Source organism: Panthera leo, chromosome E1 (genome assembly GCF_018350215.1).
Source record: "Panthera leo isolate Ple1 chromosome E1, P.leo_Ple1_pat1.1, whole genome shotgun sequence".
In the NCBI taxonomy this organism is placed as follows: domain Eukaryota; kingdom Metazoa; phylum Chordata; class Mammalia; order Carnivora; family Felidae; genus Panthera; species Panthera leo.
In genome coordinates this window covers 38,041,275-38,322,668 of record NC_056692.1, presented here as the reverse complement: position 1 = coordinate 38,322,668, position 281,394 = coordinate 38,041,275, and the positions used below count along the sequence as shown (strand labels likewise).

Here is a 281,394-nt window from a genome sequence, read left to right as displayed (position 1 = left end):
GGCTCTGTGCTGACAATGCAGAACCTGCTTGGGATTCTCTCTCTCCCTCTCTCTCTCTGCCTCTCCCCTGCTGGCTCTCTCTCACTCTCTCAAAACAAATAAACTTAAAAAAAAAAAAAAGTAAAAGAGCTAACGTAGGTAAATATACTGGACAAACTGTAAAGTGCCTGGCAAATGCCAGAAGTTGCTACCCTAATGGCTGTCTCTCACAGCTCCATCTTAGATGATGAAGATATACTTCCAGGTAGAACACTGTCTAATGTGCTCCTGGCTTGAGGCATGGGAATGGGGGAGTCTGAGTCAAGGGATTGGGGCTACTTCCTTTCCAGGAGACTGCCACTTCCTGCTCTGCATCATGAGGACAATCATGGACATTGTTCCCAGCATACCCATATTCACATATTTGGTCTATAATTTCAGGGGACTCATAAAGTCTTTGAAGCAACGTCAGCCCTGTTGACTCCATAAAAGTAATAGATTATTGTTATCAACCACTGCATACCTACTGAGTACTAGGCAGTGTCCTAGGTCCTTTACACATATTATTCCACTAAATACACTCATAACCTTAAGAGGTGGTATATCTGAATTTCACAGACAAGGAAACTAGGGCACAGAGAGGTTAAGTGACTTACTAAGGTAGCACAGTTGGTAAATGGCAGTGCTGGTGCTGGAACCCAAGGCTGTCTGCCTCCTAAACTCGTAATCTAACCATCCCATACTACATTTAGAAGGACTGAGAAGGAATGCACTCCCAGACCTAGTGTAGAAATTGCATTGAGGCCCACATCTGGAGAAGCCACTGAAAAGTAATCCTGTTTTTTCAATTCCCCTTGGGTAGGCACAGACTTAAACTCATCCCAGGCAGGAAAAAAAAAATCTCTGAAGTAGGCCCATTCTGAAGTTTTATATCTCATGAATAAGTTTTTCCCTATGTCTAACTTCTATCTTTTTTGCTAAAATCTAATCCCTCTTCAAACCCTCATTTCCAGTAGGGACAGTGAATATATGACATGGTGCCCTTCCATGAAAGGTCCTAGGTCAGGAGAGGCTGGAGGAACTTCTCTTTCCCTAGTTCTGTTGAGGTCATGACTAAGATGTCTCAGTCCCCTTGGTGTCTTGGATTTGATCCAAGGTATCAAACCAAAAGATAAGCAGGAAAAAAATGGACCAAGAAGAAGAGTAGAAAAGAGTAGCCTAACCAGACCAAGGAGACCAGCATAGAGAATGGCTTAGGAGTCTCTTGGGACCTTAGTGCTGGGTTAGGTGTAAAGTTAAGGTGGGCAATTTTTCCCACCAGACTCAGCAGCCAGGTTTATGTTTGACATGTATCTAGCTGGGGAGGTCTGGCCACCATTCCTCATGCCAGAGTCTCTGGTTAGTCTCAATATGACATCTCTATAGAAAGGAGAGGGCTGGGGGTTCTGCCACTCTATATTTACTCCTGTCTCAATACTACCTCACTGTGCTTGCTCAGGATCAGGCAGCCCAACTCGGGGTGCTTAGAGACGCCCAGGGAAGATGGGGAGATGCTAGGATCTCAAGGCTAGGGCCAAAGCTCTTTTATCTCAACATGAGAGCCAGGAGGGTAACTGGAGCCTGAGTTTGAACATCCTTCCATCCCTCCCTCTCTCCTCTGTACACCACTCTACCCTGCTGGGGCCTAAGCATGCCCACTGCTCACTTTGGCTTCCCTCACTTCACTTACCCTATGGACAGGAGAGGGTTAAAGGCATGGTATGGGCAAGCTATAAATTTCCCATCAGTGTGGGGAGAGTAGGACTGTTGGCAGGGAGGGGGTTGGGCTGGGGGGGGAGGGGGGAGCTGGGAAAAAGCCAGGAGGTTGTCTCTAGGTAACAATAAACACTGCAAGCAAGGAGCAGCTGTTACACTTACTCTCTCTGCATCACAATGCTGAAATAACACTAATAAACCAGTGTGCCCAATGCACAGGCATACACGCATTTAGGGCCGAGCCCCACTGCACCCTTAGAGCTGCCCTCTGCCTCAGGTCAGGGCTCTTACTGTCAGTGGACATACCAGTCTTGGCCTGGCTATCCTTGTGGGGAGGATGAGCACGAAAGAGTCAGTCTCAGAGTCAGAGTGGCATTCTCAGAGTCAGGGGAGTTGCAGAGGCTGGGGATTCTGGGTTCAGACCCTGATGGCATTCACTGGTGCAAAGAGTTCAAATGGGGTAACTCTTGGCTGGGAGTTGGGAGTAGAGGAAGAGAAAGAAAAGTGTAGGGAACAGGCCACTACTTACCATATCTTCTCAGATTGGAAGGGATGAGTTGGCCAGGAGTGGAGCTAGCTGAAGGGAGACAGAAGAAAAGGGAGGCCAAGCAGAAAGTTTGAAAAAGAGGAGAAGCATGTGGTATTGAGGAGTGATTCTAATATCTCTCCTGGGCCTAAACTCCCCACACCTGCCTACACCCACCTGGTGCACCCAGGCTCCCCCTCACAGCACCATTTCTATACCAGAGCCAGGTGATGTGTTGGTTCAGTTCAGGACTGAGCTTTATTATGGGTATCCCAGCAGGAGGCCCTGGGTTCCTGATGCTGCCAGGGAGAGCTGGGGGAGTAGAGATGGTCCCAACTCCCTACAGGAAGAGCAAAGAGCAAAGAGCGGCTGGTCTCTTTCTCCCAACCAAAACCATCTCTGGATCTCCAGAAGCAGCCCAGCAGAGAGTCCCTCACCCCAGCTGGAGAGCAAAGCCACCAGCAACGAAACAGGCAAATGAAAATGGGCTCGGCCGGAGAATTCTCCTCCTCTTAGGCCATCCTTCACTGAGGTTAGAGGGAAGGTATTATTATCTGGATACTAGTATCAAAGATCTCTGTTTCCCTTTGCTGAAACAAGGAGGTCCCTGGGACTGTGGTCAGAGGCCTGAATGGATCCCCTGGTCCACCTTCTGGCCACTTTCTGCTGATGTGGTCTCAAACACAATATCCTATCATCCCCCTGATTCAGAAAGGATGGAGAGGATGCACATTGCCCACCTGGCCTGTAAGAGATAAAGGAATCAGCACCTTTGAAGATCTATGGTGTCTGTTTCCAGGGAAGAGAGAACTGAGACTGTGGCAATCCTTCCAGGGAGGAGTGGCTGTGTCTGCCTGCACATGTGAATGCCCAGTACCCTTTGTGCGGCCCCAAAGGATACAATTGTATACTACTAGCCTAGCCTCTTGTATCCTTTCCTCACTGGGAAGCCTCTTTCTGGGAATGCTCAGCCTTCCCTGATCTCTTCTCTCCCATTTCCCTCTATTCTTTTGTAGCTGGGGCCTCTCCTTGACCCACAATCCATATGAGAGACCTTTATCCACACAGCTCAGAGTGGGGGAGAATTGGGGCAAAAGAGAGCTCTAACAAGCCTGAAGCCTCTTCCCCTCTTTTGTTTTCATAAGCTGCCCCCATTGCTATGAGTCACCAGAACCTTGAGCTCAGCTGAGCTGCCAGCAGCCTTCTCCCTCCTTGCCCTGCAGCAAGGCAGATATGCACCCAAAGGGCCCCAAGCCCACCACCTCACAGGGCCACAGCCTTTTCTTTCATCCCTAGGAATCTGTAACGCAGACACATTGAGATGAGTGAGCAAAGAAGTGTGAGAGACCCCAGCATGTGTTCTGTGCCAAATCAGAGAGCCGGCTGCCTGCATGGCAGAGCAGAACCACCAACCAGAAGAGCTGGCACACTTGGGCACACAGCCTTGTCAGCATGTGAGAGAGGGTGCAGGAGAGGATAGGATAAGGAGGCTGTTTCAAGACCAGGCATCTCCTCCTAGCTCCCTCTCTGGTTACTGTTTCTTCCCCTTGGCCTCTCTCCCTGGGTGCTGATGGACATCACAGCACTGCCACCTCTGAGGCACCTTCCTTCCCCTCCCCCATGGCTTTGGGAGCTAAAGAGGGGCTATAACAACCTTCGAGGTGTCAGGTGGGAAGTTCAGACATCTAGATGTCTTACCAACCCCTGGGACATACTGAGGGAGAAGGAGGAAAGGCAGAGTCCCAACAGAGTAAAAGCTAAACCCTGGGCTAATACTGAGCTTGTTTTTCTCCAAAGTGCAGGGGATTCTGCTACCTCTGCCTCCCACTCACTTCAAGTCTACTCTTCTTTCCCAGAAAAGACTCGGCATTCCTTGTGGCCTCTAGACTCCAGGCTCTGACTCTGGGGCTGTAGATCTCCTTGCCTAAACCTTGGGAGTATGAGGCAGGGCTGGTGGGGACTATGGGAATGGAAGCCTCATTCCTTAGAGAAACATCCAGAATCTAGACTGAATGCTTTCAGGGCCTTGTGGACCCTCCACTATGCCTCTAATGTTGGACCGGGGCTGTACAAGGGTTGAGAAAGGGCCTACCGAAAGCCTGACCCCCTTTCTGCTCCTTCTTTGCTGTTCTTCTCCACTGCTCTGTTTCAAAAGAGAAAGAGCAGCTCTGTAAACAGGAGCCTCTAATAAATCTCATGAATAACATTCAATATGAACACCACCCCTCTAGGTTAGGCAGTCAGCCCCACAGATGGGACTATAGGCCTCAGTTCCCAAATTTCCCCTCTCTGTCTTCTCCCTGACTTTCCCAGACAAGAGAATTGTCCTCTTCAATTCCCTGGCACAGTTCTCCCAGTTCTCACTACTATGGGCCCTTGGAAGTAGAGGAAGAGCTTGATGGATTCTTTCCAGACTGTCTTGGGGGGATGCGAAGGGTCCTTCTCACTTACTGTTTGTAGAGAAGGCAGAGAATGAGAGAACCAAGGAGATGACCCTGAAGGTCTACAAATAAGGGCGGTGAGTGTGGGGCACTTAGAGAGGCACATTCTGCTCTTCCTCAGGGACTCTGGGGATATAAAATGGGATACTAAGATAGAGAAGACAATTCTGGGAGTGGGGGAAAGGTGTTGGGGGCTTAGAGAGTGTGAGGAAGTTTCTACTCATGCTGCTTTCCAAGATCTCCCATCTTTGCCCTGACTCCAACTTAGTCTCCTGAAGCACAGAACACAGAATCTTGAATTTTTTTAATTTTTTTTAACGTTTATTTATTTTTGAGACAGAGAGAGACAGAGCATGAACGGGGAAGGGGCAGAGAGAGAGGGAGACACAGAATCGGAAGCAGGCTCCAGGCTTTGAGCCATCAGCCCAGAGCCCAACGCGGGGCTCGAACTCACGGACCGCGAGATTGTGACCTGAGCTGAAGTCGGACGCTTAACCGACTGAGCCACCCAGGCGCCCCCAGAATCTTGAATTTTTTTAGGAAGGAAGAAGATGCCAGGAAATGCCACTTTTGGCAACCTAGTGAGAAAGCCCCTTTTCTCCTTCATTCATTCCCTCCTTAACCGTAGTGTCTGAACAGTAAAGGAAGGAGGGAGCAGGAGTGTTGTGGACACTTGCACCAACCCCACACAAAGCCAGACAGGGCTTGACTAAATGCTCTGAGGCCATGACACTGCATGAAATGCAGGGGTATTTGTGACTTGGCTTCCACAGCCTTGAGTTTTAACCCTGTCTCTGTTTTAGGCCTAGACATGGGACAAGAGATATAAGGCTACTCTCTACATTTCTGGGCATAATTTTGTCTAGTAGTTTAGACCGTGACAGGGAAACTTATGATAAAATCTTTAAAAGAAAAAAAGCTCAACATTTAGTCACCTTTTGGAGATTTATTTTTTGATTAAGGAACTGGGACAGTTGGTACCTTCCCTGTGGACTTTACAGAGTATAGTATAGTAAAATCCCATGAGAGTGACGGACTCTTGGGGATCTGTCTGCTTGGGAGCAAGGGAATGGATGAGGTGACCTCTGGACCTGTACGAGAGAAATGTTCCCCCAATAATGCACCTGCCTAATGCCCTTTAGTTGCTTCTAAGACTTGGAGGCCAGAGATAAGAGACTCCAATAATAATCGTGCCAACCCTCTTCCCTTGACTTTCCTCCCCACATTCTACCTACCTGCCTACCTACCTACCTACCTTTCTTTGTGGTCCCAGGAACTCTCCAAATCCAGGAACTGATTTCCCCTCTCAGTCTCCATTTCCACATCTGTAAAGTGAAAGGTTTGGCAAGATGAGCTCCAAGTTCTCTTCCTTGCAGCAGTATGATCCTATGAGTCACACCCCAATGGCACCAGGCCTCAAGTAACGTCCAGGGTGCTTCACTTATGTCTAAATGTACAGATATATCTCTGAACCTCTCACTATAGTCCCTGGTTCCGTGGTCCCTTTCTCTTGCCATCTCTCTTCAAGGACCTCAAAGTTCTGTCCCTACTTTCCTTTCACAGTTTTACATTACTCACTGGGACAAGCCCAACTGGAAAAGATCCCAGGAGCAAGAAAATAGCCTTACCTAATAACCTGGCTGCAATTTTGCACCTCAGACCCAAATCAGCCGGTACAATTCTCTGCTTTTTGGAGGTCCTAGCACTTGGGGGGAAGTCCTGGCAACTCTCCCCAGGACCTCCCCTCCTCCTCCACCTTACTATTCTCCTTGCCAGAACGCAAAGTGGCCAGTGATTGATGGGCCTGGGTTCCTGGTAACCGCACCCAGTGGCCCAATCCTCCTCCCTTACCCAATCCCTCCCCTGTCCCTATTCAGAGATCAGATTGTCTCATGTTGGTCCCTGAGGTCCCATTAATTAAAAATACATCCAATTAAATGGCAGGTGAAAACGTGCTATTGGAGCTCTCCACCCCCCTGCCCCAGCTTGGTCTCCCCCCCCCCTCCTTTTAAGGCTCAGCTGTGCTTTGAGCTGAGAAAAAAAAAAAAAAAAAAAAAACACAGAGAAAGAGAGAGGGAGAAAGAGGGAGAGAGAAGAGGAAGACATAGGGGTGGGAGGATGAAGGGGGGCTGCTATTTGAACCTCTGCCAGGGTAGCATGTGCCAGCCTGGGAGAGTGGCACTGTGCCCTGGTGTCTAATTTCTGGAGGTGTGACTAGGTTCAGTCAGCTGGGTACCCACCTCCATTTCCCTTAAAGGGGCAGAGGGAAGTCAAAGGGTGTGGCTAGCTTCTAGGCTTGATGGGTGAAGGGCAGAAGTGTAAGTGGTAGAGGGCCCTTAGGACAGGGTGTGATGTTCAGAGTTGGGAGAGTCTGAGGTCTCCATCCTTGGCATATCCCTGTTCTTCTCCAACCTGCAAAGAAGATAATGAGAAGCCGGCTGGGACCCAGGTGGCAGGGCATGGCGATGCTCCCAAGCCAGGCTGTGCCTACCCCTACCCGCAGGAAAGCTGAGGAAAAAAAAAAAAGAGGGAGGGAGGAAGGACAGAGCCATAATTTGAGTGGGAGCAGATGGGTCAGATAGGATAAAATATATAAGGATGGATGTTTATATGAGCACCACAACACTCAGCACCTTCTAGGCAAGAGGGTCTGGAGGGATCTGTCCTATTTGCCCTTCTCTAGTCAAAAAGAAGTAGCAGTAGTGTGAAGTCACCTCAACCTGGCTGCCTGGCAGGCTATGAGCAGGGTATTTCCCCTGACAAGCACTGGTCACTCATTCTCCTCCACACTTACCATGTCCCAGCATTTTGTCAGGTAAGGCATCTGTTCCACCCTCTGCCCCTCGGAAAGCCCTCTGGCCCCAAGCAATGCAAAGCTAATGGGCACTGAGAGCTGTTGGGAGAGGAGCTAGGAAAGAAGGGATGAGTAAAGGTGGTGCTCAGAATCCAGGCACCAGGGGGGTGTCTGCCAACCCAGGGCCCCCGCCTGGCCTCCCTGGCAGCCTCAGTACCTCCTCACTTCACTTTAACGCTAATTGGAGATTTTAATCTGCGCTGCTGCTCTGCTCGGGGTGCTGGGGGGAGTGCCAGCTGTGCAGTAATTCCAGCAGCACCGACTGTTTAATCAAGCTGTCCTCCTGGGGAGGGGCCCTCGGGCATGGGGGTAGAAGGGAGGAGGAGAACCTCTGTCATCTCCCTTAGCCTGTTCAGCCTGGAAGGGCTTCATGGAGACTGAGGATCAATTGTGGGATACCTCACCCCCATAGGGGCCCCATCGCCACTTGGATCCTCAGCAGAACCATTACACCGTAAGGGGTTGGTTTGAAGCTCAAGGGCCAAAGTAGCCCCCCTCTCCATCTGGCTTTCTGACACCTTTTTTTGGGTGTGCTCTGGCCACTCAAGCTACAGACCTCCACTGGACCATCTTGAGTTCTGCAAGTCTGTGCTGGGGAGGTGATGGGGGCACAGAAGGCTGAACTTTCTCCCTCTCACAGTCCTCTCCCCCACATTCTCACTAACAAAGATATTTCTCTTACAATTTTGAGAGATTTTTTTCTCTGAAAATCACAGGTGCTCCCACCCTCTGGACCAGAAAGTGACTGTGTAAGAGGCAGGGAAACAGTGGGGTGGACAGCTGAAACCTGCTACACCCTGAGGAAGAAAACCATCTACGCAAGAAGTTTGGTGTCTGGAGCTAGGGGGCTTCCTGCGTTCAGCTGGAAACATACTGAGATGTCAGGCCACTAGGGTGGAGTGTTCAGGGTCTGAGTCCATTTTTAAGGAAGAGCAAGTGATACTAATTAATCTTCTGGCTTCTTGGGGCCTGGCTCTCAGGCTCTCTCTCAGGGTATTTCTGATCCCTGTCTTGGAGAAAGAATGCCCCTGTCACCTAAACTCTGTCTGCTAAGGGGCATGAGTTTTAATTGGTCAGCAGCACCCTCATGTGGCAGAAACCAGGACTGCAGCTGCCCAAGTAGCCCAGCAACTTTGAGGTATCAGACATCCAGGTTGACATTCAGTAGGCAGAATTATAAATATTGGTGCTCTCTGACTCATCAAGGTACCCATGCATACTTATTGATTGACCACTTCTGGGGACATTTTATGCTTTCCTATCCTTCCATCTACTGCATCCTCTGACTCAAGGTATATGCCTATCAGAGAAGGAGCACCTCACCCAGAGCTGCTGCTTGTGTTGTCTGGCTTGCAGGGGTGAAAGAGGCACTGCTGAGAGAGGAGGCCTAAGAGCAAAGGGTAAGCTGATGTCATATCTGATGGCAGAAGAGGCTCTGGCACCCTGCCAACTTTCTACAAGTGCCAGACAAGAGTTACCACCTGAATTCCAGAGACTATCACCTAGTGGTGGGTTTCTGCTGTACAGAAATCCATTCTTACTCCCTAGGGAGGTCTGGGAATGAACAGGGACAGATTATCAGAGCCTGAGATCCTTGTCCTTGAGAATAGACACCAGATAAACACTTTCCCTCAAAAGATCCAGGTATTCTCCAAGGATGCCAGGCCACTGGGCAGAATGTACATCTGGGGCTTTAGACTTCTGGCCCCAAGAGAAATGCTACCTGTCATTGGACCCTTACCCTCCATGTGAAATCTCATCTGTTTACTGGTCCCTTCTTCCCACACCCACTAAATGGGGGAAATGGTTCTGTACTGTAGGAAAGGGCTGGATATTTAACATCAGCAAGATCTTGCTAAAGATTAAAGCTGAAAGTCACAAGGCAGAGAACATCAGAGAGAAATACTCCCAGAGAGAAATATAACCCTGTTTGGGGTTGGTGGGTACAGAGAGGCAAACCTACCTGGCAGCAAGAAGAGTGGGGGGTGGGCACTAGAAGCTGATGACCTGCCTGGTTCTGGGCAATGAAGATGGAGAGAAGCAGGCTTGTAGGTCTCTACTTCTGGTGCTTTGCACAATGTCTAGACAGGTGGGAGCTCCCATCAAACCTGGAAAGGAGGTAGAGAAGCTGATGGGAGGTAGTAAAAAGGGACAGTATGCCCAATCCTGACTCAAACAGGAGAGAAAACAACTTCTTGGGGAAGAAGAAGGCGAGGCTGTGCCTGTGTGTGTGTGTGTGTGTGTGTGTGTGTGTGTACGCATGCTCCCAGTGGGTGAGTGGGGCAAGTATTGGAGAGGAGAGGTTGAGAGTAGTCAACATCAGTATTCCATCAAAGAGGAAAACCCATTAGCGCAGTGGGCCAAGAGGAAAGGAGAAGAATGAAATGGCTTTTGGTGCTGATAAAGAGAGATACTTACTCTTACCAGGGGGAGAAATTGTCTGTGAGAAAGTAGGACATCATAATAGGGTCAAATAAAAAGCTAGGGAAACGCCTCTGGAGATCTTTGGGAATAAGAAACTTCCCTGAGACTAGTTGTATGGGGCAGGGGGAGGGGGAGGGTAATCCTTTACAAAAGTAATCCTGAAGCCTCTGATTGGCCTTAGGTCCCTACCTGGCTTAGAGTCTATGAAAAAGACTGAATGTGTCAGGGCTCCAGATGCTAGGTGACTGATGGACTTCACCAAACTCCTCAAGGGCCATCCTTCCTGCAGCTGCCACCTGTAAAGGAAAATGACAGGTTACATTATGAGACAAGGGACTAAACACCAAAGAGAAATTTGGTCTTTCACCCAGGGAATATGGCCTTAGTAGGTAACAGTGATGGTGATGTTAACCATTCTTCCAATTCCCTCAAATCTGAATTCACAAAGCCCAGAAGGATTAAGAGGAACTTTAAGTATGCTTCCAGAGAGAGTTATAACTGTTCTAAGATGCCTACCTCTAGGGAACTAGCTCCCAGTCTGATAAAGTAAAAACAATGGTTCCTACACCTAAGAGGTAAGTTAGGAATTCAACACAACTAGAAGCTATGAAACCCAGAATTATAAAGGGTGATGAAAGTTCAACGTTAATGCAAAGTTAATGCAAGAAGGTGACTCAAGAGGAGGCCATCTAGTTTTAGATCAGATCACCAGCTTGTATTCAAGATCATCTGTTTTGTCTTGTCCAAAACAGCTTCTTCCAGAAAGGCTTGGAGGCAGGGGCGCCTGGATGGCTCAGTCAGTTAAGCATCCGACTCTTGACTTCAGCTCAGGTTATGATCTCACTGTTTGTGAGATCAAACCCTGCATTGAGCTGTGCACCAACAGCTCGGAGCCTGCTTGGGATTCTCTTTCTCCCTCGCTCTCTGCCCCTCCCCCACTCACGCTCTCTCTCTCAAAAATAATAAAAATAAACTTAAAAAAAAAAAAAAAGGCTTGGAGGAAAATACACAAGAAAGTCCTATGAGACAGAAAGGAAGTTTGTGAGGGGACAGCAGACTTGATACACTTTGGACAAGAAGGGCAGTCATATACATTCCCTACATAGGGAAGAATCTGCATGGGGACCAGATTCACGTTCCCCCTATATTATCAGTTGGGGTGTGATGGAAAAAATGTAAAGTTTATGCTTCGGGATCTGTTTCTTTGTCATTAGCAGACAATGTTCATTTTGCAGATCCTTTGTCCCTCTGACCTAGATTCGTAACTCTGTCTCAATGCTGCCCAGTGGTACCTTTCTCCCTCTAAGATTCTGATTCCAGCTCAGGGACTCTTTAGCATTTTCCTCCATGCACATCATTGGCTCCCAGACTTGTATGTTCAGAAAATAAGCATTGAAAGTGACTGTAGATACATCTCGGAGAAGTTCCAAAGAGGGGTAGTCTCAGCACAGAGCAAGAGGACTTCTGAACCTGTTGTGCATGTCAGTTCATTGAGCACACTATTTAGGGCTTAGGTAACAGCAGAGCAACATACCCCTTCCTGCCGCCTCCTCAAAGGAGAAAACCAACAACTCAAAACTTAAATAATAAGGGGGGGGGGGAGTAGAAGGTTCCCCCTCGAACCTCTTTTCCCTGTAATCTCAGAGAATATCTCATTTTACTCAGAGTTCTATAATCCCTTCTCTTGTTCAGAGACTCCCCTTAGTTTCCCAGTAGGTGAGATGTGTTTTCTTTCTCCCTTCCTTCTGATTTTGCTTTTCTACAACTGTATTGTAATATAAAGGAGCCAGAGTTGAGATTTAGGGTAAACTCCTGCTCTCCAAACCCCAGAGATGGTAGCAAAGTGCCCTTGGAACATGGGGGTAACTCCGAGGGCATTAAGATCTTTGGCCTTGGCTGCCACTTGCTTCCCAATGAACCAGAGCTCCTGATAAATAAAAATTACATGTGTACAATTTGCATATTATAGAAAGATTAGTCTTTGAGGTAGAAACTATAAAGCTTCTCAGTTTTTCTACTAGTGTTTTTCACATCCACCTTTCCCCCCTCAATCCATCCCTCCCCCCTCAAAACCCTACAGCCCTTAGCTTCCTTTCTTGAGGAAGCTCATTGTTCTCAGGAGTTGGCAATCTTAAAGCCAGGGGTTCTATACTCAAGTAGGTTAAGATTATGGCCTCTTGGATTCCAGTCTTGGCTGGCTGCCACTAACTCACTCACTGTGAGACAGTGGGCAAGGCACTTCCCTTCCCTAAACCTGTTTCCAGGCTTGTATACCTAAAGAGTGAATTAGGTGATCTGTAGGTTCTCTTTCTACCTCTGGCCATCTATGATTCTTTGAGGAAAGACACACTTCCTTTTATCAGGAAGTGAGACATTCCTGCCCTTCACACCTTCTCTCTGGGCCACTGCAGAAAGAAGCTCCCCTCTAGATGCCTACCTTTCTCATGCTGGCATAACCAAAGGGACAAATGAAGGAGTCCCAGTAGGAGGCCTTCTCTTAAGTGACAAGCTCCTTCTATTATGAAGAGATGTTGAGAAGGTGATCTAAGTCTAACTCTGAATCTTGACAAAGCAGAGAAGAGTCAAGGCAGGTATGGGGCAAGAAAGCATGCCCCGTGCCGCCCCCCACCCCCCCCGCCCATCTCACAACATACAACTTAGACTGTCTGAACACACACTTGGCTTTGCCCTAGGGAGGACCATGTTCAAATACAACTGTATGTGGATGGAAGAAGAAAGCAAGGACATGTGTAAACACATCTAGAGCATCGACACAAATGTCCAATCAGCGCAAATACACTCACTGCTGTTCCATCCTACATTAGGCCTATATGTGCCTTATAAGAAGCTATGGTGAGTGGGGGTGGGGGGGCACCACATCCCAGTCTTACCCCTCCCCAAAGTCAGAAAGGAAGAGACAGTGAGACAGGAGCTACTTGGCTTCCTATAAATTGTTTTGTCCTTCCTCACAGCTGCAATCAGAAGCTAAGGGCTCCCGCAGGCCTTGTTCTGATCTGCTGCAGGCGATGGAGGGTTTTTGAAACGGAGAGGACTTGGCTGCGGCCCCGTTTCAGCTGCCATTGGGGCTGGCTAATGGGCTCATTCGGGAAGACCCCCGCCTGCTGCACTAAAGAGTCCCCCGCGGACCCCCTCCCCAATCCCAACCCAATTAATAAATGGGGGCTCCCACTTTATGGCTCTGGGAGCAGGAACCAGAGCTACAAATGACCCCCAGGGAGGGACAGAAAAAGGCCTTCCAAGAAACAAGCTGGAGAATTGTGCATCCATAGGCACACGCTGCCACAGGCTAGTCATATCCCATTTTCAAAGCATTAAAGGGGACGAAACTGGCAAAAAGCTGTATTTTCTTTCCTAGATCTGGAGAGGGACAGCATTCTTGAAGTCTGTGGGAACACCCTAGCAATAAACTCTCTTTCACCCAGTTCTCCAACCTGAAAAGGGCAGGTGATCATCTGGGCACAGAGCACATGCTTCACTATTTTCTAGGAGCACCTCCCCCTCTTAGATTCTGAAATACTGAACAAAGACACATCCCATCAATTGGTTAATTAAGTACACTTCCTACTTCTTAAAAATAAAGCAGCTACCTTTTTCCAAGCTCCCATCATAGTCAATAGGATAAATATGTCGGGTCATCTCTCCTTTCACATCCAAACTATCATCAAGCCTTGCTAATTTCTATGGACCCCCTTCCTTTCTTCTCATTCTCCCAGTCACACTGTAGTGCAAGCCCTCAGATAAAAACCAAAATATCCTAGCAAACTTTCTTGCTTCCTTGACCCAGTACAGCTGTGAAAGTCCTCAACATCATAATCATCCCCACCATGCTTCTGCTTCCCGTTAGTGCTTACCAAATCAAATCCAAATTTCTCATTCCAGCCGACAAGACTGCTCTTCCTAATATTCCCTCCCCTTACCACACTGAGTGATCCATTCAGACTTCTGCACACAACACACACAAACGTTCTTCTGTAAGTTTTCTTCGTCTGAACACCTTCTCTTCTGTTCCCCTGTCTTCACTACCTTCAAAGAATCTTTTCTGGTTAACTCCAGTTTTTTAAATTACTTCTTGACTATGGCTACTTCTGTACTAGGTTAGTATTTTATTTTGCAGCCTGCATTCACATGCTGACTTATGAACATTGATTCCTTACTTCCCACTCAAGTGTAAGACTCATCTCACTAGATCCAGAAACCTCCTAAAAAAGTGAGACCCTCCCTTAATCTCCCCCAGAAGTTGTTCTATACTCCGGACAATGACTCAACTAATGACATTCCTGCTCCCCACTAAAGCAACCCTCATGGTAGAACTCTCAGGATAGCATATCAAAGAACTACGAGGAGTAGAATCTTATTCTCAATAGCAATGTCCTATCAACATTGAACTTGGCACTCTTTCCAAAATTATAAATTGTTTCATGACTTTAAAATGTGTTACAAAACAAAAACCCGAAAACAAGCATGGTCATCAAAGGCATTTGTTTATCTCCTTGATCCTTGGTATATAAACACTATTTTATTTGAAGACCCCTTAGGATGAGAAAACCCATTTTGTTCCCTATCTCTAAGATTAACCTATACTCTCAGGTCATGAGCTGATTTTCTAGAATGCAAATCAACTTCAGAATCAACAGTAATCTTGTTCTCTACCAGTCCTGCCTCTAGCCTACCTCTGTGCATCATATTTTTGGAAGGTCTCCAGGAATAGAGAAGTTATTCATGAGTCTGAACTATTTAGTGAGTACTTCCCTAGATTAACCTCACTCTCAAAACCCTCTTCACTTCCTATAGTTTAGCCATATGTGGTTAGACAATAAAAAATGACCTGCCACTCCCCTTATCACCTACACATTGCTCAGAATAATAAGAAGGATTTGTTTTTTACTCCTTCCATCCTTTAGCTTCAAGGTGCTTAAGGGTCAAGATAATAAAAGCAAAGCACTTAGCACAGTGCCTGACACATAGTTAGGTTTCCAACATTACTTCCTATTCCCTCCCTTCTTCCTCCCAAAACCATAGGTTCTCAACCTTTCTAGGCCTGTTTGTTCACTGGCTGAAGACAGCATTGAACTAGACAAACTAATGTCCTTTTGTAGTTCTAGCAGTCTGTGAGTCTAATTAACATATTCTGTTTTGTTTACTCTTCTAGGCACTGCCTTCACTTGGATCTAAAAACAAAGGAGAGAGGAATAATGCTATTTTCCAGGTTGACCTAAAATATATAAAACTACTTTCAGGAGAATTTTAAAACTCCAAAAATACAAATAACTTTTTAACATGATACATCTGAATCATTCCTTATTTTCAAATTATTCTCTTGAACTATGTGGATAGCAGAGGGAAGCAAAATTTCCCTAAATATTTGCTTAATATAATCAAGCTTCCCTAGTGAAAATGTCTTCAAAGCATCTCCCAACCTAAGAGTTCTAGGCCCATCTTCCAACCATACAGGTAACACTACTGTAATCAATGGGAACTCTTTACTGACAGTGGTGCTTTAATGGGCCTACCTGAAATGAACTGTGAACCTTTAAGGCACTTATCCTTCTCACTAGCCCAACCATAAATTTTCCTTCCATCCCATATTCCTACCTCTTCTTTAAAAGCAATTATACCCTAAGTCTCTTTCTGCAGCTACCAGCCTGCTCCAGTTCTCCTTCTTTACCTTCGTTCCATCTCCTCATATTGCTTCATTTTATATGAGACCTTTGGTCCCCTAACATAAAATGCAAACACTGGTACAAGGCCAAACTCCGAAGTTCCTGAACTTATAAAAGGGATCATATTCCTAAGCTTTTTCTAAGTCTTTGAATTTGGCTTTTCTCCAGGACCAAAAGCATTCAAAATTGCATTAGCTTTGGTGGGGAGGGTTGTCTACCTACAAGCTAACCTTCATCAAAGGTGTCCCTCATTTGGTACTGTAGATCTGAGACAGGAGGGAAAAGGATCCTCTCCTTGAGACAGCCATCAGAACAGGCTCCTTAAAGAAAAAAAAAACAAAAACAAAAACAAAAAACAGCCTCCAAGCCACAGGCTTTGCTTTTCACTTAGCTCTGATTGCTACCTTGTAGCCTTTGTAAGGTTTCTCCTTACCTCCCTCAAGAGATGGTTTAGCTTGGATAAAATGCCCTTCATTCCTTTGTAACTATTAACAACCATGCCAGAGGAAAACATCTAAAAATCTGTTTCCAGGTCCTAGGAAACCTATGTCTAAGTGAACATACTTTATGGCTATACTCTCTTATTCTAGAGAAGTATGCTGTGGCTATTGGCTACATATTAAGTTTCACTAACAACCACCCATCTAGAGAGTATTAAAGACTAACTTAATAGCCCCTTTCTCTCAACCTTGAACCACTAATTTTTGAGGTATATATGAGAGCAACCCAGTGACCAAAGTGTTTTGGCATTCTAGTGATTAATCACCGGGCCTCAAAGCAGTCCTCATCTGCTTTCTCATGGATAGCAGGGCCTTCTTCTCACCAAGCTTTACTTCCCACAGACACCATCTGCAACTGAGCTCAGAAATGTCATCACCAAAAGCACGTCTCAGGATATGAGGGAAGAGGATGAAGTGAAATGTTGAGGCTCCCTGCCCTTCCCAGACATCTCTTGTATCCCGCACAACATAAATTAAAATCTCCTTAGCAATAAGAAAGTATGATTATTTTGCTTTCTCCTTCACCTCTCACTCAGTAATTTGAGGATCTGTAATAGAAACACGTCTTCTGAGTTGCCTCTCATCACCCTTCAAAACTATGAAGCAGCAGTAACTCTAAATACCTTGCAGGATTAAGCAATCAATACCTCTTGTAGGCTTACGGCATGGCATGCAAGTTGGGTAGTGAGTGAAAAATAGGAAACGAAAAGAAGTTGGGTGGACAGGAGAGATGGAGAAACGGCTGCATATGGGGAGGAGTGGTAGAGTCCCCCCCAGCAATCCTTTCAGCTGTCATACTTCCCCCAAAGTCTCTCAAACCTAGTTTGGAGTAAATATTCACTTGAGAGTATTCCTAGGGCTATAAGGAACACTAAAATTATCCCTATGGATGAGAAATGCCATACCCGGACAGTAAAATTAACCAAGTGTCCAGAAATGCTCACCTTGCCTCTCAGGACAACCAGAAGACTTAGCAGTGCCACCCTTCCCTTGGAACAGTTGAGCATTTACTCACTTGAGGAACTCACTTCCATTCCACCTAGCCCTTCAGGATGACTAAGTTGTGAACAGAGAAGTAACTCCATACTGAAACACAGTCAAACTATGGGGCAATCTTTAATAACAAAGGAAATCCCAGTTCAGCACCAAAAACATTAACTGTTAACTTCCTTAAGGCATTAACTTTACCATACAGTTAAGGATACCTGTCTGGGAAAAGATAGTGCTTAAGAAATTTAGATACTGAAACAGCATGATTTCTAACTAGAAATTGCCTTGGTCGTGATAGAAAAAAAGTCCAAGTTAGTTAGGTCCTCAGCCTTTAGGCCTAGAATTAAAAAGAGTCACTGCTATAAAGTGGAAACAATATTCCCTAGTAGGTTGAAGTTCACACTCCCAGTCATGAATCTGCAATATATAAAGACCAAAAACAAATTCCTTTTTCTCTGGAGGCTAACCAGGAACACAGGATTCCAGGAATTGGAACAATCTTGAGCTCTCCATTCTCCTTCTGGGTAAAGACAGGACAGCCCACAGGCAAGGGAACATCATAAACTTTGGGGATTCAAAAACAGGCTGGCCACCCTCATCACCAGTATTTGAATTCCTCTTCCTAATTTCCTTGTTCTGGTGTACCCTTTAACCTTGCATGATTGCTCACCCCAATATCCTCCCCCCCTTCTTTTCTGTCTTCTAATGGGCTTTACCTGCTTTTATCTACTTATGTCATGACTAGCAGGACTGCAGCACACACAAGGGAAAATTTAGTTCTTAGTGTCCTAAATCGTGAAAGAGAAGGGAAAGCAATTCTGTCCTCAGGTGGAGATAGGAAAGATTTTGGAGATAATAGAATTTTACCCTTATAAACAACTTTGACTCGTTTCCTGGACTGGCAACACATCAGGAATCTCAACGGAGCTAGGAACACTAATCTCCATGCCTACCCTACTCATGGTAACATAGGAACTGGTTGGGGTGGTTATGGTTTTAAGAGATTATTCTTTGGTCTAAACAGCCTCTTACCAACTTCCATTGACAAGTTGAGCTCAAACCCATTACCTCTCCTTTCAGGAGGAGCCAGGGTACACAAGACAACTCTTTTGATGGCCTGGCACCATCATTTGTGTAACTATTTCTACTTAAAAAAAAAAAAATCACATCTTACAGTTTTCCCCAACTTATTTTCTTCTCTAATTCCTAGTCTAGTGTTTTGAAGCACCTCTTCAAACCCTGAGAACCTTTTTTTTTTTTTTTTTTTTTGTATTTTATGAGACTACAGAGATTCTGAGACAAAGCACTCCTAAGATAAAGTAAAGGAAAAAGCTCTTTGTACACAATTAGATCTGCTCAGAGGCTACAGGTTAAGAAGTAAATGCAATGGAGCAAAAGTGGTATAGTAACAGGAAATATTTAATTTTCCAATCTCCACTTTCCATTTTTATAAACTGAAAGAAAAAAATTTAATATATTACAAAATATCTGTACATAGACAAGATACACCCGATGTGGGGCAAAAACAAGAGAGAGAAAGAATACAGTGTCAGGAACCTAAATCAGGGAGAATGAGGTGGCAACTGACACTTTTCTGGTGCAGCATTCTCTCTCAAAACCTGCTGGTAACCATTTTAGTACTGTAACTATATATGCATATTACACACACACACACACACACACACACACACACACACACACACACACACACACTGGCTGGGTGATGTCTATGGCATAAGCTAACAAAAAAAAATCCTACTTACAAATTTGTGCTACTGCCCTGCTTTCAAATGTATAGATTTGATGTCATTTTCCAATCCTTATCATCCCTATGGACAGTTGAAAAAAAACTAAGGAAACTGGGTCAAACAAATTTGTTTTCAAAACTACAAAAATGATCATGGTCAAACCAGTTTTGCTCTCAATCATGAACAGAATCAGATTTCTCATCTGTTCAAAATAATGTATTTAATAGACTTATTATCTCCCATGGTACAATTAAAACAAAACAAAAACCACTTTTGAATATAATTGGGTTTGTAAATTTCTAACAGTCAAGTTGAAATTCTGCCAAAACTTTACTTCTATCACATTTATAGGTAACATAGCTGAAAAATTAACAAATACCTTTTCTTTCTCCACAGATTCCAGGATATTTGAGTTTCTTTTTTCCTCTGCCTTTAGAAATAGTCAAAATTACCAAACTTTTTTCATTGTAAAGGCTAGACTCCCCAAATGGGGATAGGAGGTGAGATGGGATCATACATACACATACACACATCCATACATACACTCACCCCTTTCCCTAGTAGTAGGGATGGGGGAAGGGAGACTTAAGTATATTATTTAGAATATTTGGCATAATTAAAAATAAGGGGTGGGAAGGGGGGAGGAAAAACATTATTAATGATTGCTGATAACCAAAATATAATTAAAATATAGAGAGAATTTTATTCATATTTGATGGGAGACCAATTATTTTCACTATGAATAGATACTTTTGAAAGTATCACAGGCTTAAGTTCTTTAATCAAAAATGGGAGTGGGGCCCAATGCCTCAAATTCAAATATTCTAAAATACAAAGGCCCATGTCTGTGGACTAAGAAGTCAACAGACAAAATGTTCAGATGAACTTTAATGGTATTTTCCAATAGCATGTCAGTGAGCCTAGCAAATCTAATTGGACACACTGGTATAAAAAGCCATCAATGCCAAAATGGCTAGAAGGTTCTTTTTCTAATCAATGTTTGCCCCTGAGGGCAAGGCCAGACCAAAACCCAGAGAATAATAAAGAAATACACACACCGGATATCTACCTATTTCAATAACAGGGGAAAATAGTCTTCATGTAAGTATCTGAAGAGGGTTCTTCTTTCATTTCTTTATAAAGTTTTTTTTTTTTTTATTAGTGCACCTTTCTCTTACAAGTAGTTTTTATTTTTTAATATAAGAACTTGGCATTGAAACACAAAACTTCACTTGAGTTCTGAAAACTATTCTCAAAGATGCTGAAGCATGTTTGCCTTTTCTTTGTAAAGGGGCCCTAATCTATGTTTCACAAAGGCCTAAGTCTGTGCAGAGAATTTATATGAATGTGTAGGTTTTTAAAACACCTTATATGCTGGTATTCACATAGAAATGGAAGCCAGAATGAGAAGCCTCCCAAGTTATCCCACCCTGAAAGCCTTTCCATTTTCCATTTCCTGTTTATAATAAGGCAAAATTCTTGCCATGAAGTCATTTACCCCTTTTACCAAAAATAAAACCAAAATCAAATCTCTCCAGAGGAAACTCCCTAAAAGAATTGGCAGGATATACATGCTGAGATGTGTATATGTCAATACTGTTCTTTCTCATGGTCTGCTCTTTTAAAATTATTTTTTAAAAAAGGTTTCAGATATTGATAGATCTTCAGAAAAATATCCACCCTAAACTAAGTTACATTTCCATGTATTTCCATGTATATTCCATGTATTTCTTTTGACAATATTACAATGCTCTGTTTCAAAGGTTTTGTTTTGTTTTTTTTGTTTTTTTGACAAAAATATATGTGTAAACAGTATGGTAACTGCTCTTACTAGCCCTCTAGGTATGGAGGCATCATCTCTAACCCCAGCTCAGCAGCAAGTCCTAGGCTGTCTGCATTTATAAATCAACTTCACCATCAGAACGTGGTTTAAAAAAAAAAAAAACAAAACATTTTAGAATTGAAAAGTTACAGAGAACATATAGGAGTTTGAATTTCCTTTCGTTTATTTCAAAAAAAAAAGTAAAGAATTATCCCAGGTTCTTGGGCATCTCAACGATTAATTTTTTTCCAAACAAATGCCTCAAAAAGAGAAAAAGACAGAGAGAGACAGAGAGAGAGACAGAGAGAGAGAGAATGAGAAACTCTTTAAAGATGTGGTAAAAAAGGGAAGAGATGGGGTAAATCTACCTACATGCCCAAGAATGCCTCTTTCTACAACCTGCGTCCTGTGCAGGGAGAGGGGCATGTCTTTTTGTCAAAGCAGAACAAACTTCATGGATGAGTAATTTATTTGGAAAAAAGGTATGTTCAAGATGCTCAATGGGGAAAAAAACTTCACTTGAAAGCAAAAATGTGAGATGGTGGAGAGGAAGGAAACATTTATTTAAATCAGCCAGTCACTCTGTTTCCCTTATAGCAAAAGCCTAAGAGTAGCTCAAATTTTGTGAACACTATTATCTTTAAATGAAAACAAAACGGAAAAAAAAAAAAAGCAAAAAACAAAAAATAAAAAAAGTTCAAAAGGAATCATAAAAAAAATCCCCAAATTTAAAAAAAACCTAAAGAGAGCCTTTCCTGAGCCATCTCAAAATTGAAACTGTTCTCCTTTTCTTCTGCTCAAGAAGTGCAGGCAAATGAACTAATAAAACATTTACTTTTCAATTTAATGACCCTCTCCACATTCTCTACTTATTATCTACTAGGTAGAGTTGAACTGTTCTGGCTGTAGCCCATCCAGGGGGAACTGGTGCCAATATCATTTTATAAGTCGCCTGCTAGTAGCAAGTGAGCAAGGAATACAACAGACAGCTTTGCGGTAGCCAAATGCAGATGATTACCTCGCTCTGGCAAATGATTTCATTAATGTTTCAGAGGACTGGATGGAAGGATGAATAGGGAAGGAATCTTTCAGGACACTGAAGTCTCTGGGTTAGTAAGGAACTCCTCTCCCTCTTCCCCCTCTTGGTGGGACTCTTGTAGGTCCCCGATAGAGTTTTCCATAAGCAGAAGACTGAGCTGGGCCCCCCCAGTTTAGGCCTGTTCCTGAACTGCTGGCCCCAGTGGTTCCCGGCCCCAGCTCCCCATAGTTCTGCAATTTGGTCTCTGCATGTACCACAGAGTTGCTGCTTCCCTCAGCCTTCAGGAATGGTTGCCCGACCACTGAGTGTAATGCTAAGGGGACCCTGGCAAAACGGAGGTCCTGGTCCCCTGGGAACTGCACTGACCCTGTGCCCTGGTAACTGCTGGACTCCCCAAGGTGGCTCACAGAGCCTGAGAAGGTCCTGTTCTTCACCAGGGTCTGGGTCAAGGATTCTGTCAAAGCTGGACCAGAGTTGCGTTCATCAGTGTCAGTGGCACTGAACCCTGTTTCAGGCCCATCAGTGTTTCCGTAAGTCCTGTTGGGATGGGGTCGGGTGGAGTACTCCATTGGTCTCAAGGCCTGGTGCTCATGTGGCAGGTGGCCAGGAGGCTCTGCTTCAGGCTGGGATAAAAGTTGCAGCAAGGCGGCTGTCACGGCTGGGTTCAACTCCTGGGGGGCGCTGGAAAGATCGCCTTCAACCAGAGGGGGTGGAGGTGGCGGCGGTGGAGGTCCGGGGGGCTCAGGGGGCCTCTTCTCTGGTGGAAGAATGTGAGGAGGACATGCTGTGGAAGGGTTACTTCTTTTAAACACCATCTTAAAAATCACATGTGATTATAAACACAAACACACACACACATACACACACGCTGCCCAACATAAACAAATAGCAATACAAGTAACCAAATATATATAAAGAATAAAATCTTGGGATCAGGAAATTGCAATTTATAAATAAAATCAAGTGGTTAAAATAAAACAGTTGCATTCTGAATCTAACAGCTGGTGTAAAAAAGATCATATGTTTCAAATGATTGTCCTGATTTTTGTCTGAGATTTCCTCCATTTCCTTCCTTAAGGAACTGTTCTAATATGTAGGCTGTTGGCAGCCTCCCCGCCCCTTTTTGCTGTTGGATCAAAACATTAATGAAAATAAAGTAGAAAGAAGGAAGATGAGAGGAAACAATACACATGCTGTGGTCACATTTCTAGCACAAAATCTTGCTGTACAACAGGAGACCTTGCATGGACTTAGCTAATGCATTTTACAGAACATTTGATGATATAAGGTTAACACCTGAAATAGAATTTAAAGAATATACAAGAGAGATGAAATAAAAACCTTTCATTACCGTCATGTATAAATATACACTTGCTTCTCCAAACTTCAGTCCCCTCTCCCCATAATCACATTCTGAAGAAAGGGATTAACCACCATTCTGTCATTCAGTTTCCTGTTACAATAATTATAAAGACTAAAGTAATCTATCATAATTTTCTATTTTGTTTTCCAACCTCCTGCATTTTTTCCATGCTATGAAAAAAATCACTACAGCAATGTCATGCAGAATGGGCTGCTGATAAACATGTTTATCTTGGAGACGGTGACAAAACTAAGTATTTAGAAATGTACTGAACTTATACTACACTATGTCTTTCCAAGGATTTTTTGTCTTTCTTGAACCACTCCCCAGACACCCCCACCTGCTGGCTAAATTTGCCTAAGCATGGCAATCACTGTATGGTAACTACTGCCAAGGCAGGAGAGTAGGGATGTAAAACGGCGTGAGTTTGAGAACATACAAAACCAAGTACAATCAGAACAGTGCTTTTTAAGAGTTGGGAGTTACTCTGCTGAAGAAAAGGTTTCATGTTTTGGGATATCTTCCAAATGACTGATGTTTCTGTTCCCTATGGAACCATATTTTTAAATATCCATATAGTTAATTCTTTATTATCTGAGCTAGTGATATGAAAGTCATTACTCAGACAAGCCAAAATAGTTTTTAGTTATAAAGTAGTTTGGTAGCATATTTACCACAATTATATTTTGCAAAGACAATCAGTAAAGTATGTATTTACTCAGCATGCAGATGAAAGCAGTCTGAAAACATAATATTATAACATTGTGTTGTGGAAGGATGAGGTCAGGTGCTATATGTAACATACAAGTGGGTGGCCAACAGTCCCAATTTGCCTGGGACTGAGCGGGTTTTCAGGTTGCCGACTTTCAATTTTAAAACCAGGACGGAACTGAGATGAGTTGGACACCCTGTATACAGTACCCACCCAAGTTGCTTGTTGACAGATTGACTGGTTAACTAGGTGGTAGGTAAAAATTAATTTAAAGACAAAAAATCAGCTATAGAAAACTCACAACTGGAAAGATGACATGCTGAAAAAGAGCTAACTGGACTACAAACTCCTATAGATTTCAGAGTTTATTGCTGTCAATAGTATGTTTCTCACTACATAAGAATATCTCAGTACCAGTTATATTTAAATGTATTTTTGGACTATACATAAAATAAAACACTATGGTTATTTTTTTTTAAATATTGATGGCAAACAACTTTAAAAATGCCTAACTGTAAAAGTGATCAAAGCTAAACTTACTCTTTCAGCTATACTAGTTTTCATATTTAAACTTTGCCTTTTAGTCTTAAGCTGTATTTCAATAGAACTACTTCTTGAGCTCAAATTCACATGTATGAGAGGATGAGAACTATCTCAAAGTAGAAAAGGAGACAGACTGTAAATGACTATTGAAGTAAATAAAACTTCTTTTTTTTTTTTTTAATTTTTTTTTTCAACATTTTTTATTTATTTTTGGGACAGAGAGAGACAGAGCATGAACGGGGGAGGGGCAGAAAGAGAGGGAGACACAGAATCGGAAACAGGCTCCAGGCTCCGAGCCATCAGCCCAGAGCCTGACGCGGGGCTCGAACTCACGGACCGCGAGATCGTGACCTGGCTGAAGTCGGACGCTTAACCGACTGCGCCACCCAGGCGCCCCAGAAGTAAATAAAACTTCTTAAAGGAGTTAAAAGATCACATTTTAAAAATCACACTATTGTAAGATCTAGTGCAAACAATATTGCCAATTCTTAACAGTCTGTATTACTGGAGGGAGGTATTAAAGAAATGTACAAATATAACTTAAAATTTTCAATTGACTCATTAGATTTCAACCATAACCCTTTCCCCATACAAGTAAAGAGTAGCTAAAGTGATAGATTTTCACCTTCTCTGGCTTATTCAGTCTGCCCTCTGGTGGAAGTGCTAATGAATAATAAAATGGCCAAGTGTGAGGCAGCCGGGGAGCAACAAGAGGAGACATAGAACTGGATAATCCAGGGGTGACTAATAATTAGGAGTGGTATTTTTACTCTTCCCTAAAAAGCAAATCCAACAATTTCTGGCCACAGGCCAGGTCTTAATTTTAGTTCAATCTCACCCTTGTTGGCTCAATTATTGGGTGAATTTCTTTCAATCACTATACTATTTAATTTGAATGACTTCTTTAACGTATTTTGATTATAGCTGAATTCTGCTGGGGTGGGGAAGAAGAAGAGGGTGTGGGAGATGAGACAAAGAGTCCTGCTTTAACTCTAGATTAGCTTTCTCTGTTATTCCATGTCCTAGGGTCTCTTAAAAGCAACTGGAATCAGTTATGACAGAGTAACAAAGTGAATTAAAAAACACATTAAAAAGAAACATATTAAGAAAAGTACACAGGTTCTATTCTGCCTCTTCCAATAATATGGTTTCAGCTGAGACCATAGGCAGGCTTATTTAAACTCCCTGGATTGCAGTTTCCCTATTTGTAAAGTAAAGGGGTTAATTTTATTTATGTTACCTTCCAGTTTTAAAAAGACTTACATATGTGGGGCACCTGGGTGGCGCAGTCGGTTAAAGCATCCGACTTCAGCCAGGTCACGATCTCACGGTCCGTGAGTTCGAGCCCCGCGTCGGGCTCTGGGCTGATGGCTCGGAGCCTGGAGCCTGTTTCCGATTCTGTGTCTCCCTCTCTCTCTGTCCCTCCCCCGTTCATGCTCTGTCTCTCTCTGTCCCAAAAATAAAATAAACGTTGAAAAAAAAAAAAATTAAAAAAAAAAAAAAAAAAAAAAGACTTACATATGAAAAATAGCTTATGTATTTGTATACCAGTGAAAATAAGGCATATACTTTCTGCACCATCCTGTATGAAATGTGAATGTAGGACGACCTAAAGTTGAAGGTTAGTGTACCTCATCAGCCCTTGTGCCTCTTCTTATTCCCCAATTCATGGGGTCTTCATGGACAGCGAAAATATCCAAGGAGTTGAAAACACTTTCAGATAAGTAAACATTTTGCAAACCAGACTGTAAATCAGAATTAGAAAATTTAAACTTTTCTTTCCTCTAATAAAATTGCATGCTGTGGTCATGTCAAGTCAAGGTATAACATATTTATTTCCTTTGTTCAGATTTTTCTTTATGTAATGCTCACTTCCTAATTTGCGGTCCATTCAATTGTCTTTCAGGAGCACAGATTTTTAAAAAGCATTTTTATATGCTATTATTTTTTGGAATGGAAATGTGTGGTGTTACACTTATCTACCAAGATTTCCAAATTATTCTTCAGGAGATTAACAATGGCATTTTATTAGAGTTTTCTTGACTATTATCTTTCAGGCAAGACTGGTATCCAGTATCCACTACACTAGAGTAAAATCGACTATGTGCAATCTGATGATGGTTTATTTGGAACGCAGATTTTCAAGTGCTAGTACTAGTTGGCCACTATTCACACAGTGGTTCAAGATGTATCACTAGCTATGATTGTGGTTTCTTTGAGTTAGAACACAGAGGCTTTACTTACCTACCTCCTAGAAAATGGAAAAACCATCAGTATATGGAAGGTGCTTTGAGAAGCTTTGAGACTTAAATAGAAGCTGGGCAAGAAATACATCATTGGGTGCTATGTTCTCCTGTAGACTAGGTTACAGAAAACTGAAACTGAGGCCATTGATGTGAAAAAGAAAATGTTAAAGAGATTTTTAAGAGGATCAACAGCACCTGAGCTCAATGAGATTCATGACCGGTCTGTTTACCTGCTGCCTCCTCCTGTGGCATTGTGGGAGTTCTTCGGGGCCCCTGTGGCCCACTGTTCTTGTCACTGTTGTTTTCCTCCAGGCTGCCTGCTGGCTCCTGGGTTTTCATCAGCTGACTCAAAAGAACTGCCAACATATTCTGCATGTCAGCTGGTGTGCTTGAAGCCTCAGAGGTTGTCTGTTCTGCTGAAGGCTGGACCACTAGGGCAGGAGGTGCCTCCTTCAAAGACTCCTCTGGGGCCATGGGCTCTGAGTCCTGCTGCTGGGAAGTGGCTTCCGTTAGGGCACTGATGGACTGGTTCAGGGCCTCCAGCTGCTGCTGCATCTCTGGGTTGGAGTGGATGTTAAGCAGCTGTGCCATTTGAGGGATGCTTAGGTCGGTTTGGCTCTGCAGCAGATTCAGTAACACTGCCAATTCACTTTGATTCAACTGCTGTGTGATGTCACCGAGGCCTGTGGAGGAGAGACAGTGAAGCCAAAATAAGAGGATGAGGCAGGGTAAGGACCTTTGCCTTCTTCAACTGGCAAGAGCAAATTACAATATTCAGTATATGAAGCTTCATTTTGAATGTCTCATTTTTCATGCCTCACATTGTCATGACAGTTTTTCTTTAGATTTTCACTTAAAAATACAGGAACAAACTAAAACATCCCAGTGAGTAAAAGTGATTTCATTTTATCTGTATTCTTCAATGTCAGTGACTTACAACCCTTTCTGTACATTAGAATTACTAGGAGAGACTGTAAAGTTCAGGTGCTTCAGTTCCCATTCCCAGATATCTGGCAATTAATTGTTCAGGAGTGTTTATTTTTATCTTTTTTTTTTTATTTTTTTTAACGTTTTATTTATTTTTGAGACAGGGAGAGACAGAGCATGAACAGGGGAGGGTCAGAGAGAGGGAGACACAGAATCCGAAACAGGCTCCAGGCTCTGAGCTGTCAGCACAGAGCCCAACGTGGGGCTCGAACTCACGGACTGAGAGATCATGACCTGAGCTGAAGTCGGCCGCTTAACCGACTGAGCCACCCAGGCGCCCCAGGAGTGTTTATTTTTAAAGCTTCCTACATGATTCTAAAGTGCAGCCAGTGTTGAAAACCACTGTTGTAGGTGAACAGGGAAGGGCAAGTGAGTCTCAGAAAGAATACCTGTAGTTCAGAAAAATTGACGGTACCACAAAACTACTTTATTATTATAATTGTTCACTATTACACAGTTTTGGATATATTTAGATCAAATATGTTCCATAGATCAGTTCCATCTATGGAACTAACTACATTTAACGACAATTGTGGTTTAAATGATCAGATTCTGGGGCACCTAGGTGGCTGAGTCAGTTAAGTGTCCGACTTTGGCTCAGGTCACGACCTTGCGGTTTGTGAGTTGGAGCCCCATGTCGGGCTCCGTGCTGATAGCTCAGAGCCTGGACCCTGCTTCGGATTCTGTGTCTCCCTCTCTCTGTTCCTCCCCCACCTCACATTCTGTCTCTCTCTCTCTTTCTCGAAAATAAATAAAGATTAAATGATCAGATTCTAAGAAGGTCTTTTCAAATGAAACATAAACAGGGCTCCAAATTAAATGTTAGAAAACCATGGGTAAATGAACCTTAAATTTGCTTTACCTAACTTACTGACCTAACTTTACCTAACTGACTTCTAATTGAGATATAGTATTCCCTCTTTCTGGAAAGAAAAATAATCCATTGTAGACTTTCTAAACCCCATATACAAACTTGGGTTTATCTCCTCCCCATAATGATGGGACATTTCTTTATTGCTTCAGTGGCTAAAAACTCAGACAGACAGACAGACACACCCTTGCACTTGATCATCAAAACCTGACCAAGTGTCTTTAATAAAAATACAAAACCTCCATCCCAGAACTGACCTACTGCATCCCCAGTCCCAGGTTCCACCTTGCCAGGAGCAGGCTGAGGCGGTGCTGGACTACTGTTCTTCACGGGCTCAGCACTTGTCCCTGAGGTAGTTTCTTTCCGTGAGGCTTTGGATGGAGGTGGCTCTTCTATCACAACACCACTTTGTCTCTGTCGTCGCCGTTTCTTACTCCACAATTCATGGCAATCCTGCCAGTGGGGGAGGCTGCAAAAGACAAAGCAAAGGGGAAATGTGTGTGGGACTAATGACAGTGAATGAATGGAGGAAGAAGAGATTAAAATAGGAAGGCAGGGGCGCCTGGGTGACTCAGTTGGTTAAGCGTCCGACTTCAGCTCAGGTCATGATCTCACAGTCCGTGAGTTTCAGCCTCGCGTCAGGCTCTGTGCTGATAGCTCAGAGCCTGGAGCCTGCTTTGGATTCTGTGTCTCCCTCTCTCTCTGCCCTTCCCCTGCTCATGCTCTGTCTCTCTCTGTCTCAAAAATAAATAAAAACATTAAAAAAATTTTTTTAAATAGGAAGGCAAAGAGCTGAGGGAAATGGAAAGAATAACATAAAAATAACCAGAAATATTAGTAAACAGATAGTAGCAATGTAAAAGGAATCATGGCATATGGTAGTCTGAGGAAATAAAAGACCAACAGATTTCTACAGTGAGAAATGAGACTCTTGCTAATATCAGAGTCACACCTACTATATAAACACCTACATTCCAATCAAAGAGTTAAGTCTTATAACTGTTCTTGCTGTGCATAACAAGAATAAAGAAGAACTTTATTGGTCAAGTTTCAGTTTGGAATAGATAGGACAGAGATGACTAGCCTATTAATATCTACAAAAGTCCAGGCAAGGTGGTGAACCACTTAAGCAGTGTATAATTAAATCACCTTTGTGTGAAATCAATTTATGGGTTATTTGGTCTTTGAGGACCAAAAAATAGGTTCTTTCTTCTTTCTACCCATGGAATTTCCATGACTCAGTATTTTCATTTGTGGAGTTTATTAGTATATTTTAATATATTTAATATATTTTCACATTTCCTCATACTCAATAATGCAAACAGTCCCGGAAAGTAAAATCTTATTATAATAAAGACTACCAGAGCCAAAATCTCTCTATAATAAGAGGTCCCAAATTTTAGTAAAAAGCTTATGTATTTCAAGCCAAAATTCAACGTATCAAAATTCTAGTGCAGTAAATGAGTTTGGACATTTCTTTGGAACAATCAGATTTGTGGTTACTACCCACTCGTCTTTAAATACTGTGTATTTAAGATACATAGTTTCTCTATGTAAGAAAAAAATACCCAAAAACTCTGACATAAAAACTATAATGCTGTCAGTGATACAATGTCACATTATTGGCCAAATGTGAAACATGAGAGTAAAACTTCAGAAGATCCTATAGAATACAGAAAATGCATAAGATTCTGATGAAAGAGAGACAACGTTCAAAGATATTTTCAACATCAAATAATTCAGGACATATGACCCAATAGTAACAAGCTATTTAAAATTAGAACTGCCCTTGCCAAGTGTGGGATATACATGGTCACCACAGACATGGGGGATTCAAGCAAATGGAACAGGTAAGAGCAAAAACTAGAAGGAATACTTTAAAGAGGCTGTACAGGGCAATAAATAGTTTGAGTCAAATTAGAACAAATATCGTATCTAAATTTATTCCTTGTTTAAAAACATTAAGCAATAAAACCTCTTATCAATCATAATACTCAAGGGCACCTCTCCATTTGGGACTCAGCCATTTGCAGTTCCTTCTAAAAACCTATTATTTTGAGCTACACATCTCCTAAGGTTTAGTGGGGGGTTTAGGATCACTACTTGGCCACCAGCACTTACTCTGGAGGATCCATTTTGCTGAGCTCAACATCTTTAAGGAAGTCACTCTGTAGAGTCTGTTCAGCTGTGCAACGTTTGCTAGGATCTAGTGTCAGCATGTGGTCCAGTAAATCAAGTGCTGCCGAAGGAATGCTGTGGAAAGGAAGAAAGAACAAGTTCACAATGACCCCATAGTTCTTAAACCTATAACCTTAGGTCAAAGGTCTCTGAATTTCCACCTCCATGTAAAACTGTGGAAAAGGAACTAAAAGCTAGCTAAACAAGCAAGCAGATCTGCTCCCACAGAGGATTTATGCAATGCTATATATAATACAAGTAAAAAACATGAAGCCAGCAGTTCCATTCTCTTTTTATTATGGGAATATCAAAAGGACTCTGAGAAAATTTATATATTACTCCCAATAAAATGATTTATTTTTTCATCTAAAGCCTTCATAAAAGAAAATTACAACAAAACTATGATAAAATTCATATACTGTTCAAAAAAAAATGTTTTCCTATGGTGTGCTGCCATAAGTTGGGACAACACTAACTCCCTAAGCTAGGAAAGTCAAGTCTAAACTCCAGCCAAACACAGAAACCAGATGAACATTTTTGCCAAACTCACAAAGAGAATTCTTCTCGCAGACGCCTTCTATATTGCTTCTTCGGTTTCATGGTATTGAAGTAGGGCAGCTTGATAACATCAGGCCACACAGCTGGACAAGGGCTACCACAGAGTCGACTGAAAACAAAGCAAAAAGCCAAAACAAGAAGTAAATGAGTCAGCATTGTGAGTTCTGGAGATTACAGAAGCAGAAATTATTACCTCCCGAGGTCTGGGGAATCTTAGCTTATTAAGTTAGAGAGCATGCAGAAAGGTAAAACCTGACCTCACTGCTTTAAGGACAGAAGGAATAGGACAGAAAGAGCTGGTTACAAGATAATAAGAGAAAATACTGGCAAAATAGTCCAAAACGATGCATATACTTGATTTTGTAAAACATGTTTTTAAACCTCCATAAAGGTTTTCATTATCAATTATGTTCTGTTCAGTTAGTATTAATTTCAAAGTGCTGAGCTGCTCATATAATGTTCCTATAGGGAAAATTAGCAGAAGAGAGCCTAAAAATTTTGATAGAAAATTGAATTTAATGCACAATAATGAGTTATACACCACCTTTAAAGAAGTCTACATTAGCCTGTTGTATTCTTCTCTTTACTTATATTGATTAAAACAACCCCAGTCCTTCCCCAAATCCTCTAGTTTAGGTTCTATTTTATAATTACCTGTTTACATGCTGTATCACTTACTAAACTTTGAGCTCTCTGAAAGCAGGGACCTATCTTACTTATCTCTAAACCTTAAAGTTTAACAAAAAAAGGAATTTGTTATGGAACAGGCTTAATAAATGTTTGCTGAATACAGCTCATCTTAATCTAACCTAAGAATGAAACAGCTACCTTGAAAATGGCATGCTTTTATATGAAGAACTAATAAAAAATATGCAAAGACCTAAAAAGTCTAAAAAGGGGGAACCTAAAAACTAAGACCCTTAGTAAGACCTAAAAAGGAGGAATATAATTTCTTTACATATATAGCCCATGATAAAATATGTGGTAAATCTGACTGAGAATATACTTGGATATATACTGACTTGAGAATACTTGGATATAATCATAAAGTCAACTTTTAGTAGAATGACTGAAAAGTATTAGAAATTAGAGGATGAAATGACCTATCACACCTGGGCACTCAGAACACATGCACAGCTGTACCTGATCAGTTCTAGCTGAGCCAGTTCCAGATTGGCTTGAAAAATAGGCTTCTTTGTGAACAGTTCCCCAAGGATGCATCTAGAAAGAGTAAAATTGAAAGGTCAGGAGAGAAATCCCCGGAGCCTAAATTGTGTCTCAAAAAATTTTTATAGTATATTTGGCAGAATTTGATATTACATGTTGTAAATAAGCTCCAAATGGCAGTGTCTGAATTTTGTAAAAGAAAATATTTCTTGGGGCGCCTGGGTGGCTCAGTCGGTTGAGCAGCCGACTTCAGCTCAGGTCATGATCTCGTGGTTCGTGAGTTCGAGCCCCGTGTCGGGCTCTGTGCTGACAGCTCAGAGCCTGGAGCCTGCTTCAGATTCTGTATCCCTCTCTCTGCCCCTTCCCTGCTCATGCTCTGTCTCTCTCTGTCCCTCAAAGATGAATAAATGTTAAAAAATAAAATAAAATAAAATAAATTAAAAAAAATTTTTCTTGCGGTGAGAATAGACAGTATTAAGAATTTAAATTTGCCAGGCGATCAAACTTTTACCATCTATAAAGGACGGTCTACAAGCAAAGAAAATGAGTCAGAGTCCTTTTCTACCAATTCCATTGTAAATTAAGGAAATAAACACTAAAAAACCCACACTTCAATTTTACAAGGATGCTCAGCAGTTCCTATAAAGAGATCAGCTTTTTCCATTCATTTGCTCTGTAGAATGTGCAATATACTATAGCCCTCTTGGCACTGTATTTGTAAAGAAGCATTTATTGTCATCACCCAGAATCAGTTTCAATAGGACTTTCAAATACATTATGCTTAAATGCTTTTTCCATTTTGCAAATGCCTTCCAAAATAATACATATTTACAAAGTCCCCAGGTATGTCTCCACAAATTACTTAATTACAAAAGGAAATCTAGTAACTATTTAGTGGGAAAAAAAAGACAACACCTTAACTGAGTGAACAAAATTAACATCATCAATAAGAAGGAAACAGGGTTCATTTAAATATAAATGTGATACCTTGAAAAGAACACTTATGCAATATTCCAGCCAAAACTTCATAATATGAACCTATATAGTAGCTGGTCTGTCCTTCAAAATGTAAGTGTCGGAGCATCTGGGAGTCTCAGTCAGTTAAGCATCTGACTCTGGCTCAGGTCATGATCTCTCATTCGTGAATTTGAGCCCTGGACTGGGCTTTCTGCCCTCAGCACAGAGCCCACTTTGGATCCTCTGTCTCCTTCTCTCTCTGCCCCTCCCCCACTCATGTTCTCTCCCTCTCTCAAAAATAAATAAACATTAAATAAATAAACAAACATTAAAAAAATATATCGAATCTCAAGTTGGTTAAACATCCAACTTTGACTCAGGTCATGATCTCACAGTTTGTGGGTTCGAGCCCCACATCAGGCTCTGTGCTGACAGCTTGGAGCCTAGAGCCTGCTTAGGATTCCGCGTGTGTGTGTGTGTGTGTGTGTGTGTGTGTGTGTGTGTGTGTCTCTCTCTCTCTCTCTCTCTCTCTCTCTCTCTGCTCCTCCCCCACTCACATTCTGTCTCTCTCTCTCTCTCAAAAAATAAATAAAACATTAAAAAAAATTTATGTATATACATGAAAGACAAAGGTTAAGGAACTATTTCAGAGTAAAGAATGAGAACTAAATGTAATACATGATACTGGATCAAATCCTTTATCAGGTGAGGTATTGTTTCCAGGATGTTATTAGGGTACTGAAAAAGTAAGAACATGGAATGTAAGCTAAACTACTTTAAAATATAGTGTATCATTGTTAAATTTCCTGAATTTGATAATGCTACTGTGATTTTATATAAGAATATCTTTGTTCTTAAGAAATGTACATTAAAGAGGCGCCTGGGTGGCTCAGTCGGTTAAGCATCCGACTTCAACTCAGGTCATGATCTCACAGTTCGTGAGTTCAAGCCCCACATTGGGCTCTATGCTGACAGCTCAAAGCCTGGAGCCTGCTTCAGACTCTATGTCTACCTCTCTGTCCCTCTCCGCACATGCTCTCTCTCTCTCAAAAATGAATACGCATTAAAAGAAAAAGAAATCTACATTAAATATTAAATGGTAAGGAGGATGACATGTACAACTACTTTCAATAGTTCTGGAAAAAAGATGTGTGCATATACACAATTTTATTCTATTTGTATACTTTATGTTGTATGATATAAATACACATACATAAACATATGAATATAAAAAGCAAATGTGGCAAGATGCTAAATTTTAGTGAATCTAACATGAATAAATCTCAAAATAATTATGCTGAGTAAAAGATGCAAAAGGGAAAAAAGAACATATACTGTATGATTCCATTTGTATAAAATTCCAGAAATGGAAATCAATCTATAGTGATAGAAAGCAGAACAGTTGTTGCCTAGGATAGTGTGGGACAGAAGAGAGAGATTACAAAGGAACACATGGAAACTTTTGTCTTGGTTGTGGTGATGGTTTCACTAGCGTATACAATATGTCAAAACTTCAATTGTACATTTTAAACATATGCAGCTTATTGCATACCTCAATTGAAAGATTAACAAATTTTAGTGAATATGGATAAAAGCTATACTAACGTTCTTTGTCCTTTCTAGTAACTCTTTTGTATATTTGAAATTATATCAAAATAAATCTGTTTATTTAATTTAGTCAGTTTTAATTTTAATTCCAGTTAGTTAACATACAGTGTTATTATACTAGTTTCTGGTGTACAATATAGTAATTCAACAGTTCCATACATCACCCAGTGCTTATCACAAGTGCACTCCTTAATTTCAATCACCTATTTAACCCATCCCCCCATATCAAGATAAATTTAAAACAAATGTAAAAAATTACATGACTACTCTGTACTTTTTTGTATGCCTAAAATATTTTATTTTTTGAAAAGTAAGAAAACAAATGGACAAAGAATCTCTTCTCTGGCCTATGATTTGAAATTAGATTTGCTAATACAAAAGCAGTATTTATAGTTTTACTTTGAAATTCTTTAGCTTGACTAAATTTGAGAAGCAAAACAAAGCTAGTTTTTAAAGTTATTAGCACCTTTCTATTAGCATTTGTTAACCTCAAATGACAAATTCTCACTTCCATATTCACTCAAATCTTATCCAGAAATAGAAAAGTAAAAGTCAAGTTTAATTCTATTTCCAACATAAACTGCTAAATCAAATTCCAAATACAGTGTTGTCACAACTGATAAAATAAGCAGAAAGAAAAACAAACCAACCAACCCAGGTGGGTTTTCAGAATCTAGACATAATTCGTTGTACCAGTCTTTCTAGTTTCTCCTTCAGAGAGAATTCCACGAATCACCAAAGTAGCAAGCTCACATCAAGAGTCTAGCAAAATCTCAATTCAATGAAGTTCCCGGGCTTTATTTAAAGCCTAATCTTCTATAATTTTAATTTCCAAGTTGTGTTTTGGTGTTTTATTTCAGTTCTAGTTCTTTGGTGGGGAAGATATTATTATGTAATCAATACTTTGCTACTACACTGAGGTGGCAGGTTGCACACACTGAAATAATAGTACCAACAGAGCTATGAAGGTTCCCTGTGTATCTTAATGGGGCGTTAACTTTAGAGCCTAGTTGTGACAATTTAAATGCTAATACTGTTAAAGCAAATAGTCCAGAACACAAACATACCCAGCTTCAATCAGTAAAATTTAACTAAAGCTTCATTTCAATTGGGGAGGCTACCAATGAAATTATGCTCTCCTTTTCTTTGACCCGTTTGAATTTTGAAATAAAACCCCTGTAGTTTTAAAGACTAACATTAATAGAGGAGGGAATGAATGGGAAAAAGTGATAAGCTCCACTGGCAAGTACATGTCAGAATCCTAAGGTATGGAGGTCAAGGACAGAGTGTATATGCATAAATCATACAGTATCAGAAACAACTAACATGGCCCATTTAAAATGTCTATGTTCATAATACACAGACTATCGTCTCTAAGTATTATTTTCCACTAAAAGGAATGGCTGATTTCAGGTCTAGGGCAGGAAATGAATAGGATGAGCCTGGAACCAGCAAACAAGGAAGGCTATCAAACACTATAGTTGTGTGGAAAGGACCCACTAAACTCCCTCCCACTGGTCAAAGACTGAAAAATGTGAATAGGAATAAGATGATAACCGTAATGGATTAAAACATATAAAACATGTTTAAATCCAGGAGTTCATAATGAAACTAAAAAACAGAAACAAACAAACAAAAAAAACCCACCCCAGACCCTCTCTTTGGTCATCTTTGAAGGATACTAGGAAACTACCTCATCACACTGAAAACTGGTGAGTAAAACGAGAGAATTAAAGCTTTATCTCTAACTTTTTCTATGTGACTCGTACCTAGGGTTAGTAAAGTAAATGTTATCTTTATTCCAGGAAGGAATAATATAATTAGAATATCACCATCACAAACAACCACAAATGAATAAATGAAGGTGGATCATTAATAGCTGACATTTCAAAAAGAGATTATTGTATATTATGTAAAGTGGGGCGTGTGTGTGTGTGTGTGTGTGTGTGCGTGCACGTGTGTGTATGTGTAAATCTGCCCTGTTAGGGATGAATATTTTATCAAGCATTGTTTAGAATTGCCTGTATAATATGATAATAAAAGCAAACTATTGTTTTATTGCTTTTAACTTGTCTACAGATAACATACCTAGTTCTTGACTATACTCTGGGCAGAGGCTCCTATTGCCACCTACCCCCAACTTTGATGTATCGTTAACTATAAACTTCCAGAGGTACTCAAAACCACCTGTGAAGTAATTTCAGGGTCAGTGGATAATTGGAAATCAAACATAAATTCACCTACAATTTACAGGAAATAAAAGGGATAGAAAACCATGCTAAAACAACAAAAAACACAGTAAAGATGCAATCAACAAAATTCAGACTGTGGGAACAGACAAAAATGACACAGTTTCTACTAAGGAAATTACTGGGGGTGGGGGGAGGGTGGCGGGGACCTCAAGAGAAATGGAAGGAGAAGCTACAATTAAAAGACTTGAGATAATCAACTGCAATCTATGGACTTTATTAAAAAACGTGTCTCAGGGCACCTGGGTAGCTCAGCTGGTTAAGCATCCGACTTTGGCTCAGGTCATGATCTCAGTTTGTGGGTTCAAGCCCCGTGATGGGCTCTGTGCTGACAGCTCAGAGCCTGGAGCGTGCTTCAGATTCTGTGTGTCTCTGTCTCTCTGCCCCTCCCCTGCTTGCTCCCTTTCTCCCTCCCCCTCTCTATCAAAAATAAATAAATAAAAATTTAAAAAAACAAAAACAAAAACATGTTGTCTCCAAAAATAAATGAATATCTAAATAAAAATTTAAAGAAGATTAGGAAACATTCAACAGATTTCCCTGTCTAGCTAAAAGTTTATACCCATCCTTTCAAACTTAAAGAAAAGCTACAAAAGCCAATGTAGAGAGAAAACAGATACCAGTTCAATAATACATATATTAAAAACAAAAGAAAAAGCAGAGAGGCTTACCCACAGCTCCAAACATCAATAGCTGGTGTGTAACGCTCCTCTCCCAGCAGAAGTTCTGGAGGTCGGTACCACAGGGTGATGACTTTGTTTGTATAAGGGCGACTGAAATGTAAAAAGTAACCATGACATAAATTTACAACGGCTTCTGATGAAAAAATACTTGTAAAATTAAATGCAAAGAGGAATAGCTGCCAATTGAAAATGGGATTGTCAAAACAGCTCCCTAACAATCTAATAGTTCAAAAGTAAACTGGACAGGAGTAAGAGATGAAAAAATAACTTCCATTCTAATTTGGGTTGATTTATTTCAGTCTGAGGCTGATTCAAGAATTTAGACAGAATCTACTATCTAAAATCTAGGTGGTAACATATTTAGAAACTTAGGGAATTCTGAAAGTTACTGCAACTTGCAATGATGAATGCCTCACCTCTCTTCAGAGTTATAGAGTCGAGCAAGTCCAAAATCTGCGAGTTTGATTTGTCCACTGTAAAACAAAAAAACAATTTATTTTTATAAGTAACAGTAGTGGCTTCCTAATTAAATCTAAACAGTCAAGCACAAGTTTAGGAGTTAAAGGAATTTTAACATCTGCTATCTTAGTTCTACTCTTAATGGTCACACATGCAGATTAAACCTCTTTTGACTACTCCAGTTTACAAAGACTTAAGGTTTTCTTTAAAAAAAAATTTTTTTAATGTTTATTTTTGACAGAGAAAGAGAGAGAGAGAGAGAAACAGAGCATGAGCGGGGGAGGGGCAGAGAGAGAGGGAGACACAGAATCCGAAGCAGGCTCCAGGCTCTGAGCTGTCAGCACAGAGCCCGACGCAGGGCTCGAACCCACAGACCGCGAGATCATGACCTGACCCGAAGTCCGATGCTCTCAACCAACTGAGCTACCCAGGCTCCCCTAAGGTTTTCTTTTTAGACTACTACTGTATTTTTGGATTTGACTCCTTAACTAAATATTCCTTTTATTTCTTGGCAAACAACAGTTGCTAAAACCTGCTAGGTTAGGGGCATGTGGGTGGTTCAGTCCATTAAGCATCCAACTTTGGCTCAGTCATGATCTCACACACAGTTCATGAATTCGAGCCCCACCTCAGGTTCTGTGCTGACAGTGTGCAGCCTGTTTCATATTCTCTCTCTCGCTCTCTCTCTGCACCCCCCACTTGTGCTCTCTCTCAAAATAAACAAACAAAAAAACCCTGCTAGATTAAATACTTGTTGGGGAAAGAAGGAATGAGCTGTTCTAACTTAATGATAAACCTTGATCAATTCTGGCTTGAAGACACTAGCTATACAAAACACATTACAGGGGCACCTGGGTGGCTCAGTCGGTTGAGCGTTCAACTCTTGATTTCAGCTCAGGTCATGATCTCACGGTTCGTGAGATTGTTTTGTGAGACTGAATGCCAGGTCAGGCTCTACGCTGATGGCATGAACCCTGCTTGGGATTCTCTCTCTCCCCCTCTCTCTCTGCCCCTCCTTGATGCAGGGCTCAATCCCACAAACCATGAGATCATGACCTGAGCAGAAAGTAAAAGTTGGCCACTCAACCAACTGAGTCCCCCCAGGTGCCCCTAACAGATTTTTTCAAACCAGGAACATGGCTTTGATCTGAGCACACAATTTTTATGACGAATGAGGTCTCTTTTACCAACATATTGCCATCATTTCCTGTATCATAAAGATAAATAACTATGATCTTATAGGGGTTCTCAAACTTTCATATGAAATAAGAATCACATGGAAAGCTTATTAAAAGTTTCCTGGGATGCCTGGCTCAGTCAGGTGAGCATCCAACTTTGGCTCAGGTCATGATCTCATAGTTTGTGAGTTTGGGCCCCACCTCAGACTTGCTGCTGTCAGTGCAGAGCCACCTTTGGATGCTGCCCCCTTCTCTCTCTGCCCTTCCCCCACTCGTGCTTGCTCACTCTCCCTCTCAAAAATAAATAAATATTAAAAAAAAAAAGTTTCCTGGGCCTCATTCCCAGAGATGCCGATTCAGCAGGTCATAGCTCATGAACTCACATTTCTAACAAGCCCATAGATGATGCCAATGCATCTATGGGTCTGAGAACCACACTTTTGAGAACCATCCCATAAAAGGCTCACACCCATGTTTCACTCTGCTAAATATTCTTTGATAGTGATGTTAAGTAATATTTTAATAAACTATAACACAAAATGTCAGAAAACTTAAAATTCTTAACTATTTTGGATTAATCATATTTACCTAAATTCTTATATAGCCTGTTTATTCACATTTACCACTTGTGTTCCTTCTTGGGGAATGTAAGCCAGCCCACTCTTTTTTTTAAGGTACTGGAGATATCTCAGGTACCTGACAGCTGAGATCAGGCATTCAAATGAGATAGAAAAAAGAGGCTATGGTAGGAGGTGCTCCTCAAAGTTAAAACCAAGTAACTACTAGCAACAAAATTTTACATTACAGTAACCCTTATCATTCCTGGTAAAGATTATTGGCACCGTATCCACTTGCCCCAAACATCATTACATTTTTAAGTTGAAATGAATAAAAAGCAAAAAGGAAAGGACTAGCTGACTTGAGCCCTATATTGAGACAAAAAGAGTTCCTCAAATTTCTCAGCATCCTCACTCTTGAGAACCTGAGATGATCCAAGACTGAAGCACAGTGAAGTGCTTCACTGTGAAGTGAAGCACACTCTTTAAAATGGACTATAGGAAGCACATAGGACTATAAAATGACAGCAAATAGTTATGCAAGTTAGGCTAAATCTAAACATCACTGAGAACCTAGCATATTTCCTAATCTATCCCCTCCCCTCTCAGTAAATGACCTTCTTCACTGAAAACAAAAATCATCAGGTAGGAGCTACTTAACATCCTTTTACCTATATAACCTTAATTGCATCTATAGCTCTCCTTTTTCTTTCCTTTCAGTTACAGAAAAAAATGTGTCAATCTCTCTTGTTCAAGGATAATCAACACTTATACTTGTGACCACTATCACCTGTGACCTTGATTTCATTTCTTCTAGAACCTTGTTCCTTTAAGTTATTTTAGTTCTTTCTTGAATCTTCAACTTCTCCCTATTGATTTCTCTTAGTATTTATATATGCTCAAACCTCTGCATCCTTAAATTAAAAATTAAAGACCTTCCTACCAGCACCTTCCCATTAACTGTGCTACCCACCAATTTGCCCCACAATGTCAATGTTGACCTTTTAATTTTCAGATTCCTTCTTATGTCTTATAATCTGTCTACATCACCTGACATCTATGCCTATTCACTTCTTAAACCTAATTTACATTCATAATATTTCCTTATTTCCTCCATATCTGACCATTCCCTTAGGTTCCATCTTCTGATACCTTTTCTCTGCTTGCTAACTCCTGAACTACATTGCTAGTTTGGAACTTCAATGTGACCATATGCCTATTAGTCAGATATCAATATCCTAGATGTGCAACAGCCATATCCAAAAGGGATTTACTCTTCACTCATCTATCCTGCTCTTCCTTCTATATTCCCTATATTGACCATTATACCACTCATCTAGTTAGTTTCTTAAGGTAGAAGTCTGGGAGTTAAAGTACTTTCATTCATTCTCCAACATTCGTTCACTCACCAAAATCTACTCATTCACAAAATTTATCCTGTCCATCTCTATTAGCAAGGAATTGGTTAGTTTAAGCACTGACCATTTCTTATGGTGTTTTTAATAGGTGTTCTTTTTATAATGTTCTCCCTACCTCCAGTCTATATATACCCTATTAGAGTGACCATTTAGTGTTTCTTCTGAAAGAGAAGACTAATTGTGTCTCTCTACCATCTAAAATAAGTTGGTCTCATTTATACTTGTGTAATAACGATATAATGAACACCATGGAGCCCAAGTGCTCTCCTCTCTCTCTTATCAATTGCTCTTGCTTCCTTGTCCAGCTGAGGGCTCCTTACCATTTTCTCCAGGCCATCTCACCCAGAATTCTCTGTGTAGACAGAGCTAAATGGGCAAGATTAGAGGCTGGATGGATCAGATTAGACCATGAGACTCCTGCATCCTGCTTAGTAACCTCAGGAGGAAATTCAGTTTAATCTAGAACCTTATCAGCTTCCTGAATATAAGAAGACAGGGAGGGGCTTAACCCACTAGAAAGGACACCAAGTAGGACTTCAGTCATTCCCTGGCCTGAGACATCCCTCCCCACCATGGAATAACAAATCGAACAAAAAAAAGTATATGCTATAGTCCAGATAGCTGTAAGCTAATAGTCATCATCATTAAATTCTTGAAGCATTATCACTATGGATGTAGATTAACCAAGCCCAGTTTTAATGAAAATTATGGGTCACAGAGATAGTGACAGAAAGGAATACTCTTTTTAACATGATGTTTTGTCTCAAAAGGTATTTAAGTACAAAATATATAAAATAAGTATATGCATTATATAAAATAATTTAAAATATGCATTAACTGTATAGCTTAAAAAAAATAGCCAACCAAATTAACTGTATAATTTCAAAACAAAAAATTAACCACACCAGCACCATTCAATCATTGTCACCTATAGACAGTGTAAGCTCCTCAGCGAGATATACAAGATCCTTAAATTCACTCCTTACAACTGTCCGGCTTCATCTCCCCATTATGAGCTTCACTCTTCTTGCCCTAGCAATACCTACCTGTTTACATTTTCCCACATAACATGTTATTTTCACATTTATGTGCTTTTGCCCATGCAATTTCTTTTGCTTAGAAATTTAATCCTCTGTTGTTAGACTTTCTGATAAATTCCTATCCATTCCTCAAGATTCCACCTTCCCAGATGCTCCCAAATTCAAGGGGTTTAGAGGTGCCTGGCTGCTTCAGCTGCTAGAGCATTTGACTCTTCATCTTGGGGTTGTGAGCTCAAGCCCCACAATGGGTGTAGAGATTATGTAAAAAAGGCAGGGGGGCTTAGTAACTGTTTACTGGATTGAGCAATTTATTTGTTTAGCTCCCCTATTAAACTCTGAGCTTTCCAGTGACCAACTATCCCATATGGGACTTTCGATGCTAAAACCAGGACAGGGGTACCTGGCTAGCTCAGCTGGTGGAGCATGCAACTCTTGATCTCAGTGTTGTGGGTCTGAGTCCCACAATGGGTGTAGAAATTACTTAAAAATAAAAAAACTTTAAAGAAAAAAAACAAAAATAAAAAATAAAACTAGAACAGTCCCTGGGCAACTCTGGATGGCTGGTCAGCTCACTTCACAAAGATGTGAAATAGGTCATATCACTCTACATCTCTATCTTAAATTTTTGCCAAATATAATTAAATAGAAATGTTTAAAAGAGTGGGTGAATCACGCAAAGATAGCTATAAACAGCCCAAATGCCAAAAGAACCAAACACTGGTATGATTTCAATAGTATCAGATTTGCTTTTTATTCCTCAACTGGTAGGGCTATTTACCAAAGATTAATGTGCATAATACATACACCTGATATCATCAATATAGTTTAGACAAATAGCCAGAGAAGAAGAAAGCAGATAAAAAAACTTCTGAGGATTTAACACTGTTCATCACCAAATTCCTGTCTGTCTACGCTATTAAAACCTGGGAGTAAGTGCTCAGCAGAGAGGTCAACCACCAGCTACACCTGTGTTTACTCTGAAATTTGATACTGAAAAAGTCTCAACAGCAGCTAAAAAAGCAGGCATGTTTCTCCTCACTAAACAAGTGAGAATTTCACTGAGAACTCAATGTGTGTTTTAATTTTCCAGGACCACAGTAATATTTACTAGCTATGGCAAAAAGCTCTCTGAATACTCCTGTAGTGATGTAAGTGGTTCCCTAAAATGTTTGCAATTTAAAAAGCTTTACAATCCTACCTCTGTTAATTCCTTACCAACATTGAGTCTAAAGGCTCTGCTATCAGAGTACGCCAATCATAAGTTATTCCTACAGTACAAACATCAGTTGTATGTAAATGCAAAAAATTGCATCACTGGGTCTACCTATCATCAATTAACTAGCTGAAACTAAATGGGTCAGAAAAGAGGGAGAAAATGCCTCATTTGGTTACTATGTTACCTGTTGTTCAGCAAAATGTTAGAACACTTAATATCCCGATGCAGGAAATTCTTTTTGTGACAGTAATCCAATCCTTCCATTAGCTGTTTCATGAATGACTTGATATGGTCCTCAGAAAAGTGCACCAAACCAGATTCTAGCAGTCCCATTAAGTCATGGTCCATATACTCAAATACAAGGTAAAAGGCACCTACACAAAAATGAAAGAAAAAATTAAAAACAAGAGGAAAAGGATGCTGAAATGACAATGCCTCAAATTTCACTATTATTTTGGAGTGGACCATAAGGTTCTTTGAAGCAACTGCTTCATTTTACAGATAAAGGAACTGAAACTCAGAGTACTTGAATAACTTGCCCTTTCTAATAATAACAGAACTACTTATCTGAATCACTCTTCAGACTCCTAACCCAGTGCTCTTTGGACTATTTACTTCTTAAGGAGGACAACTGCCCCGATATCAAGCTGTATTATTAATCTTTTACAATCTAAGTCAGTTGGCAAATTACAGGCCTTGGGTCAAATCCAGTCTGCTGTTTGTCACTGTAAATAAAGCTTTATTTGTAACACACAACCATGCCCATTTGCTACAATGCCATCATTGCCTATGGCTACTGTGTAAGTCTTTACCTTAGTTATATTTAATAGGACTCATAATATGCCAGGGACAGCACAGTGTATGTAGTATAAATTATTAGTGAAATTTATAGTATTTAAGAATTGAAAGAAAAGTGAGCCATCTAATTAAACTCCCTAAATTTAAAAGTAAATTAAAGAAGAAGCATGCTAAGAGAACTGTAAAAGATTTGAAATCCATGCTATCTTTCTCCACTTTAGCAGGGTGTGTGACAGAGGCAAATATCGTAACATAAGAAATACCAGACCTAGTTAGACAATTACGTATCCAATCTAAAATTCTGTCTCTTAACAGCATAAAGGCAAGGATTCTTAATCTAGTACATAGAAATCAAGGACTCTTTGAACTCCCTGAAACAGTATGCAATATTTTAAATGTATTTTTTTAAAGCGTGGATCCGTAAGATGTTTAAAGAGGTCCATACCCCCCAAAGGTTAAGAACCACTGCATTAAAGGAATATCTTAGATTTAGTTAAGAGTTCATACAAATTAACAAGTAAAACACTAAAACTGCAAAAGTAGACAAAACACACAAAAAGACAACTCAAAGAAGAGAAAATAAGTAAAACTGATAAACATGGAAAAAGAACTCAGAAGTAATAGAAGGAATGCAATCCAAAATAACGATAGGATACTTCACCTACCAAAATGACAATTTTTAAAAAAGATATACTCAGGGACGCCTGGGTGGCTCAGTTGGTTGGGCATCTGACTCTTTATTTCAGCCCTGGATCATGATCTCACACTTCATGGGTTCTAGCCCCATGTCAGGCTCAATGCTGTTAGTGCAGCCTGCTTGGGATTCTCTCTCTCCCTCTCCCTGCACCTCCCTTGCTTGCATGTGCACACGCTCTCTCTCAAAATAGATAAACTTAAAAAAATAAAATAAAAAGATACACTCAATGTGAGGGAGGATAAAGTGGGATGGGCACTCACTGGTGGACATAAATTATTACTATCTTAAAAGTAATCTAACATTAAATATAAAAATCTGCCTGGCTCATTTGGAAGAACATGTGACTCTTGTCCACAACTCTTGTTCACAACTCTCAGGGTTGTGAGTTCAAGTCCCACGTTGGGTGTAGAGATTTAAAAAAAAAAAAAAAAAAAAAAAAAAAAAAAAAAATCGCTTCAACCAGATAATTCTACTTCTAAGAAACTATACTAAGAAATAAATCAAGGGGTGCCTAGGTGGCTCAGTTGGTTGAGTGTCCAGCTCTTGATTTCAGCTCAGCTCATGATCCCAAAGTTGGGGGATGAAGCCCCTTGTTGGGCTCTGTGCTGAGCATGAAGGCTGCTTAAGATTTATTTTCTCTCTCTCTCTCTTCTCGTTCTCTCCTCCCCACCCCTGCTTGCTTTCTCTCACAAAATCAATCAATCAAAACGCAAAGATTTATGGACAAAGATGCTCAATGCAGTACTACAGTACTTTTTTAAACTAGTAACTAATTGGGGTGCCTGGCTGGCTCGGTCAATACAGCACGTGACTCTCAATCTCCGAGTCGTAAGTTCAAGCTTCATGTAGGGCACAGAGCTTACTTTTCTTTTCTTTTTTATGTTTATCCATTTTTGAAAGAGACAGAGAGGCAAAGAGAGAGGGAGAAGAAGGATCCAAAGTGATCCAAAGTGGGTTCCATGCTGACAGCAGAGAGCCCAGTGCGGGGCTTATACTCACAAGCCATGAGATCATGACCCGAGCTAAGTCAGACACTCAACTGATTGAGCCCCCCAGGTGCCCCAAGGGCATAGAGCTTATTCTAAAAAAATTAATTAAATTAAATTAAAAATAAAATAAAATAAACTGGCAACTAATTGCTGAAAAGAAACTGGTCAAATAAATTTGGATTTATCCTAATGCAGTCATTAAAATGTTAATAACATGAGAAATTGCTTATGACAAGTTATAAAATACTAAATATACTTTGATCTCAGTTATGATAAAACAAGTATAATATATACAAAGTACTTAGAAAGAAATATGCCAAAATGCTAATACCATAATGGTTTTCTATGGATGATGGTAGACTGGGATGGAGTGGGAGAGAATGCCATTTTCTTTTTCTTAGACTTCCATATTTTCAATTTCTTCAAAAAAGGTATGCATTACAACCATTTATTCACTTATTTATTATTTTATGATTAAAAAATTTAAACAGTACATGGTAAACCATTTAAATAATACAGAATGGCATGGGAAAAGTAAGCTCCACTCTAGAAGCAACCAATTAATGTTTCCTTGTTTATCCTTAAAGAAATTACCTGTACATTATATTATTTTTATAATCAAAAAAGTTAAGACACATCCAGAAATATATCCAGTATTCTTAATCTATTCAGGTCTAACTTCCATAAATTTATCAAAGTACATAACACGTTACATAAGCAAAATTTCCTTTCATTTGGTTTAAAACTACTTCTACCACTTAATAAAATTAAAAACAAAACACACAAACAAAAACTGCTTCTACCAAATTTGAGAAGTGCTAACTTCCCTAGTGCTAATCTTTAATATCATTAAGGCTCTATAAATAAGCCCAGCTTACTTCATCTATTACCTTCCTAATTTTATGTGCTTTAATCACATTCTCTCTTAACATTCCAGACTATATTTACAGATGTCATTTCTTCAGTTGCCCATCTCTAAATCTTCAGATTTGCTTCAATAAAAGTAGGTTAAATGACATATATAGACCACTTCAAACATAAGTATAAATGAATAATTTTATCCCCCAAACAGAAAAAAGTCACAAATCCAGGAAAATCCAGGAAAATATATGACCTAAAGATTGTTTCAGAAATACCTGTTTGAATTCTAAACTGTGTAAGTGCAAAACTATGTAAAAATAAGAATGTATTATAAAGAATGTATTATAAATTTATAAATAATTTACAAATTATAAAAATGTATTTTACATTATAAAATGTAAAAATGAGATTACTTAAAATTACTTAAAATGAGATTCTTAAAAATAACTAGTAAATCTAGGTTTAATTATTATAATTTGTGGGAAAAAAAACTTTAAAACTAGTATCTTAATTCTGTTATGGATTCAGTAAAGAAGTTGAACTTTATAAAAAATTTAGTACTTAAGGGGTGCCTGGGTGGCTCAGTCGGTTGGGTGTCTGACTTAGGCTTAGGTCGTGATCTCACAGTCGGTGAGTTTGAGCCCCACATCGGGCTCTGTGCTGACAGCTCAGAGCCTGGAGCCTGCTTCAAATTCTGTGTCTCCCTCTCTCTCTGCCCCTACTCTGCTCACACTCTGACTCTCTCACTCTCAAAAATAAACAAACATAAACAAAAAATTTAAAAAAGAAAAGTAATACTTTAGAAAAAATTCAAACAGGTAAACAAGCTATGAAAGGAAAGTAAGATGTACCAATCTACTCTGTAGAAACATGGTTCCTTGCTAATACCTTTGTCCTTCTTGAAATCCAGTGCATCTTGTTTATCTGTAACAATTTCCTTCATGTTAACAACACTTCGGTGGATTAGCTGACGAAGGATTTTGATCTCACGAATGGCTGTGATCGGGAAGCCCTCCTTTTCATTATCCAGTCTCACCTTCTTTAGGGCTACCAGCTCTCCTGTTACACAACAAATTCAAACTGTTACATTATCAGCATTTTTGGCCACCATCATGAACAGGCGAAAAATGCCCAGAGTTGCTCTGAAACACAGTTAGCTTACTTTTAATGCTATATGCCAGATACTTCTATATCTTAAAAAACAAAACAAAACCCCATGTTCCCTTTCTTGCCTTTGATTGTTTTTTTAAGACTTGAATTTCTTAATTCAATATTCTTTTTATTTTTAAGGACTAACCCCTTACCAAACAAAGAGCAACCTATAAATTTTACTTTTACTCTCTCTTAAATTCCTAGCAAGCCTATTATAAAATATTTACAACAGGCAACAGAAGAGGAAGGTTTTTAAACAGTAATAATTATTCTTTTGGAAATTTTTGTCTTTTAGTAACTTGTGGAAACCAATTAGAACTCAAAATTTAGTTTTGCCAAATCTACTAAATCTACATTAGTATTGCTAAATTTTTAAACTTCTGACATCTAGACTTTTGTGGTAATGTTTACCTGTGTCTTTGTCCTTGGCTTTATATACTTGGCCATAGGTTCCCTCTCCAATAATCCCAATAATGTCAAACTTGTCCACACAGCGTTTTCCCCAGTCACTTTCTGTTTGTCTTCTTTCTCCATAACGAGGACAACAAATTCTAAACAAGGCAAAACAAAAGAAACCCCCCCCAAAACCAAAAAGTTATCATAAACACTTAAGCCTATTCAAAGAAGAAAACAATTATTTTATGATAATTTCTCTGGCCCATGAATCTTTTATGAATTTCTCCATTAAAAAGATATGAAATAAATATGTAATAGTCTCTCACAATGGCTAAGACAGATTTTCTGCTTCAGGAAGGCATAATATCAAATAATAGATTTGGTGCTTACTTTCTAACCTCTCTTCAGTATTGGCTTCCTCACCTACTGAATGGTAAAGAAACCTTACATCATAGAGTTACTGTTAAAATAGAAGACTTTGGCAATAATACATGCTCAATAAACGATAACCATTTTTACTATTAAGAGAGGAATGCTGGGGTGCCTGGTTGGCCCAGTCAGTAGGCCCATGACTCAATTCCAGGGTCCTGAGTTTAAGCTCCACAGTGGGCATGGAGCCTACTTAAAGACATTTTTTTTTTTTTTAATTTAAAAAAATTAAAAAAAAAAGAGACAGGAATGGTAATAATCAGAAGATCAAATCCAGATTCCACTACATTTATGGCACAGCAATTTCTGTGGTTTAGGAAAAAACATCCCACATCTATTAAGTTTTCATGAATGTGTACATGGTTGACACACCCTGAATAAAAGGACTTTTTTCTTTTCTTTTTAATATTCTAAGTATCAAACTCAAAAGATACAATGGGATCAATGTTCATGGTACATTTGGATTCAGGAAATTATTGTTTTTCTAAAAACACAAGTCGGTATCTTACAGTGCAGATGAACAGTATCCCAGAAAGGCTTTTATCCATTAAAATAAAATAAAAAGTATATGTCAGGTCCAATCTTTTATAATCCCACCGTGTAGGCTGTGGAAGAAAGTGTGAGATTTAGGCCCAAAGGAAAAAAGCTATAATTAAGAATAGGTCCCTCAGGCGCCTGGGTGGCTCAGTCGGGTAAGTATCCGACTTCAGCTCAGGTCATGATCTTACAGTCTGTGAGTTTGAGACCCACGTCGGGCTCTGTGCTGACAGCTCAGGGCCTGGAGCCTGCTTCGGATTCTGTGTCTCCCTCTCTCTCTGCCCCTCCCCTGCTCATGCTCTGTCTCTGTCTCAAAAATTTTAAAAATTAAAAAAAATAAAAAAGAATAGGTCCCTCATGGGGCACCTGGCCGGCTGAGTCAGTGGAAAAAGCAACTCTTGATCTTGTGGCTGTGAATGAGTCCCATGTTGAGTACAGAGATTACTTGAAATAAAAACTTTAAGGGGCACCTGGGTGGCTCAGTCGGTTGAGTGTCCAACTCTTAATTTTGACTCAAGTCATGATCCCAGGGTCATGGGATCAAGCCCCGCATTGGGCTCTGCACTGATTGTGGAGCCTGCTTAAGATTCTCTCTCCCTCTGCCCCTCTCCCCGGATCACACACACTCTCTCTCACACACACACATACACACAAGAGGACTGGAAAAAATAGGTCCTTCCAAAAACTCACTTTGGTCTCTTTTTATATGGTTGCTGAGGTGGTGTAACTGCCTTTGGTTCTGGCGAGTCTGGAGGAGATGGATCCCCACCAGGAAGCTCTGGAGGGAGAGGGAGGTCCGTGAGTAAGTGACGTGGCCTTTGTTCCTTCTCTTTCTTTACAGGTTTTGAAGGTGGAGTCTCTTTTGGACTAAACAATAGAAGAAGAGAAGAAAAAGACCATAACTCCTTAAAAAATAAGCAAATAAAACTTTTCAAAGCTTTTAAAGTCTGGCTATTAAAACATTATAAAGATTTTACTTTTAAGGGATAAAACCCTGTAATATAACATAAGGATATGCAGTTTATCACAGTCAAAGATTTTTGGATTTCAGAAAAAGATATCCACAGTATATAAAAGAAACAATTAAAAATTGGGGATATCACTTGTAGGTCCTTTAACAAGGCTTTAATGTCCTTCCTAAGATTCTATTTGGATTTTTACTGAAATGAAATAAAAAGCAAGAAGCAGGCACCTTAAATTCCCAAAGTACCATTACAATTTCTGGAGTCCCCAAATCTACTCCATATATTTTAACCAGCAAAGATTTTAAAAAGGAATGAAAAGCTCAACAATGCAACATTACCATGTTATTAAATATGTGGGCAGAACTTGGAAAAGGAAATAGTATTTTAGAATGTTCAGTAAGAATTATAGTTAAGTTGGACATCAAAATTAGTGAATATACTCACCTATTCTATTGACTTGGAAGCAAAAGGCAACCCTACCTGGCTAGCCAAAATGGATAAATAATTCTCAAACTAAAAATCTAAGGAGAAAGAGTCCAAGAAACTACTTCAGAATCATGAAAGCAGTTAGTAGCAGACTTTACATGATAATCAACAAAATAGTCAGTGGGGAGACGGGGGAGAAAAGAATGTCTTTTCTGGAATAGATTAGAAAAGTCAGTGTTCAGATCCAATTTTTTAACTATCTCTATTTATGAGTAAAGAAAATATTTTGTGTTATTCATGTCCTTAGGAAAAATACAACATATTAATTCATGCCTACAAATAAAACCATGCTAGATAGTAAGCCTTTTCTCTTCCATCACAGTATCAGAAGGTTGAAAACAAGCTGAGAATCCTAACCACAGTAGGAGCCTCCTCTACTTTTCTGACAAGTAGTTATAAAAAAATGTATTGGGGTACCTGGGTGGCTCAGTCAGTTAAGCATCTGACTTCAGCTCAGGTCACCACCTCGCGGCGGTTCATGAGTTCGAGCCCCGCATTGGTCTCTGGGCTGACAGCTCAGAGCCTGGAGCCTGCTTTGGATTCTGTGTCTCCCTCACTTTCTGTCCCTCCCCTGCTCGCACTCTTGTCTCTCTCTCTCTCTCTCTCTCTCTCTCTCTCTCTCAAAAATAAGTAAACATTTTAAAAAATCATTAAAAAATGTATTATTTCATGAATACTTCCATAGAACTATAAAGAACAGATTTATCCCTTGTATTGCACGTGAAACACAATCTCAAAAGTACAACTTCCTACCAGTTTTCATCAGTTCAATCTCTTGTAAATCAGGCAAAATAGAGTCAAGATTAGTTCGTGTATATCAACTAGAACTAGGGTAGTCAATGGACTACCCATGCAAAACCATCATCTGAAACTTTCTGTTAAATTACTGATAGAGACAAACACATTATTATAATTTGCACTAAGATTTTACTACCCTGGGAAAACTCTTCAGGAAGGATACAATATAGATATTTAAAATTTTCCCCAATTTTTAAGGTATTCAGAGAATGAAAATTCCTAATTTTCCAACTACTAATGTCAGAATACTCTTTATAAATTTTAATTCTTCATGATCCAGAAATAGATTACTTCTTGGTTTTGCTCCACTAGAACTGAAGGACCTCAATTTTCTCACCATCACTTCATGTAAGTTCAGTCTATTTTTTTCTTTAAGTATTTTTTTTTTAAAGTTTTATTTCTTTATTTTGGGAGAGAGAGGAATGTGAATAGAGGAGGAGCAGATAGGGAAAGAGAGAGAATCCCAAGCAGGGATTCTGCACTGACGGTGTGGAGCCCGATGTGGGGCTCGAACCCACGAACTGTGAGATCATGACCTGAGCCGAAAGCAAGAGTCGGACACTTAACCGACTGAGCTACCCAGATGCCCCTCAGTCTTTATATTTAGGTCTTGTTTTCTCCAAGGTTTACTTTACAGGTTCACATTCAGTTTACTACAGTGAAAATGTGCATTGCTTCTGAAAAATTACATGTTTAGTATGTTTATTTCATCAAGTATGAGTGTTCAATATGTACTACCAGTTCAGGGCACACGAGTTGAATGCAGGTCAAATCCTATTTCAGAAAAATTTCAATATACCAAAAATCTGGGAATAATGATGACCTATAAAATTGTAGTATTTAAGGGGAACCTGGGTGGCTCAGTCGGTTAAAGTCTGACTTCAGCTTAGGTCATGATCTCCCGGTTCTTGAGTTCGAGCCCCACATCAGGCTCTCTGCTTTCAGTGCAGAGCCTGCTTCAGATCCTCTGTCTCCCTCTCTTTCTGCCCCTCCCCCCCACTCTCTCAAAATAAATAAACATTAAAAACAAATTGCAGTGCTTAAGATTATGGCCTTTAGCGTTCAGCATAGGGTACTCAGTAAAACGTAGCTGTGTACAGTGCAGAGGACATACCGTACAGAGGGTCTAACACTGGAGAGCAGATATTTAACATTTGAGTCCTTACTGTGAAGATTCAGTACCAGGAAGCTGGCCTATCTTATCAATCAATATCAGTATTTCCTGGTTCCCCAATTATGCCTGTAGTCGGGTTCACATATGGTGAGTAGTTGCATAAATGCTCACATATAATATTTTCTTTCAAAAAACATTGCCATGGAGCCTGGGTGGCTCTTAAGCGTCAGACTCTTGATTTTGGACTTCACAGGTCAGGATCTCACAGTTTGTGAGATCGAGTGCTGCATCGGGCTCTGGGCTAAATAAAGGTGCAGATTCTCTCTCTCCCTCTCAAAATAAAAACATTTTTAAAAAGTTGCCAAGTTCCAGGGGCACCTGGGCGGCTCAGGTTATGATTTCACAGTTCGTGAGTTCAAAACCCACATCTGTGCAGAGCCCGCTTCAGATTCTCTTTCCCTTTTATATGCCCCTCCTCCACACTCTCTCTCAAAAATAAACATTAAAAAAAAAGTTGCCAAGGTCCAAATTTTAAAGTCTGTATAGTCTCTTAGAATTTATGATGATGGGATTTAATCTGTAGTACAATATCAATACCACCAATAAGAAGTCTTTATTGTTAATAAAGAGTATGAATTTGCATATCAATGATTTAAAAAGAATAATTTCTTGATATTTTCTACAACTTAATAGCATAAACGACTTTAAATAAATATGATCATTTATCCCTTGCCCCTTAAAGTGGGTTGTTTAGAAAGTGATTTACTTTTATAAACTTCTACCAAAAAATTTGAATTGAATACATTAAAAATGAGAACCAAGCATTCCATTAGCAAAATTCTGAATCAAATTTGAATGCTCACAAAGATCCCTTCTTTTCTCTAAGAGCTTAACAGTTTAAAGGTAAAACCTTTAAGAATTATGTAGACTCTACTAAAGTCTGATAAACTCCAAATGAACCAGGGCCAGCAAAAAATTTTATCAAAAATGAAGATTTGATTTTATTATTTTTTTTTTTTTAGTAAGCTCTATGCCCAATGTGAGGCTTGAACTCACAACCATGAGATTGAGAATCACATGCTCTACTGACTGAGCCAGCCACGTGCCCCAGTTAACTGAAATTAAAAAAAAAAAAAAAAAAGATTACACAAATGATCTCCTTAAGAGCAGGATGATCACTATGAATAGCTATGTTCATGAAGAATGTACTATATCATCAAGAATGGGTGTTTAGTAGCCTTCACTTCTTGAAACAAAGAATTACAGACCATTTAGAAAGGCTTTTTCAATACCATTAGTTAAATTCACTCCTGCATTTGATACCTAGGTTAATATACTCCTGGCCCAATATATGTTTGAAAGAAAAGTTTCATTCTATTCCCAAAGGAACTTTAAAAGAAGACAAATCCTCTGACATAAGCTTTACATCATCCATTTGCCAAATGAATTAACTACATCCCCAGTGTCATTTCACATAAGCCCTGACGCTGGCTCCTTCAGTAGTTGTACTTATTTTGAATGAATAATAAGCAGTATTAACTGAATACAATTTGTATCCTATGTTTAAAGCACTGTAGGTAATGGAAAGATGTATAAATCACATTCTCAACAATTAAGCTGCTGCAATCTCACGTGAGAAGATCAAGAAGAAAATAAATGAATTCATAAATTCTGTATGCAACTTTCAGATTTCTTCCTGAAAAGTTTTCTTACATAAAAATTATTTTTCATATGAAGGTTGGTGCAGCTGTTATGCTAGATAAAGAAGTACCAAAAACAAAAAACCAATTTAAAGACAAAAACCACCTTGACTCTAAAATTAATACATGGGAATGCAAACTGGTGTAGCCACTCTGAAAAAGAGTATGGAGGTTCCTCAAAAAATTAAAAATAGAACTACCCTACAACCCAGCAATTGCACTACTAGGTATTTATCCAAGGGATACAGGTATGCTGTTTCGAAAGGACACATGCACCCCAATGTTTATAGCAGTACTATCAACAATAGCCAAAGTATGGAAAGAGCCCAAATGTCCATCGATGGATGAATGGATAAAGATGTAGTGTGTGTATATACACACACACACACACACACAAACGGAGTATTACTTGTCAATCATAAAGAATGAAATCTTGCCATGTGCAACTACGTGGATGGAACTAGAGGGTATTATGCTAAGTGAAATTAGTCAGAGAAAGACAAATATCATATGACTTCACTCATATGAAGATTTTAAAACACAAAACAGATGAACACAAAGGAAGGGAAGCAAAAATAATATAAAAACAGGGAAGGGGACAAAACATAAGAGACTCTTAAATATGGAGAACAAACAGAGGGTTACTGGAGGGGCTGGGGGGGGTGGGGGGAGAGCTAAATGGGTTAAGGGGCATTAAGGAATCTAGTCCTAAAATCATTGTTGCACTATATGCTAACTTGAATGTAAATTAAAAAAATAAATTAGGGGCGCCTGGGTGGCTCAGTCAGTTGGGCTCAGGTCATGATCTTGCAGTCCGTGAGTTCGAGCCCTGTGTCAGGCTCTGTGCTGACAGCTCAGAGCCTGGAACCTGTTTCGGATTCTGTCTCCCTCTCTCTCTCTGACCCTCCCCTATTCATGCTCTGTCTCTCTCTGTCTCAAAAATAAACATTAAAAATAAATAAAATAAAATAATTAATTAAAATAAGTTAAAAATAAAAATAATACATAGTGAAAAAATAAAATCAATAGTGGAAGATATCTTCATTTCTGTTTTTCTACCTTCAATAATTGATTTACATTTATGTGGAAAACTAATAATAATCATACATTTAAAAATAATTACATTGGTGCTCACTTTGGCAGTACATATACTAAAGCTGGAATAATACAGAGAAAATGAGCATGGCTCCTGCTCAAGTATGATAAGCAAATTTATGAAGCATTCCCAATTTTTAAAATATTAAAAATTTGTAGATAAGGTACAAATGCTCCTTTACCTTTGGCTTTCATCCTAAGTCCCATCCACAGAGGTAACCATTCTTATCAGCTTAGTATGTTTCTTTCTGGATTTTTTTGGTATGAATTTATATGGGTATATATGGATATATTCGTATGAATACATATATCCATAAAAATAGATGTTTTGTTTTTATTGTATATGGGTTTTTACATAAATATCATACTATTAAAAAGTTAATTACATTGGACTATGAGAGAAAATAGTTATACTTTCAGAATCAGAATTAATAACAAAAAATCGTTTTGCTCACTTCATTCTCAAACACATTATTTTTTCTTTTTTAATTTATTTTATTTATTTTGAGAGAGAAAACGCAAGTCAGGGAAGGGCAGAGAGTGGGGGGGGAGAGAATCCCAAGCAGTCTCCACACTGTTAGCGCGGAGCCCCACAGGGGCCTGAACCCACCAACCGTGAGATCATGACCTGAGCCAAAGTCAGACGCTTAAATGACTGAGCCACCCAAGCACCCCAGAAACACATTCTTAAAGATAACTACACATACTCCAATAAGCTCTGGATGGTCTTACTTTACCTTTCATCCCCAATCTGAAAGATAGAAATCCTTATGTGTCTCCTATAAAAATTACTCCACCTACGGTAATCTGCACTCTACACTGATACATGGCAGGGGAGTTCAATAATCACTTGGTTAGCCAAATAAACATTTCAAAATGAAGATTCTCAGCCACACCAATTCTGTTCTAGCCACAATGTAAACTAATATCTAAACACGGTTCTTGTAGGTAGATCATGGCCTAAAGTCCCATCGGAGAATGCTCAACTATCACCTTTTCCAACAAAAACCATAAAAACACATAGTTTGTATCTACAAGAAGTATATTATGTACCTAAACAGACTTCCTTTACAACATTTCAGGTTTTAGTCTTCTCCTTTGTTCTCAGGATACAGAGAATTCATAATTATTAATATTAGAAAGACCATGTAGAATTTCTCTTTAAAATCAGATTTACCACTATGAATAGTAATAGAACTATTCTTTTAAATTTTTTAATTGCATTTGTACCATCTTATAAGGCACAGAGCATAGTCTGAAAAAATATAGATGTAAAGGGCTGAAATATATCATCATTTAAATTATTAATGTCACTTGGAAAATAATGAAGGCTTGGGAATTAGTCTGGGATGCAAGACCAGTAGCACTTACTTTTATGCTTACAATGAAGTTTGTTGCAATAAATGAAACTCATATCCTAGAGAACAAGAGGGTAGGATCTCCTTTGAAAAAACCAGTAACAGACTGCCATGGCATATGTCACTGCTAATCATATGTGTTTGGTGGTACTTGCCTAGCTAGTCTTGCCAAGATAAAGAATAAATATATTTCCTAATGCTTTCCATAAAATCAGATTCATGTTTCATAATCATTTCACTTCTCAATATTCAGAGAATTCATTAAAATTAGAGCTCTTCCAGGGTGCCGAGTGGCCAGTTGGTTGAGCATCTGACTCTTCATTTCTGTTCATGTCATGCTATCACAGTTCATGGGATCGAGCCCCACATGGGGCTCTGCACTGACAGTGTGGAGTCTGTTTGGGATTCCCTCCCTCTCTCTCTCTCTCTCTCTGCTCTTTACCCCCTCAAAAAAATAAATACAATAATCTTAAAAACAAGCTAAAAAAAATTGGAGCTCTTCCCATCATCCCATTGTGAGTTTATATTCTAATTAGTTAAAAATTCTATGTATTGTTTTTTGCTTCTAAGATAATTTTTTTTTTAATTTTTTAAATGTTTTATTTTTTTGAGAGAAAAAGAGAGAGACAGAGCATGAGCAAGGGAGGGGCAGAGAGAGAGGGAGACACAGAATCCAAAGCAGGGTCCAGACTCCAAGCTGCCAGCACAGAGCCCAGCACAGAGCTCAAACTCATGATCCATGAGATCATGACCTGAGTCAAAGTCGGATACCTAACTGACAGAACCACCCAGGTGCCCCTATATACATACACATACATATATGCGTATATATGTATGCATGTATATATGTATGTATGTGTGTGTGTGTGTGTGTATATATATATATATACATTTTTTTTTTTTTAAAGCAGTGCTTTTCAAGATAAACCTAGTTTATTTTTCTTCTGGATTAGGAGGAAAAGCTCCAGCTATAAAAGACATTTTGGGGGATCATTAAGGATATTTAATATATTATTGGTATTGTATTAGTAAATCAGTGAGAAGTTTTTTTAGGGTGATAAAGGTATTGTGATTCTTTAGGAAAATGTTTCTAGTGTCAGGAGAGATATACTAAAGTATTCAGAAGTAAAGTGTCATGCTATCTAAAGCAAATGTGGCAGAAAGTTAATAACTGGTGAATCCTAGTGAAGAGTATACAAGAGTTCATTGTGTTATTCTTTCAATTTTTCTATAACTATTAGAATTTTCAACATAGGGTCACCTGGCTGGCTCAGTTGGTGGAGCATGCAACTCTTGATCTAAGGGTTGTGAGCTCAAGCCCCACACTGGGTTTAGAGATTACTTAAAAAATATTTTTTTAAATCTAAAAGAAAAAGAAAAATTTTTTCAACATAAAAATTTATGGAGGGGTGCCTGGGTGGCTCAGTCAGTTAAGTGGCTAATTTCAGCTCAAGTCATTATCTCACGGTTCATGAGTTCGAGCCCTGAGTCAGGCTCTGTGCTGACAGCTCAGGGCCTGGAGCCTGCTTTGGATTCTGTGTCTCCCTCTCTCTCTGCCCCTCCCCTCCTCCCACTCTGTCTCTCTCTCAAAAATAAATAAACATTAAAAAAAAATAGGGAGAAAAACGCTGATTTTCAAAAATCTGAACCAAAAATAACCCTTATCAAATAAACTTATAAATAAAAAGGGTTACTAGGGCCTCAAATTGTAATTTTCTCCTCCTAATAATGTTATAAATACGAACTTTTCCACTGAAAACCAACATCAAAGGCATTTCCTACACATAAAAAGCATTCTAAACAGCCATGTAATAGAGCAGTTTTGACAGTTTGAGAAGAGAGAATGCATTACACTTAGATTGAGAAGGTAAAATTTTCCCAGTTAACTATGGGACTTACCTATCCATGTCATCGTCTCCAGGTAATAAGGGTGGGAGGGGCAGAGGAGGCAACGTTGAAGTTTTTAAGTGTGGAATAGCAGCTGTTACAGAGACTTGAGTCTTCACAGAAACCTGTACAGGGGGCTGAGAATTTGCCTGAGAGGACAGAGTAGATGTCCTTGGGTGAGTAGAAGGGGGCAGAGTTGAAGTACTAGAAGCAAGAACCTGACTAAATGCTGGTTGGGGAGGAGGCAGAGGTGGTTGCTGTGGAATAGCTGGTAGTGGAGGCAAAGGTGGCAAAGGGGGTGTTTGAGGTGGAGGGGTAGTAGTTGGTAAAGGAGGTGGAGGAGAAGTAACTGTGGGGAGAGGCGGATGGGTCTCCTTTTCTGATACCTCTGTCTCTTTTGGAGTAACAATCTCCTCTTTCAATGCTACGGGTTTAGAGTCTCTTGATCCCTGTGCTTTCAAATCTTTAAGAATAGGATGCTTCTCAGAGTTCTCATCCAACTTTACTTTCCCTGTATCTAAAGAATTTTTGACTTCTGTATTGAGATGTGGTACATTCACCAGTTCAGTATCTGGGGCAGATTTTTCCAATTTTACACCTCTGGGTAACTTTTTAGACTCCAAGCCTGAATCCTTAGCCTCTACTAAACTGTTCTCTTTTCTAGGCAAAAACACAGGTGAACCCTTGGACTCCTTTCCATCCATTTTTGCTGCAGCAGCAGCTGCTGCTCTTTCCTTCTTTTTCCTACTGAGTTCAGCTCCCAAGCTGGAGTTCAATGGAAGCCTGACAGGTGAGATGCTGGAATGTCGACTACGTGACCCCGATCTCTTCTTTTTACTATGAGAAGATGAGTGTCTTGAATATGCGGGACTTCTACTTCTAGACTTCATGGATTTCCTACTGGAAAAAGAAAAAGGCAATTTAAGATGGACAGCCTACAACAATATGGAGGAAATACATCCGTTAAACTATGGAGCAATGTAGGGACATCCACTTTCAAATGCCCCCTTCTTTGTAAAGAGAGCTTTCATACTATTTTTACTTTCTAATCTTATACTCTAATACTGCTCACTAAAAAACAAACAAACAAACAAACAAAAAACAACTATGGAGCACTGTAAAGAACCCACTTGAGTAATTTATCAATCTTAAAAATAAATTAGGTACCATCAAATAATAATATACCAATATTGGTTTATTAATGGGTTCATTAACTGTAACAAATGTAAAATACTAATGTAAAATGTTAATAATAAGGGAAACTGGGTGCAAGGACATATAAGAATTCTTGGTACTGGGGCCCCTGGGTGGCTCAGTCAATTAGGCAGCCGACTCTTGATTTTATTTCAGGTCATGATCTCATGGTTTATGGGTTTGAGCCCCACACTGGGCTCTGCACTAACTGACAGTGTGGAGCCTGCTTGGGATTCTCCCTCTCTTTCTACCCCTCCCACACACGCTCTCAAAATAAATAAATAAACTTAAAAAAAAATTCTTTATACTGTATTCACAATATTTTTTGTAAATCTAAAATTTGTCTAAAATATAAACTTTATTTAAAAAATAGATTACAAGGAACTAAAACCTGCATGAAAACATATTTCAATCACATAACATTAAAATTATCTATTACTTATCCAACTGAAGAAAGACAAATGAATATTTTTTTCTCCATGCTGGAAAACACCCATAATCACAATGATTATTTTTAGAATTTGGGTTTAAATCTCTGATAAAGCAAAAACATGATTTAAAACAATTATACTTTTTTTATTTTGTTTTGAGAGAGTGCAAGCAGGGGAGGGGCAGAGACAGGGGGAGAGATGATCCCAAGAGGGCTCTGCGATGATAGCTGCAAGCCGGATGTGGGGCTGGAACTCATGAACCAGGAGATCATGACCTGAGCTGAAGTCAGATGCTGAACCCACTGAGCCATCCAGGTGCCCTCCCAAAAAAGTTATACTTTATACTAAAGGTGGGTTATACCAATCAGGATGTCAGAAGTAACTAGCATGCTTCACCAAAAGCTAATTGTTTCAACTAGAGAGCTAGTTAATTGACAGATCCCAGAAAAAGATTTTGTTCCCCAGTTGATAATTAAGCTGTACCTATACTAAACGAACCCTAAGATACAAGAGTTGTTAGGATTTACAAAATAGATAAGTTGAAAAAATTGTCTTACCAAATAATTAGAAGTTCTCAGAACTATGATGACTTTTGGTACTTTCATATATAAGATGATTTCCAATCAACTTTGTAGGAACTCAAAAAGCAAAGTACTGTTGCATGTTCAACTTATTTTCTTCATTATTAAGAATCTGGGAATCTATGAGGCAGATTATTCTAAATTGAAACTCAACCCTCATTAATTCGTTTTGCCTTTTAATAAAGCCTAATGTGCTCAGGCCTCAATGTGAGGTGAAAAAAAGCACTAAAAATGTTATTGGACAAAATATAATTTGCCCAGTAGTCTAAGATAAACTGTACCCATTCCAGATCTTCAATATCTCCCTGTATCTTTGACCGCTGATAACACTAACATTAGTCAAATGTTTCGAAATAAATAGCATATATGTGTAGGGGAAACAACTTGCATGATATCAGCCACGATTTTCTTATACCTACACTGCTTTTTGGAAGTTTGCTCCTAATAGTCATTACTGGAATCAAAGTATTCAAAACAGCAATAACAGCATATATATAAACATGAGGATACAAAATACTGAAAGTGGTTCTCTCAGTATCCACTTACTCTTAAGAAAATTAATACTTTTCTTGTAAATAACTGGCTGAAACCAGAGGCTTTTCTCTGACTGAATTAGAGCTGGAATAAAACTACCATCTCTGTTATGCCAGGGTAAACTTCTAAAAGCCCAAACAGTAATTAATGTCAGAGACCATGCTCTAAAAACTATTGTTTCTTTGATCTTTTCACCATTACTAAATCTTCCTAAGGAACTCTGCTACAAACCCTTCAACTTCTGAACAGAAGCCTACTGTTAAGAGAACATTCTGATGGCCATATACTTACAGCATTTTTAGTGATACAAATGCTATATTTGAGGTTGAGATCCACTCTACAAGAAAAAAAGTGGGGACGGGGCGCAATGCCTGGGTGTCTCAGTCTGTTTGGCAACGACTTCAGCTCAGGTCATGATCTCACAGTTTGTGAGTTTGAGTCCAGCATCGGGCTCTGTGCTGACAGCTCAGAGCCTGGAGCCTGCTTCAGATTCTGTGTCTCCCTCTCTTTCTGACCCTCCCCCACTCACACTGTTTATGTCTCTCTCAAAAATAAACAAACACTTAAAAAAAAAAATTAAAAAAAGAAAAAGAGCAGGGGATGGGGTGGGGAGAGGAGACAAGCAATAAAGGTAAATGCAGGCAACAATAAAAACTGTTCTCACAAACAAATGTATTTTCCTCCTGAATTGAGTTAGGTTCTACCCATCCAAAATGAAATTGCTAGTATTAATCGCTACTAATTTAGAGAATTCAAAGACTTTGCATTTCTGGCAAAGCACTTCCAGTCTTTTAAAATGATTTTGCTTGTTTAATTTTGACTGTGTCTCCCAAGAAAAAAAACACAGAGAACATCACAGAAGGGAACTGTATGTTCTACTCTGACTCTAAGAAATTTTTGTATTTTATTTGCTCTCTGGAATTGCATCAAGTGTGGGAAAAATATGCAGTGCACACAAACATATAATGTTCTCTATAACCCAACTAACAATATACATGTGTCTCTAAAATTATGTAATGTTTATACTTCTGTCCTATGCTATCATATTGTGTGTCTAATTCTTTCCTGATTTATTTTTTACCATTACTACACTAGTTTCAATTAACTGAGTAGAGGAAGAGAGAACTTGAGATATGAATCCAAAAGGAATCATTGCAAAGCAAGCTCTTTCTGAAACTTGTTTTAGTGTTTTAGGCTTAAGTGCACTTCCATATTAACAAAACTCACGACAATAGAAATTCTCAAAACAGCCTTAATGAAACTACGCCCTCAAGAAAACAAGTATTCTGAGAATATTTCTTAGGTTTCCTTAAAGAACTAAGCAACTTTATAAACGGTATATTTAAGACTTATGCATTTCACTGTACATAAATTTTACTCTCACCCCTTCAAAAAAAAAGTGAACTCTAATGCTATCTACAACACACTAAAATGCTTATAGTGAAGTATACTGATGTCTGCAACTTTGAGATGAATCAAAACAAAAAATGGATTGATGGAAAAATGGATAATTACAATAAAACATATAGCATATATCAATTGTAGAATCTAGACAGTACATATATGGGTCCTTACTGTAATTCTTCCAACTTTTCTGTGTTTGAAAAATTGTGATAAAATGACGGGGAAGGGGACTAAGGAACTTCAGACCCTGACAGCCTGAATTCTGCTGCTTGATCAATTCAAACTAGTTTATGAATAATTGTAACTTTAAGTCAGTAAAAATTACTCATATTGACATATAAAAGACACGCACGGATTTTTAAAAATTAGCATAATTTCTCCACTAGCATTCAACAATATTTCCTCACTCATAGAATTTACTGACTTGCTCCAGGTACCAAGCACTGAGCTATGCAGTTCACATTTACTAGCTAATTTAATCCTCACAATTACTCTAGAAATAAGATAGTTATTATTCCCACTTTACACATAAAGAAACACGGGCAGGGAGAAACTAAATTATTTGCCAAAGTTCACAAAGCAAAATTAGGATACCACTCAAGTATAACTTCATAGCCCATGTTCTTTTGTGGACAAAAGTGAGTCCACAAAAGGGAGACACATCTTATCATCTAGGAATAAGAACACAGTTTTCAATAGTAATTCATTTCAACAACTAAATTTCAAACCAACATGCCTTTCTTGCTAACCTATCATGATGAAGGCACTAATACCACTTGTTTAGATAAAGATTTTGAAAACTGCCAGTGGTCACAGGGTAGGTCAATGGTGATGCTGATAATCAAATCATCCTTGGAACCAATTTCTGCTAGGCTATATACCAACAAAAGGAAAAAGGACTAAACAGCTTAATTTCCACTAGAAACATCAGTTAAAAGACAGGAATTATCAAAACATCATCAATTAGGAAATAAACTTACAGCTTTGGAGACCCAGGGGACAGCCCACAAACAAGTGATAGATGACTTGGGCAAATACCTCAAGATAATACAAATGAAAATTTATAATTTCTTAGATCTCCAATCAGGTCCAGTGAGGTCTAAAGCACTAACACCAAGGTGATTTTAAAGTATTTAAGACAAAGCAACAGAAATCACTACATCAGCTCTGGGATAAGCTCAGTTATCAACTCTGTGCACTCAATAAGCACAAATTTATGATTTTTTCTCACAGGAGCTTCCAACTGAGTATCTCGCCACAGGGAGTACCTACCTTTAGAAGTTTTAGGCATGTGAGCTCTCCACTTCTTGAATTCTGGGTTGAGGGAAAACCAGATTCACCTACTTGAATTCACTAGCCAATAGCAAAGTCAATGAGGAAGACCAGGGGTTTCAACAAAATGTTAACATGACTAATTGCCAGTTCCTCATAACCCACCCTAAGTAAGAAAAGGCTGTTGGAGAAATAGCTCACCTGGGGAGTGGACTCCGACTCAGAGACCGTTTGCTCATGAAAGGGCTGCTGGACCGTCTTCGACCATAGGGACTGGGTGATCTCCCACTGTAAGAGCCACTCCTTTCATAGCTGGAAGAACGTCTCCGGCCATAGGGACTCACAGACCTTTGTCGTCTACTGTAAGGACTGGGTGATCGGGTGCTGGACTGGTAGGCCGAGGGCTCCTTGTAGGGAGGACTAATTGACTGCCTTCTTGAGGTACTTCCAGGACTCTTCTTGTAGGAGTCGTAATTGCTAGAGGTGTGAGATCTTGGAGGACTAAGGTCATAATCTTGGCCATAAGAAGCTCCTGAGGGGCTATCATCTTGCTTGGGGCTGTCAGACCATTTCCTATGGGGACTCCTGGATCTCCGTTTGGGGCTGTCCACCGTCTTGTAGCTTTTGGGTGTTTCCCTTTTCCGATGACTTTTACTCCGGTCTTTGTGCCCAGACTTCAACTCACGTTCTTTCCGGGTCTTCTCCTTATGTAGTTTGGATGACCTGGATTCCTTGTTGCTGCTGCTTTTGGGTATCTGTGCCTTCCCATAGTCCTCATTCTCCTCATTTGAACGCTTTGAACTTCCTGATATCCGGTCCTTCATAGATCCCGATTTGCTGGAGACTTCCTGGTTTTTTTCTTTTTCTGTCTGTTTAGTTTTTAGTAAGTCCCGAGAACGTCTGTGCTGGTGGTGACGATGTTTGTGCAGGCGGTCACTCCGATCAGTTCCACGACGTTCATCATTCTCCCTCCTGTCTAGTTTGAAGGCCATATCGTCAGAGAAGGTATCTGAATCAGAACTGATGTCATCATACTCCACCAAAGGTTTGATAATTGTACCTAAAGGTGCTGCTTCGGGGGTCACCAACCCCATGTCTTTGGAGTGCTTGGATTTATGCCGCTTGTGCTTCGACACCAAGCGGTGACGCTCTCTGCTGTTGGAGCTGCCACCTCCCGATGACGGCTGCAAAGTTCCAGAAGCTCCTCCACTCCCGTCCTTCTTGCCCCCATGTCTCTCTGGATTGGGCATTCCCTTTCCCCTACCCTCAAAACGGGGAAAAAGTTCCCCAGCACTCCGAAAAGTAACCCCCACCCACCCCCCAACCCCACGCCTACCAAAGCGCCCCTAGAAGGGGGTGGGGAGGGAAGGGACTGTAGCCCAGGCTCCTCCTCCCTCCCGACTCCTCAGCACCCTCCTACATGAGGTGGGGGGTGAAGGAGCCAGGAAAGAAATGAGAGTTCCTCAGCAGTGGAGTTGCGAGACAACGGGTAGCTGCCCAAGTCTGTTTCCCGTCCTCCCCTCGCCGAGCCAGTCCTCAGGCCCGGACGCCGGGGAGGTCGAGGAAGTAGGAAGCCGACGGCCCGGGGACTGTGGGGCCGACTCCGGCTCTGGGGCCCTGTGAAGACTGCGCGGGCCCTTCCCCTACCCGGTAGCCCGTCTCGGGGCGGCTTCCTGTCGCTGGGGTCCCGCGGCCTAGGTGCCTCACGCCCCCTTTGTCCCTCGCTCCTGAGGGAGACCCTTTTCTTGCCTCCGCCTCACCTCAATACCTCACACACTCATTCGCTCCCTCACACAGACTCAGTCACACACTAGGTTAAACCGAAACGGCACTTGGGGAAGGGGGGGGAGGGGGCAAACCGAGGAAATACCGCGAGAATCCTGTGGGTTCTCGCGGTATTTCGTGCTTCCCTTTCACCTCTCAGCGCTTCTTGCTCACATAACGCGAGAGAGCGTCCCGAACAGGAAACGCGTTCCGGCAGAGTCTCGCGATAAACTCCCCGCCCTCCATTTGAGCAAAGCTTTATTGAAACGGCGTTGGGGGATTTTTTTTTCTTTTTTTTTTTAATTCAAAGCTTTATTGGTAACTCTCGAAGAACTAACTCCCAGGCCCCGGCGCAAGACTCATTTTGCACAGTTTATAACAACTCTTTTAACTACCAGGATGAAAATATTATCAACTGGACAAAGGGCGGTTGTGGGGACATTTCAACCCAAGTTCCTAAGCATTAACAATTCTCTCCACTTATGTACGTATACTAGGCGCATTGTCCCTGTGTCTTCTACTACCTCGCAAAACACGATACCCTCATCCCCATTCTACAGGTAAGGAAACTAATAGTCACCGAAGTTAAATAGCTTACTCAAGGTAACAAAGCTAGTCCAGCAAGTGCCAAAGATGAGATTCAAATTCAAGTCTAACACTAAAGCACAGCTCTTATATAGTGTGCCACTTCCTCTTTCCACTCTGTTTAAAATCTCAACCTGAAAATTCATCACCTCTTGGGATCATCTGTGGCTTTTCTGGAATCATTTAGCCTGTTCTCTTCACACGGAAGATTATAATTATGAACAAGTAAAACATGGTATTCATGCGTGAGGAAAAAAAAAAAATCTTACCCTGCCCTTCATTTTCTACTTTTCAAAACTTTGTACACATTAACTCATTACATCTTCACAACAATCATCTGAAATAAGGTTGTATATGTGAGGAAACTAAGGTACTGAGAAGTTAAATGACTTTTCCAAATTTCTTCATTCTTCATCAAATTTATCTGTGAGACTTTAAGGCCCTTCTCTGTGATACAGTGTCTACTCTCATACGGCCATCAAGCAAGACATGGGGAAAATATTCATACCACAAGATATGAGGTGATAAATGTCATAAGAATGATACAGAGTGCTCCAGAAATTCAAAAGGAGGCTGGGAGTGTTAAGAAAAAGTTTTATGGGGCGCCTGGGTGGCTCAGTCGGTTAAGCGTCAGACTTCGGGTCAGGTCATGATCTCACGGTTTGTGGGTTTGAGCCCCGCGTGGGACTCTGTGCTGACAGCTCAGAGCCTGGAGCCTGCTTCAGATTCTGTGTCTTCCTCTCTCTCTCTGCTCTTCCCCTGCTCACACTCTGTCAATCTCTCTCTCGAAAAATAAATAAACATTAAAAGAAGAAAGAAAGAAAAGAAAAAGTTTTATAAATGTAGGGCATTTGAGTTGGGCCAGGAAGGTTAAATAGGATTTGTATATTAAGGGCCAGAAAACATCCTGAATGAAGGCAAAAGAATCCACTCTCAAAATCACTCTCTGAAAATGTTCTTTTTGCTTTTGGTCACATGGGTACTAAAAAGAAAATTTTTTACCTAAATGTTTAAATCCATAAATGTTGGCTAAAAATAAAAAAGATAAAATTTAACCATGGAAGAAAATTTAATGTCATCAAGAGAAACAAAGCATAGAATTAAGTACTGGAACTCAGGTATGATAACTCCTTATTCATTGCTGCGAGAAAGCCTGGATGTAAAAGTCCCCACCAGTATCTGACATAACGGCAGATAGCATGAGACTTAATGGCCAATTAGTTGAAATGACTGACCCACTTTATCAAACACTGGCATGAGTTAGGCAAAATCACTCAGATTTTTTACATCTTTTAAATGAGATTAAGTTTCTGACCCAGGATGCGCCCGCGCTCATGGTAAAATGGAGAAGTGTGGACAGTAGAAGAAATTATTGTGATGTGTCAAATAAAATCTTAAATAAAATTCATCACATAAACAGTAGTTGAAACTTTCTTAATTATCTGTTGATTGCCTACTGAAGACTAGAAACTCCTAGTGAATGAATGAATGAATGAAGATTTTACTGATTTTTTATAATATCTTATATTTCTAGAGCACTGTTCAGTTTTCCACAGAACTCTTTTAAGTCTGTCAGTAGATATCAGTTGAACAAAAAACCTGGCGAGGTGGCCAGGATGGGTATTTCTATATGCATCTACTAAAGGTTGAAACTGAGACCCAGGAGTTGTAGTATGTTTACATTAAGTGTAGGAAGTACCAGGAGCAGGGACAGCTTTTTATTCAATCTTAGACCAGTATTCTTTCTATTTCAATACGCTGTCTCTTTTTGGTGGGTACAATGCTACTCTAATGTTAATAATATCTCAATGAAGCTGGAAAAGATTCTAATCTAGGAAATAGATTTTGATAAAGTGTTTAAATACAAAATCAGTGTAAACTGCAGAAATCTGTCCAACAGTTGGTGAGAATAGAGCTTGTATAAAATAAGGGTTGCTTCACTCTACAGAAAAACTTTGAACTCAGAAATTCCAGGACTGCACAGTTTGCTTTATTTGCATGACCTCCCAGGGCAGGGAGTCAGGGCAACTTTGTGAACCTCAAGGTAATCAGTCAGATGAAGACTGTACTTTCCCTGTAAATCACCCAGAGCAAGTCAGAAAGCTTCTCTTTAGGCTGTATCCAAGAGGAAATATTTAACTAAAGTCAATAGCTGCTCCTCCCCACCCTAGATCAATTTATTAGTTTAGATTTTAGGTTTAAAGAGTCCTCTGAAATCTCCCTCAAAGCTTAGTCCTTTAAAATGTCACCATTGTCTTCTTCTTGCCATATACAAAGACTGCTCCTATGTACACTTTGAATGATTTTCTTGTTTAATGACATGTCTCTCCTATCTTTACGTCTGGAGTACAAATTTTTCAACAAATGTCATTTTATCTGTATTTTAAAATGAGAAATTATAACTTCCTATTCTATTCTGTGACCAAAATTTGGTATAGTTTACTTTATTTTCAAGCCTATAAGGTTTAAAATTCCATAGCTACACTTGGTATAGACATTGTGTAAAGTTTCCATGAGGAAATATAGTTGTATATCTAATATTGGTGTTTTGGGAACAGTGATAAATTAACAGACATTTTTGAATAACTGGTTATTGTGACCAATCATATTTTCAGAACTCTTAAGTCAGATGAATCCATCAAGTGTTGGGGCTATGTTTTTTATTTTTATTTATTTATTTATTTATTTATTTATTTATTATTTTATTTTACTTTTTAGAGAGAGGAAGAGGAGAGTGTGTGAGGCGGGAAGAGAGTCAGAGGGAGGGAGAGAGAGAATCTTAAGCAGGCTCCATGCTCAGTGTGTAGCCGATGTGGGGCTTGATCCCACAACCCTGGGATCATGACATGAGCAGAAATCCAAAACCGGATGCTTGATCGACTGAGCCACCCAGGCATTCCAAGAGCTGTGTTTTCATGTTTATATTATGAGCTCCTACCTAATATACAAGAATTAGGATTCCACAGATGCTTGTTGAATGAAGAACACTTTGATAGCAGGAAACAGCATTTTATTTTATTTATTGGAAGCAGCACTTTATTTTATTATTAAGTTTATTTATTTATTTTGAGAAAGAGAGAGCAAGCAAACCACATACAGGGGAGGAGCAGAGAGAGGGAGAGAGAATCCCAAGGAGGTTCCACACTGTCAGCTTGTAGCCCTACAGGGGACTTAAACCAAGGAACTGTGAGATCATGACCTGAGCTGATATCAAGTCAGATGCTTAACCAACTATGTCACCCAGTCTCCCTGGAAATAGCATTTTAAGTTTGCATTATCTTTGAATAGTCTCACTTGGACAAAATACTCTCTGTACCTCATCAATTTTAAGTTGCTAGATTTACATTATAGAATATTTGGAACATACTTTTGTGCTAAAGACTATCCAGTGATTATCTGAAATTCAAATTTAACTGAGTGCTCTGTATATGTATATATTTTTTAAAAAATTAATGTTTATTTATTTTTGACAGAGAGAGACAGAGCATGAGTGGGGGAGGGGCAGAGAGAGAGGGAGACACAGAATCAAAGCAGGCTCCAGGCTCTGAGCTGTCAGCACAGAGCCTGACCCGGGGCTCGAACTCACAGACTGCGAGATCATGACCTGAGCCGAAGTTGGGCGCTCAACTGACTGAGCCACCCAGGCGCCCCTCTGTATATATATATTTTAATGTTTATTTATTTTTGAGAGAGAAAGAGTGCAAGTGGGGGAGGGGCAGAGAGCTAGAGAGACACAGAATCCAAAGCAGGCTCCAGGCTCTGAGCTGTCAGCACAGAGCTCCACTGGGGCTCAAACTTGCTAACCATAAGATCATGACCTGAGCCAAAGTCGGACGCTTAACTGAGCCACCCAGGCACCTCCCTGACTGTTCTGTATTTTATCTGGCAACCCTATTAATTTATCCCAACGATATGCACTGAGTCTCTGATGTGTGTCAGGGATTTGGCCAAGCAATGTCACTAGACAGTAGTGAAAGAAGTAGACCCAGTGCAGCCTTTCTGGCAATAACTATATAACAGGGAAGACAGACATTGAACCATCATGTAATTAATTTCAATGGTGAAAGTGCTATTAAAGAGATGTTTGAAATAATGTAACAGTGGACCTGATCAAGTCAGGAGTTAGAAAAGGCTTCTTTAGCCTAGAGGAAGACAATTAAATTGACATCCAAGTAAGAGGGCCTTAGTGAGGTGAAGGGGTCAGGCAAAGGAAGGCCCCTCCCAGCAGTTAAAAAGACCTGTTCAAGGATCTTGGAAGAGGAAAGAGTGGGGGAATTTTCTGCATGAGAAAAAAGGCCAGCAAGGCTGGGGATTGGCAAGGGAGAATTGGGTCTCGCATGGTTTTGTAGGCCCAATAAAACATTTGCCTACTGAGTCCAAGTACAGTGCTAGGTAGTGGGAATTAAGAAATGAGGGCCAGGGGCGCCTGGGTGGCTCAGTTGGTTGAGAGCATCGGACTTTGGCTCAGGTCATGATCTCGCGATCTGTGGGTTCGAGCCCTGCGTCGGGCTCTGTGCTGACAGCTCAGAGCCTGGAGCCTGTTTCGGATTCTGTGTCTCCCTCTCTCTGACCCTCCCCCGTTCATGCTCTGTCTCTCTCTGTCTCAAAAATAAATAAATGTTAAAAAAAAAAATTAAAAAAAAAAAAAATGAGGGCCAGGGGCATCTGGGTGGCTTAGTTGGTTGAGTGTCAGACTTCGACTCAAGTCATGATCTCCCAGTTTGTGAGATGGACCCCCACATCAGGCTTGCTGCTATCAGTGAGTGCAGAACCCGCTTCAGATCCTCTGTCCCCCTTTCTCTCTGCCCCTCCCCTGCTCATTCTCTCTCTCTCTCTCTCAAAAATAAAAAAGTAAAAAAAAAAAAAAAAGTACATCAAATTTAAAAAAAAGAAATGAGAGCCAAATCCAGCGCCAAGAAACTCACTATGTAATAACTCAAAGGAAAAGAGGATAAAGACTAGGTAAGAAATGGAATTTGAATTCTACTTTCAAAGAGCATGGTTATAGATACCTTTGTGGTAATAGACATGTTTTCAGACACTTCCCAAGATTTGTTTTTATTAAATTTAAGTGCTGTGCCTATAATTATCTGCTGGAATGGCCTTGGAGGATGTTTGAATAGCATTTTTTAAATGTGGACAGTCTGAGACTGAAGAGCCAGCAGAAATCCACCATTAGTATCCTTGCAGCGGACTACGTAACCTCAACTTTACAGCAGTTTTCTTTTTTTTTTTTTTAATTTTTTTTTTTTAACGTTTATTTATCTTTGAGACAGAGAGAGACAGAGCATGAACAGGGGAGGGGCAGAGAGCGAGGGAAACACAGAATCTGAAACAGGCTCCAGGCTCTGAGCTGTCAGCACAGAGCCCGAAGCGGGCCTCGAACTCACGGACTGTGAGATCGTGACCTGAGCCGAAGTCGGACGCTTAACCGACCAAGCCACCCAGGCGCCCAACAGCAGTTATTTTCAAAGATGTGTTTGCAAAAAGAACATTAAAAAAAAGCCATAACTATGTTAAGAATTTTCACCGAACGCATTGTATTTTAGCCAAGTTCTTCAGTTCCAGTGGCCACAAACTTCTCAGCATTACTCCAAATTTCTCGTTGTGAGGATTTACTTATGGAAGAGATAGGACATTCTTTGTGTCGAGTACAAGCTAAACTGCCGGTTTTTACTATGATTACAAAATAGGGACACTACCAATTGTGATACACCTTGGTGCCCTAAATATAATAGCATCCGATGTTCTGACCTCTACAAGTTTACTTTAATTCAAAATCTCCCAGATCTTCAAAAAAATTGGAATTGCGTGAGAAATATTTCTTAAATTTGAGAAAAAGTTAGGAAATGGGAATTAAGTGAATTGGACCGGCTTGGAACGTCATGTTACAAAGAGCCAATATAATTTTTATAGGATAATTTTTCCATCTAGTATCTCAAGAAAGTGTATTATCTTTAATAAAATGTTTGATACCAATATTCTTTGAAGAACCAGTCTTTCAGTAAAGAGATTCCGGGATTTTAATTTACGAACTTCTTTGCCATTTGCAAGCAGAGCCAAGCGCTACCAAACAAACACCATACCTAGGAGCAATAACTCTCGAGACGACCGAGAACTAAGGGAAAGCTTGATTGGGTGATTCTCGCGAGAAGTACCACATTCACTATTTTTCGCGATATTTTCGTGCCCAACCCTTTTCCTAGTCTCGCAGGATCACGGTTAATCTCGCGATATTTGGGAAGTTCCGTGGGGAAAATGGCGGCGGCCGGGAGCACCCTTCTCTTCTTGCCGCCGGGGACTTCAGACTGAGCCTTCTTGGGAAGAGTGGGGACGGCTGGTGCCCTGCGTCCCGAGAGCCCGAACCAACTTGGTTCCCTCGTTAGTGGTGGGGGAGGGCTTATCCTCTTGTGTAGGACTCAGGACCTCCCCACCGTCAGGATGAAGGCTCAGGGGGAAACCGAGGGTGAGTGACTTGAGGGGGAAAGCAGGGGGCGGGACACAGCTTTGGGGAGCCAATCTGTGGAAGAAGCTGGGGGGCCTACGCTCCCGAGGTCGTGGAGTCCAGGAGGCGGGATAGGTGTCAGTTTTAGATTCTGACTGTGCCTTCTTTGGCGGTGAAGGACTCCGACTTTGGGGTGATGCGGGCTCCCAACTTCTGTGAAGGTTTCCTGCTTAGCTAGGGGCAATCATTTGGGCCTCAGGACGTTTTTAACCTAGAGTTAATGGAAGACCAGGCGAGTGAATCTATAATTTGCTTACACCTTGTTTTAGAAGGGATGTTTGAATAATGACGTTTAAAAATATAATTATATTATTATAATGATATAAAGCTGTGTGTCAAATATTGGAGGATGTTTCGGCGTGAGTGAAATGATAGGACCTTAAGATTTTAAAAGCCAGTAGTTCCATAGAATGTCACAGTGGTCAAACCTTGTACTATTGTGTATTTGTAAATTGCGTTGAATTCATCGTTTCAATGGCTAGATTAACAACTGCTGAAAAACAACTTTTCTGTTGGAATCTTACTTAGAATCTATAAAGTTTTACACTCTTAACGGCTTCCTTAGTATTTTGGATATAGTTCTGTTAATAAGAATCACTGTGTCAGTGTTTATCCATCTTTTCCACTTTGAGCTTTGTTAGATCAGCGGCCTTGCCTTACTCGTGGTTGTGTAGTCCCTGACCCAGAACGTGTTTGATTTGAGCGTTTGATTTGAGCATTCGTATAAAGTACTTATCATCAGGCTTCTTAAGGAAAAGGGGGGTGGAGAGTGTATTTTAAAGAAGAGGAAGAAGAAAAGTATATCCTTTGGTGCAGAGGACTGATGAGTGTAAAAAGGAAACTCGAGACAGGAATTTCATGTAGTTTGCTCACTAATGTATCTCCAGCACATAAAATAATGCTTGAATGAGTGAATCTTGGAAGTGGGAATTGCCAACAATGTGTTCAAAACTATATAAACTGGCTGAAACAGGCCTCAAACCAGTTTTCCAGGATATGAGGACATTGGAAGGAGTTTGAATCTTGATTTAGAAAATGCCACTGCCTTAACTCTGATTGCTGACATTGTATTCATCTTTCAATGTCAACATCAACTGTCACTTTTTTTGTGATATCTCCACAACTAATAATGAACTTTTCCTTTTTTGCATTTGAGTAGTAATGTGTTTCTGTTTTTAACAGCATATCTCATTTTGCTCTGTGTCATGGTTATTTCCACTTTAACTTATGTACACCCCCTCACAGATGTCATCTTAGTCGTATTGTGTGTTTTGCATTGCCAGCAGTCTCTAGCACATGTCCTTGCTCGTATTATATTTCAGTAATAATAATTTTAAAAACCCTCACAGATGTCATCTCAGACATATTGCGTGTGTGTGTTTTTTAAGTTTATTCATTTTTTTTTTTTGAGAGCGCATGAGAGAGAGGCAGAGAATCTCAAGCAGGCTCCATTGTCACAGAGCCAGATGTGGGACTCAGTCTCACAAACCATGAGATCATGACCTGAGCTGAAATCAAGAATTGGACGCTTAACGGACTGAGCCACCCAGGCACTCCATATTGCAAGTTTTTGTATTGCCAGTGGTCTCTAATACAGGTCCTTGCTCATACTAGAAGTACACGAATTAGAGGAAGGATCAGCTATATTTCAAAAGTAAAAATTTAATGAAAATAAAAATAAAAACTATATTTCAATAATAAAAAAATAAAAACTATCATTCAATAATAAATGTAATAACATTTCAAAAATAAAAATCAACTAAATTTCAATAATGAAAATTATAATTCAGTAATAAAAATTAAGGGGGTTGGAGAGCATAAGAGCTTTGTTCACTCACAGGACAGAAACTGAGGTCTTTTCTACCTTTCTCTTACCTCTACCGGAAATTTATCCTTTAGTTGTTGACATATTTCCTATCCATATAGGTTTAGTTTGAAAAATCAAAATGACAAATACAGCCTGTTTTCTTGATAATACTTATATATTGATCTATTAGAGTTACATCAAAAAATTTCAAAAGCCTGTATTTCACATTGAAAACCAACTAACCATAGTAAGGCCATGTTCAAATGTATGCTCTACGTATATCATGAAATGATTTTGTCACTAAATTGTAGTCCTGATCCTGAAACATGATTAGAGGTGATTCTTTTTTTGGTTTTCATTAAAAGACTGAATAGAAACCAGTTATGTTTTAAGGAGTTCCTTAGACCCCAATTTCTGTGTCGTCTTGTTAAAAATAAGTTATTTGTATGTTTTGAAGTAAATGATATTGAAAAATATTTTAACTGAGTTCTTACCAAGGATGAGGTATGGGGGTTTCTTTTGCAAGAAGAATTGAAATGTCTTGAAAGAGTTTCTAATGATGTTTTCTAATTTGTATCGTAGAGTCGGAGAAGCTGAGTAAGATGAGTTCTCTCTTGGAACGGCTACATGCAAAATTTAACCAAAATAGACCTTGGAGTGAAACCATTAAGCTTGTGCGTCAAGTCATGGTGAGGATTATGGTGGTGGATAAAGTGTTGTGCTTAGATAATTATTTAATAAGCTAAGCTCCCCATGTAGACTTTTTCAAACCAATTATTATAGTGTGTCCTCAGTCTTATTTATCACAAAACACCTGAGTACATGGTGCACATCAACTTGAGTCTACCTAAGAAGTTCTGTTTATAAAATTATGTTAATCATGAGCTATATAGTACACTGGGGTACTTCAGGCAAAGGTGCTTAGAAATACACCTAGGAGAGACACATATGATAGACTGATGTAGGGAGACCTTTGTTCTTCACTTGCTGTTAAGCTCCTTGAGCCTAATGTGATAGTATTTTCATGTATCTACACTGCTAGTAGAGTTTGCGATTAATTCTTAAAAAGCTTCACCTGTTCACTCTGTCAACTACTACTTCTTGAGTCATTTATCAGTATGGGGAGCCCTTAAATGGAAGTTAAGTAGAAGATAAGGGGTAGTGACTGGATGTTAAAAGTTCATTCACGTGATTCCAGTGGTAGTCAAATGATGTAGGAAAACTTTACTTCTGTGATTTGACGTGGGTAATGATGGGGGGGGGGGGGCAGGGGATCACTTTGTGGTAATTCATTCATGGATCTCTTCACTTAAGATTCATATACTTTTCTGTATATATGTTATATACTTCAGTGAAAGTACCCCCTCCTCCCCACCAAGTCTTAATTTGGGTCCATAGTAAGTTCAGTTTAATAGATTTATTAGTGTTTAATGTGATCATATCAGTATAGCTCCAGCAAAAGAACTAAATTTGCTGTCAAAAGACCTATATTTGAAGTTCTTAGTAGCTATGTGACTTTGAACAAATTATTTACTGGGTCTCAGTTTTCTTATTTGGAAATAGAGGCACACAGTACCAGTTTGCTTTTCCACATAGTTTTATTTTGAGGATTGAATGAGATAATGGATATTAAAGTGTGGTGTTGCTTAAAGATTTATGTAACTAAATTCAAGAAATATATGTATATCCTTTGGCTGAGGATTATGTACATAAAATATATATGTATATTTTAATGTTTTAAAAAGAAGAATGGCTATTTTTCCTGTCTGAGGATTCAGAGGTTGTCATTTTTATACTACAAGGTAGTCATATTCTAGTTGGAAACATGCTCTGTAAATGATATTGTCATTAGACATCATGAGATAGAGGAATTCGAGATGGCTACTAAGACCCTCTCATGGGGTACCAGTGTCTTGGTTTTTGGGCACCATAGCTTCTACTGTCTACTTCTCACTCTGCAGAGTCAGAAACCTAATTTTGTTGGTGTATTAAGACTTTGAAGAGTTTTCAACAACTGACATAGTAACAAAATCTCAGTAGACTAAATGTAAATCAGAATTCCAATTTATTAATCTACCACAGAGAGTTTATCTTTCCAGTTACCAGAATATTGGTTACCGTTGTGCAGAGCAACCCCTTATCTATTCAAGATACAAGGGAAGCCAGATTATTAATCGGATGTTTGTTTGTTTCTTAGAACAGAGAGATTTAGGACATGGAAAGGCCTGAAAAACTATCTTTGTATCATAAAGCTGTTCACATTTCTAGAGAAAAGAATGTTGTGCAGAGAGGAACTTCTTTGGATAGAGTTAGAAAAACTATGTCAGATCTTTTGTTCTTTGGGAGTCCCTTTTTCTGGACTACACGTTCTGTTTTTTAGAGTTACTCTAATTTTACTAAGGTCTGGTTATATTTCTTAGATTACACAGAAATCACCTTGTTAGGTTTGGGAATTGCCAGATCTCCTGAGCCACCCTATTTAACTGACTAAATTTAGGATGTAGTTACTTCTGCAGGAAGCTGATCTCATTTATTGTATTTGATTCTTCCTAGTCTAAAATAAGATCTGGGCATACTTTTTTCTACCTTCATGTATGTGGATATGGATGTATCCATGTTTATGAACTTTTCCTCCTGTGGAAGGATGGACAGAGTAACAGGAGTCTATAGATTATCAGAGTATATAGAGAATATAGAGTATATAGACCTATAGCATATAGTCTGAGGATTATCCTGAAATATTACTACTAGGATAAGTCCATTTACCTGAAACACTGTTGGCTTGGTTAATTTCTATCTTGAATGTTTTCCTACTTATTATAGGAGAAGAGGGTTGTGATGAGTTCTGGAGGGCATCAACATTTGGTCAGCTGTCTGGAGACATTGCAGAAAGCTCTCAAAGGTTTGTAAACATGTTTGAAATATGCTTTTTTTTTTTTTTTTTTTAATGTTTATTTTTGAGAGAGAGCAAGAAGGAGAGGGGCAGAGAGAGGGAGACAGGATCCCAAGTGGGCTCTGCACTGACAGCAGAGAGCCCAATGTGGGGCTTGAACTCACAAACTGGGAGATGATGACCTGAGCCGAAGGCAGAAGCTCAACCAACTGAACCACCCAAGTGCCCCTGAAATATGCTTTCTTAAAATGCCCAGTTTTTATAAAGACTGTTTTATACTTACATGAGAAATATAAATTGAGATAGATAAACTTTCTTTGCTAGGTGGTGTTCTTGTTTTCACTATGGAGTTGAGACCACCTCTTAATTTTTTTTTTTTTAGTTAATTTTTTCAGAGAGAGAGAACAGGGGAGGGGCAGAGAGAGAGGGAGAAAGATAATCTCAAGCAGGCTCTGCACTGTTAGTGCAGAGCCAGATGTGGGACTCGAACTCATGAACTGTGAGATCATGATGTGAGCTGAAATCAAGAGTCAGATGCTTAACCGACTGACTGAGCCACCCAGGCACCCCAAGATGAGATCTCACCTGAATTTTTGAAACATTTATTTTTGATCCTATTTGGGAGACTGGTAGAGACTCAAAAGATAGTTGATGGAGGGTAACTATAAAGATAGCAAGGGCTGGGGTGCCTGGGTGGCTCAGTCGGTTAAGCGTCCGACTTCGGCTCAGGTCATGATCTCACGGTTCGTGGGTTCGAGCCCCGCGTCGGGCTCTGTGCTGACAGCTCAGAGCCTGGAGCCTGTTTCAGATTCTGTGTCTCCTTCTCTCTGTGACCCTCCCCCGTTCATGCTCTGTCTCTCTCTGTCTCAAAAATAAATAAACATTAAAAAAAAATTAAAAAAAAAAAAAAAAAAAAAAAAAGATAGCAAGGGAAAGTTCTTTTTCTTTACATGTTCTCTCTTTTTTTTTTTAATGTTTATTTTTGGGAGAGAGAGACCATGCAAGCAGGGGAGGGACAGAGGGAAACACAGAATCCAAAGCAGGCTTCAGGCTCTGAGCTGTCAGCACAGAGCCCAATGCGAGGCTTGAACGAACAAATTGTGAGATCATGACCCGAGTCAAAGTCAGACTCTTAACTGACTGAGCCACCTAGGCGCCCCCAGTTTCTTTTTATAATGTTTTATTATTTACTTTTGAGAGTGAAAGAGACAGAGCACAAGTAGGGGAGGGGCAGAGAGAGAGAGGGAGACACAGAATCCAAAGCAGGCTCCAGGCTCTGAGCTGTCAACACAGAGCCCAACATAGGACTTGAATTCTTGAACCGTGAGATCATGACCTGAACTAAAGTCAGATCCTTAACTGATTGAGCCATCCAGGCACTCTATTTCAGATGTTCTCTTCTAATTAACTTGCAATAAGAAAATGGACATTTTAACTCTAAAGGATTTTTACATTGTTATGGACAGTGTTTTCAGGAAAGCAAATAAAATTTAAATCATGAGCTTGAATATTTATGATTATAATTACTAGTTCTGTGTATTTTGGGGGAGAAATGAAAGTAAAAAACAGATTTTACTCTGATCCATCACAAATGAACTTGATTCAGCTGAATAGTTCCCCCCCCACCCCCACCCCTTGGGTTTTCTTTGACATCTCAAGTCTGAGAGTAGGTGCCTACAACCTTCATCGCCCCTTCTAATGTTTCCTTTTCTGATGGTTAAGAATCCTTGTTCATCAAAATGTAGAGAATCCCACTTTTGCTTCTTCCAACTCAACGTAGAGTCTCAATGTTAAAAAACTGGTAGCCCTTCCCAATCTGTGGAAATACTATGGTACGTAGAGGCAGAGGCTGTTAACTTTTTAACTGTGGTAAAATATACATAACATTTACCATTTGAACCATTTAAAATTATAGTTGAGTGGCATTAAGTACATTCACATTGCTACATAACCATCACTACCGTTGTCCATCTTCAGGACTTTTTCATCTTCCCAAGCTGAAATCCTGTATTCATTAAACAGTAATTTCTCCTTTCTCCCTCTCCTCAACTCCTTGTAACCATCATTCTAGTTTCTCTCTGTAAGAATTTGTCTACTCTAGATACCTCATGTAAGTGGAATGAAACAGTATTTGTCCTTATGTGACTGACTTTTCACTTAGCATAATGTCTTCAAGGTTCATCCATTTTGTAGCATGTATCAGAATTACCTCTCTGTTAAAAAAAGCTAAATAATGGTGCCTGAATGGATCAGTCAGTTAAGCATCCGACTCTTGATTTCAGCTCAGGTCATGATCTTACAGTTCATAGGAATGAGCCCCGGGTCAGGCTCTGCACTGATAGTGCAAAACCTCCTTGGGATTCTCTCTCTCCTTCTTTCTCTGATCCTATATTCCAGCTCTCTCAAAATATATTAATAAACATTTTTTTAAAAAGCTAAGTAATATTTTGCATGTATATACCACATTTTTATTCCTCCATTCATGAATGGACATTTGGGTTTCCTTCCACCTTTTGGCTGTAGTGAATAATGGTGCTATGAATATTGAATATTTCTTTATGTTGGTTTTAGTTTTGATGTTAATCTTCCTTATTCTAACATTAGCAGATACATGTGTCTTTTTGAAGTTAAAGATAACTTGTCCCAAATGAGTAATGCAAAAGGGAGAGGAAAAAGGTCCGATAATTTTTTCAAATAGATCTTTTTTTTTTTTAATGTGTATTTATTTTTGAGAGAGAGAGAGACAGAGCAAGAGCAGGGGAAGGGCAGAAAGAGAGGGAGACAGAATCCGAAGCAGGTTCCAGGCTCTGAGCTGTCAGCACAGAGCCCGATGTGGGGCTTGAATCCACACGCTGCAAGATCATAACCTGAACTGAAGCTGAATGCTAAACTAAGTCACCCAGGCGCTCCAAATAGATCTTTTTTTTTTTAGTTTTTTTTTTTTTTTTTTTTTTTTTTAACATTTATTCATTGTTGAGAGAGAGAGAGAGAGAGAGAGAGAGAGTGAGTGTGTGTGAGCAGGGGAGGGGCAGAGAGAGAGGGAGACACAGAATCCGAAGCCAACTCCAGGCTCCGAGCTGTCAGCACAGAAACTGACTTGAGTCTTGAACTCACCAACTACGAGATCATGACCTGAACTGAAGTCAGAGGCTTAACTGAACTGAGCCACACAGGTGCCCCCAAAATAGATCTTTTTAATTTTTTTTAAATGTTTATTTTTGAGAAAGAGTGAGACAGAGCACGAGTGGGTGAGGGGTAGAGAGAGAGGGAGACACAGAATCCGAAGCAGCCTCCAGGCTCTGAGATGTCAGCACAGAGCCTGACGTGGGGCTTGAAACCACAAACGTGGGATCATGACCTGAGCCGAAACCAAGAGTTGATGCTTAACTGACTGAGCCACCCTGGAGCCCCTCAAATAGATCTTTTTAAAGTAAGCTCTGTGCCCAACTGGGGCTCAAATCACAACCCCAAGATTAAGAGTCGCATGCTCCACCAACTGAGTCAGCCAAGTGCTCCTCAAAGAGGTCTTTTTTTTGACCCCTACTATTTAGGTCACAGCTAAGTCTTAACTAATGAACATACAGAAATTCTAAGCATTTGAACTGTTGGATGTAATGGCTTGAATGTATGGATATACTCCTTAGGATGTTTTGGTTTTTGAAGAATAAAATTTAAGTTATTTGGAGCATTTTGTGATTTCCTTTTTTTTTTTTACCCTTTCCTAGTAACATCTTTACCAGCAATGACTGACCGCTTGGAGTCTATAGCAAGACAGAATGGGTAAGTAGTCTATCTTAGGCAGAAGTATTTAACTTAGTGTTGACTTTGGGTGGCTTTATTTATGTGTCTTCTATTAATTTTTGTTTTGATTTGTTCCTGCTAGACTGGGCTCTCATCTCAGTGCCAGTGGCACTGAATGTTACATCACGTCAGATATGTTCTATGTGGAAGTGCAGTTAGATCCTGCAGGACAGCTTTGTGATGTAAAAGTGGCTCACCATGGGGAGAATCCTGTGGTATGTGCTGTTGATATTTCACTGGAATCTGTGGGGTTTACTTAGGGACATTAATTTTAAAATGAATTGTTGGGGTTTGAAATAGCTTGGGCTTAGGTTTTTTCATGAGCCACTGTAGAGATGATGTGATGGGCTGTAATGTAATATCAATAGCTCTAGAATGGAATTTAGAATAACATGGGTCCATCTCTGACATCATCCAAAGGCTTTGACAAGTGGAGACGCTAGAGGAACCCTTTCCATTTCATATCAACAAACATGAGCCGCAATTGAACAATAGGTGCTGGGGATATGGAGATAAATAACTTAAAGTTCTTATCCTCAAAGAGCTAATAATCAAAAAGGACAGATAATCTTGTACATAACTAATGTCTCTGAAAAATCTTGTAATAGAGATGAATGTTTAATGTGTGTAACCAAGACAGTTGAATGTGGACTCCAAGGATGGCATTAAAGAGAGGTCCTACTGTTTTAAACAAACTACTGAAAGTTGATTCCATTATAAACTAGTTCATATACTTTGATCTTGAATTTCCCACCCCAGCCCCATGGTTTACCAAGTAGAAAGAAGATGCTTTTTGATATCTTAATATAAGGATCATCTGTAGTTTTAATGTTGTTGTTATAAAGCATGTGCTATTAATAAAAGAGAAAAACTTTTGATGTCTTCAAAGGCCTTAAAGTAGTTTAAAGTTTTAACATGATTTGTTTAATTTCAGAGCTGTCCAGAACTTGTACAGCAACTAAGGTAAGCAAATGATGTTTATGTTCCCTGATACTGGCAGACAATGCTGTTCTTTATAGTTGGGTCTTGAGGCTGGTCAGAAGTTATTGTCTTTATCAAAAGAAAGGAAAAAATTTACTCTCCTTAGGAACATACTTATTTTCTTAGGTCAAGATTTTTCAGTCTATGTTTGTTCACTTTCAGTATGGACTTAGCTTGGTTTCTCAACTTACTCAGTCTATCCCAGGATTTTGCAACCTTGGCGGTATTGACAGTTTGGATTGGAAAATTCTTTGCTATAGGGGACTGCCTTGTGCAATGTAGGATGTTTAACCACATTCTTGCCTCCCCCCCCCCCCCCCCCCCCGCCACTAGTTGCCAGTAGTATCTATCTCCTGACCTGTGACAATAAAAAATATCTCTAGATATTGTTAAATGTTCCCTGGTGGGCAAAATCACGCCTGGTTGAAAACTGATCTAGCCTCAAAAATTCTGTGTGCAACAAAAATAAATAGAAACTAATTATTGAATGAGAGAAGGCTTGAGAGAATTGAGTCTATGTCATGAAAAGAACTTATTTTCACTTTAATTTTGAGAAAAACTGTCTTACATTTAAGGTGTATGTGTGATAAACTCCCATCATAGGAAAAGCACTAGGCTTGAAGAGTTTCTTAGCAGTTAATGGCATTTCCTTCTGGATTATCCTTTCCCTTTAAATTGAGTGGAAATTTACTTTCTGGGATTTTGAAAAAGTCATTACATCAATTTTATGTTTTAAATATAGCGAAGTTCTCAGATACTACGTGGAAATGTCTTAAGGTGTTAATAGTGAGGGAATAAGTTTTACAGTCGGCCTTTGCAGTAATCATTTTAATGTGTTTCTAGCCAAATGTGCCAAGTTTGAACCACCTTTTAAAAATTGCAATGCAACATAAAAACCTTTTTATAAGTCTAGCAACAGGTGTGTTACCAGAATAGTCCAGAAAGCCAATACTTCTGGTTCTAATCCTGGAGTAGGAGACTGCACCAATTTATGAACTAACTGGTGGTGTTCTAAAGTTAATTTGTAAGCATGTTTTGAAATGGGAACTTCAGAAAGAATATTAGCCCTTGTGTGCAATTTTTAGTCACTTTGTATAGGTGATAATTTTAAGGTAGAGGGTTTATTTTGCTGCTGTTCTTGTTTCTTTTTACTGTCTTCATGGCATTTTGGGTAGTAAGTGCTCATATTTGCTCAATAAATGCCTGACCAAATATCTGACATTGGTAGGGCAATTTAGCCTTCAAGAAGCTTTTTTTTTTCTTTTAAGTTTGAAATAAGATAACAGAGAATTAGAGTTGTTGAGTTGTGTTGGATTCCTGAGCCTGCCCACAGAGCCTAATTGACTAAGAATCCAAACCCGAATATTGGGTTCTAGGAAGCAAGGGGTCTAGGTAGTAGTTTTCTTTTTTCTGGGGCAGATCTTGTCATAGGAACATTCTCGAATATGTGGCTTGCCTCCATAGTGCTCATCTCCTTTTCTCCAGGCCTCTCATCTCTCTCCTAGTGTTCATTTTCCTCTCTGCCCTTAGATTGCCATATGCATGCAAGTATTCTATTTTCCAAATTTATTTGACTTCCATTTCCTCCAATCAAAAGTTTTTTTTTTCCCTCACAACATTCAATCATCTCAGTTACATATTAAGAGGAAAAGAAAGTGATTTATTTATTTATTATTTTTTAATTTTTTAATGTTTATTTATTTTTGAGAGAGAGAGTGGGAGCCAGGGAGGGGCAGAGAGAGAGGGAGGGAGACACAGAATCCGAAACAGGCTCCAGGCTCTGAGCTGTCAGCACAGAGCCCGATGCGGGGCCTGAACCCACGAACTGTGAGATCATGACCAGAGCTGAAGTCAGACACCCAACCGACTGAGCCACCCAGGCGCCCCAGAACGTGATTTATTTAAACCAAGTCTCATTATGTAGGAGCAAATCACTGTAATATATGAACTATTAGGTCTTTTTGACTCTTTTGTACTGCTTACAAGTACCTTCTCCAGAAAAATGGGAAGGAGAAAGGGAAACTTTTTTTTGCTACTTTTTTTTTCTTTTTTAACCTTTTTTTTTTTTTAACGTTTTTTAATTTATTTTTGAGACAGAGAGAGACAGAGCATGAACGGGGGAGGGGCAGAGAGAGAGGGAGACACAGAATCGGAAGCAGGCTCCAGGCTCTGAGCCATCAGCCCAGAGCCCGACGCGGGGCTCGAACTCACGGACTGTGAGATCGTGACCTGAGCTGAAGTCGGCTGCTTAACCGACTGAGCCACCCAGGCGCCCCTTTTTTAACCTTAGTTATTTTGAGAGAGAGCACGCGTGTGTGTGTGTGTGCGCGCGTGTGCTGGGAAGGGGCAGAGAGAGAAGGAAAGACAGAATCCCAAGCAGACTCTGCCCAATGCAGGGCTCCAACTCAGAAACTGTGAGATCATGACCTGAGCTGAAATCAAGAGTTGAATGCTTAACTGACTGAGCCTCCCAGGTGCCCCTTCTTTTGCTACTTTTGATTGATGCTAGAAAACTTTGGCTGGGGGGAAAAAAAAGAGTAAAGCAAATTATTAAAATTAGTTTTATATAGCCATGATTTTTTGGTACTTTGCATTAAGATTGAGTAGTAATTGTGTTTTATTCTCCTCCTTCTTTCCTGAACTCCTTATAGGGAAAAAAATTTTGATGAATTTTCTAAGCACCTTAAGGGTCTTGTTAATCTTTATAACCTTCCAGGGGACAAGTAAGTATTTCTTTATTTTTTTGCTTTTGTTGGAAAAATTCGTATAAATATACTTGTGCTTAAAAATTTGCCGAGTCTTCTGCCCTATCTTATTTGTGATTTCTTCTCCTACTGACAACCTATAGCTTCCAACTTTATATCTTTTGAAGGTATTTTAAATAAATAATATCTGCATTAACGGATATAATGCTAAAAGACACTATAATCTTTGAGATGTCTTCAACATGTTGATTTTTTTTAGGTTTATTTATTTTGAGAGAGAGAGAAAGAGACTGCAAGTGGGGGAGGGGCAGAGAGTGGGGCAGGGGAGAGAATCCCAAGCAGGCTCTGTACTGACAGATGTGGGACTCCAGCTCACGAACTGTGAGATCATGACCTAAACGAAAGTCGAATGCTAGACCAACTGAGCCACCCAGGTGCCCCAACATGATTTTTAGGCTGAAAAGAAATTAGTTGTTGTTGAACTTGATCATCATTTTTATTTTTAACCTACCTGGGGTTCTGTTAACTAGCTTGGGTCTTTCAAATAGAATTGCCTTCAAGGGAATGTTAGTGTGTGTGTGTGTGTGTGTGTGTGTGTGTGTGTGTGTGTGTGTGTGTTTCAACTCTTTAACTCTTGTTCTCTTCATCTACTTTCTAGCAAACTGAAGACTAAAATGTACTTGGCTCTCCAATCCTTAGAACAGGATCTATCTAAAATGGCAGTTATGTATTGGTAAGACTGGCTAAGGTGTCAATTCTGTTGAATTGTACCTTCTGGGTACTTTGTTCTTAATGCTTTTCATCTAGGGTGTTACTAGGGTCCTCTATCATATATCTTGTCCATCTCATTTTACTTCCCAAATGATCACATTCCATTTTCTGAGTATTGGTATGTCCAAGTTGTTCGTTGGTATTCCATCAGTTTTATTTGAAGACTTGTCAAACCTGGCCTCTGGTCTTATAAATAATAGTCTACTTATAATTTTTGTTCACTGTATTACATACTGGTTTATACTTGTAAGTGATCTCTTCGAAAGTGAAATACAATTGCTATATGCCCAGTTACAAGAGTCATTAAATTAGTATTGTAAGACTTTTAACAGCTGAACTCATTAATACATTGTGCACTAATACCTTCAGGGCTAAAATACAAGCAAACATAGATCATTTTTCTCACAGGAAAGCAACCAATGCTGGTCCCCTGGATAAGATTCTTCATGGAAGTGTTGGCTATCTTACTCCAAGAAGTGGGGGTATGTGATCCTACGTTGCTTACTTAGAAAATTGTTTAGTTTTAGTTAAGGGGTCATTACTTAAATTTCACTTTGGGATTATAAGCACAGGGAGAAAACTAGCAGTCACTTGTGTATTATTAGATGGTTTCCAAGGTGTCAATGCTTGCCCTCCCCCATTTACATTTTTAAATTGTGAAGTAAATTGTTGGCACTAGAATTAATACTTCTGCTTCCATTATATTTGATAAGTTGCTTTGGAGCATGAATCCTCTTATTTATGAAACTATTTTCTCATGTAGTTTTGTAGAAATGGGAATGTTTTTCTGTATTTCTAATTTACCTGATAAATATATAGTGATAAGTGTTATTTTTCATAGGTCATTTAATGAACTTGAAGTACTTTGCCTCTCCTTCTGATCTGCTGGATGATAAGACTACATCTCCCATCATTTTGCATGAGAATAATGGTAAGGCTTTAACTGTAAAGCAACTGAAGGTTTTGTTCAGTGTTTAAAAAATATTTAAAATAATTGAACGCCCAAGCCTGTGTGTATTTCCTGGTTTGCCATCCCTACCAAAGTTTGCTGTTTCTCTCAGTTTGCATCTGTAACACACACACGCTCATAAGTATATACATATGTACATACATACATACATACATACATAATTGTACAAACTTAATAGGTGCTTATGAACAAGTAGGTGAATGAATGAAAGGATATAAACCATTTGTCTTGAAATAATCCCCTTTAAACATTAAAGGTGAAAAAATTAGCCAACTTACTAAAGAATTACAATAATGGATGGTTTTTTTTGTTTTTTGTTTTTTGTTAAGTTTATTCATGTTTTTTGAGAGAGAGTGAAAGAGAGAGCATGTGCCTGCGGGGAGAGAATCCTAAGCAGGCTCTGCACCGACAGTGCAGACCTCCCAACTCACAAACATGTGAGATCATGACCTGAGCCAAAACCAAGAGTCAGACACTTAACTGACTGAGCCACCCAGGTGCCCCTCTATTTGCTTTTTAATATACTAAAACAAAATGAGAAATGGCCTAATCCCTCATTTGGTTCCCTTATAACTTTAGTCATTGATTATCCTATAATCATAATTCTATTTAAAAGCATTCTGGAGTTGGAGAAAATAAGTAAATGTCGGTAATGTGCCTTTAAGGGGCTCCTGGGTGGCTTAGTCGGTTGAGCATCCAACTCTTGATTTCGGCTTAGGTCCTGGTCCCAGGGTGGTGGGATTGAGCCCCATGTCGGGCTCTGCACTGAGCGTGAGAACCTGCTTAAAATTTTCTCTCTCTCTCTCCTCTCCTCCCTCTGTCCCACTCCTCTCCCCCACTTGCACTCTCTCAAATAAAAAAAAAATAAAATAAAAAATTGGGACACCTGGGTGGCTCAGTCCATTAAGCATCTGACTTCAGCTCAGATCATGATCTCTCTGTAAATGAATTTGAGCCCTGCATTGGGCTCTGTGCTGACCACTCAGAACCTGGAGCCTGCTTCAAATTCTGTGTCTCCCTCTCTCTCTGCCCCTCCCCCGTGCTTGCGTGCGCACTCATGCTCTCTCTCGGAAATAAACATTAAAAAATTTTTTTTTAAATTTTTTTTCTTTGGAGTATATGGTTTCCTGTATTTTGTTTTATTTACTGACAGAAATACTGGTTGTTAGAAGGCAGCTTCTCAAACTTCTAAGTCATACAGGTATTATGTTATCTGACAAATTAGGGTTGACAAATTATGCAGAAGGTAGTCTGTTTTTTTGTTTTTAAATGTTAAGATCCTTGTAATTTGTGTTGCTTTGGAGAATACCCCTTTTCTTTCCTATTCTCAGTTCCTCGATCATTGGGCATGAACGCATCAGTGACAATAGAAGGAACATCTGCTATGTATAAACTTCCAATTGCACCATTAATTATGGGGTCACATCCAGTTGACAACAAATGGTAAGTTAAATATACTTCCAGGGTAGCAAAGTTTATTTTTTCCAACTTCAAGCCCGGTATGAAATAAGTAATACTTTCACTTGGCTCTTCTCTCACTTAACTTTCTAGAGATTGGCTTTTTATTTTCTCTTTTTAATTCCTCTTTTCAATATCTATTTGAATGTTCCTGTCTGAAGTCTGCTTATAGAACACATTGTCTATCCTGACAGAGAAGGAGGAGAACTGTACTAATTCCCTTGGTTTAATGATTGTTTCAGTTTTTTAGGTTATCATGGGATTTATATTGTTTTGGAGTCATATTGGAGTAATAACTAGAGAGCCTGTCTCAGGATAGATGTTTGATTAAGTACGTAAGGGTTAATGAATAGGATGTTTTGGAACTGGGGAAAGAAAGTTGAAAGAGTGAACTATTATTTTTTTTAACATCTTATTTATTTTTTAATTTTAACTAATCTCTACACCCAATGTGGGGCTCAAACTCACGACCCCAAGATCAAGAGTCGCATGCTCTTCTGACTGAGGCAGGTGTCCCCAAAAGAGTAAAATTAAAAAAATATATATTTGTTTATTTTTGAGAGAGAGAGAGAATAGCAGGGGAAGGACAGAGAAAGAGAGGAGAGAGAGAGAGAGTCCCAAGCTGGCTCCGCACTGTCAGCAGAGAGCCTGATGCAAGGCTCAAAGTCATGAACCGTGAGATCATGACCTGAGCCAAAGTCTGACGGTTACCTGACTGATCCACCCAGGCATCCCCTGAAAGAGTGAACTTTTTTGATAGGCTTTTGTTAAATGATACGGACATGTCTAAGAACAAATGTTTAGATTTTTTATTTTTGTATCAAGTCAAAATCCAACCATCCCCCTTCTTTTTTTTTTTTTTTTTTTTTTTTTGAAGGACTCCCTCCTTCTCCTTAATCACCAGTGCCAACAGTGTTGATCTTCCTGCCTGTTTCTTCTTGAAATTTCCCCAGCCAATCCCAGTATCTAGAGCATTTGTTCAGAAACTTCAGAACTGCACAGGTGAGTTTTAAGCATCAGGAGGTAATACTTGTTAAAAGTGTAAAAAACAAACTTCAAATTCAGATTATTTTAGACCTCTTTCAGTCTTGCAGGTCTCAAAAAAGTACTGATGGGTATAAATGTCATGGTGCTGTGTATTAGTAAATGCTTATTAGTAAGTGCTTTTTCAATAAATGGATAAATGAAATAGAAGTCACAAAGGGAAAACAGAGCTGTCACCATTTTGATGTTATTGTGATCATTATATTCTTGTTTTTCCAGGAATTCCATTGTTTGAAACTCAGCCAACTTATGTACCCCTCTATGAATTAATCACTCAATTTGAGCTGTCAAAGGACCCTGACCCCATACCTTTGAATCACAACATGCGATTTTATGCTGTAAGTAAGGCTTATAGATTGTTGTAGGTTATATTTGAACCCAGGATCAGAATCTTCCTTTATAGGAATACTGAGGTCAGAAACATATCTTTTGGACTACTGGGCCATTTCCTAGTTCCTCATTCAGGCAGGAAATCACAGAAATTTCTGAAACATACTGAAGAAAGAGAGCATGAGCTTCCAAGTCAGGATATAACAGTGTACGTTTCATGGCCAAAATTTCAGATGAAAGTCTCATAATGGTATCCTGAACTTTTACAAGCTTTTAAGTAGATGTTAAGAATTTTTTTTCTTTTTAATTTATTTAGAGAGACAGCGAGTATGTGCAAGTGGGGGAGGGGCAGAGAGGGAGAGAGAATCCCAAGCAGGCTCTGCGCTTGTCAGCACAGAGCCCAATATGGGGCTCCAAACCCGTGAACCGTGAGATCATGACCTAGACTGAAGTCAGTCACTTAACCAACTGAGCCACCCAGGCACCCCAGATGTTAACAATTCTTAATGTTTAATTCTTTCAAGTGTCATGACCTGAAAAGATCCTTCAAGTACATGTAAAGAAAGTCCTGGTATGAATACATTAAGGAAGGTTCCAAAACCTCATCTGGACTTGAATTTATTTGAATGTTTGATGGTAGTCTAGACTAAAGTAGTAGTTCCCAAATTCTGACTGCATTAAATTATATAAGGTGTTTTATTTAAAATACAGATTTTGCACTTAGAATTCAGGAACCTTTCTTAAACAGATTTCTGAGGTAATTTTTTTTAGCTAGGTTAGGAAACCACTAGCAGAACATTTACAAAAAAGAGGTCTTTTCAGCCAAGTAATTGATAACATCAGTTGACCAAATAATTCACTGTGGAGTTTTATTATTCACTAAGGAATTGCAGCTGATTTTTGAGAAGTGGGTTGCCCCCCCCCCCCCCCCCCAAGCTTCTGTGGTTGAAGCATGATGGGTGAGTAAATAGCATTCATTTCTTTTGTTCTTTTTGCCCAGGCTCTTCCAGGTCAGCAGCACTGCTATTTCCTCAACAAGGATGCTCCTCTTCCAGATGGCAGAAGTCTACAGGGAACCTTAGTTAGCAAAATCACCTTTCAGCACCCTGGCCGAGTCCCTCTGATCCTAAATCTGATCAGACATCAAGTGGCCTATAACACCCTAATAGGAAGTTGTGTCAAAAGAACTATTCTGAAAGAAGGTACTACTTTTCCTTTTGATACAGTTACTGGCAAATGGAAACTTGATTACTCTTGTGGTTCTCTAAATTGGTGGCCTATTATATTCCCTGTAGAACTTTTAAAACTGGTTTCCGTTCCCAAGTAAATTGATATAGAACCTCAGTGGTAGGAGTTGGGAATCTAGTTTAAGCTCCACAAATAGTTATGATAGAACTCATCAATAAATTGGCATTTGGAAACCACTAGTTGTTTGTAATGAATTTATTCTTTCTCTGCATATAGTGATATAATTGGGTACCTACGAGCCTGAATCTTATAGCAGATATGTAAGGTAGAACTTGGGACACTGTAGGAAGAGATGACTTCTTCCTCCCCACCCCTTTTTTTAAAGTAATCTCTACACTCCATATGGGGCTTTAATTCACAACCCTGAAATCAAGAGTCGCATGTGCTGCCAGCTATCCCAGAGACGATTTCTTGATATCTAAATCAAGGTTGTTTAGGACAATGCTTCCCAGCTTTTAGTCCTGCCTGAGTATATTTCATCTCCCCATTCTTTGGGGGAACTTAAGCTTAAAAGGGGGTAAGACCTGTGCCCTTTGCTTTTTCTCCCAGGATTCTGAATGCTGATATTTTTCAAATGCAGTTTGCTATTAGAAAACTGCATCCTGCTATCCCTGAAAAGAATCTTGGCTGCTCTAGTTAACCACAGTTAATTTTTTACCTTAGTTGTAAAGCACTTCACAAATAGAAATGTATCAGTACAAGTGGTAGGCAAAAAGAAACAGGGAAGTTAAATCAGGAGATAGCATTTTTGAGAATAAGAACTGGTTTAAAATGAGAAATTTTAGAGTAATGGCACTGACCACATGCAAGTGTGCTTATGACCCTTCTATGTCATGTATTTGAATCCTGGGAGAATTCTCCAGATGGTTTCAGGACATCTGGATATTAGTTTTCGTAAGATAGTTACAAAGTTAGTCCTGCAGAGATGCATATGCTTTTTTCCAAGAAAGTACATGATCCTTATCTCTGGGCTTCCAGCATGTTTGGCTTAAGAACCTATGATGATAGTTACATACGTGTATTCAGCATAACTGTATCATTTTACATGATAGCCCCTAGATCCCTGCTTACCAAACTATGGGTTGCATAGCTAACATCTGCAAACACTGATAAGCAGGGTTTATTATAGTGGTTCTGGATATCTGCTTATCACAAAGAATGAAAAACTCTTCTTGGCCAGTTTCTTTTCAGAATTCACTTTCAAGGCAAGGTGTTTATATCTGTCAAGGTCTCCAGTAATTTAGGGATCAAATGGCTTTCATTTTAGAAAATCGAAGTTTAGTTGCTTGTTTTGGAGTATTTATAACATAAGCTGGCATAGTCCTTGGAATCTGATTCCTTCTATCACCTCTGAATGATGTAGTAAGTTTTGTGTGTTAAAAAATGTGTGGGATTTAGTTTCTAAGGAGACAGAATTTCTGTATACTTAGGGATTAGTGTTTACTTGTATCTAATATTTGGTTGATTATTTTATGATCCTTTTCTTTGCTTTTTAGATTCTCCTGGGCTCCTCCAATTTGAAGTGTGTCCCCTCTCAGAGTCCCGTTTCAGCGTATCTTTTCAGCACCCTGTGAATGACTCCCTGGTGTGTGGTGAGTTGTGAGGGGGCTAGCACTTCTCTTAGGGCAGTGGTTTGGTCCCTTTATCTTCTTTTTGAAAAATCAGAAGCTGAGTCTCTCTCAAATACCTCCTATGTATTTTGTCTTTCAGTGGTTATGGATGTACAGGACTCAACACATGTGAGCTGTAAACTGTACAAGGGGCTGTCAGATGCACTCATCTGCACAGATGACTTCATTGCCAAAGTTGTTCAAAGGTAGCACTGGCCCTTTTCCTTCAGAGTCCCATTAAGAGGAGTGTAAGGAGTGCTGTTTTCAGTATTAGATTGAACTGGACATTTAGGAGGAGAGCATATAGTCACTGCTTTGAATTCACCTTCGTCTGCTTTAGGATTCAAAAGCAATGTGAGCTTTGGTGTTTTAAATATGAGAGTAATAGGAAGTACGGTAGGTAACTTTAGGCCCAGTGTTAGGGTTCTTTTAGGAGGGGGAGAGCTGAAATAAGATGTAGATTTTTTTTTCACTTATCTTTTGTTTCACTTTTTAACATATGTAATATGTTAAATGGTGGCATGTGGGAAGATACTTAAGGCAGTCAGCTTCCCAGAAACATTAGTATGTAATTTTGAGATTTTTCTGGAGTAGGTACTTGTGGCCTATTTTGTAAGTAAATCTTATTGGAACGCAGCCATGTCTGTTCATTTACGTATTGTCTGTGGTGCCTTTTAAGTTCAGATGGCAGAACAGCTGGACAGAAACCATATGATCTTCAAAAGCCTAAAATATTACTATCTGGTCTTTTAAGAAAGGTTGTTACAATGTTCTAGAGCAAAGTGTTTTCAAAAATATGTTTATAAATTTATCTGTAAGATAAAAACTACTTTAAAATAAACAAGATTTTATACCAATAATAGCATTTTTCACAGTATAGTGTTGGGATGATCTAAGCCATTAAAGCTTAGAACTTGATGGGTCAAGAAATTTTTCTAGTGGTTCATTAAGATAAATAGCAATCTCATTAGTCACATGTGAAACCCCAAAAGGAGGGCATTTTCTTACCAAGTTCATTATCAGTTTTAGTTTAGTATGATATCTAATTTGGACTCTGTTTATGGTTGGTTGGTTTTTGTTAGTGCTTCAGAAGAGGTTGAGATTGCTTACTAATACAGGTTCTTATTTTATCAAGTTTAGTTTTTTGAGAAAGGGTGTGCGTGCGAGCGGGGGAGGGGCAGAGAGAGAAAATCTTAAGCAGGCTATGTGCAGTCAGTGCAGAGCCCATTGAGGGGCTCAGTCTCATGAACTGTGAGGTCATGACCTGAGCCGAAATCAAGAGTTGGATGCCTCACCGACTGAGCCACCCAGGCGCCCCCAGATTCTTTTTAGAATGAATTTGCTCAAAGCTCTGGCATTTTATAGAACTACTCCTGCCTTTTGGGTTACTTGCCTTACCTGAAAATTGCTTAATGCAAACTTTTGATGGCATGTCTGAAACTCAGGCAGAATTAAAGCCTGTTCTCCCAAATAAAAATTGTTTTCATTCAGCAGCTAGTACATTGGTAACTGTTTTTTCCATCTTTTCTTACAGATGTATGTCCATCCCTGTGACGATGAGGGCTATTCGGAGGAAAGCTGAAACCATTCAGGCCGACACCCCAGCACTGTCCCTCATTGCAGAGACAGTTGAAGACATGGTGAAAAAGAACCTGCCCCCGGCTAGCAGCCCAGGGTATGGCATGACCACAGGCAACAACCCAATGAGTGGTACCACTACACCAACCAACACCTTTCCGGGGGGTCCCATTACCACCTTGTTTAATATGAGCATGAGCATCAAAGATCGGCATGAGTCGGTGGGCCATGGGGAGGACTTCAGCAAGGTGTCTCAGAACCCAATTCTTACCAGTTTGTTGCAAATCACAGGGAACGGGGGGTCTACCATTGGCTCGAGTCCGACCCCTCCTCATCACACGCCGCCACCTGTCTCTTCGATGGCCGGCAACACCAAGAACCACCCGATGCTCATGAACCTTCTTAAAGATAATCCTGCCCAGGATTTCTCAACCCTTTATGGAAGCAGCCCTTTAGAAAGGCAGAACTCTTCTTCCGGCTCACCCCGGATGGAAATATGCCCGGGAAGCAACAAGACAAAGAAGAAGAAGTCATCAAGATTACCACCTGACAAACCCAAGCACCAGACTGAAGATGACTTTCAGAGGGAGCTATTTTCAATGGATGTTGACTCACAGAACCCTATCTTTGATGTCAACATGACAGCAGACACGCTGGATACACCACACATCACTCCAGCTCCAAGCCAGTGCAGTACTCCCCCAACAACTTACCCACAACCAGTACCTCACCCCCAGCCCAGTATTCAAAGGATGGTCCGGCTATCCAGTTCAGACAGCATTGGCCCAGATGTAACTGATATCCTTTCAGACATTGCGGAAGAAGCCTCTAAGCTTCCCAGCACTAGTGACGATTGCCCACCCATTGGCACCCCTGTTCGAGATTCTTCGAGCTCTGGGCATTCTCAGAGTGCCCTCTTTGACCCTGATGTCTTTCAAACCAATAATAATGAAAATCCATACACAGATCCAGCTGACCTAATTGCAGATGCTGCTGGAAGCCCCAGTAGTGACTCTCCTACCAATCATTTTTTTCCTGATGGAGTAGATTTTAATCCTGATTTGTTGAACAGCCAGAGCCAAAGTGGTTTTGGAGAAGAATATTTTGACGAAAGTAGCCAAAGCGGAGATAATGATGACTTCAAAGGATTTGCATCTCAGGCACTAAATACTTTGGGGGTGCCAATGCTTGGAGGTGATAATGGGGAGACTAAGTTTAAAGGCAATAGCCAAGCTGACACAGTTGATTTCAGTATTATAGCAGTGGCTGGTAAGGCTTTGGGTCCTACAGATCTCATGGAGCATCACAGTGGTAGCCAGAGTCCTTTATTGACTACTGGGGACTTAGGGAAAGAAAAGACTCAAAAGCGAGTAAAGGAAGGCAATGGCAGCAGTAATAGTAGTCTGTCAGGGCCAGGATTAGATAGCAAACCAGGGAAGCGCAGCCGGACCCCTTCTAACGATGGTAAAAGCAAAGATAAGCCTCCAAAGCGAAAGAAGGCAGACACTGAGGGAAAGTCTCCATCTCACAGTTCTTCTAACCGACCTTTCACCCCACCTACCAGTACAGGTGGATCCAAATCTCCAGGCAGTTCAGGAAGATCGCAGACTCCCCCAGGTGTTGCCACACCACCTATTCCCAAGATCACTATTCAGATTCCTAAAGGCACCGTGATGGTGGGCAAGCCCTCCTCCCATAGTCAGTATACCAGCAGTGGCTCTGTGTCTTCCTCAGGCAGTAAAAGCCACCATAGCCATTCTTCCTCCTCTTCTTCCTCATCTTCTGCTTCCAACTCAGGCAAGATGAAAAGCAGTAAATCAGAAGGTTCTTCAAGTTCAAAGTTAAGTAGCAGTGTATATTCTAGCCAAGGGTCTACTGGATCTAGCCAGTCTAAAAATTCATCCCAGTCTGGGGGGAAGCCAGGCTCCTCTCCCATTACCAAGCATGGACTGAGCAGTGGCTCCAGCAGCACTAAAATGAAACCTCAAGGGAAGCCATCTTCACTTATGAATCCCTCTTTAAGTAAACCAAACATATCCCCTTCTCATTCAAGGCCACCTGGAGGCTCTGATAAGCTTGCCTCTCCAATGAAGCCTGTCCCTGGGACTCCCCCATCTTCTAAAGCCAAGTCCCCCATCAGTTCAGGTTCTGGTGGTTCTCATTTGTCTGGAACTAGTTCAGGCACTGGCATGAAGTCATCTTCAGGGTTAGGATCCTCAGGCTCATTGTCTCAGAAAACTCCCCCATCATCTAATTCTTGTACAGCATCTTCCTCTTCCTTTTCTTCAAGTGGCTCTTCCATGTCCTCCTCTCAGAACCAGCATGGGAGTTCCAAAGGGAAATCCCCCAGCAGAAATAAGAAGCCGTCCTTAACAGCTGTCATAGATAAACTGAAGCATGGGGTTGTCACCAGTGGCCCTGGAGGTGAAGACCCAATGGATGGCCAGATGGGGGTGAGCACAAATTCTTCTAGCCATCCTATGTCCTCCAAACATAACATGTCAGGAGGAGAGTTCCAGGGTAAGCGTGAGAAAAGTGATAAAGAAAAATCCAAGGTTTCCACCTCGGGGGGCTCAGTGGATTCGTCTAAGAAGACCTCAGAGTCAAAAAATGTGGGGAGCACAGGTGTGGCAAAAATTATCATCAGCAAGCATGATGGGGGTTCCCCCAGCATTAAAGCCAAAGTGACTTTGCAGAAACCTGGGGAAAGTAGTGGAGAAGGGCTCAGGCCTCAGATGGCCTCTTCCAAAAACTATGGCTCTCCACTCATCAGTGGTTCCACTCCAAAGCATGAGCGTGGCTCTCCTAGCCATAGTAAGTCACCAGCATATACTCCCCAGAATCTGGACAGTGAAAGTGAGTCAGGCTCCTCCATAGCGGAGAAATCTTATCAGAACAGTCCCAGCTCAGATGATGGTATCCGACCACTTCCAGAATACAGCACAGAAAAGCATAAGAAGCACAAAAAAGAAAAGAAGAAAGTAAAAGACAAAGATCGAGACCGGGACCGGGACAAAGACCGAGACAAGAAAAAATCTCATAGTCTCAAGCCAGAGAGTTGGTCTAAATCACCCATCTCTTCAGACCAGTCCTTGTCTATGACAAGTAACACAATTTTATCTACAGACAGGCCCTCAAGGCTCAGCCCTGACTTTATGATTGGGGAGGAAGATGACGATCTTATGGATGTGGCCCTGATTGGCAATTAGGAACCTTTTTAAGACAAAAGTGGCCAGAGAATAACTAGGTTTATAGGCAAACCACCATAAGGGGTGAGTTAGGCAGGTCTGATTTTGTGTTTAAGAATCTTAAATGGCATGGTTTTGACACCGAGCTGGGTGAATTTAGAAAGGCATAGCCAGACCCAACTAAAGAGACCATAGGGTTTGATTCTGGTTACCAAGAGTCACTTTTTCTTTTGCCAGATAAAAGGAAAAAAAAAGTTAAAATACTTGCTTATGAAAGGGAGGGGGTGGGTGGGGCATAAGGAGAGGGAAGGGTGGGAAACAGTTTTGTGGGAAATATTCATATATATTTTTTTTCCCCTTTTTCCATTTTTAGGCCATGTTTTAACTCATTTTAGTGCATGTATTTGAAGGGCTGGGCAGCAAATGAAAAAGCAATACATTCCTTGATGCATTTGCATGAAGGTTGTTCACTTTGTTTGGGTAGTTGTCCATTTGAGGCATGGGCAAATGAAGGACTTTGGTCATTTTGGACACTTAAGTAATGTTTGGTGTCTGTTTCTTAGGAGTGATTGGGGGAGGGAAGATAATTTTAGCTATTTATTCATAATATTTTAATCCTTTATCTGTTTGTCTTTATACAGTGTTTCTAATTCTATAAGGTTCAGGGTTCAAAGTGAGGGGAGGTGGAAAAGAAAGGCTTATTTGGTGGTAGGGAGCCTGTAGCTTGTGCTGGTACTGTACCATCAAGCCCATGCAGATTAGAGCCCACCTTTGGAGTTAAGTAGAAAAACCAAAATGGTATTTTTGTTTTAGGAGATTTATCATAGGGTTCAGACATCATAGGAATATTAGGAATTACCTCCCTGTGGAGGTATTGATTTATAGTCTTGTTTTTCTTTAAAAAAGGCTGGGCTGGTTTTTTGGGATATAAACATGTTTTCAGATGTAGTAAGGTTTAATGTGGTACAGCCTCCCTGACCCAGTGGCATGAAAACCATTACAGAATTAATAGTTCTCCTATTTTTCCACAATGTGCCAAAAGTCCACGTCCCAGCATTTTGTTTGTTGGAGAACTGATGCCATTCCTGAGAGCTGGGCTCCTTGTTTCTCTTTATCGTAAGGAGAAGGAGTCCAGACTTTAATCACTCCACTGTATGCTCCCTTAGATAAAACAGAAAAAATTTGCAGCCATAGTTCACTTAAAACAATTTCAAGCTCACTTGAAAGTAATGGGGGCCTGGAATGCTAGGTGGGCATGAAGATAAACCCTTGCTACTATGTAGCAACAAAATTGGACCTTTTTGGAGGAATAGGTCTGAGTCTGGATTCTGGGGGACATCAATAAGAAGCCCTTCTCATAAATATAGAAATCCAGGAGACCACATGAAGTGCAACACAAGTTCTCAGTATTTGGAGGGTCCTCTCAAAATTCTGCGGCCTTACTTTGATTTTGACACCTGCACTGTGCCATTCCTGATGATTCCATTCAGGATCTGTATCAGCAGGACGGGGCACGGTCCCCAGCACAACTCTTCTGGATTAAAAAAGAAAAAAAAAAAAAAAAGCCAGGTGATTCATTTGTGTGTGTGTGTGATAAACGGAGTGACTTCATCAGATAATGAAGAAGATTTCTATATTCAGCTCTTTCTGCAGGTTGGAGTTAGCATAGAGTTGGAAAATCAGCTTTGGCGTTCTTTCCTGACTGTCTCTGATTTCCTCTAGTGTTCTCCCTTTTCTGGTCATCAGCTCTCAACAACTCTGCCACTTTTGTGTCCCAAGGTAATAAGAAGTAGGAAACGAAACATTGCAAAGTGGAGCAAGAAAAGTTATCGGTTACCGTATCAGAGTCAAATGTCTTGGGTGACACTAAGGAGGACATGGGCAAGGTGATACCAGAGTGCTTTATCTTGTGATGCTGATACAGTAGCAGCCTCTCAGACATATAACCAGGTTGGATTTCTCACAAGTTTCTCACCTAGTTTTGAATCCTATCCCATTGGTTTCTGCAGAGAAAAAAAAAAAAAAAGTTACACGATTTTAAGTTTGTTCTGGGTGGGGAAAATCTTATGGGGAATGTACTACATATCAGGGGCTCAGCTTCCCCAAGCAGAGCCAACAGATACCAAAATGAGTAAACTGGGAAGCTTTTTCTCTCTTTCTGTCTTCATCCCAGATCAAAGAATCCCGAGTTAGGATCTGGATGAAGGATAAGCCCCTGAATTGTCGATGGGCACACCCCACACACTGACCCAGCATCTGAACTTGCTTAACAGGGAGCCGGGGCTAACCTGCTTCACCCTGCCTGAGAACCAGGGAGCACTGCATTTCTTCACAGGGTGGAGGAGAAGAGGCAGAATAAACCAAGCCTGGGACACCTCCCTCCTGTCTAGGTGTATTCACTCTCCTGTTTCAAAGGACTGCAAGGACATGAAGTCAACTTCCACCTATCTTCTGCTGCTGGTGTCTTGTGTATTCTTAGTTTGACCTGATTCCTCTTCTGTCTTTTGGCTCCATGTTAGGGGTTCTTGGTCAAAACCTGCTCTGATGTACATGAAGATTTCAGGTTCAAAATCTATGTGTTTTAAAACCGGTATTTTAAAGAAGGGAGGAGGGAGAAATGAAGGAGGATATAATTGCCAAAACTGGCCTTGAGGTTGGTGACTCTTGGGAAGAATTTCCTTAAGGCTTAGGTCTGAAAACTTAGTGCAGCAATACCATGAATTCTCAGAAGCAACCCTTTCAAGGGAGCCAGTGAGTCATACAGTATCCAGTCAAGTCACTTGAAGCAGATGCCAGTATAGGAAACTCATTCACAATCCCTGGGCAATTCATTTTCCCTTTTTTTTTTTTTCTTTCTCTTTTCAATCTCCCTGCCCCCTTATTTCTACCCTGGAGTTAGTTTTTTGAGGGGTAGGAAGTACTTAACATCTCAGAAGCTAGGTTGGGAAACATGCTCAGCTGTAAAAGCTGGGCTTTATAAATTTTGTGTTTTAGAAATGTACATCAGGAGCAGCTGGGGAGGGTCTTTTCTAAAAAAAAATCTTTCAAATTTGATTTTCTGTGTGTATGGCCATTCTGTAAATACTTTGGGGTTTTTCATTTTTTTGAAAGTAGACAAAATCTGTGGGATTTTTTTCCCCAAAACATTAAAAAAAAAACCTGTTTATTTACATTAAAATAAATTTCTTTGATAAAAAGTAATATACCTTTGTGTAGTAATTTTTTTAATGTTTATTTGTTTTTGATAGCAGGGGAAGAGCAGGGGTAGGGTGGGGGGACAGGATCCAAAGCTGGCTTTGTGGTGATAGGAGAGAGCCCGATACTGGGCTCAAACCCACAAACCAGGAGATCATGAACTGAGCCAAAGTCTGATGCCAAACCGACTGAGCCACCCAGGGCCCCTGTGCAGTTAATTTTTAACCTTTGAGTGATTTTCATTCAGCTTTTTAAAAATACACCGTTCAGAAAAAAATCAGGAAGTAAAAGTCTTCCCTGATAATTACTCAAATAGGTTAACTGGAAAGGATAATTGAAAAAAGGAAACAGACTTGTGAAAATTTTCTTCATTTATCTGAGCCAGTTTGACTCTCGTTTGCAGGCCTTAGTCATCAAATTCATCAACAGTCGGGAGAAAACTGCTCTTAGATGGAACTAAACTATTTTTATATGGCTGAAGAGAAGCAGTAACATTAAACGTATCAGGGAAAAGAATATAACCTCTAGATCACTGAGTTTGTGGGCCTGAGAATGACTTTCCGAAGCTTGGTTCCTTGCTCAGGAAGCCCTTTCTAGGATAAACACGAAAAAGTTAAAAAAAAAAAAAAAAGAGTTGGGTAATAAAGCTTCAAGCATGAATATCCCTATTTTAAAAAGATCTCCAGCACAAGTTGCTTTTAAATAAACTCTCTCAAACCACATTCGTAACAATCCAGTCACTAAAACTGCGATTTAAAAGCGATATGAAGACAAACACATACTTTGTAATAGAATTAGGGGAGATGATGTTGCCAGGACTGCTCGAATTTACAATAGTTTCTATTATTTCATCTTCGGTGCATGATTCTGTAGTCTGTCGCTCTAAAAGAGTAAACGTATTCCCTAATCCATAGAAATTCGATCATAAATTTCGAGACCTTGAGGGCTGGTGTTGCTAAAGTATAATAATATGATGACACAAACTAGCTTTTATAGGAACCAAGGAGTCAGCTGAATGTCGCAATTTCCACTCGGCCAGCGCGCCCGCCTACTCGCTAAAACACGCTTGTTTCTCCCGCCAAAGTGGCGTCAGGATCAGGTTCTCACCAAACAGAGCCCCGATTGGAGGACGGGCAGGCACTAGAGCCCATTGGGTGGCAGCGGCGTCTGGTGGCGGAGGGGCGGGGGAAGCCAAAGGCCCTTCAGCCTCGCCAGGCAACCCCCCCCCCCCAACACCAAAGCGCGCCCCTCCCCCAGCCAAAAGGAAGGGTCGCCCAGCTCCTGCACTGAACGCCCTGACCCCAAGACGCGAGGTGGGGCCTCGCTGCATATTTCCGGAGCAGAGGGTAGCGCAATTACCCACCCCCCATCCCCATCCTGCTGATCCATGCACAGGGAGACCCACGCCCTGCGGCGGCCCCCCAGGCCTCCCTGCAACACCCGGTAATGCAATCCACGGGGGCGGGGGAGGCGGCGGCAGCGACAGCAAAGGCGACGGCGGCGGCGGCAGCAGCAGCACTGCCTCAACCTAGAGACAACCAGAAAGGAGGAAAATGGCTCCGAGCAGGGACCGCCTGCTGCACTTTGGGTTCAAGGCGACAGTGAGTGATAGGGGAAGGGAGTTGGGTGGCCGGGAAGGACGTGTGTGGATGCACAGGCTACTGGGGAAGAAGAGACAAGTCTTAAGGGACTGGGAGGACTAGGCAGAAAGCTCAAGTGCTTGCTGGGTTGGTGCGTGCTGTTTGCCCGCGAAGGGGATTAGATGGGCTCCGGTACTATCTGCAGTTGTCCTGCTTTCCTCACTCGCGAGTCCGCGAGCACGCGCGCACTCGCACCCTCCCCACAGCCCCTCCCATACACAAATACACACAGACAGATAGGCACTTCCCTGCCTCTGCTTCTCGCGGTGGGCTTGCGTGCCTTGGAGGCAAGAGCGGGCTCGCGCCGCCGCCGCCGCCGCACTCCGGCTGCTCCCGGGCGGACCGTCGCGGGCTGCGCCCGGGAGTGGGGGAGGGGTGGTCCCGCGCCGCCGCCGCCGCCGCCGCCGCCGCCGCGCGCTCCTCCTCCTCCCCTCCCCACGCCGTTCCGAGGCCCAGGCGGCTCTGCCCAATGAGGAACGGCGTTGCTGGCAGGTGGGGAGTGTTTTTGTTTTGGGTTGAAGTTGAGGCTGAGGGGAGAGAAGAGCTAGCGACAAGCAGTCGTCGCAGCCGCCGGCTCTGCGGGAGGTGGAGGAGGCCCCGCCGGAGCCGAGAGGTTTCTGCTCCTCGCTGACGGCCCCTGCCCGCCGCTCCTCCACCTCCTCCCGGTCCCGGAACTCCCGGGCCTGCCCGGGGCCCCCAGTCTTTGCACTCCGCACGCCGTAGCACCCGGCCCCGGCCGCACCCGCCGACCCCATGAGGAGGGACGTGAACGGAGTGACCAAGAGCAGGTTTGAGGTGTGAGCCTGGGAGAGGTGGGGGGGGGGGGGGGTTGGGGCGGCGTGAACAAAACGATTCCCGCTCTTGTGTCCCGAAAATTTCGCTCCGCACAGAGCCGCCTCCCTTGCCTGGCGCCGTCATCCACCGACCGCTGGGGCTGCCAGACTTCTTTCCCCTTTCTCTCGACCCAAAAGCCCAATGCAGCAGCCCAGCTTCCCTGGTCTTCCCGGCTGGTCGCCTCCAGCCTGTTCCACCAGCGGGCCCCGGCAAGGGATTAGCTCTGGCGCCCTAATTCCCCCCTCCCCCCAGTATCACTCAGCTTTCCATTCTTTACACAACCCTTGGCTTGCCTCCCTCCACTCGGCAGAAAAAGCATCACAGCTCCGATCTACCGGCTTGCTTCTTTTCTTTCTGCCACCTTCTTCGTGAAACGAGAGGGAAATTATGGGCCAGGGGGCCATTTCTCCGAGTTTGAAAGCCCTTGTTTGGTTACTCTAGGGAAGTGGGGGTTGGTAGACTGGGATGATAGAGACTACCACGGGTTTTTGGTGCTGTGTTTGGTTTGGGTATTGTTCTGATACTTCCTCTTCTTTCCCGTTTAGTCTGTACTTTTGTAGCTCATTGTTTCTGGGAACTCTCAGATGTGTACAGGCTTTGAGATTGGGATGAAGGCCTGAGAGACTTCAGAAAATCCATTCTTTAAGAACTCTTCCTCCTCTGGCGGGAGGTTTATAGCTGTGGAATGGACGACTGGATGAGGAAATAGGAAAACATCTGAAAGTGTCTTTAGTGAAGGGAAGTCCGTGTTAGGGAAGTGATTCCTTTGGAAGTGAAGTATATTCTAAGTACTGACGAATTGCAGTAGTGTGGTAATATACCACAAGGTTTACTGGGGTTTATTGATAAGAGAAAGAAACTGCTACAACAAGAAGAGTAAATGTTACCTGGCCCTTTCTGGCAGAGAATCAAACTGACCTGGGATCACTCAGAGCTCGGTGTACATCTCACTTGGTGTGTTTCTTCATTTCCATTTGAAGGATGAAATTGTAAGACAGTCAGAAGTTTCAGGAAACTTGCCGGCTAGGTGCAGAAGGTGAAATTGTTACCTGAGGGTCTTCAGTTTAGTCTATTCCTTGGTTTGCTCTACAATATTACTGTTGCAGGTGAGGAATGGAGAAAATCAAGGAATTGGCCTCAGAATTTTCATATTTAACTTAATCATAGGAAGGAAGTATCATAGTAGATATGATTTGGTGTTTACTTTAATAGAACTTTAGTTTGCCTTAATGTAGAGAGACCCAATAAGCTTAATTTTTGGTGATTTGCACATTCAGTACTACTGTAAAAGTCAAGACCATCCTTAAAATTACTGAATAGACTTTTAGCAGTTAACAGGAATCCTGAAAGAGAAACCCAAATACCAAAGATCTGAGTGGAGGATAGCCTTTTGCCACTGAAGTCTGCTCTTTATCATTTTGTTTTCTTCTAGACTGCATGAATTATTGTTGGAAGGAGTTTTTTGTAGTATGTGTTTTAAAATTGCATTGCTATATCTTATTTTTATACTTATATTTTATTTAAAAAAAATTTTTAACGTTTGTTTATTTTTGAGATAGAGAGCGACAGAGCATGAACGGGGGAGGGTCAGAGAGAGAGGGAGACACAGAATCTGAAACAAGCTCCAGGCTCTAAGCTGTCAGCGCATAGCCCGACACGGGGCTCGAACTCACGGACCGCGAGATCATGACCTGAGCCGAAGTCAGACGCTTAACCAACTGAGCCACCCAGGCTCCCCTTAGCTTCTATTTTAATTTGTAGTTTACCTGTAGTCTTGATACTATAATAAAAATATTGCCTAATTAAGTATATCTATTACCTTGAACTAAAGCAACTGAAGCTTTCTAAAGGTATTTGATAAGATTTTTTTAAAAAGGAGGGGGGCACACCTTGATGGCTCAGTCTTTTAAGCATTGGACTTAGGCTCAGGTCATGATCTCTCACTTCACAGGTTCCAGCCCCATGTGGGGCTCTGTGCTGACAGCTCAGAGCCTGAAGCCTGCTTTGGATTCTGTGTCTCCCTCTCTCTCTGCCCCTCCCCCACCTCACTCACCCTCTCTCTCTCTCTCTCTCTCTCTCTCTGTCTCAAAAATAAATAAACATGAAAAAAAAATTTTAAATAAGGGATTAAAAAAACCCTCCTTGTACAGTATTTATGATTCGCTTTTGGTTTATAAGAAAACATTTTAGTCCTTTATTATGATGTGAAGTGGTCCATGCCAGAATACAAATGGGAAGGGGTGGAAATGATATGTGCTAATGAGTTTCATTATCTGAATATTTCATAAAGTCATTTACCTCTTCTTTTCCCCATTTACCTCTTTACTAACCTAATTTACAAGCAGTAAAACAATAAAATGGTCTCATGAAGTAGTAAACTTATTGCTAATTCATTGAAAACATTTTAAATATTTAGTTCCAATGGATAAAAGATGTAGACAAGGTAAAACAGTCTCTTCGTATCTAAAACATGACATCATGTTATTTTTATGTTTTAAAAAAAATTTTATTTTTGAGAGAGAGAGAGCACAAGCAAGGGTGGAGTAGAGAGAGAGGGAGACAATCCAAAGCAGGCTCCAGACTCTGAGCTGTCAGCACAGAGCCCCACACAGGGCTCGAACTTGTGAACTGAGAGATCATGACCTGAGCAGAAGTCAGATGCTTAACTGACTGAGCCACCCAGGCAACCCTCAAATTATTGTTTTAATTCTCAAAATTACAGAATGGTTTGTTTTTTTTTTTTTTTTTCAGAATGGTTTTTAAAGGACTGATAATTTTATGATTGTAAGCAGATAGCCAATCCCTGAGGACATTTTTTGTAGCAAATAATAACTAATTTCAGATTAATTATGATTAATACAGAAAGTGAAAGACTGTTTTCTTTTTCTTAGCCGCATTTTTTTCTGGGTGAAAGATAACTGAAGTTTATATTTTTATAGTTGATTCATTAAAATCTTTCTTTAAGGAATATTCTGATTATTATTCTTTTGGATGTTGTAACTGCAGACCACACACTTTAAATCTGACGCTCAGGGCTATAGGTGTAGAAAAAATTTTTAAGTTAAAATGAAGAGATAAGAGTACTTGTTAGTCAGATATGTAGCTGTGAAACAGCCAGAGTAGATGACAGCTGGGTTAAAGTTAAAAAGATACAGAGATGTGAAAATTATTGTTGTTCTTTGCTGTATCACTTTGGCATTAAATTTCTACAAAATAACCCGAAAAGCTAGCATAATGCACTCTGAATAATGTGTCTCTCAGTTGAAAGTCTTCATCTAAATACTTTTTATTGCATAACTTACAGTGCACATTGTTTTGTGGCAAATTTTGATAAATTGTCTTTGTAACTTAATAATAGTTATTGCATCCTGCATGCCAGACACTGAGCTAGATGTTTTACTTCAGTTCTTTTATTTTTTTTTTACTTCTTAATTTTTATTTTAAGTAGGATCCACCCCCACCATGAGGCTTGAACTCACAACCCTGAGATTAAGAGTCACATGCTCTACCTACTGAGCCAGCCAGGTGCCCCTACTTCAGTAACTTCCAAGTCTCATGGTTCTGTTTCACAGTTGAGGAAAGCTAGGGCCTAAGAAGTGTTCAAGTTGCACAGCTAGTAAGGGGGGGGGGGGGGGGAGCCAAGATTCCAATCTGCATTTTTTAAACTTCACTCTGTCATTCTGCTCTGTTTTTAGCATAACATAGCATCAAAGCCCATAAAAAGTATGGAAAAGAACTTTCCTAAATTTCTTCACTCAGTATATTTCATTTTGTCTTTGCTATCAAGAATGAAGTTGTCCTTCATTTTAAGTATTATAACATGTTATCTTAACACTCAGTGAGATTAGTGACAGACATGTGTAAATAAGCTAGCCCTTGAATCTAAGTTTAGATTTTTTCGGTAAAACCTGTCTATTTTGTCATTCTCTTAGTAGCTCCATTATAAGGTTATAGTACTATTAGAGGAAAATTTTTATCTTATTTGAGTTTATTAAAAAGTCTAGCATTATCTACATTGAAAACATTAACCAACATCACAGATACAATTTACTGTTTAATCAGTGCCTGGAAATGTTAAGATTCACATAGTTAGGAATTGATAAGCTCCAATTTGAGTACTTTGAATCCCTGTTCACTATTGTTTTTCATTATTCCTCACTGCTGCTTTGATAATTGTACAATATTTTAGTCTGTAAGATTAGATTGTAGTACTTATTTGCCTGCTTCGTTTTATCAAATCATTTTGTCCAAAATAAGAAAAATCATAAAATGTGGTATGGCAGAAAGAACATACTGCATTACGAGTCGAGACAACTGATGATGTTAGTTAATCTTGATGTTTGCCATCAGCTAACTATAACTTTAGTCATTTCTTTTTGCTTCTCCGGTTTGGTCATTTCCCTTCTTTGCAAAACAAGGAAGTTAGAATCAATTACTAAGGTTCCTTTTGTTCTAGAATCCTATGAATCTGTAACTTTTTAATAAAAGCAGAGGACCATATTTCGTTGGCTGTTTCTTCTAAACCAGCCACTCCAGGGGCACCTGGGTGGCTTAGTTGGCTGGGCTGGGTGTCCGACTTCAGCTCAGGTGATGATCTCACAGGTTCGTGGGTTTGAGCCCTGCATCGGGCTCTGCTGACAGCTCGAAGCCTGAAGCCTGCTTCAGATTCTGTGTCTCCCTCTCTCTCTGCCCCTTCCCTGCTCTCTCTCTCTCTCTCTCTCTCTCTCTCAAAAGTAAAATATACATAAAAAAATAAAATAAAACAGTCACTCCAGTATATTGTTAAAGTTTGGAAGCAGAGTTGCACAGTACTGCTAAGGCTGCAGTAATTACCTTTTTCTCCCATAAGGATTTATCTTCTAATCTAAAGAACATTCTGCATAGTAAATAACCATATTTTCCAAATTGGTGCACGTGGAAAATGTCACACATTTTTCCAGTGGGTGACAGCCATTTGTTTCATTCTATTTGAAAAGGCTTGCAATGGGAAAGAGTACTAGTAACAGTAAGGTTTGTTTGTTTGTTTGTTATAACACTTTTGAGATTTGTCTGAAAGCAGTTATCTAACATTATACAAAGTCCAAATTAGAGGTTTGGGGGCCCATTCAGACAATCTTTTTTTTTTTTTATAGTGTTATTGATGTTTATTGTATAATTATGGGTCCTTTTTACCTTTGAAACATGGCACATTAATCATGTACTTATATTGTAGTCATTCATTATTTAAAAATCAAGATGTTTCTTTGTACAGTCTGCATAAGCCATTACACTTTGAAAATTATGTTTTCCATTAAATTGTTAAAAATATTTAGCTTTGCAAAAACCTTACAAAGTGTATTCCTTTTTTTTTTTTTTTTTTTTTAAGTTTATTTATTTATTTTGAGAGAGAGAGAGAATCCCAAGCAGGCTCTGCACTGTCAGTGTAGAGCCCGATGTAGGGCTCAAACTCCAGAGCTGTGAGATCACGACCTGAGCCACAGTCAGATATTTAACCAACTGAGCCACCCAGGGGCCCCTACAGAGTGTATTCTTGATATTTAAGTCATACATTCTTAGATGTAATCTATTTCTACATTGAAGATTTTCATTCATTAAATCAGTATTAGAAGTGTTTAGAAGTATTTACACTTTTAAATTCTTATGTTTTAGGTTATTTGTCAGTTTTAGCTGTTAGTGTTATTGTCACTTTTTAAATCCTAATTTCTAAAATCCTTCTGTTTTTATCCTGAGTGTCTCTTTTCAAATCTTGGTTGAGTTTTTCTTGCAAATTATTAAGTACTTTTGTTACAGGCCAAGAATTCCATTCCCAGGCCTTAGATTACCGTTTCCCAATTGGTGACAGACTGGGAACTGAATTAAAATTTTTAGTAATCTAACTAGTACTGTGGTTTTGGAAGAGTATTTTTAGATGTTCAAAATAAAATATTCCGTTACACCAGGAAAATCCAAGGGAGGGAGGAAGAAGAAAGAATGCCCTTAAGCTGACCAAATTTAGCTGCTTGTGCGTAGTTGTCTTTACACTGTTTTCCTATTTGGTCTTCCTGACTTGGTGAATTCTTAGACCCCTACCAAAAACGGACTCAGAAAAATAAAGGCATACAAGTTAGTTTTATAGTTTCATGTCTTAGTGCACTTGGACCCATTTGAAAAAGATTTTAACTTAATAGCAACTAACAATAGGTGGTGGTATTGAACTGTGCAAAGGTATTTGTGCTTGATTCATCTTGCTTAATTATATAACTTTTAAAAATGAAGATATGTATTCAAATGGAAATAGATCCAAAACGTATTTGCATTAGCTTTTGAAGACTTTCTGTTAAAAGAATGACTTTGCTGGGTATTTTCAGCACACATCTGATAACTACTTAGCAGGCATATGAGTGATATCTGTAGGTTAAGTAACATCTATTCCCTAATCATTTTTCCTCGAATTTGATTTTATGGTATTCTCTTGGATTTAATAAGCCTCATCTGACAGTTGTAATCACGTGGAAATGTCATTTATCTCAGTCATTGTTGCTCAGTCTTTTAAGATGCTGTGAGGTTAAAGTTACAATTAAATCACGTTAGATAAGAATTTAGAAAAAAAAAAAAAGTTTAGCCAGTTTTGAAACATGTATTGACAATGTTTTCTGTCATTTTTGTCCTTGATCCCAGGAATTTCTGGTAAAAATTAAAAAAGGGAAATAGAATACCGTGAAAGGAAGTAACAAACTGATCTTATGCATTACTGTGGTGCTAAGACAGAAGTCATATCTAACAACAAGGTGAAGGTTAGAAACATAGCAAATGCCTGCCCAATTTTATATAATCAGATATACCAACTATTTATGGTATTTGTTGGTTACTGTGATTTCCTGACCAACTAGAGGATGTGGACAGATATAATTAAACAATCGTTTATAAGGAAAAAAGTGGAAAAGCATTTTCAGTTGTACTTACAATTTGCAATAAGAAGTCATAGGTGTACCTATTCTGGGTGCTTCAGTGTTTACTTCACAATCTGCAGAACAAGGGAATTTATGTGGCAGGAAAGACAGGCAAAAAGAAAACAGTAAAATCTCTAGATTAGGGCAGGTTTTTAAATATGAAGTACCTATTCTTATGTATATGTAACCCTTGGTTGACAGTTTAGGCCCTGGGAAGGTCATTCCCAACTCTTGTGTATACTGAATTGCAGTTTACCAACCAAGAGGCAGTTTTGTTTGTTTTTTTGTTTTCTTTTTTCCTCTTTCAAGGTGGGTGGGGAGCAGAAAAAGAAAACGGATTTGCAGTTGCCTACAAATAAACAATTTAATGTTAACTGTAAGTGTTAGTTGCAAAGTTTTCCGGAGTTCTCTGTTAGAATGTCATCCTTTTCTTTTTGTCATCTTATTTTTTTTTTAAATCGTTCTTTGTTGCCTTATTTTTTGAACCAGATCATTTATATATTTTAATGTTCTATTTTGAAATTAATTTGAGGAGAAAGAGAATGAAAGTGTTAAGGTGATGTCTTAAGGATTTTATAAATGGAAATAATACAGTTCTGAACTATGAAATAAGTGCTCACATACATATATTTTATAAATATGTGTTCTGTGTGTATATAATATGTATATAATAGTGTATATGTGTTTACTGGTATCTGTGTGTCCTTTCTGGACCTCCATTATTGCAGCTGTAAGGTTCTTTCTGGCATGGAAATTCTGTGATTGTCTGTAAATAAATCCCCCAACTTGCTCTAGGTTAGAGATTAGATATTCAGTTTATTGTCAGTGTTCTTGCATCTGTTTGTTTCCAATTGTTAGTAGAGACAAAACAGCCTGTGTGATCTTAACCCATATTCTGATTTGTGGTTTTTTTGTTTGTTTGCTTTTTTAGATTTTTAAATTTTTTAAATCTCTATACCCAGTGTGGGGCTCAAATTCATGACCCTGAGATCAAGAGTCGCATGTTTTACCAATTGAGCCAGTCAGGTGCCCCACCCATGTTCTGCTTTGGATTCCTGCTTGTTTTTGCCCTGAATTCTGATAAAAGTAGAGGTAGACACTGGAAGGGAGAAAAAAACAAAAAAAAACCCCAAACTGGTTTATCTGTCCAAATGATTACCTTTGCCAAGAGGGCAAGGAGGAATGGATATAATGATTGTGTGATATCCTGGAGTATAGTGTGCTGTGATTCATTTTCTTAGGATGTATGGTATTTATATAGAGAGAATCTAAGCGTATTAGCTTTGAAGTCTGAGTTTGAACCCTGGCTTTGCCACTTACCATCTATGTGACCTTGGGCAAGTTATGTAATCTCTGTGAGTCTCAAATTTTCAATATCTAAAATGTGTATAATGCCTACCTCACTGGATTGTAAGGATTTAATTCTATAATGTTTATGTGGCATTTAGCAAGTTGTCTACTGAACAATAAGGGCTCAATAAATGATGCCTATTATTATATTACTCTGTGGAGTCTACCACACAATAAGCACTCAGTAAATGACGACTCTTATTATATTACTTTGTGGAGTAGGGTGTTTTTAATTAGACTTTTTGTAAATCATTATTTTAAATGCTTTAAAGGAATTTACTATTTAAAGGGAAAATTCTATTATAAAGGAAAGAATGTAACTATCTCTTTATTCATCTGATTCAGTTTATATACTGGGTTTATTAAACAGGAACACCTATGAATTTTAACCAGTCTAGTTGAAGAGTAGTAATTTAGCAGTGTTTCAATCTGGAGTTGATACTGCAACTGTTATTGTATTCGTTGTTAGGCAAATGTGGATAAATGTCTCCTAAGATGAGAATTTGGCACCAAATTGTAAGTTGACATTTAAAACACTAGATCAGTCAGCTTTTACCCAGAAACTGGTCATTCTTTCTTCACTGATTTGTAGAAAATAAAGCTATGGTGTGACTGAACATGGGCAAGTAGAGATGCATTTATTTTTGAAAAAGAACTCTGCATTGCTAATACCCTTTCCCCACACTCATCCTTACCAGCTTTTTGAAGATTGTTTACATGTCCTGCATGTAAAGAAGCCCATGTTGAAAAAAAATCACATAACTTATTTCTGCAATGCATTCATAGGAAAGAAGTCTGACATATATCAGAATTCTTCTTGGATAAGTTAAAACATTTATTTAATACTATAATTTTCATAACGTATTACCCAGAATGGTGACTTCAGGAAGATAATGGACTTAATACTCGTTATTCTTAGTCACAGCTGACTGGGGTACACAAAAGAATTTTCCCAAATCTAGATCTCTACAACAAAAAAAAAATGCAGTCTCACTGAGGTCAAAACATTCCTTAAGAAAGAACAATTGTATTTAGATTATTTGCCTCAAAGGGTGGATTATAGGCCCTGTGTGACATAAATTTCATCTGAGCTCATCAGTCTCTGGTCCAGACAGAAAAGTTTGGCCAAATATAGGAATCAAGATCTCAAGGGATCCCAGTGAGCCCTGGGAAAATCCACTTACCTCTCTTTGTCTTTAGAGCTCTAAAATAAGATTTCCAATATGTATTTCCCTAACTTAATACAAACTAGATCAATGTTAAAGATAAAACCTAATATAATGTTGTATGTCAGTTATAGCTCAATTAAAAAAAAATTAAACCTAAAACTCATTCTAATAGTATTCCTTGAGTTAAATGGACATTATTAAGGAGGAATAAGTGAAACTAAATTTCGTTTATAGCAACTGAATGTCACAGTAGAGCTAAATAAGGAACAACCTGAGTGTCAGAATCACCAGTGAAGTTTTGTCCAATACTGATCCCTTGAAGCCATCCCCTCTGGCATGCAAGTTTCCTAGAAGTTCCTTAGAGATAATGATACAAATTTCTGTTAAAGAAACACTGGGATAAGGGATATAAAGGTAACTTGTATTTGCAACCTGAATTCCATGGAAAAAGAGACTTACCTACCATGAATTTGACATCTTAAAATCAGTACACCTTCTCTCAGGTTTCTATCCTATCCTAGATGTTTTTAGCCCTAGAAACAAGGTGCAGTATCTAATATATGGCATCTAAAATATACTCATTTTATAATTTGTATGTTTTACATGATCAGATACGTTCAGTTTCACGATGAAACCTCCAGAACACACTATATAGCCTCTCAAGCTATGGAGAACATCAGAGAGCTCAGGAAAGCTTATTTGACCTTGTCCAGGGATTAGAAAATCTCAGTATAGAAAACCAAGGTATACTGTTGGAGTTCAATACTATTCAAAATTTACTTAGCTACCAACTATGTGTTGTGTTACAGGTACAGAGCAGCTCTAAAACATTGTCTCTGCCTCAGGGAGTTTGTAATCTAGTAAGGAAGAAAGATAATTAGTGCGTTCTGGTAAATGCAGTGTTAGAGGTATGGGAGAGTGATAAGAACCAATTTCATGAAAAGCATTCACAGTGTTTTTTAAAAGAAAACAAAATCCATTGACCCTGCCTTTTCAAAATATGAGCACTTTTAAAAATATTTACACTGTCAGGTGTAAAATTTTAAAAATACAAGTAACTACTTATCCTCCTCTGTAATATTCTCTCTATATTTGTAAGAGAAGACCAAGGGGAAAGATAGGCAGGCTTTTATTAGTAATTTCTTTGAGTTGGCTGATACATCTTTAAGGGAAACAAAACAGTAGCACCACTAAATGGTACAAATAATCAGAGTAACTGCTTCTCTCTAAAGCCAGACATTCCTCAGAGATTTAAACTGAAGTTAAACAGGGTTAGAAAAAGAGTAACAGGAAAGTAACTCTTTCACCAGTAGTTCCAGGAATTCATTATATGGTATGTAGTTATACACTGGTGCTCCATTTGTTTTCAGGCAATAAATAAGTCTTGTTAAGGAATTCATGAATGATTCTGCATAATGCTGACCCTCATATGTGTAGGGCATCTCTCCCCCTTCAGAAGGAGAGATATTTGAATTTCTCAAGTAACAAATTAATATAGTATTTTATATATTGAAGAACATGTTCTTTAATTTGATTTCATTTGAACTTCAAAAAAATCTTATGTGTTAGACGGAGAATATTTCTCTGCTATTTTATAGATAAGAAAGCAGATGCTCTGAAAGGCTGTTATTTTCCCAACATTAAATTGCTAAGTATAAAAGCCAGAACATTAATCCAGTTACTTGAAGTCTGTTATACTTGTCTCTAGCGTATGCTAAGAATGGGCTGTTTTGAACAATTTATTCATTATTCTTCTTTTGATCCATAACAGGCATTTATAAGATGTTGGTTAGAACTGATTTTAACACTTGAGTTTGTGGCCATAGAATTGAGAAAAGTAATTGTGTGGGGGATTGCAAAGAATGAGAATTGAACCTGTACTTTGGCTTATTAGCCATACTTACTAGCCTCTTAGCCATGACTCTCCTAAACAGCCATGAACAAATATTCTGTGTAAATAATATGAAGATACCTGTGTAATTACAGTTGGGCCAAAAACTGTTAGTATATAATCCATACATCTAATAAAACTGATCTGGGCTTCTGGGTGGCTCAGTTGGTTGAGTGTCAGACTTCAGCTCAGGTCACGATCTCACAGTTTGTGAGATCCCACATTGGGCTTTCTGCTGTCAGCGCGGAGCATGCTTTGGATTCTCTGTCTCCTGCCCCATCTCTGCACCTTCCCGGGTCACGCTCTCTCAAAAATAAATAAAAACATTAAAAAAAACAACAACTTGATTTACTATAATTCTTCACGAAGACTAGGAATGAGATATTAAAACAGTCTAACAAGTGTTTGTAGAACCTTGAAAATAAGTTTGTAAAGCCTTTTGCAAGTTTTGTTCTTAGGTTTTTGACTTACAAAGTCTGGGCAACATTTTCCTCAATTTCACGTAATGAGTTATTATAGATGAAAAGTAGCAAAAAAAAAGTAGCAATATGCTACTATCGAGTTAAAATAATAAAAATTTTGGATATAGTATTTTATGAACAGACATTTCTAGATAAAAGATCAAGTAGGTCTAGTAAATCAAATTGTTTTTAATATCATAAAGAGTACTAAGAAACTCATTTTCTTTTTTTTTTTTTTTTTTTTTTTTTTTTTTTCAACGTTTATTTATTTTTGGGACAGAGAGAGACAGAGCATGAACGGGGGAGGGGCAGAGAGAGAGGGAGACACAGAATCGGAAGCAGGCTCCAGGCTCTGAGCCATCAGCCCAGAGCCTGACGCGGGGCTCGAACTCACGGACCGTGAGATCGTGACCTGGCTGAAGTCGGACGCTTAACCGACTGCGCCACCCAGGCGCCCCAGAAACTCATTTTCTAGAATGTTTACATTATTTGTTTCAATAATGTAAAATTTGCATTAAAAGTGACCCCATCCATAAAATACAAGCTGTTCTAGGATTATAGCCAAGATCTATCTGACCCTTCTAACCATTATCAAATATATGTTAAAATGAAATGTGTAATTAAGTCATTACAGTACCTTTTTAGTCTTTTTTTTGTTTTTTTCAAGTCTCCACCCAGCGTGGGGCTTGAAGTCATGATCTCGTTGCATGGTCTAACTGAGCCAGCCAAGCACCCCATCCCTGTTTAGTCTTTTTTTGAAAATGTTTTTTTTATTGGTCGTTTTCTTTTAAAATTTTTTTAACGTTTATTTATTTTTGAGACAGAGAGAATCAGAGCATGAACTGGGGAGGGTCAGACAGAGAGGGAGACACAGAATCCGAAGCAGGCTCCAGGCTCTGAGCTGTCAACACAGAGCCTGATGTGGGGCTCAAACTCATGGACTGTGAGATCATGACCTGAGCCCAAGTCTGACGCTTAACCAACTGAGCCACCCAGGCACCCCCATCCCTGTTTAGTCTTGACAGTACTATATACCTACCTAGGATCCAGTTTTAGTATTTTATGTTTTACATGTTCTGGTTCTTGTCAAGTGGCTGGAGTTTTGTCGGTATTGCCATTAACAATATCGTTTCAGAGTTGAATTAACACCAGAATGATCAACCACTAGATTCAGTGCAACATTAGACTGGGAACTAGGGGAGAATATCTATGCTCCACATTATCTTAATTGGACTCCGTGTTTTTCTTCTGTGGAATTAAGCCTGGATACACATCCAGGTTGAAGGTACAGCCAGTCAAAGAGTATTTGTAGGTAGTTGTTATGCTTAATGCCAGTAGTGTTCTTAAAAAAGTAAATGATCAGATGGAAGTCTAAGTAAAACTTAACCAAAAGTAGCTCAGTAAACTTTCTTGTAGCTTTTATTTACTATGGCTGAGTTGGACTATGGCTGATTAAGTGAAATGTGAAATGTTCCCATTATTTTAGCCAAGGGAAACTAACATCAATCTCTTTGGCAGTCCTAAACTAACTTCAGGTCCCTCAGTTTAATGTGTTTCAGGGACATGTCTTCTGCCCACTTCTATCTTATAGGCTTATGGTCTAATTTGGGACTGCAAATGGAGGTTAAATTGTTGCTTTAATATTTACTCTTGGAAGTGAAACAAAAGTATAATATTCTGTTTATCTTAAAGTGAGTTTTGAGTGAAAAGTAATTCCTCCATCCCCCTCCCCCAATCTTCAGAGGTTAATCATTGTTAACTGATTATTATATATACTTTTACAAATTATGTATCTTTTATTGTGTATGGTTTTCTTTTCTTAATTTAAACTTTAGTTAGTTAACATACAGTGCAATTTTGGTTTTAGGAGTAGAATTCAGTGATTCATCACTTACATATAGCACCTAGTGCTCATCACAACAAATGCCCTTTTTATTTTTTTTTTTTTTTTTTTTCAACTTTTTTTTTTTTTTTTTTATTTTTGGGACAGAGAGAGACAGAGCATGAACGGGGGAGGGGCAGAGAGAGAGGGAGACACAGAACCGGAAGCAGGCTCCAGGTTCTGAGCCATCAGCCCAGAGCCTGACGCGGGGCTCGAACTCACGGACCGCGAGATGGTGACCTGGCTGAAGTCGGACGCCTAACCGACTGCGCCACCCAGGCGCCCCTACAAATGCCCTTTTTAATACCCATCACCCATCTAGCCCATCTCCCACCCACCTCCCTCCATCAACCCCCAGTTTGTTCTTTATTGTTAAGAGTCTCTTGTCGTTTGTTTCCCTCTCTTCTCATCCCCTCTTCCCATGTGTTCATCTGTTTTAATTCTTAAATTCCACATATGAGTGAAATCATATGCTATTTGCTTTTCTCTGATTGACTTATTTCTCTTAGCATTAATATATTCTAGCTTCATTCACATCATTTCAATTGGCAAGATTTCATTCTTTTTGATGGCTGAGTAATATTCATTTATATATGTAAATATATATTTATATAAATTTATATTTATACATAATTTTATATATTTATTATATATATACACACATATAGCACATACTCTATTTTTTTTAAGTTTATTTATTTATTTTAAGAGAGAGACAGGGAGGGAGAGTGTGAATGGGGAAAGGGAAGAGAAAGAGGGACAGGGAGAGAATGCCAAGCAGTCTCCACTCTTGTGAGCACAGAGGGACATGGAGCTTGAACTCCCCAACCTTGAGATCCTGACCTGGTCTGAAATCAGGGGTCTGATGCTTAACTGACTGAGCCACCCAGGTGCCCTTCCCCATTTGAAATGCCATTTCTAACATTTAACCAATTAAATGAATTCAGAGGTCTGTTTTTAAACTGTGTTCTGTTTCTTCCATCTATTCTTCATTGCCAGTACCAGAATTTTAGTTAATTGGCTTTTGACACATTAATTTGGAGGAATTCATAACTTTATAATATTTCTCTTCCTGTTCATGAACGTTACATATATTTAGCTTTTATCAGCAGATTTGTATAGAGTTCTTCCTTGAAGATCTTACAGTTTTTGTTAGTTTGATTTTTACATACTTTATCGTTTTTGATATTATTACAAACGGAAAGATTTTTTTTTAATTATTTTTTTTTAACGTTTATTTTTGAGACAGAGAGAGACAGAGATGAACGGGTAGGGTCAGAGAGAAAGGGAGACACAGAATCTGAAACAGGCCCCGGGCTCTGAGCTGTCAGCACAGAGCCCGACGCGGGGCTCGAACTCACAGACTGTGAGATCATGACCCGAGCTGAAGTCGGACGCTCAACCGACTGAGCCACCCAGGCGCCCCAGGATTTTTTTTTTTTAATTACATTTCTAATCACCAATTCAGTCAGCAAATATTTGTTGAGTACTTTCTACATGCGTGATATTGCTGTTAATGCTGAGGGTATAAAAGTGGACAAAACACAAAATCCTGTTCTAAGGGAGTTTAAAATTTAGTGAAGAGAATTTGACATGAAACAGATAAAGAAGTACATAATATGTCTGATGCTGGTAAGTACTGTGGACAAAAATGAAGGACAGGAAAAAGAGGAAGGGAGCTGGGCATGGTTTATAATTTACATAGAATGGTTAAGGAAGACTTCACTGTTAAAGTTAACATGTGAGCAGACTTAAAGAAATGATGGAGCAGTGGCACCTGGCTGACTTAGTGGAGCATGCTACTCTTGATCTTGGGGTTGTAAGTTTGAACCACATATTGGGTATAGAGATTACTTAAAAATCTTTAAAAAAAAAGAAAAAGAAAAAGAAATGACGGAGCAAGGAAAGAGCATTACAGGCAAAGGAATGCAAAAATGAAGGTGAGAATGTATATGATGTATTCTAGGAATGGCCACCATTGGCCACCATGTGGCAAGATCATGATGAAGTTGTGTTGCTGCAGGAGGGAGGAGGGAGGGAAGTCAGAGTCAGGAGTGAGAATGGGGAGATGGTTGATGGAGAGCAGGGCAGATCATGAATGGCCTCATCGGCCATTTTAAGCTCTGAATTTTATTCTGACAAGGGACGCCAGAAGGATTTGGGGGCAGTAGAGGAACATGATATAATTCACGTTTTGAAAGGATCGTTGTTGCTTTGGAGAAGTAGTGTATAACTGCTGTGTTAAGTTTCTTGCAGTAATTCAGAAAAGTAATAGTTGTATCTTGCAAGAAGTGGATTGTGGTGGAGGTGTAAGAAGTAATTGGACTCTGGATGTATTCTGAAAGCAGAGCTGATACAATTTACTGTCATTAGAAAGCTGTAAAGTTTGTTGATTTTTGTGTATTTATTTTTGTATCCAGTTAGAATGCTCTCAGCTACAAGTAATAGAAAACTTGTCTAGTAGCTTAAACAATAAAGTGATTGTTATCTCACATTATAAGGAATCCACAGCAGAGCTTTTTCCAGGATTAAGAACCATGGTTTAGAGAAAGGGGGTTTTCAAACTTCAGTTTGCTTAACAATAACCCGGAAAACCAGCAGATCACCTGGGCCCATAAAATTGCATTTCTAGGAAATAATAAAGGTGATGTCTAAATGAGTACCACGCTTTGGATAACACTGACTTGGAGCATAATAATTTGGACAATAATTTAGTGTTCAGTGTTTGAGCAAAACTGTGAAATCAGACTACCTGGATTCATATCTCAGCTCTGCTATTTTCTGTCTGTATTTTAACTTTTTTAAATATTTTATTTTTGAGAAAGAGAGAGAGAGAGTGAGGGAAGGGCAGAGAGAGAGAGACACACACACACAGAGTCCAAAGGCTCCAGACTCTGAGCTGTCAGCACAGAGCCCCATGCGAGGCTCAAACCCACAAATCATGAGATCATGACCTGAGCTGAAGTCGGACGCTTAACTGACTGAGCCACCCAGGCACCCTTGCCGTCTGTATTTTAAAATTTCAGATATATTGACCTTAGTGGGCTGATTGTGTGTGTGTGTGGGGGGGGGGGGGGGTCATTTCTAATTTTATTGTATTATGCATCATATATGTGTATTAGTTACAATAGGTGTTTGGGATTTCTTTGTGGCCAAGAACATCATCAGTTTTTGTAAATATTCTATGTTGGAAGAAAGTAGGATTTTCTGTTTATTGAATGCTTGGGTTTGATGTGGAAAGATCACAGACACAAAATTTTACAACGAGACTGCCTTTTTAAAGGACTGCATTGCAGAAAGGAAGAAATGCTTACCAGTCAGAGGCTGGAGACCAGAATACTCCATTTTCTTAACATCTCAAAATTGCAGTTTTTCTGTTCATATCTGACTTTGAAATTGTGATGAATCAGCAAAAAAGAAGGTCTCAGGACCCTTAAGTAGAGGAAACAAAAGACTTTTACGTGGAGGAGGAAAAGCCTACTATTGTCCTTCCTAGGGTAGGGGAAAGTAGACCTTGTATTTTGAACTTAAAAAAATTTTTAAAGTCTTTAAACTTAGGGCTGATGGTAGTTTTGTAAAGGATCATAGTGTTTGTCCAATAAAATGTTAAGGATCCATTATTTTCTTAAGATCTTATTTTCTAATTGCTGACATGCAGTACACTAATAATGGTAAAGCTGAATTTTTCATCAGTTCATATTTTGGCTGAGATCACTGTTTAAAGTTGTGTGACCTTGGACTACATTTAATCTCTGCACCTCAGTTTTCTTATTTATGAAATGCAGTTAGCCATAGAATCCTTGTTTCCAGAGTTGTTGTAAAAGTTAAATGATGTAACATATAAAAAGTGCTTATAAGGGTGCCAGGTGCATAATGTGCATCAGTAAGTTCAAGTTGTTGTTTTTTGACTCAGTTCATTAAACATGTGTTTGATCAAGCCTGTTATATATGTTATTTAAATCCTCCTATAGGTCTTTTGCCTATTTGTCTCTTTGTTTTAACAATACTAAAATTTTTCGGGGTATCTGGGTGTCTCAGTCAGTTAAGTGTCCAATTCTGGATTTCAGCTCAGGTCATGATCTCACAGGTCATGGGTTCAAGCCCTGAGGGGGGCTCTGCACTGACAGTGTGGAGTCTGCTTGGGATTCTCTCTCTCCCTCTCTCTCTCTCTCTCTCTCTCTCTCTCTGCTCCTTCCCTGGTCTCTCTCTTTCTCTCAAAATAAATAAATGTTAAAAAAAAAGAATATTAAAAATCTTCAGGCATGTCTAAATTTGTTTCTTTCTATAGTGCAGTTCTTCATACATTTTGAAGCTCTGTCGTTAGACATATAAACTTTGACAAATGTTACATTTTCTTTGTGAATTGTTTCTATATCTAGAAGAAAACTTTTTATTTTATTTTTTTAAATTTTTTTAAAATATATGAAATTTATTGTCAAATTGGTTTCCATACAACACCCAGTGCTCATCCCAAAAGGTGCCCACTTCAATACCCATCACCCACCCCCCCTCTCCCCCCCACCCCCCATCAGCCCTCAGTTTGTTCTCATTTTTTAAGAGTCTCTTATGCTTTGGCTCTCTCCCACTCTAACCTCTCTCTCTCTCTTTTTTTTTTTTCTTCCCCTCCCCCATGGGTTCCTGTTAAGTTTCTCAGGATCCACATAAGAGTGGAAACATATGGTATCTGTCTTTCTCTGTATGGCTTATTTTGCTTAGCATAACACTCTCCAGTTCCGTCCACGTTGCTACAAAGGGCCATATTTCATTCTTTCTCATTGCCACGTAGTACTCCATTGTGTATATAAACCACAATTTCTTTATCCATTCATCAGTTGATAGACATTTAGGCTCTTTCCATAATTTGGCTATTGTTGAGAGTGCTGCTATAAACATTGGGGTACAAGTGCCCGTATGCATCAGTACTCCTGTATCCCTTGGGTAAATTCCTAGCAGTGCTACTGCTGGGTCATAGGGTAGCTCTATTTTTAATTTTTTGAGGAACCTCCACACTGTTTAGAAGAAAACTTTTTTAAAAAATTTTTATTGGGGCGCCTGGGTGGCTCAGTCGGTTGAGCGGCCGACTTCGGCTCAGGTCATGATCTCGCGGTCCGTGAGTTCGAGCCCCGTGTCGGGCTCTGTGCTGACGGCTCAGAGCCTGGAGCCTGTTTCGGATTCTGTGTCTCCCTCTCTCTGACCCTCCCCCGTTCATGCTCTGTCTCTCTCTGTCTCAAAAATAAATAAATGTTAAAAAAAAATTTTTTTATTAAAATTTTTTTTAAATGTTTATTCATTTTTGAGAGACAGAGACAGAGCGTGAGTGGGGGAGGGGCAGAGGGAGAAGGAGACACAGAATCTAAAGCAGGCTACTGGATTTTTGAGCTGTCAGTGCAGAGCCTCATGTGGGGCTGGAACCCACCAACCACAAGATCATGACCTGAGCTGAAGTCAGATGCTTAACTGACTGAACCACCCAAGTGCCCTTAGAAGAAAAACCCTTTTGACTCTTAATGATTTTGTCCTTGAATTAAATTTTATCTAATAATACTGATACAGAATTTCATTCTTGAAACTGGGCTTACTTCTCTGGGCTCTCACGTTGTAGGTTTTGGGTTGATAATTCTTTATACTATTTTTTTTTTTTTTTGCTGATCTCTGCTTTAAGAAAGTCTATTATTATTACTGTCATTTTTAATATTGCATCTGACTTTTTAATGGCCCTTCGTAGGAAGGTTGAGTGAGAATAATCTGGTCCATCAGTACTGTAAAAAGAAGCAGAAGTATCTGGTATACTTTGCTTCTTCTAAAAGTAGATCCTTTTTTTTATTGTTTATTTTTTTTGAGAGAGAAAAAGCGCTTGTGCATATGCCTATGCCCACATGGGGGAGGGACAGAAAGAGAGGGAGAGAGAGAATCCCAGGCAGGCTCCATACTCAGCATGGAGCACATGAAGCCCTACACAGGGTTTGATCCCACAACCGAGAGATCATGACCTAAGCCAAAACCCAAAGTCCAATGCTCAACTGACTGAGCCACCCAGGTGCCCCTGAAAGTAGATCCTTTTTAAAAGTTCTTTTACTGTGGACTTATGGGTGACGAACTCTCCTAGTTACTCAGTATTGTGGGAACATCTTTCTTTTCTCCTCATTGCTGGGGTCACCTTAGGTTAGAGTTATAGGTTATATTTATAGGACTATAGGTTGTAGTCTCAGTTATAGTTATATTTCCCTCAGTACCCTTAAGACACTCCTGTTATCTTTCTTTTCTTTTCTTTTCTTTTCTTTTCTTTTCTTTCTTTCTTTTTTTAAGTTTATTTGAGAGAGAGAGCAAGCTCGAGATAGAGGGGGTGGGGAGCAACAGAGAGGAGAGAGAGAATCCCAAGCAGACTCCGAGCTGTCAGCACAGAGCCCAACAAGGGGCTTGAACCCACGAACCACAAGACCTGAGCCAAAATGAAGAGTCAGAACTTAACTGAGTCACCCAGACACCCCCACATTTTAATATTTTATTGAGATATTCACATAAATATATTTCCCCTTTTCTAATGTACAATGCAGTGGCCTTTAGTATATTCACAGATATGTGCAAACCATCACCACAGTTAATTCTGGAATATATTCTATACTTGAGGAAGAAACTTGTACCCTTTATTACCCACTATCCCCCCACAACCCCTTTGTTCTAAGCAACCACTGATCTACTTTCTGTCTCTGTAGAGTTCTCTTTTCTGGACTTTCAAATGAATTGAATCATCTAGTATGTAGTCTTTTGTGATTGGCTTCTTAGCAGTAGCTTTCAAGGTTAATCCATGTTGCATGTGTAGCGTGTATTGGTACTTCATTCCTTTTTATGACAGAATAATTAATTGTATTGATATACCACATTTTGTTTATCCATTCATGCACTGACAGATATTTGGGTTGTTTCCACCTTTTGGTTATTGTAAATTGCCACAATGAATATTCATATGAACAAATATGTGTTTGAAACCTGTTGTCAATTCTTATGGGTGTATAAGAGTGGAAGGTGTGGTAATTCTATGTTTAACATAAATAGGAGCTGCTGGACTGTTATCCACAGCAGCTGTACCGTTTTCCATTCCCACCAACAATGTACGGTGGTTCAGATTTCTCCATGTCCTTAGTAACAGTTGTTCCAGTTCTTTTTTTTTCCTCCCCCCACCTCCTGGCCTTTTTTAAATTATAGCATCCTAGTGGGTGTGAGGTGCTATCTCATGGTGTTTTTGTTTTGTATTTCCCTAATGACTAATGATGTTGATCATGTTTTCATGTACTTTTGACCATTTGTATATCATTGGAGAAACATCTATTCAAATTATTGGCACATATTTTTTTTTATGTTTATTTTAGTTCTGAGACAGAGTGTGAGCTGGGGGAGGGGCAGAGAGAGAGGGAGACGCAGACTTTGAAACAGGCTCAGTCAGAGCTTGATGCGGTGCTTGAACCCACGAGCTGTGAGATCACGACCTGAACTGAAGTCAGACACTCAACCGACTAAACCACCGAGGCGCCCCTATTTGCACATTTTTTTAAGCTTATTTATTTTGAGAGAGGGGGAGAGAGCGCAAGCCGGAGAGGTGCAGAGAGGGGGACAGAGGATCCGAAGCGGCCTCTGTGCTGACAGCACAGGGCCCGACGTGGGGCTCGAACTCATGAACTGTGAGATCATGACCTGAGCCGAAGTCAGACACTTAACCCACTGAGCCATCCAGGCGCCCCTATTTGTACATTTTTTAATTGGGTTATTTATATTTTTATTGTTGAGTTGTAAGAATTCTCTATTTTGGATGCTAGACCTTTATCATATATATGATTTACAAATAATTTCTTTGCATGCTTTGTAGTTTTTGGTTAAAAACAGGACATTTTGAATACTAAAATGTGGCACCTTTAGAAATAACATTCTTTCCCCTCCAGGGTTTGTTGGTCCTGCTTATTTTTGTAGGATTGTTTGTATAGTGTCTTTTCTGAACTAATTCTGTAGTTTGTATTCTTTGCACGTGTAGCCATTAGTTTAGTAGTCAGCTAATGATATTACAGAGATTTCCTTAAAACACCTGCAACCAAAAATTCTTAGTCTTTGCTGAGGTGCTGTTTGTACATGTTGGGACATGCCTTCAACACTCAGACAGTTTATGGTTATGCCTTAGCCTTTACTTCCTGCTTCTGCAGACCCTTAAGATCAGCCAGAAGGGACAGCTTAGGAACTTCCCAGGTCTTTTCTTGAGCATGTGTACAACACTGGGCATGCGTGGGACCTTTAGATTTCCAGGAATACTTTGGAGCTTTTCAACACCCTTATGGACATCTCTTTCTCTGACCCTTTCCTCCTTAGCTCTTTGGTTAGTCTGCTGTTTGCTCTGTTATCTGTCTCTTGGACAGCAGTGACTAAAACATTTGCCTGTTAAAGTTTTGGACAAAGTAGGGTAGTTTCTTTAGTACTAACTAGGCTTCTTTTGAGTCCAGCAAAATAAAGACAAACCTTTTGAGCCAGTCTTTCAGGAAGCAACCAGACAGGTCAAGACAAATAATTACAACACATTGAAAGTGAAGTCTGTTCTGGTTCTTCATTAACCAACAATGCAAACTGTTATTTTCAAAGGTACTGCTGATCTGGGGATTGGGATAAGTTAAAATAACACAAAACTCTGTTCTTACTGAGATTCAGCCTTTTTTCTTACATGTACACTCCTTGGGTTGTTGCATACCTTTAGTTAATTTCCAAAGTTCAAAAATAATTTGTTTTGCCAGCTTTTTGGTTATGTTTATGGAGAGATTGGATTTTTAAATTCCTTATTCACCATAGGCTCTGATCTTGCCTCTGAGCACACTTGTGATCTGAGGTGGTTTTTTTTCAACGATTATTTATTTTTGAGAGAGAGAGAGAGAGAAAGAGAGAGAGAGCAAGCTGGGAAGGGGCAGAGAGAGAGGGAGACATAGAGTCCAAAGCAGGCTCCAGGCTCTGAGCTGTCAGCACAGAGCCTGACACGGGGCTCAAACTCACCATGAGATCATGACTGAGCCACCCAGGCACCCCTGATCTCAGGTTTTTGAAAGGACCCTATCCTGGCTCCCTAATTTTGAAATACTCCAATTATACTAAAAATGTGCTTTCTCAATTTCTAATTTTTATTTTGCAGAAGAGTGACTACAACTACTAGTTTGGCTATGTCTTCTCCTAATCATTAAATAAATTTTTTTAATGTTTATTTATTTTTGAGAGAGAGGAACAGAGTGCAAGCAGGGGAGGGGCAAAGAGAGAGGGAAACACAGAAGCTGAAGCAGGCAGCTCTCTGTCAGCACAGAGCCCAATGTGGGGCTTGAACTCAAAAACTGTGAGATCATGACCTGAGCCAAAGTTGGATGCTTCACTGACTGAGCCACCCAGGCGCCCCTTCTCCTAATCATTTTTATGTACTACTTATTTTTTAATACTAAAGCCACTGGTGATGATATATTAAGACAGTGAATTCAGGTGATTATTGTCTTTGTCTTGTATTATAGAAAGGTGACTTGAGATAGCGACTTAGATTCCATCCATTTCATTTGAATTTCTCTCTTCAATATAAACTGAATTATTTTTAGTTTTAGGTTTATAGGATGTGTAATTAACTTTTAAAGATCCTAGAGAATACAGACAAAAAACCAGAAACAGTGATAATGACCCAACATACTGTAGAGGAAATTTGGCAAAGAAAAGCAAAATCGTATAAGATTAGTTATAATCTAGCAATACTGGTGTTTGTTAGCTATGACTTTAGAATGAATATAAACTGAAATAGCAAGAACCGTAAAATCATCTTTACTTTTAGTTTAAAGAAACATTTACCCCTTTAGTCGGTTCAACAAATATTTATTTTTTGGGTTAATCTCCCTTCTAAAAGCTTATACAGCCTAGTGGGTTAGAAGACCGTCAACACAGTAAGCAAAATTTAAGCTCTATAGTAGAACTATCAGCAGTGTGCTATGGATTATAGGGAAGCAAGAGAATTTATCTACTTAAAGAATATTGGGATTTCTGAAGAAGTCTCAAATAAACATCCCTCTTATCCTTGCCAAAGTTCTAAACAAATGGAGAAAACAGGATTGGCAGATAGAGCCCAAAATATCACTTCTATTGTTAATAGAGACCAGGTTAGAGGACACAGCTTTCAGTGTGTGAATCAAATTTTCCTTTTATTTTTTTAGGTTTATTTATTTTGAGAAAGAGAGCAAGAGAGAGCGAGCGTGAAGGGCGGGGGGGGGGGGGGGGGGGCGGAGAATATCCCAAGCAGGCTCCACACTGTCAGCACAGAGCCCGATGTGGGGGCTCGAACCCACGAACTGTGAGATGATGACTTGGGCCAAAATCAAGAGTAGGACGCTCACTGACTGAGCCACCTGGCTCCCCTCAGATTTTGCCTTTTAACTTAAGTTCTTTAAGTAGGCCCTCTTGGGTTCTAAGTAGTGCTGTACTGGATTGAGCCTTCCTACACAGAGGAGAGTCTGACCCTAAAGCAGTTGAGAATGTTTACTCCAGACCTTAAAAAAGTAGAAACACAGAGATGAACCAAGTTTACTCTCCATTCTTCTAAGATTAACTAGTGAGGTAGATTCAGATAAATTACTCCATCTCTATCAGTAAAGAAGTATAGAGAAGCCAGGAGTGCATTTAAAAAAGTTCTTCCTCATGAAAACCTGAAGTAGGAAAGAGAAATTTCTATGGAACAGAGACGATCAGAGAAGGTTTCATGAAGGATGTGAATAGAGCAGAGCATTAAAAATGGATAGATTTCTAGGTAGAAGATAAAAAACCAGAGAGATGAGAAAATACAGGCTCTATTTGAAAACAAGTAGTAGTCTAATTTAACCGAGCATTTGAATTCTTGATTTCAATTGTGTTATCCTTTGGGAGTTAATTATCAAACATAAACATTTAGCACTTGAACAGTAGTTGGCTCATTTTCAAGGTTACTTGGAAGATTATAAAAATCACCTCTTTCTGGTTTTAAGACAGCAAAGTAAAATTATTTCCAGGCTCTTTTGAAAATCACATTAAAAACAGGAACATAAACTCTATGTTTTAAACTCTGAGACATCTGTAATCCTACTTGTATGGAAAGAGAAAAAGCAGAAAAGAGATAGTGACCTAGCAGAGGAGAGGAAGGTCAAACCCAAGTATCTACAGAGGAGAATAGTGGCAAGAGGCAGATCATGATTTGTCTGCAGAACACCTGCCTCAAAAACTCAGAGCATGGAAGTACCGTATACCACAGATGGAGGCTGAGAACAAGGGGGTTGTCTGCAAGTCTGTAATGAGAAATTGATCCCTCTCTGCTCCCTTCCCTCCTCCCAGTGCTTATCCCCTTCTCCCTGAGCAGTTGGGAAACTAGGCAAGGCAAATTAGACTACTTCTTTGCCTTGCAGAAGTCAGGAGATTGTTCTTTGAAGGAACTGAATTTGAGAAGTTCAGGACCTAGGACACCAAACCCAGAGGAGGATCGAACTAATCTGCCGCACTGAATATTGGAAGTTCCCAATCTCTTTCCCTCACCTAGTTCCAGAATTCTGTGAAATAGGTAAAGAGTTAGAGAATCTTCCTCCTATTAAAAGAATGGCCCCAAAGAAAAGATAGCTGAATTTAATAATTTTGCTTACGTTATCAACAGGCTCATGCCTATCAGTGTTGATTAAAAAAAAAAAATCTATAAGCATGTTTTTGTTCTTTGTGGTTGATGTCAAACAACCTCATAAAGTCATTCACGACCAAACTATTCCTAGAACTGTTCCATAGAGGGGCGCCTGGGTGGTCCACACTGACTGAGTGGAGCCTGCTGGGATTCCCTCCCTCCCTCCCTCCCTCCCTCCCTCCCCCCCCTCCCCCACTTGCGCTATCTCTGTCTTTCTCAAAATAAATAAATAAACTTAAAAAGAAATTTCTTAAGGGGCGCCTGGGTGGCTCAGTCAGTTAAGTGTCCGACTTAGGCTCAGGTCATGATCTCATTGTGAGTTTGAGCCCTGCATCGGGCTCGTGCTGACATCTCAGAGCCTGGAGCCTGCTTTGGATTCTGTGTCTTCCTCTTTCTCTGCCCCTCCCCCGCTTGCACTCTATCTCTCTCTCAAAAATAAAATATAAAAAAAAAAAGAAATGTCTTTAAAAAATATGAAGGATATCCCAACATTTAACAATGGAATGCATGTAGATTTGTGGAAAATCTCATCCTCATTTTCTTCATTTTGCCTTGCAATCACCACTGGTTTGGGGAGATAGGATCAAGTATACTGCCAAAGAACAGAGTCATCAAGCTTATGATCTAGGTTAAGTCCTACTTTGATCATACATATAGTAATGATACTGGCCTGTCATTGATTTTAATTTAGATTCTTCATTTATGCTTAAGAAAAATAACCATAAATATAAGCCTATATTTTAGTACATTCTGTAATCCTCAGGTAAATTACATTTCTTTATTTCTGTTGGTTCTCTTTTTGTTTCTTTTTTTTTAATTTCCAGCTTTATTGAGATAAAGTTGACATGTAAATGTGTAAGTTTCAGGCATACAGTGTGATGATTTGGTATATGTATATTTTGCAGAATGATTACAACAATAAGGTTAGTTAACACATCCATCACCTCACAGAGTTAATTTTTGTGTGTGGTGAAAACATTTAAGATCTACTCTCTTAACGACTTTCAAGTATACAGTACAGTAATGTTAACTATATAACATGCTATACATTAGATTTACAGAACTTACTCATCTTGTAAGGAAATTTGTAACCCTTGATCACCTTTACCAATTTCCCCCACCCTTCAAGACCCTGGCAACCACCACATATAAGTAGGTTATACAGTATTTATCTTTCTCTGACTCATTTTACTTAGCATGCTCATCCATGTTGTTAAAAAGGCAGGATTTCCTTTTTATGGCTGAATAATATTCCTGTGTGTGTGTGCGTGTGTGTGCGCGCACACACACCCAGAAGTAGGATTAAAGATTATAGGGTAGTTTTATTTTCAAGTTTTCGAGGAACCTCCATACTGTTTTCCATAGTGGCTGTACCAGTTTACATTTCCACCAAGAGTACACAAGGATTTCCTTTTTTTCACACCCTCACCAGCACTTACTGTCTCATGTCTTTCTAATAATAGCCATTGAAACAAGTATGAGAGATATCTCATTGTGGTTTAGATTTGCATTTTCTTGATCATTAGTGATGTTGAACACCTTTTAATGTACCTGCTGGCCATTTATATATCTTCTTTGGAAAAATGTCTATTCGGGTCCTTTGCCCATTTTTTATTTGGGTTACTTGGCTTTTGGCTATTGTTGTATGAGTATATATTTGGGATATTAGCCCTTTTATCAGATAGATGGTTTGCAAAAATTTTTCCCATTCTGTAGTTTGCTTTTTCATTTTGCTGATCATTTCCTTTGCCATATAGAAGCTATTTTTTATTTAAAAAAATTTTTTTATTAAGTAAGCTCTATGCCAGCCCAAGGTAGGACTTGAACTCATGACCCTGAGATCAAGAGTCACATGATCTACCAACTGAACTAGTCAGATGCCCTTGGAAGCTTTTTAGTTTGATGTAGTCCCACTTGTTAATTTTTACCTTCCTTGCTTGTACTTCTGGTGTCATATCAAAAAAATCATTGCCAAGATCCAATGTCAAGGAGTATTTTCACTATATTTTCTTCTAGGAATTTCACAGTTTTGGGTGTTAGGTTTATTTCAGTCTTTAGTCCATTTTGAGTTAATTTTTCTCACGGGTGTAAGATACATGTCCAGCTTCATTCTTTTGCATATGAACATCCAGTTTTCCCAGCACCATTTATTGAAGAGACTATCTTTTCCCCAAGTATTTTTGGGTCCCTTTTCAAATATTAGTTGACCATATATCCGTGGGTTTATTTCTGGGGTCTTGATCTGTTCTGTTGGTGTATGTGTCTGTTTTTATGCCAATAGCATGCTGTTTTGATTACTGTAACTTTGTAATGCAGTTTCAAATCAGGAAGTGTGATGACTCCAGCTTTGTTCTTTCTCAAGGTTGCTTTGGCTGTTTGGGGTCTTTTATAGTCCCATATGAATTTTAGGATTATTTTTTTCTAGTTCTGTGAGAGAATGCCATTGCAATTTTGACAGGGATTGCACTGAATCTATAGAACACTTTGGGTAGTATGGACATTTTAATATGATTAATTCTTACAATACATGAACAGGGGACATCTTTCTATCTGTGGCTTCAGTTTTTTTCATCAATGTCTTATAGTTTTTAGTGTACAGATAGATCTTTTACCTCCTTGATTAAATTTATTGCTAAATATTATTTTTGATGTTGTAAATGGGGTTGTTTTCTTTATTTTTCAGGTAGTTTGTTGTTAGTGTATAGAAATGCAATTGAGGAACCTGGGTGACTCAGTCAGTTAAGCATTCAACTCTTGGTTTTGGCTCGGGTCATGATCTCATGGTTTGTGAGATCCAGCCCCAAGTCTCTCCCTCTCTTTCTGCCCCTCCCCTACTCATCCTCATGTGTGCTCTCTCTCTCTCCAAATAACTGAACTTATTTAAAAAATGCAGTTGATTTTTGTATATTGATTTTGTAACCTGCAACTTCAGTGAATTTATTTATTTAGTTCTAATAGTTTTGTGGTGGAATTTTTAAGATTTTCTATATATAGGATCATGTCATCTGCAAGCAGACACTTACTTCTTCCTTCTGATTTGAATGCCTTTTATTTCTTTTTCTTGCTTAATTGCTCTGGTTAGGACTTCTAATACTGTGCTGAATAGGAGTAATGAGAATGGTCACCCTTGTTTTTATTTTATTATTTCTTAAAGTTTTATGTATTATTTATTTCAAGAGAGAACAAATGGGGGGGAGGGGGATAGAGAATCCGAAGCAGGCTCTGTGCTGACAACAGATGTGGGACTTGAACCCACAAACTGTGAGGTGATAACCTGAGCCAAAGTCAGACGCTTAACTGACAGTCACCCAGGCACCCCTTGTTTTTTATTTTAGAGGAAAAGCTTTCAGTTGTTCACTGTTGAGTGTGATGTTAGCTCTGGGCTTGCCATATATGGCCTTTATTATGTTGAAGTATATTTCTTCTATATCCAATTTGTCGACAGTTTTTATAATGAAAGGATGTTAAATTTTATCAAATATTTTTTCTGTATTTGTTGAGATTGATATTTTTTTAAAATTTTTTTAATGTTTATTTTATTTATTTTTGAGAGACAGAGAGAGATAGCATGAGCAGGAGAGAGCAGAGAGAGAGAGAGAGGGAGACCCAGAATATGAAGCAGGCTCTAGGCTCCGAGCTGTCAGCACAGAGCCCGATGCGGGGCTTGAACTCATGAGCCGTGAGATCGTGACCTGAGCCGAAGTCGGATGCTCAACCGACTGAGCTACCCAGGCGCCCCATGAGATTGATATTTTTATCTTTAATTAATGTGGCATATTAGTGTGGTATCTCACACTGACTGATGGTGTGCTGAACTATCATTGCATCCCAGGGATAAATCCCACTTGATCATTGTGTATGATTCTTTTAATGTGCTATTGAACTCGGTTTGCTATTATTTTGATGAGAATTTTTGTATCTAGATTCATCAGGGATATTGGCCTATAGTTTTCTTTTCTGGCTTTGATAACCAGGTAGTACTGACTTCATGAGATGGTTTGGGTGATTCTTTTTTCTTCTTCAATTTGTTGGGAAGAGTTTGAAAAGGATTGGCATTGATTCTTCTTTAAATGCTTCCTGGAAATCATCTGGTCTTGGGCTTTTATTTTGGTGGAGGTTTTTAGATACTCATTCAGTCTCCTTAGTAGTTACTAGTATGTTCAGATTTTCTACTTTTTCATGATTTAGTCATGGAAGTGTTAAAAAAAATAAACTGACGCACATTAAAATTTTGAATAATTTATTTGAGCAAACATTGCTTCAAATCGCACAGTGCCAACCCAGATGATGTTTTAGGTGTGCTCCACCCATAGGACCAGGGGAAAGGTTTTTATAGATAAGATGCAGAAGGAAATTAAAGAAATTATTTGGCTATCTCTTAAATGGTTGCCTTATTTGAGATTGTTCTTATGTTTGATTTTTTTTTTTTTTTTCCCCAGATTCCAGTGCATTGACTCTGGCTTCAGGTTTGCATACAGAGGCTACAGAGGTTTTGGTTTCCATACCAAGGCATTAGAGCCACCTCAGTCTAATGGCCTTCTTGTTTAATTACTTTAACAGTAGGTTGTCATGTTTCTAGGAATTTATCCATTTCTTTTAGGTATTCTAGTTTGTCAGGGTATAATTGTTCATAGTGGTCTCTTGTGGTCCTTTGTATTCCTTTGGTATCGTTTGTAATGTTTCCTCTTTCATTTATAATTTTATTTATTTGAGTCCTCTTTTTTCCCCGTGGTTAGTCTAGGTTTGTCAGTTTTGTTTATCCTTTCAAAGAACCAGCTCTTAGTTTTGTTTATCTTTTCTTTTTTTTTTTTTTTTTTTTTTTTTTTAAGTTGCTTGCAAGCAGGGGAGGGGCAGAGAGAGAGACAGAATCCTTAATCCCATGCAGGGCTCGAACTCACAAACTGAGATCATGACCTGAGCTGAAAAGAGTCGGATGCTTAACTGACTAAGCCACCCAGACACCCTTACTGGTTTGTTTTATTTCATGCATTTCTGCTCTAATCTTTATTACTTCCCTCTACTAACTTTGGGCTTAGTTTTTTCTTTTTCTGGTTTCTTCAGGTATAATCTTTGCTTGCTTATTTGAGATCTTTTTTTTGAGATGTTTATTTTTTTGAGAGAGAGCAAGCTGGGGAGGGTCAGAGAGAGAGGGAAAGAGAGAATCCCAAGCAAGTTCCACACTGTCAGCACAGAGCCCGATGTGGGGCTTGAACTCACGAACTGTGAGATCATGACCTGAGCTGAAACCAAGAGTTGGACGTTTAACCAACTGAGCCACCCAGGCACCCCTTTTTTTAAATATAGGTAGTTATGATTATAAGCTTTCATCTTAGAACTGTTTTTACTATGTTCTGTACTTTTGTTATGTTGTGTTTCCATTTCTGTTTGTATCAAAATATTTTTTGACTTCCTTTTTGATCTCTTCTTTGATCCATTGGTTGTTCAGTAGTATGTTGTTTAATTTGCATGCATTTGTGAAATTTCCAGTTTTCCTGCTGTGACTGATTTGTAGTTTCATTCTTGTTACATTATGTTTTATAATGAATAAGTGTTGTGATCTTTGCCCACAATTCCTGGCTCACAACTCCCCAAGCCCTTGGAATTTCCTAAATGATAAGAGCAATGGAAACATCTTTTTTTATAATATTTGATTTTTTTTCTTCAGTTTAGAGCCATAAAGGTGAAATGGCATGTTGTTATTCATAACAAGCCCATTTCAACCACACCTGAGTTTATGTTAATAAGGTGACTTTTGGAAAGCCTCTAGTAAGCCTTTAAGGATGGAGGCTGGTTGCCAAAGAAACCAATCATGACTAGAGGGTTGGAACTTTCAATCCCATCCATCTATTCTCCCAGCCCCACCTATGAGGAGGAGAGAGGGACTGGGAGTTGAATCACTCACAGATGGCCAGTGATGTAATCAATCATGCCCACGTAATGAAGCTTCCATAAAAACTCAAAACTCATGAGGTTTAGAGAGCGTTGCACACCCCAGTTCTTAATGTGCTCGGGACCCTTTGGACCTCATCCTATATACCTCTTCATCTGGCTGTTCATCTGTGTCCTTTATAATAAACTGGCAAATGTAAGTTAATGTTTCTTTGGGTTCTGTGAGCCTTTCTAGCAAATTAATTGAGCCTAAAGAGGGGATCATGGGGACCACCAATTTATAGCCAGTTGGTCAGGAGCACAGGTAACAATCTAGGTCCGCAGTTGGCATCTGAAGTGGGGAGTCTTATAGGACTAAGCCCTTAACCTGTGGGATATGATGCTATCTCCTGATAGTGTCAGAATTGAGTTAAATTTGTAGGATACCCAGTTAGTGTTTACTAGGATTGGAGAATTGCTTGATAGTGTTGGAAAACACACATCAGAATACAATTGTGATCAAGGAAGATACTTGATATAACGTCCTTCTTAATTCAATTTGTTGAGATTTGTTTTGTGCTCTAACACGTTCTGTCCTGGATAATGTTTTGTATGCACTTGAGAAGAATGTGTATTCTGCTGTTAGATGGAATGTTCTGTATATGTCTCTAAGATCGATTTGGTCTATAGTGTTGTCAGATCTTCTCTTTCCTTATTGATTCCCTGCCTGGCAGTTCTGTCTGTTGGTGAGAGTAGGAATATTGCTGTTTATTGCTCCCTTTAGTTCTGTTACTGTTTGCTTTATATATTTAGGTGCCTAAAAATTTACAATTGTTATATCCTGTTAATGAATTGACCCCTTTATCATTGTATAATGACCTTCCTCATCTCTTGGTTTCTTTAATTCTACTGGTTCTTTTAGTGGTACAGAACTTAATTTCCTCTAGTTCAAGCTCCTTCTCAATGAGAGAATCTACTCTGTGACACATCCTTGAAATTGGGAAGGCGGGCTGGCCAGTAATGGAGAGAGCTCATAGCTTTGTAAATTTACTTAAGCTTTGTTTGTTTTAATACAAATTGCCTTCATTCTTCTAGGTTGGCTATCTGGAATAATCTAGAACTACTTGATTCCAAGGGACAGTTCTTCAAGATATTTGATAGCAACTGTAAATGTTCTTCCATTCAAGATTTTGAGTATTCATCTCATTTTTACCATTTTCCCTAAGACTTAGTTTTAGAGCCTCTCAGTATCCTGGGATCCATCTTCTAAATGATAATTAGTTTCCTTTCTCAAATGTGACATTAGAGTTATTGATAACCATTCAAAATAAAGAGTAGGGTGGTTTTCTAGCTTGATATAGTCCTTATGCTTCCCATTAGTGTCCTAAGATACAGTCTTTCTTTTAAAATTTTTCACAGTAAGTTACATAAATGACTCATAATAAACCGAAACTAAGTTTTTTGTGAAGCCAGGTTTCCTGTTTTGTATTTATGTAACTGGTAATTGCCTAATCTAAATGCAAGATTTTTTAACTTACCCCTATTTAATTTCCTCTTGACACTGCCCTTTAGAAATCATATTGAATCGTAATTCTAAGGTCTTATTTATCCTGATGGGTTTTTTGGTCTCCACAAGTTTAGTAAGTGTGCTTAATGATTTTATGCTAGACATCCAAAACTAGAATTTTTATCAAACGTGGTGGTTTGACTGAGTACATGTATTTCTTTTCCTCTTCAAATAGTACTCAAATTACAATAAAGGAATAAAAAGAGGCATAAGACCCCAGGGACAAAAATGAGTGGAAGAAGAAGGAACCACCACAGTTGAGAAATTTTATCTATTTTTTAGAAGATACAAAATGGATAGAAGAGTGTTAAGTAATTTAGCCAAATGGAAGAAGTTATACCCGGGTTTTCTGCAGAGACAAGCAAGCGAGTTTACCCAGCACAACCTCCCCAGAGACTCAACATTGGTAGCAAAATGTCTCCAAAAAGACAAGGATGAGGCTTGAGATTAAAAGTAGGTAATGTTAAAAAAAAAAAAAAAAAAGTAGGTAATATTTTAAAGTTTTATATGAAGTGGTTGAATCATGCAAACTACTTCTTCCCCCTCTAGGAAACTGGGGATTTTTTTCTCCAAGAAAATGGAAGCTGAGGGTTCTGGACCCAGGAACATCAGATGCATGAAGAGGATAGGGATTTGGAGCCAAGGAATTAAATGAAAATCTGCATACAGACTGGTGGGTCTTCGAAATCACAATGAGCTTCCATTTAGCTTCTTAATGCCATTAATAGGAATGTGCAGCCAAAGAATAACCAGATTGTTAAGGAAAACCTCTAAAATGAGAGGCCAAACAAAAGAGACAAGGCAGAGAGCAAAGGGGAGAAAACTGGGGTGGACAGCAAAAAGGGTTTTAATCTCTATGATTGAATGTTGCATCTTCAAAAGAACAGGATGTTATTTTGAAAATCTTTCAACAAGAAATAACCTTTAAAAATAAAAAGTATTCTAATCGCCCCCAGCCCCAATAGTGGAAGGATTGTAGGTAAAATTGAAGCAATTTCCTAGGAATTAGAACAAAAAGATTAAATGAGGGAAATAGGAGAAAACTAATTTTTAAAATTAAAGATAGGAGGTTCAATATTAGACTAATAGAAATACAAATATGAGAGGACAGAGAAAATAGTAAGAAATGATACCCAAAAAATATCCAAAGCATTTTCCAAGTCATAGATTTGCAAATTGAAAAAGCTGAAAGAATAGTAAAAAGACAAAGACCAAGAGACTTGATTATGAAATTTCAGTAAACTGGGGATAGAGAGACTTTACTAAAAGCTTCTGGAAAGAGTATCTAGAGGTTACATTCAAAGGACCAATCAGAATGGCGTTACATATCCCAGTAGTAATATAGAAAGATAGAAATGCTGGGGTGCCTGGGTGGCTCAGTCGGTTAAGCGTCCGACTTCGGCTCAGGTCATGATCTTGCGGTCCGTGAGTTCAAGCCCCGTGTTGGGCTCTGTGCTGACCACTCAGAGCCTGGAGCCTGTTTCAGATTCTGTGTCTCCCTCTCTCTCTGACCCTCCCCCGTTCATGCTCTGACTCTGTCTCAAAAATAAATAAACGTTAAAAAAAAAAAAAATTAAAAAAAAAAAGAAATGCATCAAGCTGTGTCTTCATGTCTTCAGTGGGAAAGATTTCCTACCTATAATTTTATTCCCAGCCAAATTATCAATCAAATGTGAGTCTAGAATAAAGATATTTTTAGACATACAAGTGACTCCAAAATTTCCGTTCTTTATCTTTAACATTTATTTATTTTGAGAGAACAAGAACATGCATGCATGGGGGAGGGGCAGAGAGAAAGGGGAGAGAGAATCCCAAGCAGGCTTCACACTGTTCAGACTCCTGAAATGTGAGATCATGACCTAAGCTGAAATCAAGAGTTGGACCCTTTACCAGCTGAGCCACCCAAAACTTCAGTTCTCATGAGCTTTTTTTGTTTACAAGTTGCCCTTATTACATAACAATGAAAAAGAAATCAGATTCAAGAAGCAGAATTCAAAGAGAAGAGCTAAGGAAGAGCCCAAGGTGACAACTTTGTAGCCAGTCCGAAGAATTCCCCAACAGAGTAAAAAAGAAGTAAGAGCAAAGGGTTTTGGGAAGGTACAGCTGCAGGAAAAAACAGTATCTGATGTGTTTGAGCTTATGGAAAATATTGATAGACATGTGACAAATGTTGGAGCTTTTGAGGAAAAGTTAAAAATATATAGAGGGATGCCTGGGTAGCTCGACTGTTGATTTCAGCGGAGGTATACATGATCTCACAGTTCGAAGGATCGAGCCCCACATTGGGTTCTGCGCTGACAGCATGGCATCTGCTTGGGATTCTGTCTTGCTCTCTCTCTGCCCCTCCCCTGCTCATGTTTGTTCTCTCTCTCTCTCAAAATAAATAAACATTAAAAATCTGTATATAGAGAAAGTAGAAACAAATGAGGTAGACGTTAATTTGTAGACAGAAGTACATTGCATTGTCTTTGTTCTACTTGGCCTAGCAATACTTGGACTAGTATCTCTCTATAATCATAGTCACACTGACTCTTCATTTAAACAAAGACTGTGATAAAATTACAGTGAATATGGAGGGGGAGGTAGAAGTTGAAGCTAAATACTTATATTCCGTGGCAGGATGTCAGTAGATAACATCTAAATTTGATAAATCAAGCATATTTAGAAAAAGACAAATACCAGAAGAACCTCCTAGAAGATTCTATAGGATGTACAGATAGGGAAGAGTTTGCTGTTTTTCCAGAGTCCATTTGTCTTGGTTGATTTTTTATATAAAAATTCAGTGGGGGCACCTGGGTGGCTCAGTTGGTTTAGCATCCGACTTCAGCTCAGGTCACGATCTCACAGTTTGTGAGTTTGAGCCCTGCATCAGGCTCTGTGCTGACAGCTCAGAACCTGGAGCCTGCTTCAGATTCTGTGTCTTCCTCTCTCTCTGCCCCTCCCCTGCTCGCTTGTTCTCTCTCTCTCTCTCTCTCTCTCTCTCTCTCTCTCTCAAAAATAAATAAACATTAAAAAAATATTTTTAATAAAAAATTTAAAAAGTTCAGTGAAATTGTATGGCATATTGTAGAGACCTCTTTTCAGATATTTATCAGTTAATCAATACCAGCAAGATAATCTAGCTATATCATTCATCCTTTGTTTAGCTGTCTTGTTCATAATAGGACCATTGTCTAGCTCATATCATGGCCTAAGAAGTCTAATACATTTCCTTGGTCTATTAACTTGGTATCCCTTTCCCTTAATGACTTTCTCGCAAAGTTATTTCTTCACTTCTTTAAAAAATCTTTGTTCTAATTTAACATTGTTTCTCTTGGTTCTTTTTAAATTTAAATATAATTTCTGGCATGCAGTTAGGATATCTAGGGTGCTGTGTACTTTATTTGTTTCTATGTTATCTAAAACAGGGGAATGCTTTTACCACAAATATATACCGTGGCTATGTTAAAATACTATTGCTTTGGAAATATTTCCATAACAGTGAGATGATTTAGAACGTGTGTTTGTCAGTGAATTGTAAAATTACTATCTGACATATGTCTTGGAAAATTCCACAGCTTCTGCCAGTTTTCAATTTCTGGCACATTGACTAGAATTTGTACATGAGGAAATCAAACTCTACTTTCCCTTGATTTACCAACCCCTGTGACATTTTGGAATATGAGATTAGAGGTTAAATACTTGCTAAACCTGAGTCAAATCCCATTATTGCCTGGCTGTATCTACTCTTAGTTCTCTAGTGTGTATATAGATGGGGTGGGGCTAAGGGAAGTGAAGGAGGAGGAGAGAGAAGCACAAGTAATTATATTGCTACTTTGAATTTTCCGTTCTTTCCTTTCGCGTCATGACCTGGAAAGAAGTTTTCAGTAGGGCATGGAAGATTCCTGGATTTAGCAGCACCCAAAATGAGCTCCAGTCATACCCAGTAGTCCATCAAAAGTTCACGGAATCCTCAGGGCTCTAGAATGTTGCTGGGGATAGTTAAAACCGAGTAAGTGAAAGAAATAACAGGAAACAGAATGAAAGTGTATACTTATTTTATACTTAGAGCAATGAATACTGGAGCAGTGGTAGTGGATATAGATTTTGGTTAGTAAACAGGACAGAAGTCAGGATGAAAGAAAGCTCAGAATGTTGAGTCAGATGTTAAAAGGTGTCCAAAGCAGAAAGTTTGACCTATTAAGTAATGTGTCTGTTTTCTACATGTATCCCTTCCATGGCATTTTTAATCTAGGAATTTCTTTTCTTATGATAAATTTACTCATGAGATGGTAATGTATTGGCCATAGTTTTTTTTTTTTTTTTTTTTAATGAAATTGTATTTCTACTAGGAACAAGATGTTAGGCAGAGGAATTACAAACTTACTTTGTTTTAGGTTTATTTAGCCATACAAAAATGTTTTTCCTCTTAGATTCTGGCAAGAAAATCAGCCAATCGGAAAAACATCTGGTGTTAGTTGAATGAAGGAATGTCATAATCAGTAAAAATTACTTATAGGAAAAAAATAGTAAAAAGCTTATGTAGCTTTAACTCTTGGTTTCTTTATGAAAATTATTTTATTTTATTTTTTAATAAAAATCTTTAATGTTTATTTTTAAGAAAGAGAGAGTACGAGCAGGAGAGGGGCAGAAAGAGAGGGAGACACAGAATCTGAAGCAGGCTCCAGGCTCCAAGCTGTCAGCACAGAGCCCCACCTGGGGCTGGAACTCGCGAACCGCGAGATCATGACCTGAGCCACAGTTGGACACCCAACCAACTGAGCCACCCAGGTGCCCGTATTTTTAAAATTTTTAAAAATCTATTTTTGAGAGAGAGAGAGAGAGAGAGAGACAGAGCATGAGTGGGGGAGGGGCAGAGAGAGAGAGAGAGAGAGAGAATCTGAAGCAGGCTCCAGGCTCTGAGCTATCAGCACAGAGCCTGATGTGGGGCTCAAAGTCACAAATCACAAGATCATGACCTGAGCTGAAGTCAGACACTTAACCGGCTGAGCCACTTAGGCGCCCCGGAAAATTATTTTAAGGAGAGGAAGAGCTCTTTATTATTTTATTTTAATTAATTATTTTTAAGTAATCTCTACACCCAACATAAGGCTCAAACTCATGACCCTGAGATTAAGAGTCACATGCTCTACTGACTGAGCCAACTGGGCATCCTAAAATTTTATTCTTTTTTTATTTTAAACATGAAAGACCCTTGTTTTCTATTTATTTTTTCAAGTTTATTTATTAATTTTGAGAGAGACAGAGCACACGTGTGCAGGGTAGGGACAGAGGGAGAGAGAGAGGGAGAGAGAGAATCCCAAGCACGTTCTGCATGCCAGTGTAGAGCCCAGTGTGGGGCTCCATCTCACAAATGGTGAGATCATGACCTGAGCCAAGATCAAGAGTCGGACACTTAACTGATTGAGCCACCCAGGTGCCCCCTGAAATTTCATTCTTACTCTCTTACTGAAATTTTCCTCCAACCAAAATATTTGACCCATGTTGGACTACCCTTTTATGTCTCAAGTTTTACTCAAGTTCAAGAGTCATAAGCTTTAAACATAGAGCCTGTGGAGCGCCTGGGTGGCTCAGTCAGTTAAGCGGCCGACTTCGGCTCAGGTCACGATCTCGCGGTCCGTGAGTTCGAGCCCCGCGTCGGGCTCTGTGCTGACAGCTCAGAGCCTGGAGCCTGTTTCCGATTCTGTGTCTCCCTCTCTCTGACCCTCCCCCGTTCATGCTCTGTCTCTCTCTGTCTCAAAAATAAATTAACGTAAAAAAAAAAAAATTAAAAAAAAAATAAACATAGAGCCTGTTTTTAATCGTTTTTGGTGTTAACAACCACTAAAACTTAGTGGCTTAAAACATTTAATTACGCCTGGCAGGACTTGTGTTGGTCACTGGAAAAGTCCTTCATGAAGCTGCAGTTATCTAGTGACTTGACTGGGACTTGAGTCGTCTAAGATAGCTTCTTAACAGTCTGACACCTGGGTATCACTGTCAGCTGGTACTCTTTTCCACATGGTCTGTCATCATTCAGAAAGCCTGGACGTTTTCTTACATGGTGGCATGAATGTTTCAAGAAGGTAAAGCTTCAGTGTCTTTTAAGGCTTAGCTTTGGAAGTAACAGTGTTACTTCCACCACATTGTTTTGGTTAGATCAGGTCACCATGTCAACTCAGATACAGAGAGTGGGAAAACAGACTGTACCTTTTGAAGGGAGGTGCAGTAAAATCCCATTGCAAAAGGGCATTGCCACAAGGAAATAAGATTTATTGAAAGCTGTTATTATGAGTTTCTACTATGGTCTCCCTCTGGCTCCAGTATATCACGTGCAAAATATCCCCTCCCAGTCCTCATGTGCAGTTCCTCTTGATCCAGAGACCTAGGAACTAAAAAGAAAATTTATCTGCCCCATATACACAATATACACTGTTGTCACAGGAATAGAATAGTGGCTATAGACATTCCCCTAAAAAGGGGGAGATAACACATAGCACATGGCACATAGCAGTTGTTGGTTCATATCAGTTCTGAAATCTAGCTGGGCACATATTGTCAGGGTCATCTACTCCAAGAGCAGGAAATGTGCCTTGACTGGGAAATGTGACTAGGGAACTTCATGAGAATGGTTCCCTAATCCATTGTTCTCTGTGGTTCTTGGTACCACATTCTGGACTCTTAATGCTGCTTTCTAAGAAGTCTCTCCTTCTACATAAGAAATGTCTTATGAAGCTGAATAGCTTTCTCAGCATACTTCCTTCCTATAGAAAATTGGAATCCCACAGGCCTCTTTTCATTTTGAATAGTCTCTGTCCCTTTTAATCCAGCTGGTACATCTTCCTTTAAAATTTGTAGGATTTTCAGGGTCGCCTGGGTGGCTCAGTCAGTTGAGAACCCAACTTCAGCTCAGGTCATGATCTCACGGTTTGTGGGCTCGAGCCCTGCCTCAGGCTCTGTGCTGACAGCTCAAAGCCTGGAGCCTGCTTCAGATTCTGTGTCTCCCTCTTTCTCTGCTCCTCCCCCTCTCACGCTCTGTCTCTCCTTCCTTCAAAAATAAATAAACATTAAAAAAAATTTTAATTTCTAGGATTTTCTATGAATCTGATTTGTGTTCTACTATGTCCCCCAAAGCTACAACATTAGAACTCATTTTTTAAGACAGGCCTTTCTCTACTTTGGTTGTGTCAGGCTGTTGTAGCTTAATTCCCTTAAGCTTCTTAGAGGACTTTTTGTCTAGTTGAGAGAGTCAAGTAGTCACGGCTTTAAGATTTTCTGAAGTTTGGGGCACCTGGGTGGCTCAGTCGGTTAAGTGTCTTGGTTTCAGCTCAGGTCATGATCTCATGGTTTTGTGAGTTCGAGCCCTGCATTGGGCTCTGCACTGGCAGCATGGACCCTGCTTGGGATTCTGTCTGTCTGTCTGTCTCTCTCTCTCTCTCTCTCTCTGCCCCTCCCCCACTCGCACTGTCCCAGCCTCTCTCAAATAAGGTAAAAAAAAAATAATATTTTTATAAAATTTTCTGAGGTTTTTAAAAGGAGCTTGTAGTCCCATCTTTGATCTGATATTTATCCTGTGGGTAGTTCTTATTTTGAGAATCTTAGGGCTTGAGAGACAGATAAAGAATAGTTTTATTTTCCAGTGTGCCAAGTTCTAGGCCCGCTATATTTCTTCTACTGATTTTTTTTTTTTTTTGCAAGCTCTACAGTTCCCTCTTTAGTGTATTTCTTACCATCCTTTATCATATGCAGGTAAAAGATGAATTACCACTTTGAAAGCAGCTGATATAAACACGTTTAATGACTAAAGGAAATCAGATTTAAATAATTTAAGAGGAATATGATGACAGTGGCTTAAATAGAGAATGTCAATAAAGAGATATAAATTATATTAAAAAAAAAAAAGAATCAAATGGAAATTCTGAAGTTGAAAAGTAGAACAACTGAAAAGGTTACCAAAGGAGGAACTCAAAAAATCAAATTGGAGGTCACACAGAGAGAGAGAGAATCCATGAACTTGAAGACAGAACAATAGAAATTATCCAATTTGAAGAAAAGAATGAAACAAAATGAGCAGAACTCAAATCTGTGAGACATCAGCTGTGCCAACAATACATACAGTAAAGTCTCAGATCGAGGTGGGAGAAAGAGAAAAAAATATTTGAAGAAATAATAGCTGAAATTTTCCAAATTTGATGAAAACCATATATCTATGCATACAAAAATATGAGTGAGTAGGATTAACACAAAGCGGTCTACACCTGGGTACGTTCTTATTGAACTGTTTAAATCCAAATACAAAGAAAAAATATGGAAAGCAAGACACAAAGACTTCATGATATATAAGGGAACAGCAATATGATTGACAGCTGACTTTTTCACCAGAAACAACAGAAGCCAGAAAGCACTTGGATAACCATTAAAGTGTAGAAAGTAAAATTTTCCAATTAAGAATTGTAGATTCACAAATCAAGAAAATGAAGAAAACAACCTAAAGAATGGGAGAAATTATTTGTAAATCATATATCTGATAAGGGTCTTATATCCAGAATATTAAAAAAAAAACTTACAAATCAGTTAAAACAAAACAACCCAGTTTTACTCAAGGACTTGAGTAGACATTTCCTCAAAGAGATATACAATGGGCCAACAAACACATGAAAATTTGCTCAACATCATTTGTCATTAGGGGCAGGCAAAGCAAAACCATAACAAAATACCACGTTCTATCCACTAGGATGGGTATAATTAAAAGTAGAAAAAAATAGGAAAATAAGTATTGGCTAGAATGTGGAGAAATTTGTTGGTTTTTTTTTTAAGTAAACTCTGCCCAACGGACTCGAACTCATGACCTCGAGATCAAGAGTTGCATGCTCTCACTGACTAGCCAGCCAGGTGCCCCTGATGTGGAGAAATTTAAAACTTTTTACCTTGTCGGTGGCAATGTAAATTGGTGCAGTTACTGTGAAAAACAGTTTGGCAGTTCCTTTACAATCTAGAAATTCAACTCCTAGGTAGATACCAAAGTAGATGAAAGCAAATATTCATAAAAGTACTTGTGCACACATAATGTTCACAGCAGCAGTATTAACAAAGGCCAAAAGGTTGAAACAATCTAACTGCATTGACAGGTGAATGAATAAGCAACATTTGGTATATCCATACAATGGAATATTGCTCAGCCATAAAATGGAATGGATCACTGAGATATAGTACTATATGGATAAACATCAAAAATGTTATAAAAATGAAATAAGCCAGATATAAAAGATCACATACTGAATGATTCCATTTATGTGAAATATCTAGAATAGGGAAATCTGGGGGCACCTTGGTGGCTCAGTTGGATAAGCTTCCGACTTCAGGTCATGATCTCACAGTTCGTGAGTTTGAGCTCTGCATCAGGCTCTGTGCTGACAGCTCAGAGCCTGGAGTCTGCTTCAGATTCTGTGTTTCCCTTTCTCTCTGCCCCTCCCCTGCTCATGCTCTGCCTCTATCTCAAAAATAAACACTTTAAAAAAATAGAGTAAGGAAATCTATAGTGATAGAATAGTAGTTGGCTAGGTCCTGGGAGTGGGAGGATATGGGGTGGTAGGTCTTAGGAGTGATTACTTAATGAAGACTGGGTGTTCTGGGGGAATGAAAACTTTGAAATTAGAGAGACATGGCAGTTGCACAGCATTGTAAACACTAAATGCCATTGAATTGTGTAATCTATGTGAATTTCCTTTCAAAAATAATTTAAGTGAATTCTATATCCAGCAGAGCTATTATTGAAAAATACAGGCAAAGTAAAGACATTCTCAGAATAGCAAACACAGAGAATTTGTTGTTAACAGACATGAAATACTGCTTTACATGAAATACTAAAGGAAGTCCTTCAAGCTGAAAAGATATGATTCCAGATGGTAACTTGAAGGAAAAGCACTGTAAAAGTTAATTACAGGAATAAATATAGAAGATTATAAGTAGTTTTTTCTCTTATATTAGTTCAACTGAATTAAAAGACCGTTGTGTAAGACAATAATTATAAAACTGTGTTATTGGGATTTTAAGATAAGTATGTAACATATGATAATAGCAAAAAGGAGGAGGGATGAAATGGATTTCTGTTGGAACAAAGTTCCTATATTTTGCCAGAATTAAATAAGTAATAATCTAAAATTGTGATAAGATACTTTTTCTAAACAACAAAAAAATTACAATGATACTGTAGAAAATACCTACTTAAAAGAAAACAGTAAAAGAGAAACAGAAGAACAAAAGACATGAGACATATAGAAAACAAATAGCAAAATGAGAGACATATCCAACTAAATCAAATAATTACATTAACTGTGAATGAGTTACATACTTAAAAGGCATAGATTGTCAGACTGGATTTAAAAAAAAAAGATTGAACTTTATGCTGTGTAGAAGAGGCACACTTTAGATTCAAAGCCACAGATAGGTTGAACATAAATGAATAGAAGATGTACTACATACTAGCCTTAAACAATCCTAGAATGAACCCCCAGTTTGGGGGTGCCTGGGTGGCTTAGTTGGTTGAGCGTCCGACTTCGGCTCAGGTCATGATCTCACAGTTCGTGAGTTTAAGCCCCACGTCAGGCTCTGTGCTGACAGCTCAGAGCCTGGAGCCTGCTTCAGATTCTGTGTCTCGCTCTCTCTCTGCCCCTTCCCTGCTTATGCTCTGTCTCTCAAAAATGAATAAACATAAAAAAAATACAATTTGATTCACATTAGCATCAAGAAGCGTAAAATACTTGGCAATAAATGTAACAAAAGACTTAATACACTGAAAATTATAATTAAGTAGGCTGCAAACCAGCATGGGGCTTGAACTCATGACCCTGACATCAGGAGTTCCATGCTCTACCAACTGAGCCAGCCAGGTGTGCTAACACTGAAAATTATAAAACATTGCCAAGAAAAACTAAAGAAGATGTTAAAAAAAAAAGAAAATTCCAAGTTCACGGTTTAGAAGACTCAGTATTGGGGCGCCTGGGTGGCTCAGTCGGTTAAGCGTCCGGCTTCGACTCAGGTCACGATCTTGCGGTCCGTGAGTTCGAGCCCCGCGTTGGGCTCTGGGCTGATGGCTCGGAGCCTGGATCCTGCTTCCAATACTGTGTCTCCCTCTCTCTCTGCCCCTCCCCCGTTCATGCTCTGTCTCTCTCTGTCTCAAAAATAAACATTTTAAAAAATTAAAAAAAAAAAAAAAAAAAAAAGAAGACTCAGTATTGTTAAGATGGCAGTTTTCTCCAAATTGATCCATAGAATCAGTGTAGCCTCTATCAAAATCCCAGCAGGCTTTTTTGCAGAAATTGGCAAGCTGGTTCTAAAATTTTTATGGAAATGCAAAATGAAGAACACAATAAGAGGAGTTACACTTCTGATTTCAAAGTGATATAAAGCTATGTTAAGCCAGTGAGTTATTGCATAAAGATAGACCTATAGATTAATGTAACAGTATAGAGAATCCAAAAATAAACGCTTACATTTATGGTCAGTTGATTTTCAATAAAGGCAATTTAGTGGGAAAAGAATAGTGTTTTAAACAAATGGTATTGAAACAATTGGATATCTGCATGGTAAAAGATACACAACTGCACCTCCAACTGTATGCCAGAAATAAGTCAAAATGGATCATACACTTAAATGTAAGAACTAAAATTATAAAACTTCTAGAAAAAAACACGGCAGATAATATTTATGACCTTTGGTTAGGCAGAGTTCATATACAGTTTTCCCCTGCCATCTGAAAGTAGAGTGTTCCTGTGAAATCTTTTGTGAACTGAAATGGTGCAAAGTGAAGAAGCAATTATTATTAATCTATATGGGAAATTTATTGAGTGTTCCTAGACCCTTCCCCCCCAAAAAAATCTCTTCAGCTTTTCTGATGCCTTAGGATACATATTGCTAATAGATGCACAAAATAAATCTAGATAGAGCACAGAGGCTCACAGACACAGGTCAAAGTTGTAGCACCTTGACACTGAGATGCTGACTGCAGTTCTTGGGGAAGGAGCTTGGCAGCACCACTCTCACTGCTCTAGGCGCACACTATGTAACGGCTCACTGTAAAACAAACGCTGAACACTCTTCACTTTTTGACTTTTTTCATAAAAGCAAAGATCCTCTTCAGTTATCTTGGTTATCAATTAAGAGATGATATCAGTTTATTAGTTAAAAACAGCTACAAATGTAGATCTTTCATAAAAGCAAAGTCACATAACAGACTTTCAAAAAGTAGGGAATCCTTATATGTGACATCAAAAAAAGCATGATCCATTAAAAAAAGGTAAATTGGACTTTATCAAAATTAGAAACATTTGTCCTTCAGAAGATACCATCAAGAAATAGAAAACACAACCCACAGAATGGGAGAAAATATTTGCAGACCATAGAGTCGGTAAAGGGTCTGTATATATATACGTATATATATATAGGCCCATTATATATACAGAGTCCTTAAATATATAAAGAACACTTGGGGTGCCTGGCTGGCTCAATCTGAAGAGCATGTGACTCTTGATCTTGGGGTTGTGAGTTCAAGCCTAACGTTGGGTGTAGAGATTACTAAAATAAATAAATAAGCTTTAATAAATATATATATCAATCAAATGATTTGAATACATATTTCACCAAAGAAGTCATTTGGCTAACATGAAAAGATGCATTAGTATTTAGGGAAAAGCAAATTGAAACCTTGATATACCAACTGGCTAAAGCTTAAAAGATAGATAAGAACAAGTGATAGCAAAAATGTGGACACACTGGAACCCTCATACATTACTGATGAGGCGGTAAAATGGTCTAGCCACTTTGAAAAATAATTCATCGCTTTCTTTAAAAGTTTTTTTTTTTTAATATAATTTATTGTCAAGCTGGCTAACATACAGTGTATACGAGTGTGCTCTTGGTTTTGGAGGGTAGATTCCCGTGATTCATCACTTACATACAACACCCTATATTCATCCCAGCAAGTGCCCTCCTCAATGCCCATCACCCATTTTTTTAAATTTTTTTATTTAAAAAAAATTTTTTTTAACGTTTATTTATTTTTGAGACAGAGAGAGACAGAGCATGAATGGGGGAGGGTCAGAGAGAGAGGGTGACACAGAATCTAAAACGGGCTCCAGGCTCTGAGCAGTCAGCACAGAGCCTGACGCGGGGCTCGAACTCACGGACCGCGAGATAGCGACCTGAGCCGAAGTCGGACACTTAACTGACTGAGCCACTCAGGCGCCCCCATTTCTTTAAAAGTTTAAAATAAACTGAGGCACTTGGCTGGCTCAGTTGGTGAGCATGTGACTCTTGATCTCGGGGTTGTGAGTGAGCCCCATGTTGGGTTTAGAGATTACTTTAAAAAAACTTGGTTTTTTTTTTTGTTTTTTTTAGTTTATTTTTGAGAAAGAGAAAGCTTGAGTGGGGGAGGGGGGGAAATCTTAAGGGGCACCTGGGTGGCTCAGTCAGTTGAGCATTAGACTCTTGATTTTTGCTCAGGTCATGATCCCAGGGTCTTGGGATGGAGCCCTGCATCAGACTCTGCACTGAGCGTGGAGCCTACTTGAGATTTTCTCTCCCCCCCCCCCTCCCTTTCTCTCTCTCTCTCTCTTTCCTCTCCCCTTCTGCCCCTCCCCTACTCGCTCATGCTCTCAAAAACAGGTCTTAAAAATTTTTTAAGTTTAAACTTGGGGCACTGCTGAGTAGCTCAGTCGGTTAAGCATCTGACTTTGGCTCAGGTCATGATCTCACAGTTGGTGGGTTCAAGCCCTGCATTAGGCTTTGTGCTGACAGCTCAGAGCCTGGATCCTGCTTCAGATTCTGTGTCTCTTTCTCTTTCTGCTCCTCCCCTTCCCATGCTCAGTCTCTCGAAAATAAATAAATGTTAAAAAAATTTTGTTTTAAACAAACAACATAGACTACAACCCAGCAGTTCTCCATCTTAGATTCTATACATAAGAAATTAAAACATATATCAACCCAAAGACTTAGAATAATCATAGAAGCATTATTCATGATCATTAAAAAAAACTTGTAGCAGGGGTGCCTGAGTGATGGCTCAGTCATTTAAGCATCCCACTTCAGCTTGGGTCAGGATCTCCTGGTTTGTGAGTTCTAGCCCCACATGGAACTCTGCACTGGTGGTGCAGAGCCTGCTTGGGATTCTCTCTCTCTCCTTCCTTCTCTCTCTCTCTCTCTCTCTCTCTCTCTCTGCCCCTTCCCCACTTGCACTCTCTTTATCAAAATAAATAAACTTTAAAAAAAAATTATTATATTTATAGCAATCTTGATGTTTGTCAGCTGAGAATGGATAAACAAAATATGGCATTTCACAAACTGAAGTAGTATTCAACAGTATTTTTATACTGGAATGAACTATTGGTGCATGCTACAACATGGATGAGCTTCAGAAATGCAGAATAAAGGAAGCCAGATGCAAAAGTGAGATGTTTTTTGTTTCCATTGTTTTTGAATGTCCAGAAAAGGAAAATCTAAAGAGACAGAAAGCTAATTAGTGGTTGCTTGAGGTTGGATATCAGCAAATGAATGAATTGCAAATAAGCATGAGGGATATTTTGGGGGATGATGGAAATTCATAGAAAATGTGATCGTTGCACAGCTTTACAGATTTACTAAAAATTATTGAATGTACACTTAAAACCAGTGAATTTTATGGTATGTGAATTATTTAAAGCTGTTAATAAATACTATATACATATAAAATTGCATAATCGTGAAAACAGTAATTAACAACTTTTTTTAAACAAGAAATTTAATGTAGCTCATATTCCTTGAAATAAATGGGCCATAAGCCGAGTCTCCAAACTTTTGTTTCTTCATATATTTTGTTTTTTCCCCAGATATTTCAGTTGTTAAGTCGTTTGTTGTAATGATTATCAGTTTGTTACTGTGCTGATGTCATATGTGTTTTAATTACCAAATTTAGGGTCACATTCAATTTATTAAATATTTTTATTTAAAAAATTGGGGGCAAGGCACTCTACCATAAAGATACAAAGTGATAAAATCATGGAAACCTGCTGAGAATTTATAGTCAGAGGAGTATTAACAGATCCCTACAGTATAACATTCACTGGTTCACCTGTTTCTAGGCACTGTGTGTTGGTTGCTGACTATACAGTGGCCCCTGTGTAGAGGAAAGGCCCCTTTCCTCTCAGATTTTATAGTCTGATATAAGGAGTGCTACATTAGCTCAGAACTGGTGTTCTGAACTTTGGAGTGCTTTGTGGTTTTGTGGGGGAAGAAACAGTTAGATCCTGTTTAGGGAGATTGGGAAAGGCTTCATGGCCTATGCATGTCCAGTGGACGTCAGTCTATTTCTGCTGATAGAATAGGCAAGTTTGGCTGCACAGGTGCTTTAGAGAAAATAGTATAAACAATAGCACAGAGCCTGCTTGAAGAGAAGCAAATGGTCCTTAAGTTCTGTTTTATTTGTTTTCCTCCATTGGTTATACTTTACTATATATAGTTAAAACTTGCTCTGGATTAAAAAATGTAACATTATTTTATAAAGCACAAAAGATGCTTTTGATTTCATTGTAAATCAAAAATTAGGGGTGCCTGGGTAGCTCAGTCAGTTGAGCACCTGAGTTTGGCTCAAGTCATGATCTCATGGTTCATTGGTTTGAGCCCCACATCGGGCTCTGTGCCGACAGTTCAGAGCCTGGAGCCTGCTTCAGATTCTGTGTTTCCCTCTCTCTCTGCCCCTCCCCTTCTTGTGCTCTGTCTCTCAAAAGAAAATAAACATTAAAAATTTCTAAAAATGAAATAATTTTAATTGTCCTAAATTCAGAAACGCTAAATTTTTATTTTAAAAAAAACTTTAATTTTTTTAATTGGAAAAATACATATAACTTAAAATTTGCCATCTTAATCATTTTTAAGTGTACAATACACTCACAGTGTTTGTGTAATTAATCTCTAGGACTCTTCATCTTGCAAAACAAGAGATGTCACTTTGTTTGTTTGTTTGTTTGTTTGTGGTTAGTAGGCTTCATGCCCAGCACAGAGCCCAGCATGGGGCTTGAACTCATAACCCTGAGATCAGGACCTGAGATGAGATCAAGAATCGGACACTTAACCAACTGAGCCACCCAGGCACCCCAAAAGATGCCTTTTAAAATCTAAAGCAAGTAGAGGCGCCTGCGTGGCTCAGTCGGTTGAGTGTCCAACTTCAGCTCAGGTCATGATCTACGGTTGGTAGGTTTGAGCCCCGTGTCCGGCTCTGTGCTGACAGCTTGCTCAGAGCCTGGATCCTGCTTTAGATTCTGTGTCTCCCCTCTCTGCCTCTCCCCCGCTTGCATTCAGTCTCTATTTCCCAAAAATAAATAAATGTAATAAAAAAATTAAAAGCTAAAATAAGTAAATTTAGGTGCATGTATCAGAGACCCAAATTAAAAGTGGCCTAAATATGATAAAATTTTATTTTTCTGTCATATAAAGTCCAGAGGCATGGTGTCTCTGTAAGTCATTTACAGGCTTTTTCTAATTTTTTGCTTGTCTTTAAAACTATGGCCTTCAACTTCGTGATACAAAATGGAGTTCGGTCATCATAACCAGATTCCAAGCAGCAAAATTAAAGAAGGAGTAAGAAGGGGCATACCTTCTCTCTTTTAAGGACATTCCTGAAATTGCACACATCACTTTTTCTTCTACCCATTGGCCAGAACTTAGTAACCTGGCTTTATCTAGCTGCAAGGGAAATAAAATCTTCTTTCCATATAGCCATGTACTAGCTAAAAATTGGGAGTTCTGTTATCTAGAAGAAGAGAATGGATAACTAATATTCTCTACCAAAATAGTCATTAAATTTTGTATTTCTTCCATAAAGCTGAATCAGATCTTTTATATTTCCTTTTTTGGAGATGGTAACCATACTCTAATTTAGTCAGCAGGGGTCACTGTTGAGCAAGTAGTTTCTTTACTATTTACTTTGTTAAACTTATCTGCCATTATATTTCTCAACTATATAATTTATAAAAAAACAATTATAGCTTCATACACAGCAACAATAAATGCCAGTGGATGACAAACCATGTCACTTAGATTTTTTAAAACCTGAATATTTAAGATGTCCTATGTCTAGATAAATGCTTTTGCAGTGTCTGTTCAGGGGATGATGTTCTACCTTAAAACAATTAATAGAGAACAAACTAGTTGCTTTCATGTTTTCCCCATGACCACATCCTTGTAATTGCGGATAGATTAGAAAAATCCATAATGATACATTCCCATGTTAAAAATACATAATGCTATATTCCCATGTTAAAAACCAGATTACCTAAGAGTGTCAAACATTTGATCAGTCACTTCCCCTACAACAATTATATCTAAAATTCTTCACAAATTTGTTGTAATTCATTATATTCCCTGGATCTAACTTGTTTTGACAACCTTTATATTTTACATGAGAAACCTTAAGTTTAGATTCAGCTAATAGTAAAATATCTAAAACATATATTCTGTCATTTGTATGAAACATTTTACCAGCAGTGCCATGAACTGGAGGAAAAGGCATTTGGGTTTCCTAGAAAACATCTAAAATTATTATGTTTACCTCTAGGATTATTTTTTAAGCTCCTGCTGTGTCACTTCAAATAATAAAATATTCTGATTGTGTTATGTAGATCTTATAGAGCTATAATTTCTTAAGTCCTGAGATCAGCAATCTGCTTCATCTGGTCCATTGGTTCTCATACTTTAGGAAGCATTGGTGTCACCTGAAGGGCTTCTAAAATATGAATTTCCCTGGGGCGGCTGGGTGGCTCAGTCAGTTAAGCCTCTAACTCTTGGTTTATGCTTAGGTCATGATCTCACAGTTCATGAGTTTGTGCTGACAGCTCTGAGCCTGGAGCATGCATGGGATCCTCTCTCCCTCTCTCTGCCCCTCCCCTGTTCACGCTCTCTCTATCTCTCTCTCTCTCTCTCTCAAAATAAATAAACTTAAAAAAATTATAATAAAAAATACAGCTTCCCCTTATTTTTCTCTACCTCCTCTTCACCCCATTTCTGTTACTATAGGTCTGGGGTAAAGCGCAAGAATTTACCTTTCTAACAAAGTCCCAGTTGATGCTGATGCTACTGGTCAGATGACCACAGGTTGTGAACCACTGATTTTATCCTTTCTTGCAAACTTGAGGTAGAATGTATATGTACAGAAGGAAGAGGAGGAATATGTAAATCTGGACAGATGTCCTCTAAGCCTGGTGTTTCCCAAATCCTCCCAGGACACTGTATTCTTTTTTCCCTTTGCTTACCTTCATGCTCCCACAGAGACAACACCATTCAGTCTATATAGACTGATGCAAGGAAAGAAATTACTGCTGGGTGTGATTTTTGTTCCTTTTTATATCTAGAGTTCTAGAAGTCCTGTGAATAACATATGGCAGGTGTATGGGGTTTTTTTAAATCAATTTTATTGTGTATATTCAGGAGAGCAAAATGCTTTACTAAGTGAGATATGTAGCATTTAATAAACACTTAGAGTACACAAGATAAAGAGTTTAGCATTTTTAATATATAAGTGATTGTCTTTTTGTGGATTTGAGTTGGGCAGAGTCTAGTAGATTGGGTGTTTAGTGAGTCTATTTTGTACTTAAAAGCTTTTTTCCCCCAAAGATCTTAAGCTTAAGATATATGTTGTGTGCTTACTCTGAAAAGGCTCCCAGGTCTCCATTTATACTTTAGCTTTCTTTGCACGACATTGTTATTTATGTCATCAACCCTTGATTATTCCAGTTTTTAAATGCATTATAACTCCTTCATGCATTCTTCTCTATAAAAGTACCCAGAGAGGAATGATCATAATGACTAGTGTTTTAGAAGTTATATCATTTGAGAAGAACTTAAACTTGTTTAGGAGGGAATATGATGGCTTCATTTGAAAGATTGCCTTATAGAAGAAAGATGATTTTTTAATAGCTTCCACTAATGGGTAGAAATTATGAGGAAATAGATTATTCTTTGATGTCAGATAATTTCCTAAAACATGTTATTGTCAGTTAATAGCATTGCTCTTATTATAAGATTATCTGTTACACTGAAACTTGATAGTCCAACTTTCCATCACCAAGTCTTTTTGCTTCTTCAAAAATCCTTTTCTCCAGTTTTTTTTTTTTTAATTTCCACCAGCCCTGTAATCTCACAGACACCTTCATCATCTTTTATTTGAACTATAATTTCAATATATTATTAGTTTGTGTCCTTGCTATCAATCCAAAGTTTAATTTCCTTACATTTCTCTTCTCTACAGGATTGTTTCAAATTTCTAGCTCGATATACAAGTTTCCCTCATGACCAAACCCCACTATCCACATAACAGTTCATTCATTAGATTTATTGAGTTCCTACCATGTATCGGGCTCTGTGCTCAATCCTGGAAATATCATGAGCAAATGTGAAAGCCATGGCCCCTGCCCTCATGGAGCTTTCCATTTATTTAGCTAGAAGATAGGTTGTTAGAGTTACCAGAAAATATTTATTGTAATTACTCTGGATGTCTGGGATTCTTTCCACTACTTTACCCTACCTCTTTACTTCCCTTCCGTTACTTTTTCTACTTTGAATCGTTAAATGCTAAGGCCTTCATGCTCATACATCTTATCTCCCCCTGTTTCTTAATTAACTTCTGGCCTTCCTTTAAGACCCAGTTTAGATGTCCTCTGTGGGCAGAATTAGTTATTTTTTCCCTTGCTCTCAGATACCTTTTGTCATTTATCTCTAATAATTAATAAAGTATTTACTTATTTCTGTGTTCGTTGTAGAGCAAGAGCTCCTGAATTACAGAGATAACGTCTCCTTTTCCTTGGATCTCATTGCCCTGAAAAGTGCCTGATTTGACAGGGTGTTCAGTAAATGTTCATTGCCTGAAGTCAGGAGACATCTGTGTAATACTTAATAGCAGGGACTGTACATATTTCAGCCTCAGTGACATGTGTTTGCTGTTTTTACTCTGCTTTTTATTGAGTATAGGCGTTTGGTTTTTTATGTGGCTTACTGCACAAGCTTACAGTCTTGATCTCCTTTGTGGAAGAAATGATGGCTCTGTTTAAAAGTACCCATTGTGGATGGCGCCTGGATAGCTCCATTGGTTGAGCATCTGACTTTGGTTCAGGTCGTGATCTTGCAGTTCGTGAGTTTGAGCCCTGCATCTGGCTCACTGCTTTGGCTCTTCTGTCTCCCTCTCTTTGCCCCTTCCTCGCTTACTCTCTCTCTCTCTCTCTCTCTCTCTCTCTCTCTCAAAAATAAATAAAACATTTTTTAAAAAGTATCCATTGTGGGTTATTTGATTAGTTTGTTAAATGATCAGTTGTGTGCATCAAAATTGCATGTGGTTATGAAGCATTACCGGTTTTCTGCATGTTACATAAAACTCAGAAGAGAATGTTCCCTATCCCAGTTTCTGATCATCTGCTTAAACAAGTAAATGTGACTTAGATTTGGAGAATTACCTTATCAGCACAGAGCCCGATACATGGTAGGAACTCAATAAATCTAATGAGTGAACTGTTATGTGGATAGTGGGGTTTGGTCATGAAGGAGACTTGTATATCAAGCTAGAAATTTGAAACAATCCTGTAGAGAAGAGAAACATAAGGAAATTAAACTTTGGATTGGTAGCAAGGCATTTTTATTTTATTTTATTTTTTAATGGGTTGTTGTTGTTGTTGTTTTGTTTTGTTTTTTTTACTTATTTTTGAGACTGAGAGACAGAGTCTGAACAGGGGAGGGGCAGAGAGAGAGGGAAACACAGAATCCGAAGCAGACTCCAGGTTCTGAGCTGTCAGCACAGAGCCCGACACGGGGTTCGAATTCCACAGACTGCGAGATCATGACCTGAGCTGAAGTTGGACACCCAACTGACTGAGCTACCCAGGCACTCCTCTTAATGTCACTTTTATTTTTTTATTTCATTTTATTTTTTTTAACGTTTATTTATTTTTGAGACAGAGAGAGACAGAGCATGAACGGGGGAGGGGCAGAGAGAGAGGGAGACACAGAATCCGAGGCAGGCTCCAGGCTCCGAGCCATCAGCCCAGAGCCCGACGTGGGGCTCGAACTCACGGACCGCGAGATCATGACCTGAGTTGAAGTCGGACGCTTAACCGACTGAGCCACCCAGGCACCCCATTAATGGCACTTTTAAATGGTCACTGTACAGTAATGTGATTTTAAGCAACGAGACCTTTTGCAATTCGGTTTCCTTTTGTGGAAAGTGAAGATTAAGGATAATACGAAGATTCAGTACATTAATACATGAAAAACACTTAAAATAATAACTGCCACATAATGTCATCCCTCTGATTGCTATTAATTTTTTCTACAGACAAGGAACAAATTAAATGTCTCAGATGTTTTTCAGGCTAAAGAGTCTCTGAAAATATGACTTTAGCTTATTATACCCACTATACTTACCCACCCCTCTCTTTAGAGGATTGCCTCTAAACTTTGAGTTGAACATAATAAAATGTTAAGTAACACTAACTGATTTTGTTTTTGCAGATGTTCTCAAATAGTGATGAAGCTGTAATCAATAAAAAACTTCCCAAAGAACTCCTATTACGGTAAGTATGAATGCTGATTTTAGTTTGGTTGTGTGTGTGTCATATTGTCTATTTAAAAATTTTTAGACTTGTTGATAATTTTCATGTATGTATAGGATCTGGATTATCTGAATTTGTAAATTTATTGGTTGTTTTGTTAATCTTAACTCTGTTTTCTAGATATGAATCAAAATTTTAAATGTTTAGTAACAGTTCTCTCCTGATTTGTACTTATATATGATTTTGTTTACTTGTTTTCTTTTGCCCTATTCTTAGATAGAATGTGAAGGAGATAATACATTTTATTTTATTATAGTGCTCATCTTTTTTAAATGTTTGTTTATTTTTGAGAGAGAGACAGAGCATGAGCGGGGAGCAGGGGGCAGGGGGGTGGGCCGAGAGAGGGAGACACAGAATCCAAAGCAGGCTCCAGGCTTCTAGCTGTCAGCACAGAGCCTGATGCAGGGCTGGAACCCACCAACCATGAGATGACCTGAGACAAAGTCGGACACTTAACCTACTGAGCCACCCAGGTACCCCAGTGCTGATTTTTTGAAGTGATTCTGATCCATCCCTTGCCCCCACTTCTTATTCCTAAAGTCAAATATGACCATGAAGTAACTTGTATTTGCAACAAAATATTACATATATTGAGGTACTGTAAAGAAGAGTTACAGACCTTTATTTTAAAGATAAAAAGGTAAAAGTGATTTTAAACTCTTTCCTTCTATTACAGTTATAATTTTACCCTCCTTATTTTTAATTAGTTCTCTAGAAATTACATTTGGGATCACCCACAACATAAAGCACAAAACCCCTAATTTACATGCATCTGACCTAGGAATCACCTAGGAAAAAACTAGGGGAGTTGTTTTCAGTGCCCATTATTTGGGTACTTAATCATCCCATTCTTTGTTCACTTATGTTGAATATCGTGACTTAGAAAGGTACATTTTAGGGGTGGCTGGGTGGCTCAGTCTGTTAAGCATCCGACTTTGGCTCAGGTCATGATCTCACAGTTTGTGAGTTCAAGCCCCACATCGGGCTCTGTGCTGACAGCTTAGACCCTGGACCCTGCTTCAGACTCTCTCTCTCTCTCTCTCTCTCTCTCTCTCTCTCTGTTCCTCCCCCACTCATTCTCTCTCTCTCTCTCTCTCTCTCTCCTTCAAGAATAAATTTTGAAAATTTTTTAAAAAAGAAAGAAAGGTACATTCCCTTTTGCAAATGTTGGAAGTTAACAAGTTGTACTGGAACATCTATTTCTTGGTCTGAGCTGCTGCCACAGTCTAGCTCATAACCAGCCCAATCCATGCTCACGATGGAAAATAATCTTGCCCTGTTGCCGATAAAGAAAAGTATTCCTGGCATTTCTAAGGATTTGCACGTCTGACTCCTTCACTACTTTGCAAGTGGGGACTGTATTCTTCTAAATCTTTATGTAATACTTTATACAATGGAGATACTAAGAAAAAATAACTGAATTGAACTTGGAATGGATTTTTCCATGGAAGCAATGCATTCATACATGCAGGTTGACTATAATTGAAATAATAGCAATACGTGCTAAGCTACTCAGAACTGTTGGAGATGTATCTTAGATATCTTGAGTATCCCTCAAATTTTAGCAAAATTATAATGGCACCATCTTAAAGAAAAGTATTTTTAAATGGGTTATATTCTTTTTTTTTTTTATTTTTTTTTTAAGCGTTTATTCAGTTTTGAGAGACAGAGTTGGGGGGTGGGCAGAAAAAGAGGGAGACACAGAATCAGAAGCAGGCTCCAGGCTCTGAGCTGTCAGCACAGAGCCCAACACGGGGCCTGAACTCACAAACCGCAAGATCCTGACCTGAGCCAAAGTTGGCCGCTTAACCAACTGAGCCACCCAGGTGCCCCTAAATGGGTTATATTCTTTACTGTTATTATGAACTGAGTACACTAAGACATACTTCAATGTTTTAAATACTGGCATTACATTGTACTATAGTAGTTTACTTAAAGACTTACTAAGATTCAGGGAAATTAATCCTTTGGTAATTAGCTGCACCGTCTTATGGTTTACATTTTTTTTATTGGAGTTTTTCTCCATGGAAGACAGACATAAAGGCCACATACTGTATAATTCCACTTATATGAAATATCTAGGATAGACAGATCCATGGAGTTAGAAGTTGCCAGGGTCTGTGGTGAGGGATGATGGGGAGTGACTGCTGGTGGGCACAGGGTTTCTTTTGGGAATGATGAAATGTTCTGAAATTAGTGATTATGGCTGCACAACACTGTGGATATAAATCTCCCATCTTCTTCAGTACAGATTACTAACCACTCCCAAATAAATATAGATACCCCCAACTTATGTACCTCAATTCCTAAAACAATAAGTTTATTTAATGCAACAAACATTTTTGAATTGCTAAAATGCCCCTGCTTTTTCCTATCATCTACTGTATGGTACCTTTATGTGGAGTTTCATAATTGAAAGATCATGTTTCTGCAAACACATCACTAATCCCTGAGCAATTTGTATAAATATAATATTACGCCTAGGGGGGCATAGGTGAGAAACTTTATAGATAATGATCCTAGTTAGACTTTAGTAACCTTTTCTCCACAAAAGAAAGCACTACAGACAGACATGGGTGGAGGCCAAATGCAGACCTAGAAGACTCTGAAGCATGTGTCTCAACAATCCTAATTCCATTGTTAGAATGTACTGACTGGGATTCTGAATATCAAGATCCCAAATGAGTTAGCTTTTCACCTGGATTTTAACATTACAGTACATTAAAAAGAAAGAAAGAGAGAAAACAAATATAAGAGCTTGGTCTTTCCAGTCCTGATTTGGCTCCCTAGTAAGATGAATGTGATCTATGTCAGGGCTTAAATCTCTTCTTCCATTCCATATGTAGTCCATCCAAATATCTACTATTATTTTGTAAATTTTGACTTCTATTTATTCTACGTACTTGACAATGAAGATAATTATCTTTAGAAACCCAATATAAGGATTGATGGGATAGGCTGCCAGGTTTTAGTGAGAGCAGTGTTTTTTTGTTGGGGGGTGAGCTCACAATAAGCATTTACTTGTCCAAATATCATAACAACTTAAAACATCAGGGAGCCTGGGTAGCTCAGTCAGTTGGGCGTCCACCTCTTGCTTTGAGCTCAAGTCATGAGCTCATGGTTGATGGGTTCAAGGTTCGAACTCTGTGTCTGACTCCGCATTGACAATGCAGAGCCTGCTTGGGATTCTGTTTCCTCTCTCTGCCCCTCTCTCACTCTCATCGTCTCCCCCCTCTCAAAATAAATAACTTGAAAAAAAACCCAGTGGAGTTATAAATATAGATCTATAGCATAAATCAAGAGGAAATTAAATTATCGCTATAATAAGCCAGAATAATAAACTGCATTATACTTAGCACCTTCCTGTTTTTCATCATCTTCAGGCTAAGTACCTAAGATCATGTTGACAGTGGTCCTTTTCTCTACACTTTAACGCTTTACATAACTCATTCTGAGATACCCATGTCTGTAACCAGAATGGTTAAGTGACGCATGATAACAACACTTACTGTGGTGAGCATTTCATAATGTATACAAATCACTGTGTTGTACTCTTTTTTTTTTTTTTTAAGTAGGCTCCACGCCTAGTGTGGGGCTTGAACTCACAACCCTGAGATCAAGAGTTGTGTGCTGTACAGACTGGGCCAGCCAGATGCCCTGATAGCTAGAATGGTTAAGATCAAAGAGATAGGAAGACTGAGATGGAATGAAGGGTCTGCTGTTGTCTAAGGATCTTCTTGATTGCTTCAATTAGTCTTTCCCCATTTCTTCTCAATAGACTGTTGAAAAACTGGCCTGGCTTTAGTCTACCCAGATTAAAAAAAAACTTTTTTAACTTTTATTTTTGAGAGACAGAGATAGCATGAGTGGAGGAGGAGCAGAGAGAGAGAGACACACACAGAATCTGAAGCAGGCTCCAGGCTCTGAGCTGTCAGCCCAGAGCCCGACGTGGGGCTCAAACTCACCAACTGTAAGATCATGACCTGAGCCAAAGTCAGATGCTCAACTGACTGAGCCACCCAGGCTCCCCAAGGCTGCCCAGGTTTAAACAAAGTAGACCTCACCTTCCCCACTCCTGATAAAGAATACCGAGAGACAAAAAGACAACTGAGACATCATGTGGAAGAAGATAGGGTCTAATTATACATAAAACTCATTATGGTACAAAAAAAGAAAGCCCAAGTCCTTAATACTAAATCCCTGGTAGAGAACATGGGACTGATTGATAAAATCAATACTGAAAGTAGATTTTGGGATATGGTTACCTATAGTATGGTTTTGTAAAAAGGATTTATTCCTAACTTCCTTTGGCTTCACAGTCTTATGACAAATATCCCAAGCCTCCTTGAACAGCACCTCTTAACATAATTCTTATTAAAAAAGTTAAAAAACACAGAGTGGTCCTGGAGAGGGTATAACTGGATAATTCAAGTCATACAACGGGCATGTCCATAGGTACAACTTTTTTGGAGAGTAATTTGACAGTGTACTTTAAGAGATACACATATTATAACCTGTAGAAGCAAACATATGAGTAAAAATGGTTTGCAGAATTTTCATGGCAGCGTTATTTGAAATTATGAAAAGTTAGAAACAGTTTTAATATACATAAGTAAAAATGCTTAAATAAATTGTGGTATATTCAGTCAGTCATTGGACTATTTATTGTACTTAGCTGCCTTTTAAAAGAATAAGATAAAGAGGACGCCTGGGTGGCACAGTTGGTTAAACTTCTGACTTTAGCTCAGATCATGATCTTACCACTCATGAGTTCAAGCCCTGAACTGTGCTGTGCTGACAACTCAGAGCCTGGAGTCTGCTTTGGATTCTGTGTCTCCCTCTCTGCCCCACCCCACTCACGCTTTGTCTCTCTGCTCTTCAAAAATAAATAAACATTAAAACTTAAAAATAAATAAAGAATGAGGTAGAGCTACATGAGCTGACCTAAAAAGATGTCAATGATTATATATTTTTTTAAGTTTATTTATCTTGAGAGAGAGTGTGCGCATGAGTGCAAGCAGGTGAGAGTCAGAGAGAGAGAATCCCAAGGAAGCTCTGAGCTGTCAACACAGAGCCCGACATGGGGTTTGAACCCACGAACTGTGAGATCATGACATGAGCCAAAATCCAGAGTCAGATGGTCAAATGACTGAGCCACCCAGGTGCCCCAAGATGTCAAATTATTAAATGACAGAAACAAAAACAAGTTGTGGGAGCATATTTATATCATGTTTTCATTTTTGAAAAATATAAAATATGCATACATGAAGACGTGCTAAGTACTGTACATATTATATTATGTATCTAGATATAAGTAGATACATCTGCTACCTTTGGAGGGAAGAATAGGCTTTTGGCAGGGGGTATTGAGAGAGCAGGGATAAGAAAGCCATTTGTTTACCACTTTGTATTTTTCTTTCTTTCTTTTTTTTTAACATTTATTTATTTTTGAGACAGAGACAGAGCATGAACAGGGGAGGGTCAGAGAGAGAGGGAGACACAGAATCCGAAACAGGCTCCAGACTCAGAGCCGTCAGCACAGAGCCCGACGCGGGGCTCGAACTCACAGACCGTGAGATCATGACCTGAGCTGAAGTCGGAGGCTTAACCGGCTGAGCCACCCAGGCGCCCCTGTATTTTTCTAAGTGTTTGTTTTGTTTTTGTTTTTGTTTGAGTTTATCATTTATTTTGAGAGAGAGAGAAAGAGAGAATCCTAAGCAGGCTCTGTGCTGTCTGCTCAGAGCCCGACACAGGACTCTATAGTCCTGGACTGTGAGATCATGACCTGAGATGATATGAAGAGTCGCTCAATCATCTGAGCCACCCAGGCGCCCCTTGTTAATAAAGGTTTTGGGGGCACCTGGATGGCTCAGTTGGTAAAGCATCTGACTTCGGCTCAGGTCATGATCACACAGTTCGTGAGTTTGAGCCCCGCGTTGGGCTCAGTTCTGACAGTTCAGAGCCTGGAGCCTGTTTCCAATTCTGTGTCTCCCTCTCTCTCTGACCCTCCCCAACTTGTGCTCTGTCTCTCTCCCTGTCAAAAATAAATAAAACCTTTAAAAAAATAAAAAAATTTTAGGGGCACCTGGGTGGCTCAGTGGGTTAAGTGTCTGCCTTCGACTCAGGTCATGATCTCACGGTTCATGAGTTCGAGCCCCACAACCGGGCTCTCTGCTTTCCATGCAGAGCCCGCTTCATATCCTCTGTCTCCCCCCCTCCCTGGCTTGCTCTCTCTCTCTTTCTCTCCCCCTGTCTCAAAATAAATAAATTTAAAAAAAAAAAAAGTTTTTTTTTAAGAGACTAGATGAAGATCTTTGGCTATATGATGTGTTAAGGCCTGCTCCGAATTTAAAGTTCTGATACTTGTCTACTGTCTGGTGGAAACTACACCACATTTTCAAAATTGCAAACTTCTTATTCCTCACAAGAGACCATCAGTTTGCAGGAACGGTTCATCAAAGCTGTATGCTAGTGTCTTTTATTGTCAAACTACAGATGTAGGTTTACTAGATACAGGTTTTACCCCTGTTGTAAGTGAGAGGACTTTAGGTATAATTATGACATTTTGGTTATTCATGATCTTGTGAAGAATTCTGCTAAAAGCAATGTATGTTACCTGTAGCTATCATGGACAAGAGCTTTGACTCTTTGGTTTAGATTCTGTTACGGATTAAACTATAAGAGCTCTCTATACATATTTGGTTATTAATGTGAACATAAAGACCATACATTCCACATTAATAAGTGGGTCAGAGTTGGCAAACACAACCTCCACAAGATCAGATCATCTTCAGCGTCTGAAATTAGGGCTGTGCTTTTTGTCTCCTTTTTAACTTGAATCTCAATGCAAAACTGCTCTTAAATAAGCCAGATGCATACCCCTGGCCGTAAAGAATAGAAAAACAAGTATCTCATGTGTTTTTGAAATGATTTTATTGTTACAGATCTGGAGAGGACACATCAGACAACTGGTCTTTTATCCAACTACTTACAGTTACCTAACCAAGATTATACTGATTAGAAATTATGCAAACCTAATCTATTCATATCTGGAAATCCCATGTAGCACACTAAACCATTGAGTTCCTCAGGTGTACAAGTAATAAGCTGCTTAATTATTAGCTAGACTAAGTTGACCAGGGAAGTTCTGTCTAAATGAAAAGCTCTATAGGAATGTTAATGAGACTGATTTTTTTTTTTTTTAACTATGTTGAGCAACTGGCCATATCACCTTCTATGAACATTTTCCAAACAAAAGTCATCTTAGCTATGCTCTGTGGTATAGAATTTTGAGCAATTCATTAACCATTTGTTGACATGCTGGAAATAACTTATAATTTTGTCTTGAGGAAATAAAACTCAGTGCAAAAGTTAGGGTGGTGCTTTATTGGGGTGAAGTCATGGTTAGGCCTTTTATTTTCCATCAAAGGATGACAGATATACTTGTTCACTGATTTGAAGTACAGGGATCAATCATCAATCCACAACTAAGGATATTTCAGTTGTAGGACCTTATAAGAAATATAATCCTTGTGCTAATCTTATGAAAACTTAAGAGAAGTAATATTTATAGAAGATTGTCTGAAGGACATTCATGATTCCTTTAAGTATGCTATATTCTGTCTGTGGTGGGCACTGTAATTGACTTTCTAGCATCCACTTCAGCCCAGTTAATTAGTCTAAACCTGTCACAGTGATTGGTTAAGGCCTACGCCAATTTAGGCTAATGAGACCTGAGAAGAGGCTTTATTGCAGTATAAATGCCTGCCTATCTCTCTCCTCAGAGTGAACAAAGACACATGTTGATCCAGTATTTGCTGGCATCCATCCTGTGCCTATAAAGAAAAGAGCTTTTAGGACCAAGCTGATGCTGTTCCTAGCAGAATAAACAGAAAATTGCTGATGACATTGTGGATCCCCTAAATCAATTAACCTTGAGATGCAGGCAGCCTGTTCTTTGTATTTCCTTTTGTATGAAATAACCTCCCTTACGGTTTAAGCCCATCTCGGTTAGGGTTTCTATTACTTGTGGCCAAAAGCAACCTTGGATCAACTGGACTGTCAGAAGCATGCATTTTTATATACTATTATTTTGTTTTTAACTATTATAAAGGTGCTACAAGATGTGACCATATGAAATCTGTGACTGAATTTGCTTTGGGACTTTATCCACCAAATCTAAGTAGACTCCTTTGAGAAATTTCTCTTAGAAAGCAGTGCTAGAGAGGCGCCTGGAGACTCAGTTGGTTAAGTGTCCGAATTTGGCTCAGGTCATGATTCACAGTTGGTGAGTTAGAGCCCCACATCGGGCTCTGTGCTGACTGCTCAGAGCCTGGAGCCTGCTTCGGATTCTGTGTCTCCCTCTCTCTCTGCCCCTCCCCCACTCACATTTTGTGTCTCTTACAAAATTAAATAAACATTTAAAAAAATTCTTAAAAAAAAAAAAGTAGTGCTAGAAAGAGCTCTGATTTTATGGTATAATGTATATGTTTCTTCTTTTCTGTTAAGAATATTATTTTGTTTATGCTACCAAGAAATTTAAAACTAAATGTGAGACTCCTCTATAGCAACTATGTAAACTCTTCCAAGGGCACATCTGTTTCCTTTCTGGCTTTGGTTTTCTACTTTAAAAAATATTTTTCATGGTCCTCATAGTTTATTTGTATTTATTATTATTTGCTCCTGATCCAAGCCATCTCAAGTACTCTGGAGACAAATTTAATAAATAAAAATAAAATGGATTCCAGCGTTATAGCTGACATACTGATTTACATATAAGATTACGATATGCATGAAATATTGCTGACAGAGCCCCCCCAGGTGCCCAGAGAATTTATAAAATTCTTAAAGCAAAATTAACTTTAATTTACTTAAACCTTTAAAGCATATACTATATTACACTTGTTGCTACTTGCAAAAGAGTTTAGCTTATTATTCAGATTAAAATGACCTTTACAGGTGCTCATGAGTAAGGAGGGCTTTAAAAAGACACGACCCTTGCATTTATTGCCAGGATGCTCTGGCCTGTTTTTACAGGTGGCTTCTAGTGTAGTGTAGTGTAGGGAGTCACCACACTTTAAGCAAATCAATTATTTCCAATAACAATGCTTCAAAATAAATATTTAACCTCTGTAAGACTGAGTAAAATTCTAGGCAGTGTTTCTTGACATTAATGTGGTAAATGAGATTTATAATTTCCTAAATTAGAATTAGAGATTTAACATTTTATAGTCACTAATTTTTAAGAGTTACTCTATTATTTAATCTTTTTTCCCTCATAACCATAAAATTCTTTATAAAGTTATCCCTCCCCTAGCCCTCTTTTGGATAGCCAGAAGTGTGAAAATTATTTTTTTGCTTTTAACAAATTATAGCAGCTAGAAATATTTTATCATCCCTTGATGTAAGTAATTGAACTTGTATGGCACTTGTACGTACATTCTCAAGTAAAAGATTGCCCAGCGTTTTATATGGGCAGTATTAAGTTGTAAGTTGCTCCAGCTTTTGTGTTTGTTCAAAAGAACTTCTCTCTTTTCGTGCATGTATTAACATAGCCAAGTTATTTATAGGTAAAAATCAAGAGAAACTCATTTATCGTATAATAAAGCTTGTCTCCCTCTCTTTTTAGGATATTTTCTTTTCTGGATGTTGTTACCTTGTGTCGCTGTGCTCAGGTCTCCAGGGTAAGAATGATTGTTGTGATTATGGGGGAGATCTGTAGTAGGCAGATCATTTACTTCAGATGTTGTATGTTTCAGAGAATGTTATTTCATCCATGGCATTCCCAAACCCATGTAATTCTATAGTAAGATTCTACTATATGTCTATACCAATTTTTTTTTTTTCTTTTTTTTCTGAGAGAGACGGGAGGGAGGGCAGAGAGAGAGGGAGAGAGAGAGAAAATCTCAGGCTCCCCTCTGCTAGCATAGAGCTCAGTGCGGGGCTTGAACTCAACTCTGACATTGTGACCTGAGCTGAAATCAAGAGTCAGACACTTAACCAAGTGAGCCACCCAAGCTCCCCAGTTTTTTGGAACTCTTGACTATTTGTGTAATGTAAACAGGAAACATTTTCAAGGAAAAAGTATTATACATGCAAATCAAAAGGTTAGGCTCTCCTCTGAATTATAACAAAATAGTGTTTCATTAAGTTTTCCTAATTCATTTTATACACACACACACACACACACACATATCCCACACCCAGAGGCTCTTGAGAATCTAATTCTCATTTTTTCCCCCATATTACTTTCAATTATCAATTGTTTTCAGTTTCTCATATTATCAAAAGATAATAGTTAGAAATTAATTTGTTAAAAAACTATAGGGCATTCTCTAAGTTTTTTATTTCACTTAATTATCTATTTTTGTTAATTGACATTGTTTGACAAAACTGAAACGTCATAATCTTACTGGCTGCTACTAATATAGAGTGGATTCTGTGTTGTGTTATGGGAAATTTGTTTTATGAACCATTCAACTCTCTTTTGTAATACAGATATATAATGATTAACTTAAAATGAATGAACACCTGCAGTCATCTTTTTTTTATAAGCTGGAAATGGCTTTTTGCTTTTTCGGTTAATAAACACTGAGAAACTACTGTGTATCAGATACAGTCCTAGGTGCTGGATATATAACACGGTTCTATTGTAAAGTATGGTTTTTATCTTTGTAGGTGTGTGCAGGTTTTCAAATAACCAACACTACTTCCCTCAAAATAACCCATAAAACTTACCATCAAAAATTCACGGTGTCTTGCTAACTTTAATGTAATTCTGCATCATAAAAACCTACTAAATCTGGGTATCAGCTACTTTGGAAACCATCAGCGGTATTCTGATGTTTTCTCTTCATGACTTTTTTGTCCCCTGTACTTGAGTGGTTGCTTTAGACATGGCTGGTACAAATGAATAGGGTTTCCTTAATATCTCTGTATGAAGCTGAGGTCATCATTGAGAAACAAAATACCCAGGCCAGTGTCTAAACATGTTTAGTTACAGGGTCTCATGTCACAAATGTTGATTTGAGTGAATTTTAATTGTTTTCATTTGTAGGTTTCTCTTCCCTATTATGTTTTAACTTAAAGGAAAGCACAACACCAATTTTCATTAAATGGAGACTTGGCACATCAGTAGTTATCCTGTTGTTCTCTGTACTTTAAGTAGTTAATGAATTTGTTCTTTTAAAAAAAGATTCTAGGGGTGCCTGAGTGGCACAGTCAGTTAAGCTTCCAACTTTGGCTTAGGTCATGATCTCATGGTTCGTGAGTTCAAGCCCCACAGGCTTTCTGCTGTCAGTGCAGAAGCTGCTTTGGATCCTCTGTCGCCCTCTCCCTCCCCTGCCCCCCACCCCCCCATCATGGAATCTAGCCCTGCTTAGGCCTGCTTAGGATTCTCTCTCTCCCTCTCTCTGCTCCTCCCCTGCTCACTTGCTTTGTCAAAATAAATAAATAAACTTAAAAAAAAAAGGGGGGACTCTAGAAAGGAACCTGTCATGCACAGTTTCCTTTCTTGTATCTCAGTGTTGACTCTGTTTCAGTGTGTTCCAATAAGAGGTGATATGCTAAGTTTATAACTCAACAATACTAAGACTTTTGTTTATACTTTAATAGGGAAAACTTTTAAAGGCTTTCTCATTAAAATACGGAATGATCCACACAAATTAGAAACTAAATCTTCCAGTTAGAAAAAGAGTTTCTGATTAGGATACTTATCACAACCTGTCCTTTCCCAGCTCCCCCCAACCTCCCACCCCACCCCAGCTGCTAGTTTCTATACCCACTCATTTTTGAGATAATCTAATTGGGTAAACTATGAATCAGAAATAGGACAGACCTTTTGGGAGTTAATGGTGGTGGGCGTGGGATGGGGGGGTGCTGAGAAATTTTTTGGTCAATTTCAATCATTAGTTTGAATTGTGAACTTGCATATTGTTGATTTCCCCCCTTGAGCTTCTGCTCATTTTGTCTCTTTTTCTTCAAAACAGGCCTGGAATGTTCTGGCTCTGGATGGCAGTAACTGGCAGCGAATTGACCTGTTTGATTTCCAGAGGGATATTGAGGTATAATTATGTGGTGTGTGGCCCCATTTCTCATGTTAGAATGTAATTACAGCATGGAACAGATTAGCCCCAACCATATAAATCTCCTTTCCCTGGAGAGAGAAACTATTAATTTCAGTGCATCTGAACTTCATGGGAACTTGCAATGTTCCCAACAGCTTGCTCAGTTTTTGAGAATAAGCAGAACTATTTTACTTATAGAATACTAAGTTATTTAGTATTAATAGGACTACAATTTTTTGTTTTTATTTTTGTGGTGGAAATGTGAACACATTTGCTCATTGTAAGGAAGTCTTTTTATATTTTCTTATTGAAGAATGAGTAGACTTAACAGTTTGTTGGGGGATGATATTTGCATAAATTCTTCTTGAGATGAGCATTTTGGTTTTTTGGGAGCCTACAGACAGTTTTTGTGGAGAACAAAAAAAGAATAAAGCCAAATCATTTAATGAATTATTTTCCCCTTCTCACTTTTCCCCTGTATTTCATCTTAGTATAGCCTATTATCTCTAAACTGGAGAAGGATAATGGCTTAAGCTTAAAATAATCTTAACATGAACCTGAGCTCGGGGGTCCTTGGTTTTCTTGTCAGGAGAAATAATAGCTTCCTAATTTGTTATAAGAATAAAATAAGATTTAGATTTAGATTAAAAAAATTTTTTTTTATAAGTTGCAGTGAAACTTGTGGATCCATATAAGAAGTTTTTAGGGGCACCTGAATGACTCAGTCAGTTAAGTGTCCGACTCTTGCTTTCAGCTCAGGTCATGATCTCACAGTTTGTATGATCGAGTCCCATAGCAGGCTCTGTACTTTTCTCTCCCTCTTCCTCTGCCATTCAAGCTTTCTCTCTCTCTCTCTCTCTCTCTCTCTCTCTCTCTCTCTCAATAAATAAATAAATAAATAAATAAATAAATAAATAAGCAAGCACTTAAAAAAATAGAAAAAAGGGGTGCCTGGGTGGCTTAGTCGGTTAAGCATCTGACTTCAGCTCGGGTCATGATATCAAGGTTTATGAGTTCAGGCCCTGCGTTGGGCTCTGTGTTGACAGCTCAGAGCCTGGAGCCTGCTTTGGATTCTGTGTCTCCCCCTCTCCCTCTGCCCTGACCACTCTGTCTCTCAAAAATAAACATTTAAAAAAAAAATAGAAAAAAAAAAGCTTTTAAAAAGCCTCACATGAATTTACCGTTATACACAGAACGTTCCATTTCTACAGAAAGTGCTTTTAGAATAATAGCCACTGACATTATGCAGGATTCTTATATTTTTCACAGTTGTCTACTCTTCATGGATATAAATGTTTAAAGCAACATGGCCCAGAGAATCATTCAGCAAGCTTTTGATAAGTGTCCATTGAGTCTCTGCTGTGTTCAGAGTACTCTAGTAACACTTTGGAGAGGATTCAGAAATAATCAAGGAAGCTAATGTCCTTCAGTAGCTGCAGTTTGACCAGTAGAGCAGCCTACATTAACATAGTGGCATAAAACTACAGAACTACAGAGAACCATTTCCTCAACTAGAGAGTGCCTTACAAATTGAACAAAATAAACAAATAGGGTTTGAGCCTGTTTGGGGTAGATAAGTTAATCAGGAAAGCTTTCTCAAATAAGTTGACATTTCTTTATTGAATTAATTAAGTTTTTAAATCAAGTAGAAGCCTTTGTTTATAGATTATTAAAAATGATGTGTTCTCTTCAAAAACAATGTGGTGGCTTATTTTTGTTTACCTGTTTTTTCTTTACAGGGCCGGGTAGTGGAGAATATTTCAAAACGATGTGGGGGCTTTTTACGAAAGTTAAGTCTTCGTGGGTGTCTTGGAGTAGGAGACAATGCATTAAGGTAAGAACATGACTATTGATTAACTGATCTTCTTGAATAAGTAAAGAACAGCACCATCTCACCCAGAAAAAGCTAAAGTAATTTTGTGTATTCTTAGGCTATTCTGAAGCCAAACATACACATATTATTTATAGCACAAAAATATCCAGTACTGGGATGTATGGTTTTGAGAATAAAACAAGAACAAATACCTCCTGCCAAAAGCCAGATTCCTCATATCATAAATGATTCTTTTGGAGTCTTGAGTAAAAATTGTTCTTAATTTGTTAACTCAAAGGTAGGGTAATTGTAACCTTGGTCAACAAAAAGATCAATGTTTAAAAGTTTGTGGTTACCCGAAAAACAAATAATCCAGTGAAGAAATGAGCAGAAAACATGAATAGACACTTCTCTAAAGAAGACATCCAGATGGCCAACAGGCACATGAAAAGATGCTCAGTGTCGCTCCTCATCAGGGAAATACAAATCAAAACCACACTCAGATATCACCTCACGCCAGTCAGAGTGGCCAAAATGAACAAATCAGGAGACTATAGATGCTGGAGAGGATGTGGAGAAATGGGAAGCCTCCTGCACTGTTGGTGGGAATGCAAACTGGTGCAGCCACTCTGAAAAACAGTGTGGAGGTTTCTCAAAAAATTAAAAATAGAGCTACCCTATGACCCAGCAATAGCACTGCTAGGAATTTACCCAAGGGATACAGGAGTGCTGATGCATAGGGGCACTTGTACCCCAGTGTTTATAGCAGCACTCTCAACAATAGCCAAATTGTGGAAAGAGCCTAAATGTCCATCAACTGACGAATGGATAAAGAATTTGTGGTTTATATACACAATGGAATACTACGTGGCAATGAGAAAGAATGAAATATGGCCTTTTGTAGCAACATGGATGGAACTGGAGAGTGTGATGCTAAGTGAAATAAGTCATACAGAGAAAGACAGATACCATGTGTTTTCACTCTTATGTGGATCCTGAGAAACTTAACAGAAGTCCATGGGGGAGGGGAAGAAAAAAAAAAAAAGAGGTTAGAGAGGGAGAGAGCCAAAGCATAAGAGACTCTTAAAAACTGAGAACAAACTGAGGGTAGATGGGGGGTGAGAGGGAGGGGAGGGTGGGTGATGGGTATTGAGGAGGGCACCTTTTGGGATGAGCACTGGGTGTTGTATGGAAACCAATTTGACAATAAATTTCGTGTTAAAAAAAAATAAAAATAAAAGTTTGTGGTTGAAAATGAATTTATTTTCATAATTGTGAGTTACTTTTGTATCAACATCCAATATTACCAATAATATCTTTTATTATTTTTTGTAATGCTTAAAATTGTGGCTATTTTGTTTCAAACCTTTAACTTTCTTCCCTGTAAAGGACCTTTGCACAAAATTGTAGGAACATTGAAGTACTGAATCTAAATGGGTGTACGAAGACTACAGATGCGTAAGTATTTTATGTTTTAGAGGGGTGAATCATAGCCCCTTGTTTCCTGCCTATGCTAGCTTTAAATGTGGGCCATTAAATATATTTAGCAAATTTCATTTTGACCTTACAGAGGAAAGATATTTTGAAAGGAGAAAACATTAAAATAGAAATGGCATAAGAAACTAGTTTTCGAATCTGACCCAAATCCTATCTTGATATTTAAAGTGAAACTTAAAAATTGGAGTCCGTGTGTATGCAGTAGGGATACTAATACTAGAAATTACTAGGACTACTTATGTTTCAAGAAGATACTAGTAGCTTTCATTCAAAAGGCAGAGTAAACCAATAATTCTGTAAAAAGATAGAAAATCTTAAATACGTATGAAACAACTTGTCATCATCGATACTGAGAGCATTTGTTAAATGATCCTTTAAATGTGCTATGTCTGTGTCAGGTACAGTATAAATGGAATAAAACAGTTGTTCATCCTTGAGAGCTTACTGTCACAGACCTAATAGATGTGGAAGGTAGACATAAAAAACATTCAGCCCCTGCCCTGCCCTGCCCAATTCAGTCCCAGGTTATTTATTGGTGATGATATGTATCAAATAACATTTAAATATTATATAGGGAAATTGTTGCCTGTTATGAGATGAAGTGAAACCATTGAGGAAACATGTTTATACAGGGAGGGGGCCAGGATTATTTAGTGAATGTTCCTGTTCGGAAAGGCCTCATGAAAGAGATGGGATCTTTAGAATTGAAACAGAGGGTACAGATTGTTTATTTTAGTACTTTCTTTGAGGTCACAACATTATTAACTTTTACTAAAAAAAAATGTCTGAAAGACAAAAACTATGGTTATTCTACTGTGGTTATTCTAACAAGTGTTATTTCTGTGGATTGATTTGACCTTTAACATGAGTAACATATCTAACTCCTCCCCCAACCATGACTTTATACCAGTAGCCCTCCATTTACTTTAGATAAATTACCTGTTTATTTTTTTCTTTTGAATACTTAATATTCAGAGATTGAAATTTTGGCTACTTTGGTAAAAATAAAAGTGACATATAATTTACACTAAGAATAATTTTCTAAGAATCGATTCTATATACCAAAGATAAACTGACAGAAATGTAGTACAATTTATGTGCAAAGCTATTCATTTTTACTGTTTGTAATAACAAATACTACATTATTTTCAATAGCAAAATATGGGAAAGAACCCAAATATCAATCAGTAGAGGACTGTTAAATCAAAGGAATGAGGAGAGTATATAGTATTCTGGAATGATCTCTAGGACATACTGTTTAAGTTAAGGAAGCAAACTGCAGAGGAGTTTGTATAAGATACTTTTTGCAGAGCCAGTAAATACCCGTGTTTACTTATATTTTCAAAAAGAAACAATTTAAAGATTATAAAAATGAGTAAAAATGGTCACCTGTGGGTAAGAGAATAAACACAGAGACAGGGATGAAAGGAAGACTCTGAAGTATCAGGTTTTGTAGTTTTCCTTTAATAGCTATGTAAATGTTTTACATACATAATTAAAATATGAATTAAGTCAAAAAGAAATCAAAGCAGTCCCTAAAAATTGAAAACAAAATAAAACACATGAACCCAATCATATCAAGTTGGAGCTATAACCACACAGAGAGAAATTACTTCTACTGACTTTTGATTTCTTTTTTTTAAGGTGTTTTTTTTTTTTTACACTTGATTTTAGCCAAAAGGCCAAGAAGCAATAAGTTTTTTGGGTTTTTTTTTTTTTTAACGTTTATTTATTTTTGAGAGAGTGCACAAGCTGGGAGGGGCAGAGAAAGAGGGAGACATATGGTCTGTGTGTCGACAGTGGCACTTGAACTCACAAACCGTGAGATGACCTGAGCTGAAGTTGGATGCTTAACTGATTGAGCCACCCAGGCGCCCCTCTTTTTTTTTTTTTTTTTTTTTAAGTTTTATTTATTTATTTTGAGAGAGAGACAGAGCACAGTGGAGAGGGGCAGACAGAGAGAGAATCCCAAGCAGGCTCTACACTCCATGCAGAGCCCAATGCAGGGCTCAAACCCACAAAGTGAACTGTACAATCATGACCTGAGCCAAAATCAAGAGTCAGATAAATGCTTAACCGATTGAGCCACTCCAGCGCTCTGACTTTTATTTCTTATGAAAGTTTTAAATATATACCAAAGTAGACAAAACAGTGTACTGAATACATCACCCACCTTCAAATTGATAATTGAGAAATTACCACTTGATGGTCAGTCTTGTGTCATCTATATCCCCAAATTTTTCTTACTTTGAAAAAAGTCCTAGACATCATATTATTTTAATCTGTAAGCATATATTTCTAAAAGATAAAAGCTTTTAACATAAGCATGTTAATTTTATCACTCCTATAAAAAAACTTAATATCTTAAAATCATCAAATAACCACTGGCCAGTTCAGATTTTTGCTGCTTCTAGTGACTTCGGAAACACAATATTTTAAGCATCATATATAAGAAAAAAGACACAAACTTTAAAAAGCAAAAATGGAGACTTCTGCTTCTGCCATGACAATAAATGCCCTCCTGCCATAAACAACTGTAAAACTGTACAAAACATATCAAAGAACCAGTTTCAGATGTTGGACAATATGCAGCACAGGACTGAGCAATTAGGTGGGCCCTGTGACCACCCTGGCTTTCTGCCTGGTGGTGTTTTCCAGATGATGGTATAAGGAGAAAGAACCCAAATGGAGAATAAGGTTCTGGCTGATTTGAAGAATAAGAGATCAGAGTTCAGGAAGACAAAAGCGGCTGGAATTTTTATCTTAAGATGGGAGAACTACTCAAAAAGGCTACAGAAATCTACATTGATCTGGATGAATAGTAAGCTATAAATGGACGTATTGAGACCCCACGAAGCTGGGTAGAAAACATCTAAAAGGAAGGAACAATTACCAGGAAACTGTAAACTGAGAAATTGCCAGAGCTTAGGTAAGGCTGAGAGAAGTTCAAAATGAAGAATGTTCATTGAATACCTTGGGGTATTTAATAGAGACTTCAGAAAGGTCACGCCTTTGTAGTAAAGCTAGACTGGACCTGTCCCAGTAAAGGTTAAAAGAAAAAATTCAGGGTCAAATTGATCCATACCTAATTTAGCTGCCTGCCAAGTTGACATTCCTTTAAAGAAGACAACAAAGCATGGGGTGCCTGGGTAGCTCAGTGGTTAAGTGTCCAGCCCTTGATTTTGGCTCAGGTCATGATCTCATGGTTGTGAGATCAAGCCCTGCATTGGAATGCTCTCTCCCTCTCTCCCTCTGTCTCTCTCAAAATAAATAAACTTTAAAAATAAAGACAACAAAGCCTAGACACTCAGCATACAGAATTTCCAGCATTCAATGAAAATTACAAGACATGCAAAAAAGCATGAAATGATACCAGAAGAAAAACCAGTCAATAGTAACAGGTCCAGAAATGACAGAGGTTATAAAATTGACCAATAAAAAGGGTTTAAAAATAGCAAGTACAAACATGCTCAAGAATTTGTGCAAAAACTTAAAGATAATATGGAGATTGAAGTAAAAGCATGAGAGAGGATATACTATTACAATCACTAATCACAGGAAACTTGGAATGGTTAGTAACATGAGATGATGTAAACTTCAGGAAAAGTGTAGATGGAAAAGATACTAGAAAGTAAATGACAAATCAAGTAGACCAAAAAACAGTAAAGCTCTAGAAGACTTGAGCAACACTGTCAATGAACTTGTCCTAATTGACACTTAAACAGAATGCTATACCAGAAAGCATCAGAGTAAGTGTTCTTTTCAAGTGCACTTAGAATATTTAGTGAGACACACCAAATAATGGACCATAAAAAATTTTTCAGTGAATTTAGGATTGAAATCATAGTGAGTGTAGTGCCATGTCCTCAACAGAATTAAAGTAGAAATGAGTAACATTTCTTGAAATTTTGAAAGTTAAATATTATCCTTCAGAATAACATGGGTCCACAATTTCTTTATCCATTCATCAGTTGATGGACATTTAGGTTTATATACACAATGGAGTACTACGTGGCAATGAGAAAGAATGAAATATGGCCCTTTGTAGCAACGTGGATGGAACTGGAGAGTGTTATGCTAAGTGAAATAAGCCATACAGAGAAAGACAGATACCATATGTTTTCACTCTTATGTGGATCCTGAGAAACTTAACAGAAGTCCATGGGGGAGGGGAAGGAAAAAAAAAAAAGGTTAGAGTGGGAGAGAGCCAAAGCATAAGAGACTCTTAAAAACTGAGAACAAACTGAGGGTAGATGGGGGGTGGGAGGGAGGGGAGGGTGGGTGATGGGTATTGAGGAGGGCACCTTTTGGGATGAGCACTGGGTGTTGTATGGAAACCAATTTGACAATAAATTTCATATATTGGAAAAAAAAAAAAAAAAGAGTAACATAGGTCCAAGAATAGATTACAAAGAAAACTAGAAAATATGTTTTGCTGTGTGATAATGAAAACATAATGTTTGAAACTTGTGGGCTATTCCAAAGGCAATACTTTAGAGAAAAATGTAGTTTCAAATGCTTATGTTAGAAAAGAAAGGTTTAAAATAGAGGATCTAGGGGTTCATCGCTGGCTCAGTTGATAGAGCATGTGACTCTTGACCTCGGGGTGGTGAGTTCAAGCCCCACGTTGAGTACAGAGATTACTTTTTAAAAAATTAGATATCAACAAAATAGGAAACAAAAACAGTACTGAAACCAAAAGCTGGTTTCTTGGGAGGAAAAAAACCCCAAATTGACAGACTCAGACAAAGAAAATAAAAGAGAAGACCTAGATTATCAAGGAGAGCACTAAATATTTTACCCGAAAGACAGATTAAGACAATCTGAATAGATCAGTAACAAGTTCAGTGAATAATTGAAAAGAATCCCATAAAGAAAAGCCCAGGCCCAGATGTCTTCACTGGTGAATTCCATCAAATATTTAAAGAAGAGGGGCACCTGGATGGCTCATTTGGTTAAGCATCTGATTCTTGATTTCGGCTTAGGTCATGGTCTCACAGTGGTGAGATCTAGCCCCACGTTGGGTTCCATGCTAATTGTGGAGACTGCTTGGGATTCTCTCTCCCTCTCTCCTTCTCTCCTTCTCCTTCCTCCACCCCCCAAAATAAATAAAAAAATAAACATTAAAAAATATTTACAGAAGAAATAGCAGTTTTCAAACTGATTCATAAAATGAAATAGGAAGTATTTCATAACTCATTTTATGAGGCCAGTATTTTTCTGATACCAAAGACATCACAATAAAAGGAAATCTACTAATTGTTCTTTCTCAGAAACAGAGCCACAAAAATACCTGACAGAATTTTAGCAAACTAAATCCCGCAACATAAGAAAGGATTTGGAATCATAACCAAGCAGGATTTATCCCAGAAATACAAGTGTGGCTTAATATCTGAAAATCAATTAAATATAATATCTCATAATAATTAGTAGAATAAAGTAGAGGTCAGTAGACTTTCTGAACAGGGCCAGATAAGTAAATATTTTTAGGGCTTCATTGGCCATACAGTCTCTGTCACAGCACCCAACCCTGCCAATATGTTTTACAAAGGCAGCCATAGAGTATACATAAACAATTAAGCATAAGTGTGCTCCAATAAAGCTTTATTTCTGTACAGTGAGATTTGAATTTCATGTAAGTTTCACATGTCACAAGATCTTTAAAAATTTTTTTTCAACCCTTTGAAAACATCAAAACCATTCTTGACTTGTGAGCCATATAAAAACGGGCAGCTAGTGAGATTTACTGCCCCTTGGAATAAAGGACAGGAACTACATGATCATCTCAGTGTGTGGTGGCCTCTAACATGGCCCCCAAATAACCCCTGACTCCTAGTACTCACACCCTTATGTAATCTTTCCCCATGAACGTGGACTGGACCTAGTGACTCATTTCTAACAATAGAATATTGCAAAAGAGATTGGATGTCACTTTGGAGGTTAAGTACCAAAGACTGTGATTCTGTCTTGCTCTGCTTTCTCTCAGGGCTGTGGCTCTGGAGGAAGCAGCCTGCCCTGTTATGAGTAGCTCTGTGGAGAGGTCCATGTAGCAAGGAACTTAAGGTGTGGCCAGCAGCCAGCAAGGACCTGAAACCTATCAAAAACCAAATGAGTGAGCTTGGAATTGGATCTGCTGAGGTCTGCCAACAGCCACCTAAAATAAGCTTGGAAGGGAATTTGCACCCAGTTAACCTTTGAGATGAATGCAACTGTGACCAAGACCTTAATTGCAGCCTGTGAGACATCCTGAGTCAGAGGCACCCTGCTAAAGCTGCCTGTGCCTGTATTCCTGACCCACAAAAACCATGTGATAATAAATGTTGTTTTAAGCTGCTCAGTTTGGGGAGTAATTTGTTAAGTAAGAGTAGATAATTAATACATCATCGGATACAGAAAAAAAATACATGGCAAATCCAACACCTATTTGTGATAAAAAAAATTCTCAACAAACTAGAAATAGAAGGGAGTTTACTCAATCTGGTCAAAACCATCTATGAAAAACCTGCTGCTAACATCATACTTAATGATGAAAGACTTTACCCTAAGGTCAAGACCAAGGTAAAGATGTTCCATGTCACCATTTCTGCCAACATTCTGTTGGAGATTCTAGCCAATGCAGTAAGCTTGAAAGAAGAAAAAGAAAGAAAGAAAGAAAGAAAGAAAGAAAGAAAGAAAGAAAGGAAGGAAGGAAGGAGGGAGGGAGGGGGAGAGAGAGGGAGGGAGGGAGGGAGGAAGAAAACTGACAGGAAAGAAGTAAACCGTGTTTATTCACAGATAACATAATTCTAAAAGAAGTGCTTGAAAACAGCAAAACTTACTGAAAGAAATTAAACACCTGTATTAAAAGTATACAGAGAACTCTTACAATCAATAATAGGCAATCCAGTTAAAGATTGGGCTAAACACTTGGGTAGATTTTCACCAAGGAAAGAGATGAATGGCTAATAAGCACAAGAAAGGGTGTTTGTTGCACAATTGCACAATAAAACCACAGTGGGATTACAATCCATACCCCCTAACATGACTATAATGAAAAAGAGAATGCCGAGTATTGGCAAAGATGTGGAGAAACTGGGGCATTCATGCATTGCTGGTAGGAATGTAAAATAGTACAGCCACTTTGGAAAATAGTGTGGTGGTTTCTTAAAAAGTCAAACATAAACATAGTGTAGGACCTAGCAATGCTAATCCTAGGCATCTACCCGGAAAAAATGGAAACATAGGTCCATACAAAGACCTAAGACACATGTCTGCCAAATAGAATGTACAACTCTTATTTGGGTCCTAATTTGAACAGGTCACGTTGACGAAGGCATTTATAAGACAATTAGGGAAACTTGGACAGTCAGGTTATCAGATATTAAGGAATTAAAGTCATTATCCGTTAGAAAGATGTCCTGAAATATTTATAGGTGAAATAGTATGTCTGGGATTTGCTTTAATTTTTTAATTTTTTTTAACGTTTATTTATTTTTGAGACAGAGAGAGACAGCATGAACAGGGAAGGGTCAAAGAGAGAGGGAGACACAGAATCTGAAACAGGCTCCAGGCTCTGAGCTGTCAGCACAGAGCCCGATGAGGGGCTCAAACTCACAGACCGTGAGATCATGACCTGAGCCGAAGTCAGACGCTTAACCGACTGAGCCACCCAGGCGCCCCTGGGATTTGCTTTAAAATACTGAAGCAAAAAGCAGAGGAAAATAGATGAAATAGAAATAGTAGAATGTTAATAAATGTCAAAGCTTAACGATGGTACAAGTGCATTCTGTATTCACTCTTGTGTATATTTGAAATTTTCCATAAGAAGTTAGAAAAATTAAACTGAGAACTTGACTACTGTGGAAAAAGAGCCTTTAAGAAATTCATAAAGGGGGGGTGGGGAAAGAAATTCATAAAGGGGCACCTGGCTGGTCAGTCAGTGGAACATGTGACTCTTGATCTGAGGGTCATGAGGTCAAGCCCCACATTGAGGGAAGAGATTACTTTTTAAAAAAATCATGAAGGCAAGTAGGTAATAATATTACATAACTTAGCTTGTTTGACCCCAATACTGGTCCTTTACAGTTGCAAAAATCCAACCATTTCATACTGCCACGTAAAAGGTTATCTTAAGCAGAGATTTAAGTGAAAGAGCAGAGACAGAGCTTTCAGTCTTCATGTTGCACCACTTGCTAGCAAGTACTAGCTAGCTTTCTGGTATTTCTGTATTTGCAAAATGCATATAGGTCTCTTATCAGCACAGAGTAGTTTGCTGTTAAACATTTCCAAATGAGAATCAAGCACCATGATCCCCTCATGCAAACGCTCATACACAGCACAGCCTTTCTTCTTTGCAAATGGCACCTGCCTCTTCCTCAGCATGAAAGATCCCAGGATTTACAGCTGCTTTTATTTGGGGTATGGAAATTTTATAGTTCTTATGTACAGACACATGTTTAATGAGAATCGTGCATGATTGACTAAAGATGCGTTCCTATTTGTTTATTCATTATTTTCTCCTTTTTCCATTTTTCAGTACATGTACTAGCCTTAGCAAGTTCTGTTCCAAACTCAGGCACCTTGACTTGGCTTCCTGTACATCAATAACAAACATGTCTCTTAAGGCTCTGAGGTAAATGTCTTCTACCAAGAATGTCCAATAATCAGAACAAATATACTTATTTTTTATTTCAAATAACTGAATTAAAGTTGGAATTGAAGGAAACTATGTTTTATGGATATGTACTATAGTTCAGAATAGATTTTTTGTTTTATCACTTGCCCAAATTACAGGACACATCCAGGTGAAATGACTAGAGGTAACTAGGATTTCTGAACAGACTGGCACAACTTCTACATGAATGATTTGATTTTTATGAGGGCTTGATCCCCCCCCCCCCCCCCCAAATGCCACATATCATTATAGCTTAGTGGCTTAGTGATTAAAGCAGCACTCTGGAGCCAGGTGATTAACCAAGTACTTCAAACAAATATAACCCTCCTGAGTTGTTCCTTTCTATCTCATAGTGCTGTTAGGATTAAACAGTATTATTATTATTTGATAGTATTAGGCCAAATCGTGTAAAGTTGCCAGTATTTAACAACTTTTGTCTTATAAAAATGACGGCCTCATGTAGTTCAACCTAATATATATAAAGTGCTTAGAGTTTCTGGCATACAGTAAGCGCTTGATAAGTTTTGTTTTAATGTTAATGTATTTTTAAAGTACATTACAGAAAATGTACCTTAAAAGGAAGGTGAAATGCTCATTCTCTTTGTAAGTTTACTATTTTATCAGCCTGTTATAAATAATTATAGCCCCATGTATTGGTTATGTTCATGAATAGTAAAAATTAAGCTATTAAAAGAAATGTAGATTTAGTTGAGTGTAAGTAATCTAAAAATATGACTTCCTCTAGACTTTTCCTTATGAATATTGAATATATGCATTTAAGGCCATTTGCCATGTAGGATGATAAATAGGATAATATAACAACACTTACAGTTTACAAAATATTTTCACATAAATGATTTCATTTATTTCAAAACCTTGTGGGGCAGATAGGACAGACACTTTATAGTTAAGAAAGTCTTAAAACATTTTTTAATGCCAGGTACTGTGATTTAACCATAAGATGTAAGTAAATAAGGTATCGTTGCTGCCCTTAAGCTGCTCAGAGCCTAGTGGGAGAAAAAATAAACAGTATGATAAGTTCTGTTATAGAAGTGAGTGCATCCATTTGAGGAGAACATAGGAGGGGCTATGGCTGATCTTAGATTAAGAGGAGTTCAGGCCGGTTTCCTAAAGTGACTTGCCTGAAGTCACACTATTTAATGCTGAAGAATGAACTTGAACCAAGATCCTCTGCCTTCGTTTTATAAAACAATTAAAGCAGCATTTTCCTAAGAATGTCCTAGAACTTGAGATTCTTCCATAGTTCAAGTGAGAAATGAAAGACGAAACTAATATTTGATATAAGGCAGAGATCGAACACAATATATCCTAAATTCAGCCTGTGGAAGCAGTACTCCAGATACTTCACAGATAAGGAAAATTTATAGATCTTTTGTATTTTTTACATAAAAATGTAAATGTCCTCATTATTACTTTGATAAGTAATAGAATTATTTGATAAAGAATCTGAATCTAAACTCTTCACTAATTACTCTGTTAACTTGAACAGGTCACTTAATTCCCATTTACTTTCCAGATCTTTTAAAGATGTGATAAGTGCAAAAAGAATATGTTTGGAAAGGATAAACCTCCATAACAGTCTAACATATCTGAAAAACAATATTGTGCTTTGTGCTTACTAGTTTAGCTGGATTTAAGAGAGCCCCTGTAGTGATATAGTCCCACGTGAACACCACAAGTGTTGATAAATATGCTTTGTTGTTTTTGTTGTTGTTGTTGTTGTTGTTGTTGTTGGTTGACTATATTCTAAATCTATGTTAAGTAAATATATTCTTAGGGGAGAACATGGGACTGTAGCCATTCCCCTGACTAAATAGCCAATAAAATGAGACTTTGGTACCTTTGGAATTGGGTTTAGTCATATGTTTGTTTCATTTTGTTTTGTCCTAAGTGAGGGATGTCCACTGTTGGAGCAATTAAACATTTCCTGGTGTGACCAAGTAACCAAGGATGGCATCCAAGCACTAGTGAGAGGCTGTGGGGGTCTCAAGGCCTTATTCTTAAAAGGCTGCACACAGGTAATACTCCATGTAGTGCTTGTGAATGTTAGAAGAACCATGGACTTCGTAGGCAGTCCAAAGATATTGGCTTGAGGAACATGTAGTTGTATATTATTGGCCAAAGATACATACTTACCAAATACTAAAATGTTTTCCTTAGAGTAAAAAAAACCTAAGAGTTAACATCTGACCAAAGAAATTTATGAGGGGAGGCAAGATGAGGAGAAAAAAATCACACCACGCATCCACCTCAGGCAAGAAGGGTCTCTTGCGACTTAATCTGAAAAGGAAACTTGCCATGTTGTCATTCATTGTCTGAGACCTTAAACTGGAGAGGCAAGGAAGCCAGCCTTAGCAATTTCGCTGGTTGTTTAACTACCAGGTTAAATGTGCCAAATATACAGAACCTACATTTTACAGTGTTGATGTTTACTTCCTGCCAGTCACATTACAAATCCCAACATATTTTGTCATTAAAAATTTTTGCTATCTTCATATTTTACTGTGGAAAAAAAATAAGGAATTGACATGGCAGTGTCTGGAAGGAAATAATCAAAAGTGAGTTTAGAAGTGATTGACAAAGTAGGGCTAGGCTCTTAAGAAATTATTTTACTAATGCTTACTGAAACCATACCTTGGATGCCGTTAAAAGTGCCCTTACTCTTTGACCATGATGGGACGAGTTCCATTGTTTGAAACAGAGCTTTGAAAGTGAGACTGCCTTAAAACAACAGCTTGAGCTTCTGGTTATTTATGGAATCCTGGAAAATATTGATTGGAATGCACCATTATACATTATAATCAATTACTTGCCATCTGTTCTCAGCACTGTACACATGGCACTGATCTTCCAGCAGCAGATAAACCGGATTCCTTTCTCAGCTCCTGCTCCCAAAAAGTTTGTTTTTAAAAAACTTTATATAGGAAGCATAGAAGTGTGAAAATTATTTTAGCTTCATAATCCCTGAACAAAATGCTGTGAGGCATATTTAATTTATCAGAAGAAAAATCCATAAACATTAGGCAGTGTTTATTTTATCTTTTCCTTGATTTGGTGATCATATGAATTTGATGTGGTTGGAACTGATAAAAAATACTGATAACCATACTAATGATATGAAGTCCACCTTTCTGTGATCACAGGTCATTGTTTCTGATTCATTGTCCCTTTGAAATTTGGTTGGCTGTATTTAGAATGTATTAATGAATGTATACATTCCTAAATCTTTATCCCTTGAAACAATGTTAGTAATCATATTTTCTCTTTTTAATCTTTCTAGCTAGAAGACGAAGCTCTCAAGTACATAGGTGCACACTGTCCTGAACTGGTGACTTTGAACTTGCAGACTTGTTTAGTAAGCAGTCCTTCCCACAATTCTTTTGTATTAGTAATTCCTATCAGTAATATTGTAAGAGCTTTAGTCATCAAGACCAGTGGTTTTTCTACTTCAATCCTGGGGACACTGTACACACACAGATGATTCTTTGCATGTTTAACAATAGTCACTCCTGAGGGTTTTAACAGAGATAATATAGAAGGTAGCTCTTGCAGACTTCCAAATAAGCTAACTGTAACTCCACCCCTTTTCTTTTTTTCTTTTCAAAGTGAATTATTCACAAACTTCAGTACTTAAAATATTTTTGGTAAATGAATTGCAGTCAGATCAATTAACATCTATCATTGGGTCATAACTATTGGGAACCACTGATCCGAACAAATGACAAGCAAAATGTACTCTTTAAATTTTTAATTTCCAAGTAGTATTTGTAGTTCACATTTGGCTTGTTTAGACTATCAGCTTTTTTTGTGTCTGGCCCCAAACCCCTGCATTTTGCTCAGAGAATTTGCCGAAACCACTCAGGTTCCTACAACATTGACAGTACACATTTAGCTTTTCTCTCTTGCCTGGAAAATTACATATATGTGTTGCCTTGGAATGAGAGCCTCTCGTTGCAATGAAAAAGAGTTGATGAGGGCTTTCCTTGTTTTTACTAAAACTTCTTCTCATTATACCCTTCTCTTGTTTGATTACCTGAAACTTGAGAGCATAGTGGTTGTTTAAAGGTGACACATAAAGGGCCATATTTTGTGCAAGTGAAGCAACCTCCCCTTTCAAGCCCTTAAGGGATGGTTCTGATAATGATCTGCTCAGGAGGCTCTTGAAGACTGAGTTAAAGGAATGACATTCCTTTTAATTCTGATCACCCCTTCCTTTTAATTCTGACTGTCATAGTTACTATCAGAATTTGCCTAATTTCATTTATGAAACCAAAATATTTGGCCTGACAGGAAGAGCTTATACAACTGTTGTAAACATGAAACCATCACCTTACGGTGATAGGAAGAAACTGTTCTTAGGCATCTTCAGATTCTGTTTGTACACACAGATACACAGAGATACACTCCATAGATATTTGTGTGGATATATGTTACACACACATTCACACAACCATATAAATACATACCCTACCTACCATTCGCTGTTTTAGTTTCACTTCCTTTATCCTTTCAGCAGACAGAAAGTGCAGGTGGTGAGCCTAAAGAACCAGTTCTGTCATCAGTTTAGTTTACTCTCCCTTCACCCAGATCTTAGGGCATAAGTCATCCCTTCCGTAGAATGTGATGAAATGATTCTCATTCCTAAGACTTCATGTGTCTGCCCAAAACTGTTGAAGTGACCAAAGTACATTCTTTAGCCATTCTCTTTTTCTGGACTAATTTGAAAACATAAAAGTTTAGTAAATTTTATTCTTTCTAAAATTTGAAGTATTGGTACATAGGACTTTCCTCAACTTTCTTCCTCAGTAATCCCTTATAGATTTTAAAACATTAAGAAGGAAAAGGCAGCACAGCCCTATAAAACTTTCCTAATATTATATGACACAAGTTCTCAGTGGCCTGGTAAATATGCATGTTTATCGATTGCTGTTTCCCCTTTACATTTCAATTATCCTTGTTTAGTAATAACACACATCACACTTGTATGAAAGTTACTTCCACATGTGTTGATCTTCATTAATTTATCCTCCAGATAAGTCTTATATCTGCCTTAGCATCCATTTTTTATCCGTATCTTGTTTCAATTATGCAATATTGAGAATATACGGATTTAAGCAGTGAATATTTAAAGCTTGATTTTTTTTTTCAGTTGTCCTGGCAACCTAAGGACACTGACTGAACAGAGATGACAGGAGAGCTTTATTCTGAGGCTTATACAAAATTTGTGAAACTAACAGGACAAATTGAAGTGCTAATCATATCCTACATGTTAAGATGTTTATATATGGCATCTTTTTTTTTTTTTAGTGTAACATCTTGCTGTGTCCTTTTTATTTTAGAATAATTTAAAACACACAAAATTACATTTGGTTGATCACAGCTGTTTATCTCCATAAATGAGTATATTCTTTATATTATACAACTAAAGTAAATAAATAAATGGATCTGTGGTTGATATGAAGTTGCAACTGTCATCCATAGGTTGTTTTATTTTTTCAGTAACTTAATATCAGTGTCAATTTTGAACTTATAAATACATTTATACTGCTGTGCTTGCCTGTTTTCTAGGTTTTAAAGTCATGTAATTGAATCTACCCCACGATGTACCTCATGCTGTTCCCAATCCCGTTGGGTTACAAGAATCCCATTATAGCTTCCTCCTTTTACACCAAAAATGAGCACTGGGGCGCCTAGCTGGCTCAGTCAGTAGAGCATATAACTCTTGATCGCGGGGTCGTGAGTTCAAGCCCCACATTGGGCATGGAGCCTACTTAAAATAAATTAAAATGAAAAAAATGAGCACAGATTCTCTCACAAACTAAATCAAAAGGAACTGAGAAGGAGAAACAAAGTGTATTCATTTTCTTTTAGGTCTACTACCTAATTAATATTAAGCTCTATTTTATTTCTTTTTGGTGCTTATTTTCAGAGGTAACATTTTTTTCCTTTTCTTCTGCTAAATAACTAATATCTATGGGATTTTTTTGCTCTTATTTATTTATTTATTTATTTATTTATTTTTTTAGCAAATCACAGATGAAGGTCTCATTACTATATGCAGAGGGTGCCATAAGTTACAGTCCCTCTGTGCCTCCGGCTGCTCCAACATCACAGATGCCATCCTGAATGCTCTAGGTCAGAACTGTCCACGGCTTAGGTAAACATTTCTTGTTTAGCTCAAAAAATCATGGGAAAGGAACAAAGGCCTTCTTCACCCAAATTTATTTCTTTGGAACTTTGAGATTTTTAAGGTAGACACTACAAGGCTACCCTTTTAGATGCCCAGCTACTTGCTTTGTACCTCATTCGATTACATGTAATTGGCCTAAACCAAAGGGTAATAGTCCCCATTTCCTACTTCTTGCTATCTAGACTAGAAAAAAAAAAAATAACATTTTATTTCATTACTTGTCTTACTAAACTTTCATATAATTCATTTCTGAAGAAAGTTTTTAAAGCCCTACCCCTGTGGTTATTTGTATTGTGGTAATGATGCCCGGTACATAGAAGAAAGTATTTTTTAAAAAAGCCCTACAGGAAAACTTCCTTTGTGCTCAGGATCTTTTAGAGCAAAGCTTATTTCTCTATGGTTCCTCCTTTCTGCCAAAATATAGGATTGGCTGAATATTTACTAAGAATGCTGTTAGCATACACATGGTTTCAAACGCATATTGATTTTGTAAAAGCCCACAACACACTGTTTCATAATAAATAGGGATTATCCCCATATACCTGTTTTGTTTTTAAAACAAAACTTTTATTTTACTTATATGTTAGACATGTTGACCATTGTTGTAAGGGATTTACAAATATTAATTCATTTAATCCACAGAATACCATATTAGCACTGTTACTGTCTCCATAATATAGATGAGAAAACTGAAGCCCAGAGAGGTCAGATAACCTGTTCAAGGTCTCACAGCTAGTGAGTTCAAGAGCAAGATTCAAACCCAGGCAGCCTGGCTCCAGAACCCAGAAAACTTCTTGTCTTACATATAATAATCATTGTAAACCAATATAACTTCATTAAAGCTTTTTGTAGTCACCTGGCCAGGAGCCTGACCATCATTATTGAAAGAAAATTTGCCTAGATTATCAAAATTCCTTGATAGATCATAGACTTGGTCAGAATTAATTATGTCAGAGGCCTGGAGCTAAGGAGGTAGCCAAACTTCTCCCTAAAATTAGTCTTACACTTTACCTTTTTCTCATTTGAAGAGAGGACTGTTCAGCTCCTTATTACTTCATGGCTTATTTTATTGTTCGAATAGAAAAGCTCCCAAATATGATAATCAAAAGTTCAGTCAGATCATGTTTTCCCATTAGATATATATAGCATTCATTTCTTATTGATTTTTGATAATGATTTCTTATACTGTGGCTTTATTTGTTTCAACTTACGTAGTAAGTAATTTGTAAGCAGACATAAAAATATTCTTTGGTACTGTCACACAGATACCACCAAAGTTTTCACAGAAAGGAGCTACTTTTGATTCCCCAGTCCTGTGGTTGGCATTTAGGTTGGTGTTTAGCAGTTCCTGAGTAGGAGAGTTGTCTGCCAGCTCAGTTTCCCTCTCCTCTGGGCCTCCCCGGGAGCCTGTGGGAGGAGGCAAGAAGCTTAAGGGTATTTTTTCATAAGTATGGAATTTCATACTTGGTACAGGCCTGTAATTAACCAGTCCCTTCATAGAATTTTTAAAAGCTATTTAAATCTGAGTGAACCTACATGTAAAATAGGGAAAGAGAATAATTTACTTGAGCAACAGATTAATTGAAACAGAGTATTTATCTCCATTTCCTTTGTTTTCTAGGAGCAGGCTGCCCTCTGGGGGTAAGCAGTATGCCATCAAGAAGGCTTTTAAATGCATTTTTCATGCATTTTGGCATTAACTACAAGCTTCTATTATATTCTTCTGATTGCATCACCCTGAATTGTGGTATTTACAGGACCACTTTATGATGACTCCATGAAAATGAATGGCAAGATCTGTATACAGACTTGCTTAGCTGTTAATGTCACTATAGTATGCAGTGCCTAGGGAATAGGAGGTTGTTTTCTTAAATTCTTGCTGTTTTTAATAAACTCAGTTTTCAGGGAACAAGGGCTTGACTTTCACTTTTTTTTTTTTTTTTTTTTTATAACAGAATATTAGAAGTGGCAAGGTGTTCTCAATTAACAGACGTAGGCTTTACCACTCTGGCTAGGGTAAGTATTTTCTCCAGGTTCTGTGGGTTTGGTTTGGGATTTTTCTTTCAGAGGAGTGAACAATGAGGGAGAAGTAGAAAGGCAGCAGAATTGAGGGTGTGGGATGTGAGGGAACTTCTATGTGGCTGGTGTTCCTGAGCATTCTCATGCTGCAGCTATAGGCCTGTGGAATACAAACTGCTCTGGAAATACAGACGTGCGTTGGAGGACATGATGCTCCTTCATGAGACTTGATTTGTCACATTTTCATTAGATGGTAAACTAAGCAGGGACTTTCTCATGCTTCATGAAAGAAATTCTTGGTTACTTGGGTATGCGACTGGTGGGTGAGAGTGTTGTTGAAAGAAATGGATAAGCCCAATTTTAAATGGAGGTGGCTTAAGATTTTTTGTGTTCTCCAGAATATGTTAATCCTTGGAATGGTTTATAAATCACTGTATGTATAATAATAGCATTTAAAATTATATTGTCTTTAACCAGTATAATGGAACATGGGGAAGGACCTTTGCTTTCAGGCAGATTGATGGAACATTAATTGGTCGGGGGCAACATATGGCATAACTAAATTGGGACATAAAGCTTACCTTTCAGTCTTCCAAAGAAAATAATTTTCATCAAATTATTTATGGTTGGAAGGCTCTGTACTAGCTTGGTATTAATGTTCAGGGAATTTATTCCCGTGGACTTGTAAGGTGTTAGATACTTTAAATGTAGAATAATTAAGAAATTTCACTGTGATTGAGGCCTTTTAAAATGTGTAATTAATGGAATAAGGCAGAAAGTGTCATTAGAATGACACCTCTGAGTTATGGGAGGTTGTTATAGGAATAACTCTGAAAGTTAAGATTTTGTCGGTGTATTTAATACTACTTCTGGCCTTAAATTTTCCCATGTTTTAAATGTTTGAGCTATAATGTTTGGTTTTGTATTTTATAGAATTGCCATGAGCTCGAAAAGATGGACCTGGAAGAGTGTGTTCAGGTAAGAATGTGGATTTTTACTCAGAAATACAGTATGATAGAAACTTACATAACTGGGCAGACAGACTGACCTTACGAACAATTTCTTTTATTACCAGTTTTTAAAGCTTTGAGATTATTAATTGATTGGGGAGAAATTTTGAAGGGGCACTTCTACTCCTAAAAAGAAGATAGAGTAATAAATTTTTTTATAGTAAAAATAAAGGAAAGAGACTCCAGTAACTATAGAAGTCAGTTTTTTCTAAAATACTTGTTATCCAGACACTACTTAGCAGCTATTCTTACTAAACTAAAACTTGTTCACATCCATCTATCTTTTGCACTTGCCTGAGTGTCCCATGTGTCCTCCCCAGTGTTGCTCCTTCTGAGTGATGTGCACATGCCTGCCCTCCCCAACCTTTCACCGCCCACCATTTCTTAACCCCTGTGAAGCTCTGTATGTTATCATCATCATCATCATTTCAGAGTTGGAGGGACATTTGAAAAGAAGCACTAATTTACTTTCCAGCCTAAGATAACTATAAAAGACTGTTCTTCCTTCAAGAGTTCTGCTTCTTGAATGTTCATAGCTAACCCAGAGTCCCGCAGCCCCCTTCTGCCACCTTTGGGAAAATACCTGACACCCAGTTTATCAATTCAGAGTTAATGGCATGACTTATAAAATATAAGCCAAATATATATTCTTAAAAATTTGAGGATATTCCCACATTAAATTTTTTTATGGAGCAGTGTCTTCTGATTCTTTTTTGTGGTTGTTCTAAGGAGGTAGAACCAAGTCCAATGGATACAAACTACAAGCGGACAGATTTTCATTCATTTCAGAAACAAAGGATTTTCAATAGACTATTCTTTGAATAGTCAAAGATGAAAATTAGAGATGACTAGATGTGTTCAAACCTGCCTGGATAGATTCTCAAAGAACAGGTTCAGGTAGCTGATGGGATTTCAACCTTAGGTTCTGTTATTTGATGATTAATATCAGGGTATCAGTCTAGGGGCACCTGGCTGGCTCAGTCAGTAGAGCATGCGACTCTTAATCTCAGGGTCACAAGTTCAAGCCCCACATCAGGCATGGAGCCTACTTTAAAAAAGGGGGGCGGGGTATCAGTCTAGAATACAAGTGTACTCAAGAATGAGGTACAGCCATGAGGCTTTTTTGGAATTATACCTATAATAAACTTCTGTGTTTCTTTCAGATAACAGATAGCACATTAATCCAACTTTCTATACACTGTCCTCGACTTCAAGTATTGGTGAGTTTGACTTTTTGAAAGTTTTGTGTTCATTGGATTCAATCAAAACCCAACTCTTACTTTACTCTTGGTGTCTGGCTACCATTTTGGGAAAGCATATTTCTCCAAATTGCCAACTTACAGAGGACCAAAGGATTATGTTATCAGTACTTAGAGATTGAAAAGTGACATGAAGAGTATGAAATCTCCCTCCCACGTGAATTATACTTCAGCCTGAATGATGGCTAAATTTCAGAGATCCAGGGGACAAAATGGCCCCAAATTCAATTTGCTTCACTTGAGACTAATAGGTCCTGTAAAACAGAACCAATCAAGGCTTTACTAGGGGTGTTCTGTGCTACTGTTTCCAGTAATACTGTGGGAAAGCATTCTGCTTGTAGTTTGTGTCCAGGCTCATTTTTGTGTGTACTTAGTGCCATATTACTATCCAAAATTGGGATAAGGGGTTCTGAGTTTCACATGGAGGAACCAGGAATTTAAGGAAAACTGGTAAAGAGACTTATGTGAAGAGATGACCACACCTAACAGGTGTAAGAATCATCTTCAGTTAATTAGCTGCTTGGGCATTCCCCTGTATCAGATATTCAGTGTTTAGTCCAAATTGCAGAAAATTTTATTCAAGAAAAGCTTGAGGCCCCTTTGCCCCTGTAGAAAAGTGTTCATTTGTGTATGGGGGTGCGTATGTTATTTTGTTTATGAACTATTTCACAGTCGTTGCATGCATTCACACAGTGTATTTAGAATCACACATAGAAATGTCAGTCATTGATTGTGCAAAGGAGAACCCCAGCAGCTCTAGTTTGCTCTCATTTTACCACATGGATCTAGTGATGGCTCCATATACATCAAAATCCAACCCAGAAGGTTTCCTTCCCGACTGTGCACAGGCCAATGGCTAGAAAAACACCATGAGATGTTTCATTGACCTTCCTTGCTCTATTTGGCCGCAGAGTCTGTCTCACTGTGAGCTGATCACAGACGATGGAATTCGTCACCTGGGGAATGGAGCCTGTGCCCATGACCAGCTGGAGGTGATTGAACTGGACAACTGCCCACTAATCACAGATGCTTCCCTGGAGCACTTGAAGAGTTGTCACAGCCTTGAGCGGATAGAACTCTATGACTGCCAGCAAATCACACGGGCTGGGATCAAGAGACTCAGGGTAAAGATGGCTGCACACTCTCCAGCTCTAGTGCTCTCCGCACCCTTTCCTTCTTTTGTTTCTTTTTTTTTTCCTCCTTTATTTCCTTTTCTGTTTTTGTTCTAGATTTAGATTTCTGTGATTTTTATATTTACTTGGACATTTAGCAAAGAGGAAAAAATGGAGAGCAAATGCAAGGATAGATAGTTTTTACCTGTTGTTCTAGATGGAAATTGAGTAGGAAAATAGCCACTGAGGGATAAAAAAGTAGGTCTCCTCCCAGCATAGTTTCTCCAGTAATGTCCAGGGCTCAATAACGTAGAGTCAAAAACACGTGCCACAGTCAGGAAAGAAAGGAATAACATAAAGAAAATATTTAGTTAGATGGGATTTAAGAATTTAATTTGTATTTTTCTTTCACATCAAACCCTTTTTCTGGTGTTCTTATTTTTTAAGACAACAAATGGATTTAAGAGGTTTTTTTTTTCACCTTTTCTTTTAGCCCCATCCTCCATAATAAAGAGACCCATGCATGGCCAAATGACTGGAAGACAAGTTGCTAACAAGGAGGTTATAAAAGGCTGGATGAATCTATATGTTAGATTATTCAGCTCAACAGACATTTATTGAAACATCTGTTTCACACCTGCTGTGGGAAGGGCACTGTGCTTAGGTAGGCCCTTACAGCCAATGTCTAAAAACATCCATGTTGGCCATATGGCATCTGAGTACATAAAGGAGACCAAACCTCATCTTAAGATCCAGTTAGCCTTAGTTCCTCCTCTCCCTTCAGACCTAGAGGACTGAGAGCATAACCTCAATGGGGAGGCCTTGGCAGCCATATTCCTTCTACACCACAAGGAGAGAGCCACAGACCAACCAGAGCCTCTTCTATGGCCTCCCTACAGTAGGGTTCCTAGACCTCCCTGGCTGTCCAAAATCTCTTCCATCTCTGAGTTCTCAAGACTTTTTTTGTCTATTCTTCAAATCATCATTTAGCATTTTTGTAGTTTAATTTAGCTATTTATGTCTAGACTGTTAAGTTCCTTAGGAGCAGGATCTCCATGTTGACCATCTTTGTATCCCTCTTATGTTAACTAGCACAGTATCTTGAACATGGTAGCAATTCAGAAACTATTTATGTAGTAAAAACTGGAAGCGTTTTGTTAAAAGACGATAGTGAGGTTTTATCAGAAGAAACATCCATCAGCTTTGAAGCAATGACTTAGAAAAAATTATTTAAAAAAATTTTTTTAATGTTTATTTTTGAGAGACAGAGATGGAGTATGAGTAAGGGAGGGGCAGAGAGAGTGAGGGAGACACAGAATCAGAAGCAGGCGCCAGGCTCTGAACTGTCAGCACATAGCCTGACATGGGGCTAGAACTCACAAACCACAAGATCATGACCTGAGCCGAAGTCTGACGCTTAACCGACTAAGCCACCCAGGCGCCCCAGAAAAAATTATTTTAAGCTTATATAGTTGCTTTCAACTTTGGGAATCCAAGTAGGAATCCCTTTGGGACAGGTTAAGAGATTAGTATGAAGTTTTTCCCCAGTTTTACTATTATGGAAACGGGTACCAAGGTTATGTGAGCTGTTTAGTCATTTAGAATAACATGGGATACTACAAAGCGGAACCCAGGCCTCTCAACATCCTGACCGACTGGTACTTAGCCTCTGCCTTGCTTTCATGTTCACTCAGCCCCTCAACGTTTTTTCTGAAAAGCAACATTGCTCTTTCTGTTTAAGCCCTCTCTCTTAGTAATGTTTCTGTCTTGTTTCAGACCCATTTGCCCAATATTAAAGTCCACGCCTACTTCGCACCTGTCACTCCACCCCCGTCAGTAGGGGGCAGCAGACAGCGATTCTGCAGATGCTGCATCATCCTATGACAATGGAGGTGGTCAACCTTGGTGAACTGAGTATTTAATGACACTTCTAGAGTTACAATGGAGTCTCCAGTGGAAGCAACCCCAGTGTTCTGGGCAAGGGTTACAAAGTGAGGGCAGCGTCCAGATCCCCGAGGCACACATAACATGCACACCCATCCTCACCCCCACCTTCTAGTTCTGTGACCAGGGGACTGAAGCCCATGCCGGCTTTATCAAGTGGATTGGTGAAACTTAACCATTCCTGTTGGACATGCCAAGAAGAAAATCATAAGCAAGGTAGAGGGAAGGGGGCATTCCAGCAAACCCAGTGTTATTGCTATTGCAGTTTCTTCATTTTGTTAAGGGGTTTCTTTGGTGATTTTGGAACAGCAACTGCAGTCCTCCAGGGTCAAGGAAAGCATAGAAAAACAGTATATGTTATATCCAGGGACCAGAAAGAAAATTTCTTTGCATCCTATAAATGATAGCCATCCATCGTGAGATGACTACAGAGCTTCTCTGCTTCCTTGTTCCCATGCCAACATGCTGAGCATGCTCACAAAGAAGGCTCATCCATTCCTCCTCCTGTGTTTAAGTATTTGGCCCAGAGGTTTCCTAAATGGTTGCGCTGAAATCGCTGTGGTCCAAATGTGCTTACTCACTCAAATTGTCACTCTCGGTAGCACACTTGTGCACCTGTCTTTCGTTCTTTGTTGCTCCCTCCTGCACTCTTGCTCAGTCTGTCACCTGTTCATAGTCTGCTTACTCACACTCAATTGTTACTCTTTTGCTGTTGTGTTTACAGTGTGCATTTTGGATGATTAGTTGGGGTTACCAAACATTTTTAAAAAAGACATTATCAATAAATATTTTTTTAATTCTAAATTTTATCATTAGGGGACCCTGCCTGAATCTTTGCCAACCTGAAGAGAAACTATAACAAAAATAAGAAATGTTATGAGAAGAAATTGAGCTAAAACTATTTTGACGAAAACAAACTTTGCCTTTTGGTTTCTGTTATACCTTGTGATATATAATAATACGCATGATATACCCAATATTCCCCTGCACATTTTTCCTTCCATCAAACTCCACTAACTTAATAAGGAGAGAGAAATGCATTATTAGTAAAGAATGGAATGGTGAATCCCAAAATTGAGCCTGAAGGCCCCCCTACCCACACTCAGACATGTCAAATGTTCACTGAAATCGAGGTGTGAGTGGTATCATCCCTGATTTGTGTCTGTGAAGTTGTTTGCTTTAGTACGAATGCTGCTACAGTTGCTGTGCAGTCTAGCTGGTCAGTTTCTCCCCCCCCCCCCCCCCCCCCCCCCCCCGCCATTTCAGCCTATCAGGGACACAAGAATGACCCTAGAATAGCTGGTCAACTATATGTCAGTGTTGGTGGTATATTTCAAATGTTGGCGCCAGAACCACTTCAAAACCTGTCAACCATATCTCTCTTGTGCTCCAGACTCCCTGTGAATGAAATAGGGGGGTAACCAGGTGAAGGCTTTGGGGCAGGAGAAAGAAAACATTGAGAGGAAGTAGGGGGTTCAGTGTCTCTGCCCAGCATAGTCACCAGAGCTGAAGGCAGGTATTCAGTGCCCATGACTCAAAGAAGGAGCTTCCTTTCTTCTTCCTTCCTCCCCCCCCCAAAAATCATAAAGGATGAGGGAAATAAGATGAGTTTCTCAAGTATGAGAAGTAGATTTCTAAACCCCAGGGTTGAACATCTTGTGTGATTTTTTAATAGGACTTTTTTTTGGGGGGGTGGGTCTTTTAGGACATTATTGCGCAGTCTGCCATGATCTTAGATCATCTTCTGCATGACCTAGACTGTTACAAGGCTTGTTGTAATGCTGCAGGTGCTGGCTCTACCAGCATATGTAAGAATAAAGTAGAACTTCTTTCTCCAAAAGCAATCAGATGAAAGGGTCCTAGAAATCTGTATGATTCACCATTATCTTGCATGTTAAATTTATTTTATTTAAAAATTTTTTTAATGTCTATTTATTTATTTTGGGAGAGGCAGAGAGAGAATCCCAAGCAGGTTCCGTGCTGTCAGCACAGAGCCCAACCCTAGGCTCAGTCTCATGAATCATGGGATCATGTCCTGAGCCAAAATCAAGAGTCGGGCACTTAACCAACTGAGCCATCCAGATGCTCCTGCATGTTAAATTTATTTAAATCCTACTTTGTTATGCCCTTTTAAAGGCTCAGATTTCTTCATTTCCCCTTCCCTTTATCTTCTTTTCAAATTATCATATGAGGAATATACTTGAAAATTTTTTTTATTTGAGTGTAGTCAACATAGGAATATACTTTTTAAAATGAGACTCATTGTTATACTCCATCCATACAAATACACACATATGCACACACACTTCCAGATATGGTTAATAATATTCAGATCCCCAGGTCACTCATTCAAAACAAAAGTAAAAAGAAAAATATTTAGAGACCATCTGCTCTAACATATTATGGTTTGTTTGGGGTTTTTTTGTATTACCTGAACAAATTGACCGTAAAACACTGATTGATTAGTGAGTATGGATTTAAAGTGCCCACTAGTTGAGACTATTAATACCTCTTTACTTAAAAAGTACATAAGTTTAAAACACCCTATTCACCAAAACATGAACAGCTTGGAAATGCCGTTTCTCAACCCAAAAAGTGTACCCACATGCAAGTCCCCAGGGACTTGCACGGGTGATCCCTACCCGTCTGGGCCAAGAACAATCAAGTGAGAGGAAAAAGGAGTGTGCAGCACTGGCTTGTATGTGGTCAGGCCTTGTTCCTTTCCAAGAAAACTTCAGGCCCATCAAGGTTGGGAGGAAATATATTTTTTATGCCAGTCTGCAACCTATACCAGCTGATGAAATGTACCAGGACTTTGAGAATCCAGAACATGGTAAGTTTTGGATAAGTGGAAACGGTTCTGCCATCTGAACATAGTGCTTCTTGTCTCAATATCAGGGACACTTTTGAAAATTTAGTAAGGCTTCAGAGGTATAAGAAAACCTCTCCCTAGGAACAGCTTATTGGTCCATTTATCTGACTCCCAAGTCCTTGAACTTTATGCCTTCTATGATGAAAAAAAATTCAGAGTGAATGGAGAGATTTGGGATAAGTCAGAAGGTACCCTCAAAGCTATTGCATAAACCTGCAGGTAGCCAGGAGGAATTAATCATTGTGTGGAGAACAGTATTAAACACCCAGATCATCTCTTTTTAAAGCAGCCTTTCCCCCCTTTTTCCAGCATTATTTGCTACATCAATATCTTTTATAGCCTCTACATTGGCTCCATCAAGAAGGGACTTTCTGTCTGCCTGATTCCAGCCTTTTTTTTTTTTTTTTTTTTTTTTTTGCTTTGACTTCTCCCATTTTCTTCTGATACCCATCCTTCTATTTAAAGCCTCCATCTCATTCCCAACGATGCTGCTGATTTATCCTCAGTTGTCTCCAGTCTAGCTTCCTCTTTGGGTCCTTGTCCTGATCTAGGCAAAGTCTCCTGGGCAGCCTTGAATTCAGTAACTGTCGTGTGCCTCAGGCCATTTTTCACTGGATTGTCTCGGACATTTGCTCACCAAATTTGAAATCAAGCTGTTGGATATGAGGAATTAAGGAGATCTGGCTTCATCCTTTTTTTCCCCTAATATTTGGAATATGAAAGCACATTGTGCTCTTTGTAAAAAATGTTGTCTCCTCCTAGTCTGCTCTTTAGTGGATGTAAAAGTATTTCTTAAATGGTCTTTGTAAATTTCCACATTCATTACGTTGATTTAGCAGACCTATAAGTCAGAAATTTTACATATTCCTTATATCACATATTTTAGAGGGAAACCTGGCAAATATTTTTATGATGCTTTATTTGGGGCTCTCCAAACCATTTGAACTGTTCAATACAGCTATAATACTACAGCAGTCAAGTTCTTTTATTTCTCCTAATTGTCTTGTAAAATACATTGTTACCAGTTTGATAGCCCACTAATGCCGTGGTGGGGTGGGGGTGGGGGGGCACTAAACAAGGTGTGCAGTGGAACTTGTCCAGGTCTGAAATTGTAGGGAAGTGTGAGAGTAGCATTGGAAGGAAGAGGGGACTTCCTGCCTGCCTGTGTGGGCAGCATATCCTTGGGTGACTGTGGTTTTGGAGAAGAAGAACGCTTGTGGATCATGGTTGACCCTTGGCCATTTAATGTTTATTGTGCTGAAAGTTTCAAACTGCATATGACAGTTGCTATCAGTGAGAGAGGAGGGGTTTAAAGGAAATGGGTCTGTTCTGCCTTTCCCTCCTTGCGTGCATGGTTTAGGATTAGGTTTCTAGCCCCATTGCGCATCCTGGCTGACGGATTCTTTCAATGGTATATGCTTTGAGCTTATGGAACAGTTTTTTAAGAGATTGCCTTCCTATCTGCCCACCGTTCTAGGATCTTTAACCACCTCAAACCCAGGCAGTGTGAGTTAGTGGAGCCTTGTTTGAGAAGAGGTGAAGGATATTTGGTTGGAGGTCTGGAGGCAACCCACCCCCTTACAATGGTCTTGAACCAAAGATTCTCAAAGCAATAGGAGGATGAGGGGAAATATGGAGTCTAAGCCTTTCCTCAGCTTTATTTCTATCCTAAATTTTAATTGTAATATTGGAAGATAGAGAAAACTATGTAAGACCATATCAGTAGGGTATAATTAACCCAGGTAATTTGGGAATGACAGCTGGCTGTACCTGCTGTATTCAGGTGCCCTAACTTAACATCTGGTTCTCCAGCAAAGAACATGCCGCTCTAAGCTTGCCCTCTCACTTCATACAAACTCTCCCTGCCAGGAACTACCATTTGAGGCAAGTGAGTTTTCTGCATGAAGGGCTTCTGCAGCTCCCCTCACAAGGCCAGTCTGCCTGTTTGCCCATTTTTATTCTTAGGACGTCAGCTCTCCATCTCTGAAGGCTTTGACCCTTCTTAGGAAAGTCAGTAAGAACCTCTCACCTGAGTCTGAGTAAATCTTTGGAGCCCAACAGAGTTACACTTAATTTTCAGCAGAAAAAAATTTGTTGGACAACCTCACATGTGGGATATTAAGAGAAATTCTGTAATGTGCTTATTCCATCTCTGCCTTATGTTTTTTTGAATAAGCCCTTAGTGGAGTTTGGTTCAAAAATGTTGTCTCTATGCTTCCTCAGCCAAGATGTTTCACTGCCCTTTTAGGAAAAAGAACCATGAACAACCAAAACTATCAACTGACTCTTTCTATTTTCTATGTTTTTCAAAAAGTGTCTTGTTTTGAAGAACTGGGGTTGGGAAAATGGTAGATAAGACTCATTCAGGTCTGGAACTGGGGCACTTTGCTTCAGGTACAAGCATCTATCCTGCCTCACACATGTGAGTAGATTTACTTTCCTCTTCATTCAATGAACTCCATGCCCTTCTTACTGGCAAGGAGGGCTTCTGTTTTCCACGCATCTAACCAGAGTCCTCCAGATGGGGATTGGCATCCCTGAAAGAACCTCCAGTGCTTCTGGGCACGGTTTTCACCGTGGTGAGAGTGGGTAGCCAGTAATTGAGAATCCCCACCCTAAGAAGAGATGGGAGAGGAAAGGTGTTTGTTCACACGCATACCCCAGGAACCCAGGGAAATCTTTGAAGTTACGTGTATTTTATTAAAGTGGAAGAAGAAAACTTTGCCCCACAAAGTTTCACTTGTCACTGTTGCTTACTACTTACTTTTACTAATTCAAATCTGTATCGCACTGCTGCTCACACACGTGTTTCTTACCTTGGCCTAACCCTTCTCAGCCCCTGAAGTCACTGTTTTGTTTTTCTTTTTTCCCCTGGCACTAGCGAACGACAACCGAAAGTCTTAGAAAATCTTAACTTGAGAAGGAGTCTCTAACTGGCATGGTTTGATTAATTACTTTACCTGCCCCCACCCCCAAAGACGTGAATGACTTTCTTTCCTAGTGCTATATAATAGATCTGTAATAAGTGAAACCTTTGCTGCTACTTTTCTGGGTTTACATGTTTTTTCCTTCCCTTAAGAATAATTTCTTACCTGTGCTTCTCTGATGACTGTTAATTTCTAATAAGTGCAGGAAGAGGTGAGCCTGAGATTTCTTCTCTTACTCCCCTCCTCACCTTACCCCCAAACTACATGCTAACCTCTAACATGCACAAGATCTGTGGGGTGGGGCTCAGCAGGAGCTACTAGTGTGTTTTCTTACCATGCTGCAGCTCTCAGAGCTGGCCCCTGAGGATCTGTGACTGCCCAGGCTCAAGGGTTACTGGAGGGGGAGAAAGGCCTTCTGCATTTTGCCTTTCTCCAAGTTTTAAGACTAAACCTTCAGCTGCCTCCCACCCTGGCCACCTCCTTTTTCCTACCAGGAATTGTTTCCAGGTAACCTGCCTCAGGCATTTCCCAGCTGCTCTCCTCACCCTTGCCCACCTCCCGGTGACCCTGAGAGCACAGACCTGTGCAGAGCTCAGAGAGCTGTGAGGACTATCCCTGCCTGTCAGACTCTGCCTGAGGGCAGAGATGGGTGGGTAAATGGTGCTGCGGGAGAAATTTTTACCTTCAAACCAGGCTGTTCCATCCCTACACTATAACCCCCTCTGAAACCTCTCTCTGAGGGGACAAAAGGCAGAGGATGGTTGACTGGCAGGGTCTGATCCCAAACATTGCTGTGGCCTAAGCCTCGGGCAGCCATTCGGCCTACCCTGGAGCGCTTCAGTGTGCAGGAGCTGCTGCTGGTTTCTCCACCGGGCCTGCCCCAGTGCGGCTGACACAGTTCCCTACTTGGTGACTTAACACCAGGCTCCATTAGCTGTCCAAGTGACTGTTTGCACCCAGTACTTTTGGCGCTTGAGGATGGGGGGAGGGAGGGTTATTTAAAATAAAATCCGAGGTGGCAGTAAGGATTCCTTTTGCTTTAAAATCTTTGGACTAAAAGAAAAATGTTTTTTATATATAAATATATAAAGTAAATTGTTATGTAACTATTATTGTTTCCTGTATGTTCTAATTTTGTTTTATGATGTAATTAAAGGAAATAAGCTGTGAAGACTTTTCATTTTGCTGCGGAAATAGCCTGTCTTGGAGCTACGATTCTTAACTTCTTGAACCCTAGAACTACAAAGGCTCCTGAGGCTGAATGAAGGGGCGTCTTTTGGCATCCTTATAGATATATTTTTAATACTCTTTAATAGTCTTTAGTAATTATTTAATAGCCTTAATACCTTTTTAATAGCCCTTATTTAATACCCTGAACTCCTTGTCTCTAAGAAAAACAGAAGACGTAATATAAATCAGTTTCTAAAAAACTTTCTTTTAATCCTTTGACAGCAGTAATTCAACCTGAGGCCTCTATCTGTGTAGGGCATTGCCCTTGACAAAGACAGAATGATGGTACAGTAGTACCATGGTTAAGCAAACAAGCTCCAAGTTACATTGCCTTTCACCCGAATGACCTCTGCCAGTTGACCTTCCTGTCTCAGTTCTTCGTTCCTTCGTAAAGTGGGATAACAGCACCTACTTTATGGAGTGTGAAGATTAAAGAGATAATAATGACACACAGTAAATACTTGTTAACCTGCTTTTATTCCCTTCATGTCAACAAATACTTCAGTATCTAGTCAATGCTAGAGGCTCCTAGGTTGAAGGAAAGATACACAAAGGTTAATACAGTGGGGGCGGGGCGCCTGGGTGGCTCAGTCAGTTGGGTGTCCAACTTTGGCAGAGGTCGTGATCTCGCGGTTTGTGAGTTTAACTCTCTGCTGTCAGCATGGAGCCCCTTTGGATCCTCTGCCCGCCCCCTCTGTGTGCACCTCCCCCACTCACGCGCTCTCTCTCAAAAATAAATAAAATTTAAAAAACAAAAACAAATGTTATTGCAAAGGGGTCCCCTATCCTGGTGGAGTTAAGCAATGGAGCCAAACCAGCAATCAGAATTTCAATCTCAAGGTATCTACCCTGCATGAAACACCTTTGGGGAGCTCTGTGGAATTCCAGGCCCCACGTGATCAGTGATAACTGAGGTAAATGATCAATAAGTAATTAAGCAGATATTTTTAAGAGGGCACTCTGGCCTGTCTTCCAGTCTCTGCATATGGGTTTTCTCTTTACAATGTTTGAGATTTTTTTTTTTTAATGCTTATTTATTTTTGAGAGAGAAAGAGCATGCGAGCAGGGGAGGGGTAGAGAGAGAGGGAGACACGGAATCCAAAGCGGGCTCCAAGCTGTTAGCTCAGAGGTAGACGCAGGGCTTGAACACACTAACGGTGAAATCCTGACCTGAGCCAAAGTCGGCCACTTAACCAACCGAGCCACCCAAGTGCCCCACACAGTGTTTGGAGATTTTTAATAATAATATTTTGAGGGAAGAGAATGAAAAAAAAGAGAATAAGATACAGCCCATTATTACTTTAAGATTTTATGTTCTTAAGTAATCTCTACAACCCATTGTGGGGCTTGAATTTACAACCCCAAGATCAAGAGTTGCACACTCTACTGACTGAGCCAGCCAGGCGCCCCCCGCCCCCCTCTCCCCGCCAGCCCCTGCCATTATCTTTTTTTTTTTTAATTCCTTTCTTTTAAGTTCATTTATTTATTTCGAGAGAGAGCAAGAGCAAGGGAGGGGCAAAGGCAGAGGATCCCAAGGAAGCTCCATGCTGTCAGCACAGAGCCCAACATAGGGCTCAAACCCATGATCCATGAGATCATGACCTGGGCCAAAATCAAGAGTCAGCTGCTTAACCAACTGAGCCACTTTTCTTAAAAGCACTTTTAAATAAAATTGGTTTTCTATATGGAAAAAGAGATACAAAAAAAATAAGTTTCAGGTCAATTTTAATCCTAAAAATGAAATGCAAAATTAAAATTTTAATTTTGAAAAATATGCATAGGAAAGGGAGAGATTTCTTAAGACCTAAAAATTAAAAGATTAAGATTAAATCCAACTACATTTTTTAAAGAAAAATAAGGATAAAGCCCCACAGCCTCAATGTTAAATAATTATAGTATTTCCCAAATCTCTAGAACTTTTAAATCTCCAGACCGTTTAAATAAGCATAGTGATTTGATAGTTGAATGAATGGTCTTATGGAGGCTTTAGTGTTTAGTTTTTGGGCAAACCAGTTGGGAGACGGAAAAAAAAGTCCAGACATTTATTTATTCCTCTGTCTCCGACTCCATACCTTACCCAACTCTAGGAAGAGGACCAAAACACCAAGAAAATTGAACAAGCATTAAAGATACATACCTTTAAATTAACTTTTAATTTTAAGAAAAGGAAATGGTGAATACAATTTTAAATAAGCATGGATCGATGTACCTGTGTTCAGGCAGCTCTGCTTGGGGCAAAAGCGCCTTATTGGCAAGTTACATGCCTCACAGGCTTGGCCAGCTGAGCTGAGCTTGGGAGGCTGTGCCCAGGTTCCAACAACTGCTGCTGAGCAGGAAGAGATGTGAGCCTGGGTGCTGCTCACCTCCTGTCTAGCTGTACACGATGCTTCACCTGGAGCCTGGTGAAGCAGCTGAAGATTTGAACGAGACCTCTGGTGAACACAGGGCTCCAGAGAACCAGGCTGGCATCAGTCTCCAACTCTTGCATTGGGATGTCCCTGGGCCTAGGTCAGCACCAGGTAGTAGCCATCCGGATTCTGCACTGAAAGCAGCGAAAAGGGCACCTCTGGAATGAGGCAAGCCAACCACCACTTCTCCAAAACCAAGCAGCCTGCAGTTATCTGTCACACCCAAGTGTTCTTCCTGCCCCAACTGGAATCTACCTCTTGAGCAAGCTTCCCTCCCTCTGTAGTGTAGGAGGGATAGAGGGCAGGCATCTGAATAACCAGAAGCCAGCTGGTCAGAGGTGCTCTGCACCGGGTGATGTCCGGCAAGCACCTTCTGCCTTATAAGATGGGGTGGGGGTGGGGGGGCGGGGCAGAAGAGGGAGGGGCCTTGCCTTCCCCTTTAATAAATTCCCTGACAAAGAAACTGGGACATTTTTTCCCTTGTGAAAATGCATTTATCCAGTACCATTTTTTCCTGAGCAGTAAACAGCTGTCTTGTAGCTACATGAATCTGTCTCTTTGACACAAACAAAGGTGGCATTCAGATGCTTACCAGTTGATTGGGACACAGCACACACCATACCCCATCCCCAGCTTACATGCACCTTCAAGGAATCTTTTAATCTAATTTAGGAAACAATATAAACACAATCTTACCCTTTCTAGAGCCTGTCAGACACACTCTTCTCCTCCTAAAACTCCTACCTTTTTTCACCACAGCCACAAAGTATGATTCATCCTTAAGATTCTGAACCACCTACAAGGGAGAAGGGTCACTATGACAGTTCTGTTCTTAGAGCCAAACAGAATAAGCCAGGGTAGGGACAGGGAAACTGGACCTGAGGTGGAAGAGTGATCAAGGCCCTTGGGCCTGGCGGAAAACCACAAGCTACTTTACCTGGTCACCAAGGAGAATGAGGATGCCCCCAGGGCCCTGGTGGAAAAGGCGGTGGATCTGATTGGCTGGGAGGGCCAAGAGCTCAGCCAGTTTCCCCTTCAGCTCCACAACACTGAGTTCATCTAGAGAGATCTCTTGATAAAAGCCTGGGGGTGTGGGCAGCACAGGGCAGGGATCAGTTGGGGTCTGAGGTAGTGACAGTCTCATGGGGAGGGGGGTGGGGGCAGGAAGGCATAAAGAAGGAAAGAAAAAGGCTTATAAATCCGCTTATTTCTCAGCTTTGGGAAAGCCTCAGACTAAGGGGAGCCCTCACTATAAAAAGGAGGGGGGGCATCTGGGTGGCTTAGTCGGTTGAGCGTCTGACTTTGGCTCAGGTCATGATCTCATGGTTCGTGGGTTCCAGCTCCGAATCAGGCTCTGCTGACAGCTCAGCCTAGAGCCTGCTTCGGATTCTGTGTCTCCTATACCCCTACCCTGCTGGCACTCTCTGTGTGTGTCTCTCTAAGGGGGAGGGACACCTACATATGAATGAAACCCAAACACAACAACAAGATTATAATCTTCTAATCCCACATACTAACAATGACAAAATCAGATGGGGTTGGGGATTAGAACATGGAAAAATAAACCCAGGAGACACCGTGGAAGGAGAGAACTAATCTGGTCATGGAAGATGGGAATGCCAAGGAGGGCATCTTGGGTCCCAGGAATGATGAAGCATCACCCTCTCCCCAGGCCAGAAGAGGTTTCATGCAGCCACACCTGAATTTCTTGCCTTCTAGAGAGAAGCCAGAACTCACCTGAGTCAGGGTTCTTAGGAACCTCATTCTCTTGCCTAGAGGCCTCCTGAGCCACATATAAAGTCAGCCGGTGACGGATGGGCCTGGGCCAAGAAAACAGTGTACGTATCAGCACTTCATACCTAAAGTAACAGCCCCCTCCCTGGGAGGGACCCCGCCTCCTCTCAGGTCTCCAGGGAGGGAGATCACCAAGCGTTTCTTAAGCATTTAATGAATGCTGAACCCTGAGAGGAGAGAAGATGAGAAAAATCCATCTCTGTCCTCAGAAACTGAGTGATGCAAATGGGATGGCTACAGAAAAAGGAGATCCTAAGAGCCTAACTTTAGCCCATCCCTGCCAGTCTGGCTCTGTGACTGGTAGGTCACAGAGGTAGGTCACTGTCCTTGGGCCTGAGTTTCTTCCTCTGTGAGTGTGTGGGACTAAGTGGTCTTTAAGGTACCTTCCAGCTTGAACATTCCATGAGACACAACCACAAGCTGAACTTGGTAAATGCCACTACAGAGGGAAAGAGATCCTGGTTGGCCGTGCCCAGCACCTGGCTCTAAGAGTATTGAAAAGGCGGATCCCATCGGCAGCCCCACATATCTGGATAAGGTCCCGGCGGGTAAGCTTCAGCAGATCAGTGCCTGCAGAATCAGACAGGGCCAGATTTGGGGAGGAGTCCCAGGATCGAGGATGGCAAGGGACACAGTCCAACATTAGTCTACAAATAACCCTATTATGTCCAGACATGGGGGTCAAACTTGGATTCAAATCCCCGTTTTGCCACTTGCTTGTTAGCTGTGTGTCTTTGGGCAAGTTGTTTAACCTCTCCGAGCCCTCTCCTTATGGGTAGTATATAAATTATACGGGATAATACATGAGAAGAAAGCCTAGCAGGCATAGTGCCTGGCAACTCTTAGTCCCAACTAAAAGTTAGCTGAAGAACACACAGCAAGCCAGGACCATAGGCAGGCTTCCTGCCTGAGTGTTCTGCCCTCAGTCCCCCACAGGTACGGTCCCTGCCAGATGCCAGCCTCACCAGTGAAGTTGGCCAGCATCCGGCAGTAGCTGGAGAACCGGTGCCGGTGCAACCACTGCTGTGTCTCTAGGATGGAGGCTCCAGGGCTCAGATCCTGAGGCATAAAGAGGGCAGTCCAGGTACCACCATGGACCCATGGACTTGAGAGCAAGGGGTAGGAGAAACAGCCCTTGCCCTTGGGGGCCCCAAGTCTGAGAGCCTAGGCTCATCCTGTGAGTGGCAAGTGCCCAGTCCTATGGGGAAGTTTTGCCATCTGTGGCCATACAACCTCTGTCCACCAGGGGGCAGAGCCACCCTATTCTGGAGAGTGCGATAAAGCCCTGAGAAGGGTTTGAGATAGAGGTTGGGGGACTGGAAAACGAAGACGCACCTCAGCGGGGCTGCCCCCCAAAGTGTCCAAGGTGAACGGTGGGGAGGAGCAGAGCCTGTGGGGGGAGCAGAGAGACAGCAGTGCAGCCGGTCTCCAGCCCCACCCACCCTTCCCTGGCGTGCAGAGCTTGCTGGTGTTACCCAAAGGGCACAGAGCTGAGCCTCTTGCCCTCAGCTGCGCCCTCAGTCCTGCCCCTCCCCGGATGCCCAGGCTGAGGAGCCCTTCTCTTCACGCTGGCCCCAAAGGGCTGAGAGGCGCCCATCCCGCCTCACCTCTCCGTGGACAGGAGCTTGCAGGCGTGGGGAGAGGTGAGGGCAAGAGGGCTGAGAGGCGGGTGGGGCCCTGCACTGGGATCTGGCCACGGTGAACACTGTGGGCAAACAAGCAGCAAGGTTCAGCCCAGACATTCCGAGGGCATTGGTGGCTGTTCCCTCACCTCTCGCCGATTGAGAGCTGACAAGGGGCCTGCCTGGGGCCAGACTTGGTCCCTGCTCTAGGAGTCCCTGACAAGTAGACCAAATTCCGCTCAAAGCAAGAGCGTAAACCAGCCTGCAGGTCTGGCTGGGGAAGCTGGGGGAGGCTTCCAGGAGCAGCAGCAGGAAGGGAAGTGCTCTGGGCAGAGGGGGGCAGAAGCCGGGTGGGGCGATGGTGGGTGCAGGAGAAGCAGCCTGGAGAAGTTAAGCGCCTGGGTCTTGAACAACAGATGGTGCAGCGTGTCCTTGCAGGTAACGGGTGGAATCACTGGGGGATGTGATGATCCTGGAGCAGCCACAGCCCTCGGGCCTCAATTTCCCCATGTGTCCAATGAGGATCCTTCCTCTAAACCCGCGCTCCTGCCCCCACCACCAAGGCACACACCTCCAGGAAGACGGTAGTCTCACTGGCAGCCTGATACTTGTCTCTCTCGTGCAGGGGCTGTTTCTCAATCTTCTCCCGGTCTGTTTTCAGCTTCCGGTCAGCTCCTTTGGGCTACAGGAGAGTGACAAGGGAAGCGCAGAGCAGCCCCCCCCCACCCCTTTACCTGCCCACTTCCCGTTTGCGGATGGGGCTCTAAGAAAGAGATCAAGCCCCATCCCTCTGTTGTACAGAGAAGGGAACTGCGGGCTGAGGGGACGCAGCAAAGCAGGACTGGCATCCACACAGCCAGCCAGGCAGGGTGACGGTCCTGAGAGAGAGGGGGCAGGAACTGCCTGTACCTTGAACACCTTGATGAGGCAGCCAGCTGAGTGCAGGTGCTCAGGCGGCAGCTCCTTGTCACTGGGCCTGAAAGTGTCAATCTGGAGGCGGAAGGGGACACCTTTCTCTCCACCTTTTTTCCGAGGAGTGAACTCGGTGCTGATGCAGTGAACCTGAGGCAAAGAAGCAAAGAGAAAGCAGGGTGATCACAAGTCCCACCCAGTTCAAGAAAGCTCACCTAACACTTGTTACCTGCCTGTCACCTGTCAGCCTCTTACCACAGCAACTTGCCATCCCCAACCAGAGTTTGTTTCTGACAGCATAACTTTATTAGTTTCTTTCCCTTGTTCAAAATCCTTCAGTAGCTCCCCATGGTTATGGGTTGAGAAGCAAAGCTCCTCACCCTCATGTTGGAGCACCTTAAAGAATCAAGTCAAGCCTTTCTTCATGGCTGCTCTCTCTCACCCATCAATGAACACACTGCCCCACCTAGCCAGCCTAATCATGACGCCCAACACACTTGCATGGTTCTTCTTAGAATCTTCTACCTGGAAAGCTCTGCCCGCTCACATATAAGCCAACAGGTCCCATTCCAGGGTAGAGTTGCCAGTTAAAATACAGATGCCCAGTTAAATTTGAATTTCAGATGAACAACAGGTAAATTTTTTATAGCGTAAATATGTCCCAAATATTTCATGGGACATTCTTCTACTAAAAAGTTCTTTATCCGAAATTCAAGTTTAACTGAGCGTCCTGTATTTTATTTGCTAAATCTAACAGCCCACTCCAGGAAGCCTTCCTGGCTTCCACCGCACGCAGCCTGCAGCCTCTGTGTTCTGCCTGGTCCCAGGATTCCAAGGGCAAGTGGGGTCTTCCCCTCTGTTCACCCCCACTGCCCACTATAGCCCTCCCACAATCCTGCAAAGAACAGTTAAAGGGTCCAACTTCACAGGTAGGGAAACGAAGGCTCCCAGAGATCATGTGACCTGAGCAAGGTCACATGAGGGAGTGGTGGAAGTGAAATTGTGCCACATCTGCCTGACTTCCCAGTCCAGGTGCTTAGAGCATAGCGAGCACTCAAAAAAGTGACATACGGGTGACTTTTGACAATATTGTTAGATTATAAAGGGAAATCTATTCAAGGAAATATAGAGAATGCTGAAGCCGGGTAAAGAAGAATACAGCCCCCCCCCACCCCCCCGAGACAGACTGTTAACATTCAAGGATTGTTTCTTCCTCTGTCTTCTCTGGGCAAGAAAAAGGAAAAAAGAAATATAACTTGTGTATACACATACATGTTTTTATTTTTGTAAAATGGAATTCAAACTTTAAATACAAGTTTGTCTTCTGTCTCTTTCCTTCTAGGAAAGCAGTTTCTCTTGTTATTAGACATCATTTTACTGGCTACATAATTTCCATTGTAAGTCTTCCCTAAAACTTATGTAAAAATCAATCCTCTTCCAAAAAAAAGCAATTATCTTCCCATGGGCAATTAAAATCTTTTAATATGAGAAAGAGTGGTTCTATGAAGAGCTGGTCAATATATCTTTGTGTACTTATTGAACGCTGCTACAGGATAACTTTTTGAAATGGAACGACTGGGTAAAAGAGTAGAAACATAAAACATAAAATTTAATAAATTTTGCCCAAGTGCCACTCTACCCACAGAATGAGTGCACTAATTAAGTCTTTGCCAGTCATATATGTGTGTGTGTGTGTGTGTGTGTGTGTGTGTGTGTGTGTATGCACACACATTTTAATTAGAATTTTCTTTTTTATATAATTTTTTAAAGTTTATTTATTTTGAGAGAGAGAGCATGCATGCACACGTGAGTGGGAGAGGGGCAGAGAGATGTGGAGAGAGAGAATCCCAAGCAGGCTCTGTGCTGCCAGCACAGAGCCCAACATGGGGCTCCATCCTAGAAATGATGAGATCATGACCTGAGCCGAAATCAACAGTCAGATGCTTAACTGACTGACCCACCCAGGTGTCCCTAATTAGCATTTTCTGAGGTTGCACTGTCTACATTTATTGGCAATTTGTATCCTTGTATAAATTGTCTGCTTGTACCCTTTGCCCGTTTTTCTGTTGAACTTTCATCTATGTTTTCTTGTTGATATATGAGAACTTTTTATATATTGAGGCTCCAACACATTATATGTAATTTATGGCAACTGTTTTTCCCACTTAATGTCTCCTTTTAATTTTCCCTATGTATTGCAGACCAATGACTTTTTATGAAGCTAAATTCTATCCTGAGTTCTGTAGCTTCTTCCATTGCGTTCAGCTTTAACAAGTGTTTCCCTGCGGTGAGAGTCAATAAACATTCAGCCATATTGTATCCTCCAGGTGCTTTCCGGAAGTGGTCTATTCGTGTCCCTTCACCCCCAAACTCACCTTCCTTTCCCACCTGAGCTGCTGCCACTCCCGTCTGACCTCCAGACTCACCTGCAGGAAGAGGGAGGTCCTCTTGGTCGGGTCCCAATGAAATTCCACCGTGTTGAGCTGTGAGGGCAGCACTTGGGGCTCTATCACCCCCACGGACAGTGGCACATCTGCAGGCACAGGATGGCGAGCAAGGAGCAAGCCTCAGCCGTCCCCATCCACAAAGCCTTCCAAGCCGGAAAGCGGCCCTGAAGGCTCCCCCGTCCCTCCCCATTCACCGATGTCCAGGATGCGGTCCCCTGGCCGGCTCCACCTCCACCCATCCAGCTGTTGCTGCTCCGTGTACTGCAGGCGCCGGTCATGGAAAACCACACGCACCACACTCTGTGAGCACAGGAAGGCAGGGCTCACGAGTCAGAGGGTGCTTGGGCATTCGGGAACCAGTTCCCACAGCGGGCGTAGGCCAACCATCCCACCCTCGCCCCCACCTTGCTTCCCAGCCTCAGGGCCCACAAGCACTGAGATCGCCAGGTCTGTGTCCAGATGCCCAACTGCCACTCTCAAGCTGTGAGACTGGGGGAGTAACCTAGAGACCCTGAGCCTCAGTTTCCTTATCTGTGAAATGGGTGAGTTACTCCCTTCCCACTCTTAGTCACTCTGTTTCTTTTCTTGCAGCACTTTTCAATTTGCAATTGGGAAATGAATGTGTAATTGCATATAATTTGTGTAATTAACATGCCTGTCTCAGTAGAATGCAAGCCCCCTGAGGAAGGGAACTACATCTGCCTCTTTACTGTTGAATCTCTAGCTCATAGAACAGTTTCTGGCAATGAATTGGGGCTAAATATATACTTTTTTTTTTTTTTTTGGACAGAAGGACTCATGCATGTGAATAATGCTATGTAAATGTATTTCTCAATCCCGGATCTGCTACTTTGTGTCCTTGAGAAAATACTTAACCTCTCTGTGCCTCCTTCCTCAACAACTCCTGCCCACCAATGTGCTGCTGTGAAGGTAAAATTAAAAGGTGGACTTGAGAGGTTCTGCTTGACAGTGACATCACTGTGATGACACTGGCTTCCTGCCCAGATGGACAGTCATACCCAACCCTTGCCAGTTCTGGAGGGGAATGCACCTACCTTCAACAGCCGGGCCCACTGGGTAGTATCACCCAGCTTGGGGTTGCAGAGCATCTGCACCTCATAGGACTGGCCTGGGAGAGATCAAGGGGATGTGCGAGCCCCACTCTGCGGGCAGAGATGGTGCCTGCCATTCCCATCCCGCACTGGGCTCGGCCTCCAGAGCTTGCTGCCCCACTAAGCCCTCTCCTTCCCCAGGCCCAGCATACCCTGGTTCAGGTAGGTGAGGGTCTCCTCCTGCTGCTTCACTGCCGGCGAGGTGGCTGCACAGAGCACATACTGGAAGGCGGGGCAGGGAGGCTCCGAGCTGGGGATGTTGTGCAGCTCTTCCTGCTTCAGGTAGGGCAAGGGCAGGGACTCCCTGCCAGGGGGAGGAGAGCACCTCCGGCTTTCCGCCTTGTCCATCCCTTCCCCTATGGGGCTTTGACTCTGCCTGCCATATCCTCCAGAGAGCCAAGGCACCCCAGCAACAGCCAGGGCCTGAGAGTCCCCCATTCAACTCCTCTGGCTCCTGGGAAATCTCCTTTAAGGTGCACATTTCAATTTTTTTTTTTTAACGTTTATTTATTTTTGAGACAGGGAGAGACAGCATGAATGGGGGAGGTCAGAGAGAGAGGGAGACACAGAATCCGAAACAGGCTCCAGGCTCTGAGCTGTCAGCACAGAGCCCGACGCGGGGTTCGAACTCACAGAGTGCGAGATCATGACCTGAGCCGAAGTCGGACGCTCAACCGACTGAGCCACCCAGGCGCTCCTAAGGTGCACATTTCAGATACTACCAAACATCTACAAAAATCTGCCCTCGGGGCGCCTGCGTGGCTCAGTCGGCTAAGCATCAGGCTCTTGATTTCAGCTCAGGTCATGATCTCGAAGCTCATGGGATTAAGCCCCGAGTCAGGCTTTGTCCTGGCAGGACCTGCTTGGGATTCCCTCTCTCTCTTTCTCTCTCTCTGCTCTTGCCCTGCTCGCACTCTGATGTTAAAAAAAAAAAAAAAAAAAAAAAAAAAAAAAAAAAAAAAAAAAAAAAAAAAAAAAAAAAAAAATCTGCCATCACTTATTTGTTTGCAGGCTTGTCTGATACCAAGTAAATGCCCAACAAAAGTGCCCCGAGAGGGTGGGTGGTCAGGGTGTTTTGAGATGTCCTAGGATCCACTAAACACCAGGTGTCCCAGGATCCACTTCTCCACCCCCAAAGGAGCCCAAGAACAGGAAGCCCACCCCCCTTGTCTTCAAACAGATGGCCCTACCTGCCCATTGCAACTCAGACCAGGCCCTTCCTTGGAATCTGCGGGGAGGGGTTCAGGCCCTTACCTGAGTAAGCCACTTGGAGGCCCGGGGTACAGTTCCCCAGGGCTGGGCCACAGGTGCTCTGGCTGGTTGTGCCAAAATAGCATCTTGGAAAGGGAGCAGAGCCAGCTGTGTGACAGAGACTTCGGCACTGGGCTGGGCTGGACCCACTGGACTATCCACCTTTATACACACAAGCAAACCCACAAAAGGGTGGGGCAAGGCTGGGAGCCTCTTATTGGCTGAGCACCCAGGGCTCTAGGAAACATGGGACCTTTCAGGCAGCCCAAGCTGGGGGGAATCAAGAAACGGTGTGCCCAGGGCTCCCCACCAATCATTAACTCAAAGGGGATATGGTGGTGCAGCAAAACAAAGTCTCAGGGATGGACATCCACTCCCCACTGTTCCCCAAGAGTCTCGGGGGCACCGAGGGGCACCCTCGGGCTTCAAGATTGGTCCTAGATCCGTAAAACATGTAGAATCCTGGAGACTCGTGGGCCTGGACCCCTCACATGACCCTGTGAGAGGAGCCTGACCACTGGAGGGGACAGAAGAAGCAGATACAGAGCATTGCATGGACCTACAAAAGGGCTTTATCCCCATCGGCCTCCCCCTTCTCCCCCACTTGCCCCCTAACACACACACACACACACACACACACACACACACACACAGGTGCAGTGATGGCAAGACACCTGTCCTTTCGCTGGGGGCTGCCTGACTAGGGGACTGCAGTTTACAGAACATAGTCCAGCTTGCTGTGGAAACAACTCAGTGGTGCTAGAAGGGAGAGCCCATATGTGGGGAGGCAGGGGTGTGTGTCTGGGCCCCCTCCCAGGGCAGTAGAAGGAGAGGAGTCCCAGTCAGGCTGGTGGCTTTGCCCCCCCTCTGCCCCAGGGGCATGGGGTGGACTGTGTTTATAGACAAATAAGGTCTGCCTGGGGGACAGTTTCCTTCCCCACACTCAGTCCCTGTTGTCACTGTACACAGGTCCCTGGGCCCACCCCCCACTACTGTGTTTGGTATAAACAGATGAGGGCTTTGCAAAGAGCAGAGACAACCCTCTAAAGATGTGGTCTGACCTCATGTGACCCTAGCTATCCAGGTTTTGTGATTCTGGGGGGCTTACCTGAGAGAGAGAGAAAACCAAAGAGTACCCCCTCCAACACCAGGCAGGGCACCTCCATATATGCTTTCTCCTCCCATGAAACCAGACAAAAATGGAAGTGGAGAGGAAAAGGGGCGGGGGGGACATTCCTGCCAGTAGAGACCAAAGAAGCCTGAGTCCCCAAGATCCCCATGACAAGTTCGCCAAGACTTTGGGAACCTACCCATTGCCCAAAGTCGAGTTCAAGGCCAGAAGGCCCCCAGGAAACCCTCCAAGGCTGGACAGAGCAGGTTTCCAGGAAGGCCAGGGGAAGGGGGATGGGAGCGGACCCAGTAGGGCTTGGCCCTGGCCTGAGCAGATCAGGGTGCAGGAGTGATGGTGAGGGGAGGGCAGAGGACATGAGCAGGTGGGTGGAGGCTTGTTATCGGGGCGGAGGTAGAGAAGGTAGAGGCTGGTGTAGGCCCCTTTCCAGGACACCGTGAGGAGCTGGTAAGGGGAGTGGGACTCCAATCCCAGAACCCAGTTCCCTACCACTCAGCTTCCACCTCCAAAGCTGTCTGTACCCTTCCCCTTCCCCCCTGAGGCTGCCTCTCCCCAGCTCTCTTGGCTACTGCTTCCACCCATCTCAGCGTCTCTGTACTCTGTCCCCATCCAGATGGTGTTGGGCCTGTTCCTGGTTTTCCTTGGCTCTCCCTCTAAGGAAAAGAGCTGGGCTTGGGGACGATGGAGCCTGGCCAGTCACAGCGCCCACCCCACTCTCCCTGTGCCCCCTCAGCAATCACAGCACGGGGTCTGAATAGTCCATCCTCAGGCCCAGAGAGGCCTTGAGAAACTTCTGGTCCTACTCTCAGAAGAGTCTCAGGCCCTGCCCAGGGCACTGTAGGTACTTTACCTTCCTAAACCCCCTTTCCTCCTTCGTAAAATAGGGACAAGTGCTCCCTCCCATTCAGTGTGGTAGTGAGGACTGAAAGAAATTCTACGCAGCTGAATGTTATTCCAGGGTTTAATCCTCATGAACCCCCATTGGGGTGGTCGTATCTGCCACCCTCAGGGTCCCCACCAAAGCCCAGTCCTGGGAGGTACAGACATAACTGGCCCCGAAACTTCCCCACATACAGATAATTTCAGGGGCAATTTTTGGGTGAGATTTTTTTTAATTGATTCGCCCCACCCCCACCCCAAATACTCTGTCATTTTCTAGGCGATGGCCTAACCCAATCCTAATAATACCCCTTGGGTTCCCTAAACCAAGGCAGCAACTTTTTATCTGTAAAAATTGCTGAAAAATAACAATTCAGTGTCCTTCTCCTCTGACCAAAATGTTTTGTTCTGTTTTGTTTTCTATCCCCAGGCAACATTCCAACCTAGAGAATTGGAGAATGAGGTCCACCCCTCCCTCAAAGAAAGAGGGGCTGGGAGAAGTGTTCCTTATTCATTCATTCATTCAACAAAATATTATCGAGTGCCTACAAGGTAAGAGGCTCTATCTCTCTCTCCCTCCCTCACACTAGGGTGTGTGGGACCTCGGGCAGGGTACCTAGGTGGGTGGAATCCTGCCCTATCCAGGGCTCAGGCGTCCCCTGCCCCCCCCCCCCACCCCCCATATTGGTGGTCAAAAGTTCTGGGTCCTGAGTTGCTGGCAAAAGGATTTTAAAAAAGGAATATGGCAATCCCTGTGTGGTCTGCGTGCCTGTGCACACAAATGCCCCACCCCAGGAGATGGCCCCACCTCCCAACCAGTCTCTGCCTCCTTTGGGTGCGCTGCTCTGCACCAAACAGCGCCCCCTAGAGTTAGCACACAGGTATGGCTCTAAGCACCCAATCCTTTGTCCTTAGTCCCTCTGAACCACCCAGAAAGTCTCCCCTTGGAAAAGTACTCTCTGTTCCCACTTCAAACATACTGCCTGCTTCTTAGCTTTCTTGCAGCCCAGCCAGTTGGTGCTTATGTTCTCCATGTCCTGTGTCCGCCCTTCATCAAATCCTTCACAGCTGTTCATTCTTTTGTGTACTTTGTCCAATGTCTGTTTTCCCATCAGAGTGGAAGCCCCTTGAGGGTATGGACTAAGAGAGGTGCACCAGCGTTGGGGTTAAGAGTTTGTATCTCGAGATCGACTCTGAGTTCAAGCATAGACGGCTTTGGGCAATTAGCAACCTTTCTGAGTGAGTCTCATTCTGTAATTATGAAAAGGGGATGATGAGAGCCTCTGCCCCATAGGGCTAGAGTACAAACTGAATGAGATAATAATTAAGTCCTTACTAAATGTAGATGTATCTTTCTCCATATATCCGGGTATGTATCCCACATCATATGAAGCATTTGTAAGTGAAGAGGGTCTGTTTATTTAATAAATAGTTCTTCCGTGCTCATACAACTAGAGTGCTTTTCAACCGATCTATCGTCTAATGTTGATGCTGTTTTTTTCTATTATTCTATTATCACCTTCCCCCCATTATACAGATGGAGATACTGAGGCTCAGAGAGGTTAAGTAGCTAGGTCAAGTCACACAGCTAAGAGAAGATAGAGCCAGGTTTGAACCTAGGCCATCTGGGTCACAGTCCCTGCTCTTAATCACTGTATATGCCCCCACTCTGCCTGATAAATATGTTACGGAATTTTAAAATTAATCTCCAGGCAACATTCCAACCTAGAGAGCTAAGGAATGAGGTCTACCACTCCCCCAAGGGAAAAGGGCTGATGGGGGAAGTGTTCCTTATTCATTCATTCATTCATTCATTCATTCATTCAACAACTCCCAAAGAAGTATCAGACCCAGGTTCCTGGGTCTGATTCCAGTGATGTCAGAGACCTGGGGCTTTTCTGAGCTCTGGCTTTCCAGATGCAAGATGGGGACAAAATATTTTCCATTCCGCTCCTGGGCTGTGAGCCCTGAGGATGAATAATATGAATGACAGTAGCTGGGCTGCTGTGGTTTTAATAGAGGGGTGTGTGTGCTAATGATGCAGTGGGAGGGGCAGGAAGCAGGATTTGTGGTCTCAGACAGTTTGCCTATGATAGGGGTCCTGTTTGACTTGGGAATTCCTTTGGGATGAGCTGTAGCAGGGAGGAAAGGCATTGCAGGCAAGGCAAGCAGTTTTAGGTTTGTATGATCCAGGGGGAGGGGACCCGCCCCACTACCCACCACAACCGCCCATGAGGTATGACGATTCCCACTTACACACTAGGAGACACAGGCATGCAAGTTGTCCAAGTCTATGAGCTAGGAAGGAATGGGCTGGAACTTGAGTCACCTCACTGTCCTGCACACCTGTCATCCACCCAGGCCAAGACACAGGAATGCGTCCTGTCCATCCCCATAGTGAAGCTTTTGGCCAGAAGACCCCAAAAGCTCACTACTCCAGCTCCCTGTTTCCATGTTGCTGCATTTGGGAGCCGGAGCGTTCTCCCTAAGACATAGAAATGACTCCACCACTGCTCAGCAGAGAACCCCCATGGCCTCCAGCCTCCGCTGCTCTCAGCGCCATTCTCAAGCTGGGCTATGGAAACCCCTCGGTCCATCTTCCAGGGCACCGATGGCACGTAATGGTTAGTGCTTCAAATCAGTTTTTCTGGCAGGAAAACCAATATGAATATTCTTGGAGTCAAATGCAAGGTTTGCAGAAACATTTAATATAGAGCCATGTATCTAAATTCCTTTCAAGTTCTGACCAAACCGCTTTGCCTCCTCTCCTTCCCCCACCCCCATGCCTCCAGGGCACTGCTGGATTGCTCAGCGGGGCTCCAGTGAGCGAGGTTGAGAAGCTACTTTTGGTGGAAGACCCAGCTTCCAGGCTCAGCACTCAGGGCCATCCGTCTACTTTCATCTGCCTTTCCTTCTCACCTCTTCCCATTGCTTACCTGTTGTGTCCATGACAGGCTGTTCTGTTCCACCCCTCTCTGCCTTTGCCCAGGCTGTTCCCTCTGCTGGAATACCCTGGGCCTTCTGCCTTCGGGTCCGCTTCATGGCCTCTATCAACTCAGCTTGCGGCTCTGTACCCCAAGTCAGCTCAGAGAAACTTTTGCATTATGGTGCTCTCTGGGTCAGGATGTACAAGAAGGCCTTGGGTGCAAGGATCAGGCGCCCCTGGTGCCCAGAGCCACTGGAGGCATCTAGTAGGACCTCATGATTTAGATGTATCAAATGTAGACCCTCAAAGGCGCCACCTAGACGCCCCTCCCTGAAGGACACCCAGTGTTGCTTTCTGTGCAGTCTCCAGCCTCTCCCAGTAGGAATGCCTCTCCCTAGGATGAGCTAAGCAGCCGGACCCCAAGGGAGGAGTTAAAAGCAGACGCCACTGTCCCTGCTTCAACTTTTCCTTGGCATTGTCCCCCTCATGCTTCTCCAGCATAGTCAGCAGGAATCGCCCTCACCTCTAACACCTGGATCCAGCTGCTTCCAGACTTCATCCTCCCTCTTTTCCACCAGGTCTCGGTAACCACCCGCCCCAGTCCATGCCCAGGGCCACTCTCCAGCAAAAGATCCTCCTTAAGAATTTGGGGGCCCTTGAGTGTTCATCCCTCCAAAATTCTAACCCCTAACAGCACCCCCTCTATCAGTCCACTGAGTTCCACCCCCTTGCTCACCCCAAAGTGATGATATTGCTGTTACCTTGGTAACACATGCTTCGTGGGTGGGTAGGGGGAATGGACTAGAGAAAGAAAGCAGTGGCTTTAGGACACTATCAGAGGCATGGGAAGTGGGGCGGGGGTGGCAAACTGGCACAGGGCCTGGGGAGAGGTGAAGCAAGCGGCTATGACTTCTGGCCCCGTGACTACTGTCAGCCCTATGTCCTCAGCCTCAAGGAGAAAAGAAACAGAATAGAAGGGGACATCTTTCAGGAATGAGTGGTTTTCTTCATAGAGCAGAGGGAAATAACCCAAACAGGTCTTCCGGACAGCCTCAGCTTGGCTGGGGAGGGGAGGAGGGATTGCACACACCAGAGTCCATGCTGTTCCCCTCCAGGGAGCCTGGGGCACAGACAGAGAGAACAGCTCACCCAGAATGTGTTAGGGACAGTGCCACAGGCAGTGGGAGGGAGGCTTTATGCCAGTGTCCCGAGCTCCAGGGGTTGGTGGCAGCAGGGGGTGGAAGGGCTCTCCTCCAGCCCCTGGGGACCTGGCTGTCCCAGATGCCACAGCCGGAAGTGTGTCAGGCACTTGCGTAAGAGCCTTCTAGATTTCCATAAAATCGTAATTACTGATGCCTGCCATGGACCTTAGCTCATTAGAGCGGTATCTGCCTCTGGGGCCCCAGTGGGCCAGCAGCGGGAGGTAGGGGAGACTGGGCAAGGCAGGCCCTCTCACTGTGTTCTTCTTGTCCCCAGCCCCACTGGGCTGGGCCCTCTTCCTCTCCTCAGCTGGGAAGTGAGAACCAGACTTGACCTCAACCATGACAGACTCCCCACCCTAGGAGCTCCAATTCTAAAGCTGGAGGAAAAAGACCAGCCACTCATGTTTTCAGCTTGGGCTGTCCTTGGCAACTCATAAGGGCAGAGGCCACAGCAGGGAGGGGCTTGAACTGAAGGTGTTCATGGCAGAAAATAGGTCATTCCTTACGGAAGGAGAAGCAATCCCTCCCATCAGAGAATCTCAAACTGCTTAAAGTGGAGGGGCCCTGGGGGTCATTCAGGCCAATGGTTCTTTTAACCTTTTGGGGATTTTAGATTCTCTGAGGAGAAGATGAAAGCTCTAGACTGTCCCCCAGAGAATGCTGATCCGCCAACATTTTACACAGCTTCAAGGCATTCATGAACTCCCTGAAGCTCACCTGCAGGCTCGAGGTCAAGTATCCCTAAATAAATAAATAGGTAGATTGATAGATAAAAACTATTTTTTGTGCCCTTACTCTGTCCAGCTCTTTATGTATGTTAACTCATTTATTTATTTATTTATTTATTTATTTATTTATTTATTTATTATTGAAAGACAGAGAGAGTCAGAGCGTGAACAGGGGAGGGGCAGAGGGAGACACAGAATCTGAAACAGGCTCTAGACTCTGAGCTGTCAGCACAGAGCCCGACGCGGGACTCGAACTCACAAACCACGAGATCGTGACCTGAGCCACAGTCGGACACCCAACCAACTGAGCCACCCAGGCACCCCTGTATATTAACTCATTTAACCCTCAAAAGTACACTAAGAGATATATACAATTATTGCCCCTATTCTAATCCAGGTCTCCATTTCAACCTAAACTATTCCAATTCTGCCAATCTAAAAAGAAAGAAGCCGAAGTCCCTCCAGAGATGGAAAGGTCTTTGCTCAAGGTCACAGAACAGGAAGAAAAGGGCAGACCAGGATGAGAACCAGTCCTTTCTTTCTTTCTTTCTTTCTTTCTTTCTTTCTTTCTTTCTCTAAGCTTTTTTAAAAATTATTTTTAAATGTTTTTATTTATTTTTAAGAGAGAGAGCAATGGGGAAGGGGAAGGGGGGGCGGGACAGAGGCTCCGAAGCAGGTTTCACACTGACAGTAGTGAGCCCATGCGGGACTTGAAGTCAAGAACCGCAAGATCATGCCCTGAGCCAAAGTCAGATGCTGGGCCACCCAGGTGCCCTGAGAACCAGCTTTTCTTAGTGGGCTGAACACTGAGCCGCATGCAGTTTGGAGTCATCTGGTCCATCCCTCTGTCCTCAGGCTCCCAAGAGCCTAGCACCCACTTTTACTCATGGAGCTCTCCTATTAAGAGGCTCCCTCCCAATAGTTCTCTTATGACTTCTGGCCTAGGGAGCCTTCCCTCTGTGTGTGACTGCTACTTACCCTCCGATAGCACCTTGCCCCTTGCTCTGCCCACTCCTCATAGCTGCCCCTCTGACTCTGAGATGGGACAATGTTCCTTCTTCTCCAGAAGCTAGCCCTGCTACTCCTGCTCTGTCCCCAGTCACTGCAGAGGGAGTTGTCAGCACTGAAGCAATGACTCAGACTTAGTTCATGAAAGACTGCTCTGAAACACGAAGGCCGCAGGCCAGAAAGGACATCCAGAGGTCATGGGATCCAGCCCCCTGCCTCCTCCACATTTGCCCCACCTCGGGCTTCTGATGCCTACACCAGATGGGACCCAGGACCTACAGACTTCCCTAGCTTTCCTGGGTCGCTGGTAGCACTGATACCCCTGGAAATTCTTCCCTCTGTCTAGTCAGACTTTCCTTCAGAGTTGGTTCCTCCATGAACTAACAGCAAAAGCACTGGGAAGGGACCGATCTCTCAGAAGAATGGAGGAAAAGAAGAAAATAACTTTCCCTGCCTGTCTTCCCTGGGCTGAGGGGAACTGTCTCATTCACTCTGACAGTGAGGTAGGCACTATCTCTATTTTGCTGAAGAAGAAATCAAGGCTCTAAAAGGTTTAGCTGCTTACCCAAGGTTACACGGTTAATTAGTGATCATCTAGGTATTAGAGTCTAAGGAACTCAGAACTTCTGCTGTTGGTGGGGAAACAGGGGTAGCTCCCCTCCAGAGGTCTTCAGTACAGAAGAGGCCCCTGTTTGTTCCAGCCCAGGATAGACCGAGGGCCTGATGATCCTATCTCAGGGTGCTTCAAGCCTCCCTAAGTCTGAGTTGCCCAGTAGGGATGTTGGGCTAATCTGGGCTGGGCAGGAGGGAAGACGGTAGCCCTCACTTCAGAAGGGATTGAGGGAAGGCTGGTTAGTGAACAGGCCTTTGGGGAGACTGGCTTGAGGGCCGAGGCCAGGATCTTTTGAAGCTCCTTTCAGGAAGGCTGTACTCAGAGTCAGTCTGCCGCTGCAGTGGGTGGACCTGGAGGGGGAGGGAACTAAGCCCCCACAACCACCAACCCTCACTTCTGCCCTTGTCCTACTTCTGCCACTGGCAAATAAATCTCTATTCCTGGACACAGTAACCTGAGCAGTGCTCCAATGGTGAGCTCACTCTTGGGAGGACAGAGATTGCATGAATGAATGGCTGTGTGCAGGGGCTGGCAGGAAGGAGGACACAGGGCTCAGCCTCTGTTCTCCAGGGCTGGCATAAAGGCAGGACCCTCTCAAGTGCCACCTTCCCCTCCAATCTCATCACCCACAGCAGAGGAGCCCCTGGAGGAGGGAGACTTTGATCCAGAAGTTCCTCCACCCACACCTAAGGAAGGAGTCCTTCAGTCCTCAAACTACCTCCCTTTCTTTGGACAGGCCAGGAGATTTGGTCAGGGCCAGAAGGGCCGGGAAGAAAGAGGGCTGGTGAGGGAGGAGGACTAGGAAAATGGCAGGTAAGCAACAAGCATTAAAGAGATACATTTAGGCCAAGTGGACAGGGAACAACCTGGAGAGTAAGAACCCTCTTCCCTACCCCTTCTTCCTACACCCTGATCTAACTCCACTTGTGGCAGGATCTTTAGGAGGGAGGATGTGTCTTGGAAAGGTTTGGGGACCTTAGGTGTGGGGACTGAAGCCCCCTTCTCTGCTGAAGTCCAAACAGGAAGCCTGGAAAGGAATGTGGTTGTCCTGCTTTCCAAACCACAAAGGAGGGATTGTCAGGCCTGGCCTTTGACACATGATGCTAAATTGTCCCTTCTCTCTTAAAGAAGCCCCTACCTCATAGTCCAGGGGTGTGCATATTGGGAGTCTCCCTCGCAGAGACATCCAGTTAATGCGGCAGAAGGGTCCATATTTGTCCACTACTTCGCTATCAGAGGGTCCTAACTTCGATCTCACTCTCAGCTATCCTGCAGATCCAACCTTTTTTCTGTTTCCCTCAATCCCGCCCAGACTCGAATGTGATCTGCCAAATCTTTCCTCCACTTTGTCACGGCCCCCATTCCGGGTCTTTTAGTGTAAAACCACTTCCTCCTCACTTCTTTACCCCTCAGGCTCCTCCCCATCTTGTCGAGCCCCCCCCAGGCTCCGCCCATCTCACGCTCCTGGCCACCACGGCAGCCAATAGCTGAGAACCTGATTTGCATAGCGGCGCGGGGGAGCTTAGGAGGGAAGGGGGAGGGACCAGGCGACCTCCTAAATCAAAGTTGGAAGGCGAGGACTGGGCGGAGGGGCCTCCGGGTGCCGGGCTGGGGCCGGCGGGGGGAGGGGGAGAGGGATGGGGGGCGGGCGCAGAGGACGGCGGAGCCGGCCGGACACGGACTGCTCCTCCGCTCCCTCCCTCAGCACATCCCCGCGTCCCCACTTCCCTCCTCCCCTCGCTCCGAGCAGCATCCTCTGCAGACCCTCGGTCCTCCTTCCCGGGGTCGTCCGGCTCCAGCGGCTCCCCGTAATTACCCCTCTTCACCGGCCAACCCGGGAACTTTCTCCACCCGCTCCCGGGAGTGGGGGGTCGCTTTTTTCCTGGGGCGGATTTTTCCTGGGGTTCACTGGGGGGCAGTGTCTGGAAAAGGGCTTGAGGGTCCCAGAGAGACGTCTGCCACCTGCCACCTGCCCCCAGGGGGCCTGCCGTCGGGTCTTGGCACCCCCTCTTCCTCTCTACCCCAACCATGACCGAAATGAGCGAGAAGGAGAACGAACCGGATGACGCGGCCACCCGCACCCCCCCGGGGACCGTCTCTGCCCTCCAGGAAACCAAGGTAACTCGGGAGAAGAGGCCTGGACCCCTGCCCGGTGCGCCCCCCAGCCCCGGCGCCTTCTTCCCGACGCGGTCACCACCGTGGGCTCGGATGGCCCGGGGGTCACGGGAGCGGGACCCGTGTAATGCCGAAGGCTCTGCGCGACGACCGGGGCGAGGGGGTTCGCGACGAGGGGCCGCAAGGAGCCCACATCACACAAGCACGACACGCCCTTGCGCGCGTGATGAGCGGACGCGCTGCCGAGACCCTCCCGGGAGGTTGTAACTCGGCTTTGTTGGAGGGAATCGGCGCAGCGAAGGCGGCGGGAACGTGTAGCGGTGTGTAGCGGGTGTGGGCCGGTGTACGCGCCGGTGTGTGCGTGCGAGGCGCACCCCTCTCGCGCCCGCAGGTCTATGTCTGTAGCTCAGTCTGTCCCTCTGTCTTTGCCTGTGTCTCTCTGAAAATGTCTCTACAACCTGTTTGTCGGTCTTGGTGTCTTTCCCGCTTTCTCTATATGTTTATCTCTGAGTCTCTCCGGTTGTCTCTTTCGGACCCACTGCAGTCCTGCATTCCCCCCTCCCAACCAGGTTAGGCTCCGGGATGTGAGGCCACGGCCCGAGGTGCGTAGCTTCCGAGTGCGCGCTGGGGGCTGCCGCAGCGCTGGCCATCGCGGGCGGGGACCGGGGGACTGTTGTTGCGGCTCCAGAGCAGAAGGGCAGGCAGCCCCACCCCCCACCCCCGGAGCCGGACAGGGCGCCGGGGAGAGGGTGGGTGGAAGCAAAAAGAGAAGTCATCGTAATTAATGAATGTCATAATTAACACTAATTATGTATGATTGTTACTCCTGCGGGAGTCACAATGAATAAATTATTCCCCAGTGAAGGCAGGCGGAGCCCAGACTCCTGGCGCTGAAGGGATTGGGGGAGGCCACCACTTAAATTTAACCCCCACCTCTAATCTGTCTGCTTCCTCTCCAAGTTCTAGGTGCTCACACTGACCCGCAAGAAGTTCTGCGGGGGAGCAACATGAGCTGAGCGGGCTGGGGATGGGGAGAGAAAAAGAGGCTGTGTCAAGGGTGCTCTCTGCCCCCTCCCCAGACTTCAGGCCAAAGCCTCCTTCCCTCTCCTCTGCACCCTGGTGTTTTGTTCCCACCTGCTCCTGTTGTCCAGATGAGGAGGGGGGCCACTAAAGACCAAAAATGGGTGGGGTCTTTGGCTCCTTCGGCGTCAAGAGCTCTTTCCAATGTCTATCTTGCTCCTAATTCTGTCTAAGCCACCCCTCAGGGTATGAGGTTAATTCAAGGTCAAGGTCATCAAGAAAATGACCAGGGGTAGATGAGTAGGGGCAGGGTAGCGCCTGGCTGAGATACCCCAGGTAGCGTTCCACCTTTAAACCAGAGGGACCCACTGGGTCTCCATGTCAAGGTCTTCAGATCCCAACTTGACCTTCTTCTGCCCCCTCCTGAGAATGAGACTGTGGTCTCTCAGACCACAGAGTTAACTGCCTCTCAGAGACCCAGGTCTGTACTAGGAAAGGAATGAGGTGTTGGGGGTGGGAGGATATTGTTTGTAACATTTGTGACAGCTTTAAAAAAAAACAAAAAACAAAAAAAAAACCCAGAGGGTCCAGGGAGCTGAGCCCCATCCTGAGTTCCAATATCCCTGGCCTTCTCAGTTGGCTTCTAGTCACTCAAGACAGACATACACAATTCCCATGCTTGCTTCCTAAGGGTATGGGGGCCTCCCAGGCCCTGCCTTTCTTCCCACAGGAGGCCTGGCTGCCCGCCCCCCTCCTTAAGAGCTCTCCGAAGGCAGGCAGGAGCCTGGGCCTTGCTGCCTCAGCAAACCCCAGGCTGCAAGCTCAGCCCTGTGGGCAGGGGGAGGTCAGGGCCCAGCAGGTCTGTACCTCCCTCCTCCTAGCCCAAGGACCATCCAGTGCTATCACCTCTGAACCTGAGCCATAGAGATCCCAAGAGCAAGAGGGGAGGGGAATTGCACACCTTGCCCTGTCCCTTTACCCCCCTCCCCTAAATCTCACCCCTGCGAAGGACTGTTATAACAATACAGGCGGGGCTGCCGGTCTGGGTGGGGATATTCAGGAGGTTAGAAGTGGGCAGGGAGAGAATTCAGAGCCCTGCCAGCCCCTTTAGCTCCCCCCACCTCAACCTGTCCCTAAGAAGCTTTGGTCTCCAGACTATAGGGCTTGGGGAGGGGGAAGGAAGAGGGTTGTGGCCCACCCAACTCAGCTTGAAGCAGGTACAACAGAGGGGGCTGGTGCCCATTAGGCAGTGAAGCCAGCATTCCAGGCTTATTCGTCAGTGCTTGGGGTCTCCTGGGCATTTCTTGCCAGCCCAAGCCCAGTCTCCTTCCCACCCTAAGGTTGGATCGTATCCCTGTATTCAAGCTACTCCGTGACCCTCCTAGTGTCACCATTGCCATCTCTGGGTCCCCATGCCATCCTACCGCTGGGTGGTACCATCACCCCCTTTAGTGCCATCCCTGGGAAGACCCTGCCATGCCAACATTGCCATCTGAGTCAGCTTGTGCCACATCCGCCACCACCCACCGCCAGCTGCCTAGTGCCCTTTCAGGAGCTGGAGGGAAGTAAGGAGATGCTGTGGGGAGTTGAGGAATAGAAGGGACCATCCAGTATGTGGGGAGGTGGGGAGGAGGCAGGCTGGCCAAACCCAGCCTCTGGGAGGGGATTCAGAAGAACAGGCCTGGTGGTCCAGGCTCTAAGCCAGACAGGCTCCTGGTGCATCATCAGGAGGGAATAGCATCCAGGGGGGCCAGCTTGCCAAGGTACATGGCAACTTCTCCCTATGCCAGGGAATGGTTCCTGGGACACTGGGGGCACCAAAAAGATAGCTGATGGGAGATAGGAAAAAGTCCTCTCTGGGAACTAGGAGTGCCTGGCCAGGCTGAGCCAAAATGAGGTTTGGGCACTCAAACTAGATGTCTCTGAGTGGACAGGCATCAAGCTATTTGGAAGAGGTGCCCCCATCCTGCTCTTCAGCCACAACCCTTGACATCTGCCAGCCACTCCAGGTAGTATGTTGTTCCTTCCTGCTTCTCTGTCCTCCTGGGATCTGGAACCCACAGCTGAGCCAGGGAGTCAGTGAGCAGAATTGGGGCTGCCCCAGTGCTGGGGAACATTCTGTTCCAGAGACCTCTGGTACCCTGCAGAGAGGTAGCTCTTGGCACTGGGGCCAAGGGAAGACCAGGAAGGGGCACAGGCTGGAGAGTAAGGCGGCTTAAAATCTCATCCTGTGGCGATTACTATGGAAACAACAGCTTTGGGAGGGGGGAACATGACTGATGTCTTCAAATATTTGAAGGACTGATATGTAGAAGAGGGGAGTAGCCCTTTCGGGAGCCAAGGGAGGAGCAGAGCCGATAGGCAAAGATCTCAGGGAGCAGGTTTCAGCTCTATATAGGGAAGCACTTTCCAGCGATTGCAGCTGCCCAAAGATGGAATGACTGGCACAAGAGAGGGTGTGCTTCCTGCCACAGGAGGTGACCAACAGAGTCAGACAACCACTCAGAAGTGACATGGCCAAGGCATTGTGAGATGATAGTGTGGGCTGGGGACCACTCTAGATGGCCAGTCTTTCAGGTTCCTTCCAACCCTAAATTTCATGATTGACCTGGTGGCCATGCCCATGGCATAGCTGAGAGGCAGGGGTGAGGGCCACGGCAGAGCCCGGAGCAGCGGGGTCCTTCTGGTCATTTGGACTTAACAGCCAGAGCCACTGGTTCAAGTTCTGTCTCTGCCACTTACCAGCTGAGGACTCGCTATGGGTGGGTGATTTAACTCCCATGTGCCTATGAGTTCATCTGCAAAGTGGGACAGTGATTATCAGTGTCTCGGGGGTGGTAATGCCAGGATTAATGAGGTGCTGCATATGAAGTGCTACCTCAATTCCAGTATTCTGACATGATAGTCCCTCATCATATCATTAAGTTTAGGTTTTTGCTTTTTGGACCCAGAGCCTTGTGTTGCTTAGAGAGCATCTAGTCCCGACTCCTTTCTCTTGGATGTGGGGAAACTGAGGCCCAAGAGTGGAAGTGAAGTGACCTGCCTTCAGGTGGTCGGTTTAGCTTTGCACCCACCTCCAGCACATCCTCCCAGAGACCTCTTGTGCTCTATGCTCTGGCCCCTGGGCAGAATCGTGAGGGGTTCTCCCACCCCTCTGGGCCTGTGAGAGCCTCCAATGCCACACTGGCTCACAGAATACATTTGTGTTCTAATTAATTGTCCCTCTGGCCCTCCACTTCTGCCCTAACACCCAGGTATCTGAGGCCTGGGGCCCTGCTTCTCTTAGACACACAAAGAAGCCCATAGTGCTATCCAGGAAGCTGAATTTGGAAAGAGCTGGGGAACTCAGCGTGCCAGGCACCCCAAGGCTCTGTCCTCCCAGCTGGCACACTGGGGCCTGCCTCATGCCCAAATCTCTCTCTCTCTCTCTCTCTCTTTCTCTCTCTCTGTCTCTCTCTCTTTTAAGTAGACCCCATGCCCGCTGTGGGGCTTGAACTCACAACCCTGAGATGAAGAGTCACATGTTTTACTGACTGAGCCAGACAGACACCCTTAAATGTGTCCCTCTCTGCTTTTCCCTATGTCTTGCTGCCTGCTGGCCTCCCTAGGGCCACACAGGCTGCTTGATGTGCCAGTTGGGAACCCTGGCCAAGTCTCCCTGCCTGAAGCCAGGCCACTGGCCCCTTTTATCTATCACTGATGGGAATATGTGGGCAGGGGTAAGGGGGCTATCGATAGGAGGGAAGAGGTTCCAGGATCTGGCTAGAGATGTTTCCAGACTTTACTCTGGGCAGACTCAAGAATGGTATGCTGGGGTGAGCAATGGAAGTAACCCTGGCCTCACTGCAGAATTGGCCCTGTGCTCCAGAACATGGGCTGCACGTAGGATTCCAGCCACTGGGTCATCATTCAGTCAACAAATATTCACTGAGCACCTACTATGTCCTGAGGCTGTGTGTGTGTTGTGGGGGGCCGGGAGGATGTTAAAGCAACTGTTCCTGCCCTCAAGGGGCTCCAGTCTCCTGCGGGGGGGGGGGGATAAGAAGTAAATGACCACCACGTAAACCAGATTGGATTTATAATGGAAGTCAGTACTAGGTGCAATGGGCCCCGGAGTGGGAGTGGTTATACTAAATGGAATTCCTGGAGAAGAAGAGACATCTTCCCAAAGGAGGAACAGTCACTGGAAACCCCAAAGGATAAAGAGGGTACTCACTGGATACGGCAGAGAAGAGGGCAAACACAGCAAAAGCTTGGAGGAATAAAACATGGTTGAGTTCAAGAATCCCCATGTCTGGGCTGCAGGTGGAAGGCATGGGTTGGAAGGGAAAGCTTGTCCAACTTGCAGAGTCTCATGATTGGGGCAAGGGCCTTGACTGTGTCCTGAAGAGCCATGAAAAGTTTTTAGCAAGGTCAGGGATCACCTCCCTGGCAGGTGTATGGAGAGCAGGGGGAGATGGGCAGGGTGGAGGCAAGGGGTTCCGGACCTGAACCAGGGCAGGGTTGTGGAGGTGATGAGGTGATTATATGCGCCAGAGAGATATTTTGGAGGAAGAATCAGCCTTGAGGATGAGGGTCCAGGATGACCACTCCCCCACTCTCAAGAACACATGGAAAACTGGGGACCTGGCATGTTTTGTTCAGCCCCCAAAGTGTTACTATTTTTTTTAAGTTTTTGTTTTTATTTATTTTGAGAGAGAGAGTGGGGAGGGGCAGAGAGAGAAGAGGAAAAAGAATCTGAAGTGGGCTCCTGGTGTGGGGCTCAAACTCACGAGATTATGACCTGAGCCAAAGTCAGGCACTTAACCGACTGAGCCACCAAGGTGCCCCCCATGTATTATTATTATTTTATTTTATGGAGAGAAAGAGAGCACATGCGCAGGGCAGAGGATCTTTCTTTTTTTTTTTTTTTTTTTGAGAGGACAAAGAACATGAGCAGGGGAGGGGCAGAGAGAGAGAGGGAGACACAGAATCCGAAGCAGGCTCCAGGCTCAGCGCTGTCAGTGGGAGCCTGAGATCATGACCTGAGCCAAAGTCACATGCTTAACCGACTGAGCCACCCAGGCACCTGGGGAGTGAGAGAATCTTAAGCAGGCTCAATCCCATGACCCTGGGATCATAACCCGAGCCAAAATCAAAAGTCCCACACCCAATCAACTGAGCCACCCAGGCACCCCCAAAGTATTATTCTTTTTAACTCGAGTAAATGGTACACCCATGCAATGAAATCCTGCATAGCTATAAACATGAATGATGAAAGTCTTTATGTATTGGTATGGAATGATTTCCAAGATTTACTGTTAAGTGAGAAAAGCAAGGCTAAGAAACATAGCACACTACCCTTTCTGCAATGAAAAAAAAAAAGGAAATAAAACCTCTTGAATTTGTTTCCATCCAAATTCACATAAGAGTCTAGATTTCTTTTGAAAAAGTGGAAAACCTGGCACTGCTGGGCTGGCCCCGAGGACAGGCCTACGCTGTCTGGAGGGCACCAGCAGCTGCTCTCTGACCGGCCAGTCACCCTCCGGCCTCACCACTCCAATCTGGCGGGCCCAGCCAGAACCCCTTGGCTCGGGGAGGTTACCCACCGGGCTCCCGTGGGCATCCGGGAGTGTGACCACCTTCTGGAACGTGGCAGCCTCTCAGTACTTCATCTCACCTCTGGCCCTTCGCCTCAGGCTGCCACTGACCAAGGAGACATCCTGGCCCGGACCTGGTCCCCTCTGGCTTCCACTTATAACCCCCCACCCCCACCCCTGCTTCCCCTTTCAGCTCCAGCGGTTCAAGCGCTCACTTTCCCTCAAGACCATCCTCCGAAGTAAGAGCGTGGAGAACTTCTTCCTTCGCTCAGGCTCTGAGCTCAAGTGCCCCACTGAGGTGCTGTTGACGCCCCCGACCCCGCTGCCCCCTCCCTCCCCACCACCGGCATCTACAGATGGGAGCTTCCCTACCCCGGCCCCCTCCCCTTGCCCAATCCCACGGCCCCTGGCACCACTCAAACCAGTAAGGCTGCACAGCTTCCAGGAACACGTCTTCAAGAGAGCCAGCCCTTGTGAGCTATGCCACCAGATCATTGTGGGTAGGTGCCTGGCCTGTCAAGGAGAGGGGCCAGGGTGGGTGTGGAGAGTGTTCCTAGGGAACCATCTGATGTTGGGCCCGCAGTCCTAACTGTGCCCCTCACGCTGGGTGGACAAATGAGCAATTTTGGGAGGGGTGGGTGTCCAGTGTCGCCGTGGGTACGAACAACTCAGGCTTCGGTGCCTTGACTGTATGAGGGGTAAGCACGAGACCCCGAGGCGGACATGAGGATGCCCAACCCCCCCTCCTCTGTCCCATGGCCTAACCTGCCCTCTTTGCTCCTTGCCCTCGGATGCCTCCTCCTTTGCCGAATCCCTCTTGTTGACGCCAAATTCTTCCCAGGAAACTCCAAGCAGGGTTTGCGGTGTAAGACGTGCAAAGTCAGCGTCCACCTCTGGTGCTCCGAGGAGATCTCCCACCAGCAATGCCCAGGCAAGGTGGTGAGTGGGGACCATGCAGGGCTGGCTGGCTGTGAGTGCTCCCCAGGACTGGCATGTGGGGGAATGAGCGCCCCCCTCCAGGCGGGTTCCTCCTGTGGAGTAGTCCTTGGGCTTGGGGAAGGCCAAGCTCTCGGTGGGCTGTGACATCCCCATGCCCTCTCTCTGCCCCCTCTTGCCTTAGTCCTCCTCCTTCCGTCGAAACTTCAGCTCCCCCCTCCTGGTGCATGAACCACCCCCAGCCTGTGTCACAAGCAGAGAGTCCCCACCCACTGGTGAGTGTCCCCCCCATTGCCCCTGATCCCACCGTAGTGTGGTGAGAAACCCACACGTTCCTCAGATGGGCACCTGAGTTGCATGGCTCTTCTGGTTCTTGGCACTTCCCTTCTCTGAATGCCCTTGTCCCGAATGTAGGGTTCATTCATGCATTCATTCATCCATCCATTCACTCATTCATCCTTCAACAGGCATTTTATCAACACTTACTAAGTGCCAGGCACTGTGCTAGACATGGGGACACAGCACTGAAGAAGGTGGAGTTCATGGTCTAGTAAGGGAGCTAGACGTGAAATAGATAATCACACAAATCATCCATTAATCACCATTTGCACGAATGCCTGAACCGAGAAGGATAGGGAATAGAGGATAAGGTAGGCGCTGTCCTCATCTGCAAGGATAGGGAAGGTGTCCAGAGATATGAAGGATGGGGAGTTAGTCCAAGAGGATCTGGGGAAGACTGGTGTGGGCAGAGAGGGTCCTGGGGGAGGGATGGGGCAGGTGGTTAAAAGAAGGACATCTTGGCTGGGGCCGAGAGAGTGAAAGTGATCCGGGGCTTCAGGGCAGAGCAAGGCTGGCAGCTGGGTGCCCAGCCTTAGGGTGGCTCCTTGGCAGGGGCCAGCGGGAAGGTAGACCCCGTCTACGAGACGCTGCGCTATGGCACCTCCTTGGCACTGATGAACCGCTCCAGCTTCAGCAGTACCTCTGAGTCCCCCACGCGGAGCCTGGTATGTCAGGCACCAGAGGGGCGCCTGGGGGGCAGGAGTCTCTGAGGCTGAGGGTCCGGGGACTGAGCCCTCCCCCCCATTTGGCCCCAGAGTGAGCGGGATGAGCTGACCGAGGATGGGGAAGGCAGCATCCGCAGCTCAGAGGAGGGCCCTGGCGACAGTGGTGAGTAGAGGTGGGAGCCAGAGGCGGGAATGGAACACAGTGCAGGCCACTCCCTGCTGCCTGACGCCCTGGCCCTGCCCTGGCATCTCTAGTGTTCACAGCCCCGGCCGAGAGTGAAGGGTCAGGACCAGAGGAGAAGAGCCCTGGACAGCAGGTGAGGTGATGCTGGTGCTGAGCCCTCGTAGGCCAGATTGGAAGGGGATGTCCCTTCTTGTCACTGATGCATAGGTGGGCAAGAGCATGGTGAGTGGGAGTATCACCGCTCCATCATTTGTCCTCAGCCTACGGGGATGGGCAGTGCCAGGGTGAGGAGGCAAGGAAGGCAGGGGGTATTTGCCCTCCCACCGCAGAGCCAATGGCTATTGTGCCCACTCCTGGACCCACTCCCCACGAGTGGGCAGTTCCAGGGTGCAGCAGGCAGAGGAGTGTTCCCCTTCTCCATCCTTGGCCCAGTCCCCCAAGGGTGAACACAGAAGGTAGGAGAGTCTGACCTCTCCCTGTCATTGACCCAGGTGCACTGTGTCCCACCTCCTAGCCAACCTCTCCCCACCCCCCCAGAGAGGGTAAGGTCAGGGCAAGTGAACGGTGGGTGGAGCGAAGATTGTGTCCCCCTCCCGTCACTGATCCAGACTTTTCCACAGCCCGCAAAACCCCCTCTGCGGAAGGATGTGGGGCCCATGTACTCCTATGTCGCTCTCTACAAGTTTCTGCCCCAAGAGAACAATGACCTGGCTTTGCAGTAAGTCCTCTTTGTGGTCCGGCCCCCCTGGACAGCCACCTGGCTCCAACCTCAGGGCTCTGCTCCCAGACCTTGGAACATGAGTGTGAGGGGGACCTTCGGGAACCTTCTCCTGGCATGCTTGAGGCAGCTGAGCCCAAAGAAGAGCTAGACTGCCCACAGTCCAAAAGGGACTGGTGCTGATGTCATATCTTCTGCCCCGCCCGGGGTTTGTTCTAGAGAGAGTCTGCTGTACCTGTGGTCACAGTGTCCTCCGAGGGCGTCAAGAATCCTCCCCCCGCTGTGGAGGGGGGGCATGCTGGGGACCTGGGGGACCCAAGATGGTTAAGATGCAGAAAAGGCAGGTCCCTCCTGTCCATTTGCGACCCCAGCTCTGTCCTCCCAGGCCTGGGGACCGGATCCTGCTGGTGGATGACTCTAACGAGGACTGGTGGAAGGTGACTTGGCAGGGTGGGGAGCAGAGACACCCCGGTAGGCACCCGACCCTTTCCCACCACTTCAACTGGCACTGCCCCGCCTTCTCTCCGGGCCCAAAGACCACCCCTCCTCCCACCACGTGCCCTAGCCAAGCCCATAGGACCAACACTTGGGACTTGCTCTCACCTTGACCCTCCCTGCCTCAGCCTTGTCCCTCTACCCACCTCATGCCCATCGCAGTCCAGAAGCCACCCTACTGGGGGCTCTGGATACAGAGAGCGCAGGATCTGGAGTTTGATGGCTTTGGCTCTGAGTTGCATCAATGTGGGGCGGGGGGCTCTGGTGCTCATTGCCAGCCTCATCCCCAGGGGAAGATTGGCGACCGGGTTGGCTTCTTCCCAGCCAATTTTGTGCAGCGCGTAAGGCCAGGAGAGAACGTCTGGCGCAGCTGCCAACCCTTCTCCGGGAACAAGGAACAGGGGTACATGAGCCTCAAGGAGAACCAGGTGAGTGCCTGGGCTCTGCAGTGGCTGGAGAGGTGGACATGGGAGAGAGGCGGTGGGGGCACAGGTGACTGCCCTGGAGGAGGACACTGCAGCCTGGCAGCAGGAGGGAAGGCAGGTTAGAAAGGTGTGACCGCGGGGCCTCCTGTCAGACCCTGCTGGGAATCGGGGCTGGTGACCGACACAGGCAGGGGGCTGAATGTGGTTAGAGACAGCTTGGGGGAGGGAAAGAGCACTGGATTAGGAGTCTAGAGGCTTGGGTCTGAATGCTGGCTATACCTCTGTCTTGTTGCATAACCCCCAGCAAGCCCTTTTCCTCCCCTTCCCCCCTCTGTGAAATGGGAGTTCCGCCAGGGCGGTGGGGGCGGGGCGGGGGGGGGGGGGAGGAGGTGGAGCTCAGACCAGCCCCGAAGTGCTGCTCAGTGTCTGCTGATGTTCTGGTCTTGCTGCCGTGCCCAGTGCCCTCATGGGATCTGCTCCCATCACCCCAGCTGATGTCTCCAACCACATCTGATCCTGGTCCCATCATTCCCCGGGGTGGCCCCCTGGGAGCCATCAGCCGGACTCGGGGCCAGGGCTGTAGGCAGGTGCCAGGACTCAGCTCTGTGTCTCTCCCACTCAGATCTGTGTGGGTGTGGGCAGGAGCAAGGATGCTGACGGCTTCATCCGCGTCAGCAGCGGCAAGAAGCGGGGCCTGGTGCCAGCCGACGCCCTGACCGAGATCTGAGAGGAGCCAAGAGAACCCAGATGCCACCCCTGCCCGAGCCTGGCCCTTGCTTCTGGCCCTGGAGAGGAACGGGCATCTGCCCACACTCTTCCTCCCTCTGCCTCTCTCCTAGGAGCCACCCCCCGTGGCTTGGGAGCCCTCTGCACAGAGGAAGGTTTTATTTCTTGGGTCCCAGGGTGCCCTGAGGGAGTTGCTGCTCTGGGACTCGGGGGTGAGGAAGGAGGAGAAAGTGGGAGGGAATGAGGAAGTTCCAGGTGGGTCCAGCCAGTGCCCAGACACCCCCACTTGCCATGCTGAGTGCGGCCCTGGGGAGGGGGGCATTCCTGAGGAATTTTCTCGCTGCTTTGTCCAGAGAGCCTTCTCATGTCCACACCACCTTTGCATGCTCGACACCATTCCCCCCTCCCCACAGAGCCTCTGCTTGGGTCTATGTGTGTGTGACCCTGCGGCTGCCGCTTTGGAAGCGGGACCTTGGGAAGGTGACTTCCCAAATCCCTCAGCTCTCTGCCCTGGGTTGGGAGGGGATTCGGGGCTGCAGGAGGATCCTGAGTCCACCTCCTGGTGTCCCCACCTCTGTCACTCCATCACTCCTCAGGAAAGTTCTGCGGAAATCTCTCCTATTACTTGAAACCTGGGCGGACAGAGGAGGGGAGGGCCGAGTTCCGGGGATAGCGCTGCAAACCAGAGACTGTCTCCTCAAGTAGAACAGAACAGCCTCATCGTACCCTTGTCCACCGGAAAAGGACACTCAAGAAGGACATGAACAGAAACCGACTGAGAACAAAAAACAAGTCCCCATTTCACTGTCAGGACTCTGCAAGTTCCCTGGTCCCCCGTGGCCAACCAGCCCCAGGGAGTCAGTATTTCCTAGTTCCTGTCCCAGGCCTCACAAGGCCACCCCCCCAGGAGCCCAGCCCTCAGGACTGACCTCCAGATGGCCCTTCCTCACTCCCTTTCTCTGGGCTTTGTAGGAAACACTGCGACCCCTCCTTCGGTGCAGGGGTCCCTCTTCCGGCTGTATCTGTGCCCTTGTCCTGGACACAGAGTTCTGGGAGGAAGAGGGAGTGGGAGATAGTCAAGGCAGCAAATCATTGTGTTTGGCCACCAGGAAAGGAAGGGGGTAGGCACCCTGTTGGTGGGTTGGCACTCATGAAGAGGACCCCTCCCTTTCAGGTTGCTTTTCTCTGGTGCCAACCTCCCTCTCCCCCCAAGCTCAGAGCCTCCTCTTGTGCCCTTGATCGTGCCAGCCAATGCCAGTCCCCGTCCTGGGCACAGTCACACCCTCCCATACAGTGGAAGGGACACATTCTCCTACCCACTGGCCCCTGCTCCACTTCTCCCCCTTGGAGGGGGGTTCAAGCCACACTGCCCTGTTTGCTGCCATGGGGCCCCCCTCAGCAATATCCCAGGGGCGGGCCCAATGCCCACTGTACATAAGGCTGCATGATGGGTCGGCTGGGGCACTGCTGAGCCCCCAGGCCCCTAAATAAATGTTTCTTGTCCCAACCTGTCTGCTCTGTGTATCTGCTGGGGAGAGAGGAAGCAAAGGTCCAAGGAGTGGGGCGGGGGCTGGAGGTTCCAAAAGAAGACAAGCCTGGAGGTGGAGGAATTTGTGGCTCTCTGACAGGTGGGGTGCTGGGGCTGGCCCCGATTTTGCAGGGGTCCCCATACCTCCCCGCTCCCTTCCACCTCCCCAGCCTGAGATGGGGGATCTGGGGGGGAGTTTGAGAAGAAAACAGGGCGGCAGGGTGGGGGTGGGGTGGGTGGGGTGGGGGATGTTGCGGGAAGCTGGAAGGGGAGAGGGTGGGGCTGAGGTCACTTTCAGGCTGGATGCGCACCCGTGTCCCCAGGGGGGCGGAGCGGGCACTCAACCATGTGCATTAGGACCCTTTCTGCCGACCCAGCGACCCAGCGGTGCCCTCCGAGACCACCCGAGGTCAGCCTCGCGCCCCCCAAGCCCCAGGCAGAAAGGCTGGCGGCGGGAACAGTCGTCGACAGTGGGGCCCTGAGATGACTCAATCATGCCCGTCATCGAGAGCCTGGCACGAAGGGGGCCGGCAGCGGCGCCCCTCCCGCAGCGGTGCCCGCCGCCCACCTGCTCTCGGCAGAGCTGCCTCTTTCCCCTCCGCCCGCCTGGCCGCGTCATCGCCAAGGCAGGCACGTCCTGTGCTATTTATAGGCAGAGGGGAGAGCAGAGGGAGGGAGAGGCGGGCTGCGGGGGTGCCAGGGCAATGCCGCCAGTGCCGCCAGAATGCAGGGGGTGGGGGCTGCCCCTTCTGACAGGCACCCACCGGTTCTGCCTCCCAGCCCCCCCTTCCCCGGTCCCCTCTCCCCAAAGCAAGGTAGGCCAGGTGGGACCAGACGCTGAGCTTTCTTTGGGCCCTTTCACCCAGGGAAGGTCCTAGAGCTCCGCGGGTGAGCCAGAGGAGGATGACCTCCTCTTTCTAAGACCTCTGATGGGGGGAATGAAAACAAGCGTCACAAACCCAGGCCAGTGGCTTAAAGAGAGGGGACCTCACGTAAAGTGGCACCTGCTGTGCTTGGAGAACCATGCCAGGAATTTTATTTAATCCCTTCAGTGACCCAGTGAGGAAAGTGGTGGTCTCCCCTTTTCACAGATGAAGAAACTGAGGCCCAGGGATATTAGGTGGCATACTCAAGGTCATACAGCTTATCCAGCCGGACCTTGCCCCTTTTATATAGAGGGACATTGAGGCCCAGAGTGGACCAGTAACTTGCCCAAGGTCACCCAGCAAGTTGGTGACCAAGACAATCTCAGAAATCATGTCTCTTGCCCCTGGTTGAGCTCTTTCCTTACCTGGGTCCCTCAGTGCCTTAAACTAATGAGATGGAAATAGAGACGCCCCAGGATACTGGGCCACGGGCTCCAGGAATCGAAAGCCCACCCCACCGTAGAGAGTGAGAGCCTTTCAGCCAAGCCTTCTACACACTCCACTTGCGTCTGCCACCAGCAGGCAGCTGGCCTGGACCCCCGCCTCCTCCCTAGCCCATTTGCCGCACTGCTGAGTACAGCAGCTTTTTCGGGTGGCTGAACCACTAACGGCATGCTCACAGCCTGGGGGTTGGGAACAGCTGGTGCCCCCACTATAGCCTCTGCCCTCCTCTGTGCCCACTCTGGGGGTGGCTGGGCCAGCAACACCGTTGGCCTGGGGCAGAGAATGCCCAGGAAGCTACTGGTGGTGCCAGCTCACCATTTGGCTCCGTTGTCTGCCCCACACATGCCCTCCCTCCCTCCATCTCTGCCTGAGCTTAACTGGGCATATGTAGTATGAAGCCAGATTTCGGAGAGATGCAAAAAAAAGGGGGAGCCTAGGAATGGAGACAGGAGGCCTAAAAGAGCAGAGAGGTGAATACCAGAGGTCGGCGGGGAGGGGGGAGGGGGCGGTGACACAAACAGAGTGAGCCCCCGCTGTGCAGCCTTACCCACCTTGCTAGCACTCCTCCCTTTGGCCTTGTCCCCCTTCTCCAGCTCGTGGCCCCACAGCAGCTGCCCGGCACCTCTGCAGCGACCTACTCTGAATCATAGTCTCCCACGTCGTCGGGAGGGTCAAAGGTGCTGGTGCTCACACGGTGCTGAGATTCTGGGGAGTCATTAGCCTCTCTGGGCCTCAGTTTCCTCCCCCAGAAATGGAATTGGATTTGCTCAGGGAGTGTTTATCTGAGGGCCGTGAACCCCTTTAAAGGGTATGCAAAATTATATGGTGGGACTAGTTCTAAGATCTTGAGAGAATGGACCTTTCTTTCCATCAGAATTTCTCCAAGGTTCCAGGACCTGGAAGAGATCCAGTGGTTACTTTAGGGGATCGGCCTGCTAAGGGGGCCCTCCCTGACACTGCCCTAGGAAGGGGTTGGCAGCCCATGGAAAGAAGTAACCTCCAGGCCTGGGGTGAGCTTCAGAAAGAAGTGATTAAATCCAAGGCTTCCCAAGAGATAGGCTCCTACCTCCCACCTCAACTCCTTCAAAAACAACCCCAAAAGTGAGGGTTTGCTACACCTGCAGCAACCTGCGAGAGAACAGCACCATCTCCTGGTCCAGGGTGGAAACCAGCTTTGTGTTGCAAGTTTTGAACGCCCGGTGGAGGGTCCCATGCTTGGGTTACCTTTTTCTCCTTCCTGTCGTCCCCCCACTGCCTGAGGGCGTGGAGGTGGGGTGGCCTTCAATGCCCTTCCTCTTGTGGCCCAGCCAGGCCTGGGAAGGAGGTGTCCGTGTCCTGCGATCCAAGCTGGGAGCTTGACCAAGACTCTTTCCCTTCAGCTTCCCCACACTTGGAACGGCAAAGGATTATAGTCAAGAGCTGATGGATAAAGTTCACACAGGTTGCTACAGTGGCAACAGGGAAGGAACCCCAAAAGCAGGTTCTGATGCATATGGGTGTGCATAAGACTCTGGGTCTTTGAGTCTGGGCTTTCTTGTCCTGGGCTACCCACCTGCCCCACCCTATCCAGACTGGACGAGGACCCTAAAGACATAGTAGGAGGGGTCTGGTGTTCCCAAGAACACATTAGTCCTGCCTTGCTCACGCAAGTGCAGATGGGAGCGTCTGCCCACACATCCCCTGAAGTCCCCCGCTGGCCTTCACACCCCCTTCACACTCAGGAAAGGGGTGGAGGGCAGGAAGGAAACCAGGACAGGCATGCCAGTCCTCCCTGTGCCAAGAACTAAAGGAGACGGTCCCTTCTATGCAACTTTTCTCCCCAGCCTAGACTCTGGCCCTCCATTTAATTGGCTGACTGATGCTTCCCGCCTGGACATCTGGCCATCGTCCCTAACCCAGTTGGTTCCTTCTGACACCAGAAGCGTCACCTGCCCAGTCCCCCAAAGCTGATCAATGTCTACCAAGTCCCATTTTACTTCAACATCTTGAATCCATTTTCCCACCAACACAAGCCATGTGAAGCCAGCATTTCATGTGTTCCCTCATCTGCGAAGTAGAGAAGGTAATAACCCTACTTTACAATGTTATGAAGATTAGAGAATCAATAGGAGTCAGTGTAAAGTGCCTAACAGTCCTTGGCTCGCAGAGCAGATACTTTACTGAAGAATTTATTGGCGGTTCTTACTACCAGCTAAGTGGCAAAATAAAATTTACTATTTACAAAAGGGGGTATGAACTCATTAAGCAACTCACAATGGCTTCAACAGGCTTTCACATCATGTGCCTTTATTTCAATTTTTGCTGAGAAAAGCTTTTTCCTTTATGCCCTGAGATGGGTATAAACCAAAACACTTAAAAATTTTTTTCAGGTCATGATCTCACGGTGAGTTTGAGCCCTGTGTGGGGCTCTGGCTGACAGCTTAGAGCCTGGAGCCTGCTTGGAGTTCTGTTTCCCTCTCTCTCTCTCTCTGCCCCTCCCCTGCTCATATGGTCGCTCTCAAAAAATAAACTTAAAAAAACTACTCTTTTTTCATTAATCTTTGTACCCGATGTGGGGCTCAAACTCACGACCCCTAGTTTAAGAGTTGCATGCTCTTCCTACTGAGCCAGCCAGGAGCCCCCAAAAATCCTTTTGGTAGGAAAAAAGTTTAGAACTTGGGACGCTCCAAAGACCTCAAGGTCTTTTGGGGAGCTTGGGATGGGGTCGGCAGTTAAAGTCCAGGTGGCATAGATTCTGGGCTGGTGGCAGTGGAGTTCTGGCATAGACTTCAACCCTGGACCCCAGGGCACAGTTGGCAAGTCCATGCATATTACTTTCTGATGACTTTGTTTGAACAATGTGACAATTGATGTCACAACTTCCGTTGGTTCCCAATCAACATTTTACACCACTTCCGACATGTCCCCCACTGTCTGCCGTGAAGGGCAGTTTTCAAGCACAGGATTTTGGAGGCTTGGGTAGAAGCCATTCTTCCCCTCCCTTCAGATTAAGCCCTATACTCAACTAAAACAAGATAAAAACAAAAAACCCTTTCTTCCACGGATGGAGGGACACAAGCACAACCAGATGCTGGGAGTCAAGGAAGAAAGGAAACAGGCACCCAGGAAAGGCCGGCATCCCAATGCTCAGTGTGGTTAGTTCTGACCCTCTAAATAGTGAAGACCAACCACACGGCCAAAAACTCCGGACGCAGAGACAGACAGAGAAAGATTTGTTTTATTGAAGAACTGATCTGTGTTGCTGCCAAAGCCACTATGTACAGACAACAGAGAGGAGATTTTATTTCTTGGTCTCTTCCTCCTTGGACAGAGTCTTGATGATTTCCTCCTTCTTGGCCTGGAGCCTCTCTTCACGGCGCTTGCGTGCTTCCTTGGTCTTAGATCTGCGGGCCTCAGCCTGGTCACTGGATGATGGAAGAGAAAAGATGGGTCAGTTTGAGAATGAATGAGCTGCTCAGTATACAGAAGCACAGGTCCAGACCTCTCCCTTTGAGCCTAGTCAGCTTGAGGAATGAGTCATCAGGGCCACCAAGAGCTCCTGCTTCCACTAACCCAGTCCCTACCCTGCAATGATGGTAGGTGGTGTAGGGAACAGAGGAGGACAGATTTCTAACACAACAGCTATGATCTGGACAGACTGCTGTCTGACAGACAAGCTGTCAAAGCAAGTCAAAATTATGCATTAGTGTATTTCAAATGTCTCAGAAGAACCTTTGTAATGAAGATCAAAGAACCTGCCCCCACGACAGAGGCCAATTCCTGAAAAAACTTACGCCAGAAGCTTCTTGCGAGCCTTGTCTGCCTTCAGCTTGTGGATGTGCTCCATGAGAATCCGCTTGTTTTTGAACACATTACCCTTCACTTTCAGGTACAAGCTGTGATACCTGCAGGGTGTAAGGTGCAGAGGCTCTAGTCAGTGATGGGATCAGAGGCTGGCCCGGCGTCTGCTCCTCTACACCAAGTCCCTAAGTATGCGAGGTTCCTTTCCTCTCTGTTCTGTACGGACTGTTTCCCCCAAACCAAGACTTTTTGTGCAGTTTCCAGATACAAGAGCTTGCCTGGCAGGTAAGTTCAATTTTTGGGCTATTCTGATGGTGTGTGTTTGGGGGGAGGAGGGGGTAGGCAGACAACAAAGGAAAGAATGGAAGAATTTTTCTTAAAAAGGCCTAAGACAGGAGTGCCTGGGTGGTTCAGTCCGTTAAGCATTCGACCCCATAATCTCGGCCCAGGTCATGGTCTCGAGGTTCGTGGATGAAGCCCCGTAGGATTCTGTCTCCCAAAATAAACATTAAAAACAATAACAAACGTAAGACACGGCTCCCTCCCCAAGGCCAATGGAGGCAGATTGCGGGTCTGTGCAGAGAACAAGCTGTCAGAGTACCAAATGAGTCTCAGTGGGCCAAGAAGAGGGTGTGCTTACATGTGGCGGTCAATCTTCTTAGATTCACGGTATCTTCTAAGCAGCCGGCGCAGAATCCTCATCCTCCTCATCCAGGTTACCTTCTCCGGCATTCGGGCATTGGCAGTACCCTTTCTCTTACCTGTAGGGAAGAGAAGTTAAGCCCACTGTAGTGCCCTGGGTCTCAAGTCCATTACTAGAGCCAGCTGACTGGTCACAAGGACAGCTACCAATTTCTAATAGACTTTATAATTCATTCAGTCATGTGGCAAGTGCCCGAACTCATTTTCAGTACTATTAATTCCATTTTACAGATAATGAGACTAAGCATTTCTTTCATTTATTCATTTTAAGGAAGCCTCAACAAGGCTACTATTCCCCATTCACTTGGTGCATAACGTGTGTATGACAGGGTGTGCACCAAGGCAGTACGGTAAGTTAAAGGCAGTGTGACCTTCACCTCCCTAAATTATCCTAACCCTAGAAAGTAGTTTTAGAATTTGCTGGGCAACGTTTTCAAACACCCAATAGAATCCTTGGCATAGTGTAGGGGCTCAATAAACAGGACCTCTTTTTACTAATACCTTCAACTCCAACACTATCGTCAACTTTTTGATTTGCACACAAAGAAAGCTCACTAAAGATCAAGGAGTAAGAAAAGGGCTTAAGAGGAGACAAAATGGGGCGGGGTAGACCCTGGATATAGCTCAGTCTAGACTCAGGCAGCTCTAATTTGAGTCTTGGAGAAAGGGGAAGAACACACTTACCAATGCCCATATGTCTGCCCTTCCGGCGGGCCAAAGTGTTTTTCCGGCATCGAGCCCGGGAATGGACAGTCACAGGTTTCCGGATGATCAGCCCATCTTTGATCAGTTTCCGGATCTGCTGACCTGGGAAAACATAATGTATCTATCTAGTCAGTGTGCTGGGGCCTAGCCCCAAGAATACCAGTCACGATCCAGAGTCCAAACAGGACAAGCCAGAGACATCGCTCACATCCCTGGCCCAGTGGGCTCCAAAATGGTACAAATACTAGAACTTCTGCTCGTTTCTCTTCTGTTAAGATTTTCCCCCCTATCTCTCGAGATGTTTTACAGCACACTCAAATTTTATGTACTTAGGGACGTGTGATCAAAATAGTGTGCAGATATGGCCTAGTCCTTCAGATCCTGTCTCAACTATTACCCACTGTTCTGAAGATTAGGATATTTTGAGCACATATCACAATACCATGAATTCAAACTGGTTAAGGAATTCCCTGATATTGACCAACCTTCTTTGCTTGACCAAACTTTCAGGCTCCCAAACCATCTCCTAGGCCCACCTATGCACTTCCTTGTAAATTCTAGTTTTTTTAAGAAGCCTGCTTAAGTCAATTTAATTAAGGAGAAGCCCCTACCCCGATAGCATATCAGTTTCTTCATCCACCAACATTTCCTAGGCAATGCCTGATCATCCTGGCCTGGTCTTTAGCAACAACCCAGTTAGCTCAGTTTAGCCAGAATCCCCCTTGACACCAAGGTTTCCTTTTAATAATCTTCCATACACTGACCGTCACATCACCCTCCTTCGCCACGAATTCCTACTTGACCATGCTATGTTCAGATTGGACAGCAATCTGTCCCCCAGTGTAAAATCCCATTGCAGTGGTCCTACACTGGCAGCAATGGTCCTGAATAAAGCCTGCCTTACTATCTTTAACAAAGATCGTTGAACACTTTTTTCTGCAACAATGATTACATGGAAGTAATGTGGGTTATGTTGCTATCTGCAGGACTGACACCTGTTTAACTGCCTTGAATAATCATACGCCACGCGGCCTTTGCTAAAGCCTGAGGCCCCAGGTCTGCCCAATCCATCACTTCACCATTTCCCTGGCCATCTCTACTCCCAGTCCTTGTGCTGTCTCCTCAAAACTCCTTCACGTAGCTGTAAAACAAAATATCAACTCTAGCAATAATCATAAATACGACACTGGGTTGTTTCATTGACTTCTATCCTGTCATTCTGGCAAACGGCAGGGACAGGACCTCTGGCATCTCCAAATTTCTTGGACCCTCCATTTTAGAAAACCCCAGACTATGAGCTTTCCTAGGTTTGTTAAGAGTCAATACGATCGTGAAATCTTTCATCTCATAAAGAATGAGGAAGGGATAAGGTGAAGAAGATCCCAAGAACTCACGGGAGTTGGCATTGGCGATTTCATTTGTCTCATTGGGATCCAACCAGACCTTCTTTTTGCCACAGCGGAGGACACTGGAGGCAAGCCTCTTCTGAAGCCTGAGCATACTGTGACAAACAGAAAACACTATCAGGCCCTGGAATCCATTCCAGGGCAAAAACGAGCATCCCCAGCAAGACCTGCCTTCCAATCATTTAATGTTGTGACACACACAACATGGAAAGTGGATGATGTGCAGGCCCTCAGTATTCAGGGCAAACATCTCTTTCTCCAACCCCATATTAAGTATCTTTCCTATAGCAAGACCTTTGTTAAACCCTGTGCTGGGCATTCCTGTGGGGCAACGGGCTGTCCTGGAATGAAAACAAAGCCCAAGCTATTCCGGAACTTTTCTGCCTGAGGCTTCTCCTCTGGAAAAAGAGGTAAAACCGGATAAAATTGGATGAAGAGGGGGCTTCTGCCCTTCCTGGACTGAGCTCTAATAACAAGCGTCTAATGTGAAGAGTCCGAGGCAGGTGTATCTGGTTTGCTAATCCTTTGCTTCTTGGGCCAGTTTTCGTCTTACCACAGTAATAAACTTATGTTCTGCTAGCCTTAAGAGTTTTCTTATGTACCGTCCATGGGGTGGAAGGCGTTAAAGTGCTAGGGATCGCCTCACTCCAAGCAGTCTGAGGCCCGCGGCCTACGAGAGACGTGTCCTACGTCACATGGAAGCAGAGACCGGCTCCGATTCGGGGCACCCAGCTAGTAAGGTGACCACAGCCTAGTCCCCGCCGCAGCCCTTCCTCTGCCTGCGCAAGTCACCCGCGATCCGTATAGGGCACGGGGCCCGCCCTCCCCGCGGCCTAGAGTTCTCGGGACGCTCTCCCCCATCTCCTCGAGGCCGGGGCCTAGTGTGCTCCGGCCTAGCCCAAGCTCCGGGACCGGCTGCGTCAGGGCAGCCTCCACCTCATCTCTCCCACCCGGGGCCGTGGAAGGAAGCCCTGTCGCCCTCCCGCACCTCGGATCAGCTAGAATCAGAGGCCCACGCGCCCTCACCTCATGGCTGCGGCCGCAGCGCCGAAAGGAAAGAACTCGCTCTGGCCAGGCTCCTCCCATTATCTGTGAAGGGGAGAGCCCATCCCCTGCTCCGCTTTCGCCATATTCTCCTCCGGTCCTTTCATCTCCTGCCACCCTAAACTTACTCTTATCTTCTGTGAATACCGAGATAATACAAGCGTAATCTCGGGAATCGGTTTTAAACTTAAAAACATACAAAATATACCCTCTCGGTGAGGCAAAGTGGTATAGCCCGGCTTCCTACTAGGCATGCGCAGCAAGCGTACCTGATCACGTGGGTAATGGAAGCCGGAAGTTACGACTGGATGGGCGCAGGCGGGTTGTAGTTTTGCTGGAGTGGCCTATTCTTTGCAGGCGTCCTGGATTCTCAGGAATGATGTTTTATTAGCGAGGCGGGGCGGAGGTGGGGGGTTTGGGATTAGTGAATGGAGTGAGAGAAGATAACGAGCGTAGAGATGAGTTTAAGAGAAACCTTTTATTCACTGTCGCAGTACATTGGGAACCCGTGCAGCACAGGGTAGATCACCAAAGACACTAGTTTATGTTTTTGCGCCACTGCAGTCCTTTATCTTAGTGTTTCAGTTTGCTCCTTTGTAAAGTGTACGTAATCCTAATATTTCTGTCATCCCTTGTGAAAACCATATGAGTTAATTTGCAAAGGAGGACATGAAGACAAGCTCCTTGGTGATGGGAACCAGTCTTATTTGGCTCACACTGTCTGTACTACAGGAGGCATGGGGCTCTGCATATAGTAAGCATTTGAGAAATAGTGCATTGGCTGAGTGAATGAATACTTGTGAAAGTTAAAAAAAAAAAATGGAATGACAGGGACATCCATAGTTCTTTTCTCCTGCTCTGAAACACCCAATGCAAAAACCCGTAGAGACTATTCTAGGGTTCAAGAAACCTAGATTTGAGTCCTGGGTCTAACTACTTGTTTGGCTCTATAATCACCCATCTCTATCATTTGAACTTTCCTGGTTGCTAAAGAGCTGAGGAAAGAGAGGAAGAAAAGCAAAATTTATGCCACTTCTTCAAAACAACACAGTTGATGTCATTCTCATTTTACAGCCGAGCGAGGTAGAAGAGATTGAAAATCCAGGTCTTTCCAAATTCAGTATTCATGCTTTCTCTCTCATACCAGGTTCGTTTGTGTCCAAGGGACAGATTAAACCCCTGCTTAGGGTTGGATCTGTTCATAGAACAACGCTGACGTACTTCATCCTTCCTCACCCTCAAAGTAATGTGATCAGAGAAATGACTTAACCGGCCATCCACTTGTAGAACCCAGGGTGAGAAGGAGTCAGTGTATTCCACAGTTTCTCCTCCAGCAGGAGACAGCAGGCTGGCCTTTATATTCAGGTCACTGAACCTGGGCAAATCTTGTCCATTCCCCTTCTCATCTCCCCTCTTTGAGGAGCAAGGAAGGGATAGAGAGGTAACAGTTCCTCCTGTCATGATATGACAGACCTCTGTTCAGCGTCTTACAGCATCTCCAAACATCTAAGGAGTCCTCATTTAATTTCATTCTCCCTCATCCTCCCAGTAATCCCAAGTGACAAAGACACCACAGTATGGGCAACCCCATTTTACAGAAGGGTAGTGACTTTTCCAGGGCCACACAACCAGAAATAGCCTGAGCCAAATTGACACTAGAGTTTTGTTTTGTTTTGTTTTTTTAAACTTACCTCTATGCCCAATGTGGGGCTGGAACTCACAACCCTGACATAGAGTCACATGCTTTACCGACTGAGCCAGCCAGGCACCCTAACACCAGAATGCTTGCTAGAATCCCCTAGTCCTCTTCTCTCCATAGGTAGTGGTGGGTGGGGTCCAGGCCTTGGATATTTGTCCCCAAATCAAGGATGAAGGGGGGAGCAATTCTAGGTCAAAAGTCACTAGATCTGATTTTAGCTACTTTCCTCTCTCAACTCCGCATTTCTTCCTACCCTTTCCTCTCTTTTCCAAGGAGCAGGGACCTTGCCTTCTGGAAGGTCTGGGGGGATTCTAGGGACTAGGGCAGAAAGACCGCTGGGTCTCTGGGATTTCTTGTTGTCTGTGATGGGGACTCCCTTTGGACATCCTTCTCACCCCAGCCTCAGTCTCGGGTTGGCTGACCGGCGGGCCGTCACGGTCCTGTCGGAGGGAGTGGGCCCTTCCGGTTTGGTTCAAGTCAGTCTAGGCCCACACCGGGGAGAAAGGGGTTAACGCCAGGTCCCAGGATCAAAGGGATCGGGAAGTTCCGGCGGCCCCCACTGGAGTGGAATGGGCAGACCTGCTAAGTGAGAGTGGTTTGGGACGGAAACGGGGGCCGTGCCAATCCGCGCTTCACCTCCATCAGCGCTTGGCATCCACTGGTAAACCGCCCCCCCCCCCCCCCCCCCCCCCCCCGCCCCAAGGCAGGGTTTCACTCCTCCCTCCACCCCTGTACCCAGAGTGAGCCACCTTCTCCCCGGGCCGGTCAGAGGCCGGCGCTCACCCCCTCCCGGAGCCAGGAGGGGCGTGCCTCCCTCCGGCTGCCCTCCCATTGTCTGTGCGGAGCCTGCTGAGGGGCTGCGAGGGGCGGGGCCGGGGCGGGCGGAGGGAGGGAGGGCGGAGGGAAGGAGGGGCAGGTGGGAGCGGAGGGGGCGGGGGGAGATGCTGAGGCTTCAGGGGCGGAGGAGGCGGCGGTGGCAGAGGAGAGAGCGGGAGGAGGGACGGGAGGCTGGAACAGGGCAGCCGAAGGCCGGGCCAGGTGGCTGGAGCGGGTGCCGGCCGCGCTGCGCTGCTCTCGGTTCCGACGGCCTCTTTCATGCGCTGAGGGCGCCCGGCTGGGCCGGGCCGGCGGCCGGAGGGGAGGCTCCTCTCCATGGTCCAGAAGACCAGCATGTCCCGGAGCCCTTACCCACCCTCCCAGGAGATCCCCATGGAGGTCTTCGACCCCAGCCCGCAGGTGAGGTGTGGTGGCCGGGCCCGAGGGCAGGGGGGCCGCTCCCGCGGACCTTGTGGGGTCGGCTCGAGGGACGCCGGGGAAGAAGGAGTTATGTGCCCGGCGAGGAGGGGCGAGGGGCGCCTGCGCGCCCCCAGTCCCTGCGGGTTAATGATTGATGGGCGCTTGGCCCGGAGTTGGGCTGCGGTTTGGCGGAGCGGGGAGGGGGCGATCGGGCCTCCTGTCACCCTCGCCTCGGCTCCCCCGCGTCAGGGTCTCTGCTGCTTGGGTACCGCTCCATGGGTTGAGAGTGGGGGTGCTGGCGGGGCAGCCGAGGGTTGAGGGAGGCTGGAGAGCGAGCTCAGGCAAAGGGGGCGACGCAGAGCACGCTCAGGGGCGCCAGGCGGGGGTGGGTGGGGCGGGGGAGGCACCGGGTGATGGCCGAGGCGATGGTCAGGGCGGTGCCAGCAGGCCTTCGGAGCCGCAGACACTGGCCTTAGAGGGTGGGGAAGGGGCCAGCCCTGGGCTAGACCCCCCCATCCTGGCACCTCAGCTACATCCTTCTTTTGGACCAGCTTCCCTACCCCAACACCCACGTTATCTTTCCTACTCCACCCCCCTCCCCTCCCCAGCCTTAGAAAACGCCTCCAAAGTTTGGAAAGTTGGATGGATGCCAACTCACTGTCCTGGAGGGGAAGACGCTGTGTTACCTGGGTGGTGGGGGGTGTCTGCCGCCCCACCCCTACTCACACTTACCTGCAACCTGGGTTATCCCCAGGAAGGGGCATTCTTGGGTGTGGTGTGTGCCCGTGGAGTGACCAGCAGTATCTGGGCTGGCTGGTTAGGGTCTGGGGTGGTCGTTCCAAGGGATTTCTCTGGGACCAGGCCATTCTCTAATCTGGCGACACTCCAAGGCTAGGATACCATTAACTCTTTTCTTGCCAGTGGAGAGCAACTGTAACCACCATGATAATGTGGTTGATGGGCATGGCGGTGGGGGGGAGCAGGTTAGACCTAAAAATACCTCCCTTCTCCACCCCAGGCCCCTTGGAGCCTGGAGGCAGCTGACTGGAGCCTTCCTTTCAGCTGTCCCTTGTCTCTCTGGGTGCCACTCCCTTTTCCCATCCTGGGGTGGTGGTGGTGGTGGTGTGAAACAGAGTCTGGGGCTCACTGAAGGATCCTCTTAAGTTTGTAGGGATCCTCAATCCTAGAGGTTGGGTATTTGTCTGGTTTGAGAGAAGGGGATGGGAGGGAGGATTTTTGAAGGGTTCCCAGGTACCCTTCTCTCCCATTTATCCATGCTCCTTGTACTCAGGCCTAAGGAACCAGAGCCCCTAATGTGATCATATCTAATCTAGCTTCTTTGGCAAAGAAACTCTAGGATTGACAGTGGGGGTAAGGGCTTGGAGGGCCTGAACCCTCAATCATCCCGCCCTACTTTGGAATGGCCTGGGGCCACGTGTGTATATGAGTTAAGGAGGGTAAGGAAGCAGCCCCCTTTACAGGAGGCCTGGAAATACCTGAATGTGTGGCCGATCGAGAGAGGTCAGACAGGGTCCACTCCACCCAAGCCAGGAGCCCAGCCAGTGAGACTGAGCCAGCCTACCCCAGGAAACAGTGGGGGTTGTGTCCCAGGCTTGTCTTGGGGCAGGGCCAAGGGGCATTGAACTCGATGCAGCCTGGTGGGGACCGTGGGGACGGGGCATAGGCAGTGGCAGCCAGGGGTTAAACAGTGGAAGCTTGATCCCTTTCCCCAAGGGGAGGGGTGTGACCACTGATTGTGAGGAGGGGGCTGAGGAAAGTCCTGCGGGGTCGGGTTGAGGGCTGCCCACTGGAGTGTGTTGGGGTTAGACGTTTCCTTTCTAAATACAGTTCCATGCCCTCCCCCAGCCCCCTCCCCGGAAATCTAGTTTGGGGTCTCCCAGGGCCGAGAGCTGCCACTCCCCTCCCCACTCTGCGGAAAAATGAAGGCAAGATTCGGTCACAGGAAGAGCTAAGCTGGGCCTGGGTTGGCGATTCCTCTTCTCTCTGGGGGCTACAGGCATACTCGGCCCCCCTGCTCCAGCTAAGGGGGAAAGGGAGGGGGACTCTCCCCAGCTCTCTCTGCCCCCCTAACACTGCAGGCAGCCTCTCCCTTCCCAGGAGGCCTCTGCAGCCTGCCCAGCATCTTAATTAGCTTTGCTGCCTAATGAGCCTCCAGCTTCTCAGCGCCTCCCCGTTCCCAGCCTCTCTGGCTTGGTTTGGGGGTTTCTGTGTGTGCTTCCTGGGGCTCTCTTGCACTGTCCCCCACCCCAGGGCTGTGGTCTGGGCCTTCCCTCCCCTTAGGGCTGTACCATCTCAGGAAGAAGATGGGGGGAAGGGTTGTTCAGATCAGGGGCTGATATTCCCAAGGCTTGGCTGTAGCTCTGGGCTTGATGGGATGAGGGTTGGGAAAGGCCCTTTCTGATTCCACTCTTGTCCCTTCCTGGCTTCTCCAGGGCAAATACAGCAAGAGGAAAGGGCGGTTCAAAAGGTCGGATGGGAGCACGTCCTCGGATACGACATCCAACAGTTTTGTCCGCCAGGTAATGGGGAGGCTGGGCTGAGAGAAAGGAGGTGGCTGGTTGGTGGAGACCAGCATTAGTGAGCTGGATCTGAGGCTTTCTCCAGGCACCCACCCCCATGTCATTTGTCACCTGCCTGGAACCACCGGATCACCCTTACCTCCATGACCTCTGCATATACTGTCAGCTGCACCCACTCCCTCAGCCCCCGCCCCGCCCCTCCCCCAGCTCCAGGCACCAGCCCCTGCTGCCTGCCTGCGTCATCTCTTTCAGGGACAGCCTGCCTCCTTCTAGCTTGCTTCGGGCTGTCACCCACTCCCCCTGCCGGCTGTCTGCTTCCATGTCCTCCCCCAGAATCTGTGACAGCGTGGGGTAGAAGCAGAGCCTAAGAAACGTAGAGCCAGGTCATCTGGGTCCCTGGAGCCCCGGGTAGGTAAGGGTCAGGGAAAGGCCCACGGCATGCCCAGCTATGACTGGTCTTTAATATGCAGAAAGTGTGTTGGTGGTGGTGAGGGCAGGAGGGAGTTGGTTTCAGAGAGCAGCACCCCTGAGCGAAGGGAGATAAGTGGATAGCTTTCTGGGGTCTTCTGTTCTCAGTCAGGAAGATGCCATTCTCCTCTGTGTTCTCACTCTCAACCCCAGGCCATCTCAGGCTCAGGGAGAGGCAGCCAGAGAGGCATGTGGTTGCTATGACTACAGAGCATCTCAACAAAGCCTGGTACCCAAAAAAGGCGAGAGAGGCTTGGGATCAGACAAGGAAAGGGAGTGTGCCAAAGAGGAAACGGGCAGGGCATATGAGGGCAGAGGACAGTAGGGAGGTCAGCCCCCCTTGGGCTGGAGAGAGAGAGAGGTGCCACGCAGATCCACCACAGATTGGAGTGAGCTCTTCTTTTTGATTCTTCTCTCTCCACGACGGTTGGCACCTGTGAGCTCAGGCCTGACTTGAGAGGGTCAGACAGGGAGCCCTCCATCCCAGCATCTTCCAAGTACACAGACGGATAAGAAGTCCTTTCTTCAGTCTTTTCCGCGTTCCTCCTGTTGCAGGGCTGGACCAGGGCCAGGGCTAGGAGGAATGACACCGTGCTCGGTGTGACGCCTCTTGACAGAGAAGGGCCTTGGTTCCTTCACTGTTTGCCACCACAGGGGATCAGACCCCAGCCTCTAATCCTTCCTCCTCTCAGCTCCCTCTCTCTGACCCCCAGTAGGTGGCGGGGAGTGGGGGAGCAGGCCTTGCCACATCTCTGAGCTAAATATACCCTAGCAGTTTGCACATGTAGCAACTTGCTTGTAACCTGAGCCCCCCGGGGGAACGGGCAGTTTGGGCCACCCCCTAGGCCAGCAGGGCCAGGCACTGAGGGCGCCGGGATGGAGGCGCCCAGCCGGACCCTCGTAGTGGTGAGCTAGGGATGGGGTAGGGATGGGTGGGAGCAGCCCCAAAGGGAAAGCTGGTGGGGGGGTGGTGCTCACTCCAGCCTGTCTCCTTGTCTCCTCACCATTCCTGCTCCTGCTCCTTGTCTCTGTGCGCGCATGTCTGTGTGTGTGCGTGTGTGCGTATGTGTGTTAGGATCAGTAAATGTCTCTCAGTCACTCTGTCTCTGGGTCTGTTTCTCTGGCTCTCTGGGCATCTGTCTCCCTGACCCTGAGTACTCCCCTCAGGAGGGGTGGAGAGTGGAGGATTAGCTGGTTTTCGCTCTCCTTCCTTTTTGTCTCTTTTCTTTTGTAAATTTTACACCCAAATTAGGTAGCGTATAGTGCAACAATAATTTTGGGAGTAGATTCCTTAATGTCCCTTACCCATTTAGCCCATCCCGCCTCCCACAACCCCTCCAGTAACCCTCTGTTTGTTCTCCATTTTTTTTTTTAATTTTTTTTTTTTAACGTTTATTTATTTTTGAGACAGAGAGAGACAGAGCATGAACGGGGGAGGGTCAGAGAGAGGGAGACACAGAATCTGAAACAGGCTCCAGGCTCTGAGCTGTCAGCACAGAGCCCGACGCGGGGCTCGAACTCACGGACCGCGAGATCATGACCTGAGCCGAAGTCGGCCGCTTAACCGACTGAACCACCCAGGCGCCCCTGTTCTCCATATTTAAGAGTCTCATGTTTTGTCCCCCTCCTTGTTTTTATATTCTTTTTGCTTCCCTTCCCTTACGTTCATCTGTTTTATATCGTGAAGTCCTCATATGAGTGAAGTCCCATGATTTTTGCCTTTCTCTGACTAATTTCGCTTGGCATAATACCCTCCACTTCCATCCACGTCGTTGCAAATGGCAAGGTTTCATTCTTTTTGATTGCCGAGTAATACTCCATTGTATATATACCACACCTTCTTTATCCACTCATCCATCGATGGACATTTGGGCTCTTTCCATACTTTGGCTATTGTTGATCCTTCTTGTCTCTTTTCTACCTTCCATTAGCGTCTCCACCCCCACCCCGATCTTGGTGCCTTCACCGAGTCTCCCATTGTTGTGCTCTAGCTGCTCAAGGAATGGGCAACCTCACTAGCTAATGACCAGGTCCCTCTGGGGGAGGTGGGACTTCGTTTTTTCTCTTTCCTAGGTCCCCTCCTTACCAAGCTAATGGGCATTCCTGGCCAAGTGACCCTTTCATGGCCTCAGGAAAGAACCGTCACGTGTCTGCAGTCCTGCTCTTTCCCCACATCACCTCCTGCCCCTGTAGCAACACCACCACTTCCCAGTCACACAAATTCACACCTCCTGGATCCTGCCCTCACGTGCCACACATCGTCAGGGACACTGACGCCTAGGGCGCTCCCCTGTTTGCGCTCATGTGCCCCTCTATGCATTCAGTCATGTATATCCAGCACATACCATAGAATGCACCCTTCTAAACACATTTGAAGTTGCACATCCAAGCACGCCTGTGAATAAGCATGTTCATTGACACTTTGGGTCTGGACAGGTTACATGTCTCACACATGTGCCCGCATCCCTGACAGAGTTTCTTGTGCTCTGGGATGGTCAGTGTGGTCAAGGCCAGCTTCCTGGCCTAGCCAGACTTCTGGGCCTGCCTTACCCCGAGCAGCCAGCAGCCCTAGTATTGGAGAGAGGGCCTGGCCCCTGTCCTGCTCTTAACTTGCCTCTTTTGCCTGCACTACCCCAGGAATCTTGGGTTCTCTTTTGTATCTCGTGAGAGCCTGAGGGTTGGGGCTCCCCTGATTCTGGCCGGAGAAGTAGGATTCTATCTTCCCTCACCGTTGAGCAGAAGATAGCAAAAGTTTTGGCGGCCCCGTCATGCAGAGCAAGAGCAGGCTGCCCTCTGCCCACAGTGCAGAGACCTCAGGCCTAAGCTGGTGGCTACTGTCCCTGGAAGGACTCAGTGGGCCTCTGCTGAGTCTATCTCAGCTGGTGCTGGGGGCAGGGGAGGGAAGGAGGAACTGGGAGCGGAGACTCGTCCCCTGGCACTCCTCCCCTGCGCTGTGCCCCTATCAGGTTCCCACCCCTCCCTGGGCCCCAAGCAGCTGTCCTTGAATCTGCCTTAACCCCCTGCTTGCTGCTGTCACCCTTCCTAGGGCCACACTTTCCCCAGGGGCCTGCAAATCTCAGTCCCTGGCTTCTCTCATCTAATACCACCTTTTCCTAGCCCCTGTGGCATCACGCTGGGCTGGCTGGGGCTTGAGGCATCCATGATAGGTGGCTGGTACCTCTGTGCCTTCCGAGGCCCAGGAACTGGGAGGCAGTGTTGGCCCTGAGCTGGCCCTGTGTCTGTTTTCAGGGCTCAGCGGAGTCCTACACCAGCCGTCCATCGGACTCTGATGTGTCTCTGGAGGAGGACCGGGAAGCCTTAAGGAAGGAGGCAGAACGCCAGGCATTAGCCCAGCTCGAGAAAGCCAAGGTGAGAAATACAGAATCAGGGGGCTGTCCTGGCATTATTTCTCTTACCCCCAGGCCTTAGAGATGGCCTGGATAGACCCAGGGTCAAGTCTTGTCCCAGCCACTTCTTAGCTGGTGTACCCCAGGGCCTTGACATGCCTCTGTCTTACAGCTGTAAAATGTGGGCTATAAAACTTGCCTTTTTATATAGTATAATAAGAGCCTGATAGTGTTTCTACACGTAATAAGAACTTGAGACTTTCTACTTCTTTCTGGAGTCATACTTCCTGGGCTAACTCTTCTTAGCTGTGTGATCTTAGGCAAGCCACTTAACCTTTCTGAACTTTAGTCTCATTCACTAAAATACAGATGATAATAGTAGTTAGCTTCTTTTTTGTTTTTTAAAAGATTTTAGTATTTTTCTTTTAAGTAATCCCTACACCCAATGTGGGGCTTGAACTCACAACCCCGAGAACAAGAGTCGCACACTCCACTGACCGAGCTTGCCGGAAGCCCCTAGTAGTTAACTTCCTAAGGTTTTTGTGATGCATAAGTGAGGTAATGCTTGTAAAGCATGTAACACGATGCCTGGAGCAGTAAATGATAGCTACTGTCATTATATTATTATTACTAAGATTTTTCTGGGTGTCATTCTGGGCTAATACCTACTGTCCCCCGTGGCCCCCTCCATCCTGAGAAGGCTGAAGTCAATTTTTATTTTTTTATTGTGAACTTTAACATACATACAGGAACACTACTGAAACCACTCGGTATACATTTTAGCGATCAACCAAACAAACCTCCGCATCATGCCCCCACCTCCCTCCAGCACATTACATTGTGGTTTAACCCTCTGGTTGTTATCCTTCCCGTGCACCTCCTCTAGACCAAGCCGGTGGCATTTGCTGTGAGGACAAATGTCGGCTACAACCCGTCTCCGGGGGATGAGGTGCCGGTGCAGGGAGTGGCCATCACCTTCGAGCCCAAGGACTTCCTGCACATCAAAGAGGTGGAGAGAGCACTTGGTATCTGGAAGGAGGGCAGGGGGGTGGGTACCAGGAGATGGGCAGCCGGAGCTCCGAGCCAAGCAGAGCTTGGCGGAATCCGCTGTGTGACCTTAGACAAATCTCTTCACGTCTCTGAGCCTCTAATTTTCCCTGGTAAAATGGGGCGGCGATGCCCAGGTCACACAGTTGTTGAGAGGGTTTGTGACGAGGTCTGGAGGTGGAGAGGCGGCATGCAGGCACACGTAGGGGTCAGCATTTACTCCTCTCCCTGCCGTTCGAGGGTAGGGCGGGCACGTGGTGGGACAGGGATGTGCTGGGGGTAGGGTGGTCCACGGCACAGGCAGAGCCAGGGGCCGGCTCTTTGAAGGTGCCGCCTCCTGGGCAGGGTTGGCGGGTCCAGTAGCTGTTGGCTCGCCACTCCAATCTCCCTCTTGGTCTCTCCCACCCCACCCGCTGTTGTTTGCAGAAATACAATAATGACTGGTGGATTGGGCGACTGGTGAAGGAGGGCTGTGAGGTTGGCTTCATCCCCAGCCCCGTCAAACTGGACAGCCTGCGCCTTCTGCAGGAACAGAAGCTGCGCCAGAACCGCCTCAGCTCCAGGTGTCTAGCTGGGGACCGCAGAGAGGCCATCCAGCTGGGACTAGGCCTCGAGGGTCGATCCACTGCCCTGAGCGCACAGAGCTGCCTCCGGCATCACCAGTGGGGCTGGAGGGTCTCCAGGGGAGTGGGGGGCAGGCGGCACGGGAGAGAACAAGGCTCCCCCACCCTGACGCCCACCCCTCCGCTCACAGCTCCATTTGCCTCTCTGCCCACACAGCAAATCAGGTGACAACTCCAGCTCCAGCCTGGGAGACGTGGTGACTGGCACCCGCCGCCCCACGCCCCCTGCCAGTGGTAAGAGCCGTTGCCACCTTAGGGAACGGGGCCGGGGGGAGGCCGTTGGGAGGAGCTCCTCGGTGGGGTGGTCTCCCATCGCCTGTCCTCTCTTCTCCCTGCAGTAGGGGGCACCCCAGTCCCGAGTCCTCCAAATACACCCAGCGGTACCCCCTCCGTGAAGAGTAGGGTACCCCCCCCCCCCCAGCTGGGCCCATCCGCGCCCATTCTCTCATGTCTCTCCTTCCCATTTCTTTGGTAGCTCCGTCTCTCTGCCTCCCTCCCCCACCCCACCCCCATTCATTTCTCCTAGCTCTGTTCCATTCACCTCTTCTTCTCTCTTTTTTCCCCATCCCATCCCTGCCTTCTGTACTGTGTCTCCATGTCCATCCCACTCCTCCCCACCTCGCCTCCCTCCTCTCTCCTGACTGCGGTCCAGGTAATGAAATGACTAACTTAGCCTTTGAACTAGACCCCCTAGAGCTAGAGGACGAGGAGGCAGAGCTCGGGGAGCAGAGCGGCTCTGCCAAGACTAGTGTTAGCAGTGTCACCACCCCGCCACCCCATGGCAAACGCATCCCCTTCTTCAAGAAGGTAATTCTTGCTGGGCCCTGGCAAGGGGGCGAGGGGTCAGGGCCCAGCTCTGGGGCAGGAGGAGGGGACCAGGATGGATTCAGATGCGGTACCAGCCTGATTCTGTGGGGAGCAGGGCCTCCTGCCAAGGAGCAGGGAGCGGGTGGGGAATGGGCACAGCGGGCTCCACACACAACCCCACTCTGGCCCACCCCCCAGGAAGGGACGGTTCTTGCAGCTGAAACACCCCTGCTCTTGGCAGGCGGTACCCCCTGACCCCACCACCACTGGAATCAGGGTCCGGTGCTAATGAAACCTGGCCTCATCCCTCGCTAGCACTGGGATATTCCATGTCCTCGCCCCTGCATGCGAAGGAGACACTGGGATGGTGACCCTTCTTTGTCCTCTGTGGACTCTGTGGGTCTAGTGTGGGCACATGAGGGTCTCCTGGCTGCATAGCAGGACGGTTAAAGGAACCTTTAAAATGGGAAGGTTCCTGGACTGCATTAGGGGTAGGAGATGGGCACCAAATTTGGGGCTGTCACCCTTCCCAGCTCTTTCCCAAGACCCAGAAAGGGGAAGGGTATGTCTGAATATTCCCAAATCCGCTGGATTGACTGTCAGCCCTCCCAGCCCTGATTTAGGGCCATCTCTGGCTCCCCCTTGGCATGGGGTCCCGTCCCCTCTCTCTGGCTCTGTCTGTCACTAACACGCATGCCCTGTTATCTCTCCTCGTCTGCCCGCTCTCCCTCCCTCTCTTGTCCTGGTTCCTTCCTTGCCCTCTGCCCCTGCCTGGGTGCCCTTCCCTCTCTCCCCCACCTCCCCACTCTTGGCAATCTCTGGACCCAGCCAAACAGAAGCAGAAGTCGGTGAGTATCACAGCTTTCTGTGTCCCCCTCCCCACCTCCTGGGATGAGCTAGTGGGACCTTCTAACACCCATTCTTGTGCCCTCCCCACCTCTCCCCCGCCCCACCCTTCTCTCACCCTCCCCGATTCTCCTTGGCCATCCCTCCCCATCCCACCTCAATCCTCACATCTGGGCTCTGGGACCCGGGGGAGGAAAGAATGCATGGGGGAGCCTGGAGGCTGGGGAAGAGGGGCTAATGTCATCCCCACTCTGGGCTTTCCCTTCCCTGCTTCCCCCTCAGACAGAGCATGTGCCCCCCTATGACGTGGTACCTTCCATGAGGCCCATCATCCTGGTGGGACCGTCGCTCAAGGGCTATGAGGTAGGAGCCCCTAGAGGGGAGTGGACCCAGAGGGGCCCAGACCTCCAGAGAGATGCTACAGAGTTTCATACCCCAGACAGATCTCCTGGAAAGGCCCAGATTCCCAGGGTATCTCCCCAGAGGGCTACAGACCTACAGGCCCAGAGGGGCCTGACCCACAGGGAGACCCATTCAGAAGTATCTGGTTCCCCCCTCCCAAGACCGCCCCCTCCCCCCCCCCGAGAAGGGTCCCCCCCAGAGATACCACCTAGAAGAACCTTTGGAATCAGAGATCTCATTGGAAGCTCCTCACACCCAGAAAGAATTCCCCCACCCCCCCTTAGAGGCCCATTTATCTCAGGAATTTGAGAAGAAAATAGAATGTGAGGGTGTAAATACTCAGCAGCCCACCCACACCTGACTTCTTCCCCCCCAACCCCCAACCTCAGGTTACAGATATGATGCAGAAAGCTTTATTTGACTTCTTGAAGCATCGATTTGATGGCAGGTAAGACCCCACTCTCACTCTAGTCCTGTGCTGCTGGGGATGGGCAGGGTGGCTTGAATGATGATTCTGGGACTCTTGGACTGAGGTCTAGGACTTGGAGCCTTGGGAGTGGGCAGCGGATTCTAGCCCATCCTGACCCCTCAATCCCCCTGTCCCATCCCTCAGGATCTCCATCACTCGTGTGACGGCGGACATTTCCCTGGCTAAGCGCTCAGTCCTCAACAACCCTAGCAAACACATCATCATTGAGCGCTCCAACACACGCTCCAGCCTGGGTGAGCCCACCCTGCGACCCCCCTTCCGGGCCCAGACCTGGGAAGGGAGGGAGGTGGGGGGGCATCTCCAGAAGTGTTCTATTGCCCACCGTCTCTTGGGGAGGCTCCCCTACATGCCCCCTTCCCCATGACTCCATGTCTCCCAGCTGAGGTTCAGAGCGAGATCGAGCGAATCTTTGAGCTGGCCCGGACCCTTCAGTTGGTGGCTCTGGATGCTGACACCATCAACCACCCAGCCCAGCTCTCCAAGACCTCACTGGCCCCCATCATTGTTTACATCAAGATTACTTCTCCAAAGGTGGGTGTGGGAGCCTAACCCTAGTGGGGACAGCAGTGCTCTGGAGTCGGGTGGCCTATGTTTAAATCTCAGCAACTGCTTATTAATTCTGTGACTGAATCTCCCCGAGCCTTATTTGCCTGCTCGGTAAAACTCCATCAAATGGACATGGTGAAGATTGAACCTAATGTGAATGCTTAGCACTTAGCAAAGTGTCTGGTATAATGTGCTTCCTCATGTATTAGCTAGTATAAATATCATTAATAGGGTCATGCAGGCCAGTCCCCTGTCTCCACTCTGGTTGACCTCCCATCCTTGGTGGAGGAAACTGAAAGAATTCTGTGCTTTTTGTTGCAGTGCCACCCAACTGCTTGGCAGTTGGGAGGTCTTTACTGTCATTTGATTTTGTCCCTTTTTGCTGCACTGTCCTCAGTTGGACCTTGATAGAGATGAATCGGTAGGAAGGCTAATTTACTTATTTTTCCTACTATAGCTCTGTGAGTTTTTCCTCCTAGATGTTAGTGGGGTTTGAGAAACGTGGAGGGCGAGTTCAGGTGCAGTATTTGAAGTTAGAAGATAGCACTGGGTTCAAGTCTTTATTAATTAATTCATTAATTAAATTTTGTTGTTTGGTTGTTGTTGTTTATTGAGCTTGGGACCTCTGGGGGATTTATTTAGCCTCTGAGCCTCAGTTTCTTCACCTATAAAATGGGAATTAAAAACCCTCCCTTGTTATCGTTGAGAGGATTTCAGGTGATAATGTAAAGAGCCCAGAGTTCTGTCTGATTCATGATGACAACCAAGGGCGGTAACTCTTATTTCGTGATGCTACCCAGTTCCTTAACCCTAACCTTTCTGAGTCCTCAGTTTCTGATGAGCTAAAAGGGAATGATAGGATTTAAGTACTTCCTGGGGTGGTTGAAAGGATCAAATGAAATATGGATACAAAAACACTTTGTGAGCTAGAAAGTAACAGATGCTTCAATTTCTCCCACTGGGCACTGAGGTTGAGGGTGGGGACTCTGGAGCCAGAATGCCCAGAGTTTACCAGCATTGCTGCTCCCCAGCTCTGTGCTCCTTTGGCAAACCCCCTAACTCCTCTGTGCCCGTTTCCTCGCCTGCAAAGTAGGGATCCTCAAATGGTGGTGGTGAGGATTGCGTAAGTGAATTAACCAGGCAAAGTGCCTGGTACCTACCAAGTTCTACGGCTATTACTTTTTTATTTTTCTTTTTTTAAGATTTTTTGTTTTGAGATAATTCCAAGTCTAGAGAAAAGCTGCCAGAATAGTACAAGAACTGCCATTCTTTTGACTGCCCTTCACTCAGATTCACTCATTTTTTAACAGCTTTATTGAGATAATTCCCACACCATTCAATTCAGCCATTTAAAGTATATTATTCAATTTTCTTCAGATTCACTAATTTTGGACACTTTGCCACACTTACTTTATCCTTCTGTATATATGTATTATGTTATATGTATATATATTTTTTCTGGACCATTTGAAAGTAAATTGCGGATATCATGTCTTTATTCCTAAATACCTCATCATGTATGTCTTAGCAGCGAGGATGTTAATTTATATAACCATAGTACAGTTGCCAAATTCAGGAAATATTATATTTTAAAATGTTTATTTATTTTTAAATGCTAATTTTTTAATTTTATTTTTGAGAGACAGAGGGAGAGAGACAGAGAGAGAGCGAGCACGGGTGGGGGAGGGGCAGAGAGAGAGGGAGACACAGAATCCAAAGCAGGCTCCAGCCTCCCAGCTGTCAGCACAGAGCCCGAGGCGGGGCTCGAACCCACGAACCATGAGATCATGACCTGAGCCGAAGTCGGACACTCAACCGACTGAGCCACCCAGGCGCCCAAATGTTTATTTTTAAATTTTTTTTTTTTCAACGTTTTTTATTTTATTTTTGGGACAGAGAGAGACAGAGCATGAACGGGGGAGGGGCAGAGAGAGAGGGAGACACAGAATCGGAAACAGGCTCCAGGCTCCGAGCCATCAGCCCAGAGCCTGACGCGGGGCTCGAACTCACGGACCGTGAGATCGTGACCTGGCTGAAGTCGGACGCTTAACCGACTGCGCCACCCAGGCGCCCCTCAAATGTTTATTTTTAAGAGAGAGAGTGCGCATGCATGAATGGGGGTAGGGGCAGAGAGAGAGGGGGACAGAGGATCTGAAGCAGGCTCTACGCTGACAACAGAGAGCCCCTGACAGCAGAGAGCCTGATACCGGGCTCGAACTTGAGAACTGTGAGATCATGACCTGAGCCAAAGTCGAACACTTAACTGACTGAGCCACCCAGGCGCCCCAAGAAATATTTTAAAACAGTCTGTCATTTTTCATCAGTTGTCTCAATAATGCCTTTTTTGGCAATTTCCCCCTCAACCCAGGATCATGTGTTGCATTTAGTTGCTTTATCTCTTTAGCATTCTTTTTTTTTTTTTTAACGTTTATTTATTTTTGAGACAGAGAGAGAGACAGAGCATGAACGGGGGAGGGGCAGAGAGAGGGGGAGACACAGAATCGGAAGCAGGCTCCAGGCTCTGAGCCGTCAGCCCAGAGCCCGACCCCGGGCTCGAACTCACGGACCGCGAGATCGTGACCTGAGTTGAAGTTGGACGCTTAACCGACTGAGCCACCCAGGCGCCCCTTTTTAGCATTCTTAAACTGGAACATTTCCTCAGCCTTTCCTGGATTTTCATGACACCGACATCTTTAAAGAGTACAGATCACTGATTTAGTAGACTGTTCCTCAGTATGGGTTTGCTTGATATTTCATTGTGATGAGGTTCAGATTTTGCATTTTTGGTGGGAATAGCACCAGAGCGATGTGTCTCTGTTGTGTAATTGGTGATGTTAACTTTGATCCTTTAGTTAAGGCTGTGGCTTTATGTTTACTATTATTTACCATTATCACTGGTAAACATTATCGTTATTGAGATGAGAGTAGCAATCGTGGCTCCCTAATGGGATTATTGTCCGGACAAAATGAATTGACCACGAAAGCACAACATGGTGCCTGTGTAGAGCAAGTGTCCCATAAAGGCTGGCTGCTGCTGTTAACGTGGAGATGTCTGCCTGGAGAATGAAGCTATGAAGAAGGTTAGAGGGTTCAGGAAGGAGAATCACCCCCTTTCAAATAGCCACTTCCCAGGAGAGCCTGGGCATTGTGGTAGGACAGACACGGGGCAGGGGAGGTCATTTCTGAAGACGTGGCCAGGGCTGAGAGTCCTCTAACATCCCCCCGGCTCTGACACACTGGGGCCAACCAGGACCTGCCTCTCTGATAGGATGTGTTGTGGGGTCCCTCTAGCTCCTCTTCTCTCCTCCCAAACCAGGTACTTCAGAGGCTCATCAAGTCCCGAGGGAAGTCTCAGTCCAAACACCTCAATGTCCAAATAGCGGCCTCAGAGAAGCTGGCGCAGTGTCCCCCGGTGAGTGCTCAGACCCAGGGAAAGGGAAAGGGGGACATTGGGGTTGTCCTGTTTCCTCTGGCCTGCGTCAGAGACAGAGTGACCAAGAGCACCAGGGTGGGGTCTGTTAGAGTGCCCTGGTCTTGAGGGGAAAAGGGTGCTGGACCCCGGAAGCACCACTTCTCTGTGGGGAGACAGGCCCCTCTTCCAGCTTTGGTTGCCTTCTACCTAGAATGAGAGAGTCGGGCTATTCTGGGTGCCAAGACCTTTGGTAGTTCTGACAATGTATGTATCTGAGAGTCCTCCTCTTCCTGGACATCCAGAGGTTTCTTTTTAACTTTGTCATTCAACCCTTTGACTCCACCCACTGCACCCAGGCCACACCCCTCACCCCCTTGGTCACGCCCAGCTCATCCCAGCCCTGCCCCCTAACCCCGCCTCCACAGGAAATGTTTGACATCATCCTGGACGAGAACCAATTGGAGGATGCCTGCGAGCACTTGGCCGAATACTTGGAAGCCTATTGGAAGGCCACACACCCGCCCAGCAGCACTCCGCCCAATCCGCTGCTGAACCGCACCATGGCTACTGCAGCTCTGGCCGCCAGCCCCGCCCCTGTCTCCAACCTCCAGGTACAGGTGCTCACCTCACTCAGGAGAAATCTCAGCTTCTGGGGCGGGCTGGACGCCTCGCAGAGGGCCAGGTCGGTGCCCCAGCAGCAGGAGCACGCCATGTAGGCGTCCCATCCATCTCCCCTCCTGCCCAAGGCTCGGGACTGGAGCTCAGGGAACATGGGGAAGGAAGGGAAGAGCTTTATTTTGTAAAAAATGTGGTGAGTGGCAGCTTCTGGTGTCTGTGGTTTTTGATGGGTTTGGGGCTGGCTCGTGGTGCCTCCCTGGGCCTGGTCCCATAGGACTGTATCTGCTGCCCTAGGGGATTTTGGATATGAGGCCTGACTGGGGCCTTATGAGACAATTGACTAGGAAGAAAACATAAGGAAGACTGGTATTTTCATTCACTGGACTCCACACTCATTTTATTTTTATTTTTATTTAGTTTTTAAAGTAATCTCTGCACCCAGCGTAGGGCTAGAACTCACGACCCCCAAGATGAAGAGTCACATGCTCTACCAACTGACCCAGCCAGGTGCCCCCACACCCATTTTAGACCCCACAGAAGTCACAGCATTTTAGACCCAATAGAGCTAGGGCCCTCAGACCCAGGGAATCCCACGGAGCAGGGCCATTAAACCCGAAGAGACTGTCCCCTCTCCCAGAGCCCTAATCCCAGGAGTTTCCTCAGAGGGGCCCCAGAATGAAGTATCTTCTATGAGTTGATGCCATACCTCCCATCCTTCTCCCGGTGAAACACATTCCAGGGAAGGCCCTCCTGTGGGTGCCCTGCCCTGGCTCAGCCTCCTCCCATGGGAGCTGCTTCCCATCTCTGAGCTCGCACCACTATTTGGTTCTAGATTAGAGCCAGGAGAAAGCCAAGAAATCATTCTAAGACCATTGCTTTTCAAATTTGTTTTCAGTAACAGCCCATTTGTTCATTGCAACTTACAAGAAGCCTCAGTATATAAAGTGTCCTTGCTCTACTCGGAGGGAGCTGGTGGCTTAGCTTCCATTTCACCTTCTCAGGGACCCCTGAAGCACTTTTGTGCCCTTCCCACTCCACCCTCGGTCTCCAAGGAACAGCTTAGAAACTGCTGGTCTAATCCCTATCACACCACCACAGAGAAACTGAGCCGTAGAGAGGAGAGTCATTTGCTCAGGGTCATACAGCTTGAAGCGGCAGGGGATGGGACCAGAACCCAGGCCTTCTTGCACCTCACCCAACCACCTCCATGGTGACAGTGACCATCAGATCACCTTCACGTGGCATTTGGTGCTGAGGATGTTGGGCCACCTCATTGTCTCTACTGGGGGATAGAGACCCATTGGCTTTCTCCAGCCTGCTGCTTCGATCTTTGCTGGGGGTACACGGGAATCTCATCAACCTTGGAAACTTTGTTCTCTGACTAGGGACTGGCTAGGGGAAAGCGTAGGGGTTCTGGAAGCCTGCGGTTGGGGTCTGGTTTGGGCTGAAGGAGCTGGGGTTAGTGAGCTCTGAGCTGAAATTCCCTTAGTGTATTTGGAAAACTGGGGCAGTGACTAACCCAATCAACCACTAACAAGTGGCGATACTAATGAGCTGTTAATGATGATTTAGCCCAAGACAGCATTAATGACGTGCATTGAGGAAGCAATGACAAATTGTTCGTGGGCTCTCTAGCATGGTTACTGGAAAAGTTCATGCCTCCTCACGTCTTATGAATGTTGGGTGCCTCCCGTCCCAATAGAGGAGCAAATGCCCTGAGGTCTGTCCTCTGGCTGGGCTGTAGAGCCGTTTGCCTGACTGCCCATCCCCTAGAGCCAGTACCCACCTCCTGTAGCCAGGCTGCGTATCTTGGTGCCGTTACTAACCTGCCTTGCTTTGTTGTGTCTCTTTCACCCCTGCCTGATCTGCATGGTGTGTGCTGTCCGTCTGCTAACCAGGGACCCTACCTTGCTTCCGGGGACCAGTCGCTGGAACGGGCCACCGGGAGCACGCCAGCGTGCACGAGTACCCGGGGGAGCTGGGCCAGCCCCCAGGCCTTTATCCCAGCAGCCACCCACCAGGCCGGGCGGGCACCCTTCGGGCACTGTCTCGCCAAGACACGTTTGATGCCGACACCTCTGGCAACCGAAACTCTGCCTACACGGAGCTGGGAGACTCATGTGTGGACATGGAAACTGACCCCTCAGAGGGCCCAGGGCTTGGAGACCCTGCAGGGGGCAGCACCCCACCAGCCCGGCAGGGATCCTGGGAGGATGAGGAAGAAGACTGTGAAGAGGAGCTGACCGACAACCGGAACCGCGGCCGGAATAAGGCCCGCTACTGCGCAGAGGGTGGGGGTCCAGTTTTGGGGCGCAACAAGAATGAGCTGGAAGGCTGGGGGCGAGGTGTCTACATCCGCTGAGAAGCAGGGGCCACACAGTGGGGGGAAGGGCTCTGAGCCCGGGGGAGGGGCGGGACAGAGGGACTCACCACAGGGATGTATCTTTCCTCCAGGGGGCGCTGTCTCCCACCTTTCAGATGCCTTTGCTCGATTTTTGGGGTTTCTTTGGTGGTAGCATCCCACCTCCTGGGATAACTTTAAGCCCCAACTGTAGGTTTTTCACTTACCTGCTGTGGATGGATAGGGGGATGCCCACCTTTCTGCAGTGTCCCCTTTTCCCCACATCAGGGGGCTCTCTCCCCTCACTCCCAGAGAAAAGGTGCACTTCCTTAACTCTTTCTACTTGGGGCTCTAAATAAGGGTCCTACATGGGGTAGCCCTTTCTTTCCCCAACCTGGAGTATTTGGGAAGGGTGGGGGGCTTTTCCTGGAGAGGGAGACCACAGACTCTTTCCCACGAGGGCTCTCTTCCCCAAACCCCAGGTCCAGAGTCCTTCACCGTGCCCACCCCTTCCCCAGCTTCCTGGCAGCGTTGTCTGGTGGGTGGAAGCTATGGAACGGAAGCCCCATGGGGAGCTTGTCTTGGGGAGGGGTCTGGGTAGAAGGGGACAGGCATCAGATGTAGTGCCCTCTGCCTGCCCAGGACCTAGACCCCTGAGGAGTGGGCAGCCCGAGACACTGCTACCCACCCCACCACTTCCATGCCTCAGCCTTCGCCTACCCCAGGAATGAGCTTTGCCTACAACATCCTTTGCCTACTGCCGTCTGAAGAGGGGGGCCCCTCTGCGTCTGAGCCCCCCACCCTGTTTCACCTGGGTGTGGCACCCATGGAACACTCTAGTCCGCCTCATTTTGAAACCAAAAAACTGCTCCTTCACTCTCACCCGGAGGCCCCAGGGGAGAGGCCCTGGGGGTGGGTGCCCAAGAGGCGATCACCACCCCAGCGGTTGCCTCGGGACCTCGGATCTCCCCTGGGGGGCTTGGCTGCTGCTGCTGCTGCTCTGGATTTGCCTCTTGTGACCCTGTCCTTTACCCATGTCCACTCCCTCTAGGAGAGGTCTTGGTACCCCCTCTGCCCTGGAGTGTCCCTCTGCCTAGCATCCCTACAGCCCAGCAGCCCTGCCCCTCTCCAGCACCCAGCTGGGCCAGAGAGAGCCGATTGTGCCAACGAGGACTGGGCCCTGCCCGGCTGCCCGCCTCAGGGATGGGCACCTCATGCCTGTCTCGCCACCTCCTGTGCCAATGTTGTCCCACCCCCCCACCTGGGGTGGGGTGCAGCTTCCACTTACTGGTTAGAAGACACCACTGCCCGACCTTCCTCCCTCCCTGTCTGGTGTCCTGTGCCCCCATCTGTCTGTCTGTTTGTCTGTACTCCCCTAGAAGTATTTTGCCACATATAAAACCGCCGTCCTGTCCTTTGCAGCTGCCTCCCGAGCCTGCTTTTTTTGTTCCTGCCACACGGCGGCCAGCCGGGCATGTGGGAGTTGCCCACATGCAGGGGGAGAGGTAGAGGTGGGCGCAGGAAGCTGTGCCCCAAGTTGTTTACTCAGCAGGAGAGATGGTACTTTGTTTTGTGGCTCTGATGCATTATGATCAAGCTTGATGGGAGCAGTGTGGCCAGTTTCACCTTCCCATTCAAGCCAGCCCCAAGTCTTAACCTGTTTCCCTGTAAGTAGAGCCAGGAAAAATGGAAACCTGAGGTGGAGAAATGGGGTGTCATGGGCACTATTCAGTGGGTAAGATCCAGACCCACTGGCACGATGTCTTAAGGGCATGTGCTCGTTCTTCTGCTCCTGTGGCCTCTACTGCTTCCCAACACCTGAGAGAGAGTGGCTGAGTTCCTACCTTCCTTCATCCACTGATGCCCCCCTAGCCAGCTTTGGGAGAGGGGAAGAGGTCTACTTGGGGGGCGGGGGAGAGAGAACGGGGACTCCCCCAGCCCCAGCCTGAGAACATCAAGAGTGACAAAGTCAGCAGGTGACATTACCAGCTGGCAGGATGTGGACCTCTGACCGTTGTGACTGCTCTCACCTGTGTCTCCCTCACATGGCACTCGCCATGGCATTTCTCCATTCTCTTGGTTCTTGTTTCTGGGATGGTGGACCTGGGGAACTAGAGCTCCTGGGTCCCTCATCTGAATGCTTCTGCCCAAAGTGTGTGTGTGTGTGTGTGTGTGTGTGTGTGTGTGTGTGTAGGGCAACAGACATCTAGGCCTTTCAGGTGAGAGGTTGACAGACCCAAGTGGCTGGCCCAAGGTCCCTGGGAGTTGATGGCAAAGACCGCTGGGATTGGATTCCAGTCTCTGCCTCCCAGCCTAGCTCTCACCCCACTGCCTTTCAATGGAATCAATCCTTTACTCCTTTCTGAACATTTATTGAGCACCTACCAAGTACCAGGCCCAAGTCTGAAAGGGAGCTGCAGACAATTCAGGACATCATGATGAGCTCTCTGCTGTGAGAAGCACTGGGTTCTATGGGAAGCTGGAAGAAGGGTAATGCCCTTAACCTGGGGAGGACAGGAGAGGCTTCTCAGAGGAGGTGAGGCTCGAGTGGAATCTAGAAGGCTGGTTAGGAGTTAGCCTGGGGGGAAGTGTTCAAGGCAGAGGAAGCAGGTGGCATGCGTGGCATCTTCTTGGCACTTCACAGGCAAAGTGTGCTTTCAAGGTGATGGTCAGAGAGGGGTCAGCAGGACCAGGTCATGGGGGCCTTGAGTCATGTTAAGGAGTTTGGACTTTGTCCTGAAGCTAGTGTGCAGAAAGTGAAGGATTGTAAGTAGCAATGGCCAAGTTGCCTTGGTTGCAGTTTGGAGCATAAATTGGAGGGCCTGCCCTGGAAACGGCTGCAATACTCCAGATAAGAGACGGGGGGGGGGGGGGGGGGGGGGGGCGGGGTTGCAATGGGCCACAATAGTGGAATGGGAAAGGAGGCAGTGGCTGCCTCCATCTAGCAGGGAGAATCAAGAGCTCTCCAATCTGGCTCTTGGAGGTGGCCAGAGAGAGGGAGGGAGGCAGGAGGGAGGCATCACGGGGTGACTCTGGGTGATGGTCTTTCCAGACATAGAGGAAGCAGGTGGAAGAACCAGGTTAGAGACAGAAATGATGTCTAGCTTTGGACAAGGTGGGTTTATGGTGCCTGCGGGAGGACGTCCAAGAGAAGAGCAGGAGACAGATGGATGCTTGGTCTGGAGAATCGGGGAACGGCAGAGAGCTCTATCTGGGGTGGAGGCTGATATTTTGAATCAAGGGCGGAGATGATTAACTTTAGTTTATAGATAAAGCTCGCAGCTTGTCCATAGCTGCACAGGTATGCAGCAAGGACTTGAATTCAGATCTTTGGAGTTCAAGTTCTGTGGTGCCTGTGAGCCCTAAATCTAGTGCTAATCCCCCCGCTCCAGCTTCTGCAAGGGGAGGAGGAAGCAGGTGTCTGAATATGTTTGTCTTCTCTTCGTGCGTCTGCTGCCTGAAATTGCATTTGCCCGGAACTTGCAGGCGGGGGCATTTCGAGGTAGCGTGGAGATAGTGAGAGATGAAGAAAGAGAGATTCTTGTCTTTTGGTAACCACAAGCCCTCAACTGATGTACACTCAGCACGTTGGCGGTTGTCAACATGTGAAGATTTCAACAACCGTGAAGTCGGCTGGGATGAGGTCTAGAGAGGCTGATGTTACCACCACGGTCACCTCAGGGAGTGGAGAACTGAGGTGCTGGGACCCCTCTTATCTGGGACCCCTCATCTCATTCCTTGACCAGTAGCTTCTGTCCACAGTGAGTCCTGGGTGTGGCTGAAGGTTTCCACCTTCCAAAAAGTCAAGGGAGCTGAGCTGGGACCTCCATGGCCCAGGAGCAAGGGGTGTTCCAGCCGGTACCCTAGAAGAAAATCTTGTCTTAGCTCCAAAATCACATCCTCAGAAAAGTGAGCTGTGACTCCCTTCTAAGTCAGGCCATCCTACCTACTGTCTCTCAGGGTTTGGTTTTGTTTTTGGTTTTTTGGTGTGTATATTTCTCTCTCCCACTAGACCGTAAGCTTCAAAAGAGCCAGACCGGGTCTGTTTTGTCTACTTGGCATGTTTCCTAACTCCTGACTCATATTTGTCAAATAAATGAATGAATGCCCCCTAAGACCGAGGCCCTAGGTTTCACAGCAGAAGCAGCCCTTGTCTGTTTACTGAATGTGTTCCAGCTAGCAGAATGTCACTTTCAATTCTGCAATTTGGTGGTGGTATTGGGGGGGGGGGTGGGAGCAGGATGCACTGAGGTTCCTCCCCCCCAACCCCCGGAAACAGATGGTAAAAGGGCTTAAAGTATTGCTGCTTCCCCCAGCACCTTTCTGTGTCCCCACCCCCACCCCCACCCCGCTACCCACCCTGCGCCTGCCATCACACTCCTCGTTCCTTTCCTGGGGCTGAAACGGGCTCTGGTAGTCAATTCTCCTTCCTTCTAACTCCAGGCACCAAGGCGGGTGGGATGAAAATTCCTTATTTAGCCAATTGTTTTCCCTCTTCTCTCCATGAACTTCCCAGCCTTCCTCATTCCTCTTCAACTTGTGCTCACACCTCTTTTTAAATGTTCGAAACACCATCTCTCAAGCTATGGCATAACTTACTGTACTTCAATAGCCGCACATTTCTTATGTGTGCCAGGCAGGGGACTAGGCCCGGAGTGGGGAGCAGAACACAGGCGAACAAGACATGAACCCCACCCTCTAGGTCTCACAGCTGATTGGCACAAACAGGCCAGTCTACAATCTCAGGCTAAAGAGAAGCCCCATTTGTCTGGAGCACCAGGCCAGGGCTTGGGAAGTAGGTGGCTTTTATGGAAGGCAGCTAGTAAGTTTTAGGAGTCCATCCACCTTCCTGGGAAAGTGAAAGCATTCAGGTGGAGGGAACACAGAAGCAAAAGCCGAGTTGGAAGGGGCTCGGCCTATGTGGGCAAGGACCAGTGGATGCAGGACATAAGAGATCACTTGAAAAGGCAGGTGAGGGCTGCTCACAGAGGCTCTTGAACGTCAGGTGAGGAGACTGATCTGAAGCCAGTGGGCGATAGGCAATCATCTGAGCTGTGCTTTACAAAGGTGAATAGGGCTGTGCTGAGTCAGGGGGAGGCAGAGGCAGGGAGACAAGTTAGAGGTTGTTCCCTTAGCGAAGGGGAGCACTAATGGCTCTAGGAGGGCAGTGGCCGTGGGGCAGAAGAAGCTGATTCTCCTGTGTGATAACGGCCTCAACTAACTGCCCCCTCAGCCTGAGGTTGGTTTGCCTTCTCCACTTCTCTTTTTGTTTTCTGGTTTTTCCCAGTTTAAGCAAAGAAGGAAATTCATAACAAAAATCTCCTCCTTCCTCTTCCTTCTCCAGCCCGGCTCTCTCTTGGCCCAGGTTCTCTTCTCCTGGCTCTTAGTATCGGGCGCCCCTCTATACGGCCTCTGGCTGTGAGATCTCTCTTTATGTTCCATCCCTATCTTCAGATGTCCACCCCCCCCCCCCCAGCCCACGATCTGGGGGCTGCGCCTGAGCAGTCGGTTTGCTAATGAATCATAGAAGCAGTACTGATTTATTTCTAGAAGTTGCCTCTCACCAAGGGATTTGGGAGACCCTGCCCTTCCCTAAGGGAACTAACTTTGAGGGGGCCTACAAGCCCCACACTAGTGAAACCACTAGAGATCCGTTGAGAGCTGGAATATTCTCCCAGCTCAGAGAGGATCAGTGAGCCCTCTGCTCCCAAAGCTGGCAGGTGCAGAAAGTAGGGTTTTGCTTCAGTCTAGTGACCCAGACATGGCACTTGGAGAAGGGAGATCTGGGGCCTGGTTGTGGGTCACTGCGGTGAGCATCCTTGATATGCAGTGAGGGAGCAGTTCGCCCAGAGAACCTCTGGAGTTTTCTCAGGGCAAAGGGGAGGATGTGGAGTCTGGACCCCATTTTCCTTGCACCTGCAGGGCTCTAGACAAGTAGCTTGTTCATTGTCACCGTGACATCCATAGCACCCGCGGGGCGGGGGCGGGGGCAGCGTCCCAGGGGATTCCCAGGCTCCGCAGGTGACTCGTGGGACTTCCGTGACCTCACAGGCAAAACTTGACCCCCCCCCGGGGGGCGGGGCTGCAAGCACCCTGGGTAGACCCGGGTGCCCGAAGGACCCGGGTGCCCGAAGGTCGCTGAGTCTTGCCCCTCTCCGGCCGGGGACGCGCTATGGGACTACTGATCGCCAAGCTGATGAGCATCTTCGCGAACCAGGGTAAAGGGCGCACAGTGCCTTCAAGTGACGGCTTTGATCCGGCTCCCACCTGGGGCTCCCCAGATCTGGGGTGGGGGCGGATGCGCTGGGGGACCTCGGGCTCCGAGAGCCCTGCGTGGGCACTTCTTGCAGACTCCGCGGTCTCCCCTGCCCCCTCCCCGCCTGCTCTTCGAGGGTCGCGAGCTACGGTGCACCCCGGGGCGCAGGGTTGGACAAGCCTCCTTCCTCCTGGCTAAAAGCCGCCGCCGCTTTTCCTGCGATGGCGATTTCGCGCTCGGCTCTTTCCCCAGACCCCTTCTCTTGGCAAGCCCAGGGCTCCCCTGACCTTTCGGACAACCACTTTTCTGGAAATATGGAGTGACGGAGGTGGCGCTCAGCTCTCGTCTCTACTGTCTGGGAGTGGCGCGGGTGTCCGGGGCTGGGTGGGAAGCAAACCTGTCCAGTTGGTTTTGTGTGGGGGAGGGGTGTAGGGGAGCAGAAGTGGTACAGTGGGCAGAGGTCTCCCAGCCCGCTGGAAACACTCGTCTTCTTCTGGGGAAGCCCGATAGGGCACACGGTCCCTTGGTTACTGAGTTTGGCCCTGACCCTGTCCTTCCCCCTGGATGACTCCAGAGCACAAGGTCATCATCGTGGGACTGGACAATGCGGGAAAGACCACCATTCTCTACCAGTTGTAAGTGACCCTCTGATGGAAAGAGGTGGGGGTTGGGTCTTCCCACCAGACTGACAGACATTTGGACCAATCACCGGAGCCCTTCCCTGGGTCCCCGGTTTTTTCCAGTAGCCAGGAGGAGTGGTGAGGGGGGGACGCTGGTGTGACCTTCCTGGTACAGTGAGCCTTCAGACCTGTGGCCCCTCGCCTGGGATTCGAATCCTGCTCGTATGGGCAGCCCTAGTGTTCCCCGCCATACACCCCCCCCCCCCGCCCCCGGCCCCGAACCGACCAGACTGGGTTGTGCAGCCCTGAAGCTGTCAGAAACGGACTTCTCTTCCCGCCTCCCTGCTCTTCGCTCCCCCTAGCGGCCGGTCTCTCCTTTCTAACTCCCGCACCTCACCTTTGCCTCCTAACTTTGTCCCCTTCTTCACACCCAAAAGGGAGAGGGTGCAGTTTGGAGTCTGGCTGAGCTTTGTGGCTCCCGATCCAGCCGAGATGGACACAAGTGCTGACTAATTATCCATCGGTGCTTTTCCCAATATGCAGTCTCTGGATGGCAACTCTCTCCTTTGGAGCCTCCAGAGTATTTACTTAGGAAGATTTTCCCCTGAAAAAGTAGTGTATGTAAATGGTTATTTTAAACCAGAAGAAAAGAGAAAATCAAACACTACACACGCATACAGTGAAAACTAAGTTTCCCCGCCCTAATGCCCGGATCTTCCAGAGGCACTCCCTACATATAAAACGGTGAGTGTTTTCTATGTTAAAGCTCCTCTCTGATGGCCTTCGCTTGTATCGGTCTCCTTTTCCCAAAATCCCTTGCTACTCAAAGGGTGGTCCACAGACCAGCCGCATTGGCATCAACTGGAAGCTTGTTAGAAACGCAAAACACTGGGCCCCTGCCTAGGCTCATTGGATCAGAACCTGCATTTTAACAAGACTCCCAGGTGATTCAGCTGCACATTAAAGTTTGGGGACACTGCTCTAATTAGACTCCCATCTCTTGGGTCTGCACCAGGGCAAGACTCGGTCTTACTCCTGCCTGCACTCCCCTGGGCCCAGAGACTTGGTCAACCCGGGGCTGAGCCGTTCTGAGTTTGATTCAGCCTGACTTGCGAGCAGAGGGGTGGGAACAGAACGGGCCACGCTCTTGGTGACCTCTCTTCCCTCCCCAGCCTGATGAATGAGGTGGTCCATACATCTCCCACCATCGGTAGCAACGTGGAGGAGATTGTTCTGCAAAAGACACACTTCCTCATGTGGGACATAGGGGGACAGGAGGCTCTGCGCTCTACCTGGAACACGTACTACTCCAACACTGAGGTGAGGAGAGTGTCGGGGCCGGAAGGGGCCTTCAAGGCAGCTGTGTGATGTGAGCCCGTCACTGAGCCTTCTCTGAGCCTTGCTTCCCCCCCACCCCCAGTCCCCGCTTGGTGAGGTGGAGATTGCAATGACTTCCCTCAATTGTTGTGAAATTTAAATAATAAAACAATAGCTAATGCATATGTTTCAAATACTTAATGCAGCACAGCGTTCAGTTAAGATTTTTGGATACTCCTTGGCAGATCTGTTTGCTTGCACTTTGATGCACTGCATGGGGTAGGCCCTTGGTCTCCAGGGGCCTTACTTTCTCCCACTCACCAGCTGTGTGTCATAGAGCAAGATCTGTCCTGCGGAACGCGTCTCCTCATTTGTAAATGGGGATCATAATGGTCCCAACGGCACGGGGGACCTGACCAGAGTCGTGAATGGCCAGGGCTTGGCCCAGCCTCTGGCGCGCAATCAGAGGTTGTGCTGTGTGCCCCCCCTCCCCCACTGCCTAGGTGGAAAAGGGAATTAAAATGCAACGAGGCAGTGAGAGCTTGAGACCAGACCAGTTCTCTGTGGGGCTTACATCCGGGTGGTGCAGAGGCTGGTCCGGGAGCACAGTGGGCAGGAGACACGCTCATCAGAGGAAAAGCCCACCGCTCACAGTTCCCCTCTGCTGGCCAGTTCATCATCCTTGTGATTGACAGCACGGACCGGGATCGGCTGCTGACCACTCGGGAGGAGCTGTACAGGATGCTGGCCCATGAGGTAAGGCCCCTGAGGTTGGGAGAGAGCCCAGTGTCCTCACTGTGTGACTTCAGCCGACTCACTTAGCCTCTCTGAGCTTCATTCCTGATCCCCCAGTCTCTGAGAGCCTCCACCCCGGCAGTCTGAAGAGCAATAATGCCCTCAGCACAACTGGTCACAGAAGCCAGAGTTGCTGGTTCGGGTCCTGACCCCGGTTCTCATTCACTATGGGACCCCCCAACAGGTCGCCTCACTTCTCGTATCCTCAGTTTGCCCAAGTATGAAATGGGAGGGATCACCAAATTACTGCCTCATGGGACCGTTGTAAGGATCATATGAGCTGGTTGGGAGGCATTCCGTGAGCTGTCGGTGTCCATGGATGTGGTTGTTTTCACTTGATGTGGTTGCCCTATCCCTGTCCCACCTGGGCATGGGCCTCTCCTGCAGGCTGACTGGGGCTGGGCTCTTCTGTCCACAGGCTCTGCGAGATGCTTCCGTCCTGATCTTTGCCAACAAGCAGGATATGAAGAACTCCATGACCACCGTGGAAATCTCTCAATTCCTCACTCTTAGTGCCATCAAAGACCACCCGTGGCACATACAGGGATGCTGTGCCCTCACTGGGGAAGGGTTAGTGGCTGCCCCACCTGCACCTCCAGGGTTCGGCCCAACCAATGAACAGCTGACCATCAGAACCTTCTCCTGTTTCTCTCCTGTCAGGATCTGGCTCACACTTAGCTCCTGGGCCGAGTCAGTCAAGCACCCACCCACAGCTGAGATGCTGTGGGTAAGCAGTGAGCAGGATAGAGTGCCTGCGCTCAGGCTCATTCTGAAAGACAGGCGACAGGCCACCTCAGCACAAACATTTTAGGTACACAGAGGTGCTTTGAATAAAGTGAAATTGGATTAACAGTGATAGACAGGGCAGGGTTGGGTCTGACTCAGCTCTGGTGGTCAGGGACGCCCTCTACTAGGACATGACCTTTGGGCTGCAATCCAAATGGGGAGAAGACGGCCACAGCCATGGGAAGACCTGGGGGCAAGCCTTCCAGGCAGAAGTTGCTGACTCTTTCTGACCTTGAGTTTTCTTATCTGTAAAGAGGAGGGTGAGTATACCTACTCCCTCTGTAAGTTCCTGTTGAGAGCACGTGACATCAATCATTCAACATTTATCGAGCCCTGAATTTGTGCCAGGCACTTTTCTAGGCACCAGAGAAACAGCGGCGAACAAACCACAAAATCCCCTGCCCTCATGGAGGTTACTTTCCATGGTGGGGGGGGGGGGGACAGACACTAAACAATAAAAATAAGAAACATATATAGTAAGTTAGAAAGTGATAAATGCTTGGGAAAGATCAAGTAGGCAAAGGAGATTGGAAGTACGTGGGCAAATGTTGCCATTTTGGATAAGGTACCAGGGAGGGGCCACCAGAAAGTAGCTGCTGAGTATAAATACCTGAAGGATGTGAAGGAACCAGGTCACGGTCACATAGAAAGGGCCTTGAGTCAGGCTTGGAAAGTTCCCTTTTCTCTCTCAAGTGGGATCACAGCAGGCTGGGGACCCAGGCGCCCGGAGACTTTAGGCAGGTGGGCCCAAGGAACCACATGTTTCTGATAGCGTCCTTGCCACCCTCCTCCCGCAACCCACATCCATCCCCTCTGCCAGACGGTAGACCGCAGAGGGCATGTCTGTTTTTTTTCACCAGTAACCCCAACCCCTAGCACAGTACCTGATGTACTCAGTCCATTTATGCTTGTCGATTGAGAGATTGGATGCGACATTGGTTGTCCCCTCCGTCAGCTCTGGGTAGGGGCCGGGGGCTTGGAGGCCATCATCCTTGCAGGACATGCTGATCTTTGCCCTGTTCCACCTTCCCTGCAGGCTGCCCGCGGGGCTCCAGTGGATGCAGTCTCAGACCACTGCCAACTGATGTCCCAGGCTGAGGCCATCCAAATACTTTGGGGTTTTGCCTGGACTACGTGGGTGGAAAACCCAAGTGACTATTCCTTTTCTACGATTCTCGGATGGGAGCTGGGTCGGCTATGGACAGTGAGGTGAGATTGCCACAGTCCACCCAACCCTGTGAGTTTGACTGCATGCCCTGAACTGCTGTAGATAGGACAGCAGAAAAGCTGCCCTTTCCTCCGTGGAAACAGGTGTCCTTGGAGGCACCAGGCAAGCTGTTGGACATGTTGAGGGATTAGGACGTGGAGCCCAGTCCCCTTGGCCTGCAGCCTCTTTGAGGAAAAAATGGGGGGGGGGCGGAGTAAGAGACCCCTGGAATTGCTCTTTATTTCCTAGAACCCCACCCCCGGCCCCTTGGCTCCCACCCCAGCTCTCTGGCCCCTCAGCCATCTTTGAGGAAAGGAGATTCCAGAGAGGTGAAGGGGCGGGCTCAGGGGAAGGAGGGCAAAGCCAAAAACTGGTGGGAAGGGAGGAGGACGGGACACCCCAGACAGGGACAGTCCCTTGCATGGCGGGGAGTCCCACTCCTCCCAGGCCTTTCTGTTCCCTCTGAGATGCTGGCTCTGACCACAGCTTGTGAGCGTTCAGCCATCTCATCCTATGCCCTTCATTCCCGGTCCTTCCAATGTGAATCCCATTCCTCCCAAATTTCCCCGATTCCTACAGAGTGCCTATCTTGACCATCTTTTGTAATGACTTTTTTCCACATTGTTTTAGAATTTTTATAAAAGTGTAATAAATGCCATTGAAAACTGCTCACCTCTTATTTCTGCCTGCTCCTTCTACCTGTGCTTCAAACTAGCTTTTGGTTTTTGTACGGGGCTATCAGGTAGGGGGAAATCTTCCTTGGAAATAGAGGGGGTGGTGCCTTAAGGTCCATCTGCCCAGAGGACTGGCTGGCTCTTTGGTCCTGGGCTCTATCACCCTCTGCCCAGGTAACTGACACTTGGCTTGCCAGGACTGGGAACTTTCGGCTGTACCTGGGGCTAGGGGTGGAGGGGCTTGATGCTGACTCATGGAGGAGGGAAGTAGAGGCCCTTAGGGATTTGAAAAGCCCAGCAGTCCTATCTCGGTAGAGCTGAAGACAGGATGGAAACCCAGGCTGTCCATCTGTATACAGGGAGCAGTGCCGTTACCCCATAAGACCTGGGATGGTCCTGGAACCTGTGGGTCTCTCTCCTTCCCAAGTCAGGCAGTGGACATCTCGGGGACAGTCAGGACACAGTTGTAGAGGTCCCAGGATTCCTTAACCCTGTGGTTTTCCTGAGGCGTGATTGTGGAGGAAGAACTCAGCAATCCTAGCCATCCCCATTCAGATTCTGCTCTTTCCATTAGATCGTTTTGGCACAGCTCTCAGGTAACAGCGTAATTTGATATTTTCTTATACTACAGAGATCTATTCTAAGAAGAAGCCAAAAGTGTGCTGGGGGTATAGCTCAGTGGTAGAGCATTTGACTGCAGATCAAGAGGTCCCCGGTTCAAATCCGGGTGCCCCCTCTGTGTTTCAGCCTTTTCGTGTTTTCTTTGTCCTGCAGTTCACCTCTCAAAGTGCCCTAGCAAGGGAGAGGGGGTGCAACTTAGGGCCCTGTTACTTCATTTTGCAGGAAGGCCAGGGTGGAGTCCCGGCCTCGCAGACCCACGCACTCAGGTCGCGTGTGTAGACTAGAGGGATGCAGTGCGAGGGCAAGGAGCTCCGGGCTAACCCTAGATGGACGATACAGACGGCCCACTTCGGTAGTGCTACGGCTGAGGCGGTCCCACTCCCAGGTCCGCTTGGCCAGTGACCCGACGGCTTTTCCTGGGGAGGGAGGCCGAGTATCTAAGGGCCAGGCTTGGGCTGGGGAAGGAAGGCCCAGAAAAGCGCGCCTGAGCGTGCGGGACGGAAAGAGGGGCGCCAAGAAGCAATAAAGGAGCTCTAGCAGGGCAGGAAACTGGGAACCCGGCGCAAGAGAATGTCTCCGAATCGAGGGCTCTCGAATGATCTCGAGGGCTTTCTCCTCCCACATTCCCAAACTGCATTTTCGGGAAACAAGTTCTGCGCTCAGGAGAGTAATCTTTTGAGATTGAGATCATTCCCAATTTTCGTAAACGTCGGACTCCACTTTTCGCAAATCCGTCAAAGCGCCTGCGCAGCAGAAGCACTAAGACGCTACCGCGCCAAGACGTCAGCAGAGGGGGTATAGCTCAGTGGTAGAGCATTTGACTGCAGATCAAGAGGTCCCCGGTTCAAATCCGGGTGCCCCCTCAGGGTCAGTTTTCGTGGACCACGGTGTCCATGCGCCTTTTTATTTAAAGGTTCCCCCTGTCCACAATTTCATGTTGACATTTCCTTCGCCACCTCTCTTTTGGGGAGACGACAATTGGTGCAAGAAAGACGAGAGCCTGCAAAAGGCGGGAATTCTCAAGTTATGGTTCTTAAAATGTGCTCCCCGGACCAGCACCACCACCTGGAGGCGTGTTAGAAATGCAGATTCTCGCTTTTTCTGAGAACTATTGAATTAGAAACTTGGGAGTGGCGTCCAGAAATTTGTGTTTTAATAAGCCTTCCAGGTGATTTTGATGTACACTCAAGATCCTGAGGCTTACATTTAAAAAAATTTACGTCCCTTGCTTCTAATTATTTCCAAGCTGCTGTTTTCAGCCTGAGCCCTTAAAAGAAACCTTGTAAGACAGACCGCGTCTCTCCATGTGGCCACTAGAGGGCAGCAAGAAGCCACAGCTGGAGGCGGATGCCTATTCCCACTTGAGAGTGGGCAAAATTGGGATTTGAATTAGACAACGAGAAGAACTTATAGACAGGCCTTGCCTTGTCCCATTGTAAAGGATTAAAGAGTTCAGGGCTGGAGGAGGTTGTTTCTGGAACCCCGAATCCAGAGGAGGGAGGAACTGGGATTCTGAGGGATTAGGGGGTCTTTTAGTTCTTGTTTCCTTCTCAGGTCCTTCCTTTGGCCTGTCAGGGAACACCCCTCTTCCAGCCCATGCTGTTCCTTCTCCTGTCCCCACGCGTATCCCTCTTCCTGGGGAATTCCCCCAAGGGCACTCAGAGTCCATACCCTACCTGTCCGCGATTGTCCAGTCCCTAGGCCCCAGCCCCAGAAGAAGCCAGAAGCCCCTTACCCCTCACTCGCGGACCCCCCCCCCCCCCCCCCCCCCCCCCGGTGCTCCAGCTCCTTGGTATCGCACAAAGTAGGTCAGGGGAGGGAAGAGACAATTCCGTGTCCTGACCTGATTCCCTGCCGTCTATTAAATCTCCTAAATTGCGGGTATTTTTATTCTGTCCTGGAAGAAAAAAAAAAAATGGTGATCTATTCCCCAGAGTCTGTCATAAGGTGGTGGCAGGTGGGGTGAGACGTCTTCTTGCTGTGGGGCTGGCTTTGAAGATTGATTGGGACCCTGAGCAGGCCTGGAGTCCCCAAAGAGAAGGGTGGCTTCGGCTACCTTCTGGCCGGGGGGTGAGGGGAGGTGCAGGCTATTTTAAAGTAGGTGTGAGCCAGGCCCCCTTCATCCCCCCCCCCCCCCTCCCGTGTCTGCTGGGCTGGTGGGCAAGACGGTGCTGGAAATGGGGAGTGACGGGAAAAAAAGAAAGGAGCCACGGGGTCGGTGGGTGGAATTCGGGCCTGTACTGGTGAGAGAAGCTGGGGGGTCTCTGCTGCAAGGGGAGATTCCTGGGGTGGGGATGGGCATCAGAAAGCCACAGAACTCTGAGGAACAGCCCAGAAAGTCGGGAAGCCTGGTAGAGCTTGGGGGGTCGGTATGGCAGGAGTCCATCGTCCGAGGAAAGAGGCGGCCTGTCCCTTCCTGGAGTGTGCACCCCCCACCAGGGTTTTGTCTCCCCGGCTTTCCCACGGGAGGGAAGGAGGGGAAGGGAGGCAGGAGCTAAGGTGCGGGGTGGGGTGCCGCGGCTGCTCTCCAGGGCTTCTCCCAGCCCAGGGTCCCCCGCCCCGTCCCCTACTCCGCCC

At 43.2% G+C, this 281,394-nt stretch overlaps 8 protein-coding genes, 1 long non-coding RNA gene and 3 other non-coding genes across 43 annotated transcripts in view; 9 read left to right on the top strand and 3 right to left on the bottom strand.

The window, feature by feature from the left end:
- Nucleotides 1-17,307, top strand: part of LOC122207266 — a 22,359-nt gene extending 5,052 nt beyond the window's left edge. Inside the window, exons 2-3 of the long non-coding RNA XR_006196751.1 lie at nt 15,150-15,206; nt 16,503-17,307. This is a non-coding gene — a long non-coding RNA (uncharacterized LOC122207266). The remainder of the gene's footprint in view (nt 1-15,149; nt 15,207-16,502) is intronic.
- Nucleotides 1-66,264, bottom strand: part of CDK12 (cyclin dependent kinase 12) — a 92,893-nt gene extending 26,629 nt beyond the window's left edge. For 11 of the 19 annotated variants that reach the window (XR_006196740.1, XR_006196739.1, XR_006196742.1 and 8 more), the window contains exons 1-16: nt 64,629-66,264; nt 59,024-59,911; nt 50,299-50,475; nt 48,658-48,797; nt 47,983-48,153; nt 43,934-44,123; nt 38,298-38,354; nt 37,870-37,971; nt 32,361-32,438; nt 31,210-31,326; nt 30,603-30,734; nt 28,739-28,950; nt 26,854-27,306; nt 22,126-22,543; nt 10,169-10,275; nt 5,957-6,026 (exon numbers count right to left, since the gene is read on the bottom strand). Coding sequence is in view for 7 of the 19 variants with exons in the window: in XM_042917280.1 (XP_042773214.1) it covers nt 5,957-6,026; nt 10,169-10,275; nt 22,126-22,543; nt 26,854-27,306; nt 28,739-28,950; nt 30,603-30,734; nt 31,210-31,326; nt 32,361-32,438; nt 37,870-37,971; nt 38,298-38,354; nt 43,934-44,123; nt 47,983-48,153; nt 48,658-48,797; nt 50,299-50,475; nt 59,024-59,911; nt 64,629-65,677 (4,361 nt within the window). In the remaining 12 variants the exon portion in view is untranslated. Of the gene's footprint in view, nt 1-4,711; nt 4,828-5,956; nt 6,027-6,941; nt 7,114-9,518; nt 9,664-10,168; nt 10,276-17,432; nt 22,544-26,853; nt 27,307-28,738; nt 28,951-30,602; nt 30,735-31,209; nt 31,327-32,360; nt 32,439-37,869; nt 37,972-38,297; nt 38,355-43,933; nt 44,124-47,982; nt 48,154-48,657; nt 48,798-50,298; nt 50,476-59,023; nt 59,912-64,628 lie in introns of those variants that run through there. The other 8 variants (XR_006196748.1, XM_042917279.1, XM_042917278.1 and 5 more) reach the window with 8 other exon arrangements.
- LOC122207414 lies at nt 55,799-55,905 on the top strand. The gene has a single exon (XR_006196836.1). It is a non-coding gene; the product is annotated as a U6 spliceosomal RNA (small nuclear RNA).
- A 6,771-nt stretch (nt 66,265-73,035) lies between the features above and the next one.
- On the top strand, nt 73,036-97,940 carry MED1 (mediator complex subunit 1). 4 transcript variants are annotated; one of them, XM_042916614.1, is made up of 17 exons: nt 73,036-73,242; nt 75,671-75,777; nt 77,912-77,990; nt 81,707-81,761; nt 81,865-81,997; nt 82,717-82,745; nt 85,415-85,486; nt 86,127-86,201; nt 86,648-86,721; nt 87,081-87,170; nt 88,541-88,652; nt 89,545-89,669; nt 89,931-90,049; nt 91,042-91,243; nt 92,786-92,881; nt 93,000-93,105; nt 94,434-97,940. In XM_042916614.1, exons 1-17 carry the CDS (start codon nt 73,218-73,220, stop codon nt 97,684-97,686), a joined length of 4,752 nt encoding a protein of 1,583 aa, XP_042772548.1. In that variant the 5' UTR covers nt 73,036-73,217; the 3' UTR covers nt 97,687-97,940. The 4 variants fall into 4 exon arrangements, with proteins under 4 accessions (XP_042772548.1, XP_042772549.1, XP_042772551.1 ...); XM_042916615.1 differs by lacking the exons at nt 73,036-73,242; nt 75,671-75,777; nt 81,865-81,997 and having other exon boundaries at nt 77,960-77,990; XM_042916617.1 differs by lacking the exons at nt 73,036-73,242; nt 75,671-75,777; nt 77,912-77,990; nt 81,707-81,761; nt 81,865-81,997 and adding an exon at nt 82,006-82,277.
- A 4,167-nt stretch (nt 97,941-102,107) lies between these two features.
- Nucleotides 102,108-196,568, top strand: FBXL20 (F-box and leucine rich repeat protein 20). 6 transcript variants are annotated; one of them, XM_042916623.1, is made up of 17 exons: nt 134,397-135,736; nt 136,420-136,590; nt 136,687-136,810; nt 157,639-157,700; nt 167,368-167,422; nt 169,727-169,801; nt 171,544-171,638; nt 173,007-173,075; nt 181,630-181,725; nt 183,680-183,806; nt 185,069-185,143; nt 187,815-187,945; nt 189,934-189,994; nt 190,931-190,975; nt 192,171-192,227; nt 193,178-193,390; nt 195,155-196,568. In XM_042916623.1, exons 4-17 carry the CDS (start codon nt 157,639-157,641, stop codon nt 195,260-195,262), a joined length of 1,269 nt encoding a protein of 422 aa, XP_042772557.1. In that variant the 5' UTR covers nt 134,397-135,736; nt 136,420-136,590; nt 136,687-136,810; the 3' UTR covers nt 195,263-196,568. The 6 variants fall into 6 exon arrangements, with proteins under 6 accessions (XP_042772552.1, XP_042772556.1, XP_042772553.1 ...); XM_042916622.1 differs by lacking the exons at nt 134,397-135,736; nt 136,420-136,590 and adding an exon at nt 102,972-103,295; XM_042916620.1 differs by lacking the exon at nt 134,397-135,736 and having other exon boundaries at nt 135,761-136,590.
- Nucleotides 196,569-204,729: 8,161 nt separating this feature from the next.
- LOC122206190 (transcription factor CP2-like protein 1) lies at nt 204,730-213,084 on the bottom strand. Its single transcript, XM_042915106.1, has 14 exons — nt 212,799-213,084; nt 212,590-212,663; nt 211,729-211,834; nt 211,514-211,620; nt 209,085-209,237; nt 208,747-208,857; nt 208,161-208,258; nt 207,889-207,943; nt 207,519-207,612; nt 207,033-207,123; nt 206,497-206,579; nt 205,697-205,842; nt 205,504-205,555; nt 204,730-204,893 (listed from the first exon to the last, which is right to left on the bottom strand). The coding sequence occupies exons 1-14, from the start codon at nt 213,082-213,084 to the stop codon at nt 204,856-204,858; spliced, it is 1,494 nt and encodes a 497-aa protein (XP_042771040.1). The 3' UTR covers nt 204,730-204,855.
- Nucleotides 213,085-224,046: 10,962 nt separating this feature from the next.
- Nucleotides 224,047-237,085, top strand: STAC2 (SH3 and cysteine rich domain 2). 2 transcript variants are annotated; one of them, XM_042916939.1, is made up of 11 exons: nt 224,047-224,500; nt 231,290-231,596; nt 231,938-232,032; nt 232,217-232,307; nt 232,924-233,036; nt 233,127-233,199; nt 233,292-233,353; nt 233,841-233,938; nt 234,324-234,375; nt 234,724-234,861; nt 235,481-237,085. In XM_042916939.1, exons 1-11 carry the CDS (start codon nt 224,411-224,413, stop codon nt 235,583-235,585), a joined length of 1,224 nt encoding a protein of 407 aa, XP_042772873.1. In that variant the 5' UTR covers nt 224,047-224,410; the 3' UTR covers nt 235,586-237,085. The 2 variants fall into 2 exon arrangements, with proteins under 2 accessions (XP_042772873.1, XP_042772872.1); XM_042916938.1 differs by having other exon boundaries at nt 231,938-232,035.
- A 4,596-nt stretch (nt 237,086-241,681) lies between these two features.
- RPL19 (ribosomal protein L19) lies at nt 241,682-246,186 on the bottom strand. The gene is made up of 6 exons (XM_042916602.1): nt 246,102-246,186; nt 245,064-245,170; nt 243,649-243,771; nt 242,903-243,023; nt 242,256-242,366; nt 241,682-241,886 (listed from the first exon to the last, which is right to left on the bottom strand). The coding sequence occupies exons 1-6, from the start codon at nt 246,104-246,106 to the stop codon at nt 241,763-241,765; spliced, it is 591 nt and encodes a 196-aa protein (XP_042772536.1). The 5' UTR covers nt 246,107-246,186; the 3' UTR covers nt 241,682-241,762.
- A 2,606-nt stretch (nt 246,187-248,792) lies between these two features.
- Nucleotides 248,793-266,562, top strand: CACNB1 (calcium voltage-gated channel auxiliary subunit beta 1). Its single transcript, XM_042916726.1, is given in 15 exon segments — nt 248,793-249,054; nt 251,508-251,594; nt 255,312-255,431; nt 256,296-256,418; nt 256,883-257,019; nt 257,237-257,313; nt 258,715-258,734; nt 259,015-259,095; nt 259,524-259,582; nt 259,748-259,857; nt 260,004-260,155; nt 263,487-263,582; nt 264,008-264,193; nt 266,099-266,144; nt 266,147-266,562. Coding segments are annotated over 15 exon segments (1,794 nt in total). The 5' UTR covers nt 248,793-248,970.
- Nucleotides 266,563-272,620: 6,058 nt separating this feature from the next.
- ARL5C (ADP ribosylation factor like GTPase 5C) lies at nt 272,621-278,209 on the top strand. 5 transcript variants are annotated; one of them, XM_042916977.1, is made up of 6 exons: nt 272,623-272,759; nt 273,372-273,432; nt 274,590-274,737; nt 275,407-275,490; nt 275,948-276,099; nt 277,352-278,209. In XM_042916977.1, exons 1-6 carry the CDS (start codon nt 272,714-272,716, stop codon nt 277,398-277,400), a joined length of 540 nt encoding a protein of 179 aa, XP_042772911.1. In that variant the 5' UTR covers nt 272,623-272,713; the 3' UTR covers nt 277,401-278,209. The 5 variants fall into 5 exon arrangements, with proteins under 5 accessions (XP_042772909.1, XP_042772911.1, XP_042772910.1 ...); XM_042916975.1 differs by lacking the exon at nt 277,352-278,209 and having other exon boundaries at nt 272,621-272,759; nt 275,948-277,340; XM_042916976.1 differs by lacking the exons at nt 272,623-272,759; nt 273,372-273,432 and adding an exon at nt 273,724-274,161.
- A 651-nt stretch (nt 278,210-278,860) lies between these two features.
- Nucleotides 278,861-278,932, top strand: TRNAC-GCA. The gene has a single exon. It is a non-coding gene; the product is annotated as a tRNA-Cys (tRNA).
- A 676-nt stretch (nt 278,933-279,608) lies between these two features.
- On the top strand, nt 279,609-279,680 carry TRNAC-GCA. The gene has a single exon. It is a non-coding gene; the product is annotated as a tRNA-Cys (tRNA).
- Nucleotides 279,681-281,394: the final 1,714 nt, after the last annotated feature.

Excerpts from the sequence above, each read along its gene's own strand:
- MED1 (XM_042916614.1), top strand. The coding sequence starts at position 73,218 with ATGAAGGCTCAGGGGGAAACCGAGG. Across the intron at positions 86,722-87,080 it reads TCTTACTCCAAGAAGTGGGG|GTCATTTAATGAACTTGAAG; the intron begins GTATGTGATCCT and ends TATTTTTCATAG. Across the intron at positions 92,882-92,999 it reads GAATGACTCCCTGGTGTGTG|TGGTTATGGATGTACAGGAC; the intron begins GTGAGTTGTGAG and ends TTTGTCTTTCAG.
- FBXL20 (XM_042916618.1), top strand. The coding sequence starts at position 102,414 with ATGGCTCCGAGCAGGGACCGCCTGCTGCACTTTGGGTTCAAGGCGACA. Across the intron at positions 173,076-181,629 it reads TGTACGAAGACTACAGATGC|TACATGTACTAGCCTTAGCA; the intron begins GTAAGTATTTTA and ends TCCATTTTTCAG. Across the intron at positions 189,995-190,930 it reads GCTTTACCACTCTGGCTAGG|AATTGCCATGAGCTCGAAAA; the intron begins GTAAGTATTTTC and ends TGTATTTTATAG.
- LOC122206190 (XM_042915106.1), bottom strand. The coding sequence starts at position 213,084 with ATGGGGGACTCTCAGGCCCTGGCTGTTGCTGGGGTGCCTTGGCTCTCT. Across the intron at positions 211,835-212,589 it reads AGTGGGCCCGGCTGTTGAAG|AGTGTGGTGCGTGTGGTTTT; the intron begins GTAGGTGCATTC and ends CTGTGCTCACAG. Across the intron at positions 208,259-208,746 it reads AGACTACCGTCTTCCTGGAG|TGTTCACCGTGGCCAGATCC; the intron begins GTGTGTGCCTTG and ends GTTTGCCCACAG.
- STAC2 (XM_042916938.1), top strand. The coding sequence starts at position 224,411 with ATGACCGAAATGAGCGAGAAGGAGAACGAACCGGATGACGCGGCCACC. Across the intron at positions 232,036-232,216 it reads AGCAATGCCCAGGCAAGGTG|TCCTCCTCCTTCCGTCGAAA; the intron begins GTGAGTGGGGAC and ends CTCTTGCCTTAG. Across the intron at positions 234,862-235,480 it reads TGAGCCTCAAGGAGAACCAG|ATCTGTGTGGGTGTGGGCAG; the intron begins GTGAGTGCCTGG and ends TCTCCCACTCAG.
- RPL19 (XM_042916602.1), bottom strand. Across the intron at positions 243,772-245,063 it reads AATCGCCAATGCCAACTCCC|GTCAGCAGATCCGGAAACTG; the intron begins GTGAGTTCTTGG and ends ATGTTTTCCCAG. Across the intron at positions 242,367-242,902 it reads AAGAAGATTGACCGCCACAT|GTATCACAGCTTGTACCTGA; the intron begins GTAAGCACACCC and ends TACACCCTGCAG.
- ARL5C (XM_042916973.1), top strand. The coding sequence starts at position 274,043 with ATGGTTATTTTAAACCAGAAGAAAAGAGAAAATCAAACACTACACACG. Across the intron at positions 274,162-274,589 it reads CACTCCCTACATATAAAACG|CCTGATGAATGAGGTGGTCC; the intron begins GTGAGTGTTTTC and ends TTCCCTCCCCAG. Across the intron at positions 274,738-275,406 it reads CGTACTACTCCAACACTGAG|TTCATCATCCTTGTGATTGA; the intron begins GTGAGGAGAGTG and ends TCTGCTGGCCAG.